We start from the raw sequence: 288358 nt of genomic DNA, 5'->3' as shown, positions 1-288358 counted from the left end.
CTGAACCACAGTGCACACAGTAACACGAATCAACCAGTCTGGTGGACTCTTGCATGTGGACTGCGGCAGGGAGGCGCCATCTTGTAATTTTCATCCGGTACCAAAACACAGGAAGCTGCTTTAAACTGAGTCAGACCCTTAGTCCGTCTAGCTCGGTATTGTCTACACCGGGGTGGCCAACTCTCAAGAGACTGACATCTACTTTCAGAATTAAAAACTGACAGTCATCTACCCTTGTTTTGGGGGGGGGGTTCAGCTCAAAGTTGTTGAGTGCTTTTTTTAGGGAGGTGAAAAGCCCTGTTTTTTTACTCACTCACAAATGGATCAAAACAGCAGCACAGAGAAAGCTCCGTCTTCCCTTCCAGAGATCATACAACAATGGAGGGCATGGCGAGGGGGGGCAGGAGTCAGTTTTAATGACTCTAAGGAAAGGGATCCAGAGATCGACCACGATCTACGAAAACCTCGCGGGGATCTACCAGTAGATCGCGATTGGCCTGTTGGGCATCCCTGGTCTACACTGACTGGCAGCAGCTCTTGGGGGGATTTCAGGCAGGAGTATTTCCCAGCCCTGCCTGAAGATGCCGTTGGGGATTGATGCTCTGCCACCGAGGTACAACACCTTCCCAAATGTCTTGGGCCGGCCTGGATCTTGGCACCCCAGCCCAAACGTGGCTGTACCTTTGTAGCAGCTTACCTGTCGCCTTTCACGGAATTGCACTGCACACCAGAGGCAAGAGTCTGCATAAACTTTTCAGAAAATCAGACGCAATATTAGGTCATGGCTGGACAGCACACTTCGCTTTGCTTTGTTCTGTCCTGTCGTTGTTTTGCAAGCTCTGCGGGAAGAGTCCCTCCTTTATTCCTCTTCTCCCCACCCCCCCAACATAATATATTTTTTAAAGCCATTTGGTGGACACAGTTGGTGTACTACTGCCCAGCGAGGCCTCTTGGAATGAGGCCCTCCTCTTTCCTGCGGACACTCGTGGAAAAAAAGGAGAAAGAAATGAGTTTGGCATTTTAAACCTCACTTCCTGAAATTTTGAAGTAGGGAAATAACCTAAGGGAGAATCGCACGTGCCAAAAAGAGAACCCACCCCCACCCCCTCGGCATCACCGCCACCAAACAGTGGCAATCATGTAGGTTGGGTTGCAGTTGATGTCTCTCAGGTGGCCAAAACAAAAAAGGATTTTCACGTGAATGAATTCCAGATCCTATTTAGCTGATTTGCGGCTCCCCACCCCTTTATCTCCTCATCTTGGCCAGTCTTACGTCTCTCCCCCCTCCCCCCCCCACCGCTCAGTGTCTGTTGGCAGACATAGAAGCGCTCAGAGTCATCAGCGTGTAAAGATTAGAGTGCTTTAAAAAAAACAACAACCACGTCCCTCCACATCCAATTTTTAGATTCCCCCTCCTCCCCGCCACCTTTTCTTTTTCTTTCTTTTTTTTGGCGGGGGGAGAGACAGGGTGTTAATTATTTAAATGGTCCAGCACACCGCACCAAAGGGATGTCGCACGGTGGCCAAAGGCCAGCTGGGTAATAGCTCCCTGCTCTTTCCTTCTCCCCTTCTCACACACCTGTCTCCCTCCCTGTACCTTGCTTCCCCCCCCCCCCATGCATCAGGCCCCAGGTGGCACTTTGGTCCAGGATCAGATTCAAAGGCATGTTGTTTCCCCTTTCTGGATTTTCAGAGCCTAACTGCCTTCTGCAGGAGCCAGTTCCATCATTCAACTTTGTGCTGGGTGAAGCTGGGTACTTTTTCAAATCGATCCTGAGTACAGGCGTACCTCGGAAGTCAAAGGGAATCCGTTCTGGAAGACCATTCAACTTCCAAAACATTCGGAAACCAAGGAAGCTCCTGCAGCCAATCGGAACTCGCGTCTGTCATTTGGGTTCCAAAGAATGTCAGCAAACCGGAACACTCACTTCCAGGTTTGCGGCGTTCAGGAGCCAAAATGTCACAAGGCGTTCGACTTCCGAGGTACGACTATCTCTGTCTGTCTGTCTATCTATCTATCTATCTATCTATCTATCTATCTATCTATCTATCTATCTATCATCTTTTTTCTGTCTGTCTGTCTGTCTATTTTTGCCTGGCACCTAAAAGCGTATAATGAAGGCGCCAGGTGAACCTCCCTGGCGAGAGCATTTCACAAATGGGCAGCCACCGTACAAAAGGTTCTCGTGTTGCCACTTTCCAGACCTCTCGTGGAGGAGGCACATGAAGAAGAACACAGGTTCTTGTGTTAGGAGAGTCGGGGTGGTGGTGGTAAGGACAGAAACCTTCCTCTACCTTCTTTCTCCATGCTGTACATAATTTCTTTTACACTTCCTTCGTGTCACCTTTTGCTCTCCTTTCCTCCAAACTCAGGGTCAAGTGGTTTTGTGTAGCTGTAAAGCACCATCTCCTGTGCACTGGAGGAGGAGGGTTTAAATTTATTTCCCACCCTTCTTCCCAAAGAAACTCAGGTCAGGAAACACATCAGGGATAAAGCAACACAATTAAAAATGGAAACATATTTAAGCACTTAGCCTCTCTCCAGCTTCTGGGAGTTACGGACGTTGTCCTTACAGTGGTACCTTGGGTTAAGAACTTAATTTGTTCCGGAGGTCCGTTCTTAACCTGAAACTGTTCTTAACCTGAAGCACCACTTTAGCTGATGGGGCCTCCTGCTGCCTCCACACCACCACCGCACCATTTCTGTTCTCATCCTGAAGCAAAGTTCTTAACCCGAGGTACTATTTCTGGGTTAGCGGAGTCTGTAACCTGAAGCGTCTGCAACCCAAGGTGCCACAGTACTTCCAAGCCTCTCCCCATGGGCCTGAGGACTAGATACTTGCTTCATTTCATTTAAATTTATATTTATTTCATGCACACAATTCAGAGCAGCGTGCATGTTTCTTTCTTCCCCCTTTTGCCCTCACAACCACCTTGTGAGCCAGGGGAATCACTGAGGATGGGGTTTGGGCCAGTTTTCCTTTAAGTATGGGCCGTGTGAATCTGTTTAGTGTTGCAGGAATTTTCCTTAGTTTGTTTTCGAGGAACGGGTATGCCATAGTGGGGGTTTTTCTGGTTTTATCTACCTCCAAGTGCACCCATTGTTTCGTTTCACCTTCCAGGATGTGTGGGATTATGTGGTGCACTTGGTTGGCGATATAGCGTGGTTCTATGTTTTCTAACACACAATCGTTAATAAAAACTAATTTAAAAAACAGCAGCAGCAACCCTGTGAGGTAGGTTAAGTGACAGGTAGTAACTGCCTAAAGAGCACCCAGTGAGCTTCATAGCGGGGGGGCGGGGGGAGAGAAGACAGCGCCTGAGATTCCCAGGTCCCTAAATCCTAAACCCAGCTCCCTAATTCCATCCTTTTCAAGGTTCAATCTTTGCGGAACCACAGTGCTCTGGCATTGGTAGCCAAAGCCTGGGAGATGGAGTTGGTAAGACTTCCCCGCCGCACAAAAGCAACAACAACTCGAAAAGTGTCTTTTGCCTCCCCCCCCCGCCCCGCCCCCGGGAACGGATGCCTGGAAGCCGGGTCCTTGCAAATGAAACCGCGACGACTCAGCCAGGGCTCGGTAGATGGAAGGCGGCCTGATTATCATACGCGACGCCGGCGGGCAGCTCGCCAGGCCGCACGCTGTCATGGACGGGGGCTTGGAAGCAGCGCTTCGGTTTCGCCCAGTGCCGAGCTCTGCGCAGCCCCCCACCCAGGCAAGAGGAAGAGCGGGAGACAGGCTTTGTTTACTCCATCTGTGGATGCTCTGACAAGCGGCAGCGGAGGTGTTGCGCGTGGCCCAGCCTGCCTGAGCACGCTCATTTCCCTTCTCCAGCCTGTCAGATGGATGCCACCCGGTCGGAAGCCTTTGTCCTCCTTTTTGTTCTAATTGTCGGAACGGAGCTATTCCCAGGCTCCTGCCGGGCGGTTTCATTAGAGAAGGGCAATGCGGGGAGGAGGGAGGGAAGGAGGGGAAGCTTTGGATTTGTTTTTTTGGAACAGCCTCCAGATCGGAGCAGGGATCCTGAACAATGGAAGTGCTGGCACAGGGAGTGTCCTCCTGTCATCCGTTCGGGCCTTCCAGCTTCCGCAGTTCATCATTTCCCAAGGATTAGCTTCCATTCCTTTTCCAGCAGCCTCTGTGGCGGTTCCCGCTCTACTCTCTGGGCTCTGTCATTGTTACACACAGAGACACACACTCACACACACACCCCTTTTTGGCAATCTGCAATGATTTCATCTTCAGCGGTTTTGGATGATCAGACTGCTAAGCCCTACCTCCTGCATCCATCATGCACTTGCTCAACTCTCCCACAGCCTCTTTGAACCCAGCAGTGGGAAACCTCAGGCTGAGAAGCAGCTCTCCCAGCCTCTCTGCCTCCCCAGGCCGCACCCCTGACTGACTCCACGTCACACCTTCCTTGGATGTTTTTGCTAGGCTGCGGTGTATATTCATAATGCCCCTCACTTCCCTAGAGGAAGCACAGAGAGAGGGGTTCATGAGTGCTAGTAGCTCTCAATAACTTCTTCCATTTCTGTTCCGGGGACCTCTAGGTTAGATTACTGCAACACATTATAGGTAAAGGTAAAGAGACCCGACTCTGGGGTTGCGGCGCTCATCTCGCTTTACTGGCCAAGGGAGCCGGTGTACAGCTTCTGGGTCATGTGGCCAGTATGACTAAGCCGCTTCTGGCAAACCAGAGCAGCGCACGGAAACGCCTTTTACCTTCCTGCCAGAGCAGTACCTATTTATCTACTTGCACATTGCGCTTTCGAACTGCTAGGTTGGCAGGAGCCGGGACTGAGCAACGGGAGCTCACCCCGTTGTGGGGATTCGAACCGCCGACCTTCTGATCGGCAAGTCCTAGGCTCTGTTGTTTAGGCCACAGCATCACCCACGTCTCTAAAGATGGTTGGAGAAACTTCAGCTGGTGCAGAATTCAGTGGCCAGCTTGCTCATCAGGGCAAGATGGTTTCAACATATTACACCATCCAATTCTGGGCCGTCCAATGAAGCTGAAAGATTCAGGACAGACAGAAGAAATAACTTCTTCCTCTAGTGCAGACTTAAATGGTGGAATTTGGGCTCCCTCAGGAGGCAGTGATGATTGCCACCAACTTGGATGGCTTTAAAAGAGGATTAGACAAACCCACAGAAGAGAAGGCCATCCGTGGCCACTAGCCACAACGGCTGTGTTCTGCCTCCATTGCCGGAGGCCATTCGCCATAGGACTGCCAGCAGCTGATATTCAAAGTGGGGGGAGCACTCAGGTCCTGCTTGCAGGCCTCCCATGTGGCAACTGGTTGGCCGCTGTGAGAACAGGATGTTGGACTAGATGGGCCATTGGCTTGATCCAGCAAAACTCTTCTTAAGTTTTTTTAAGGGGTTTAGACAAATTCATAGAGGCATCTGAAGGCAGCCCTGTGTAGGGAAGCCTTTTAATGTTTTATTGTGTTTTTCTGTACAGTGGTACCTCGGGTTAAGAACTTAATTTGTTCTGGAGGTCCGTTCTTAACCTGAAGCACCACTTTAGCTAATGGGGCCTCCCACTGCCGCTGCACCACCGCTGCACGATTTCTGTTCTCATCCTGAAGTTCTTAACCCAAGGTACTATTTTTGGGTTAGAGGAGTCTGTAACCTGAAGTGCCTGTAACCTGAAGCATCTGTAACCCGAGCTACCACTGTATGTTAGAAGCCACCCAGAATGACTGGGGAAACGCAGTCAGATGGGTGGGGAACTTATAACAATAATAATAATTGGAGCAGCCGTCCCCAAACCATTTCCCCCCACTTAAAAATTGCTGAGGTTGTTGACGGATTCTTCTGCCTCTTGTAGCAATTGTCATGCGCTGTCCTAGGTGCTACATGATTTTTAATTGCAGGTGTGCTGCGGACCACCTGGATGAAGGGGTCTGTGGACTGCACTTTGGGAATCCCTCCCATAGCAGCTAACACTATCAATGGTGATTCTGGGTTCTACTTCCACTTTCAGAGGCAACATGTTGCTGAATGCCAGTTGCTGCGAATCAGGAGCCGAGAGCACTGTTGCACTTGTGCCCTGCTTTGTGGGCTTCCCATGGGCATGTGGTTGGCTACTAGATGGGCCACTGGCCTGATCTGGCAGGGCTCGTCCCGTGTTCTTACGTATAAGCATCCATTTCATTTAGGGCATTTCTATCCCACCTTTTTCCTCCAAGGAGCTCAGGGTTGTGTACATGGCTCTCTCCTTCCTCAGTTAATCCCCACAATAATAACCCTGCGAGGTGGGTCAGGCTTTGTGGCCGACTTGGGGATTTGAACCTTGCTCTCCCAGGTCTTAATTCTGGCACTCTAACCGCTGCACCACACTGCCTCTCATAGACGGCTCAACTAGTGAGAGAGGCTGGCTGTCGGCACGTATGGAATCTAACGTGGTTCCAAGTAGATCTTGCTGGATCCATCTCTTTTGGGGTTGTGCCAGTGACACGAGACTTGACTGCATTTCTGTCTTTGTCTTAGGGTGAGGGTTTTCGACCTCCGCATAAGCGCCTCCGTTTGCTCCCTCTACGGCCACCAGCTGGGAGTCTCTTCTGTGCAGATGGATGACTGGAAGATCGTCAGCGGAGGGGAAGAGGGCCTGGTCTGTGTGTGGGATCAGAGGATGGGCACCAAGCTCTGGGAAATCCATGCCAGGTAAAGTCAGCTGCCAGTGGAGGCTGGTCCATTACAGCAAGGGAGGCGGGTACTTGCCTAAGGGGCAACGCTGAGGCTGACTAGCAGCAGCACCCGCTTTTAAGTAAGGAGGCGGGCAGGTGGGGCTTTGGTGAGGGGAGACTACTGCAGTCATCATCATCATCATCATCAATTATTACTTATACCCCGCCCATCTGGCCAGGCCTCCCCAGCCACTCTGGGCAGCTCCCAACTGAATATTAAAAACACAATACAGCATTAAGCATTTAAAGCTTTCCTAAACAAGGCTACCTTCATATGTCTTCTAAAAGTCAGATAGTTGCTTATTGCCTTGTCATCTGATGAGAGGGTGTTCCACAGGGCAGGCGCCACTACCGAGAAGGCCCTCTGCCTGGTTCCCTGTAACCTCGCTTCTCGCAGGGAGGGAACCGCCAGAAGGCCTTCAGAGCTGGACCTCAGCGTCTGGGCTGAACCATGGGGGTGGAGACACTCCTTCAGGTATACTGGGCCGAGGCCATTTAGGGCTTTAAAGGTCAGCACCAACACTTTGAATTGTGCTTGAAAACGTACTGGGAGCCAATGCAGGTCTCTCACGACCAGTGTTAAATGGTCTCAGCTGCTCTGTGGTTATGTATTTTGAAAAAATGTATTTGTCTAGTTCCATGCTTTGGGACTCCCAAATGGTTAATTCCACTCTCAGTGGCATTGCCCTGTCTTACAGGGGCTGCTTGAATGCTTACATCCCAGATTCGGTGATTTCTAGTGCCAGCGAGGTTCATTTAGAAGCCAAGCCTTGAGTGTTATCAGCCCAGTCCTGCAGAACTCTTTGCCACTGGTTTTCGTTGTATGGCTTTATGTATAAATGGCAAACTGCTCAGGGGTGGCGGTTCTTTTCTCTATCCAGGAATAGTGGGATCTAAATATTTTTTTACAAATATAATAAAATACCCGAGTGCACCTTTTAACTCCTGCTTCTGGCATCTCTGGTTAAAAGGATCTTGGATGCCTGATTTCCGTCCATTAATTTAAGTGGCTCTTCTCTGGGCAGGACTAGCACCAGGTATAACCCCAGCCCTGATAAGTCAGGTATGGGGAACCAGGTTGGACTCCATCTCCCATCATCCGTGGTCATGCTGCCTGGGGCTGATGGGAATCGGAGTCCAGCACCACTTGGAGGCTCTCAGAGCATCTGCTGAAGCTGCCTTTTCCCCTTGCCCTGCTTCAGGAATCTGACTGCACTTCAGCAATTGTCCATTGGGTGGTGCTAAAAGCAAAAATACTATTACAGTGGTACCTCAGGTTACATACACTTTAGGTTACATACGCTTCAGGTTACAGACTCCGCTAACCCAGAAATAGTACCTCAGGGTAAGAACTTTGCTTCAGGATGAGAACAGAAATTGTGCTCCAGCGGCGCGGCAGCAGTGGAAGGCCCCATTAGCTAAAGTGGTGCTTCAGGTTAAGAACGGACCTCCAGAACGAATTAAGTACTTAACCCAAGGTACCACTGTATTATTATTGGCTTGAATGGAGACCCACCCCCTTCTCTCCCCTTCCCCTCCAGTGCCACTGCACTGGACTGACCCATTTAACTCAAAACAAGAAAAAGCAGCAAATGGAAACTTTTGGAATGACCAGCGCCACCTGGTTGCCTGCCAGATATTTTTGGATTGCAATTCCCATTAGCCTGAGTTCTGGACCAAAACCTCTGGAGGGCACCAGGTTTGTTTCTCTGAGTAGACCTGTTGAAGTTAGCAGACACAATTTATGCAAGGCCGTTGGTTTCAGTAGGTCTACTCTTGAATATGGCTTTGTTGGAGACAAGCCTACTTTTCAAAAGTGGAAAAAAAGACAAATCGTTCAGTGCGGTCATATGGATCATTGCGTGTTGATTTTGTATCCATAGGAAATCCGCCCGCAAATGAGAGAATTGAGTTTAGATGCACAGATAACAAACGTTGATTTTGCTATGAATATTGGGCAGTTCCCTGCACCCCTTGCTAATGCAACATTCATGTTGTCATTTGTGCATGGAAATTCATTTTTTTTTCACTTGGCATTTTCATGTGTGTGTGGGTGTAGAGTTTTGTTCCAATCAACTCTGCATTTTAATGACAATACATTTCTAACAGTGGGGGTGGGGAGAGAAACTATTAAAAGAACTTGCACGTCATATTTAGAAATGTTAATCGTGACTCCCTTTAAGATTTTTTAAAAAAAAAATTAAACAGAAACACCAACAACATTCCTTTTTCCCTCCAGGCACCCTGTCCGCCACATCTGGTTCAACAGCCACAGCCTCATCACCGCCAATATCCCTGACGAGAAGGTTCCCCGAGGCGCCAGCATCATGGATGATGACCTGACTGCTCATCGAAGGTAAGAACCAACCACAGGGGGAGCAGTTTGACTAAGCAGAAAGAGGGCTAAGAGTCTGAGAAGCAGGAAATGCGAGTGGGCCACGCCCCTGAATGCTCAAAACTGAGGTGGGAGGGTTAATAGAGTTGACGGGAATAATGACTGCAGCCATTCTGGATTGACCACCCTGTGGACAGTCCAGTTCATGTGGAATTGCCTATGAAGGGCCTTTCAGCTATGGCTCCCCATCTATGGGATGGTCTCTCTAGTGAGGTCTCCTGGGAACTTTTCAGTCTCGGATAAAGACTTGCCTTTCTTCCCCATGGCCTTTGGGGGACTGAGCCGAATCTGTCCCATAGTACCTGTGCTGCAAAAGCTTTCTGTGGCCAGGCGTCACCATCCCCTTTAGGCTCCGGGCAAAAATATTTCTTTTTTTGGCCAGGCCTTTGGCTCTTAATCATCTGTGGCCTCCTTGAGTGGTGGGATGTTTTGGGACTGTCTTTTAGATTTTTGTCTAAGTTGCTCACAGTTACCTTGGTAAAAAGACCATCAATATATTCAGTAATAATAATAAAAAATAAATAAATGAGGATGTGTTTGTTTCTGTATTACGGTAATACAGTGGTGCCCCGCTAGACGAATGCCTCGCAAGACGAAAAACCCGCAAGACGAAAGGGTTTTTCGGTTTTTGCGACGCTTCGCTAGACGATTTTCCCTATGGGCTTGCATCGCAAGACGAAAGCCCATAGGGAAATCTCGGGGACCTTTTTTTAAATGCTGGCGGTGGGGAGCAAAGCCTTCCCCCCCCTCCGGACTTCAGAAGAGGTCCAGGAAGGCCGGCGGGGGCGAAAGGCTTTGCTCCCCACCGCCAGCATTTTAAAAGCGGTCCGGGATAGCAGGGAAGCGCTTCCCGCTATCCCGGACGGCTTTTGAAGGCAGGCAGGGGGGGCAAAGACTTTTGCCCCCCCTGCCTGCCTAACCGGGGGCTTTTAAATCGCCCCGGGACTGTCCGGGGCGATTTAAAAGCCCCCGGACGGCTTTTGAAGCCTCCCCCCCCGCCCGGCTTCGGGGCATCATCCCGATGCCGGGCGGTGGGGCAGGAACGCCTCCCCCAGCCGCCCGGCTTCGGGGCATCGTCCCGATGCCGGGCGGTGGGGCAGGAAAGCCTCCCCCAGCCGCCCGGCATCGGAACGATGTCCCGAAGCCGGGCGGCCGGGCGGGAAAGCCTCCCCCCCCCCGCCCGGCTTCGGGGCATCATCCCGATGCCGGGCGGTGGGGCAGGAACGCCTCCCCCAGCCGCCCGGCTTCGGGGCATCGTCCCGATGCCGGGCGGTGGGGCAGGAAAGCCTCCCCCAGCCGCCCGGCATCGGAACGATGTCCCGAAGCCGGGCGGCCGGGCGGGAAAGCCTCCCCCCCCCCGCCCGGCTTCGGGGCATCGTCCCGATGCCGGGCGGTGGGGCAGGAACGCCTCCCCCAGCCGCCCGGCTTCGGGGCATCGTCCCGATGCCGGGCGGTGGGGCAGGAAAGCCTCCCCCAGCCGCCCGGCATCGGAACGATGTCCCGAAGCCGGGCGGCCGGGCGGGAAAGCCTCCCCCCCGCCCGGCTTCGGGGCATCGTCCCGATGCCGGGCGGTGGGGCAGGAAAGCCTCCCCCAGCCGCCCGGCATCGGGGCATCGTCCCGATGCCGGGCGGTGGGGCAGGAACGCCTCCCCCAGCCGCCCGGCATCGGGGCATCGTCCCGATGCCGGGCGGTGGGGCAGGAACGCCTCCCCCAGCCGCCCGGCTTCGGGGCATCGTCCCGATGCCGGGCGGTGGGGCAGGAAAGCCTCCCCCAGCCGCCCGGCATCGGAACGATGTCCCGAAGCCGGGCGGCCGGGCGGGAAAGCCTCCCCCCCCGCCCGGCTTCGGGGCATCGTCCCAATGCCGGGCGGTGGGGCAGGAAGGCCTCCCCCAGCCGCCCGGCATCGGGGCATCGTCCCGATGCCGGGCGGTGGGGCAGGAACGCCTCCCCCAGCCGCCCGGCTTCGGGGCATCGTCCCGATGCCGGGCGGTGGGGCAGGAAAGCCTCCCCCAGCCGCCCGGCATCGGAACGATGTCCCGAAGCCGGGCGGCCGGGCGGGAAAGCCTCCCCCCCCCGCCCGGCTTCGGGGCATCGTCCCGATGCCGGGCGGTGGGGCAGGAAAGCCTCCCCCAGCCGCCCGGCATCGGGGCATCGTCCCGATGCCGGGCGGTGGGGCAGGAACGCCTCCCCCAGCCGCCCGGCATCGGGGCATCGTCCCGATGCCGGGCGGTGGGGCAGGAAAGCCTCCCCCAGCCGCCCGGCATCGGAACGATGTCCCGAAGCCGGGCGGCCGGGCGGGAAAGCCTTTGTCCCCCCTGCCTGCCTTCCCAGGGGCTTTTAAATCGCCCCGGACAGCGGAGAAGTCCTCCGCTGTCCCGGGCGATTTTAAAATGCCGCCCGCCAGAAGAGGTCAGGGGAAGGCTTTTTCCATAGGAACGCATTAATTGATTTTCAATGCATTCCTATGGAAAACCGTGCATCGCAAGACGAAAAACTCGCAAGACGAAGAGACTTGCGGAACGAATTAATTTCGTCTTGCGAGGCACCACTGTATGTTAATGTTTCATATGGAGGCTTGCCCCCTCCCACCAAAAAATATTTAGGCACCAAGCGAGAACACTTCTCTTCAATCGAGCATTAGGCTGATTTAACCTTCTGTGACCTTTTAAATGTGTCTGTGGGGGGGCGGGATATTGTTTTGTTCTGCTTTTGTTTTATTGCATATTTTGTGTTTTTATTTTGTATTTTTACGCTGTGGACTTCCCTGTGATCTTTGGATGAAGGCCAGTATACAAATGAAATGAATGTTGTGCTCCTTTTTCCCACAATGGTATAATGCGGTTATGTTTATGTTTTGTCAATCTAAGTTGCTTGGAGTTTCTAGGTAACAGGTGACTAAGGAGTCCTAATAATAATAACAACAATAACAACAACAACAACAATAATATGCATGCTAATTATGTCTTGGTTGGGGAGGGCGGGGTATAAATAAAAATTTATTATTATTATTATTATTCTCTCCCCAAATCAGACATCGAGGAATCATCTATGCGTATGAGTTCTCGGTGGACCAGCTGGCTGCAGAGAGCATCCTTCCTATCTGCCGCTCCTCTTACAACGAAACAACAGGCTACAACTACAATATTGGCCTGGCGGTCCCCTACGACAACATCTAGCTGCGGTGGGAAGTAAGAGGTGCTGATCAAAGGCCGACCAACGTGGAGCAGGAAGGACGGTGCCCACGTCCACAGGAAGGTGTTTGGGTCACAGCAGCGGCTGCCGCAGGAACTCATGGAGGAGAATGCGAAGATGATCCTGGGTGACGCCCCCTAAAACCCACCTGGATGCAGCGAGGCAGAGGACGACGAGGGATGGAGCGGATGCAGCGGGCAGGGTGCAGAGCTTTGTAAAACCCAGGCCTGCCACAGTAGGAATGGAGAAGTGCTGGCCCAAAGTGACTCAGGACCAGAGGAGGAAGAAGAGCAGGAGCAGAAGGGAGGAGTTAAAACAGGGAGCCAAGCAGGTAGAGAGACTGGACTTCCTAACCTTGGGCCCAGGCCTGATCTTTTAGGTTACTCTATGGGGCTGGAGAACATGATGGCTGGGACCACGACCAGTGAGATAGCAAGTAAACTACAGGGCCTCTTGAAAGCGTGTGTAAATCACTTACCATTTCCTCCCAGGATGTCAGATAGCCCTTGAAACACACTTAGGAAGTTATAACATGCTTCTGGACATATTTACACAAACAAACAAACAACCTTTTCTATTGATGATGATGATGATGTAAAGAAATAAGATTTGTTAAAATTAAATACCAGGGTACCTTGGTATATTAGACTCAACCACATCTCCTACAATGGTTTATTGGTGCTTGTTTTTAAACTTTTTTTGCTTTTAAATTCTTTCCTGTGCTTTTACCGTATGCATTCTATTGTTTTAATGTTGTGAATTCTTTGGTATGTGATTTAGTGGATATAAATATAACCGTACCAACTGGGAATAACAAAGTGGCATGTTTAATGCTACACAGGGCATCCCATGTTCCTTGGGGCCTGTTTCTCCAGTTTTATTTCACAATTAGCTAAGAGTGCTTGGACTGCCCAGGATTTTGTAGAACCACCCCCCCAATGGATGGTGTAATTTGTGAGTTTGGCACATGACTTCCCTCGATTTTCGGAGCAATGAATCCAAAGTCACGTTTTTCGTTTGCCATCTTGATTCAAAATGGCACCTGGCAATCAAATGTCAACAAAGAGCCCCATGCCAAATCTTAGGAATGATATCCTGAGTGGCAGTCAAGCCTATGCCAAAGAACAGGTGAAGTCATGCCAAAGTCATGTTTCAGTCCCCCATCTTGGTTCAAAATAGTGGCTAGCTTGCAAAAGTCAACAGAGAGCACTGCCCCTGCCCTGGGAACCCTCACACCAAGTTCAGTAACAATATTTTAAGACAACAGACAGAAATCACTTTCCAATATATATAAATAGTAGATAGATGCAAGATAATCTGGATCTGATTCCTCACCCTTGGTCAAGTAGAGCACCCAGTTTTTGAAAAGTTGAGTCCCATGACTGTATCTGATCACAGGATCCACAAGTAAACAAGCTTCTGCCAAGAATTAAAAACAAAACCTTCTTTATTGATGATTTGAGGCTATGAGGCTTTTTAGTGTAGACAAGAGAGAGAAAATAGCTGTAAAGCCAAAGCCAGGCACATCAACTCCTAAAACCTGCACCGCCCCCCTGCAAAAAAACTGCCCCAGCCATGGGAGATGCAGTTCCCCCTTAATACCCGTATCGACCGCCTGACGGTTTCCGTCCCAGGTCGCTCCAGAAGGCACCAACACCTCAGTCCCAGCTTCTCCGTGGTCAGTAGCACATCGCAATCGGCTCCATGGTCAGGAAGCGAACGTGCATCTTGGTCTCGATGTCTATCCCTTCCCAGATCTGCCAGTGGAGAGGCAACGAAAGCAAGCTTGAGCCACGAGTACAGGTTAGGGGCCCTTTTAATGCTGCAGGCCACAAACTAAGGTCTGTTGTCGATAAGCTGCAGATTGGGCATCTGCTACGCTTATGAGTGCACTTGAGTCATAGAGCTGGAGGGGAATAGTCTTGTAAGCAAGCCAGTCAAACCTTTCCCTGCCCTTGTCTGATGCAAGAAATCTGAAGCATCCCAAACGGACCAAAGGTCTCTGGTGGGGAAGGCTCCCCCAATCTGCCCCCAAGTAACAGGTCCTTCCTCAAACAGTTCTTGCTGTCAGGATACTTCTCCCACTTTTCTTATTTAGAAGCATTTATATGACACCTTAATGTTTATAAAATCTCTCAATGTGCAATTTTTAAACAGGGGAAAATATCATTAAAATGCAGCCTAAAACCAATGAAACAGCAATATAAAAACATATTAATCAGGGTTAAGGCAATTTAAACCTGTAAAACAAGATCCAATTTTAGAGGTAACAGAAAGCCTAGCACTGTGTCCCTCCCCCCCTGCCCCCGCCCCTCCCACAGGTTGGTCTCCATCACTTCCACCAAGCAATAGGGTGAGCATCCTTTCTAACCTTAAGGAAGTCTTCAAATGTGATTCCCTCATATACTTGATCCGGCTCCTGCAACAAGAACAGAAACATTACGTCGAGCAGTGAAAGTCTATTGAGGGCAGAGGAGGCGTTCTGAGAAAAAACGGAGGGCTCTTACTTCTTGACTCAAAGCGAAAACCTACATGCCATTCTTAAGGGCGACGTTTTCCTAAAAGGGCTTACAGCACAACCTTAATGCACAATCGAGGAAAAACACAATTCAACATTAAAATGGGTGGGGAATCTGGGCCAAACTTGGCCCACCAGTCCATTTTTTCCCCCTGAAACACAGCCACATGCCACACACCTGATGTCAGGTGTGGGGGCAGAGAGACACACAGCGGAATAGCATCAGCGGGTGTCTGGGGAGTTCAAACCTGCTTTGTACCTCTCCATCCCCCCATCTTTCCAAGCACTATCTGGAGATGTGGAATGAACCTGGGACCTCCTGCAGGCAAGCAGATGCTCTACCACTGAGCTACATCCCTTCCTTGCCTCGGAATGACTGTGTGCTGGTCATCTGCAGCGTTGCGCTCAGCCTACCATTTGCCCCACGCAGATGCTGGCAGCCTCCATCATGGCTCCGTCTGCGATGGACCTCGCCGATTCCTTATCCAGGTGGGGGTTCCCCGAAAGCATCTCTTGCACAATCTGGAGGGCAGAAGCAAGTTGCAAACTGGTTGGAGGAGGAGGAGCGGTGCCGGGTCATTGAAAGTGCAGTTAAACGAGTGGGATGCCCAAATAATAATAATAATAATAATAATAATAATAATAATAATAATAATACATTACATTCCTGTATTCCTGCAGAGTGATCTTGCCGTCACTGTCTGCATCGTACATGTGGAAAAGAACTAGGGGAGAGAAGGCAAAATAAATTAGGGTCAGCAGTAAACAGCTTAAAAGCACAGTGCTATGCGTGAAATAAATTCATTCAAAGCCCATATTTACCCCGCACAATAGTAACTGAGCCTAACAGATCAAATCAGGGACTGTATCAAACACCAACAGAGTTCTTGTAGCCAGTAGGCAGGGGAAAGTTGTTTGTGTGCATGTGTGCAAAATCAAGAACATATAATTTAATGACTTACAAAAATAACCACAGCTTGAATGCAAATGAAAATTAAACACACACGGACCAAAAATGTGGGTCATCTCACTCATAGCCCATGGGGGAGGCAATTACTGATACTGGAGCATAGTAGCATATTCTTTCTTAAAATATAGGATTTGCTTTACTTATAAATCTTGGGATATTGTCCTCAAGGGCTTATGATGTTCTCTCTTGATGATGAAAAGTCACCAAGAATGCCAAAGAGCATTCTTGAATGCCAAAGGCCTTTGAACATTATCACCGTCATGAAATGAATTTTTACCCCCTGGTTGAAAATGATAGGAGGGGAGGGGCATCCTCTGGTATACCTTAACCTTCGACTTAATTTTTTCGTAATAGCTATGGACCAGATTCTGACTGTATTATAAATCCTTATTTAATCCCTCTAAAGAGTTCCTTTTAAAAGCTCTTTCTACAATAACCATCCTGGCAGCTCTCAATAAGTACAGGATCAGCTCTTTATCCAAAGCACCTTCATTTGTCCAGAACGAAATGTGGCCCTTGATAGGAAAAAAGTTTCTCCACTAGATGGCTTTGAAGTGGGAGATGGGAGGGCACACAGTGGACATGGAAGAAGGGGAGAAACTCCGGGAACCACACTCTTTACAGCTAAACATGAACACAGTGGGTTCATGCAGACCGATCCTCCTGTCTGCCAACAAAACAACAGACTCGATCGAGAAAAGGGAGCACCTTACATTTTAGCTTCTTCTTCCGGAATCGATCGAGCTGCTCGTCGTCCATGTCCATCTCGATGGGCCTGAAATTGGACATGATCGTCAAGAAGTCTTCGAAGTTGATCTCCTCCGCGAACCCATCCGATGATTCTCGCAGGTTCCTATCGGCACGAAAGCACTCAGAACACTTTCGACATGAGGAACACCTAATGTAGAGCCCTCCATCCTCTGGCTGGGCTCCCAATGCAGCCCTAGTCAGCATGGGCAATAGGCAGGGAGGATGGGAGTCTGGTCCCAGCAGAAACTGGAGGGCACCGTGTTGGCAATCCTTGCTCTACACACCCATCGGCCCCTGTGCTTTTGGGGGGTGAGATGGGGTGAGGGAAGTGTGTTTGCAAAGGCACAGCCTTATTTAGAAATGGGTTTGCTGCTGTGTGAGCGTGTCCCAGACATTTGAATAAAATCAACACATTTGTAAAAACTCAAATCTTTCATTGTGGCAGCACTCAAACTTTGGAACTCCCTGCCTATTGACTCGAGGCAGGTACCTCTCCAGCAACAGCTTAAAAACTTTTTTTCTTTTTAAGGCAAGCCTATCCAAATATGCAGGGACCTGGGTGGCGCTGTGGGTTAAACCACAGAGCCTAGGACTTGCCGATCAGAAGGTTGGTGGTTCGAATCCCCGTGACGGGGTGAGCTCCTGTTGCTCGGTCCCAGCTCCTGTCAACCTAGCAGTTCGAAAGCATGTCAAAATGCAAGTAGATAAATAGATACCGCTCCAGTGGGAAGGTAAACGGCGTTTCCATGCACTGCTCTGGTTTGCCAGAAGCGGCTTAGTCAAGCTGGCCACATGACCCGGAAGTTGTACTCCGGCTCCCTCAGCCAATAAAGCGAGATGAGTGCTGCTACCGCAGAGTCGGTCACGACTGGACCTAATGGTCAGGGGTCCCTTTACCTTTATCCAAATATGCAGAATGCCGACATGTGTTTTAATCTGCTTTTATCTGATCACTGATTTTAATTTGAAAGCTTCACGTCTTTACTGATAACGTCATTGTTCTCTTCTTTCGGTAAACTGCTTTGAGGTTTTCCCTTATGCTTACAATCAAGCAGTATATAAACTGTGATTAAAATAAGCAGAGGATAAATTGTTTACTTACAGAATTTAAATGTGACAATTGCCATTTGCAAACAAATCCATGGAAGAATGGAATGCGTCACACACACAGCCCAAGTCCCCAAAGTGCTAAGGATTGTCTACACCAACAGTAACTGCAGAGGCGTGATAAGTTGGTCTGACTAACTGGATTTTCTGTGGCAAGGGGAAATCTAGGTCAACAGCATTTAAAAAGCATGCATTGGCATTTTGAGGATGAAACCATGTGGATGTTGCAAAAATAAATAAATGGCAGCAACAGCACTGGGCGTAAGAAAAGCCTTCTAGATCAGGACCAGCATCCTTTTCTCAGACTGGCCTTTGGGAAACCAGAAAGCAGGACCTGAGCACAAGAGAGAGAACACTCCCGTCCTGTGGTTTCATAATAATCATAATTTATTATTTATACCTTGCCCATCTGCCTGGGCTTCCCCAGCCACTCTGGGTGGCTTCCAACAGAATATTAAAAACTTGATAAAACATCAAACATCAAAAATTTCCCTAAACAGGGCTGCCTTCTGATGTCTTCTAAAAGTCAAATAGTTGTTTATTTCCTTGACATCTGGTGGGAGGGGGTTCCACAGGGCGGGTGCCGCCACCGAGAAGGTCCTCCTCTGCCTGGTTCCCTGTAACCTCACTTCTCCCAGTGAGGGAACCGCCAGAAGGCCCTTGGCATTGGACCTCAGTGTCCAGGCTGAACAATGGTGGTGGAGACACTCCTTCAGGTATACTGGGCCATGGTTGTTTAGGGCTTTAAAGGTCAACACCAACACTTTGAATTGTGCTCAGAAACGTACTGGGAGCCAATGTAGGTCTTTCAGGACTGGTGTTATATGGTCTCGGTGGCCACTCCCAGTCACCAGTCTAGCTGCGGCATTCTGGATTAGTTTCTAGCAACTGGTATTCAATGGAGAGCTTTGCCATCATGGCTGGTATCCATCGATAAGTCATATTTATTCTGCATGAATTTGCACAAACCCATTTTTGAAGCCATCCTGCTTGGTGGTCATCACTGGCTCCTGTGGCAGTGAGTTCCACAGTTTAACTTTTCACTGTGCAAAATGCATCCTGTTTCTGACCATGGAGGCAGAGAACAGCCATCATGGCTAGTAAGCCACTGATAGTCTCATCCTTCTGATGCAAGAGGAAGGCGGAAGGCACCCAGGGAAAGGGGAGCTATGTTTGGGATGCCATCAAACAGGGGCCACCAAATGAAATCTTTGCTTTAGTTTATTTGGCAAGATTTATAGACCATTGAATATTAATAATAAAAAGCTTTAAGCCATTTACATACAATGCGATAAAATACTCACTAGAATAAAAGAAGACTAGCAATAAAACCAGACCTTAAAAAACAGTAGGCATAATAAAATTATCTGAATGTTCATGAAATGGTTGGTTCTATCGACAAGTCTACCTAATGAAATTACACGTCTGTAATTTTGTCTAACGAAAGCAGCCTTTAGCAGGCATTGAAAAACAGGAGGTCGAAGCTGCCTCAATCAATGGCTGGTTTTTAGGTGCTTGTTTATGCGCTTTACTGTTTTTTTAATGGCTTGTGTGCGGAGATGGATTCGAGGTTAAGGAGAGCTGCACAGTTCTTGTTGCTATAGAGAACACCCCCCCCCCCTGGGAGGCCAAGCACCCACAACATTACCTCTTGTCAAAAAAGGCCTGGACAATTTTGGATCTAATTGGATTGAACTCCAGATCAGGGACGCGATCAAAGTTCTCCTTGCTGCGGAAGTAGAAAAGGACAAAGAGAAAGAGAGGGAAATAGTGAGTGAGAGAGGCAGGTTTCTGAAGACAAATGAACAATCTCTTCAGCACAGGGTCATGGCTCAGTGGCAAAGCTGAGGTTTGGTTTGGTTTTTTTGTTTTTGCATTTTAATGATGTTAGGTTCATGGCTTTGGGAATGTTTTGAACTGTTTTATAGAATGCTTTGCTTTGTTTTAAATGACACGCCAGTTTGCTACCCTCAGCTCCTTGGGGAAGAGCAGAGGAATATACCATATTTTTCGCTCTATAAGACGCACCAGACCACTAGACGCACCTAGTTTTTGGAGGAGGAAAACAAGAAAAAAAATATTCTGAATCTCAGAAGCCAGAACAGCAAGAGGGATCGCTGCACAGCGAAAGCAGCAATCCCTCTTGCTGTTCTGGCTTCTGTGATAGCTGCACAGCCTGCATTCGCTCCATAAGACGCACACACATTTCCCCTTACTTTTTAGGAGGGGAAAAGTGAGTCTTATAGAGCAAAAAATATGGTAAGTTCAATAACTAACTAACTAAATGATAGTTCTAATAGGCAATATGGTGTGATGACTAGAGTGCCAAACGTGGACTTGGTGAGGCCAAGGTTTGAATCCCTATTTATCCATGAAGCTCACTGGGTGACCTCTGGCCAATCACCGCTTCTCTGCCTAATAACCTACCTCACAGGGTTGTTGTGAGGATGGAATGGGGGGGACGAGACCACGTACACCACCTCCTTGAGCTCCTTGGAGGAGAAGACGGGATGTAATAATGTGATACATAAATGGACAAATATGATTTCTCCCCTCTTCCTAGCAACAACAAGCCACTAGATTTCTGTGCTATTCCAGGCCTGGCCTCTCAGCCACTGGGGCACAGCCCTGATGCCTGCAAGACTCTTTTGCAAATGGGGTGATAGATTCCTTTTCCCAGCGACCTCAGGATCTCTCTGCTGGTTTTCTAGGGAAGGGGCGAAGCGGCTTTCCTCCCGCCTCTTGGCAGGACATCTGCCCCCTTACAGAGCGAGCCTCCTCTGTCTCCTCTGCGACTCTGCCTGAAACCGTTTGTATATTTTCCTACAGAAAGGTCAACCTGCTGTGCAGCTCAGGTGGAGGCCATCCGGCTGAGCAGCAGCAGGAGAAAGCAGCGCAGGAAACAATCCCTCTCACTTGGCATCAAACTATGGGTAGGAGTTGGGAGCCAACATTTCAAAACACTGTCCTCCCCTTCATAAGCATCAAGACACAACATTTATTGAACCACAACTCCCATCTTCACTGGGCAATGGCTGTGTTTGCTGGGGCCGGTGGGATAAGTTTTTTATTTGCCTTAGCCAACGGCCATGGCAACATAATACAAGCAATATATACAAATAAAAAGGCAACAATAGGTAAAAACGGCAATCAAATGACCAAGATTATCATTCAAATAGTGGCCCTTAATCTCATTGCACCCTCAATAAACCTAGCAACCTTTGCTGTTGTCTGATCATTTTGATCTTATAAAAGAAAGAACAATGTGGCTGCAGATGGGTGGCTTGGGATGGTAAGTAAGAGTGGGGTAATGTGGGGCCAGTGGGAGTTGTAGTTCAGCATCCTTTGGAGGGCTGGAGGTTCCCCCTCTCACTGATCTGGACCAAGGATGAGGAGCCTGTGTTGCTGGGACTCCCAACTCCCATCAGCTCCAATGGTTCAGAAATGATGGGTCTTGTAGATTCCTCTCCCTGTGATTCCCCACCCAGTCAGCGAAAAGGCACCAGGCAGGAGCAGGAAAGAGGAGGTGTCTTCCTCTTGATCGATGGCCTTGCCTGCTTCCCCACAAAAGCTGCAAGCCTTGTACGGAGAAAGGCCTGTGCTTTCGAGAGAGCCATCTGGGGTTTGGCCTGGAGGAGCAAAATCTCATTACGGGAGAGAACAGGGCAGAAAGCAGCCAATTGATTAGCAAGCCGTTATCTGATGGGACGATCGGCCCAGGACAGACCTTGACAAGGACCAGTCTCCACATTGCACCTTTCCCGGTGAAGTTGGCTGTGCAACAGGGGAAGCTGCCTTCCGTCCAGTCCATCTGTTCTTTCAGCCCAATAAAGAGAATGGTTCTTCATCAGCCCCAACCAGCACAGCCAGCGGTCAAGCATGATGGGAGCTGGAGTCCAAAATCATACAGAACAGGGATGCTTAACCTGTGCTCCATGGATGGGATTCATCAGGGGGGTCCATCAACCAGGGGCAACCCACACAATGCAATAAAATAAATTGTATGCAACATTTCATGTGTAGGTGTGGAGTTTTCTGGGAGGGGGGTCCATAGCTTCTACCAGATCTTCAAAGGGGAGTCTGTAACCTTTGAAAGCCACTAATTTAGAGGGTCACAAATCACCTGTTCCTGGTACATTGGGAATGGGCCATTACTCAGAGGCAGAGGATGCCAAAGGCTGTTCAGTTCAATCACATGGCTCAACCGGTAAGGCATGAGACTCTTCAACTCAGGGTCATGGGTTCGAGCCCCACATTGGGCAAAAGATTCCTGCATTGCAGGGGGTTGGACTAGATGGCCGTTGTCGTCCCTTCCAACTCTAAAATGCCATGATTCTATTATTCTAATCCCCAGCATCTCCAGGTCTGGGAAAGATACCTGCCCCAAATCTTAGACAGCTGCTGCCAGCCAGAGTAGACGGTATCTTCCAAAGAATGCAGCACATTCCCTGTTAAAAGTATCAACATGTTGTAGCATGGAGCACTCCAGCGAAGTCTTTCCCAAACTGTGGTCTGCAGACCACAAGCGGTCCAAAAACTTCATTCAGCTGTTCAGTGGTGAGCCTTTGGATTTGTGCTGAAGTCAATGAGTCAATTCCTGATGTCTGGCAGCCCTACTTCATGTGACATGTGAACCCTCCTAGCGTTGGGCTTCATTAAGTATCCACACTTAGAGAATAAATCCAGTGCTTTTTTCTGGGGGTACGCAAGGGTATGCATACCCTTAAACATTTTGTGAATATTTTGCCCATTTACTGTATTTATTTTTCCCAATTTGAACTACAAAATGGTGATTTTCTTTAGTTAAAATGAGAGTACCCATAAACATACTTTTTAGAAGAAAAGCACTGAATAAATCCATTATGATATAGGGCTAAGAATAGGTAATACTGTACCGAATAGTTGGCTGATCCCCACTTAGCTGCTTGAATCGCCGATGCAGATTCTCAATTTGATCTGAAGTGACTATGGAGAGAAGAGACAGACAGACACTCCATTAATTTATTTTTAAACCTTACATACTTGTAAACTCCACCCTTCACTAGGGATGGGCAAATATGCCAATTTCAATTTTCCTCTCTTTCTCATTTCCACCCCCATTTTAAGTTCAGTTTTCTACACGAGTTTATTTATTTATTTGTTATTGTTGTTGTTGTTATTCATGAAAATTCACCAGCAGTTTGCGGCTGATTTTTGTATACAGTTTTGCCCGATATTTTTTGGCAAACCGATTTCCAAAAATATAGCACACTTTTTAATCAGACTACGCACTTTAACCACATCTTCCCATAGTGCATGTAGCCTGGGCTGGAGAAACTGCAATTCACAGTATGTATTCTGAAGCATGGCTGTGTTTCAGTTTGCGTACAACAGTTTCAGAAAGCACAACTGCGGTTGATTTGCCTTTACATTCAGATTGGATTTATTTTCTTCCCCACCCCCAGAAACACCTGCACCACAAGTCCCCTATTCCAGTTTTAAGAAATCCTTCCTGGTGAAAAAAAGAAGGGGTGTGTGTGGATGAGATCATATTACAGGTCACCACTCCTGTGTTTCCCTGAAAAGCCATGTGTGCAATCTTGAGGCAGAGAAAAGCAGAAGAAGTAAGGGTTAAGGCTCTTTGTCTGATCAAACTGGAAGTCCCACAACTGCTTTGCATTGCAAAAGAAATACAAATTAACCTGTCAGGAGATGCTCAAACATCTCCCTTAGGATTTGGCTGCGTTGCAAAACAAGACCAGGAAGGACCATTTTCTCCTGGAATATCCAACGGCGCTCTTTGCGTTGAAAGGGAAGCCTCTGTTGGCATGAATGGAGCAGTAGAGGCAGGCAGTTTGGGCAGGTGGGCAGGCGCACTGCCCCACCAAACTCAGCCTGCCCTCAAGCAGCCTCCACTGGCCTGCCTTTTTACTCACAACCTGTCTAGGGATGCCCCTGCCTGTCAGCTTGCTCCTCCTTACACTCTCAGTATCTTACCCACTGTAGAACTCAGCAGGGAGGTGGAGGAAGATGGGCACTCAGCTAGAATCAGTTGGCTCTGCCTGCCAGAGGCTCTGGCTCCCCCTGCTGGTGGGCTCCCTGCCTTCCGTCCTACCAATCCCAATGGAAAGGAGGTTTCCTTTAAATACCTGGGCAACTAGCCACTTTAAAGTGACTGTATATGTGACTGTCTTTAGGGGGTCTTTGCCCTGAAAGGGGGCGTGGAAGTTGTTAAGTAGTGGGTTTATTCACAGGCCAGAACAGAACTGAACGGAAGGGTTCAGCCAGCCTGCTTATATAGAGCTCCACTAGAACGCAACAGTAACCATTTTCTGTAACTATCCAATCACTGAACGTCACTTTCAATCCCTTATTTGCATATGTGGACCTGAGTGAAAACTATCTACAGTATGCCCCTGCTGGCCCAGGGTGAGAACTTCAGTACATAACACAAGTAGTTGCGGATCTATATATATTTCAGGGCAAAGATCTCCAAAACGCAGCTTGCATGCATAACTGCACCTTAAAAATTAAAACCTCTCGCTATAACAAAACAAGAACTCTTCAAAATAGAAAAAGGGGTCAGAAAACATTTCACAGGCCAAAACACTCATACGAAACCTTATTTTATACAAGAGGGGAAAACCACCAGCAATATAAACCATGAAATAATCATATCCCCCAATGCTGATTAGATAAATAGATATGAGAGAGAGAGAGACTATAAAGATTTGGATCACATACGCCTCTGCACTCAGAGGGAAGGAAACTTATATTTATATATATTTACTATAGTTTATTTTAAAATATATTCAAAAACGCCTCTTCTTCACTCTTGGCAAGGACATCCAAGGTGTGAAGGGGAAAAAAACACATTAAAACCAAATCTAGGCAATAAACCAGATTAAGAAAAAGGAAATCATTTTAGAGCAGGAGAAACAGAATAAAGCTTCACTTACTAAAAAATAAAATAAAAAATTATGCAATATTTTATACTACTGGTTTTTGTACTGTACCCATCTACCTTATATGTGAATGGCCTATGGCCCAAGCATTAATAAACTACTACTACTTAAAGAATAAATTAAAAAGCATTAGGCTTGTATCCAATGCTAGCCCTACTCGGAGCACACCCATCTAAATAAGTGGACTTAACTTAGCTACATCCATTCATATTTTGAGTAGGACTAGTACTGGTATCTTCCTATATACATAGAAACGTAAGGGTGTCATCACACTGCGGTTTGTGTGGCTACCTATTGGGTTGGGGTGAGCTGTGGGGGAATAGTCAAGGGGGTAGGAAAGGTATAAAGAGAGGGAGGATTGGCTAGTGTGAGGGAAGGGAGTAGCCAAAGAGGTTAGTGAGCAGAAGGGGCAGCTCCTAGTACAAGATATGACAATAGAATCTTTGGAAATGAAAAGGGACCACTTGAATCATCCAGCTGAGCCCCTTGATCAGCTAACGGAGCTGAACATAAAAGCCCTCCATTTCAAACCACAGCACCCTCATGTCATTCAGCTAGATGGACCCAACTTTTGCTCTCAGTTCTGGAGTTGCTGTTGCATTCTTGTGTGCGCGCGCGCGCACACACACACACACACCCTCCATTCCACTGGCACTTCTTTTTTGGGTTGTGTGCGCAACAAAACAAAACCCTGCCCTCTCCCAGCTGATAACCTGATCAGCTGATAACCCCCAGCTGATAACAGCTTGCTGAACACTGGCAGGTATTTGCCAAGTTCCAGCCCTGTAACTGATACGAGTTCGACTTCTGCCAATGTAGATGGGAGTGCCTGGTGATAATCAGCGCCCAGAAAAGCCACATACCTATAGAGACTCTGGTTAGTGCCTAACCCTCCATTGCTCCCCCTGACATAGGACCATAGAATTTTAGAGTTGGAAGGGACCCAAAGGATCATCTGCTCCAGTGTTCCTCAAACTTGGGTCTCTCCGGCTGTTGCTGGACTACAACTCCCATCATCCCTAGCTAGCAGGACCACTGGTCAAGGATGATAGGAACTGTAGTCCAAAACAGTTTGGGAGGCACTGATCTAGTCCAACACCCCTGCCAAAACAGGAGTCACAGCCAAAGCACAACTTAGTACAGGGGTGTGGAACCTCAGTCCCAGGAGCTAAATGTGGCCCTGCAAGCTTCTCTATCTGGCCCTCGGGACTCTTCCCAAGCCACACCCCTCCCCACAGGCCACACCCCTCACGAGTCCTTTGCACTCTTGTCAAGTGTTTTTGCCGGGCTGGAATGTGTCCTTGGCTGCATGGAGGGTGGAGAAGAGTGAAGAAACTAGGCTGCTGTACTAAAATAACATTTGGTATTAGGTACTGAGTTGAATAGGATCCAAAATGCAGCAGTCTGATTGGTCCGCAGGAGCCACCCAATCCAACTCCAGGTGGAAGTGAATCCACAACCTGATTGGCCTACAGGAGTATCCCAAAATTAGCCAGTCACGTGGGGCCCATTGTGTAAATAATGTATATAAAGCAGACATTTCGGGGGAACTTCCATTCCTCACTACTATGAGCTGAATAAAGAGCATGAAATCCACACTCGACTCCAAGTATATTTCATTTACATTTGTGGTTCCATCCGCTTTTGCCTGTGGCCCTGCCCACCACAGTTGCAAGGTCCATGGACTGTTCACCAAAACAGAATTTGACCCTTGGGCTGGGGAAAAAGACCCCCGCCCTGGGCTAATGCCTTCCTGCAGGAGCAGATAAGGTCCCGGGTCTCTGGAAAGAAAGCAGAAGCTCAAATCTGCTTGTGACTCAGCAACTTCCTTTCCACGAACTGCAAACAAAACAAAACCCGAAGGGAAACTCACTCTTGAAGGCCAGCTGACAACTGGCACTTGTTAGGATTATTAACGCTGACTCATGAAATAATGCTGCTCTGCTCTACTGACGATGTCAAGAAGCCTCAATCTCACCGCCACTCCCTGTGCAACCCAGGCAAAACTCGCGTTTTGTTTTGGGCACTTATCGCCTGCTCTTTGCTTAAACAAATCCCAGAGTGGTGAAAAACGTCAAAGCACATAATGCACAATTATTATTTTTTTAAAAAAGAATAAAAATATAGTGGTACCTCGGGTTACAGATGCTTCAGGTTACAGACGCTTCAAGTTACAGACTCCATTAACCCCGAAATAGTAGAAACAAAATAAATAAAACAATTCCTTCCAGTAGCACCTTAAAGGTAAAGGTAAAGGGACCCCTGACCATTAGGTCTAGTCGTGACCGACTCTGGGGTTGCGGCACTCATCTCGCTTTATTGGCCGAGGGAGCTGGCGTACAGCTTCTGGGTCATGTGGCCAGCATGACTAAGCTGCTTCTGGTGAACCAGAGCAGTGCACGGAAACACCGTTTACCCTCCCGCCAGAGCGGTACTTATTAATCTACTTAAACTTTGACGTGCTTTTGAATTGCTAGGTTGGCAGGAGCAGGGACTGAGCAATGGGAGCTCACCCCATTGCGGGGATTTGAACCATCGACCTTCTGATCGGCAAGTCCTAGGCTCTGTGGTTTAACCCACAGTGCCACCTGCGTGCACACGAGAGCTCGTACCAATAACAAACTTAGTTGGTCTCTAAAGTGCTACTGGAAGGAATTTATTTTTTATTTTGTTTCAACTATGGCAGACCAACATGGCTACCTACCTGTAACCAGAAATAGTACCTCGGGTTAAGAACTTTGCTTCAGGATGAGACCAGAAACTGCGCGGTGGCGGCAGCAGGGCGGCAGCAGGAGGCCCCATTAGCTAAAGTGGTGCTTCAGGTTAAGAAAAGTTTCAGGTTAAGAACAGACCTCTGGAACGAATTAAGTTCTTAACCCGGGGTTTTACCACTGTAAAACAAACTGGGGAATACCTGGGGGTTGGTGAGGTTGACCCCCATCAAGGGGGCAGGACTGAGAGGGTCGCAAAAACTGCACATCTCCACTCTGGCTCAGCTCCTCTGGCAAGGGCCAGAATTGGGGCAGGGGATGCGAGTACAAGGACACAAGGGAGCTTTGGTACGCTTCTGAAAACAGCCAGTGGACAAGCATGGCGGCGTCAGGTGCAATCCAGTGTGCCACTCTGGCATAGGGTAGGAAGACTATGATCCTTTCCCCACTTTTGTCTCTGGCCCTGCCCAGCACTTCCCCAAAAATTGCACCAGAAGGAATGTGGCTTTCTGGCTGAAAGGAGTTCTCCCCTCCATTCTAACCACTAGGCTACCTTCTAAAAGAAGAGGGCCCGATTCAGGGGAACCACGGCACAAGCATTTTCCTGATCGAATTATCCCAACCCCACCCCACCTTGCCATCCATTTCCAAACTGCTATTTAAACCTGTGGGGCCAAACATAAAGCTAAAGGTAAAGGAACCCCTAACCATTAGGTCCAGTCGTGGATGACTCTGGGGTTGCGGGGCTCATCTTGCTTTATTGGCTGAGGGAGCCAGCGTACAGCTTCCGGGTCATGTGGCCAGCATGACTAAGCTGCTTTCTGGCGAACCAGAGCAGCGCACGGAAACACCATTTACCGATACCTTCCCTACTTGCACTTCGTGCTTTCGAACTGCTAGGTGGGCAGGAGCTGGGACCGAGCAACGGGAACTCACCCCATCGCGGGGATTTGAAACACCGACCTTCTGATCGGTAAGCTCAATGGTTTAACCCACAGCGCCACCTGCGTCCCTGGGGCCAAACATAGATACTCAAACTATGGTAGACCAGAGACAGGTCTTTTAGCCTGGAAACACTGACCCAGCAGCACTGTGTTGTCAGGGATGAGAACAAATAAGGCACGTTTCCGAGCACGATTCAAAGTGTTGGTGCTGACCTTTAAAGCCCTAAACGGCCTCGGTCCTGTATACCTGAAGGAGCGTCCCCACCCCCATCGTTCAGCCCGGACACTGAGATCCAGCGCCGAGGGCCTTCTGGCGGTTCCCTCATTGCGAGAAGTGAGGCTACAGGGAACCAGACAGAGGGCCTTCTCGGTAGTGGCACCCGCCCTGTGGAACGCCCTCCCATCAGATGTCAAAGAGATAAAGAATTACCTGACATTCAGAAGACATCTGAAGGCAGCCCTGTTCAGGGAAGTTTTTAATATGTAATGCTGTACTGTTTTTAACACTGATTGGGAGCCGCCCAGAGTGGCTGGGGAAACTCAGCCAGATGGGCGGGGTATAAATAATTAATAATAATAATAATAATAATAATAATAATAATAATTATTATTATTATTATTATTATTATTATTATTACATGGGATCCCCTTTAGCAGTACATAGCTGGGGGGGGGCATTTTAACACCCCAAACTACAAAAAGCAACTACTACTACTACCTCTGGGTGAACTTATTACCCAGACCTCCTCAGTTGGTAGAACATAAGACTCTTAATCGCAGTGTCATGGGTTTGAGCCCAAGTTGGGGAAAAGATTCCTGCATTGCAGGGAGTTGGACTAGATGATCCTCACGTTCCCTACAATTCTATGATTCTATGACCCTTGATCAAATGTTTCCTACAGATTCCCAAACTGGTCTTTATGCCTGGCTGTGACCTTCAGGTTTGACTCCTTTCACCTCTCTGATGCAAACCATCACATTACGGTTCTGCTGTCTTTGTCGCTGTCGCCATCATCAAATTGCTCGAATCCAATCTTACGCATTATGCAACAAATCTTAAAAATAAACAGTGAACTTAAAAGAGAGGGGGTGGGGAATGAAACTTCAAATGCTCCAGAAAATAAAAAATCCCTGCTCCAAATCACTCATGGTATCATTTGATCATTGGGTTCCCACGTATATGTACTCTCATTCCATCGCAGATGCTGCAGATTCCAACCCATGACCTTTATGCAGCTTTGCTATTTTAAACACAAAGCTAATTTGGGGGTAGCTTTTCTTATTCTTACAAAAAAGTGACCCCCTCCTCCCTTTTATTTAGCTTTCTATGTGCCCCCCCTCCCCGCCTGCTACTGACTTTTGACATTCTCACTGCCTGACATCATTATTGCCATGGAAACTAAGGGACCCATAAATCTTTAAACATCTGGAAGTTTAGTTTACTTTGCATTTACATTTTTTTCTCTTTGTTGTTTTTTAAAGGATCATATAAACTTCAGGCACTTAATGCTACGAACCAGAACTTGGAATGGTGTTTTCCTAAGAGGTTGAGTTTTCCCCCAGTAAGGGATTGGTGTGTCCATTTGGAAAGGAACTCCCCGCCAGTGGACAAAAAAACCCTCAAGGCTACTGTTTGCAAAATGGAGAGATTTGGAGAAAATACTGCCTTCTGCTGGTTTTCAGAACAGTAGCCTTTCACTGACTCTTAGCCCAATCTTATGGAATTGCAGAGCTGGAAGAGAGCCCAGGGGCATTCTAGCCCAGGTAAGAAAAAAGGTAAAGAACCCCTGGATGGTTAAGTCCAGTCAAAGGCAACTATGGGGTTGTGGCGCTCATTTCACTTTCAGGCCAAGGGAGCTGGCATTAGTCCACGGTCAGCTTTCCGGGTCTTGTGGCCAGAATGACGAAACAGTGACAGAAACCAGAGCGCACGAAAACGCCATTTACCTTCCCGCCGCAGCAGTACCTATTTATCTACTTGCACTGGCATGCTTTCAAATTGCTAGGTTGGCAGGAGCTGGGACAGAGAAACAGGAGCTCACCCCGTTGCGGGGATTCGAACTGCCGACCTTCTGATCGGCAAGCCCCAGAGGCTCAGTGGTTTAGACCACAGCACCACCCGCTCCTGCAACGCAGGAATCAGAGCTAAATGCAATCTTGGGGGCTGTGCGGATGAGAGAGAGAGAGAGAGAGAGAGAGAGAGAGAGAGAGAGAGAGAGAGAGAGAGAGAGAGAGAGATGCCTTCAGTTTCTTGAGAGGAAGGGTAGCCCATATAAATTGAATCCATTAATAAATAGCAGTGCTAACAAGTGATGGAGCCAGGGATTGCTGGGGGGGGGGGGAAAGAGGATGAACTGCTTTCTGCCACCATCAGAGAGAACATGGCAACCACCTCTTTTTGCACAAGCTCCATCCTGCTCATTTTCCAAACCATCTGCTCTTCATCCGGAGGATGACGTGACAAAGCTCATATCAAAGCTGTTCGCGGTGGCTGTCGAGGAAACAAGCCTCCAGAGAGACCCGCCTACCAATGTGCAAACTAGCCAAACTGTTTCCTCAGTGGCCATCCTCACATTTAAGGAGCACTCAGTCAGGTTTTGTAGCACCTCTGGTGGGAGACACATCCTGTGCCTTCTGGGATAGGTTTTCCACCTTTGGTCCCCACCCTGCACTCACCTGTGGCTCCTAGAAGCTGCCAGCGTGAGGCTGCAGCCACACCCTGGAAATTAGCTTTGTCTGGGTGGCTAAATCAGGAGAGGGTAGCCAATGGGTCTCAAACCCTCAGCGAGTTAGGGACTTCCTCTGCATGCAAAGACAGGCTCTAGCAGGTTGAGCAGGTCAAGAAGGCAATTTTGATACCTGCTGCAGAGGGAAGTGAGGGGCAGATGGGGCTTGTCAACCTGAAGGAGCGTCTCCACCCCAATCATTCTGCCTGGATGCTGAGGTCCAGAGCCGAGGGCCTTCTGGCGGTTCCCTCACTGCGAGAAGCAAAGCTACATGGAACCAGGCAGAGGGCCTTCTCGGTAGTGGCACCCGCCCTGTGGAACGCCCTCCCACCAGATGTCAGAGAGTACAACAACTACCTGACATTTAGAAGACATCTGAAGGCAGCCCTGTTTAGGGAAGTTTTTTATGTGTGACATTTTAATGTATTCTTAATCTTTGTTGGAAGCTGCCCAGAGTGGCTGGGGAAACCCAGCCAGATGGACGGAATATGAATAATAAATTATTATTATTATTATAACCCGGGAAGGTAGCGCATCTAAGAGAAGGAAAACTCTGATCCTAAACCTCTGCTGCCTTGTGGGATATCTTTGGGATATCCCTACACAAATCTGGAGTCCCTAAGGCGGTTGGATGGCTCCTTGTACATCTCCTTCCAGCAACTCCTGCAGCCAAGTTGGTGCCAAACATCTTGCTCTGCTTTCCTTTGGACCACATCAGTGAGACCAAGAGGGGGTGTTTTCCGTCTGGGCAGCCCAGGACCACCAGGCACACTATCCAGACTTGCACTCTGGACAGGTCACTTCGGTGCTGCTAACATAGTGATTTGACTTCACCTCCAGAAGTGCACTCTATTGTCTCTTGAGACAGACGATGCCAGCAACAAGTCAGACTAGCAAGTCTTACCTGCTAAAGGCATCTGAATTGTGCAAGGAATCAGAGGACCTGGATGCCTCCATCAGCCCTGTTGGGTCACAGAGTACAGAATATGGTGCCTACCTAAGAATTAGAAGAAGCTGGGGGCAGAGGGAGGGTACGATGTACAGTGGTACCTCGGGTTAAGTACTTAATTCGTTCCAGAGGTCCGTATTTAACCTGAAACTGTTCTTAACCTGAAGCACCACTTTAGCTAATGTTTTTTTCTCATCCTGAAGCAAAGTTCTTAACCCGAGGTAATATTTCTGGGTTAGAGGAGTCTTTAACCGGAAGCATATGTAACCGGAAGCGTATGTAACCCGAGGTACCACCGTATACTTCAATTTTTTTAATAAGTTCCTAGCCCTCATGGTTGAAGACTGAAATAAAACTCCAAAGCACATAGCTATAAGAACGTAAAGTGAGCCAAAGTGAGGGGGGGGGGGAGACTAATCCAGCATCCTGTTAGCACAGTGGCCAACCAGATGGGAAACTATGAAGCAGGATTCAAGCACAAGAGCAACTCTCTCCCCTTCTGCGGTTTCCAGAAATTGGATCCATAAGCATCACGGCCTCCAACCACTGCAGCAGAGCCGCTATTGCTAGTAGCCACTGATCGTTTTCTCCTTCGTGGATGTATCCAATCCACTTTTAGAGCCACACAAATATTGAAAGTAGGAGTAGGATCATGTATAACTGCTCTGATACCAGCATGAGCACAGATGTTCACAAATGCATAATAAAAAGGATGTCTGGAGGGGCCCGTCAATTTTTCCTTTGTGCTGTCTTCCTGACTTGGGGTCAGGCAACTAGGGAAAGCCACAGACATCCCATTCTCCATCTTTCCAATTCCCCCCGCCCCCTCTAATCTAATAGAAAGCCTGGCTAGCAGAGCTTCCAAATCTGCAGGCACTCCCAGCTGCGTCCAAATAGACGCCTTATGAAACCCAAATTTAAAGATCTTGTTTATATTCAGCGGAGTGGCTTGTTAGGGATGCCAAAAGCACTTCCAATCAGACCGTTTGTGAGGATGCTGACATTTCAGGACACCTCTCTGATGATGCCTATAAATCTATGTTCACGTTAACTGCCAGCCCAGCCATTACCTAATTAACCATTAGGTAATGCAATTACTGTTAATTAGACAGGGCCGTTGCTCAAATAATAGGTTGAAACAGGAGGAGAAGCCCTTGCAGACCAAAAATTGTATTTGGGCTCTTTCCTTCCTGGGCAGCTTTGCCCCTTCTTAACCCACGGGACAAAAAACCTTCTCCACTTCTGACACCATTGCAGCACATGTTGCTTTGGAGGCTGCCCTCTTCTCCTGTGTGCTTGCACCTGCACTGCTGCGGCGATGGCAGGACTCCTCCAGCTCTCAACTAATGGATTATAGCAGGGGTCAGCAAACTTTTTCCGCAGGGGGCCAGTCCACTGTCCCTCAGATCTTGTGGGGGGCCGAACTATATTGGGGGGGATTTACTCTCCCCTCCCTTCTCCACAGCACCGGACAAGCCTGGTGGCTGCTTACCTGTGCCTTGCGAGCAGCAGGGGCTGGCGGCGGCGGAGGGACGACGAGCAGGGCAAAAGGGCTGGCTCTGGAGAGGGGCTGCTTAAAATGGCGCTCAGTCAACCTTGGCTCAACAAAGCCCAGCCCCCTTCCTCCTCTAGGCAGGGCGGGGAGAAGCCAGGAGGGAGGAGGCACCATGGTGTGTGGGGGGGGGAATGGTGCAGCCCGAACAATCAGACTCCCCACGCTGATCAATGCAGCGATTCCCATACAGTCTGCAGGCGGGATCCAGAAGGCAATTCAGAAGGCTGGATCTGGCCGCTGGGCCTTAGTTTGCCGACCCATGGATTATAGAGACCCTGGAGGATCTCTAAGGCTCTCTTCTCCAAACTGAATGCCCAGAAAAGCAGAGGGCAGGAACCTGTAGCTCTCCAGATGTTGTGGGACCATGGGTCCAAACCTTGACACAGGAAGTTGCCTTATTAAAGTCAGGTCACCGAGTCCATCAAGCTCACTACTGCCTACACAGACTGGCAGCAGCTATCCAGGATTTCAGACAGGAGTCTTTCCCAGTCGGCTGCTGGCAATCAGTGCAGGCAACACTAAGGTGGGTCCCACTAACCCCACATAAGGCAGTTTTACTAAAGCATGGGGCATGGAGTTCCTAAATTCCTAAAGCATGGGGCGGCCCAGGACACTGGAGCCATAGTTCCTAACTTCAACCTGCATCTACCAATCATTCCACCACCGTACATGCCCTTCAAATCTCCAGGTTTTTCACGAGGACTAGAAACTTAGGAAAAGCAGAGATTCTCAGGTTGCTCCATAGCACTTTAGTACAACAGCAGTTGGGGGGGGGGGTTTCCTCTTGCATCAGAGGGATTTTGATATTTCAAGACACTCCTCAGCTCATGCTTATAAAACCTCAATCATGTGGTTGCACCCTTCTGGAGAGACTTGTGCCATGGACACATTTTGGATTTCTCCTTCTTCTTTTAAAAAATACTTACCAACAAGTGCACGTACCCTATTATTAAGGCCGAAGCCAAACATGCAACCATTCATCAGAGCAACTGCTTGATTTACAGCCTTGCTGCAGGTTTAAACAATAGAGCGCCAACAATTTTTTAAAAAGCACTGCCACCGGGGATTTGCTTCCCTGTTTCTAAGTGATCAGTTCCTTCCACCCACTTCTGTTCCTGGAACGGCATCTGACTGCAGCCTTTTGTCAGGTCGCCCCTCCCTTCTCCCATCACTGTAGCTGGTTTTGCTCCGGCGATGGAGAGCTGCCCCTTTGCACACTCACTTCTGCACTTCTGCAATTCCTGTTCAACCTGTATAGTTGTTGTTGTTGTTTTTAAAAAAGATGCAGGTTATAACATCTCTGTCACCTTTTGACCATAAGGACACCGAGCTTAAGTGAAGCCATTGCTGCACTCATTATGAATCATGACCAGTGAGAACTTTCCATTTTCCCTTTAGCCTTTTTTTCACACATCCAGGGCGTGGGCCACTGGTTTCCTTATCTGCGGTTTGGGAACAGCTGAATTCCTTAGTCTGCAGGTACCATTGTCTAGCCAAGGGGTTTTGCAGGCACTGCCCTCCACTGCTCTAAGGGTTGGACATTCCCAGGAGAGCTGGTTGAAGGCATAGATCCAGACAGTGCTTTTCTTACAAGAGGGACAGGTCCCCAGAACCAGTGTGGTATAGTGGTTAAGAGTGGTGGACTCGTAATCTGGTGAACCGGGTTCCCCGCTCCTCCACATGCAGCTGCTGGGTGACCTTGGGCTAGTCACACTTCTCTGAAGTCTCTCAGCCCCACTCACCTCACAGAGTGTTTGTTGTGGGGGAGGAAGGGAAAGGAGAATGTTAGCCGCTTTGAGACTCCTTCAGGTAGTGATAAAGCGAGATATCAAATCCAAACTCTTCCCAGAAGCAAAAGAGCACACCCTAAAAGACTTCCTTAGGGTTCTTTTTCCAGCCAAGTGCTGTAGCCACAGTGTGGAACCTCAAGCCTGAATGTGGCCCTCCAGACCTCTCTGTTTGACCCTTGGGACTCTCCTCAGGCCACACCCCTCCCCGACCTTGTTTTGCACCCTTCTTGAGTGTTTTCACCTGGCTGGGATAAGTCCTCAAACTCTGATAGTGTTTGCCCAGATGGAGGATAGGTGAATGCATTTGTGGGGAGAAACTAGCCCAGGCATCCCCAACCTGCGGCCCTCCAGATGTTTTGGCCTACAACTCCCATGATCCCTAGCTAACAGGACCAGTGGTCAGGGGTGATGGGAACTGTAGTCCAAAACATCTGGAGGGCTGAAGGTTGGGGATGCCTGAGCTAGCCTACTGTACAAAGGTGAATTGCACCTTCAATGCTCCACCCACATTTGCCTCTGGCCCCGCCCACCGCTGGCATGTGGCCCCCAATTGGCCCCCCACACCTATTCCATATAACGAAGGCGTTCTCCTTCCTGCTGATTACATTGCAACTCCTTCTTCCTCTCTGAAATGAGAACATGAGGCACGTTCTCCAACCACCAGCTCACTCTAGAAGCTTCATCTGACTATCAGCCAGTAATTAAGTTATACAGAAGATAAACGTCTCTTCGTTCAGCACCACACAGGCGCACAGAGAGATCTCCTGGCTCCCAGAGGGGTAGGCTGCTGACTGAAGTGTGTACCATGTTCTACCCACTATAGATTTCAGAGGAAAGGGTGCTGCGCCCAGGTCTTTTAGTTAGGAGAAAAGGTAGTGTTATGCTTTCCCCAGGGGCTTGCCGCTTTGCGTAGAAGGCATTTTGATGAGCCGCTACCGAGGGCTGCGGCGAGAAGTGCCCCTTCAGCCATTCCATTATTGTTCTGTAAGGAACAGTAGCGATGTCTTCAGGCCCGGGAGATTTCGAACATCTCCTCTCCACAGACGCTGAAGAATATCGCCCTCTTCTTGGCATCTTCTTTGTTGGTGACTGCTTTATATACATTATTTACACAATGGGCCCCACGTGATTGGCTAGTTCTGGGATTCTCCTGTAGGCCAATCAGGTTGCGGATTCACTTCCACGTGGAGTTGGATTGGGTGGGTCCTGCGGACCAATCAGACTGCTGCATTCTGGATCCTATTGTTCTAGGACCAATCAGACTGCTGCATTTTGGATCCTATTCAACTCAGTACACAACAGGCAAGTAAGAGGCAATACGACAGAAGTGTATAAAATTAGGCCTGGCATGGAGTGAGGGGACAGAGACGAGTTTTTCCTCCCTCTCTTCTAACCTTGCAGATTTCCAATGAAGATTCCAGGCAGATAAAAGAAAGGACTTCTTCACACAGTTGAACTGCAGGACTCCTTCCCACAAGAAGCAGTGATGGCCACCAACTTGGATGGCTTTAAAAGAGGGTTGGACAAATTCATAGACAACAAATAAGACTATCAGTGTCTACTAGTTGTGATGGCTCTGCTCTGCTTCCATTGTCAGAGGCAGCAATAACACGGACCATATGGTGCAGCTGAAAAAAAGGCTCCCACAATAGATGAAAAATTTACATGTATGTACAATAATAAAATAGTGATGATAAAATAATAATAATAATAATAATAATAATAATAATAATAATAATAATAATAGACATTAGTGGAGGCAATACCGAGCTAGATGGAGAAATGCTCCGACTTCCTATGTTCCTAATTCACAAAACATTTTGCCACAATAAACTTACAGGGCAGCGCATGGAGAGGTAGATTTTAACAAAGGAGTTCAAAGCCAGATTGCTTCACTGTTAAAACAGGTACACCATCAGGAAATTCTCTTCCCTTCTTTTTAACTCAAATCTGTTGAACTCAGCAGAGCACCCAAAAGAAAAATCTCTCCATGCAGCAACACCCATTCAAATATTTGAAGACTGTGAGCTTATCACGTCTTATTTATTCTCCCTGCTCCCTGAAATGCAAACAGCAACTTGGGAGTTGCATTTTATTTTTTGGGCAGGGACTCAGGCAGAGACAGAAAGCGAACCTCTTGCCACTGCATCCCTCGCAGTCCTGAGGCTGCTACTTGTATAAAGGGGCAGAAATGCAGGTTAGCAGCATCAATGTGACTCAAGTCACATAGAAGGCATGCTCACATGTTACACTGAACACAGGTGCCAGCTGTCTCCACACACACATGTACGTTGTGCGAAAAAGAGTGTACAATTACAGCTCCAACTGTTGTATACACAGACTGCACACCTGTTGAATATCACCTGTGAATAAATGTTTACACCTCCAGTGTTTGGGCACACAGATTGTGTGGCCCTAAGGTAGAATTTGTGGGACGCGGGTGGCGCTGTGGGTTAAACCACAGAGCCTAGCACTTGCCGATCAGAAGGTCGGCAGATTGAATCCCCGCAATGGGGTGAGCTCCCATTACTCGGTCCCTGCTCCTGCCAACCTAGCAGTTCAAAAGCATGTCAAAGTGCAAGTAGATAAATAGGTACCGCTCCTGCGGGAAGGTAAAAGGCTTTTCCGTGCACTGCTCGGCCAATAAAGCGAGATGGGTGCCACAACCCCAGAGTCGGTCACGATTGGACCTAATGGTCAGGGGTACCTTTACCTTTAAGGTAGAATTGGCTTGAAAACAGCCTTGGGTACCAAGAGTCAGCTATAGGAAGAAGCCACCTGAGTCAACTAACCATCACCTAAGAGAGAATGTTCTATTTAGAGCGTCTTCTTTCTCGATGCACCCCACCACCATGCCTCAGCAAATATGCTTTATTCCCAGAAGAGAAGACTGAAATAAACATTTTTTTAAAACGGCTGAGCAAACTATTCTTTCGCAAGAAAAGGGTCAGCGATACCTCTGGCTCAGAGCAACAACCCCCCTCCACACACACATTTATTTGCTGCCTGTTAACTGGGCCAGGCACCCGAGCTTTAGCTAGAGATAGAAAAAGGTAAGGTTGGATTTGATTCCTTGTATTTCTGCGCCGCTGTTCATTCAAACGGATCTCAAAGCGGCTTCCAAACAAATAAACAACAGTAACGTAACAAAGAACAGAATGTCACAAACGCAGCATAGAGCCTATAAAAACAATTAACAGATCACCAATAAGACAACTGCTATCTATAAAACGCTATGAACCAAACAGGAGCTAAAAAAATAAATAAGCTAAGCATCACAATTATCCCATCCAGCACAAAGTTACTGTATTTTTTGCTCTATAAGACTCACTTTTTCTCTCCTAAAAAGTAAGGGGAAATGTGTGTGCGTCTTATGGAGTGAATGCAGGCTGTGCAGCTATCCCAGAAGCCAGAACGACAAGAGGGATTGCTGCTTTCACTGCGCAGCGATCCCTCTTGCTGTTCTGGCTTCTGAGATTCAGAATATTTTTTTTTTGTTTTCCTCTTCCAAAAACTAGGTGCGTCTTGTGATCTGGTGCGTCTTATAGAGCGAAAAATACATATGGTGTGAAAGAGGGCTGTCTTTCTCTCTTTCTGTGTGAGAGAGTGTGAGAAGAGCATACGAAAAGCATTGCAGGATCAGGCCAATGGCCTGTCTAGTCCAGCAACCTCTTTTCACAGTTGCTTATTCAATGCCAGTTCAAGGTGCTTTTTTCAGGCTGGTCTGTGAAGAATTTTGCTGCCCCACCCCCCTCCTTTCCTGAGTGGCCCTGTCCCTCGCCAGAACAGATTATGTTAACCTATATGCAGAATGAAAAAAACAAAACCATCCCATATATTTCAGAAGAAGCGGGCTTCTTTGAAAGTTAAGAGCATTGACTGGAGACTCTGTGGTCCCATCCACATTGTACATTTCAAACAGCATCATGCCACTTTAAACAGCCATGGCTCCCCTCACAGAATCCTGGGAACTGTAGTCTGTTAAGGGTGCTGAGAGTTGTTAGGAAAATTCCTATTCCCCTCTTCTGGGAATTGGAGTTCTCCGAGGGGAGAACTCAGACATAAACACACACAGGCACACCTGTTTCGTACATGATTCTTTGGGAGAACGGCATCCTTAAATTCGGAGAAGAGCAAATTTCAGTGCACAGATGTGTTTCAGTTCACATATTGTTTCAGAATATGCATATTGGGGAGGTTTGTGTCAATATCCGAACCAGACCAAATCTCTCCCCATTCTAATAAATAATAATAATAATAATAATAATAATAATAATAATAATAATAATAATATTTATATGCCGCCCATCTGACTGGCTTGCCCTAGCCAGTCTAGGTGTCTTCCAAGAGAATATTAAAAACACAATAAAACGTCAAACATTTAAAACTTCTGTATGCAGTTAAAAGAGCTGCATTTCATAGTGGCTTACAAATTGAAACACCATATTTACCATTTAAACAACAATGACAACAAAAACACCCAACAACAGGAACAACAGAAATCAACAACGGATGCCAAGAATAAAACAGAGCAGAGCAAAAATTACTAATTAATTCCCTAAGGAAACATATAGGATCACCGGGGACTTTTCTGAATTGCACTTGCTGCAGTGCCTTCAAGATTAAGAAATCGATTAATTCCAAGGGCCTGCGAGGGCTGAGATTCCCTTCATCAGATGCACTTTGTGCCATAATTCTTTGTTTGTTCATTTGTTGTAGTCCTTAAAACAAGAGTTTTGCTGGATCAGGCCAACGGCCCAGCTGGTCCAGCATCCTGTTCTCACAATAGCCAACCAGATACTCCCCCCACCCCCATGAAAAACCTGCAAGCAGGACACGAGCGCAACAGAAACTCTCTCTTCAACTGGCATTCAGAGATATTGAATTTCAAGGAAAGACAGGGTATAATTTTAAAAGGGCGCAGCACATTGATGCTTCGGCAGCTAAACCTGTTCCCTGCCCTCTTGGGACCCCAGCCACTGAGGACAGAGGCACAACAAATACACATGCATGTGCGCACACAGATAACATGCATTCCCTATCTTTGGTCGCACAGTACAAGGAGAGGGAATTTGGGGCCATTCGAAGGAACTGTTGGCAGTGCAGCAGCAAAGATCTTCCTGGGTGTAATTTGAGGGTTTGTTCTGCCAGCGTTTTAAAGCCAATTAGCTAAGAGGGGGCCAGTGGGTGGTGTTGCTTAGCAGAGTGGCAAGACCTTCGCTAGGGCAGCGGACGCTCTGATTGGCTGAGGGAGGTTTCCTCTGTATGGGTTTTTTTTTGTTCAGCGTTTTCTTAGTTCCTGAACTAAGAAAGACAGAACCTCTCTGCCCTTCTCTCCTCAAATCATTTTTTGTTTGGTTTGCTCTGTCAGCTGTTATCAGGGCTCTTCTTGACGGGGTTTGTGTCATTTAAGTGATTTTGCTAAAGGGACAGACCACATATTGGGGGGGGGGGGCTTGTCCGAAAAAGGAAGGAAATGTTGGGACAATGTAATAAGCAGAAATTGAAATAACCATAGGATGTATGCACTCCCATCTGACCTCCTGGTTATTTTTAATTGGCTATGTTAGACATCTGCACTTAATAGATAAGGAAACTATCTTCCGCATATTAAGAGCTGCCCACATAGCATTCTGATACCACTGGAAAAAGATAAGAACTCTGACAGGAAAAGACGGGTTAACTCAAGTCTGAGGGAGATCAAACATGGTAAAACTAATGAACTAATAAATTAAGAGTAAGAGGGAGGTCAGCTCTACAATTGGTTTGTAGAACAAACAGAGTCTATTTCTAATGTACTGGTTTAATAAAGTGCAGGATAATGCATATCCATATACAGTCCTAAGCCATAAAAATGGAAACTGTTCACTGAAGTAATATATACAACCCATTTCTAGGTGTGTACGAGATGATTAACTTGTCTCATCACTGGGAATGTATTCTGTTTCTTCTTTTCTTCCAATGTCACATTTTGCTGGTATTATATCTTCAAAGTAATGCAGTGGTACCTCGGGTTAAGAACTTAATTCGTTCCAGAGGTCCGTTCTTAACCTGAAACTGCTCTTAACCTGAGGTACCACTTTAGCTAATGGGGCCTCCGCGATTTCTGTTCTCATCCTGAGGTAAATTTCTTAACCCGAGGTACTATTTCTGGGTTAGCGGAGCCTGTAACCTGAAACGTCTGTAACCTGAGGTACCATTGTACTACAGCTATTATTATGGCTATTGTGAGTCTTACTACAACTCTTACTTCTGTTATCACACAGCACATAGTTCAACTATGGAGCTCACTTTCTATGATAACCATCTTCAAATAACCGAAGGCCCGTCACATGGAAGAGGAAACAAGCTTGTTTTCTCCTGCTCTGGAGTCTAGGACCTGAACCAATGGCTTCAAGGTACAAGAAGGAAAATTCCAACCAAACATCAGGAAGAAATTTCTGGCAGTAAGAGCTGTTTGACAGTGGAACAGTCTCCCTCGGAAAGTGGTGGCCTCTCCTTCCTTGGAGGTTTTTAAGCAGAGGTCGGATGGCCATCAGCCATGGATGCTTCAGCAGAGATTCCTGCATTGAAAGGGGTTGGACTAGATGACTTTTGGGTCCCTTCCCACTCTAAGATTCTATGATTCTCTCTCTCATAACACCAGAACTTGTGGGCATCCAATGCCACCAAATGTGGAGGCAGAGCATAATCATCATGGCTAGGTAAAGGGTCTCCTGACCATTAGGTCCAGTTGTGGACGACTCTGGGGTTGCGGTGCTCATCTCACTTTACTGGCCGAGGGAGCCGGCATACAGCTTCTGGGTCATGTGGCCAGCAGGACTAAGCCGCTTCTGGCGAACCAGAGCAGCGCACAGAAATGCTGTTTACCTTCCCGCTGGAGTGGTACCTATTTATCTACTTGCACTTTGACGTGCTTTCAAACTGCTAGGTTGGGAGGAGCTGGGACCGAGCAACGGGAGCTCACCCCGCCATGGGGATTCGACACGCCGACCTTCTGATCGGCAAGTCCTAGGCTCTGTGGTTTAACCCACAGCGCCACCCGCGTCCCTAACCATCATGGGTAGTAGCCACCAATAGCCCTCTCCACCATTAATTCGTCCATTTCTCTTTCAAATACATCCAAGTTGGTGGCCTTCACTGCCTCATGGGGGAGAGAGTTCCTCTGTTCCACTGTACGCTGTGGACTTTCTTTTCTCTGCCTTAAATCTTCCAACAGCACCAAGTTGGGGATGAAGGGGGTGGCCACCAGGTTAGATGGCTTTAAAGGAGCATTGGACAAAATTCATGGAGGACCAAGCTATTGATGGCTAGTAGCTTCTGAATACCAGTTGCTGGTGGGGGAGCGAGGGAGGAAGAGTGCTCTTGCGCTCAGGTCCTGCTTGCGAGTTTCCCATTCAGGCATCTGGTTGGCCACTGCAAGAGCAGGATGCTGGACTTTATGGGCCATTGGCCTGATCCAGCAGGCTCTTCTTAGGTTCTTACCACTATTAAAAAGGGAACCTTTGGCCCTCTAGGTGTGCTTGGACTCCATCAACCTCAGCTGGCATGGCCTATAGCCAAGGGATGACGGAAGCTGCAGCTCAACCCTAGGAGGACCACAGTTTCCATTCTGTTTCTACCAGCTTTCCTATGTCTACAAATGGAATCTGCAGCTGGCTGCGTAGCATGGTTTGCTGGCACCCGGGGTGGTGAAAGTGTTGTGCATGCCTATGCGGCTGGGGTGGGAGCATGTACCAGGAGAGCACGTTGTCAGGGTGAACACAGCCCACCTTGTAACAGGCTCTTCGTCCACTGCCTCCATCTACCTGCCCACTAAACCCACCTGCCTGCCGCCATACCTCAGCTGCCAGGGCTCCATGCCTTTTGTGAGGGCACCCCCTTAAAATGTGCACCCGGGGCCATGACTCCCTGCCCCCCCATGCGACACCTCTGTCTGCAACATAATGTGGCCATTGGGAAGGAGTCTATTCAGAGTTCTAGTTAGCCATAGCTCAGTGGCAGAGCAGTTGCCTTGTATGTAGAAGGCCCTGGGTTCCATGCCCAGCAACTCAAGGCAGGTCTGGGAGACAGAAAGCCTGACTGAAACCCCAGAGAGCCACTGCCAGTCAGTGTAGGCAATATTGATCTACATAGACTGTTGAGGACCACTTCCTTATCCTGTTTTTTCTTCCACCCCCAACTGCCTTCTTGGAAATGTGGCTTTTCTTTTTTCGGATTACGTTTTGCAGTTCTGCAAAACTTGGGTTTTCCTGAAATGAAGCAATGGCGCCACTGTGCATTAGACGGCTGGGGGGAAATGCCTTAGCTATTAAGTTTGCAAGATGGCGGGAATATGATAAGCTTTCTGGGCTTTGGCAAAGCCTGTTTGATGTCTCCAGTATTATGGGCCGGACACTGAGTCCTCCCTAACGCTGTTCTGGCCCCCCTGTCACTAGACACCAACCAAGACCCTCCCTTTATACATGAGACACAGCTGCCAGGTTGTGTTCACCTCTACCCATCTAGAAATCACCTCCCCTTAGAAAGACCCCAAAGGAGATTGCAGGAAGTTCAGGATCTGGCTCTTTCCAAGCATATAACACAACACAAAGGGGCCAAACTGAACATGGTCGTTTTGACAAAGTGTGGCTCCCATTGATCAGCTATGGCATGCAAACCAAAGTAATGTTGATACCACACCAGCTTCTCGCTGTTAATTATGGAGAGGCTATGTCATGGGCAGTTGAAGCCTTGGCAATGCAGTCAATCATTTGGTTATTTGACAGTGTCCTCACTCAATGTTCCCTTCTTAATGTGGCTAAGATATGCATGTAACACTACAGGGTTTGTTAGAGCCGATGAAGTCATTTTATGTTAAAACCATATCTATACAGTGGTAATTCGTTCCAGAGGTCTGTTCTTAACCTGAAACTGTTCTTAACCTGAAGCATCACTTTAGCTAATGGGGCCTCCTGCTGCCGCCGCGCCACTGGAGCACGATTTCTGTTTTCATCCTGAAGCAAAGTTCTTAACCCAAGGTAATATTTCTGGGTTAGCGGAGTCTGTAACCTGAAGCGTATGTAACCTGAGGTACCACTGTACTCCTATATACGTATAAAGGTAAGGCTGTCATCACACAGACCCCATTGGAGGATTTGTAGTCCAAGGTGTGCGGGTTGGAGAGCGACATGGGTGGCAGCAACAGCCGTGTGTGTGTGTGTGTGTGTGTGTGTGTGTGTGTGTGTGTATCTATAGATCTTCATATAAAAGCATGCAAGATATAGATGCTTAACTCCAGGCTCTGAACAGAAAAGCAGGTTGCACATGCCAACAAGCGCTCAGAAAGCCCCGAACCGCAGCCTGCAGACACAAAACGCTTTGCGAAACTGGTGGTCTCCTTTGCAAACTTCCTCTTCCCCCCAGCTGAGCGGCTTCTGCTAGATGCCATCACTTGCACGCTCACGGACACTGCCAGGATTTCAAACACTTTGCTGAAAGATAAGCCCTCCTCCTCTCACCCACAGAGGAAAAAGCCCGGAGTTGCTTAAGCTGTCAAGCCACATTCTTGCGCCAAGGATCAGCTGCCCTTGGGATGTACAGGGGAGGGGGGGACTGGAAGGAAAAGAGGGAGAAAGCGCAAAACCCTCTCTTCCCAAGTCCTGCAGGGGAGGGAGGTCACTGGGGAGCGACGAGAGGAAAGTTTAGCAGCTGTATACTCACAGCCCGTCTTGTCTGCAAGCTCCTGGATTTCGTCCGGCACCGAGTGTGAAGAGCCCATCTCTGCAAAGGCGGTTGCAGCTCTGGATAAAATCCAGGGCCCCGGACGTGGAGGGAGAGATGAACAGCTGAAGTTCAGCAGAGTCCCGGCGAGTCACAAACCAGCAGCGCCGGCGCAAGAGAGCAGGGGGACTGACTGCAGGTGCAGCCTCAGCTACACCAGCCAAGACTTCCTTGCAGGGGCTGGCGAGTTTTAAATCTCGAGGAAGCAGGAGCCACTAATAGAGAAGGAGGGAGAGAGAGAAGGCTCCCTCAGGGTCCAAGAGCCTGCCACGCTCCAGGCACACCTGAGGAACCCAGCGCTGATTTCTCTCGCCATCACCAAAGCCAACCCCACTGGGAACGCGCTGTCTTCTGTTTGTTCCAGGCAAAAATCTCCTGGGGGAGGCAGTCATGGTAACAAGGAAAGCGCCACACCGCATCCAGCGCTTGAGGGGTGTGGGAACTGGCAGATACAATTGACTGCATCCTCGCTTGGCAGAGCGTGAGACTCTTGAACTCAGGGTCAGGGATTCGAGCCCCATGTTCTATCCTGTACATGTTTCCTAAAGGTAAAGGGACCCCGACCATTAGGTCTAGTCATGGCTGACTCTGGGGTTGTGGCGCTCATCTCGCTTTATTGGCCGAGGGAGCCGGCATACAGCTTCCGGGTCATGTGTCCAGCATGACTAAGCTGCTTCTGGCGAACCAGAGTAGTGCATGGAAATGCGCCGTTTACCTTCCTGCCGGAGTGGTACCTATTTATCTACTTGCACTTTTTATCTCCTGCACTAGGTTGGCAGGAGCAGGGACTGAGCAACGGGAGCTCATCCCGTCGTGGGGATTCGAACCGCCGACCTTCTGATCAGCAAGTCCTACAGCGCCACCCGTGTCCTGTACATGTTTCCTAAAACATTTGAAAACAAGGACGCAAGAAGGGCCCTGGTGGATGAAGCCCAAGGCTCACTCAATCCAGCATCTTGTTGTCCCCTTGGCCAGTCAGATGCCTCTGGGATGGGAAGCCTGACAGCAGCATCTGAGCCCCATAACACTCTCTCAACTTGCTAGGAATCATGAGGAATCATTCTGCTTCCAACAAGGGGGCAGAACATAGACATTGTGCCTGCGGGAAAGCTGCGAGCAGGATCCGACCGCAAGAGCGCTCTCCCTTCCTATGGCTTCCAGCAACTGTCCTCTATGATTCCATAGGTTTCAAGGAGGAGAATTTGGAGCAGAGTGTAGTTTGTAGCTTAGGGTTGGAGGACTCTTATCACTTTCAGTTTCTCCTTTTTCACTTGTTAAGCTCAGTTCTCCATATCAGTTTATAGTTAAAGCCTCATCAGCATTTCAGTGCGAATTCCTCCCGAAAGACACATTTCTGCATGCAGTTTTGCCATAATGTACACATTTATGCAAAGCCATCTCCCCTAACTTAATGCGTTTTGTCTGCTGTTTTCATTTCATATGTGGCCAGGGCCAATGTTATCTGAAAGATCCTTTTATGAACTTGAGAGAGGAGGAGCCGCAGCCATTGAAGCTGCATGGTGCTGGGCAAGGCCTCCTCCTGACGTTGCACGCGTGATGTCGTAGGTGTGTGTCATGCATCACGTGTGTGATGCCACACATGCGACACAACACTACCCCCAAGTCTTTGGCCCTCTGGCTAGGTAGCTTGGCCTTGCAACACAAGCTGAATCTAATTTATCCTTCCCTTTAGCCCCTGGTCCAGGCCACACACCCTGGGCTTTTATGCCACCATTCCTCTTGTCTGGAGACTTCTAAAAGCTTCCCCTTCTTCTCCTTTCAGCTGCTGCTTTTGGAAGTGCAAAAACATTTTAGGAGAAGCTCAAGGAAGAAGCAGATGATCAAGTCTCTGCCTCTGCCAATAAGTCTTCCTCTGCAATTCATTTCTTGGCCTCCTGCCCACTTGTCTAGAGAGAATTATGGAACACGCTGTTTCAATGGTGCAGGAGACTGAAAAACAAAACTTCGCAGCCTTTTTTTGTTCTAAATGAAGCTTGTGACGTTCGAGAGAAGGGGTGTGGCCTACCTTTTTGACCCAGCAGGCCAGGTTGCTGTCTGTCCCCAGCCCCTTGTAGGACAAGTTTGATTGGTGGGTGGGACAACCCACCTGTCAATCACCCAACATGATGATAGACAGCTGGGTTGTTCCGCCCACCTGTCAAAGTCCCTTGTGCAGTGTTTCCCAACTGCCTGACCCGCTATTCACCTCACAGAGCAATGTTTCTCAGAGTGGTTTGACAGTCAATCCATCTTAGCTGTGAATTCTGGGAATTGTGAGGGGGAACAGGGGTTTTTCCTAACACCTCTCAGCACCCTTATCAAACTACAATTCCCATGATTCTTTGGGGGAAGCTGTGATGGACAGACTGTTGGGTCAACCTCCAGGACACTCTCAGCCAACCATGGCCGGGATGAGAAGTGTCCCATCAGGCGGGAGAGAGGATGGAAAAGGCTCATTTTGACAGTTTAACTGCCAGATAGGGCCTGGCTAGGAAAGCAGTTTAGGGCACTTAGGGGTTTGTCCAATACGATAAGCTTGACAAATCCCTCAGGTAGAGGGAAAGGTCCTAGAAGTTGACTAGAGCTGTTTTACAGGCACGGTAAAGCTGGTAATCCATTCTAGGGAGCAATGGATTTCTGAGAAATCATTTTGCTGAAGAGGCTCAAAAGCAAAGTTCTCATTTAAACCTGCAATACCATTTTATGACGGACCCTAACTGTTGTCCCTTTACTAGTGACACTGTTCAGCGCTATCCCTCACGGAGAGCTTTTTAATTAAAGTACACTTGTATTTTTCATGCAGCTAACTGGAAATAAGTTGCTTAGGAACTCTGAGTCCTCGCTGCAGATTCTCAATGTGCACTGCCACACAGAGAAAACCCCTCCTGGGTCATGTGGCCTTGCTCCCATGTTCACTGAGGGAGTTGGTTGCAGAAGCCTTTGCTGTTTAAAATGCTATGATACTGCTTTAAATGCATAGTGCAGAGAGGGGCCGTCGTGTGGGAGGAAAGGGTTCATTTCCCCCTTCCTGCAGGCTATTTTAAAAGATGTAACACCGAACAGCATTTAGCATAAGAAGAGTTTGGCCTTTACAGACTACAAAAATATTCCTTTGAAATTTTTTTGTTAAAGAAAAAAGATGCCAGAAGAAGGAGCTATTTGTGGAAACAACGCAAAGCACAAGTCCTATTAAAAGTATGCTAGAGATACAAATAAAGGTTTCAAAAATGACTCTCAGTGGTGTGCCGTTTCGGCACTGCATGGAGATGGTACGGTGTAGTGGTTAGAGCACTGGACTGGGAGGCCAGGGTTCTAATCTTCACTCAGCCATGAAGCCCACTGGATTATTCTGGGCCAGTCACTGCCTTTCAGGCTAGCCTACCTCACAGGGTAGTTGTGGGGTCTTGAGCAACTTAGAGGAAAAAGGTAGGATTTGAATGCAATAAAATAAATAAATGGCATTTTATTGCTCATGTGTACACATTTGCGCACAGGTGTGTTAAGGAGAAGAAACTTCACAAACAGCCCCCTTCATTGCTTTGACATTTACAGACCTTCAGGGAGGGGTCCTTTGACTTCCTACCCCACATCCTAACCCTACCTGGTGGTGATGTTTCAGGGATTACTAGCTGATGAGATGACTCCTTGCCCACAAGATGTACAATGACTCTGGGTCCATCGACACAAGCTATGTCACTGCTCCTTGGTCCAGATCTCTTGGTGCCAGCTCTGTTGAGGTCTGTGTGTCCAAACTTCTCCTCTGGTTTCTTCAGCTGGTCTCCCTCCAGAAGAACCCTTGAGGAGATCTTCAGCAAGGTCCCCAACCTGTGGGGATTCTGTTTCGTCCTTCTAGAATTCAGCACCTGTGTCATGGTCCGGTTCAAGGGCGATCGAAGTCCCAGCTGGGGACGCCGGGACCGGGGGCAAGATGGCGGGGTGGGAGCAGGAACGGGAGTCCAGAAGCCAGGAGTCAGGAAGCCAAGGGTCTGAGGGTCAGGAAGCAAGAAGTCAAGGAGTCAAATGCAGCAAGGCAAGGAACATGTCGCTGTGGCAAAGAGCCGAAGGGAAAATGCTGACCTTATATCCCTTCCCAGCTCTTGCCACCAGGTGCTGTGAGTTACCAATTGGCCTCACCTGTGAGGCAGCACCTTGCCTCTTCAGAACAAACTTAGGAAGGCCCCAGTCTTGCAAAGTCCTATTGTTCACAGGGCCTGGCTCCTGCATGCACACCTGACAACCTGGTACTGGGTCAGGTGTAGACATCAAAAAGGCAGGGGGGAGGAACCTCTGAATGGTCCTGGACTACAACTCCCATCATCCATGGCCTTTGAGCTTTGCTGGCTGGGGCTGATGGGAGTCAGAGCCCAAGCACATTTGGAGGATCACCAGTTTCCCGCCCCTTGTCTAACTGTTGCTGTACAAGGAAGGGTGCTACCCGGAACTGACAGAGCTGTGGTAGAGTCCCAGATGCCCCAGGGAATGCGAACAACGGAGATTTGGAGAATGCAAGGGTAGAGAGATTTAGGAAATTGGAAAGGCAGGGATCAAATAATACTTACCTCTCCTGAAAAGGTGAGGCAGAGTTGGCTCTCTGAGTTCTACAGTAACCTGCAGCTGCAAGGTTGTGACTGTATGCTGGGGTTCTAGCAGATGTTAGGCACAAGATCATTGGTGGCTAGTGTCCTTGGGTATCCATGATGGGTGAGTGTACAGGAAAAGGCTCAGGTTATGATGGAGTGTCTCAAAGCAGACCACCCTACTCACCAGCTTTTTTTTCTTTTGATAAATAATTTTTATTTGACTTTAAGAAGATATAAACATATAACAAAAGCAATTAAAAAACCATATAAAGAGATTACTCTGGGACCCCACCCCATCCCCTCCATGGGTCCTAATGACTATGTTTACAACTGCATATCAGTCTGTTATCCAAATTTTATATCCAACTAAATCGTCCATATTTTTGGTTACTTTACAAGTGCGGTTAAAGTCCTAACATTTTCATCTGCTCACAATGGTCTCCTAAATACATTATAAATTTTACTCCTATTCCTTTTTGAAGTTCTTGTCCTCTTGGTTTCTGATTCTAATTTTGCCATTTCAGCATCGTCCATCAATTTGGTTTGCCATTCCTCCTTGGTTGGAATGGTTTCTTCCTTCCATCTCTACTCACCAGCTCTTAGGACCCTCCTAAGGTGATGAAAAAGAAAACAGGAAGAGATTTGCTTGTGAAAGGAAGAAGCTTCCCTGACAGGGGTCCTGACTCAACACAAGAAAAATAACATGCAAGGAGACGAGAGAGGAGGGAGGGAGAGCTGCTCCTACCAACTAACTGGGGCTGATGGGAATTGTAGTCCCAAGCCTCTGGAGGGCACCGGATTGGGGAAGGCCACCACGCACAGAAAGAATACCAAGGATTTGGTGCTGTTCGAATCACATGCTGCAAATGTTCCAGCAAAGGCTTCTAGGATGCATTTGGTCTGCTGAGCAACTTTCCCCTCTCTCTGCCCATCAACCAACGGTGCTGCTATTTGAACAGAGGCCAGGTTTGCCTGTGGCAAGAGCAAGGGACTGCAGCATCGATGCAGTCCTTGCACGGCAGTTAAGGGGAGAAAGGGAGAGCAAGGTTGCATAATTGAAGCATTCCTTATTTGATGGGATGCAGCTACAGGACAGGGTCATGTCCACATTCTTAATGCTGCCAGCACGAAAGAAAGCAAAATAAAATAATTTGTTCTGCCGTGTGGTTCCCCAATGTAAACAAGAACACTGGTAGCTGTTGTCAGACCACTGGTCTACCTTGCATAGCATTGTCTACAGTGGTGCACGGTCAGTGAATTAGGGGGACTAGGCTAAATGTTCCCCTGGGTATATGGAGAACGACTTGGCCTCTTGACTGCATAAATAGACACACACACCCTCCTTGATTTCAGAATGCTGCAAAGCACAGGCTGCTAAAGAGATCTCGACAGAGGGGAATATGAAGAACAGCTTTCCGGGACTGTCCAGTTAAAGATCAGCCCTAAGTGGAGAGTTGAAAGTCTGGGGCAAAGCCAAATCTCTCTCTCTTTCTCTCTGCTATGCTAAATCACTCCCTCTAATAGCAAACACAGGTGATGAGTGCCAACAGAACTCAAGCCAACAAGGGGGCTGCTTAAGAGGACGGACGTGATTGGTGTCTTCACAGAAAGCTGGCCGTTTTCAGAAGCAAAAAAAGATCAAACGAAGGGTTTGCTTCTCCCAGAGCAGTCCAAGGAAGGCTGAGGAGGCTTGGCAGCCACAGAATAACGACCTGTTGGAAAAGAAAAATCGAAAACAAGAGAGAAGGTAGTGGGATGTCCTCCTCATGACTAACTCTGTGCCAAATTGAATAAAAAAATTTGGGGGGATAAGCCCTGTCCATAAGATGCGGCACATGCACACCATTTGAATGGCAATGCCCACCAACTTTGGGTGGGGTGGTCCCCTCAAATATTTTATTGGGGAGTTGGCTCCTACGGGGGCCACATAGTGTGCTGTGATCTGGCCAGCTGGTGTGGTCTCAGTGAAGGATGCCATTACTAGAGATGAAACAAGATTCTCAGTCCCGTCATCTTTTTGGTATGTCCTTCTCTTCAGGCCTGTGGATGGCCATCTGTCTGGGATTATTGTAAGCAAGCGATCATTTAGCATGGCATCTTCACTGTACTTTTTTTTAATCAAGCAAGCTTACCTAGACATAGAGAAGTGACATGTGTTTTATCTCTTTTAAGCTGCTGTTGATGTTCATCATCCTTTGAATATTTTTTAAAACCCATTTTTTAAAAAAGGGTTTCAATCAATAACTTTAATGGGTTTGTGATATATATATATATATATATATATATATATATATATCACAATATATAATATTGCAAACAGTTAAGAGGTTTGCTTACAAACAAGGAGTACAGTGGTACCTCGGGTTAAGAACTTAATTCGTTCTGGAGGTCCGTTCTTAACCTGAAACTGTTCTTAACCTGAGGTACCACTTTAGCTAACGGGGCCTCCTGCTGTTGCCGCATCGCTGAGGCACGATTTCTCTTCTCATCCTGAGGTAAAGTTCTTAACCCGAGGTACTATTTCTGGCTTAGCGGAGTCGGTAACCCGAAGCGTCTGTAACCTGAAGTGTCCGTAACCTGAGGTACCACTGTATATAAATTTTGTTAGTGAGATAAATAAATTCTGTTAAGAAGGCGGTTGAACTACATAGATGGCCTCCCAGGTCCCTTACAACCCTAGGGAAATCTAACCAAATATGACCAGCTCCATGACATTTTTCATACTTTCCGAAACTAATGCACATCCGCAGTTGAAGACAGTAATGCTTCTGAATACCAGTTGCTGAAAACCACAGGAAGAGAGAGTGCTGCTGAGCTCAGGTCCACGTTGCGAGCTTCCTACAAACATCTAAGTTGGCCACTGCGAGAACTACCGTATTTTTCGCTCTATAAGACGCACCTTTTCCTCTCCAAAGATTAAGGGGAAACGTGTGTGCGTCTTATGGAGCGAATGCAGGCTCCTTAGCTTCAGCAATAACAACGTGAAGCCTCCAAAGCGCAGTGGGAGCACTCCTTGGCTTCAAGTTGCTTTTGCTGAAGCCTGGAGAGCAAGAGGGGTCGGTGCACACCGACCCCTCTTGCTCTCCTGGCTTTGCTTCGCTGGAGAGGTGCTGCACAGCTTTCCCTCTCTGCACAGCGCCCCTTCAGCGAAGCAGGAGGAGAAATGGAAGGGGCTCCGTTTCTCCTGCCGCTTCGCTGAAGGGGCGCTGCGCAGAGAGAGGGAGAATTTTTTTTCTTGTTCCCTCCCTCTGGTTGGGTGTGTCCGATATACGGTAGATGGGGCATTGGCCTGATCCAGCAGGCTCTTTTCATGCTCTTACTCTGAGCTGTTTGGAGAAAGGAACCAAAACAAGGAATAAACTAATATGAAATTTGGGGAGAGCTGATAGGAGACGAATCAAATGGCTTCAGGAGCCAGACAGGGAGCGCAGACGAGAGGCTGCCCTCGCTAACCTAATCAATGGCGCAATAATGCACGGCATACAACCAGGGGCTCAGAGGGCCGTGAGATCCGATGATGGGCATACGTTGCAATCTGTTCCAATGTTTTCCTATAGTTCTGCGTGCATATCATCTCTCATGCCCAGCCCTCACATCTAAGCACATCATCTTCTAAAAGCTGCTTTGCTTGTGTGGCAACATCCTCCTGACTAGCAAAGAGAAATTAATTATGCCGTCAAAACACAGAAATCTGCCTACTAAGGCACTCCTGCCTATCTCTGGTTCCGAACACCACCATAACAAGACAGGTTTCCTGGAAGATACAAGGCAGCATGTCTGAGGAATCTGCTTCCACGTCAGCTTGTCAAGGGGTGTTTTGACAGGGGAGAAGTGTGACATTGCGCTTGCCTGCCTGTCAGGGCAGGCAAAGAGCTGTCAGTTTCCGTATCATCTGCAGGGTGCAGACACCCTCCCTTCCAGTGAATTTCTTATCTTATTGCTCCACACACTTGTGGCATGTTGACTTCCGCACGCTGTCGGGCTATTGGGCAGAGCATCCCCCGTCGCTGCCAAGCACGAGGGCAAAATTCTGCACGTACGAGGAGAGGGAAACTCCCCCCCCCCCAGCAATTCCACTGGCGCCAAACCACAGTCCTGCCAGTTTATTTGTAGCAGAAGCAGACAAGGAAAACAGCAAGTACTTATTCTCCCTGCTTCAAGGTTTGGGGTCAGACTTGGATCTGGGAGACTGGAGTTCTACTCCCTAGGCTATGAAATCCACTGGATGACCTTAGGCCAGACCACTGTCTCTCAACCTAACCTACTTCACAGGGTTGTTGTGCGGATAAAATGGGAAGGGGGGGGGAACCAATGTATGCCACCACGAGCTCCTTGGAGGAAAGGTGGGGTATCTTCCTATAGACATAAAAATGTAAGACTGTTGTCATGCTGCAGTTTGCTTGGCTGCCAGTAGGTGGCCACATCAAGTGCAGCATGGTAACAGGGCAGGCAAGTGAGCAAGCAGCACATGGGGCAGGCAGCAGGGTTTCGGGTGACCTGTGAGGGGATAGGCGAGGGGCTGGGTGAGATGTAAAGGGTTTAGTCAAAGGGAGGGGAGGTTGGCCATGTGTGGGAGAAGGGAGGTTGGTAAAGTGTTTGGTTGGTAGGCAGGGTTAGTGAGCAGAGTGAGAAGGTACAGGTAAAGGGACCCCTGACCATTAGAACCAGTCGTGGCCGACTCTGGGGTTGAGGTGCTCATCTCGCTTTATTGGCCGAGGGAGCTGGCGTACAGCTTCTGGATCATGTGGCCAGCATGACTAAGCCGCTTCTGGCGAACCAGAGCAGCGCACGGAAACGGCGTTTACCTTTCCGCTGGAGTGGTACCTATTTATCTACTTGCACTTTGACATGCTTTCAAACTGCTAGGTTGGCAGGAGCAGGAACCGAACAACGGGAGCTCACCCCGTCGTGGGGATTCGAACCGTCGACCTTCTGATCAGCAGGTCCTAGGCTCTGTGGTTTAACCCACAGCGCCACCGGCGTCCGCAGAGTGAGAAGCCCCTAGTAAATACAATAAATACCTAAAATATAGTAATAGTGTTTAGCAGATCTGAATACCTAACAAAGTCCATCTAGGGAAAGTTGGTGTGCTGTAGTGTAGAAAGAGTCAGACCCAGACGGGAAAGCTTATTTCAAATCTCTATTTGGCCATGAAGCTCCCGGGATCACCTTGACCCAGTCGTTTTGTCTCAAGTCTAACCGTCCTTGCAGGGTGGTTGCGATGATAAAAAGGGGGTTTGAAAACCACCAATGCCACCTCAAACTGGCTTGGGATGCATTTACACTAGGTTGGATTCAAACTTCAGTAAGTTTAGAGCATTTCCTCTCCCCACTCCTGTCCCAAACACCTCGCTCAGCCGTGTTACAGTCAGCTGCAAAGACTTATTGCCATTGTCCTTTGGATTCTTCAAGGGGATTCGCTTTTCATTCCCATGTGCCTCGTTGATGTGCTGGGTCTCATTTCCAGGTGTTTCTTCCAAACGCAGGACTGGGAAGCAAAGGCTCTGCCCTTCTCATCCTCCAGGGAGTCCCGCAATGATCCTGCTGCCCCAGAGGGCTTAATGGGTCATGTACCAGGGTGCTGTAGTTTAAGGTTGCCAACCTGCTGTTCTTCTCACAGAGCTACAAATTTGAGAGTGCTTTAATCATCAAGCCCTCTTCCCAGGAAACCTTTAAGAATTGTAGCTCTGTGAGGGGAGTGAGAGAGGCGTCTTTTAACAACTCTGAGCACCAGTAACAAACTGCAGTTCCCAGAATTCTTTAGGGGAAGCCATGCCTGTTTAAATTGAAATGATAGTGCTGTAAATTTACAGTGCAGATGTGGGGTGTGTGTGTGTGTGTGTGTGTGTGTGTGTGTGTGAGAGAGAGAGAGAGAGAGAGAGATTCAGCATCTATACAGCTTGCCTTGGTTTCCAGGGGCTAGCAGACTGAGACCATACCAGTTAGCAACTTTTTGAAAATGACTGATGTTGGAAAAGATGGAGGGCACAAGGAGAAGGGGATGACAGAGGACAAGATGGTTGGATAGTGCTCCCGAAGCTACTAGCATGAGTTTGACCAAACTGCGGGAGGAAGTGGAAGACAGAAGTGCCTGGCGTGCTCTGGTCCATGGGGTCACGAAGAGTCGGACACGACTAAACAACAACAACAAGCATTTGAAAACAGAGGTAAAAAAACAAGCCACCATTTTGTACACTTTGAAAAGGGTTCGTCAAAGCACAGCAGCCTGAACCCTTAACGTCCTTGCAATCCCCTACAATTTGCCTGACCAAAGTTGGGCTTTAAAAAAAGTAGTTGTTGTTGTTTTAAAGCAGCCTCGTAATTGTCAGTCTGCAGCACTCTTGCCAGCCAAGCATATTGTACTCTAACCCAGACAGTAACAATTAGGCAAAGCCATTATTTTTACGTGCAAATGTGGTCAGACACTGGGTGATGCATTATCCCTGGTTACCCGCAGTTCCTATGGACCGTTTCTGCTTATGTACATTCCGATGTTTCGCAAGTGAGAGACAAGAACACGCACAGGAACACCTTTATTCCTACACCAGTTGTCATTTCATGAGTTTGTGAAGAGAGGATGGCACATCTGGCATTCAAAGGAATATTGCCTCTGCCACTACACACACATAGTGTGTACACAACCATCATGGCTGGTGGCCATTGATAGAATTTTTGCCGCAAAAGGCTAACATGGCTACTTCTGGTGGAAATTACTGGAATGTATGTTCTTCTTGTTCTCTCATTCTATATGTTAGGTCCGCAAGCTGCACATATTCCATCAGTTTAAGTTGCCATTCTTTAGTTGGGACTTTGCTCGTTTTCCATTTTTGGGCTAACAAAACACAGGCTGCAGTAGTGGTATACAAAAAAACCAGCAAGCTTTTCTGACACTTGGGAATTTCCATCTGAATTATCCCCAACAAAAAGGACTCTGGTTTTTTTAAACATTTTTTTTTCAATTCATTATGGAAAATGTTTATTGAATATATGGGGGGAAATTGTGCACACTTGAAAACGTTGGCAGCATTAAGATAAATTCAGCAGTGTAAGCAAGTTTCGATGAATGTAATAATAGAATATTGAATGGTTTAGCTTATATAAAATATGCAGGGATTTATGATATGCAAAATGAACCATGGAAAGAGAAGGGAAGTCATTTATATTTTAAGGTTGTTTAAAGGAATACTCTAAATTGTAAAACAGGATTTAAAAAAAAAAATTGAGAGAGGGAATGAAATTACTGGACTGTAGGAAGTTTTAATACAGAAGACCAAGAGTCAATATTTAAAGCAGTAGTTACTTTTATTGGGATCTCTTCCCCAACCATATAGTCTAGGAACAAACTCCCAACTCCCTCAACCCCTCCAGGAAAAAAAACCCCAACACCCACCCTGAAGCATTTAATGAAAAATAAGTTTTGGAAAATCCACAGCAGTCAAAATAACATATTGCCAGTTCACCAGAGAGTGTTCCCATCATTCACAAGTTGGATGCAAAAAAGAAAAAGAAAAAGGTCCACAGCCTCAACCCAGCGACCCTCCATGCAAAGAGCTTATGCACCTATCAGTACAAAGAGTTCATGCAAGGAAGCAACGCATCCTGCCGCTCTAGGATGAACGACCGTTTTTACCAGTTGACCTTAACCATTAAGTTACACAAGGTTCTCTGCTCAGGTTCAATCATCCAAAGGAAGGAGCGACATTCAACAAAAACTGTCCTAGTCAACACTCAGTGGAGATGCCCCCGCCCCCGATGCTTCTAGACTTCCATCTGCGCCAGCCAACATGGCCAACAGTCAGGAATGATTGGAAACGACCATTGACTTCTGGCTCTCCATCTAGACATTTGGGAAAGGCTCTCCAAATTTGCCATGGAGCCCTCCTACTCTCCAGAGAATTCTGGGATATGTTCTCAGTCAAACACTTGTGGCCACCCAACAGTGGCGGCCATCTTTGTTTGCTTATGCACCTGCTCTGATAACGCAAGGAGGTGCAGGTCAGGGGTGTGTTGGTGTGATTCTTCTCTCTCTCTGTGTTGTCCATTGCTTTGGCCGCTTTCCTTTGAGCCCGAATCTCTTCTGGTATTGGAGTTTGGGGTTGGGGGAGGTAGGAAGAATTTGGGCTAAAGTGTGCATGTGCTTTGGACTGAATGAAAAACGGAAACTATGTTCAGTCAGAAGCAGTATATGTCTCTGAGAATCAGTTGCTGGGGATCACACGGGAGAGTGATGGTGCTCTTGGAACCTGCCTGATGGCTTACCCATGGCATCTGGTTGACTGCAATGAGAAATGGATGCTAGATGAGAAGTCCACATGGGCGGACTTCAACTCCCACCACCTGTGACCATTAGGCTAAGGTGGTTGTGGGTGATGGGAGCTGTGGTCCACCCACATCCAGAAGACCTAGAGGAGCCCTTGGCTTGATCAAGCAAGGCTAGTCTTACATCTTCATGCTTGATCTGACCCAGCAGGAATACCCTCAAGTCCTTAAAATCCTGGGCATCAAACATGGTGAGATATGCTTCTGAGCAGAGGCCACAACAATCACTTAACTGCCCTACTTTCAAGTCTCATAATTATTCCTAAGTTTGGAAAGTACGTGTTCCAGTTGTACAGAGATGTCTCTGTTTGGCCACAGTTCTCACACAAATTTGGGGCGTGACTTGCTCTTGCTCTCAATCTCAGGACCTGCTTTCAATACCAGGCCTCAGACCCAGACTAGGAAACTGTTAATAAAGAAGGTAGCCCCCTCTGGCAATGTGTAAAGTACATTTCTTTTTCCCGCTGGGAGAACCACAGGCAGTTCCAAACCAGCAGAGATAACGGAGAGGCTTAGATGTAGGGGTTATGGGGAAGGCTTTTCAGCCTGGGGGGCCATATGATAGTGGGTGGTGAAAAGTAGGTGCAGCAACAGCTGCGACTTTTCCCTCTGTACCAAGGGCCATGATCCAGCTACAAAAAAGTCACAAATCTCCACTCCCTGCCCCTCCCCCCATCTCTCCAGTGAGACAAACGAGAGGCATCACCACAGTTCAGTAACATATCCCAGCCAGGCAGAAGCACTCAAGGAATTCAGCCTGGGTAGCTCAATTGGTTAGAGCATGGTGCTGCTAACGCCAAGGTTGCAGGTTCGATCCCTAGATGGAACAGCTGCATATTTTTGCATTGCAAGGGGTTGGACTAGATGACCCCCAGGGTCCCTTCCAGCTCTACAATTCTATGAAGTCATGCAACAGGATATGTGGCCTGGGGAAAATCTTGCAGACAGGACAGAAAGGGCTGGAAAGGAGTATTTGGACTACGAGCTGGTCAAAAAGCTGTGTGTGTGTGTATAATTTCCCCAGGCAGGCTTGAAGCCAAGAACCTCTTTTAAAAATAACCTATTGTGCATAAATTAAAACAAAACTAGTGCATGGAGAGCCAGCAATATAGCAGTCACTTTGAACACACACAATTCACTATGCCAGGGTGGCTGATGCAGTTCCACAGAATGATAAATCACAGCAGCAAAGGGACTTTCATTCGTATATCTACCACAGGCCCAGAATCCACCCTGTTTAAAAATATAGAAATGCCCAAGCAAAGACACTCATTTATATTAACCCCCCTCTGTAGTCCTGCCATCGACTACTAGTAGAATAAAGTATAGCTATGGACTAACAGTCTAGAAGACAAGATAGATATAAACACAGTTATTATAACCTGAAGAAGTGAACATTTTGTTTCAGAGATGCTATCAAGAGCAAAGGGGAAGGGCAGATAAGAAGACCCCCCCAACCCCCTCCATGTTTGAAACTCTCCTCTAAAAATCTCATTTTTGTGAGCAAAACTGCATATTGTAGATTAGCTGTACAAAGTATTATTTTTTAATATCATTATACTGTTTCGAGTTATTTATTTATTTATTTATATATATAGCACCTTCCATATAAAGGACAAGTTCTAAGTGGTTTACAAACAAACCAAAATCTGAGAGCACCTTGGGAGGAAGTACCACAGGCCAAGTATCTGACTACTAAAAAACACAGAAAAGGGAAATAAAGGAGCTTTTGGATCAAGGTCACATGCCTAGGTGTTGATGCAGGGCCCAAGACTCAGTGGCAGGAATCCTGCCACGCTTTTAAAAGCAGCAGTCTTCAGTCTTTTTCCCAAGCATGCATTTGGGGACCTACTTTTTCATTCATTCATTTTTTTAAAACCATATTCAGTGTATGGTGGTAGCGCTCGCTGCTGCAGCCCACCTTGGTACAGGGTCCTGACCTGCCAGCTTTAAAGATGAATGCTTTAAAAAGGAGCCAGCTGCACGCGGAGGAGGTTGAGGCAGACACATTGTTCCCTAGTTGCAGAGGAGCAGCAGCAGCAGCAGCTTTACCCAAAAGAGAGGGAGAAATTCAGTGTATTGCTAAAGTTCTTACCCCTGAAATGATGAATTGGGATTCATGTCATACTGAGAACTGTAGGGCAGGGTGTGGGGAGCCTCCGGCCCCACAGACGCTGCTGAATTAGAACTCCCTTCGCCCCTATATATGCAAAAAAGCCCTAAGCATTTACGTTAGGGATGATAGGGGCAGAAATCCTCTCTCAAAAATCATGTTCGAAGTTGTTTATGTAGGTAACAGCAGCAGCAGCAGCTAGGATTCTACAGGCGCAGAAATGGATGGAAGGAGAAATGCCAACCAAAGAAGAATGGGTCAGTTAATGGATTGTGCACGACTGGCAAAATTAACAGCAAAATCAAGACCATCTAATGATGAGTGTTTCATGGAAGAATGGATGGCCTTTTCGGACTATTTAAATAAATATTATAGCATGATGAACTTGAGAGCAGGATTTGAGCTACGAGCGGCAGAAGTAATTAGATTATAATATTGAGGTTAAGATTTGATGGAAGACAGGGTGTAGCAGCAGGAGAGAAACGAGAACTCGCATGGAAAATGGGGTGGGAAGTTGGTAAAAATGAGAAGGAAGACGAAATTCTGTATGTTGAAACTTAGTAAAACGTAATGGGGGGAAAGAATCGCTTCATCCCCAGTGAACGCAGAAGGCTTGGGATGATGGGAATTGTAGTTCTGCAATGTCTGGAAGGCCAGAGGTCCCTCACACCTGCTATGCAGGATTTTGTCTCTCCAGTTCTGATTCCATTTACTACAAATGCTTTCAAGGTTTTTTTGGGGTCTCTTGGACTAGCCCTCTAAACTGCTTCAAGTTGTCCCCAGCCAATAACGTAAAAGAGGGGTGAGGAACCTGTGGACCTCCATGTGCTGTTGGATTCCAGCTCCCATCAGCCCCAACCAGCATGGGGATGATGGGAAATGTAGCCCAAGAACAGAGGGCCACAGATTGCCCATCCCTGAGAGAATTTCACAAGGATATACGCTGGTTAAAATATTACTAGAAATACTGCATGCACTACAAAGAGTTCTCCTGAAAGGAATGATTTCTCTGCTACTAACATTCAAAACTACATATTGTTTTACCCCTCGCAACGTGATAATTATAGTTTACCTGAAGCCTTCCCAAGCCAGCAATCCGGTAAATATCGACTGCCCTTTGCTTAGGAAGACACCCATTTTAAAATTACATGTTTCCCACCTCTTCGCGGTGCATGTTTACAGTGTTTAACGAAATACAAAGGTGCACAATCAGCTGTTTCCCCCCAGCCTGCTTAGGTACCCTTCTGGTTGCTGGGCTGCAAATCAAGTAACTAAGATTTCGTGGACGTTCCCTGATTAATAGGACTTCCCGTTTTCCTCCAAATGGAGCTTGGTTTGGACCATGGTCACTAACATTGTGCCCACCGGTACCTCATACAGCACTCACAAAAGGCCCCAGTAAACATCCCCTCAAAAATTCACAACGCAGGATTCTGTTTGCTTAGTCCTGCTCCGATTCTGTTTGCTTAGTCTTTCCTACATTCAACACCCTCTCCTGCTTTAAACACGCCGTAATTTCATTGGATGCCAGGACTGGACCACCTGCCCTCCCATCCATTCTGAGCAGCCATTTTGGGGGGCGGCAGCCATTTTCTTTCACGCTACACACCCACACCCGTGGCAGCCATTTTGTGACTGGTGCCCATGGCATCATCTCAAAATTCCTACTGGTTCCAAAAGGTTGGCAGCCCTCGACTACACAAACAAACACACACACACACACACACAAAGCCCAGGAGATTTGTCTTGACAAACGTGAGATTTTCACAGCACAGCATGGATACTCCTCTTTAGGCACAGGGAAATATCACAGCAACATGAGCAGCTCCTTCCAAGACTGGTGCAGAGCAAGAGGAGTGCGGTGTGTGTGTGTGTGTGTGTGTGTGTGTGTGTGTGTGTAATGGAATCTGTGAAGCCTGGAGAAAAAAGCTAGCATGAGCGATAGTTTGGAGCAGTGGGAGGAGATCGGCTCAGTGCAAGATCTTTGGACAAAGAAGTTTCAATATAATTCCCAAGATTTTGGCACAGGGCTGCATGGAATTGAAGGTGGGCAACGAGGTCTGTGAAAAAGCTGTGTTCTTTCCAAGGTATGCACATAACTCAAGACCTTCATTGCACCGCAAATGTGGAGGACTAACCCTATCCGTAAGGTGCCAACGTTTCCAGTCTCAGGGCCACCCCAAACACCCCCCCAAGTCTTTGGTGGGGAACCAAAGAGCTTTCAAGGTCCAAGAGCGGTAAGGAGGACCATGTACTTCGTACACAGAAGTCATTTCCGACAAATAGCATCTGCACACCTCAGCAGCTCAGGTGTCCTGCAGTATTCCACTAGTATTGGCACGGCTTTAGCTGGGTGGTTAAAGAACAAAAAACTTCACCCCTAGTTATCAAGCAAAATGTGATCCCTAGTTAAGCCGGAGAACTGTCAAGAACAGTTCCCCTTGACGCAGCTCTCGCTGCTGCCGCCGCCGCACAAAAACCATCTTTCACACCAGCAAAGACAGACAGAAGTTCATTCCTTGTTCCCGTACGTTTTCTGGACATCCGCAAGCGTCAGCCTCAGGTCCTCGGGGTACCGGAACTCCAGCTCAGTGTTTGCTAGGTAGTGTGTGCCGGCAAACTCTGCGAAGTAGCGGCCAATGTCCGGGTGAGGGATTTCTCGGGGCTCCATGTTGTACTCCAGGTTCTCTGCAAGAGGAAGAAACGAAGGGAAGGTAACCGTTTCCGCAAGCTTGACAAAAAGAACCGTGGGGGTGCCTGGTGCCCGTTTGGGACTGGCAGGGCGAAAAGCGGGGAGGCTGTGGGGCTCTGCAGTGCAGGAAGGCAAGGCCACATCGGTGGGTCAAGGTTCAGGCAGTAAACAAGGCAAGGCTCTGGGGAACACAGAGCTCCGAAGTTACTCTAGCAAGGAACAGGCTAAAACAGCTATTTATGTGGCAGCAGCACCAGGTGCAGCTAGATTATTAGCATCTGCAAAGAGCTGCTGCTCTACTTCAAAGGCCCAGCCTGCCCCTGGAACCTCCTATTGCGATGGAGCGCGGGGGTGGGTTTCCTCCAGTCCTCCTGCAGTGGAGTCCTCTGAGTCAGAGGACGGCAGTGCCACCTTCTCAGGCCAGGGGGGTACTAGCCGCCCCAGGTCTCTCTGAACTCATTTTTGAAGCTGGGTCTGCACACCCATTGCCTTTTGCTTCAGAGTCCCTGCCTCATCCCTGGAAGATGACTGCAGGGTCATGACACCAGGCAACAACAGGCAGAGTCAGGGGCAAAGGCAGGCCGGGCCAACTAATTCCACTTCCGTCCCTGTCTTCCTCTCTGACAAGTTCCAGAAGGGCAACCCTGGGGCTAAGGAGGAGGAAGCTGGCAGGCAGGATTTCTCCCTGGACTTCCTGTAAGCAAGAAGGCAGGCAGGTGGGGTCTGGCTGTGGGAAGGCCGAGATCAGAAGGGCGGAATCCTGCATGCCCTAACAGACCAGCCTCCCCTGAAGAAGTGGCTCGTATCTGCTGTTATTCGGGGACTCTGTTGCCATTCAGAGCGGAGAATACTCGGGGGGGGGACAGTGTCAGCGCCGGGAATATGCCCCTCTTGGTAATTTGGCTGTATGAATCTACAAAAAGCCAATCCCTATAGCAGGCATAGGCAAACTCCAGCCCTCCAGATGATTGGGACTACAATTCCCATCATCCCTAGCGAACAGGACCAGTGGTCAGGGATGATGTAGTTGGGAATTGTAGTCCCAAACATCTGGAGGGCTGGAGATTGCCTATGCCTGCCCTATAGGGATTGGACCTGCAGTTGCCACCAGAGGCCCTTCCTTCATGTGTCTTCTCTGAGGGAGGTGTGGAGGGTGGCAATGAGGCAATGACTCCCTGTCTGTGTTGAACGCTCTCCCCAAGGAAACACCTGTCGTCGTAAGAACACAAGAAAAGCCCGCTGGATCAGGACCATCTGGCCTCAGGCCCCGTGGGCAGATGCTGAAAGCAGAGATGGGGAACCTGTGGCTCTGCAGACATTTCTGGACTACAACTCCCATAATCCCAAGCCACTGGCTCTTCTCATTGGGTCTGATGGGAGTTGCCTTGAGAAGATGAAGAGAGGCAGGCAGAGAGAAAGAGATGATTTCGTTTTAAATACCAGTTCATCTACAATTATACATCTTGAACTAATGGAGGTACATAACCATTACCCAGGCAATACTAGTGTTTAAAGAACCAGCTAGGTGCCTATCATCTGTGCACTTCTGAGTGTGAAGCTCGAGACTCAGAATAAGAAAAAACATGGCAGGTTGCATATTTAAGAAAAACCCTTCCAAACACCCGTTTGTATTGTGGTACAGAGCAGCCTCTAGTGGAAGATCCCATCTTTTCAATTACTACTTGCATAGCATTTTTGATCTGCAGACTACACTACATCCTTTTGCAATTCTTACCTTATTTATACTCATGAGACAGACAATGAGCATTATCCCATATTACTTTTCACCTGCACGCTTATTTTTATTCTTTAATATTTCTATTCTGCCTTTCACAGGCTCAAGGTGCCATTTAGCTCCTAGCTTTCATATCTCAGTTTCTAACACCAGCCTGCACCCCAGATTTGCACAGCTTCACTGGCATATGTTAAAAACCTGGGGTTTCTTTCCACATCAGAAGAGGCTAAACCCATTTCCCCCGAAGGAGAACGTCCCAGTGCTGCGTACCTTGGGCAGCGTATCGGCACGATCCGTCCTCCACCAATACGTTGTAGAAGGGCTGCTGGGAACCATGCGGCAAACTATGAACGTTCATGTTCCGGATCCATTCGTTCCCCATCATGCATGCCGGGTCCCAGCCGTAGATGACACAGTTATAGCCATATCTAAATTGAAAAATGGTGGGGAAAGGCGCACAACTCAATTGACAGTCAAATCGGAGGCAATATGGCACATACGCATTGGGGTGCCTGGGTGGAGTCAAGAGGTTCTGCGCAGCCAGAACCCTTTGGGTCCATATCCTCCTATACATTTCTCTGATTCTATGGCTGTAACTGTTGACAATTGCAAAACACCCCTAGGAAAATAAGAGACTGGTTTCCTATTGGAAAAAAGGGTTCTTGTCCCCTCCCCCTTCATTATAGCCATAATTTCACATGACAACATCAAAGGAGAGTATCCAGCCCTCATATATAGAAAGAGTAGAAGGTCTACTCTAAGTAGAATGATCTACTTAAACCCCCCCCCCCAAAAAAGGAGCAAAACATCGATAATTTCAACTGGATCACAACTTTTCCACCAAGGATTTTGCATAGTGTTATGGTAATCAATAACCATCATCATGTTATTTGAACCTGATAGAATGAAAAAAACCTTGGTTATCTCAAGAGTACTGAAAAATAGCAGCATCCCAGATTGTCATACAATCTTCCTGCTGCTGTTTTGTTGCTGTTCTTAAATGGTAGCTGGAGTTACAAAAAAACACTAAGCCAAGGTTTGCTTAGTTTGATTTTGATTTGTTTGACCGTGTGAACCCAGCCCTGTAACTTAAACCATGGTTTGCTTATTTTCCCAAACAATAACTGTATACCATGGTTTGCTGCAGGCTTGTAAAGCATGGTTTGTTTTTAATTTTGGCTTGGCATTATGTGTGAACCAAGCCCAATTCCTTAACTGTGTGTTTGTTGGGCCACCTAAGATGCTCTCCAAGCCACAAGAACAGCTGGAAAACAAACCAAACTTTGGAGAAAAAACCTATGCTTTGTTTGATCATCTGAGAGTTAAATCGTGGTCAGCTCATGATTCGTTAAACAAACTATGGCTTAGTGTTATGTGTGAAACAGACCCATTAAGAGATAACTCTTTGTACATGAAAAAAATCCATGCCAGGAGAAGCTGCAATGGCTCAGGAACTACAATTTCTCTCTCTGTTGTAATAACATGTTTTCCCAGGGGGCCACACAAAAATTATGCCCCCTTTATATATATCCCTGCTATCTGCTGGTCTTTGTACAAAATGTCCAAAGCCAACTAAAAATAACATCAAATACAGAAATAGAACAGTGTTCCCAGGGAGCTAATTTTAACCCCATTCTTACGGTATACAGATGGATAAATGCTGTAGATAAAATTTGCTATTTTTTCTGGTTGGCAGCTTTGTATGTTAGTTCCTTCATGATAAAAGGCCATTTGTGCATTTGGGGACAAATTTTGCTTGTTTCATCCAGATCACGTTTCTTTCTTTTTTTGACTGGGCTGAACTTTTGAACTTTCAGCCCAGATTTTAGGGCAAAACAGCCAACCCATTCCTGCATTTCATCGTTGGGTAGGTGCTCAGTGAAGCTCCTTCACAGATTCAATTGGCAGATGGTCCCCAGCCAATTTTCCCCAAAGAGCATTATGGAGAAAAAAACGGTAACCCTTTCCCACCTGCAAATGGCTGAAATTGGGCTTAGGGTACCAAGCTATTTTGAATCAGTTCCCACAGGCATTACTGCCACTGTTGCCGAGGTTCAGCTTGGAAGCCGATTGGGATTGGGGGATGAGCAGCTCTGAACTGCCTGTACTTGCTGGTTCTGCCATTTTAACTATGCAACAGGGAACTTCCATGGATATGCAGATACTAATCCTGCTAGGTTATCGGTGGTGCTTGAATCTGTGATGATCCTCAAACTGAAAGCAAACATCTAATGCTGCAAGACACCAAACAAGCATAGAATACTGAGCGGAGGAGGAGGAATGGAACGGGATGGACTCGCCTCTTATGTTTCATAATCAAGCCGACAGAATAGCAGACGTCTTTGTGTTTCTCGTCCGAGTGGAGCTTCACGTCAGGCCCCGCTTCCTCTTTCCGCCGTTCGATGTGCTCTAGAGTATGCTGAACTAAATAGCCCACTGCTCCGTGCTGGGAGGGGTCCAGCGCTTGGATGTGTTGCAAGATGTCCAGCACCTTTGAAGAAGAAAGGCAAAATAATGCACCTTTGCAAACAGCTGCCATTTCCGTGAGCTGGTGCCACAGACAATGGGGTAGAGAGACTGGGAGCAGACCCTCCTGCTCTGACAGAACACATGTTCCTTTTCCCGCCCCGACCTGGCCACAGTGATCCATGCGACGGTCATCTCCAGGCTTGACTACTGTAATTCGCTCTACGCGGGGCTGCCCTTGAAGCTGACCCAGAAACTCCAGAGGGTGCAGAATGCTGCAGCGAGGCTCCTCACGGGGTCTCTGTCACGGGAGCATATTCAACCAGTGCTTTTCAAACTGCACTGGCTCCCGGTAGAGTACAGGGTCAGATTTAAGGTGCTGCTTTTGACCTTTAAAGCCCTTCACGGCCTAGGACCCTCGTACCTATGGGACCGCCTCTTCCGGTATGTGGCTAACACCCCAGAGGACAGGATCCCACTTCAAAACGACCTTGACAGATTAGAGAACTGGGCCAAAACAAACAAGATGAATTTTAACAGGGAGAAATGTAAAGTATTGCACTTGGGCAAAAAAAATGAGAGGCACAAATACAAGATGGGTGATACCTGGCTTGAGAGCAGTACATGTGAAAAGGATCTAGGAGTCTTGGTTGACCACAAACTTGACATGAGCCAACAGTGTGAGGCGGCAGCTAAAAAAGCCAATGCAATTCTGGGCTGCATCAAGAGGAGTATAGCATCTAGATCAAGGGAAGTAATAGTGCCACTGTATTCTGCTCTGGTCAGACCTCACCTGGAGTACTGTGTCCAGTTCTGGGCACCACAGTTCAAGAAGGACACTGACAAACTGGAACGTGTCCAGAGGAGGGCAACCAAAATGGTCAAAGGCCTGGAAACGATGCCTTATGAGGAACGGCTAAGGGAGCTGGGCATGTTTAGCCTGGAGAAGAGGAGGTTAAGGGGTGATATGATAGCCATGTTCAAATATATAAAAGGATGTCACATAGAGGAGGGAGAAAGGTTGTTTTCTGCTGCTCCAGAGAAGCGGACACGGAGCAATGGTTCCAAACTACAAGAAAGAATATTCCACTTAAACATTAGGAAGAACTTCCTGACAGTAAGAGCTGTTCGACAGTGGAATTTGCTGCCAAGGAGTGTGGTGGAGTCTCCTTCTTTGGAGGTCTTTAAGCAGAGGCTTGACAACCATATGTCAGGAGTGCTCTGATGGTGTTTCCTGCTTGGCAGGGGGTTGGACTCGATGGCCTTGTGGTCTCTTCCAACTCTATGATTCTATGATTCTATGGTATGCTCCACGGAGAGCCTCAAAGTCCATAAATAGCAACACCCTAGTGGTCCCGGGTCCTAAGGAAGGTAGATTGGCTTCAACCAGAGCCAGGGCCTTTTCAACTCTGGCTCTGGCCTGGTGGAACGCTCTACCTCATGAGACCAGGGCCCTGCAGGATCTAATTTCTTTCCGCAGGGCCTGTAAGACAGAGTTGTTCTGCCTGGCCTTTGGCTTGGAGCCAATTTGATTCCCTCCCTCCCTCCCTTTCTTTCTTTTTTCCTTTCCTTCTCCTCCTGCGATGAGGCTACGTTTTAATATTTTAATGTTTCCATATTTTAATGTTGTATTTTAATTTTGTTTTTAAGTTGTAATCATTCAATTTGTTTTTATTATTGCTTGTAAGCCGCTCTGAGGAGGGCGGGGTATAAATAATAATAATAATAATAATAATAATAATAATAATAATAATAATAATAATAATAATTTTTGCAACCCTGACATTTCTGCAAGGCAGTAGAGTCTCACGAGAGAGCATGCCACACCTCATCTTTAAAGGCTTGGCAGGCATGGTTGGGAAACATTTTGGGAGACCTTTGCCGCTTCTATCCAGTTCAGAACTTCTTGCCCTGCTCCTGAACTCCTGCACTGTGACCCCTGAGCACTGTGTTGCCAAGGCCACACTGCGGCTTGCCTGATTTAAGATCTCTTTCTTACCGGCAAGCAAGGGGCTTTGCTTGCGTGTTTTGGGGCAGGAACCTGGGCAAGTGATGGCACACAAGGCTTTAAGTACCTTCTCTGGCCAGATTCCCAGGTGGAAGTATAATCGAGCCTGGAGCATGAGATGCTGCACGTTGTCTGGGTACATGGCCAGGTACAGATCCAAGGAGTCTCGCAGGAGCTGGTAGGACTGATCAGTGCTTTCCCTGGCAAACAGAAACAGGCAAAGGCAAAGGTTATGCTTTCATACATGTTCATGAAACTGGTTGATCAGGGCCAATGAGGGCACTACCCCACCACCTTGCTCTGCCCCAACCAGCCTGCCTTTCTATTTGCAGTCAGTCCAAGAGATGGCCCTGCCTATCAGCTTCCTCCTCCTCCTTAGTCTCAACTCCTAGCTGGGAGGACATGGACAGGACTGGAATTAGCTGGCTCTGCCAGCTATTAGCTCCACCAGCTGCTGAGGTTCCTGCCTTCTGCCCTATCAGATCAGCAGCAGAAGACTTCTAGGAGACTTGGACCCTGGACTTCCCACTTTGTAGCTGCCTCTTAGCAGCTGCAGCATTTTGCCACCTGAACATATGGTTTTTGGGTCTCCCCAGAAAGGGCTTTTGACGAAACGCTCTGCTGGGCTCTTACCGCTTCCCGATGTTCAACAAGTTGCCCACCATTCGCTGCAAAACTTCCTTTGCTGTCGCCACGCCGTAAAATTCCTCGGTCACGTGGTGCCCGATCAGGTACTCGCACTCTTTCACAGTGAGCTGCTTCCCCTTCCCAAAAGCGTCGATATAGGCATAGTCAAAGATGTTTGTGCTTCTGCAGAAAGCAAAAACGAAGGGCAAGCCTTTAGCAAGCATAGCATGCTTCTCTTTCTAGAACAAAGAAAGTGCTCTTCCACGCAATAATGGGGCTGTCACCCTCATGGCAGGAGTGGTGGATATACCTTGACATGGTACAGGTGTGAGCACAGACATACAATGAGGTGGCCAGAAACAGCTTTATTTTTTAATACAGCACCCCTTAGGCACAGAGAAAAGGGGTACACATTTTGCATGACAGTGTTGTTCTGGCTGCACGAAGAAGCAACCCATGGGGAGCTGAGACTGCTCTCAGGGGTGGCGTAGGGTGTGTGTGTGTGTCTATGGGCAAATGCCATTTTCGCCCCCTGGAAATCCGCTACCATTTATTCTAGGCAGCTGCATTCCCGCCATCTTGCGACACTGTCAGAGCCATTACAGAGTGAAATTTATAACTTTCGGTTCCACGGCTGGCCAGATCCCTGGCAGATAATGAGATCGCACCGACGTTATTGATGACTATGGCAAGTAGTGGGTTTTTTTCTAATCGAACGCGACCCATTTCTCTTCTGCAGTAGAAGGACACACACGCACACAAACCCTTCCCATTACTTTGCCGTTTGGCAGCAGTTAACTTGAAAATGGCAATGCCGAAGCCATCTTGTTGCCTGAGATAGCTGCCTCTCTTGCTGCCTTGCCAGCTCGGAAAACAAGGTTCCTGGTGGGAGGGCGGGAGGCCAAGCGAAACTTTAAAAGCTTACCCTTCTGTCCCTTGGCACCATCTGAGCAAAAAGTGGCTGGGAAAGTTGACAGGCTCCAGCCGCACACCCAACTGCCTGGCAATTGTCAAGTAAAGCACCGACAAGCTGATTGGGATTCCAGTCCTGTGGATCAAAACCTGAAACCAGAAAAAGAAACCAACAGTGAGGGTGAGGGGTAGTCCCTCTGATCTGGGATTATGTTTAAGCCCACCCTCAAAAGCAAGGACTGGTTGGTTTACAGCCTTGCAGTACAATGGATCCTCTGTTCTTTTAAGGCGAGGAAGACAAAATAGGCCCAGAAGCTCCCATGTAACCATTGAGAACAATCTGTCTCTCTGTTTCGTTTATTTATAAGATGTGTAAGCCGCTTTCCCCCACATTGTGCTCCCCAAGTGGTTTCCCATGGAAGAATAAAAGCATAACATTAAGAACAGATATAATGGATAAAAACAGCACGAGAACAGCAGTAGTGCCGTGAGATTGCACTATCTGAAACCCCGGAGTTGATATTCCCAAATCCTGGGAGAATAAAGGGTGCAATGATGAGGTGATGGAAGGGCGAGACAGAGAGGAGACTTGGGATTAACTAGGTCTCTGGTGGCTAGCGGATGGTCCCAAAGAGGCAACAGACAGTAACTGTCTGCCGCCTCTTTTCTTTGTGCTGCCAGGACATCCTCCCCTCTCCATGCTGCACCACTCCCTGCCCATTGGCTCAGATGATCAGAGAACCCTAACTTCCGCCTGCCCCCAGGCACATCTCTAACCTGTTCATTCTAAATCACTGCCTTTAGGGAGGCATGCAAACGTATTCCTATGCCAAAAAAGGCAAGTTAACGGGCAAGTCAGTTCTCCTGTTCCAACTTGTTTGTTCTCTTTACCTGGCGGATGTACGAATTCAGGGAATTGTAGTAATCCACCTCGTTCCCTTTGTATTTCAATTGCTCGTAGAGGACGTAGTTCATGGCATCGAGGACCTGCCTCTGAAGCTCCACCTGAGAGACGATCAAGACCTCCCCTGAAACACAAGAATAAATTAATTCGCTGAAACTGCTAGGAAAACGGGAGAGTTCTCACAGTGGCCAACAAGAAGCCTGTGGGAAAACCACAAGAAGGACCTGCGCACAAGAGCACTCTCCCTTCCTGGGACTTCCAGAAACTGAGTTCCTGCAGTCGCCTGCACAAATTCATCACCTCACACTCTGGGTGGCTCCCAACAGAATATTAAAAACACAATAAAACTTCAAACATTAAAAACTTCGCTAAACAGGGCTGCCTTCAGATGTCTTCTAAAAGTCAAGATAGTTGTTTATTTCCTTGACATCTGATGGGAGGGCGTTCCACAGGGAGGGTGCCACTACCGAGAAGGCCATCTTTTGCCTGGTTTCCTGTAAATTTGCAGTAAGGGAACCGCCAGAAGGCCGTCGGAGCTGGACCTCAGTGTCCCGGCTGAATGGTGGGGGTGGAGACGCTCCTTCAGGTATACTAGGCCAAGGTCATTTTGAATTGGAACATTTTGAATTGGAAATGTACTGGGAGCCAATGTAGGTGTTTCAGGTCTGGTGTTATATGGTCTCTGTGGCCACTCCCATCGTAATGTCATTTGCCTCTGCTGGGTGAGATGAGTGAGAGAAGGGGGGGGGGGTCATCTCTGTCCAACCACTGGTGGCTTTGGCCCTGTTCACTGCCAGCATGTGGCCCCTGACAGATTTCTCCAGAGGAAATGTGGCCCTTGTCAGGAAAATGTTCTCCTCACCTCTCGCCCAGGTGTGATAGCTCAGTCAGTATCAGTCAGCATGAGACTCTTAATCTCAGGGTTGTGGGTTTGAGTCCCACATTGGGCGAAAAAGTCTTCCACTGCAAAGGGGTTGAACTACATGACCCTTGTGGTTCCTTCCAACACTACAAGTCACCCTAGCGCAGAGTAGCTGCATTGCCATAGAAAAGGCTGTCCAAAAAAAACAAAAACCACATACACAAACAAAAAACTAACTCAAGTAGCTTTGTACAATACCTGCTTTTTGGGTCACACTTGGGTGCCTAGAGTTTTTCGATTTCAGGAATTTCCGAACTTTGGCCACAATATCGTCAACCTGGGCTTGGACACTTTCTAGGCAGATGTCCGACAGTGGGTTGCAATACTGGTCAATCAATACAGCCCCTGGAAAAACCCGGAAGAGAGGCAGGGCAGAAATATATTCCATTAAAATTACTCAAGGGTTGTGAGCAGATTTAATTTTGAATGGTAAGAGCTGCCGGGTAATGGGAAGTAGCGGCTGGACAGACACCTGCCATGGTGTGCTGTAGCCGCTGGGTCCTTGAATTGAGTGGTGAGTTGATTAGATTGGGGCTGGGAACCATTTAAAGCCCGAGGGCCACATTCGCTTGTTAGCAGCCTTCCAAGGGCCATGTAACAGTGGTGGGTGGAGTAACAGATGGGACCCACCTCTCCTCTCTCCTGCAAGTTAAGCAAAAGGCATTATCATGGTTCATGAGCACATAACATCTAAGCAAACACAGAGGGCGTGGCCTCTGTGAGGGGGCGTGGTCTAGGAGAGCCCCAAGGGCCAAATAGGGATGGAGGGCTGCATCTGTTTCCCAGAACTGGGGTTCCTCACCTTTGGAATAGATTTTTTTCCCCAAAGAGCCCCTCCTCATGAAATTATAAAAACATTTTTAACCTTACACACACACACAGACACACACACACACACACACACAGAGAGAGAGAGAGAGATAATTGGCAAGTGAAGGAGAAGGAAATTCTCATTTTAGTAAGGTAAGTGAAGAATTAAACTGGCCAGTCTGTATTGCATTAAGAGGAAATTAAAAGCTAAACAAGGAAAAGCAAATGGGGGTGTTGGGATAAAGCTCTTCAAATCCAGATAAAGATGGAGCGTGTGCATTTCAGAAATAATATTTGAGAACAGACCAGGAACAGAAAAAGATTGGACTGCTGATTTCGGGACAAACCACTGAATTAAATTACAAAATGGTTAAGATTCTGCCTGTTTTGTAATGAGTACAATGAGGTTTTTTGTTTTTTTTGTAACTGCATCGGAAAATATTGGATGTGCCAGTAGATCACACAATTTTACTTTAACTACATTTTGAGTGATGCTCCATTTGGATTCTTTTGTGTGACGCAGAGCCTTTGGCTAAATAATAAAGCTTCGGCTGGCAGGACCGATGCTTGCTATCACGTTGAGGCCTCCACTCACCTTCCAAAAAGGACTGCTCCTCCGCTGGGCGCTGAAGATACACCTTCAGTTTCTTCAATATGTTTTGCTGCCGCATGAAGTAAAGGATTTTCTTTGCATAGTACTTCCACGTCAGGCCTTTCCTGCACAGTGAAGGAGAACCATTGTGGTGAGCAACCGCTTGAGTCGGAAGAATGGGAGGAGGAAAGCCAGGCACACAAAGAGAAACGCTTGAATGGCGCGATTATAAGGGGCTAGCCAAGCAGAGCATGGAAACAACTACCAAGCCCTGAAAGCAGGATCTTATTAATACGGCTCAGGTATCTCCTGTGACTTTAAAAGACAACTTCTGACCCCTATAGCACAATCTTATCTGTGGAATGCAAAAGCAGGCAGAGAACTACAATGCCACTCAAATACTCTCACGCCAGCTGGGATTTTTGCCAACATCAATAGTTTTATTAAACTTCAGCAACAAACAAGAGGGGTAGAAAGATGAAAGAGATAAGGATCAGCAAACAATGCAGAAAAATTGCACCGGGGAGCCTGGCCAAAAAGAATAAAGGAAGGCTTTAAAGTTGCAGTTCTCAGAGTGGCTTAACGGTCTATCCTTTCCCCCAGGAAACTCTGGAAATGGTAGCTCTGTGAAGGGAATATCAGCAGGGGGCAGGGTCTCCTAACAGCACCCGTAACAAACCACAGGTCCCAGGACTCTTTGTGGGGTTAAGAATGGAAAACTATTCCTCCAAGTCCACCTTATGACTTGGAGGGATGCAAGGTCCTCAGACCACTGTGTAAATATGGTGGGTATTGATCCTTCCAGGCTCGAAACGTCACATGCCACTTACTTAAGAGAACAGCCGAGGAAGACTTGATGCTGCTACATTTGTGTCAGTGCCTTGCTTGGACAGAAGACCAATTTAATAATTATTCTGTAGTAAGAAAATGTCGTGTGCAAAGATATTTAAGATGTTTCTTGAGAGACAGTGCAATGTAGTGGTCAAGAAAGACCAACTAAGACTGGGAAGACCCAAGATCTGAATGGCTACATTCAGACCAAGGCCTTCGGCTCAGTATACCTGAAGGAGGTTTCCACCACATTGTTCAGCCCAGACACTAAGGTCCAGCTCTGAGGGCCTTCTGGCGGTTCCCTCACTGCGAGATTACAGGGAACCAGGCAGAGGACTTTCTCGGTACTGGCACCCTCTCTGTGGAAAGCCCTCCCATCAGATGTCAAGGAAATAAACAACTATCTGACTTTTAGAAGACACCTGAAGGCAGCCTGTTCAGGGACGTTTTAAATGTCTGGTGGTATTAATTATTTTTTATTATTATTATTATTATTATTATTATTATTATTATTATTATTATTATTATTAATGTTGGGAGCTGCCCAGAGTGGCTGGGGAAACCCAGCCAAATGGGTGGGGTATAAATAATAAATATTATTATTATATTATTATTTATCATGATGGGAATTAGCCTGGCTTGGTTCCTGTGGCCACGAGAAGGGGTGCAGAAACATTCACTCCTGTTTCCAAAAGCGCTTAATTTTAACTACTGTTTGTGTTCTTTGTGTTCCAAGAACCCAATTCTACAGAATGCTTCTTACTCACATCCTATTGTTTCACTATACCATGTGTGTGGACAACTTTGTCCCTCCAGATGTTGCTGAACTACAACTCCCATCAGCCCCAGCAAACACAGGCAATAGCCAGGGATTACAGGAGTTGCAGTTCAGCAACAGATGGACTATGTTCCCCACACCTGCTCTATACCCTCCTGGGCTCTGAATGCATGCACAGGTGATGCTCCTGTTTCTCCCAATTCAGATCCGTCCACTCCAGCAAACAGATCAAACCTCACAACGCATTATCCTCTAGTCAATCAGGGCGCTCAGTAGGAACAGACACACTGTCAGGACGGCTTCCAGGGAAACAATTTAGCTTAATGATAGCAAGTGGCAAAGACTGCAGCATCGTTAGCATAAATTTGCTCTTAATAAGAATGTGTGCGGCCAACGCAGCAGCTCAAATGATGCTAAGCAGAAACCTCACCAATGCAAAATATTAAGCTGCAGCCTTGTTAGAAAGTGAAACAAAGCTGAGCACACAATCAACTATAAAACTTCATTGTAGTCTTTAAAACAGGGATAGGGAACCTGTGGCCTTTCGGATATATTGTTGGAACATATCCGTCAGCTCCAGTCAGCATGACTAATGGCCAGGGATGATGAGAGCTGAAGTCCGGCAATATCTGGAGGTCCACAGGTTGTCTGCCTCTGCTTTTAGGACTTCCTACACAGTCCTTGCAGTTTTAATCAATTAGATCTGCATAAATTTGCATACAAGAGAGGGGGTAAGCAGACTTTTTTTTTTTAGATTATGCACTGTAACATCTCAGGAGAGGCATTTCCGATTGTCTCTTGCACAGAGAATGCAACATTTCTCATAAGACTGGCACTTATTTATTTATTTTTATCAAAGGTATATAGCGCCCTTCATCTGAAGATCTCGGGGTGGTTCGCAAGATAAAAATGCAGAATAAAAGCACAAAATAAACAGTTAAAACAAAAACAGACAATAAACCCCACATCCCACAAGCACATTTAAAAGGCCGTATAATATTAATCAGCCAAAGGCCTGGTTGAAGAGGAATGTTTTCACCTGGTGCCTAAAGATGTATAATGAAGGTGCTAGATGAGACTTCCTGGGAAGAGCATTCCGCAAATGGGAAGCCACTGCAGAAAAGTCCAGTTCTCATGTTTCCACCCTCTGGACCTCTTGAGGAGTAGGCACACAAAGAAGGGCCTCAGATGATGATCAGCGTCTGGTTTGGTGTATCTGGGGAGAGGCAGTCCTTGAGGTATTGCGGTACTGAGCTGCTTAAGGCCTTATAGGTCAAAACCAGCACTTATTAATAGCTGGAATGGTATAAGACCAGGTTCAAATCTCTGCTCGGCTATGGAGCTTGTTGGTTTGCCTTGGACAAGTCTCTCGCTCTAAGCCTCACCAACCTTGAAGGAATGTTGTGAAGATAAAAAAAAACCCAGAGAGGAAATCATGTCTGCTCTCTTGTAACTTCTTCAAAGAAGAGGGATTATGAATGCAACGTTTAAGAATTAAATTGCACAGGAGTTTGCAGTGTCTGTTAAGTTTCTGTAAAAAATATTTAAAATCTGCTGGCTGGGTAAATCAGGCGCACTGTTTCAGTCAGTCAAAAATGTTTTAACTGGCCGATCAATTAATCTAAACTTTGCAGCCCCATGGAAATGCAATTTTGTTTCCGCAGCCCCTCCTAGCTCTTTTAAAATTCAGGCTCACCTTCCTTCCATATTAAGGATGGACATCAGCTCATCCTCAAAGAAGTGGCTTGGGCACTCGAGGGTTTCAATATCAGTGAAGCCGTCACAGGGCACCTAGCAAAAGAACATAGTGTTACCCCATCACTAAGGACTTTAGGGAAGGGCCAGGGCTCATCTGAAAGGGCACATGCTCTACATGCAAAAGGTCCAAGGTTTAACCCCCAGCATCTCCATGTAGGTGTTTGAAACCCTGGAGAGTTGCTGCCAGTCAGTGTGTACACAATATTGAGCTAGATAGACCAATGGTCTATCTTAAGGCTTCTATGCCTTAAGTGAAGGGCCATAGCTCAGTGGTCGAGCATCAGTCTTGCACGCTGAAGGTACCATGTTCAATCCCAGGGCAGGGAAATGACTCCCATCTGAAACTCTGGAGAGCTGCTGCCAGTCAGTGTAGACAATGTTGAGCTAGATGGACCAACGGTCTGACCCAGTCCAAGGCAGCTTATTTTGTGGGGAGGGTTATAGCTCAGTGGCAGAGCATCTCCATCTCCAGGTAGGGTTGGAATTGCTCTCTGTCTGAAACCCTGGAGAAGTGCTGCCGGTAGACAATATTGGGTAAATGGACCGGTACAAAGTAGCTTCCTCCGTTCTTAAGACTTTTCCTGTAACCCACTAGGAAACTATCAAGCACGCTTTTGTATCCTGGGTCACAAAAGGATCATGGGGTGCACAGGACGAGTGTTTCTCAAATAAACAAGAAATCTTACATGATCCGAAAAGAACCTTTTGGAAAATGATGCTACGATTCTCCGAGCTTCCAAGCCAGCTTTATGCCGTTGTTTGTATTCCTCCAGCCAATTCACGCTGTCCACCTGGTTATAATATTTCATAAGTGATGGCCACCTGTGGAAGAAACAGACAAATCAAAACACAGTGGTCAACATTTCACATCTTCACGGAGTTGTTCAGGATGCCAAGAGGCAGGGGGAAGAGAACAGGAAAATGGAGTAAGGAGAAGTGGTCTCCTTGAACCACTAAAAGGGGTGGGAAGCATGTGGCCCTCTAGCCGTGGTTGGACTGCACTTCCCATGATCTCTGACCATTGGGCTATGCTGGCTAGGGATGATGGGAGCTAGAGTCCAGGAGCTGCTGGAGGGCCACGGGTTTCCCCTCCTTGGAATGAGGTATCCTGGAGAAGGAATGAGGTCGAAGGAGGTACACCACAAGTGTAATACACATGCACACACCCCATTTCACCTGTTACAGTGAGAAGTTTCAGAGGACTGACACCCTGCTAAACACTAAGGTTGATGAAACATTCATGTCACAGTGGGGAAAGATTTCAGGAGGGCAGGAATGGGGGGGGGACCACAAGAAGAGTCTCCTTCCCCAGCTGGCTCACCCTGATGAGTCCTTTTGTTCCAGGCTGATTAGAACCCTAAACAGAGGCACTCCTCCGTATGGGCTGAAGATCTCATGCCCAGCTGTGAAATGTGGCCCTATATAAATTATATAATTCTGAATATTTGGGGGACTTTCTGAAGGTAAGTGGATAAATATTCTTCCTTTTTTATTTTTTAAAAAGAGATCCTCTCCCTCTTACCCTGTGCCCCACTCCAACAAGGCCTGAGCATGCTTTTTGCCATGGTCCAAAAATGATGGGCATCGGCTGGGGTAGCTGGGTGGGGAACTGAACTGCTCAAGCCCCTTACTGAAGAGAGGTGTAACAGTCATTGGACTACAAATCCCATAATCGCTGACTGTGCTAGTTGGGGCTGATGAGGAGTTGGGAGTCAAACAACACCAAGAGCGCTAAGCTGCGCCTGGAATGAAGGAGACAGGGGCATCCCTAAGCTCTCCCAGTCACACAAATTATTCTAAATAGCCCAAGGCTTGGTGCTCATTTGTTCCTGAGTTCCAGGGGTTAGACCTGTACTATATCACTAGACTGCTAGTTCAGGCCTAGCTGGAGAGGAAGCTACTAAAGACTCTTCAGAACCCCCCAGCTTGTTACTTATATTTCCAAAGTACGGTATCTTCCTGCAGGCATCCCGTAGCCACACAGGAAGATGCCTTATATCAGTGTGCAGGCAGGTAGGGTCTCAGCCAGTGTACCAGATGGAGCTGATAGGCAGCTGCCTTCGACACAGAATTAACCTGCGCTTCCATGGACAGCTGTGAGTCCAAAATGACTCCCAGACTGTGCACCTGGTCCTTTAGTGGCAGTTACCCTGCTCAGGACCAGGGAGTCCTCCACACCTACCTGCCCGCCCCATGTCCCCCTTCTGTCTTTTCGAGATTCAACCTCAATCCATCTACTGAGGACTCATCAGAGCTCCCCAGCTTGTTATCTATATTTTCAAAGTAGAGTATCTTACTGTAGACATCCCCTAGCCACAAAGGAAAACACCTTATATCAAGTCAGACCATCACTTCACCTAGCTCAGAACCATCTACATTGACTGGCAGGAGCTCTCCAGGATTTCAGACTGGAGTCTTTCCCAGCACTACCCGGAGATGAACCTGGGACCTCCTGCATGCAAACCACATGCTATGCGTCCAGAATAAATGCAAGGGACGTGCCCACTGGCTTGTCTCTAACCTCCAAATATAAGGAAGCTGCCTTATACCGAGTCAGACCATTTGTCATCTAGCTCAGTATCACTGACACAGACCGGCAGAAACCCTCCAGCCCTCCAGGCAGGAGTCTTTCCCAACGCTACCTAGCAGTGTTTGAAACTCCCATTGTTCTAGGCGCATATTGCGACAGGGAATTTCATCAGCACATGCAGTTTCTGAGCTCTGGGCACAGTACTGTGCCTACAATTTCAGATTAAAACTGCAGAGTGGAAGGAAAGGAGGACCTTTTTCTGCCTCCCCACTTCCAGCTACTCTCTGACAACTGGAGAAGAGACCCTCTTAAGAATATTAGGGGGGTAGGCAGGTCTAGGACTAGACCATATTTTAGCTGAAGTTCATTCATTTTCAGCTTTGTATTTTTGTTATTAAAAAAGTGTGCCAAGACATTCTGTTGCTCCGCCCACAACCAAGGTTTAAGGTGCCATTTAGCTCCAACTTTCGCATCTCAGTTTCTAACACTGCTACCTAGAGATGCCGGGGATTAAAGGAGGGCCCTTCTGCTTGCAACACATGAGCCCCCGTTTCCTGACAGCTAAATAGCAGGTGGCAGAACTCCCTACCCCACCCTGCAACACTTCTTCCAGCAAACTATCACAGCGAATGCTGCTTTGAGGATTCATTGTGTTCAAAAAAGGATTATAACTTCTTGAATCTGCCTATCCCCCTTGAACCAGGAGGAGGTCGATGGCAGTGTGTGTACACTGCCAGAGCACATCCTCAGCTGGCCGGCATTGGGTGCTGGAGAGGCCAAAGGAAGGGTGGAGGGGATTAGCCTCAGAGGACACAGGCCCTGTGACTTGCAGCCGTGTTTCTGAGCAGCTCAGCCAAGTGTCCAGCATTTGCTTCTTGCCAGGAAATGTAGGAGGAAGTCGCTTGCTCCCTATTTCCCAAGTGTATCGGGCAGAGGAGAGCTGTGCCAACAGCCGTTTTGGGTGGCATGGAACCCGGAGCTCTCTTTGATATCCAGGACAGGGGGGGAAATAAAGCCCAAACATGAGCTGTAATTCTGGGCTACCTGCTGCAAACCCTGGTGCCCTGGAAGCTCCTGTGACATTGAGGATTAATGATGCACCTGCCTATCTATTCAACACCATGAAGGTTTTCTGGAAGAGAAATCTTGGCATAACATGGCTTTGAGATAAAGCCTATCAGAGGCTGCCCAGTCAAGCTATGTGCTTCCTCCTCACAAAATGTCAACACTAGGATTAACCAAAAGATGTGGATATAGACCTTATCTGTCAGCTTTTGAACAATTCCCAAGTTAACATTTTTTTCAGAACACAAAGGAAAAGCAGGAGTCACAGTAGAAACTGCCAGTCAAGAGAGATCTGAAGGATGCAAAATGTGGGAGTTTGGACAGGACCATAGGCTATTCGCGAAAACAAAGAGTTGTGGTTGAGTTATCTAGTTCGTACATTAACCAATATCCCGATACACACACATTACACAATGAAGCTGTTCTACATAGATTCATATTGTTCCATCTAGTTCAGTACAGTGGTACCTTGGTTTATGAACTTAATCCATTCTGGAAGTCTATTCTTAAACTGAAACCGTTCTTAAACCAAGGCACACTTTCCCTAATGAGGCGTCCCACCGTCGGTGCCCTTCCACCGTTCGGTTTCAGTTCTTAGACCAAGGTAAAGTTCGCAAACTGGGATACTACTTCCCATTTTGTGGAGTTCGTAAACCGAATCGTTCGTAAACAGGACTGTTATTAAACCAAGGTACCACTGTATAGTCTATTCCACTGGTCTTCAACTGGTGGGTCAGGACCACCAGTAGACTGCTGTCTGATCTAAGATGGGTCACACTCTTACCATGGAAGAGTGTTGCCACCATGGAAATATGTGGTAAAAGATTAAGAAACAGGTCCCAAAATGCATGTTTGGGTTAAAAGTGAATCCTGGGGCTGCAAAGGTTGAAGATACCTGCTCTACTCTACCCTGAGCAGAAGTTTCAGGTAGGTTCCCCACCTCTTGCCCTACTTGAAGGTGCTACAGATTGATCCTGAAAAGGTTCGCAACCGAACTGTGTGCTCTACCACTGAGCAACGGCCCTTTGTCCTTCGTGCTAAGCTGTTATTCCCCTTCCAAAGCTACAATTCCCAGAGTGGCTAAACAATCAAGCCCTCTTCACAGGGAACTATGGGAACTTGAGTTCTCCCAAAAAAACCTCTGAGCACCCTTAACAAACTACAGCTCCCAGAACTCTTGGCCACAACTATGTTTATCATAGCACTTTAAATGTATGGTGTGAATGTGGCCTCAGTCCTGCTTAAGAGTAAACCCCACAGAATGAATGGACCTCAGGCTGATTTATTTCAACCAAACTGGGATAAAATAATAACAACAATTCCTGAATTTGTTTAATAAATAGCTGATCTGGACCATGATTGGGGCAAAGGGTTGACTGCTCCTGCCACAGCCAGTCCCAAGCTGACTATTTGCTGGCTAATTATTATTTAAACAATAATCAGCATCAGGAGACATACATGACCAAAGCAGCCTTCTCCAATATGGAGCCCTTGCTGAGGCTGATGGAAGTTGTAGTCCAAAACAGCTGGTCAACAGGTTTGCAAAAGTTTGGCTAGAAAGAGGGCTAATTTTATGTCTCGTTTGCTCCAGATGAGGAACATCACTTTGCAAACACCTTCACAATATATGGCAATGTTGCTGCACAGTAGTATTGTGAACAAACACACAACAATGGCTTCAACTTTTTAAATCAGGATGTCAATCTGTTAACTTTTGGGGCGATGGTGTGGCAGAATACATCACTGTAGGAGACTAAATCATAACTTGCAGGCAAGCTCTCTCACACAGTCAGTGACAATATAACTGGACCAATATATGTAAATTTCTTATCTTGGCCCATTTTTGAGAACAGGAGAAGTTCATATGTAGCCTGGCTCTGACCATGTCTTGGCAGAAGAAGACATGGTTTTATTGCTTTTTCTAACTGCCAGTTGGCTTGCAAAACTCAGGCTGAACAATTAAAAGGAAGAGAATATTCTCTCCCCACCTGTGAAAGAGGCTGCTGAACAACGGACAGCTCCCCAGTTCAGCAAGCGATTTTCCTGGGTCGCTTTCCAGGCTCTCTGTCTGCGATTCAGAGTTCGGCTTTATCATCTCAGCCGCCAAGTTGGACCTTTGAAAGATTCAGAGCCAGCCACGTGAGCCATCGCGGGTCTGTATTCCAAAAGCGGCTGTTTCTCTGATCGCTGGACTCCTGGCAAAAGTTGAGATATTGACCCTGTTACTCTGGGCCAGGCTCCATCTTGAGTAATTACATCTGAGTGCCTTGAAACCCCCACTGCAATTTCAGTTGGAGGAGTTATTCTTTACTCATTGCCCTAAAATAAACAGTTGCTGAAATAATGTAACGCAGTGTGGCCATATTCCTCATGGAAGGTTCACTGGGCCCCTGACAGCACTTCGGATGCTAAAATCAAGAACTACAATAAGGGAACAGCATGAAGCAGTGATGAAAGTATACAGATACAGAATATCACTTATTTTAGTAATGACAGAGAACACTACTATGAGCTTTTAAAAACAAACAAAAATCTGTTTGCCATTATGATAATTTCCAAACTGGGTGAACATGCAGGAAAATGGCAAATGAAGTTCAAGGTCAGAGCAAATTGATGCGTAATGCAACAATTTTTCATTGATCATTTTAATATTCCTTGTAAGCAGCTTGCAGGTATTACTACAATCAAGAGGCAAACATATTTCGCTAAATAAAAAAATAAACCCTAACTTTAATATGTGCCAATGGTGTTTGAATTGTGACTAACCAAAGAAGAGATCTTGGGGTTATGGTGGTTGACACAATGACAATGTCAAACCAGATGATCAGCTTATTAAGCATTCATCTCCCTGATTTGTTTGCAGGGACATTAGACAACACTGGCTTTTTATTGAGCATTCATTCTGATGCGTTTGTGGGGAGGTTAGATGCCACCGTATTGAAACAAGCACTATCCCACACTTTCTGGAGCACTCCCCCCATCACTTTTCTTTTTTTGCAAAAATTCTGCTCTTTGAGGAAATAGGTTTGTTACACAAGACCTACTAATCAATTGCACTGCCTGAATTTGCCTGCATATTATTCAACCCCACCCAGTGTTCAAAATTAGTCAAGCACCTGACTTAGCACATTTTGCACCTGACTATTACAACCAAGTGAAGATGCCTGGGCACCAGGATGGCGCCTGACATCTTCACCATCTGGAGGTGCATGTCTGGGGATCACTGGAACTTGACTGTTTTCACATAAAAATACCACATCCTGTAGAATTTTATCAATTATGTACATTTTATCTGCACAATCAGAATGAATTTCAGGAACCATTTCATTTACCCCACCCCACTACCCTGCTCACAGTTGTGAAGAACATTCTTAAGTTATGAATGGTCCGTATCACCATTAAGAGAGGTCAGAATAGGTGCAGGGTTCGAAATTAGCAGGGCGCAAGGCGCATTTTGCACCTAAAGATTCTCCACTTGTGAGCACCTCAAAAAGTCTGGGTGCCATTTTTTTGTGCCTGGCTGACACTCAAAAATTACTGAAATGTAGTGCTTTGAAGCCTCCAAGTATATGTTAAGGATAGGCAATATGTTAAGGAGTTTAACAATAAAGAGTAGAATGTTTTGAAAACTCAAGTATGGTACCAATATTTTTACTGTCAACACCAAATCAAACATATATTAGCAATTTCTACTAAAAATGTGATATTAACAATGTGTCACTTATGTGAATTGCGTATTAATTCATGCTTATTAAAAAAATAAATAAAAAGTGTTGCCGACCCTCACACCCCAGGCGACTAGACATTCTGTTTTGGTGCCAACAACCCAGGTCCAAGAAGACATTTGGCTCCTAGCTTTTCTAACACTGCCAATATATAGCTTTTCTAACACTGCCAATATATATATATATGGACTGTGCCTGGATAAAGTGATTTTTCTTCTTTCAGTTCTCAAAGCCACTATTTTGCCGCTGGCTCTGGATGGCAGATGTTGGATTTCGCACCCCCCAGCTGAGCATCCCTGATCCTTCTCCTGCTCGCATGCAAGCAGCGGAAGGATTGGGGCTCCCGCAGCTGGGGAGTGGGGGGCTTCACACACCCCAGCTGAACAGCCCCAACTGCTAGGCTGAGGCATGCAGCTCCTCAGCCAAACACATTAAAGAAGCAAAGGGAGGAACAAGCTGTATCGGCTCCTCGGTGATACAGCTTGTTTCTCTCTCTTTGCCAGTACAAGGGGCAGAGTGGGACGGTGGCTTCATTCAGCAGTATATTGCAGGTGACACTGCCACCACTCCCAGCTGCAGCTTGTTTCTCCCTCGGCTCAGGAGCGGTGACGGTTTCACCTGCAATATTCCTCTGAGTGAAGCTGCCATCCCACTCTGCCCCCATCCCAATCTTGTATCGATACATCGCCCAGGCCTACTCCACATGCGACTTCCAGATCTTTTGTTTTTTTTTTAATAATTTTTATTAAGGTTTTCCAAATTAAAACAAATAAAATCCAATTCATAAACTTTTTCCAATATCCAGGACTTCCCCTCCCCACCCCCTCTTGTGTTCCAAATCTTCCAAAAAAGCAATAATATTCAACAAATTCTTATTCCCAAAATACACTCATCATCAATAACTCAATTTATCCAAATTTCCATCCCCTAAGATCGACCTATTCCCTTCCACGAGTTCCCCCCTTTCAAATATAGTACAGATGAAAATAGAATAAAAACAAACAATAATTTTACAACCTTTGGATTCCAAATTTCCCTCCCCTCTTTCCCTGTTGCGTTCCTCCTATCCCTCCACTTCTAATGTCTTCCTGATGAACCCACATTTCACTAAACCCACATCCCTCTGGTTCTTTACCGGTCTTTTTTTTTAAATTACAGATGTCCAATCATAGAAGGAGTCTATCAAAGGGGGCCCATTTCTTCTATCCAGATTTTTATATCCAGGAGTATAAACTCCAATTTTATATCCATAAGCTTGTCAAATCTGGATATCCCAAATGTTCCCACTCCATTTCTGTCCAGTTCTTGTTGTTTCCTTGTTCTTGTCAATCACTCTCCTCCTTTTTACTTCCCTGTTCCCTCACAGAAATGTTCTTTTTCCAAAGGCTTCTAGTGTCTCTACAGAGGCTTGTTATTCAGGAGCAAAACATTACATCATGTTCCTTTCATTTTTCAACAGATTAATCCATTGTTTCCAGTAAAGTGTAGGCCTCTGTAGACAAAATAATGTTCCATTTCTGCAGTTTCCCAGGAGATTAAAAGTTCTATCCAACTGTTCAAGTTTCCCGTCGAAAACACATGCAATGTCCCTCAGCTCCTCTAGGTGGATTACAATAACAAAGTTCCCTTCCAGATCACCTCCGCCAGTCCAAATAACTTATAAATCCTTATTTGAAACAATTTATCTCCAATTTATAACAAATGTAACCGGCAAAGTCCTCATAACAAAGTCTCAATTTCATTCTTCCGTTTTGACAGCTCTTTGACAGCTGTCAAAACCTCCGTTATTCTTCTCCAGGCATTTTCACGAATCGCTCCAGGGATTCCGGGGGGGTTGCTTTTTAATACGAATTCCACTTTTCTCCTCCAGCTCAATCTTATAAATTTCCCTCGCGAAGTTGCTAGTTCGGCAAGATAAGGTTCCTCTCGATCTTAGTTATCCAGTCCTTTGTTTTGGCTCTTCTACAATTTGGGGGGGGGGGCTGACTTCCTTTTTTCCACCTCCCCCGTTCGCTCCAAATTCTAAAAATTTATCCCTCTTTTTACGGGTTCTTCTTTTGGGTCCAAATTTTCAATAGAAGAAGTCAGCGCTCTCCGCCGGATGGCATGCGGCTGCGCTCGGCAGGGATAGCAGAGGACTCAAAGCACCACGCTCCTCCCCGGCACCCGATCAGTAGCCTTTAAAAAGGCTCCTTTATGAATCGAGAGGGCGCTGACGGTGCCAGCCGAGTCTCCATGTCCACGGCCTCCGTGGCCGTGGTTTTTAAGGGTCCCCGCATCGCCGGTGCGGTAGGACCCAGCCCCTGCCGAGCAGGCTCCCTCCGGAGCTCGGAGGGAGCCCGCCATTCGGCGATGGCGCCGACCCGGAAGTGGATCTTTTGAACCACAACTCCCATCAGCTGCCTTACACACACAGTTCAGGGGCATTATCTTCCCAGTATTCCTGTTATTGCTGTTGTGTCTAGAAACCTTGGCAGTGGAAACTTCCCTAGGGCCAGGGATACCAGCCCTTTCTCCTTTTCCTCCCCCTGCACTCCGCCTATGCTCAGGAATTATCATACCAATGTCCAGGGCCAGAAAATTCTCCCTGCACCTGGGAAATTAGACCTTCCACTTTTCCCTGCCTCTGTACTCTCTCCATGCTCAGTGGCATCATCATCATTCCACTATCACTGCTATGGCTACGTGTAAGGACTGAAGCCTCTGTGCATACCTCCAGTCCTTCCTCATTTGCACTTTGCCCATGCTCAGGGACACCATTTTCTTGACTGTCTCTGTTTCTGCTTCTCCAAACTCTCCTTTTTCTGTGCTCTAACCATGCTCAGAGGCTCCTCCTGCTGCACTCTGCTCATGCCAGGAAGGCACCATCTTCTCAAAGTAACTGTGTTGCACTTAGAACAACACCAGGCCTTCCTCCTCTTTCCTCCTGCAGCACTCTGCCCATGTTCAGAGGCACCATCTTCCCAATGCAACCACTGCTGCTGTGTGTGCTCCAGGCAACAGAAAACTCTCTTGCCCTTACACTGTGCTTAGGTCAACATCACATGCACACACCCTACGCATGCTCAGAGGCACCGCCTTCCCACTGACAATGCTGTGTGAGCTTCATCAGCCTGAAAACTCCCAGTGAGCTTAGGACGATGCCACCAGGCCTTCCTCCTGCTGCACTCTGCCCATGTTCAGGAACACCACCTACCCAATGCAACTATTGCTCCAGGGAACTGAAAACTCCCTCACCAAGCCTTCCTCCCCTCTGCCAGAGGCACCACCTTCTCGACGTCACTGCTCCATAACCTAAAACATGCACACCTCTGCACTTGGAACGCCAGGCCTTCTTCCTGCTGCACTCTGCCCATGCTCAGAAGCACCACCTACCCAGTGCAACTACTGCTGCTGTGTATGCTCCAGGGAACTCCCTCGCCAGGCCTTCCTCCTGCTGCACTCTGCCCATGCCCAGAGGCACCACCTTCTCGACGTCACCGTTACGCGGCCTGAAACACGCACATCTTTGCGCTTAGAACAACGCCAGGCCTTCCTTCTTCCCTGCACTCTGCCCATGCTCAGAGGCACCACGACCTATGGACGTCGCTGCTCCTGCCACCTTTCCGAGCCCCCCCCCCCATTCCTCCACTCTTTCGACACACACCCCCGCCCGTCCCTGGGGCTCACCTGAGCCGGAGCTGCTCCCTCCAGACCTTCCCTCGGGGCTGGCAGGCCTCCCTGAGGCGGCGGCAGGTGCAGGCCAGGCGGGCCACGTCGGAGGCGTTCAGCGGGCCGCAGCACGCGATTAGCTCCAGAAGCTCCCCCGGCAGCTCCGCCAGGCTCGGAGGGGCCGGCCCGGGCCCTGGAGGAGGAGGAGGCGGCGGCGGCGGCAGAGCCAACCCCTCCGGCCCGTCCGCCTCCGCGGGGCCCGTCTCCGCCTCGCTTGCCCTCTCTGGCGCCGCCATCTTGCCTGTTTACCTGAGCGGCCCTCCAAGGGGGCGTCTCCAAAGAGACACACGCCGGCGGCGCTGAAAAGGGTGGTCCGAAAAAAGAGGCGGGCGGGCGCGGCAGGAAGAGGCGGGAGGAGAATGACGCCGGCGTTGAGAAAGGGGGCGGGGGGAACCACGAATGAGGCGGGCGAGAGACAGAGAGAAAAAAGGAAAGGGACACCCAGGGAGCGTCTGCGAATTGCTTTCCTCGCATAGAGGCGCACCGGCCACTGCTCGCTCTTTTTTTTCTTTTTCTTTTGGTTACAGTATTTCTCTCATCTCCCAGTGGGCAGGAAAAAGAAACTAATCAGGGAACAGCGGGAGGTGGGGGTTAGGGGGAATACCAGTTCCCCCAGCAAGCGCTACCCTAAATTCCCAGTTTGCATTTTTGTCCACCTGTCTGCCTGTTAAAGGAAGGGTGAGCTTCCAGCACTTGCAGAACTTTCAGAAAGAGGAGGAATTTGGAGTCGTTATGGTTCATGGGTGGGGAGTGGGAGAAGGGAAGGGAATAGTCCCCCCCCCACTCCATGAACTATAACAAACAGATTTCCTACTTTGAGTAGGTTTCTTGTATTTGTAGAACCTGAGAAGGGAGGCAAAATTTGGGTTATGGACCATAACCCCCAGATTTCTATTATTATTATTGCCGCTGCTATTTTCTTTTTAAAAAGAGTAATTTTCTAGCATTTGTAGAACCTGAGATATGAAACAAGACGTGTAGGCGCTGTGCCTCCTTTTTGGGGTGGGGGAGAGGAGAAATTAGCCTGTTTCCCACTTTCATTGTTTGACTTTACCCCACCCACCCTGCCCTTCCTGGGGGGAAAACCCTTGCAGATCCCATTTTAAGGACTCCAGGGGTGGACCCCTCAGTCCACCAACAAATAAGAAAATATATTTGTGTGACACTGAAGACACTCCAACCCACAAATATTTATGTTTACCCAGAAATTCCCTTGATCTCTTTGTCCTGAATCTCTTGTCTGAATCACAGTGTTGCTTTATTTAGTGGGGTTGTTATATGATGTGTTTCAATTATGGATGCTTATACTTTAATGTGTTTGGCTGCAGGCCCACCCACCTTTATATCACTGCCAGGACTCAGCAAAGACACTTATTGTAGAAACTGTTCTCTGGACATGTGCAGAACCTACTACAGGAAGCACTGATAACAGGGTGACTTTTATTGTTTTCCTCTTGCTTGCAACTCACAGAGAGAAAGAGAGAGGCTTGAACTTACGTTTGCCTTTACCACGGCTGCGGTAAATGCTTAAATAATTGCTGCTAATTATGCTTTTATGACCTGTCAAGTAAACGAGAACTTGGCTGAAGCTTTATGGCGTCCATGAGTGTTTTATTGCCTTCTGTGTGAAGCTCAACCATCATTAAAAGCTTCTAGGAGCTGTGCTGAGACGTAACTCTGCTTGATCACACACGCAGTAAAAGTGTGCTGGACTGCATCTTTTATCACTACCAACTGAACTGTCCTACCATCCTGGGTATGATGTGCACAACCTGCTTGTGCTTTTTGCTGCATACTTCTTGACATCATGATTTCCCATGGGAATTAAAAGCTCAGCTCCTTATATTTAAGAAATAAGCAAATCTGGATTGGAAGGGCCAGTCCAGTCTTAATTTTGGCCAACCTCTCTTATCTTGGTGTTTGCCCTCTGTAGGTATGTTTGCGTGAGAGAGAGCATGTGCATGATATCATTTGAACCAGGGGTGCTTCCAGACCACCTGTCAATTGAGCATTCATCCTTATTTGTTGGTGGGGAGGTCAGATGATGTCGCGTCAAGCAAGTGTTGCCCACGCTCTCCCCTCGCCTCCCTTATTCCTAAAAGTCTGGTCCTGTTGGAGGAAGCAGGTTTGTTGTGCAAGACACCCCAGTCAACTTTAATTGCAGAGCTTGAATTTGCTCGAATGTGGTTTGAAACAGCAGCTCAGAACCATTCCTCCATGCTGTTGCAGGCTCCCAGCTAAGGTCTGGCACAAAGTGGAGCCTTGTGAGAGTCTCTGGTGTGGTGGGCATTGTGGTCCATAGGAGACCATGCAGCGCATAGCAAAGGACACTGATGCAGATGAGAAGCTGTTGTCTCGTGTGAGGTGGGGCATCAGTATCTTATTCAGGAACCACCTGGCTGGAAGACACAGCCCTGTTATCACCAGAGGGTGAGTCTCCTACAGTAACTCCATCTCCCCAGCCTCACAGACCCTGCCTGTCACACTCTGCATCTTGTCAGCCTTGAAAGCTGCAGTAGGCTGCAGCTCAATATCTCCATGTTGCTGCTGCAGGAGAGGGGACCTTCTATTAATTTACAAAGCCTAAACAATGTTGGTTCAGGGCACCTCCACCCTTTTATCCCAGCTCGATCATTCAGATCATCTGCAGGCATCTCACTGGTCATTCCCCGGGATGGTGAGGCTCATTTGACAAGAGAAAGAAATTTAAGTCTTTAGTGTCATGGGCCTAGTCCTGTGGAACACCTTGCCACTAGAGATTCAGGAGGTGCCTAACGTGCCAGCTTTCAAAACTTTTTCAATTCTGCCAGGCTTATATTCAGGCAATAAAGAATATAATGGTTAACTGATGTCTGTTTTTAACTTTTAAAATGTGGTTTTCACTGCATGGTTTTATGTATTTCTGTAGCAAACTGTGTTGCTTTTTCTTAATAAACAGCAGTCTATAATTTTTTTAATATTTATATCCCACCCTTCATCATAAGATCCCAGGGCAGTTCACAGAATAAATGAATGAATTCATTTTTATGAATGAATGAATGAATGAATGAATGAATGTTGCAGTTGGCTTCCATTTGAGCTCTTCCATTGTCCAGTTCTATGCCTACCTTCACTGAACACTGGAAGTTCCCATGGGATTTCCCTTAGAGCAGCCGTGGGGAACTTGTTTTCCTCCAACCCCGTCAGCTGCATCCAGGAATGGCCATGATGGAGGGTGATGGGATGCTCCCCATCTCTGCCTTAGCAGACAGTGAACAGCTTGCAGGCTCAGAAGCAGCAAAGTCTGTCTGGCAAGTGCCGACTTTGGAACCAGCCATTTTAATTGCCCCACAATGCCTCTGAGCCCCTGACAAAGCGTTGCTCCAGAGTCACGCCACATTGGGGGCCTAGAGGCACTGTGTGGAAAGTAAGGTGGGCTTCGCCCCCTAAAGCGATGGATAAGTAATTAATAAATGACTGGAATAATGAATGCCTAGCCCGATTGTAGCATGAACCATGATCCTCAGGTTGGGCAGGCCCTAAAAGACAAAGTAGAAGATGACAACGGAGTCAATTCACTTCTTCTTCTTTTTTAATTGATTGCAATGCAAACAGGCATAAGTATTTTTCTTTTTAATTCCATAAAACCAGAAGATCCGAACTATACAGAAAGAAGGTGCATGCTTTAGAACAGTGTGGATACCTCGCAAACAAGAACAGCAGTCAGTCCATGAAGAAAGGTGCTGAGCATATTGTACAAACGGCAGAGACTTGGCAGCATCAAGAGCTCGGAGGTAAAGGAACGTAAAATGTTTCCGGCCGCTTAAAGCACTGATATGATTAAATATGACCTGCCCGCCCCCACCCTCCAAATTATCATACATTTGTGTGGTGTTCAAAATGAACCAGGCTGCCCATCCAGACCAAGGAATGCAACTGTAATTTGTTCATCAGTTGTTTATTAATGGCAGTGATGATGATGATGATAATAATAATAATAATAATAATAATAATAATAATAATAATAATAATAAAAGGCACGGTGACACAAGGGAGCTGAGCTGAAGAATAGGGAGAGGAAACTGGTCACATTAGCAGCTGCTTGGGAGACCTGTACACATTCAGGATTGTACTCACCCTTATGTATATCATTGCCCTACACAGGCAAATGCATTTTTGTTCTAGCTTGATCCAGAGGACACTTAGGTCTAAGTTAACCTGCTGAAGTCAATGGGAGGGAGCAGAGGAGAGTTTTCCCAATCAATATACAGGGTTCATTCAATAGCCTGGGTTAGGGTACAGATTTCCGTTTCAGTCTGCACCATCTCTGCACGGGAACATTTCTGTTTCAATCTGCAACCCCTCTGCACTGGAACATGTGGATTGAAAAAAATGAAATGTGCACGCTGCCATTGTAATGCTTGATTTCTGCCACTAGGTGTCGACATAGCGTGCTGCGCACAGCTCAGGAACGGCTCCTCGTGACAAAACACAAGCATCAACTCCTAGAACAAAGACCCCCCTTGAATACGGCTCCTTTTGTGTAGTAGGAGCCTGGAAAACCTCTCCTGTGAGATGAAACTGCACTTCCTTTTCTACAAACAAGCAGCAGAGCAAGGCAAGAGGGCTTTCACTGAAAAGGACTAGAGCAAAGTGTGGTTGGTTCCTTTTATGTTTTCCTTTTCCGAGGGGAGCAGAATGGAGCAGGCAAAATCCAAGAGGTTCAATGGTAATGTTTCAGTTATCTTCTTCCGGAGAACTTGTACAGCTTTCACAAATTAGCATCGCCTTCTAGTGTTTGATTGGTGATGGTGCTATTGTTGAGCATGGGTGTTGAACAAACTGAGCTATTTGTGGGCTTATTGCTGCCCCTCCTTATGATCTGGCCTGTTACAATTCCTCCCACTTTTGGCAGGTTGCTTTTTCAACCTCTCGAGAGACTGACGATCCACACGGGATACAAACAAGGTAAAACAAACGTTCACGTGCCTTTGCATGTTGACTCACAAACAATAAGCTGGCTGGCGCTCCGGACTTCCAGTTGCACTCACCCATCTTAAAAGTGGGGTGGGGATCCTCTTAGCAGCTGAGTGTGTGTCTGGGTCACCTGATGTGGAGAAACAATGCGACGCTATCACAGTGTAGTGGTTCCGTTCTATTCTTTTGCGAGGCAAGAGGCTGCGCTTGTTATCTGATCGCAAAAGCATGGCATCACCAAGACTTTGTGTCTGTGGGGATGCATGGGATTTTGGATTGAGCCAGAATGTGGGGGATTCTCGCCATGGACTACAACTCCCACCATCCTTGACCATTGGCCATGGTAGCTGGGATTGATGGGAGTTGGAGTCCAACAGCCTCCTGGTTATACCAGTTTTGCACCTGCGCTTACAAATCAATGCAATCCTTGTCTACTCAGAAGGAAGCTCCCATGGTTCATCTTACTTCCAGGTGTGCATAGCAGGGGTGGGGAACCTCTGGCCTAGGGTCCACATGCAGCCCTCCAAGTCTCTCTTTGGCCTTTGAGACCCTCCCCAGGAATTGCCACTCACTCCATGGGTCTTTCCCCCTGCTTTGAATGTGTCCTTGAAGTCTCTGTTGCTGCCCCTTGCTTCTCCGCAAGGAGGTCACAGAAGGGTGTGTGAACATGAGCAGAAAGTAGCTTACTATGCCAAGGGGAAATTTGCATATGCTGCTCCACCCACCTTCACCCCTGGCTCCACCCACCATGTGGCCCCCAGAAAGTTGCTAAACAAGGAATGTGGCCCTCGGCCTAGAAAATATTTCCACATCTCTGGTGCGTAAGATGGTAGCGTGAATCAAACCAGGGGACCTAAACCCAACCAGGGTTTTGTCATGGCTCAGATGATGTTACCAACGAGAGCAATGTGCCCCATGCAAAAAGCACATGCTTGGGCCTCCAAGGAAACTGCTGCCTTGCTCTGCCAAGCTCATGGTCAAATGTCTATAAGCTTCAAGGAGTCTTAAGGTGGGCAAAAGGAATTCACCGCCAACCTTTGGGGAAGGGCTGTAGCTCAGTGGCAGAGGTCCAAGGTTTAATCACCCAAAGGCCTCTCCAGGGAGGGCTAGCAGAAAACCCTGCTTGAAACTCTGGAGAGCCTCTGCTGGCCAGTGTAGACCATACTGAGCTAGATGGACCATTGCTCCGAATCAGAATAAGGCAGCTTCTAGCATCTCACAAATGCTGAGAGCTTGTGACAGACACCAGGACCCTGCCTTGGCAGCTCCCCATGTTGTCCTTTTTACACAAAGCAAAAGGAAACATCAAGCGAGAAAGCACAGAGTTTTTGGCACTGACAGCAAAACCCTTCAATGAGAAGGCAACAGTTTAGGATCCAGCTGTTTCCTACTGGAAGTAATTCAGCTTTTTACTGCTGGGAGATCCATCTCTCTCCCTAGGGAGGAAGGGGATGCCCTGGGTTTATTCTGAGACTAGAAAAGCAGTGTTGATGGAGCAAAAGATGTATCAGAGTAGTCAATCATTTTCTGTAACTGGAGAACTCTGGAAGCCATCAGAAAGAGTTCATGAATGTAGCCTGCCTGTTCCTTCCTGTGTCCTCTTTGGCCTTGGTCTGTTGCAAAGATGGGCAACCTGTGGCCCACCAGATGGTCTTGGACAGGGGTCAGCACACTTTGTCAACATGGGTCCACTGTCCCTCAGACCTTGTGGGGGGGGGGCAGACTATATTTTGAAGAAAAAAATGAACAAATTTCTAAGCCCCACAAATAACCCAGAGATGCATTTTAAATAAAAGCACACATTCTACTCATGTAAAAAACACCAAGCAGGCCCTACAAATAACCCAGAGATGCATTTTAAATAAAAGGACACATTCTACTCATGTAAAAACATGCTGATTCCATAGGCCGTATTTAGAAGGTGATTGGGTTGGATCCGGCCCCTGGGCCTTAGTTTGCCTACCTATGGTCTTGTACATGATGTTGGGTGAATATGTCATTTTTTGTTTTTCTCCGTTTCTCATTCTTAAATTAGATCCCCCACGTTACCATCTCAGCTCGTGATTTGGTTGTTGTTCTTGTGAAAATTCACCAGAATTTTAATGCGAATTTCTCCTAAAAAGTCTGCATTTTCTCCCAACATACCCTTTTTTAAAGCAAAGTAATTCCCCCAACGCAATGCATTTTGTGTATGTTACTTTTGCTAATATATGCATTTATATGCATACTTTACACTAGTGTATGCGTCTGCGTTACTTAGCTGGACATCGGCATTTGAAAATTGGGAGAAGTGTAAATTTTGAAGAACGACTGATGTTTCAGTCTGCATACTGTTTGGCAAAGTGTGAATTAGGTAAGCTCAGCATCAGATGTCAACTGGAACATATTTCTCCCCCATCCCGACTGCCATCAGCCCCAGCCTGAATGGAAAACCAGCAGAAGATGATGGGAGTCATAGCCCATCAACACCTGGAGGACCACAGATTCCCCATCTCAGTTCTATGTGATTCATTGGTATCATCCTCATTCTTTCTTTCTCTCTCTCTCTGTCTGAGGAGTAAAGGAAAAAGCACATCGCATGAATTTAACAAGGGAAACCACCTTGGATTCCTAATAGTGTATTCATACTCTTAGCAGTGTTTTAGTCACAATGCCTGATGACCCACAGTTGCTTCCTGGCAGTCTGTTGGTTACAGCCCACCCAGCTTGCTGTGTTGCTGACTTTGCGACCATTGGATCAGTGCTCAAACACGTTGCGGAAGGTGCAGGGAAGGGAGCAGGGAGGTCGGGGCAGTGCATCACGTTAAGAGACTGCGCAGGTATGCCGAACGAAGGTGCGACCATTATCTGTGCAACGAAGGCCAGTCCCACCTTGAATGCAAGGACCGAGAGGCTGCACAAGAACAAAGCCACAGGAGGAGCTGCCCGCCATACTTCCCCTCTTCCCCCCCTGCCAGATTGCAGGAATGAAAGGGGCAGTGGCAGGAGGGGACAGGGGAGAGAGTGACCCACTGCTTGAAGCAAATCATGCTAGGCAGAGATTTTGGCAAACAGACAAGAGCGGCGATTCTGCGTTCCTCTGCTGCGTAACTCAACAGCAACTGACCGTGACCCTCCAAACCCACCCCAGAACACACACACACACACGCACGCACAAAATGCAGATGACGACCACTAGGGTGGTGGTTTCATGCAGCCATGAAGACGGCCTTGTCTTGAACGAGTGGAAGTTGTGTGTCTTTGCCGGAGCTGCTTGCAGGTTGCGTTCAAAGCCATCGTGCCACGGTGGGAGATTCCAGAGAAGGTCACACGGAAGGAAAATAAACTGCCACAGGACGCGAGAAGAGGGTGGCGGTGTGGAGGAGAGAGAAATATCACCAACATTGTCCTCCGTCTCTTCCTCCCTCGCTATCCATGCGTCAACAACACATCCTTCAGGACACAACAACAGGACGAGACACAGACGAGCGTTTGTTGTGGGCCTGGCGGAAGTCCCTGGAGGAAAGGAGCGGATGCGGACGTGTCAGTACAAGGTCCAGACCCCTCTCCTTTTCGAGGGCTGGAGCAGAGCAGCTGGAGCTGCCGCGGTTTGCCTGGCTCGGCCTCCTGCCTCGGGCAACGCAACGCGGTCACGTTTAGGAACAAAACACCCTGCAAAAAAGCCGTTGGTTAGAGCTGAGATCACACACGCATGGTAATGCATGTAAAAAAAGCATCGCACCCTCCATTCGAGTTCACGTGCATTTTGTTCGCCCTTTGCAAGTTATGCATTCCCTGGCTTAAATGCCTTCCTTTTATTAGTTGGATGGAAAACATCGTATACACTTGCTCACCCCAGATGCTGGGCTAGTGGGCAGCGCTTCCCTTTGGCTACTAAACAGGGATGCAGTCATATAATATATACAGTGGTACCTCAGGTTAAGTACTTAATTCGTTCTGGAGGTCCGTACTTAACCTGAAACTGTTGGAAATTCAAGCCCTTCTCATGAGAAGCTGGCAGCAGTCCCAGGCACCTGGCTTGATTCCCTGTTGACCTCCCTGGCTGCATTCCCCAGCAGACGCAGGCAAGGTCTCGATCGGCGATTCTTCTCAAACGTGAGAAGAACACACACCCTCTTTCCTGCCTCCCCCAGGCAGGGGAAAGAGATAGACAGAAACGTATTTACATGCTTTTATTTCTGTCTTTGCAGCGTTACAAAAAACATGACTGCTCTCTTCAAATTGCAGCAGTGTTGAAACTAAAACTTCCTGTACATCCTGTACAGCTCATATTACACTCTGAGGTAATTCCGGTGCTGCGCACTGTGAAATGACTGCCCCTCTGTTCACACAGCAGTCCCAACATTCCCATCATGTTTACACTTTGCTTCATTATCGTAACAGAAACTGTTCTTAACCTGAAGCACCACTTTAGCTAATGGGGCCTCCTGCTGCTGCCGCGCCGCCAGAGCACAATTTCTGTTCTCATCCTGAAGCAAAGTTCTTAACCTGAAGCACTATTTCTGGGTTAGCGGAGTCTGTAACCTGAAGCATATGTAACCTGAGGTACCACTGTAATCATAGAATTCTAGAGCTAGAAGGGACCTAGATCACTTAGTCCAACTCCCCTGCAATGCAGAAATCACAGCTAGACCCTGCTGCATAACCCCACATTTTGGCATTGTGTGACTACCTGCCCCAAGCAGTGCCACAAAGCAGCTGCCTTATGTGGGATGTGAAAAACAGAGCAGTCAAGTACAACATTCCTAGAATGGACATGCTATGCTTTGTACCAGCCAGGAGTCTAACTTCCTGTTTCCTCCTGAGCATCCTCTGCATGTGACTAGAGGCCTGTGTGTCTGTGTGAGGCTTAACCTGGGCAAGGGAGCACATCTCCTTCCTTTGTCTCTTCTCCATTTTGATTTTCCATGTGTTAGCAGAAGTGACTGCCTGTTCGCAGTCACTTAGGAACTAACTCCCTTATGGGATAGTTCCACATGTGTATATAGTTTTGTAATCTAAGTCTGCCTTCAGGGATCCAACTGTGAACTGAATGATTGTGAGTAAACTACTTTTATATTGACTTTAATAAGACTGTCGTGTCTATTCTTTTTAAGAGGGACAAGAAGGGAACTTACCAGGAATCCTATACTGAGAGGCTCAGACAAGCCTGCAATAAGCAAACCGCTGTGCATTTAAAGAGGAATGTTACTCTGCTAAGATATAGAACTTGCTAACGCAAGATATCATTAAACAATATATCCTCTCCTGCATCCCTGAACATTCCCACACGAGAGAAATGTCCTCACCAATTCCCCCCTGGGGTGTCTTTTCTGTTCCTTTTAGAACTGAATGGCTATTACATATTCTAGTTCTGGAATTTTTTTCAAACAAGGCAAATAAAATTAATACATCGTTATTAACTGCTGTTATTTATTAGGTGCCGAACACAAACCATCTCTAGGCTGCTTACATACCTGGGTTAAAAAACAACCATCACATTTAAGAATAAAACAATACACGCCCCCCCCCCTACACACGCCAGTAGCAGTATAATTATCGTGAACTGTATCTGAGCCTGACCTGTCCAAACCAGGAGCCATATCCAGAGTCCACTTGTCTACTAGAGCAAGGGGCTTTTGCTGTAGTGGATGGCTGAGTTTTACCATTGCACAAGAAAAGAATGCAGTGCAACACTTGCCCTAGCAAAAATGTACTGTGCAAACTGTAGTTTATTAAAGAACTGGGAACTGCAGCACTGTGAGGGGTATGTTCTCAGGAGTATTTGGGAGATGTGATGTGCTTTAAATGCACTTTAAATGTATGGTGTGGGATGTGACCTAAGCCGTAGTTTGGCTTACTACAATGCATGAACCAAACCATTGGCTTAGCTCCAATGGAATAAGCCTTTCTTGCCTGCTTCTTTCTTCTGCATTCGAAGGCCCACAGTCCCCAGCACCCTTAACAAACTACATCTCCCAGGATTCCTCAGGGGAAGCCGCAACAGCTAAAGTGGTATAAATCTGCTTTAAATGCATGTTGCGAAAGCTACCATGTGGCAAAAAAAAAAAGCCTCTTTGAATGGCCGATACCATTTCTGGACAGTAGGTGGCAGGGTTGGGTTAGGATTAGGTCAGCTGGTGCCACCAGCTCAGCAGAAGGCACAAAATATTACAACAGTGGATCTCATTCCCTTCTCACTTACTTGGAACACTAGAAAATAGTTGAGGGTGTCTTGGAGGATCAGTTAATGTGGAGAGAGAGAGCATAGCTCAAGGGCTGAGTGTCTGCCTTGAATGCTGAAGGTCCCAGGTTCAATCCTCAGCATTGCCAGATAAGGCTAGGAATGTCCCCTGCCTTAAACCCTGGAGAACTTCTGCCAGTCAGTGTAGACAATATTGAAGCAGATGGACTCAGCACAAGGCAGTTTCTTTTCTTCCTATCTCCAGTTGAATGGGATGGGTAGCAGGCAATGGGAGGGGCAGAGTGGAGGCTGACCTACTGGGCAGGCAGCCCCAACCTTCGGCCCTCCAGATGTTTTGGACTACAATTCCCATCATCCCTGACTACTGGTCCTGTTAGCTAGGGGTCGTGGGAGTTGTAGGCCAAAACATCTGGAGGGCTGCAGGTTGGGGATGCCGTACTAGGGCAAATGGGAGTCTCAGTACCACCCTTACAGAACTTAGCAGGAAGGAAATGGTGACTAGAACTCTGCCTATCGTTAGCTCTGGCGCCACCTGCTGTTAGCTCCCCTAAGTTCTGCCCCACCATTCCCAATAGACACCAGCCACCACTGCCAGGGCTATTTACTCCAACTTGGCAGTAGCTTCCCAGGTTTTTTTCTCTGGATCAGGGGTAGGAATGCACGAGGGCTGCATTCCTTTCTGGGCATGATAACCTAAAAGAGCCTGTGCTGGATCAGGCCAATGGCCCACCCTCCTGGTGGGTGTGGCCAGAGGGGACAGTGGGCGGAGCAACAAATGCAAATTTCACTTTGCATGCAGTAGAAGAAGAAGAAGAGTTTGGATCTGATATCCCGCTTTATCACTACCCGAAGGAGTCTCAAAGCGGCTAACAATCTCCTTTCCCTTCCTCCCCCACAACAAACACTCTGTGAGGTGAGTGGGGCTGAGAGACTTCAAAGAAGTGTGACTGGCCCAAGGTCACGCAGCAGCTGCGTGTGGAGGAGCGGGGAAGCGAACCCGGTTCACCAGATTACGAGACTACCGCACTGGCTTGAGTAGGCTTATTTCTACTCACACCCCTCTCTCCAGGCAAGCGAGAAGCATTTATCAGAGTCCGAGAGGTGTGTTCAGGCCAGGCAAAAAAAGGCCAGGACTCCTGAGGGGTGTGGCCTATTTGGGGGAAGCTATGAGGGCTGGTCAGAGCAGCCGGGAGGGCTGCATTTAGCCCCTGGGTTTGAGGCTCCCCCCCCCCCGGTTTTAATCGGCAATCCCAGGGATGGAACTTCTGCATGCAGAGCTTAGAGGCTCAACATGCCTGCTCCCCGGTGATCCCCACCCACTCTTGGCTTGTAGCTTGAGCGATGGCGTCAGCTGAAGGACAAAAGGGATTCTCTCGCCCAGCCCACACGTTTCTGGGGAAACAAAAGCGCCGACTTGAAAAGGAAAGGAAGCCAGCGGGCCCGACTCACTCGTCCGTGTCTTTCTTACTCTCCTCGATGTGCGCAATCGACTCGGACCGGAGGCGGTTCGTCACTTCGTACGTGCGCAAGGTGACTCCAAATATATCCTCGTGGTAGCGGTTGTCATCCTGCGGGGAGCAGGGCAGGCCAGGTGGGAAGGAGGAGGAGAAAAACCAACGCACAGTTAATTTCAGGAGTGTAGAGTCGGAAGGGACCCCATGGGTCATCTAGTCCAACCCCACTGCAATGAAGGAATCCCTGAAAGATGGCTCTTCACCCTCTGTTTAGAAACCTCCAAGGGAGGGGAGCCCACCACCCTTCGAGGCTGTCCACTGCACTGTCAAACGGTTCCCCCGACCACCAGGAAGTTCTTCCTAATGTTTATCCTGAATCTCTTTTCTTGTACAGTAGTACCTTGGTTCTCGAACACAATGCGTTCCGAGAGTCCATTCGAGTCCCAGAACTGTTCGAAAACCAAGGCCTTGCTTCCAATTGGCTGCAGGAGCTTCCTGCACTCAATCAGAAGCTGCGGAAGCCGCGCCGGACGTTCAGCTTCCAAAAATCATTCAAAAACTGGAACACTCGTTTCCGGTTTTCAGTCGTTCAGGAGCCGAAACACACGGGTTCCAAGGTGTTTGGCAACCAAGGTACGACTGTAAAGTCAGAACCTCCTTTCTTGGAAGAGAAGACAGCCAAGAGCTACTATAATGCGTGTGGGAACTTAAAATATCCCAAGGGCCTCATTCTCTTCTGTTCAAGCTTCCGGGGACCCTACGTGGCAGTGGGAAAATTGATTTCCCCCCCCCCCTTTGGTCAGTGCAGCAGGCTACTGTCCACGCACCCCTCTCTCAAACATCTCTCTTTATATCTCCACCCGGGGAACAATGAAGCATTATCAGAGCTTGAGGACAAATCCTGGCCAGGCAAACACAACTCTCAGAGAGCCTGAGGCAAGGCCAGTGAAGGGGATGTTCTGGGGAAAGAGGGTGTGTGTGAAGGAATGACTACCAGGTGTGGAGCACACTTCCACCCGCAGACAAAGCCACAGCTGTCTGAACATCATGCCCTCTATCTAACCTTTGCTCTCTTAGTGGTCTGCCGTGCCCTGTCTGTGACCTTTGTCTCCTTAGTCATACATTGTGCAAGGGGAAAGTAACGTGGTGGAAACAGGTGCCAAAATAACTTTGTACCACCGCTCAATCTCAGGATTGGAAGGTGTGTAAAGGTCACAGTCCGAAATGTACCTGAGTGGTTTTGCATATTGTGCTAATAAAAAGAGCCTCCGCAGAGCTAGCTGGCAGCTTGCTTGTGCACAGCTCACCTGCATTACCAACTCCTGCCTCATGTCCTTCACTTCGTGTGTGGCCTTGACAGTCTGGATGCAAAGGAGGGGAAGGAGACAGCAGCTGGGGAACGCTCCCCCTAGGGGAGAAAGCTCAGAGCCAAGTGCTTGGTGGTGGCATGGCAATGAGGGGGAAGCGGAAGGTTGCCAAAGTAGGTGCTGTCGGAACTCCGTTCAACCGAGCCTTTGAAATCGCCTCCGACTGTTAATGGCCTGAGCCTTTGATAAGACTCCAAGCACATTCTTCAATCAGCAGAATTCCCAGCACAGGGAAGGATGAGACCGTATGAGCTACATTTTAAAGAGTTTTATTTTCTAGCTACGCAGAACAGAAAAGACATCCTCTCTCTATGGAAGCAGAGAGCAACTGAACAAAGGAACAAAGGAAACAGGAAACCACTAAGGTTTCTCTAGTCTCCTGTGAGACTTCCAATAGCCTGGACTGTCTCTGGAATGTAAACACAGTCCTGTGACTTGCAGCAGCTGCACAGTGAGAAACAGAAACTAAGAGGTGCTACTCCCTCCTGGGGGGACAGTGGGATTACCTGGGGGTGGGCGCGCTAAAATTCAAGGGGACCCGTGCTGGTTTTTTTATTGTAAGCTCCTTGCGTGGGGACCTTGCAAAATCACCAGGGACAGTGATGGAGGCGGGGCCTGTGTTCTGGAGCCACCTGATTTCAGCTCTGGATGTTGGCAGGGGGCCTGATGCCATGGGCTGCCCCCATGGCATGCTGGGCGGTGGGGATGGCTGCTCACCCGTAGCTTGCTAATGAAAGCGCTGGCTTCCTCTGCCGTCAGCTTGCCCTGATGCCTCCCGATGCTCTGGACGGTCTTGAGGACGTCTCCAGCCATAGTGACGTCGCCGCACACGTAGAGGTGTCCCCCCTGCTCCTTCAACGCCTTGTAGACGGTTCCCGCCAGCTGCTCCTGAAGGATGTCCTGCACGTATTTCTATGGGAAGGGAAAGCGGACAGCAATGGGTGTGTGTGTGTGTGTGTTTGCTTTCATGTTGCAGAAGAAGGCTCCCATCCTTGAAGCACAGCGCCCCCTGCAGGCAGGCCAATGAACTGCAGAGCTGACCCCAAAGAGGAAGGGAGGAGGGGTAGGGGCAACCTGCAGATTTTGCATATTATGCAAATTATGCCACATATTCGGTAGGTTCAATATCCTCCTATACAGTCCTCACAAGATTCGGACTTAGTTAGGGATGGAAAAGAGTCATCGAGGTTGCATTTTAAAGCAAGCCAACCTAATTCACACTTCCCATACTGCCACACGGCTCGGAATGCAATTTCCCTCAAGATTTTACGCTTCTCTGAATTTTGAAATGCAGCTTTGGGCTCAAAAAAAATGTGCTCCAAATGCATTTTAAACACCTCTGTGTTGTTATGGGTTTGGTGTTTTTTAAAGGAATGCATGCATTCAGATAAAGTACGTATTTAAAGAGAAATCTTTGCACACATATTTTTACATCGTAAATGTAAAAATGTAAATAATAATACTTCATTAATCTCTTTAACAAATTTGTGGACTGCTTCGCAGCACAAAGCCACTACAGTGATACATATGGTAAAAACAGAATGAAACCTAAAAATGCAAGTTCTAAAAACCATTATATCGGTTTAGAATACTCTAATACCATTAACACAACTCTAAAAACTACAAAAACCCTCTCATCCTCTACAAAATTGATCTTCCATAAATGATTGGGTTATATCTCAAGGTAAAGTTGCCTAAACAAAAATGTCTTCAGAAGGAGCTTAAGGTAGCAGACATTGTTCCCCTTGCTACACAACAGCTCTTTGAGGTAGATTAGGCTGGGAGAAAGTGACCAACTCCAGGTAGCCCATGATTCAGAGGAGGGCAATGGAGATATTCAGTGGTTTGGGAAACAAACCCTTATTTTTTATGACTTTACATATCCCATCTTTACAGGTGGTGTACGTGGTTCTCCTTCCCCACCTATTTTATCCTGACAACAACCTTGTGAAGTACCAGTAGGTTAGCCTGAGAGTCAGTGACTCTGCCCCAATGTGACCCAGTGTGGATTTGAACCCTGGTCTCCCAGGTCCTAGTCTGACACTCTAACCACTACACCACACTGTCTCTCATGGATTAAAGCATAAACAGGGTGGGACGGACTAATGAATGAACACATGAGCGAAACGATCTGATCCATCCGCAGGTGGGTTAGAACCATACAATTGCAGAAGGGGACCCAAGGGGTCATCTAGCTCAGGAATCACTGCTGATCACAGGTTACCTTTGGTTTGTCTGGCTCACGGGAGTAGGCTGTAAACAGCTCCTTGAAGACACCACTGCTTTTCGCCAGCAAGGTCTCCTCTTTGTAAATGTGGTCAATCTTGGACTGTCGACAACCAAAGACCAGCATCATGGGGCATGGCTTCAGCCCTGGGGAAGGAAGGAGAGGAGAATGCAAAAGCTGGAAGGGACCACGAGGGTCATCTCGTCCAACCCCCCCTAATGCAGGAATCTTTTGCCCAAGGTGAGACTTGAACCCACAACCCTGAGCTTAAGAATCTCATGTTGTACTAACTGAGCTCCTAGGCGTGCCAGCAGGAGGCAACTAATCCATATATAAAACAAAAAACAACCCGTTATTTCAAAACATGGACTAAAGAACCACACAAGTGATCAGACACAAGCAGGGGGTTTCATACCGTGCCCAAAGGGAACTTGACGTTCTAGGGGGCAGTGGTAGCTGGTGTCCATTGGGGCAGGATGGGCAGAAGGCTGGGAGGCCACCAGTAGGTGGCGCTGCAGCCAACGACATCCAGAGCTAACTAACTCTAATTTTGCCCTCTTCCCTGCTGAGCGCGGAGGAGACTGAGCAGCAGCAAGGTGACAGGCAGTGCCATCCCTCCCTGGACCTCCTCTTTCGTAACGCTAGAAATCGTGGACATCCAATGCATATTGGAAGGTTAAGGATCGGGGACACAGTACTTTCTCATGCAGCTCATAGCTAAACTATAGAAGTCCCTCCAGCAGGAGGCAGTGATGGCCACCAACTTAGGTGGCAGTAAAAGAGGATTGGGGAAAATCATGGAGGACAAGGCTACTTTATGCTCTGCCCCCATGCTTGGAGGCAGCAATGCTTCTGAATACCAGTTGCTAGAAGCTGTGGGAGGGGAGGGGGCTTTTATGCTCAGGTCCTGCTTGCGGATTTCTGACAGGCTGGCCACTGTGAGAACAGGAAGCTGGTGCCAGGCTTCAGGGAATCCGATTCCTCCCATGGAGGGGAGCCAAGAATTAGATAAACAAGAAGAGTTCTTACCAAGTCTTTTATTCAGTATTCACAGAGAGGGGCTTTGAAAAGTGCCTCTCTTGCAGTAATGGCGTTGCTCTGAGTAAAGCCCCACTCCCTCCGTCTCTCCTATTATACGTCATCCCTACGTTGGCAGATCTGTGCTTTCTGCCTCTGAGCTCTCTATTCTCTTACTTTCCATGCCCACCGGTTTCTGGGAGAAGGGGGCTCTGGAATGCTTTCTAAGGACACCAAGTCTGTCAGCTGTCTCTCTTCTTCTTCTTCTTCTTCTTCTTCTTCTTCTTCTTCTTCTTCTTCTTCTTCTTCTTCCTCTTCCTCTTCCTCTTCCTCTTCCTCTTCCTCTGCAGCCTCTGAACTATGACCTTCTGCAAACCACTGTTGTAAACCTATACAGTGGCACCTCAGTTTAAGAACAGTCCTGTTTATGAACGATTCGGTTTACGAAGTCCGCAAAACTGGAAGTAGTGTCTGGGTTTGCGAACCTTATGCCGGTCTAAGAACAGAATCCGAACAGTGGAAGGGCACTGGTAGCAGGGCACCTCCTTAGGGAAAGTGTGCCTCGGTATACGAACGGTTTCGGTTTAAGAACGGACTTCCGGAACGGATCAAGTTCGTCAACCGAGGTACCACTGTATTGTCTCCCTCTCCTCTGGGAAGTGTAGAAGGGGACGAGTCGGTCTCCACCATTCCTCCTCTGTCCAGTCCCTGACATCTGGACTAGCTGGGCCACTGTCCTAATCCAGCAGGCAATGTTATTGGGGCTGGTTGCAAGTAGGAACATCTCCACCCCCATTGTTCTACCTGGACACTGAGGTCCAGTGCCGAGGGCCTTCTGGTGGTTCCCTCATTGAGAGAAGCCAAGTTACAGGGAACCAGGCAGAGGGCCTTCTCGGTAGTGGCGCCCTCCCTGTGGAATGCCCTCCCACCAGATGTCAAAGAGAACAATAACTACCAGACTTTTAGAAGACATCTGAAGGCAGCCCTGTTTAGGGAAGCTTTTAATGTTTGATGCATTATTGTATTTTAATATTTTGTTGGAAGCTGCCCTGAGTGGCTGGGGAAGCCAAGCCAGATGGGTGGGGTATAATAATAAATTATTATTATTATTATTATTATTATTATTATTATTATTATTATTAAGGCAGACAGGTGAGGGCAGGTGTAGGTTGGCAGGTGTAGGGTAGTGCCCCATTTGCCCTAATGCGCCAGCCTCCACCCAGTCCTGCTCCACTCATGTAGATGACTGGACCTACCTTTGTGTTTGACGTCAAAGAGCCGTTGCTGCCAGAAGCTCCGGAAAGGAGCAATCCCCGTCCCAGGGCCCACCAGGATGCAAGGAACCTGCGGGTCTTGTGGCATGTGGAACCCAGGAGCTCTGCATAAGGGAGGGGGAGAGGAAGAAGAGTTCTCTTGTGATCACACATTAGCAGGCTGATCCCTGTGTTATTATCATAGAAGTGTAGAGTTGGAAGGGCCCTCCGAGCGTCATCTGGTGTAATCTTTCCACAGATGTCCACACTTTTTCAATCCCCCCCCCCCCACATCTTACCCTCTGACAAAACATGGCACCACTTCGTCTGCCTGTATCCGGTTGAACCAGGAGGAACAGACCCCATGGTGGATTGGCCCTTCCCCATCTAGGCAAAAACAGAAGGAAGAAGATGGGTCAGGTCTGCAGCGGAAACACAAGGCTTTTATCCAACACACTCTTTGCTATGCGTGAATTTTAATGTTGCATGACAGAGGAATTTCTGCGCTAATGGAAACTTATAGCACAACAGATTATGCTTTTTGTGTGTGTGCGACAACATTTCTGCTGGCACAAACATTTCTCTTTCTTTTTAAAAATAATATTTTTTTTAATTTTCCAAAAATAACAAAAATGAAACAACAGCAATACAAATTCAAAACCAAACAGAAGAAATAGACTCCCCCCTAGTCCCTTCCTTGGTTCCATTATTTAACAGCATACCACATGTGCACTGTAAATTTAAAAACCATTCAAATTACTTATTGTCCATTCATAATAAAGTTACAAGTAGTCCTAGAACCCTGCTAATGTATTAACCTGTGTACATTGCTTCTGTATATATGCAATAAAGTCCTTCCAATCTTCCTTAAATTTATTGTCTTCTCTTCCTCTTAGTTTCATTGTCAATTTTGCCAGCAAACCTTTCTCAACAGTGGACGAAGTATATAAGTGACTTTAACTTAACGCTATGGAAATAATAGAATTCTAGAGTAGGAAATGGGAATCAGGGATCATCTAGACCAACCCCCTGAAATGCAGGAATCTCAGCTAAAGCAGCCATGACAGACAGCCACCCAGCCTCTGCTTAAAAACCTCCAGGGAAAGATAGTACACCACCTCCTGAGGGAGACCGTTCCACTGTCAGAACAGCTCTTACTGTCAGAAAGTTCTTCCTGATGCTTAGTCAGAATCCATTTCTTGCAACTTGAAGACATTGGTTCAGGTCCTACCCTCCAGAGCAGGAGAAAACAAGCTTGTTCCCTCTTGCATGTGGCAGCCCTTGAGATATTTGAAGATGGCTACCATATCTCCATGGTGCTGGAGGAGACTCTTGAGACTGCAAGAAGATCAAACCGGTCTATTCTGAAGGAAATCAGCCCTGAGGGCTCACTGGAAGGACAGATCGTGAAGCTGAGGCTCCAGTACTTTGGCCAACTCATGAGAAGAGAAGACTCCCTGGAAAAGACCCTGATATTGGGAAAGATGGAGGGCACAAGGAGAAGGGGACGACAGAGGACGAGATGCTTGGACAGTGTTCTCAAAGCTACCAACTTGTGGGAGGCAGTGGAAGACAGGAGTGCCTGGTGTGCTCTGGTCCATGGGGTCATGAAGAGTCGGACACGACGACTCAACAACAACAACCATATCTCCTCTCAGTCTCCTCTTTTCCAGGCTACACATACCCAGCTCTTTCAACCGTTCCTCATAAAGCTGGGTTAATTGCGAATTTTGTAATTAAAAAAAAAAATCCAACTCAAGGTCAAACATAGGAAGCTGCCTTAGACTGATCTATCTTTCCAGTTCAATATTGTCTATGCTGACTAGTGGTGGCTACCCAGTATTTCAGACCAGGCCTTAAAACTAGAGCAGTGTTTCCCAACCTTTTTTGGGCAAAGGCACACTTCTTTCATGAAAAAAATCTCGAGGCACACCACCATTAGAAAATGTTAAAAAAATTAACTCTGTGCCTATATTGACTATATAAAAAGTACAGTGGTGCCTCGCAAGACGAAATTAATTCGTTCCGCAAGTCTCTTCGTCTTGCGAGTTTTTCGTCTTGCAATGCACGGTTTCCCATAGGAATGCATTGAAAATCAATTAATGCGTTCCTAGGGAAACCGCCTTCAGACCAGGTCCGGGGACAGTCTGTCCCCCGACCTCTTCTGAAGGCTGGGGGGGACGGGGACAAGGGCTTTTCTTCCCACTGCCAGCCTTCAGAAGGCTGTTCTGAAGGCTGGCGGTGGGAAGAAAAGCCCTTCTTCCCACCTCCCGCCCCGCAAGCTCCGGGGACAGGAGGGCTTTGCTGCCGACCGCCAGCATTTTAAAAGCCCCTGCTGTCCCGGGGCGATTTTAAAATGCTGGCAGGCGGGAGCGAAGTCTCCGCTGCCCCGAGGAGATTTTAAAATGCTGGGGGTCGGCAGCGAACGCTTCGCTCCCGCCCGCCAGCATTTTAAGATCGCCCAGGGCAGCGGAGAAGTCTCCGCTGTCCCGGGAAGGCAGGCGGGGGGAGCAAAGACTTTTGCCCCCGCCTGCCTTCAGAAGAGGTCCAGGACCTCGTTCCGATGCCCGGCGGCAGGGTGCGAGGTTCCCGCCCCACCGCCCGGCATCGGGGCATCGTTCCGATGCCGGCCGGCGGGGGGAGAGGTTCCCGCCCCACCGCCCGGCATCGGGGCATCGTTCCGATGCCGGCCGGCGGGGGGAGAGGTTCCCGCCCCACCGCCCGGCATCGGGGCATCGTTCCGATGCCCGGCGGCGGGGGGAGAGGTTCCCGCCCCACCGCCTGGCATCGGGGCATCGTTCCGATGCCGGGCGGCGGGGGGAGAGGTTCCCGCCCCACCGCCCGGCATCGGGGCATCGTTCCGATGCCCGGCGGCGGGGGGAGAGGTTCCCGCCCCACCGCCCGGCATCGGGGCATCGTTCCGATGCCGGGCGGCGGGGGGAGAGGTTCCCGCCCCACCGCCCGGCATCGGGGCATCGTTCCGATGCCCGGCGGCGGGGGGAGAGGTTCCCGCCCCACCGCCCGGCATCGGGGCATCGTTCCGATGCCGGGCGGCGGGGGGAGAGGTTCCCGCCCCACCGCCCGGCATCGGGGCATCGTTCCGATGCCCGGCGGCGGGGGGAGAGGTTCCCGCCCCACCGCCCGGCATCGGGGCATCGTTCCGATGCCCGGCGGCGGGGGGAGAGGTTCCCGCCCCACCGCCCGGCATCGGGGCATCGTTCCGATGCCCGGCGGCGGGGTGCGAGGTTCCCGCCCCCCCGCCCCGCTTCGGAGCAGCGTTCCGAAGCGGGGCGGCTGGGGCAGGTGTTCCCGCCCCCCCCGCCCCGCTTCGGAGCACCGGGAGAAGCGATCTCCCGCAGCCCCTTGCTTCAAAAGAGGTCCGGGGGCAGCGGGGAAGAAGTGCTGCGCTTCCCGCTGCCCCCGGACCTCTTTTGAAGCAAGGGGCTGCGGGGAGATCGCTTCTCCCCGCAAAGCCTTGCTTCAAAAGAGGTCCGGGGGCAGCGCTTCCCGCTGTCCCCGGACCTCTTTTGAAGCAAGGGGCGGTGGGGAGAAGCGATCTCGGGCGCCGGGGCGTGCAGGCGCACTGCTCGCTCCTCTTTCCGCGCAGGCGCCTTCTCTCGCTCTTCCCACGGCACACCAGGCAAGGTCTCACGGCACACCAGTGTGCCGCGGAACACTGGTTGGGAAACACTGAACTAGAGGACCTGGCAACTTCCACACACAAAAGTGATGCTCTACCACTGAGCTGTGGTCCCAATTTACCTCTGGTGCGATAGGAGACCACGGCTACCGTGAGGTGGACCTCGTCGGGATACATGTCAGGGGAGGAGCTAATGGAATAGTAGCGAGGCTGGAGCAGTGGGAGCTGGGTCAGCAAGAAGGTGGACGGCATCTGCACGGACGGGAACTCTTCCAGAACTTCAACCATGGTGGGGTTCTTGGACCATTTCCACTCCTCGTATTCCTGCAGGCCCTGGACATAGGGGACACGGGAAGCTGTCAGTTTGCATTTCTTACTACAGAGAGTTTTGATCTGATGTGTAGAGCTCTTTCTTATTCTACTCCATTCAAGAGGGTTCTGGAAGCTACTCTGTGTGAAAGGAACAAGCAGAAAGTTCATGATGTTTGGGTTGTTCCTTCAGAGAAGCTGAGTACAGCTGGCTTCAACTGGTTCTGTTATCTCAGGCATCCCCAACCTTTGGTTCTCCAGAGGTTTTGGCCTACAACTCCCATGATCCCTAGCTAACAGGACCAGTGGTCAGGGATGATGGGAATTGTAGTCCAAAACATCTGGAGAGCCGAAGGTTGGGATGCCTGTGTTATCTCTTTCTGTCAAGGTCCTGCTGACTATAATAAGAGGCCAGAAGGAACCTGGGTTTCACTTTCTCTTTCTGTCTCTCTTTCCTTCTGGTGTGGTGTTCTGTACATAGTATGCTTAGAGTTAAGGTTTTAGACTTATAAGTTATTGTAAGTTTAAATTAAGACTGCTGCAACTGGATTTCTTAAGGGCTGTGGCAGTGCCAGATTTACGTATAAGCTAAACAAGCTATAGCTTAGCCCCCCCCCCCCAATTTCACTATTAATATACTTCTTAATTGTATTTCAGTTCAACAATTACGTTGATAAAATACTTGTAATGTGCAAGTGGCTTTAGATACCTATTAGGTCCATAAATTACCATATAGCACATATTCAATACACAAAAACAGCGACAATTTGTTGTTGACAAAGGACATATAAAGGGCCCCATTACCTTCAGTAGCTTAGGGCCTCATCAAACCTAAATCCGGCCCTGGACTGTGCCAATCCTGAATGTATAGGATTTGTGACCGTTATGCTCATTTGCCTTCAGTAGCAGTAAAGCTGTTGGATAAAATATTAATTGCCTCTGGTCTATTTTTTGGGAATCCTGCAACATGTTTAAGTTTTTACTCTGCTAACTATATGTTGGAATCTGCTCTGGATCAATATTGAGTAGAATTCAATGACAGAGGCTGCCATAGATGGAGTCAGCCATCATGTCTGGTAGGCTATGATATCCGCCTCCACGAATTTGTGTAGCCCTCTGTTAAAGATGTTCAAACTGGCAGCCATCACTGTTTCCTGTGGCAGTGAGTTCCACAGGTTAACCACACGCTGCATGAAGAAACAGGAGGGTGAATTGTCTTGCCTTTCATGGACGTGTCTAACTTTGGTTCATTCATTTCAGCAACTCTGCTCTGAGTTTGACCTAGTTGTTGTTGTTGTTGTTTTTTTAAAAAACACACCTACTTTTTATTGACGCTTATCAAAAGATATACAAAAGTTCATGCGTAATACAAACTATATTTTTTTATAATACACCAGAATAAAATAAATACTTTTAAAACCTAATCTAGAAAAGGAACAGGAGCAAGAGAGAGAGAGAGAGAGAGAGAGAGAGAAAGAAAAGAAAATGGAAAAAAGATAGAAAGACTTCTGGTTCTTTGTCAGCTACATATAGTATTCACTCATTAACATTCAATTATTCTGTTTTCTATAAGCCAATATTTTTTCAATCTTTAAATCCAGATATTCCGAATTAATTTTCTTGCTCACACAAAAGAAGTCCGTAAGAAGTTTCCAATCCTTAAGAAATGTCAATAGTGGTTTTTCTCTAATTAAACACGCTAAGTTTGCCATCTCAGCCAAGTCCAACAATTAAGACCTAGTTGTAATGCATGACTGGACGGATTGATTGACATCCCTTATTGCAGAACCCGAATCAGTCTGCATGTGAGGGGCGAAGAGCTGTATCACAGAACAGTGGGATAATCAGCCTCATGTAACCAACACGCTTAAGTCTAATTAGTGCCGGAAGGGGTTAATACCATAGAGTAAGATGTCCTGCCAGGCTTAGCTTTGTCACTTCCTCCCTTACCTTGGGAGGAAATAGGCAATCCTCCCCCCCCCACGAGAACATACAACAGTTCATTTGCAGCTTTGCCTGCAAACATGATACAGTGGTACCTGGAGTTACGAACTTAATTCGTTCTGGAGGTCCGTTCTTAACCCAAAACGATTCTTAACCTGAGGTGCACTTTCGCTAATGGGGTGTCCCGCTGCTGCCGTGCCGCCGGTGCACGGTTTCCGTTTTCATCCTGGGGCAAAGTTCGTAACCCAAAGCAACTACTTCCGGGTTAGAGGAGTTTGTAACCCGAAGCATTTGTAACCCGAAGCATTAGTAACCCGAGGTACTGCTGTACAAGTACATAATATACAGGGCAAGGTTCTCGCAGCCCTTTCCAGACTGCGGACTTACCTTGCTGAGAACCTGAAGGCGCTTCTTATCTTTCTCATTGGTCGCCAGCAAAGCAAATTGCTGCAACAGGATTGGTGTGGGAGGGGTGGTGATGTCCAGGTAATATTTGAAGGCCTGGAAGATGGTACAGGGAGGGACGCGGTTCTCGTCTGTCCAGTTGCTGATGACACCTGTCAAGACAGAAGCCAGTTGGCCTGCATTGAGGCTGGTCTATCGGGGCAAGTGGCCTTTTATCCATTTCGGATAGGTCAAATATGGATTTAAGATTAAAACCACTTACCACTTTTCTGTTAGGAACTGTCATGGTATTGACGGAGAATGAAGGGGAGGAGGAGAGACAGGCAGAGGAAGGGGCGCAGGAAGTGGCGGTGGAGGAAATAAGGGAAAGCCAGGAGGAGGGACAGCTCACAGATGTTAGAGCAGAGCCTCAACACTGCACAGGAAGTTCTGGCACAGACAGTGAAGCAATGCCTGTTCCGTCTGCCCAGGAAAGGAGTGTTAAAGAGGAGGGGACAGAGACATCAATTGAAAATTCCACGTCTTTTCTGTTGGAGAAGGGGTGGGCGTAAGGCACTCCAAGAATCTGAGCCAGAGGATTCAGATGCATGATTGTAACGTGCTGCTTGTACATATGTAAAATAAAGACTGTATATATGTATCTCTGAGTGAGCAGAGGCATTTCTTGCGGAGAGCGTTCACAAGCCATCACAGGAACACAGGAAGCTTCCTTGTACTGAGCCACACTCTTGGTTCATCTAGCTCAGTATTGCCTACACTGACTGGCAGCATCTCTCCAGAATTTCAGGCAGGATTTCCTCCCAGGCTTCCACCAGTTGGGGATTGCACGCAAGGCAGGTACTCTGCCTCCTCATTTTGCCATGTCACAGTACTGGGAGGACTCCTCAGGTTTCTCTCGACATATTTGGCTCAATAAAGTAATGTTTATTCTCACTTCACTCCTAAATTAAGAGTAGCTTGGGCTGCAGCTAAAGCGGTGCCTTTTATCAATTTCTGAGGGGCTGAATATGCAAACCACGTACCATTTTTCTATCAGTAGCTGCTCCCTTCCCCATTTCACAAGGGGGAAAGGAGTCCTGAGCTTTGCTGTAAATACTTGGCTCGATAAAGTAATGTTTATTCTCATTTCTGGGAAATGGACTCATAAATTAAGAGCATCTCAGGGCTCAGCGAAACCTATGGATTTTGCCTCCATTTGGTGGCCATTTGTTACATGTTTGACAGGCCAATTGTGGGGATGGCAACCTCCGATGAAATATAGCTTTATTTGGTATTCATAACATTTGTTTTGTATTCTCTCTGTATCAGGTCAGTTTTTGTTGTAACATCTAACGCACTGTGTAGTCTCTTGAGAATGTAATTTATTACCTTGGCTTTTTTTTGCTACCGTTTTCCCCAACTCTTTTATTTCATTTCCCATTTCTTACTGGATTGTTGTTTTAACTTCATTATGAAGTCTTGAATTTTTTTTTATTATTTTTTTAAAAAACAACTTTAGGAAGAAAAATGAAGGGAGATAAAGTGTTGCCTTCAACTAGGTGAAACGTTGAGTAGACCCAATGAGATTAATGAACCTCCATTAGTCATCTCCATTAATTTCTGTAGGGCCTGCTCCAAATTTGATTAATGTTGGATGCAACCCTAAGTCTTCTACTGCAGGCATCCAAGCAAGCAAAATACAGATGCTGAAGCAACAAGGAATGGCTCCTACATAAGGAGGTCAACTCTGACCAACCAGGAGAACTGAAAAAACAACAACAGCGCCTTTGCTCCTTACCTAAAGCCGTGTTCCTCTCTTCCAAGAGCTCCACCTTCACCAGCTGGTTGGTAGGGGGCGCATCTTCCAGCCGTTCGATCAAGGCGTTGACCAGGTCTTCGTGGTTACCTGGGAAGACGCCCAGGTGGTCTCCGGGTTCATAATGCAGCTCCTGGTGTCCATTGGTGTGAAGCCGGAGGAAGATTGTGGAGCGGCTAAAGCGAGTAAGGAAGGCTTTGGGTGTGCCGCTCTTTGCAGATAAAATCCCCCACTTCTACAGGTATTAGGTAGACCTTGCACATAGCACATTTAGGTAGTGGCTCTCAGTTCATTTCTGGGCTCACGTTGGTGTCTAAAGCCCTAAAGGACCCAAGCCTTAAATATCAGAAATGCCTCCTCCTTCTCCAAAGACCCTCTCAAGCATCAAGACTGGCAGAGGGGGCCCTCCCAGTGCTTCCACCACCCTCAAAAGCCTGGGGGCTGGTGGATGAGAATATGTGTATTTTCAGGACCCACCCTATTTTTTGTGACTCTGTTTTATGCCTTTATAGTTTGGTGAGTGTCTGGGGGCCAAAACAAAATGGAAGAATATTGGGTTCACATGCTAACACCAAGCCATCATTAAAGCAAATCAAGGTTTGGAAGCAGACAGCAAACCATGGTTTCAGATCATGGTTTGCTGTCAGAGAACAAACTGTGGTTAAGCCATTGGTCAGGATTCACACATAACATTAAGCGATGGTTTAATGAACCATGGTTTGGTGCTCTGTGCGGACTAGTTCATAATTGAGTGCAAACATGATAGATCCTGGGCATAATGAAGCTGTGTTCTTCTCAAACTTGCCATTTTTGGCAGGGGTGAGCCTGCAACTCCTACCTAGATTTGGGGCTTTGTAGATTCTGACGTGCCAGGAGCCGGGCTGCGAAGACTCGCTTTTTGTGGATGCTGTACAAGCCTGCAAATGAAAGAAAGTCGGTTAGTCCTGTTTGCGGGGACTAGTTGCAAGTGTCACGACTGTGGTTCAAGGACATATTCTGGCGGGTGGGCAGGTGGCACAGTATCAAATAAGGTGCATACGGCCTAGAATGCGAAACCTGTCAGGCCATAATGAGTCCCTGGGGCTAGAGCAGGCATAGGCAAACTCGGCCCTGCAGATGTTTTAGGACTACAACTCCCATCACCCCTAGCTAACAGGTCAGGGATGATGGGAATTGTAGTCTCAAAACATCTGGAGGCCTGAGTTTGCCTATGCCTGGGCCCACCCCATTGTAAATACATCCAACATTATAAAAAGTACAAAAACACCACAAAACATTATTACAGCACCACTGTAGCAGTCGGCAGGGAAGTGTCGGCAGTGCAGTGGTGCTCAGCGCACTTCCCAGTGCTGAGCATCACTGCCAGTTGGAGAGAGGGGAAGAGGTATACGATATAATAATAATAATAATAATAATAATAATAATAATAATAATATCTTTATTGTCATTGCCCCCTCTCGGGGACAACGAAATTACTTGGCTGCTCCATCCACCCAGGTAGGGCACTCCACACAAAATCAAAACAACTATAAAAACACTAATTAAAACAATACAGTATAATACAGCAAGGAAGATTAGATGACTTTCAAAGTCCAGGCTTCCCATTCAGGGCCAAGATCGCTCTGGAGAAGAAGCTGTTCTTAAGACGGCTCGTTCTTGTCTTCATCGTCCTGTATCTCCGTCCCGACGGCAGGAGCTCGAAGTGACAGTGACCAGGATGCGATGGATCTTTTACTATGTCCAGTGCCTTCCTATGGCACCTTGTGGCATAAATCTGCTCTAAGGTGGAGAGTGGGCAGCCAACAATGCTCTCTGCTGCCTTAACAACTCTGCACAACCCCATCCTGTCCTGGGTAGTACAGCTTCCGTACCACACACAGCTTCTGTACCACACGATATCTTTATTGTCATTGTCCCATACAAAACAATGAAATTGAAAATCTACATAAAACATTCAAAAACCCCTAAAAACTCTGAAACCCCATTTTAAAAGACAATATACTATAGAGACTCCTTATGCTGCATTTAGAACCAGAATTGCATTTGCGTAGAAACTGTTTTTCAGGCGGCTATTCCTGGTCTTTATAACCCTATACCTTCTTCCAGAAGGCAGAAGCTGAAAGAGATCATTTCTGGGGTGCGTACTATCCTGTGCTATCTCTGCAGCTTTCTTATGGCACCTGACAGCATAGATTTGATCTAAGGTGGGAAGAGTGCACCCGATTATTCTCTCTGCTGTCTTTACAACCCTGGGCAGCATTGTTTTTTCCCCTGGCCTTGCAGCTCCCAAACCACACAAACAGACCATAAGTTAGTACACTCTCCACAGTACAATGGTAAAATGCCATCAACAGGTGAGGCAGCAAAAAGCTCAGGGTGGTGTGGCAGCAGCAGCGGAGCTAATGCGACACCATGCTTGCACTGCATCAAACTCCCCGCCACCTCTCCTTCCCGCTAACCTGCAGCGATGCTCAGATTTGGGAAGCCAGGTGAGCAACCGCCTCTCCGCTCATGCAACCGCTACCGGGTAGCCAAGCCTGGTTGAGTCCTGCCTCTGAAAATGTCCCACCAGGAAGTTAGCGGCAAGCCACAGTACCTTGTGTCAGTTCGGGTGCTTCGGCAACATAGGTCAGGCGGAACTTGCTCCTCTTCCAGCTCCGGTCGTTGCTGATGAGGGAGTTGTTGGCTTTCTCGATGTTGACGTCGTCGCCCACGCAGAACACATCACAAGCTGCCTGCAGGACAAAACAGGTTCTCAAGGCAAAGAAAGGCAGGCTGGGTGGGTGGAAGAAAGGTGTCCAGCTAGGATTCCTCCCCTCGTCTCAGGACTCTGTTTTGGGCTAAGCAGAGCTGTGAAGATGTCCTGACGGTTTGCGGGGCAGGGCCAGCTCCCTCACGGGACTCTCCTGCCCTAGTTGTGATTCCCGGAGGGGGTTGGCAGGGCCAGACCATGGAATCTCAAATTTCAGCCACGCCCCATGTGATGCCAAAATTCAGCGTCCCCTGCCTCTCACGCTCTATTCTAAATAATAGTTGCGGTGCCTCCTGCAGCTCTGTGTCCAGGTCGCACTCCCCTAAATCTGCTTCTGGGGCAGGAGAGAGAGCAGACAGAGCTGCTTCCTCTGAGAGGGTCTCTGCCATCCATTCCCAAATGCCTGCCTGTCAGAGCCCACCAGCTCCTTCTCCCTCCTACCTCTCGTGCCTGTGGCTGCCAAATAATTCCAGTTCCTGATGGAGCCAAGGGGCTTCTGACACCCTTCAGACAACCCATTTATTGATCATCCACACGCCTGGTCTTTTACTGAGCCCTTGTTCCAATTTTCCCCGTCACTTTCCTAACTGCCAATTAGTTTCTCTTCTCCTTTTTTTGAGGTGGGTTTGTTGCACTAGGGTGGTGCAGCTCTCTAAACCACTTTTTACTTGCGCAGATCGAAATCTCCAGGCTATGAGTTCAAAACCCTCCCACAAATTTCTGATGGCTTGGAGGTGATGACCCAACATCTTCCCTTTAAGGAACCCATTGCCTGTGAGCAGTTGATTACGATTGGCCTGGCCTCGTGGCTCTGAGATATCCTCTCCCCAACATTTCCTCATCTTCTAATCCCATCTCCTGGCAGGAGGCTGAAGAGAAGGTGGCTACCTTGAAGACCTTTTTGGCCCACGTCCTGAAGGACTCCTCTTGCCCACACAGCTCATCCCCCTCGCCCATCCTCAGGATGCGTTCTCCACCCAGCTCCTCCAGGAGCGTGTCCACTGCGCGAGCAAAGGCGCAGAAGTGGGGATAGGCCCGTGACCCCAGTCCAAAGACGGAGAATCTGTAGGACAGCAGGAGAGGTGAATCAGTCAATTTTCCTCATTTTTTCAATTTTTTTCCCTAAAAGACCCCATGAAAACAAATCGGCATTTCAGTGTTGATTTCTCCTAATGTACCCATACTCATACCGGACGTGGGTGGCACTGTGAATTAAACCACAGAGCCTAGGACTTGCTGATCAGAAGGTCTGGGGTTCGAATCCCCGTGACGGGGTGAGCTCCCATTGCTCGGTCCATGCTCCTGCCAACCTAGCAGTTCGAAAGCACGTCAAAGTACAAGTAGATAAATAGGTACTGCTCTGGCAGGAAGGTAAACAGCGTTTCCGTGTGCTGCACTGGTTCACCAGAAGCGGCTTAGTCATGCTGGCCACATGACCCGGAAGCTGTACGCCGGCTCCCTCGGCTAGTAAAGCGAGACGAGCGCCGCAACCCCAGAGTCGTCCATGACTGGACCTAATGGTCAGGGATCCCTTTACCTTTACTTACCCATTCTCATATGCCATTCTCCTTTATATTTACCCATTTATTTCAAAGTGATTGTCTCATAATAACAGAATGCACTTTGTATGCTATTTCCCACTAACATATGCAGTTTTCTGCATGCTTTGCCGTACTGTATGCATTTTTGCACACGGAGCTAGACTCGATAGCCGCATTGCGAAATCCAGAGAACTGCAAATTTCTGAGGACGGCTGAGTTTTCAGTTTGCACATTCTTTTGGAAAGTGCAGATTGGGTTGGTTCGCCTCCCGCTGAGAACTTAATCGAAAATTCCCCATCCCTATCTGTACGCAAGGAAGCAGACATCGAGGTGGTGGCTGCACAGCCAAGCAGAGCCAGCAGGGGTCACTGTCAGCCCGACAGAAGGCCATAGACAGAGAGTGAGATTTGTCTCTTGGGGCAAGGTTATACTATGTCTTCCAGCTCCTGGACACTGCTGGATTGCAGCTTTGCAATGTGAGCTCTGAACTCCCCGCTGTTCACCTGCCCTGCTCACCTGACATTGGCCAGCGGACCGGTGCTCTCAAAGTTGTCCCTGGCTTCAGGCCCGTCAGCTGAAGATTTCCGAGCATCTGAATACGAGGAGACGCTGTTGAAGCGCACTTTGTAGCTCCTGCAAAACAGGATGGTAATTCAGTGCCAGAGATTCTGTTTTGCATGTAGGTCAATCCCCAGGGCTGGGAATACCCCCTGCCTAAAACCTTGAAGAACTTCTGCTTGTAGGCAATACTGAGCTAGATGCATTAACGGCCTGGACTTGGTATAAGACAAGTCCCTATGCTTGTTTTATATTAGGGAAGAGCCATAGCTCAGTGGCAGAGTGTCTGCTTTGCATGCAGCAGGTTCCAGGTTCAAATCCTTACAACATCCCTGTAAGGTAGGCTCCACTGATAGTGCCAGTAGACCTACTAAAAAAGTAGTCAGGAGATCTGATCATTTGCATCAGGACAGATCTATTTTGGTTCTCAATATGCAAAGAACTAGCCCACTATGCTGGTCAAAGGAAGAGGCTCACTCTGTGGACGCCTGACACCTAGTGGCTGCTCAGGGTAACTGCTTCCTAATTGCTGGTTGAGAAATCATTGGTGGATGAGCGTCCTAGGAATTTTGTATTCCAAGCTTCTTGGCGATTTGCAGCAAGGAGTTTAGACTCCTAGTTCTTCAGCAGCAGCAGCAACCAAATGACCTCCCCGCACACACCTGAATAAGGCTGCTGCAATCAAAGAAGGTGAAGGAGAAAACTTGACAGGGCAGGCTGGTCCATTAGGGCACACTGCCTTGTCAACCTCAGCCTGTCACCAGCCAGCTAGCTGGAGCCCACCTGCCTGCCACCTTCCCTTTTAGTCTTATTGTTGCCCTTGTAGAACTCAACAGGGAGGAGGCTCTGGCTCCATTGGCTATTGGCTCTGGCGCCACCTGCTGTTGGTCTCCCTGCCTCCCACCCTACCAGTCCACTGGGACTTGTGTGTGAACAAAAGGACTGTGGGCTCAAATCAATTCTGGCACTGAAAGCGAATCCCTAGGCTCAGAAGTACCCTGGCCTTCAGTTCCTGTCTTTCTTTTGCACCTGGCTCTGGTTGATGGATCTTGGGGTTCCCATAAAAAACAAACAACCCGCGCAATTCATAATTCCTGGATCAGGGTTAGCACACCCACCTTCTCTCTTCGAGGTTGGAGTTGGGATTCCTCATTTCCATCAGAGCACAGCCAAATTTCTGGGAAATGAGGGGAAATGTAAACATGTGGGAGAACAGGCACACTGAACAGAATTAAGTTAAAAATTTTGTTGTTGTCGTTTAGTCATTTAGTCGTGTCCGACTCTTCTGACCCCATGGACCAGAGCACGCCAGGCACTCCTGTCTTCCACTGCCTCCCGCAGTTTGATCAAACTCATGCTGGTAGCTTCAAGGACACTGTCCAACCATCTTGTCCTCTGTCATCCCCTTCTCCTTGTGCCCTCCATCTTTCCCAACATCAGGGTCTTTTCCAGGGAGTCTTCTCTTCTCATGAGGTGGCCAAAGTATTGGAGCCTCAGCTTCAGGATCTGTCCTTCCAGTGAGCACTCAGGGCTGATTTCCTTCAGAATGGATAGGTTTGATCTTCTTGCAGTCCATGGGACTCTCAAGAAGATCAAACCTATCCATTCTTAAGGAAATCAGCCCTGAGTGCTCACTGGAAGGACAGATCCTGAAGCTGAGGTTCTAACTGTTAAAAAAACAAACACAAATCTGGACTGGGGGATCAGGATTAGGAAGCTTCTTATGTTGCTCAACAAGGGCAGACCCCCCCCCCCGACTGAACTGCACCACAACTTGCACGTCAACTCCACAAAAGCCCTCAATGCAACAGGGGGAAATGGTCAAGTAGGATTCTCTGGAGGAGAAGGTCTTTCACATTGTGGGTGGTGCTTAGGACTGACCAAGCTAGGGATCATCTCTCAGCATTGCCTTCAAACCTTCCACCAGCATTTCCATTCCAGCAGGAAACATTAATATAGTTAAAGCTAAAAAAAGTGGGCTGTGTTGGACCTCTCTTTTTTTAAGTGGGTGCAGGGAGAAGAATTTCATGGCATCTAAGTGCAAAAGCTGACCAATACTGGAACGGTTACTTTCCCTACAGGCTAGCGGAGCCACCCAGCCACAGTCAAGACTGTTTTGCAAGACTGTGGCTCCACCACGTCAAGTCTTCCAGAAGTACCACAACAAGTTTCTAAGAACAAAGCCAACATTTTAGGATGTAATCTGAAGGCACATGAGACCACTATCTTCCTGAAGCCAACGAGATCTGGAGGGGACCTGCATTTCATTCTTATCATCAGTCACAAATTCGGGCCTTTCTGCTGTGGGGAAAGATCTACAGACTTAGTCAACCTAACCCAATGAAGTGAACATGGAAAATCTCCCTCCTACCTCCCCATTCTCTGGTGGGTCTCCGTTGCCAAAGGTGCTTGTGACAACCAGCACGAGAGTTTCATGTTCCAAGTGGACAGTGTCATACTCATCCATCGACATCACCTGAAGAAAAAGGGCACAGAGAGGCTTGTGGGAAGGATCCCGACGGCCCTCCAGGATGGAGTGACTTGTGGTGGCCTTCCAGATGTTGCCAACTCCCTCCAGACCCAGCCAGCATGGCCAACAGTAAGGGATGGTGGGAACTGGAATCGAACAATGTCTAGGAGTCCCAAAGGCTTGATTACTGTAACACGCTGTATGTGGCCCACCCTTGAACCTAGTGCAGAATTTTTTTGGTTTTGTTCTTTACCACCCAGCATTAATTTTATCAAACAAACACACAAATAAACATATAAATGCAGTGCATGCTTGTATTTCGACTTTTCCTGGCTTTACGACAGGCTAGCTTTTAAATGCGTGCTTATCCATTTGTTTCTTTGCCTTACGGACAAAACAAAACACGGACAGTTTTATGTACAGGTTTGGGAAGTAATAGTGACTAGCCAGTTAGTACCTTCCACAAATCTGCAGAACCATTCAGCACGCCGCCCCCCAACCACCTGCCAAAGCTTGATCTTAAAGAGGAAAAGCTTTCTTAAACACAGGCTGGGCCCTTTCAGACCAGCCTAACGGTTTGTCAAAATTTACATGTCTTTGCCCTCGAAGAAAAGCAGTTCAGCTCCTTGCTGGAGAGTTGGAGAAGTTGAGCTAAACTCTTGGAACGACAGCCAGGATCCTACCTTGGCATCAAAGGCATGCTTGAAGATCTCACACAGGGTTTTTGCATAGACCTGGGATTTTCCAGTTTCCGTGGCATACAGGATAGTGGCCTTGACTCTCTTTGCCATTGCCTGCCCCATCAGTTTGGCAGAAAACTTCACAGCCCTAGGAGGGCGGGGAAAAAGAAGATTTATTGACCTGGGAAGCTGATCTGATCTTTCCTCCTGGTTACTCTCAACATTTTTATCTTTTTGTTTTTGCATATGCAGGGTGGAGTTTGCATTCAATACATTAAAAGGTAGGTGTGTATCCATGTGCTTGATGATAACAAGAAAACTACAAGCACTGAACAAAACCTTCCAAGTAAAGGTGAATTGACTTCAGATGCTCCTTCGGTCTACACCTATGATTTATTTAAGAAGTGCACACTTAAGAATGTAACATTTGAATGAGACATGGGTAAAACATACAGGTATGATTGGATCGACTGATTGCACTTATCTCCCATATTCCCACCCCAATGAGCTCCAAGGGGCATTCATGGTTCTCCCCCTCCTCACCGAATCCTCACAAGAACCCTGTGAGGTAGGTTAGGGCTGAGCGGCAGTGACTAGCCCAAGGTCACCCAGAGAGCTCCATGGCCAAGTGGGGATTTGAACCCTGGTCTCCCAGCTCCTAGTTGGACACTCTAACCACTACACCACACTGGCTCTCTGAGTAAGCTGGGGTGGTTACAGCATCTGGCCAAGTCTTTTTTTAAAATCATTTTTATTGATTTTCCAATAAAAAACATCCAATTAATATATCCAATCATAATACTTCAATTAAAAATTAAAAAAAACAAATAAAAAAGATCAAATTATAGTCCAAATTGTATTTATTAATTTCTCCGAGCTCCCCACGGTCTGGATCTCTGAAGCATATCTCCAAAGTCTGGCCAAGTCTTCATCATTGTCACTGGACTCAAATTCCCACCAGCCCCAGCCCATATGGCCTATGCCAAGGGATGATGGGAACTGTAGTCCAATGCCCTCTGGAAGCCCACAGGTTCCTGATACAGACAGAAGGTCCCCAACCAATTGGATAGCTCTGTTGGTTAGAGTCTGGTGCTGACAATGCCAAGGTTGTGGGTTTGAACCTCGTATGGGACAGCTGCGTATTCCTGCATTGCATGGGGTCAGATTATATGATCATCAAGAACTTTTCCAACTATGATTCTATGAAAACACAAACTTTGCACAGGTGAAAAATGACATTTTTAAGTAGGGACGGCACAAGTCATTGAAAAGATGCTCTCTTAACAGGAAGTGCCTCTGATCAGTTCCTTGTGAGGAGGTGTATGCTTTGCCTGAATCTTACTAGGCTAGTTTATTGGGGTGTCTGTGATAGGAGCCCTGGCTAATGACCCATCGAGTCCAGCATCCTGTTCTCACAGTGGCCAACCAGATACCAGATACCTGTGGGAAGCCCACAAACAGGTCCTGAGTGCAACAGCTCTCTTCCCTTCCTAGGTTTCCGGTAGATGGTATTCAGAAGGTCGCCGGTTTGAATCCCCACAACAGAGTGAGCTCCTGTTGCTCTGTCCCAGCTCCTGCCAACCTAGCAGTTTGAAAGCACACCAGTACAAGTAGATAAATAGGTACCAATGTGGCGGGAAGGCAAACAGTGTTTCCGTGTGCTCTGGTTTCCATCACAGTGTCCTGTTGCACCAGAAGCGGTTTAGTCCTGCTGGCCACATGACCTGGAAAGCTGTCTGTGGACAAATGCCGGCTCCCTCGGCCTGAAAGCGAGATGAACGCTGCAACCCCATAGTTGCCTTTGACTGGACTTAACTCTCCAGGGGTCCTTGACTTTGACCTATTCTGAAGTATATTGCCTCCGATGGTGGAGGCAGAACATAGCCATCGTCCAATCCTCTTTTCAAGCAATTGTTTTGCCCCCACAGCAAACCTCGGAATTTTCCTCAAGTGCGCTAATACTTTTTTCCTTCTCTCCCTTGAAAATGGGAGCATGTCTGTGTGTGTGCCACTTATATCAACACCAGTTCTCACCCTCTTTCTTTGGGGGGGGGTGCTTACAAAAACGATTTGCATAAATTGAAGGCAGGGAAGAATCACAAAAGGTCACTGAGAATAAAAGAAAATTCTGGCAGCCTTCTAAAGGGAAGCAGACTCGGCTTACCCTGCGCACAGCTTAAAATCAAAAGAATACAGAAGGGTAGAAAGGTATTTCCACCCAAACGATAATCGCCATGGCGCCCCGTAAAGCTCTCAGAATGATTGAGAAATGCCTCACAAGCCCCAGAGAGACATCGGTAAATGCAACTTAACTGGGTCAACGAGTGGCTCTGATAATCTTCAATAAACGAGAAAGGTTTGATTTAGTTTTATTTTTCAGGCCGGACTTGCATTTTTCTCCGACTTTTGGGGTGGATTGAATACAAATGGTCTGATTACCACGCAAGGCTGGCTCAAGAGATTTTGCCATCCCAGGTGAATTAATTCTGTAGTGACCTCGCATATATATATATATATATATATATATATATATATATATATATATATGCAGGTTTTGGTGTCCTCGGGTGTCTTCCCGTGTAAAAGTTGGGGTGTCTAGGCGACGTTTCGACGAGGTCTCACTCGTCATCTTCAGGCTGGTGCTTTCGGCTTCTTGTTACTGGAACAGAGCAGGATCTCAGTGTTTGAGTTCCTATAAATACTGTTGAGGGGGTGTGGTGTATAGCCTCCAATGTTCTGGGCAGAGAGGAAGTTCCCAGGCTAGTGTGCCTTTTCTTCTTTTGTTCCTTAATTACTTGAGGGATATCTTGAGTGATTTCTTGAGTGATATCCTGAGTACCACTTAGGTGGGTCATTAGGTGTGGATTAGTTGCTAAAGTCTTTGTGTCTTGACCTCTTGAACTTTGTGAAGAGTTTTTCTGAGAAGATGGCTGTACTGCACTTAGTTGTGCTCTGGCTTGGCTTCGTGTATAGGGGCGAGCTGTGGTTTTGTGGCCTGTGTCAGCCAGATCTGTGTAGGGATTGCAGGGGGGTGCAGCATCCGGAGGTGCCACCATGGTTTGGCTACTGGATGGTGTCTGTAATTTATCTGTGGAGAGGGTCTGGGTTTGGGTCTGGTGTGGTTGATTGGTGATGGCGTTCTGTGTGCCTCTGGATCTGGTGTCAGTTTTTGTGGGGAGGGCTAATTTCCAGATGTCTGGCAAGCGGGATGTGTCGTCACGCTTGTTCATGTTGTGAGGGTGTTTCTCTATCTCGATGGCTTCCATGATTATTCTCTTGTGGTGATGTTCCATGTTAAAGAGCAATTTGGAATCTGCAAAATTAATTTCGTGTCCTGTTTCTTTCATGTGTTGGAAAAGAGAGGAAGTTTTTTCTTCTTTTTTGACGGCATTCTTGTGTTCTGCGATACGTGCATTTATTCGTCTGTTTGTTTGTCCAATGTACGTGGCTGGGCAGACTTTGCAGGGTATTTCATAGACCCCTTGGTTTTCCAACTGGATTTTATCCTTGGGGTTTCTGAGGATATTGGCTATTTTTTGGTTGGTGCAAAAGGCTGTTTTGATATTGTGTTTATGGAGGATTTTGCTAATTTTATCTGTAGTGCCCTTGATATAAGGAAGGAGGGCCATGCCATTGTTTTCTTCTGTGTCTTGGTTTTTGGGGGGTGTTTCTTTTTGGATTAGCTTCGTAACCCTGTTTTGCTGGTATCCATTGGCAATTAACACATTTGAGAGATTCTGTAACTCAGTTGTCAAGTGGTCTTTGTCAGCCAGGCGTTTGGTTCTGGAGATGAGAGTCTTGGCTACGGAGTTTATTTGTGCAGGGTGGTGGTGTGATTGTGCGTGTAAGTAGCGGTTGGTGTGTGTTTTTTTCCGGTAGATAGTGTGTCCTAGGGAGCCATCAGGTTTTTTGTAGATTAGGACGGTTGTTGGCTTCTATTTCCATAGTGAATTGTATTTTGGGGTGTAGGCTGTTGAGATGTGTGAGGAAGCTATCCAGTGTAGGTTTACACCTTTGTAATTTGGCCACACGGGAAGGAAAAACTGGATAGCTTCCTCACACATCTCAACAGCCTACACCCCAAAATACAATTCACTATGGAAATAGAAGCCAACAACCAACTTCCCTTCCTTGACGTCCTAATCTACAAAAAACCTGATGGCTCCCTAGGACACACTATCTACCGGAAAAAAACACACACCAACCGCTACTTACACGCACAATCACACCACCACCCTGCACAAATAAACTCCGTAGCCAAGACTCTCATCTCCAGAACCAAACGCCTGGCTGACAAAGACCACTTGACAACTGAGTTACAGAATCTCTCAAATGTGTTAATTGCCAATGGATACCAGCAAAACAGGGTTACGAAGCTAATCCAAAAAGAAACACCCCCCAAAAACCAAGACACAGAAGAAAACAATGGCATGGCCCTCCTTCCTTATATCAAGGGCACTACAGATAAAATTAGCAAAATCCTCCATAAACACAATATCAAAACAGCCTTTTGCACCAACCAAAAAATAGCCAATATCCTCAGAAACCCCAAGGATAAAATCCAGTTGGAAAACCAAGGGGTCTATGAAATACCCTGCAAAGTCTGCCCAGCCACGTACATTGGACAAACAAACAGACGAATAAATGCACGTATCGCAGAACACAAGAATGCCGTCAAAAAAGAAGAAAAAACTTCCTCTCTTTTCCAACACATGAAAGAAACAGGACACGAAATTAATTTTGCAGATTCCAAATTGCTCTTTAACATGGAACATCACCACAAGAGAATAATCATGGAAGCCATCGAGATAGAGAAACACCCTCACAACATGAACAAGCGTGACGACACATCCCGCTTGCCAGACATCTGGAAATTAGCCCTCCCCACAAAAACTGACACCAGATCCAGAGGCACACAGAACGCCATCACCAATCAACCACACCAGACCCAAACCCAGACCCTCTCCACAGATAAATTACAGACACCATCCAGTAGCCAAACCATGGTGGCACCTCCGGATGCTGCACCCCCCTGCAATCCCTACACAGATCTGGCTGACACAGGCCACAAAACCACAGCTCGCCCCTATACACGAAGCCAAGCCAGAGCACAACTAAGTGCAGTACAGCCATCTTCTCAGAAAAACTCTTCACAAAGTTCAAGAGGTCAAGACACAAAGACTTTAGCAACTAATCCACACCTAATGACCCACCTAAGTGGTACTCAGGATATCACTCAAGAAATCACTCAAGATATCCCTCAAGTAATTAAGGAACAAAAGAAGAAAAGGCACACTAGCCTGGGAACTTCCTCTCTGCCCAGAACATTGGAGGCTATACACCACACCCCCTCAACAGTATTTATAGGAACTCAAACACTGAGATCCTGCTCTGTTCCAGTAACAAGAAGCCGAAAGCACCAGCCTGAAGATGACGAGTGAGACCTCGTCGAAACGTCGCCTAGACACCCCAACTTTTACACGGGAAGACACCCGAGGACACCAAAACCTGCATTCCTGTACCCGTGAAAATCTACGAAAGCATATATATATATATATATATATATATTCATTTGCAAACAACTTGCATTGTGCATTGTGCTTCCTTGTCAGGGATTTTTCAAGCCACAGTCCTTATTGTATGTGTGTTTCCTACAACAAAGGGAAAGGGAAGGCACATTTCGAAGAGATGGAAGTGAATTTTGCACATTTGCTTGAACAGACAAGAGAGGGAAAAGGGACCGTGATTAGGAATCTGCATGTGGGAGCTGCAACCGAACGCTGCAGCCTATTCTCTCCTTGTAACAGGAGTGCACCTGCTCAGGGTTCTAGCCAGCCACCCCTGCCCTTCTCCAGGATACTCCGTTCCACCTTTGGTTTCCCATTTTTCTTTCCCAACCAGAGCTCGGCTTTGGGGGGCCAGATTCAACTAACCTGGTGTGCTAGGGGAAACAACACAAGGACTCCTGCTAGCCCTGTGGGGATTGCCACCTCTTACCCCAAACATGTCCCCAAAATCTGCTCTGTAGGATTGGAAGAAACTCCCCCTCCCCTCAGAACAGAGCGCAGAGGTAGTGTTTGATTTACATCCTATGCCCTTTAAAAATGTGTTTTTTTGGGGGGGGCGGGGTTATTGGGATGTCATTTTTATTTTTATTACGTAATTTGAGGTTTTATATCTTGATTTTATTCTGTGAACCGCCCTGAGACACACATGCACACACACCCCGGGGTATAGGGCAGTATATAGATTCAATAAATAAAATAATAAAATAATAAAATAAATAAAATAAATAAAATAATAATAAGATGGTGGGCTGAACCTTCCTGGAATTGTAGAATCGTTGGGGTTGGAAGGGACCACGAGGGTCATCAAGTCCGACCCCATGCAATGCAAGAATCTTTTGCCCGACATAGGACTCGAACCCAGCACCCTGAGATTAAGAGTCACATGCTCTACCAAATAGAGCTATCCTGGGATAGAGTTTGGATTTGATATCCCGCTTTATCACTACCTGAAGGAGTACTTCTCCTCCCCCACAACAAACACTCTGTGAGGTGAGTGAGGCTGAGAGACTTCAGAAAAGTGTGACTAGCCCAAGGTCACCCAGCAGCTGCATGTGGAGGAGCGGGGAATCGAACCCAGTTCACCAGATTACGAGTCCACTGCTCTTAACCACTACACCACACTGGCACACTGGGATAGCTATCCTACAGCTCCCAGGATTCTTTGGAAACAGCCACAATGGTTTAAAGTGGTATAATATTGCTTTAAACGTATGGTGTGGATGTAGCCATACTGCAGCACCCCACAAGCTGAGTGATCCTCGCTAGTTCTGGCAGACCCAGCAATGTAGTTCACTTACTTGGCTAACTTTTTAAACCCAATGGCTCTCTTCTTGGTGGGAGTGCCGTTGATGCCTTTCCAGATATGGGTGTTCCATGGATCGGGCTTGGAAGAAAAGAAAAGAACCCTGATGAAAGGGAAGAAAATAAACGCTCAAACTGAAGGGGGGGGGGAATCTGTCACCCCCACAGCCAGAGCTGGTTTGAGTATATTTGTGTGGTCAGCACCAGAGACGTCACTGTCCCAAGGTGAGCAGTGGTGTTGCAAGGACACAATTTGGATCAGGATCTCACTGCTGCTCTCCCTGTTAACTCCTTACATATACTGAGCCGGACCAACCAGTCCATTGGGCTCAGCATTGTCTACACTGACTGGCAGCAGCTCTCCAGGGTTTCAGCTAGAAGATATTTGTCCCTAGACCTACCTGGAAGTGCCGGGATTTGAACCCTGGGACCATCTGCATGCAAAGCAGGTGTTCTGCCACTAAGCTATGACACGTCCTTTTAAAATAATGCTAAGATTCCAGTCCTCAAGGTTTTGAAGCAAGGGGCAGTGGAAGCTGCTTTATATGGAGTCAGACCATTATTCCATCTAGTACAATACTGCCTACACTGACTGGCAGTGGCTGTTTAGGGTTTCAGGGAGGAGATTCCCCCCCCCCACCAGGCCTAACTGGAGATACCCAGGATCAAACCTGGGACCTTCTGCTCTTCCACTTAGCTGCAGCCCTACCCTTCCTTGCTAGACAGCGCCCTAGCTATTCTGCATCTCCCGACTTCTGACTTGCTGGACACCTGTGAGGGCTGGAGTCAGACACAGGTCAGCACTAAAGTAATCCATCACCAATGGCAATGAAGTGAACTATTCAAGGAAACCAAAATACAGCTCAGGCCTAGTGGTCTTGTCAATCCTTCCCAGTAGGTCTTGTCCCGATGACCCAGCTACGAGGAATGAAGTTCCCCACCTTCCCACCCCTCTCTAAGGTTCCTCTTCTCCAGGGTTTCCCAATGCAGTCTCAAACTGCATCTGCACACAGCGAATCTCTCCTCTGCCCTTATCATTTCTCTGTGTGTTCTCAGAGACCAGGAAGGAAGGATCTGGTCGCAGCAGCAGGAGGAGACTCCCTGGATTCTTCAGCCATCTCTTGATCCCCCTCCTCCCCAACCTTTGCTTCATCCTCAAAGTCTGAACTGCTCTCTGGCACAGACTCTTCCTGCTCACCAAACCCTGTTGCACCTCCAGCTTCTGACACCTCCTCCCCCTCCCCCTGGCTGTCAGGGACCGTGCTGAAGAGGGCCGCACTGAGGAGGAATGGTGGGAGCCACCCCCTCCTCCTGATCCTGAATCTTCCAAAGAGCAGGAGGACAGTATAGATTTGGAACAGTGGCTTGCCGAGGGGCATAGTTCAGAAGGCAAAAGCTGGGAAATACTGGATGGGGAACAGCTAGCAGAAGAAACACTAGAAGAGAGAGCGTTAACAGATTCACAGTCTCTGAACAGCATTCACCCCTCCCCCCATCCCACAGAGAGCTCAGAAAGTGTCAGAACAAATAGCGCAGAGGGTACAAGATCAGATTACAAGATGCAGGAGTGACGTGGGTGACTAGGGATGGAGGGGGGAGGGGACTTAATTGGGAACACCACCATTTCTAGGAGGTGTGTTCTTTGTTCTTTCGCTGTGATTATTAAATTTTCTCACTGGTAAGAAGACTCCTTTTCCTTTGTTCTGCTTATCTACTGCCAGGGGGGGAGGACGTTGATTCCCTGAAGCCTAACACTGGCCACTCATTGCCATCCCACCACCAATCCCCTGGCTCTGAGCTGTCTTCTCTTGGGGATTCCCTTGAGGCGTTCCCAGCTGGTGCCTCCCATCACATCCTCTGCATCCAACAAGTTAATGACAACACCTCCTAGTGGGCGAGAGATACTGAACCACATGGCAGGGCATGGTGGGCGCAAGGCAGGAAGTGGATTGTGTACCTGGTACTCAAAGGAGGGCGTCAGCCTGTAGTTGAGCATCTCTTGGTGGAAGACAGGGGTGATGCTCCCAGACATGGGCGGGACAATCCACACCCAGTCAGCTGGGCAACCTCCCCGACAGCGGTATTCATTTTCCATGTGCTTGATGAAGGACTCTGTGGCCGAGTGGTGGTCCACAATGGTCACCTTGTCGCTCTGTAGGAGTGGGAGCACCAGGTCAATGGGTTCTTAAGCAAAACAGGTTCTTACGTCACAGAGGACAAGGCTATCAGGGGGTGGGACACATGGAGAAAGGGTCTTCAAGGGAAGACTGGTTGGCTTATTAGCCATTATTTGGGGAGATGTGTTTCCCAGTACCTGGAAGCTGTACAAAACAGCAATGTTTATCTCCACCAGCGCTTGGTCCTTCCAGAGCGATGAGGTCTTCCGCATGTCCAGGTTCATCTTTTTGGCAACTTCCTGCGGCAGAACAACAGTGAAAAGCGTTTTCACCCCCAAAATACCCAAAGTTGTGGATTCCTGCACGGGATGGGGAAACTTGCTTGGCTCAAGGGCCAGATTCCCTTCTGCCCAACTTTCTGGGGGCCACAGGTCAGTGGTGGGAGGGTTTAGAGGCTCAAGAGAGCAGAGCACACACATACCCTCTCCATTGGCTGTTTCACAGGTGATGCTAAACCATGGTTTTATTAAAAATTGTCACAATTGCAAATAAAGATATTGTCACAATTGCAAAACTGTCAAATGCTCCGAACCCTCGTGAGAGGCTCTCTCCTACCTCCAGGATGTTGTAGCGGGAGTTGTCGCAGTAATCGCGGACTCCGATCTCGGTGCCCATGTACCAGCCGCTGAAGGGGCAGGCTGAGAACTCCAAGCCACCAATTTCAAGTAGCATGTTGGAAACTGCGGGCAGCCCATACCACTGCAGTCCCAGGTCTTTGAACCAGGCAAACCTGCAAACAGGGAAGGGCAGGGCAAGACGAGACACTCTGAATTGGGAACACAAACTTACAGCCTGAAGGAGCCAGCGTTTGTCCACAGACAGCTTTCTGGGTCATGTGGCCAGCATGACTAAACCACTTCTGGTGCAACAGAACACCGTGACGGAACAGAACACCACAGCAGTACCTATTGATCTACTTCACTTTTTGGCATGCTTTCGAACTGCTAGGTTGGCAGGAGCTGGGACAGAGCAACGGGAGCTCACCCAGTCGTGGGGATTCGAACCGCCAACCTTCTGATCGGCAAGCCCAAGAGGCTCAGTGGTTTAGACCACAGCGCTACCCGTGTCCCTTTCCATGTGCACACAGCAAGATCAACAAGGATGCAACCAGATCCCCTATCTGAGGTGGCGCCCACAGCCATAGCCAACTCCGAAAAGGCTCCCCAAACATCCTTGGGGTGAAACAACAAAGACAGGCGCTTCAACTTACTTGGGGTGCCTGATGGGTACTTCCAGAACCAGCTCAGGTGGGATCTCAAAGAGCTCGGGGTCGTTGCCATTGGCCTGGAGCAGGAGCGGCAGAACATCAAAGCGGCCCTTGGGTGGCTTCCACCCTTGCTGTATGCAGATCTGCGTCCAAAGAAAAGAGGACATTGGTTGTGATCCATGCTGCAGGACACCAGCAGCCAGGCACAGCTCTCGCATGAGGCAGAGAGCTGCAATTCCTAGAGCTGCCTGTGAACAATTCTGGCTTCCCTCAAAGGATTCTGGGAGCTGAAGTTTTCTAAGGATGCTGAGAGTTTTTAGGAGGCCCCTTCCTCCCCTCATAGAGCTACAATCCCCAGAGTTCCCTGTGAACAGTCATGGCTTCCCTCAAAGGATTCTGGGAGATGCTGCGAGTTCTTAGGAGGACCCTCTTCCCCTCAAAGAGCTACGATTCCCAGAGTTCCCTGGGAAGAGGGATTGCTTGTTAAGTAGCTCTGGGAACTGTAGGTCTCTGAGAGGAATAGGAGCCTCCTAAGGACTCTCAACATGTTTCAGGTGGTGTTTAATAGTTGATAAATAAGCTCTTAACTTATTTTAAATTGCATTGTTCTAATATGCTGATGTTTGCTGTCTTAGGCTCCTTCACGAGGAAGGGCAGGATTGAAATGTAATTTAGGAACAATACTGGGTTGTATCCAACTAAGGCCACATTCATACCAGACCTGTTATGATAATGTTTGTTTGTTTGTTTTCGGCTATAACCCATATTTGGTTGACCTATAAAATCTGGCGATGATAATGGCAATAAATAAGACGATCACAGTTCTGCAATGGCTAGGAAACTGGAGGAGTGTAGATCCCTCTTCCTTGTCCACCAACCTCAGTCAGCTCCACGTTGGCCGGGTCTCCCAGGAAGGTGCCATCCAGCTGTTTGTAGCCAGCGTAGCGGATTAGCTGGGAGTTCCAGACTCGGAAGTCGTGTCTCCCATCCGTCCTCTGGGGGAATATGGTGATGGCCGACCTACAAAGGGCATCAAAAAGGGAAAAGGGGGCTGGGTGTTAGCGGTCCCCAAGAGTAGAGTTCAAGGTGTTGGGGAGACAGGTCAAAAGTCAACAGCTGCGTTGCCAGGCTCAGACTGGCGAAGGAGCATTGGCATCTGGTCCCATTGGAACTGGTAGGGTAGAAGGCTGGGAGGCACTGTGATACCACTTCAAACAGTCATGGAGTCCCACAGAGACTTCTGGGAAAGGTAGTTATTTTTTTTAAGGGGACAGTGGTACCTTGGTTCTCAAACTTAATCCATTCTGGAAGTCTGTTCCAGAACCAAAACGTTCCAAAACCAAGGTGCGCTTTCCCATAGAAAGTAACTCAAAATGGATTACTCTGTTCCAGACTTTTAAAAACTACCCCTAAGACAGCAATCTAACATGAATTTTACTATCTAACGAGACCATTGATCCATAAAATGAAAGCAATAAACAATGTACTGCAGTCGCACAATCAATCCATCAGTAGCTGAACTGGGTTTTCATACAGTCACAAAAACAAAATAAAAAGAGCCGCTAAAGCAAAAACACAAAATAAATAGCAAAAACAGACAGACCTCAGCGTAACACTCAAATAGGAAGTGTGGCACTCAAAACGGAGCACGTTCGGCTTCCGAAAAAAGTTCGCAAACCGGAACACTTACTTCCGGATTTGCGGTGTTTGGGTTCCAAGTTGTTTGAGTACCAATGCATTTGAGAACCAAGGTACCACTGTACTGAGAGTTGTTAAGAGACCCCCTACTTCCTCCACAGAGTTACAGTTCCCAGCATTTCCTGTGAGGAGATATTCCTTGTTATACTACTCTCTGAGGGGAGGGAAGAGGGGTCTCCTAACAACTCCCAGCCCGCTTAACAAACTACAGTTCCCAGTGGTGCCTGCAGGAAGCCATGTCTGCCTAAAGTGGCATCGCAGCGCTTTGGATGCCTGGTGCAACTTGGGGCCTGGGTGGCTGTTTGCAACCTTTTGCCTAATTTCATGCGGTGGTCTTTGGGAGCCTGGAAGGAAAGGAGGAAAGCTTGAGGAGAACAGAACAGCGAGGGGTTGAGCAGGGACAGAAAGGAACGGGTGGGACACTTGATGGAGAAGGTGAGGCAAAAGCCCCTCTGCAAACAGTCAATGTCCTGTGGGGAGGGGGAGAGGACAATGGAGTACACTGAAAAGGGGCCTGCCTGCCTGGACCCCTGAACATTCCACACTGATATTTATCCAGACAGACAGCAAGGGCCAAATCTTCACACTGCTGGCTCTCGGCCCCCATCAGATTATCCCAGAGGGAATGTGACCCTCAACAGACAATAAAGCTTTCCTATCCCTTGCTTAAAAGGGACGCGGGTGGCGCTGTGGGTTAAACAACAGAGCCTAGGACTTGCCGATCAGAAGGTCGGCGGTTCAAATCCCCGTGACCGGGTGAGGTCCCGTTGCTCGGTCCCTGCTCCTGCCAACCTAGCAGCTTGAAAGCACATCAAAGTGCAAGTAGATAAATAGGCGGGAAGGTAAACGGCGTTTCCGTGCGCTGCTCCGGTTCGCCAGAAGTGGCTTAGTCATGCTGGCCACATGACCCAGAAGCTGTACGCCAGCTCCCTTGGCCAATAAAGCGAGATGAGCGCCGCAACCCCAGAGTCTGTCACGACTAGACCTAATGGTCAGGGGTCCCTTTACCTTTACCTTTATCTCTTGCTTACTTGGATGGTTTTGGTTTTATTTATCTGAGAGACAGAGATAAAGAGAGGGGGTGCAGAAAAAGAGACAAGGGGAGGGGAGGGGTGCACCCATTCCCTTTTCCTTCCAGCCCAGCCCACCACTGGCTCTGAGGTCCCCCCCCCCCCCGCAGCCTCCTATCCCTGAGGGAATGCCGCAACCCTCGGCAGAGATGAAGGGAAGGTTTTCCTACTGAGAGGCTTACAAACACCACACACCTGAGGTTCCCTTTGTTAGTGGCATACTTTATGTGGTTGCAAATGTAGTTGAACATCCCGTGGGCCGTGGTGCAGTCCCGGGCGTCAAAGACCTGAAAGGATTCAAAGGGAACAGAGTTCAGGGGACAGGAACAAAGACGAGTGGGGTACAGAAATCCTGATTTTTTGGGGGAAATGTACCACTGCTACATTTCTACCTCATCTTTCCCCCTGAGGAGCTGCTGCTGCTGCTGCTGCTGGTATACGACTCTCTTCCTCCACATTTCATCCTCACAACAACCCTGTGAGGTAGGTCGATAGGCTGAGAGAGAGTGGCTAGCTCAAAGTTGCCCAGGGAGCTCTTCATGGCTGAGTGGAGATTTGAACCCTGGTCTCCCAGACCCTAGTCCATACCTCCTTCGACCGTGGAGGCAGGATGGCTAGCAGCCATTATTTAATTCATCACTAAATGAATGAACAATGATGACCATGTCATTTAAAGTCTACTCAGTATTAATCCAGAGTAGATTCCAATGTATAGTTAGCAGAGAACAACTTAAACACGTTGCAGGATCCCCCCAAAATAGACCTGAGGCAATTAATATTTCATCCAACAGAGCTTTGCTGCTACTGAAGGCAAATGAGCATAATGGTCACAAATCCAATACATTCAGGGTTGGCACTGTCCATAAGAAATCCAGTTGCAGCAGACTTAACTTAAACTTATAATACTCATAGTAAGTCTTAACTTAACACTAAGCATACAGAACACCACACCAGACGGAAAAGAGAAAGAAAGAGAAAATGAGTGAAACCTTCTGGCCTATTAGTCGGCATGACCTTGACAGGAAGATATAAGAGAACCAATTTAAGCCAGCTGTACTCAGCTTCTCTGAAGGCATAACCCAAACATCATGAACCTTCTTTCACACGGAGAAGCTTCCAGAACCCTCTTGAATTAAGTAGACTAGGAAAGATCTCTACACATCAGATCAATACTTTCTGCACTAAGGAATGCAAACTGACACACCATATGCGACCTCACCTGCAGCTTCGACCACTGGATCCGGCCCACACAGCGGGAGGCATTGCGCCAAGCATGCTTGGCCCCGTAGATCAGCTCTGTGTCTCGCAGCTGGTAGGTGTCTGAAGCTTCTATCTCCTTGGTGACTTCCTCCAGCCTCTCCAGGTGGGCCTTGGAGCCGAACCTGCCAGAGTAGGATTGTACAGAAGCAGTCATTGGTCAACAACAACACCACTGTGATGGGCAAATCTGAGTTATGTTTTGCAAGTGTGCAATCCCATTTTCAATGTGTGGTGGGGGGCGGGAGGCAGCAGCTCCTTGGTCGAGCATCCACATTGCACGTAGAAGACCACAGGTTCAATCCCTGACAACTCCAAGTAGGGCTGGTGTCAGGGGCTGGACTGAGGAGGAACGGTGAGAACTGCCCCCCCTTTCTCCTGAACCTACCCAAGAACAGGAGGACAGTATAGAATTACAACAGTGGTTTGCAGAAGGTCATAGTTCAGAGGCTGCAGAGGGGAGAAGCTGGGAAATATTGGGAGAGGAACAGCAGGAATACGAAGCACCAGGGGAGAAACAACTGACAGACTCAGGGTCTTTGGAAAGCATTCCTAACCCCCCCCCCTACATTAAGAGTAGTAGAACAGAAAACTCAGATTAGCTGACACAGGGGTGATGTAGAATAGGAGAGACAGAGGGAGTGTGACTTTACTGGGAACAATGTCATTATCTTTGGGAGACTACATTCCTTTGTGTCTCTCTGTCAATAATGAATAAAATTACTTGGTAAGAACTCTTCTTGTTTATCTGCTTCTTGGCTGCCACTGTGGGAGGGATAGGATTCCCTAGGAATGCCTCCACCTGAAATCCGGTAGAGTGGCTGGCAGCCAGCGTAGACCCAGGGGAGACAAGGTGGTGGTCTCCAGAGGTTAGAATCCAACATCTGTGGATTCCAGCACCAGCCAGCATGGCTAAAGGGCAGGGATGGTGGCAGTTGGAGTTTAATAACATCTGGCAAACACAGTGTTGCCTCCAAGACTGAGGATGGAAGGATTTACCTTCCCGCTAGAGTGGTACCTATTTATCTATTTACACTTTGACGTGCTTTCGAACTGCTAGGTTGACAGGAGCAGGGATCGAGCAACGGGAGCTCACCCCGTCACGGGGATTCGAACCGCCAACCTTTTGATCAGCAAGTCCTAGGCTCTGTGGTTTAAACCACAGCGCCACCCGCATCCCTGACTTGGTATAAGGCAGCCTGTAATGTATAATATGCCTTGATTTGTCATGAAAGAGGAAAGCCATGCAAAGCTTCCCAGTCACAAGAATGAGCATCTGCATCTCACACTTTCCCAGTATAGGAATAAAGAAATGGGTCTATTTTCAGAAATCTGAACGGTTTCTGGAAGAGAACCCTCTTCACCCTGCCAAGCAGGAGGGTCCCAGACCTTTTCTGTGCAAGACTTGCCTCTTGATGGAGGAATAATACTGATCAATGAACTCTTTTGCCAGTGGGAGAAGCTCTTCCTTTGTCCGGACTTCTTCAGGTCTTCGGACGTGCTGGGAAGGCATCATAATGGATCCCATGCAGACCTGCTCACTGCAGGGGGTCACCTGGAAAAGGGGTGAAGTGGAAGAACGCATGGTCACAACAGCTCTTTGACAGTCCACCACCTTCCAAGGGAATACTGTTGAATGATTTTTACCCTCAGAAAGTCCTTCTTAATGTTTAGTCAGAATCTCCTTTCATGTAGGGCTGCCATAAGTCCTGGTTTTCCTGGACACGTCCAAGAATTGGCCAGCGAAATAATAATAATAATAATAATAATAATAATAATAATAATAATAATAATAATAATAATTTATTATTTATACCCCACCCATCTGCCTGGGTTTCCCCAGCCACTCTGAGCGGCTTCCAACAGAATATTAAAATACAATAGGCCTTCAGATATTAAAAGCTTCCCTAAACAGGGCTGCCTTCAGATGTCTCCTAAAAGTCTGGTAGTTGTTTTTTCCTTTGACATCTGGTGGGATGGTGTTTCACAGGTCGGGTGCCACTACCAAGAAGGCCCTCTGCCTTCTTCCCTGTAACTTCACTTCTCGCAGTGAGGGAGCCACCAGAAGGCCCTTGGAGCTGGACCTCAGTGTCCGGGCTGAACGATGGGGGTGGAGACTCTTTCAAGACCGGTGTTATGTGGTCTCGGCCCATGGCGTCTGGGTGGATTTTCACTGAACCAGCAAAATGTCTGGGGAAACCCGGAGGTATGGCAAGTAGGGTGATTTTTTTTCTTTTTAGAAGCTTTAGAAATCCGTTAAAATTCCCAAACCGTTTCTTTTTGGGGGGAGATGTTTCCCCTATAAAACTGAACAACTTTGACCCATAAAAAAATATCAACACCTTTGTCCAGATTTTTACTTTTTGGAATATGGCAACCCTACTTTCTTGTCATATACGAATCTGTTGGTTCAGGTCCTCCCCTTTGGAGCAGCAGAAAACAAGCCTGCGGCATCTTTAATGTGACAGCCCTTCATATCTCTGAAGATCTTTGGCTATCTCAGCCACCCACACTCACACTCAGGCTGGTTTTTTCTGAAATACTGGTTTGCTGTTGTTATTTGTTTATGCAACTCTGTATTAGGGATTTTTTTTGTCACCTGTTTTTTCAGTGTGTACACATTTTCGTATGTCACAAAAATTCAACAAAAAGTTGGGGTGGGGGCCATTTCCTGCTACTTAAATAAAATATTTTTTTTCTTTTTTAAAAAGTTAACTAAAAAATAAAAAAATATATAAACAGAAACAGCCGTTTTAAATATATATACAGTGGTACCTTGGGTTACAAACACCTTGGGTTACAAACACTTCGGGTTACAGACTCCGCTAACCCAGAAATAGTACCTCAGGTTAAGAACTTTACCTCAGGATGAGAAAAGAAATTGCATGCTGGTGGCACGGCGGCAGCGGGAGGCCCCATTAGTTAAAGTGGTACCTCAGGTTAAGAACAGTTTCAGGTTAAGAACGGATCTCTGGAACAAATTAAGTTCATAACCAGAGATACCAGTGTACATAAGAAAATAAAATTACGCAGTAAAACACAGACTTGCCTAAACCTTCCCTCCTCCCTTAAAGCAGGTGCTGAAAACAGCAAAGATGCCTGGCCTGATTTCAATGGGCAGGGAGTTCCAAAGTACAGGCACTTATTTGAACAACATAGGAGGAATCATTAGCAGAAACCCCTCCCCAAACATATTGGAAAATGCCAGCCTCACTTACCATGGTACTCTTCAGATGCAAAGTGTCGTTGAGCACCGATCCGGTCTCCCAGTTCCGCACTTTAGCAAAGCGTGGGCACTTGGAGGGGCTTCCATTCACCACATTCTTTGTTGGTGACTGCCGGCCCGAGGGTGGGATCTGGGTGGGCATGGGGCAGAGAGCGAAAGAACAAAAGCACAGTATTAGGCCACGAATATCCATCCCATTGGAAAGAGGCTCATGTGCAGGATTTTGTCTGTCCTCCAACTCTGTTTCTCAAGCTTAGAACTCAAGTTTGGCTTCCTGAGAATACTGCTTTCGTCACTTCAGGTTTCTAGTCCTTAAGATTGCAGAATCCCAATTCCCAATATGCCAGTTTCTTCTTTCCTGGCCCAGCTCATAGTTGGTGGTTGGCTTTCAAGGTCTATAACAGGAGTAGGGAAGCTCTCTTTCTCTGGAAAGTATTTTTATTGAATATTATCCCTATAACCCCAATAACAAAATAGAACTTCATGAGACAAACACATGAAAACCGAACCAGACCAAGGCTGGCAATGGAATATTACATTCACAGGAGGAAATAATATAGCTGGTTATATGGATATTTGCAATGAGATGCAAACAGGCAATTGGAGAGAGTACAGTCAGGAGAAACAAGAGATGCTGACTTGCAAAATATAAACAAATAACTGTGACTGAAACCATCAGAGGCACAAGGGAAAACTAGCAGTTTAAACATGTACAAACCTTTTCCGTGTTTCATCTTCACAACAGTCCTGCAAGGTAGGTTACTACCTTAAAAACATTTTTTTAATTGATTTTCCAAAATTTTAACAAATCAATAACAAATTGAGCAAATTAAATACAACTTTTAAAAAACTTTTTTTTAAAAAAAGACTTCAGGGGTAAGGGAAGCTTTCTCAACCAAAGGGCTGTGGCCCCTTCTGGGCAGACTTCTGGGGCCACATGCGAATAGTGGGCGGGGCCAGAGGCAAAAGTGGGCGGAGCAACAAATGTAAATTTTACCTTACATACAGCAGCAAGAGGCATTTTCAGAGTTCAAGGATGCTTCCCAGCCTGATTAAAGCACTCAGGGAGATTTAGGGGTATGTTTGTCCTGGGAAGGGCTAGACAGAGAGATTTGGAGGGCCACATTTGGCCCTCAGGGTTTCCCTTCCCCTGGTCTACAAACATACACAGGCCTAGGACCACTCTCAAATTCTGAAATTTGGGATTAGAAGCCATGCAGGTTGTTCGTTTCATTTTGTTGCAGCAGCAAGCCTTCTAGTCCTCAGTGAGGCAACCTGGAAGGAACTATCCTCAGGGTAAGGAAGCCGAAAGCTTTTGTAATCTCTGCTTCATTTAAGGAAAGAATATTAGAGTTTTTAAAAAATCCTGGAGGGAGGCTTATTTTCTTCCCCACCAAGTTGAACATTTGTGGTTGGCCAACCCTAGGAGTGGAGAATGGAGACCCTGGATCTGGGAGCCAGAGGAGTTCTGTGGAACAACATGGTTAAAGGAGGATGGAAAAGAAACAGCCTGCGTATCCAGGCAGAGGGGAAGCTTAATAGCGGCTTAAGGGGAGGGAAGGATTTTAGCAGCCCTCAACGTGGAGAGAAACTAAGCCTGCAACAGAGAGTTTTATAGAGCTTAGCAGCGAGAAATCCCAACCAGTGAAAGACAAGGCATGAGAGATTCAGTCTTGCTCAGCTGACATTGCCTAGAACACTAAGGGGCTTTCCATATGGTTCTATACTTTCCCATACAGCACAACCTCTCTCTCTCTCTCTCTCTCTCTGGAACCAACTTTATTGTGCATTTACGATGATTTGCACTCACTATTGTATTGAGGGAGTTATACCTGATATTGTAACGTTTCTGCCTGCAAAGGTTTGGGGGCAGACATACCGCTTCACTTCCAACCTGCGCAAGTCCTGAAAACTCCCTGTGAAAATCCCATAGCTTTTCATACTACAAATGCTGGGTTTTGGAGTCGTGCTTTCATTTGACCACACAGGCCTCTCTAAAATGCCCTTGGAACTCTTCCCAGGCCACTCCCCTTCTCTCTAAACCACACCCTCACCAGCCTAGCTTCACACCTTCCCTCGGGTGTTTCTGGCCAGGCTGCCTTGTGTCTTTCAACTCTGATAATGCCTTTAGTTTTCCTGGATGGAGGAGAGATATGGGTGTTTGAAAGCGTGTGTAGAAATTAGCCTACTCTACAAGGGTGCAGGGACTTGGGTGGCGCTGTGGGTTAAACCACAGAGCCTAGGACTTGCTGATCAGAAGGTCAGCGGTTCGAATCTCCGTGACGGGGTGAGCTCCCGTTGCTCGGTCCCTGCTCCTGCCAACCTAGCAGTTTGAAAGCACGTCAAAGTGCAAGTAGATAAATAGATACCGCTCCGGCGGGAAGTTAAATGGCGTTTCCATGCACTGCTCTGGTTCACCAGAAGCGGCTTAGTCATGCTGGCCACATGACCCCAGAGTTGTCCGTGACTTGTCCTAACGGTTAGGGGTCCCTTTACCTTTACCTTACAAGGGTGCACCCATTGCAGCCCTGCTCACTTTTGCCCATGGCCCTGCCTGCCACTGAGACGTGGCAAGTAAAAAGACGACGTTAAAAGGAAGAATTCAAAAGAGTAAAGGTGTAGATGACAGAGCTAAATGTTCCCCAAGTCAAAAGATTTTTTTAACCCCCTAGGTCTGCTGCACCAAAGAGCCTTGTCACACTGCAAATAATTCACAGATTTATTATGGCATACAAATCAACATATTTCTTCAAAGGCTGAGATGCCATGAAGCAGGACAGCCCAGGTTGCATCTCCCAACTTTTTTTTTTTAAAATAAACTTTAAAAATAGTTATGGAGTGCCCTGAAAATATCTGCGGTCAGGAAACAGGATCAGGAAATCAGAATGCAGTTAAGGTTTTGAAGCTTCCCCCTGCCACTGTCCTGGGAAAATTGACGCTGTTGGGAGAAGCGGTTCCGTGCTGAGGATTTTGAAGTCGGGAAGCCTAACTTGAATTCCCAACCTGCTGCCAGAATGCTGTTCCAGCTCTGGCCGCAGGGGATACTGCTGCTGCTGCGCTTTGTACTTACGTGGTAACAATAGAAGCTAATCCATCATGATCCTGCATACAATAAGGACACTAAGTTGGCAGGGAAAGCCCAGAAACAGCCCACAAAAGGAAACAAGGGCAGAGCTGAGGCAGGGGGGTGGGAGGAGACCACACAAAGCTTTTCCACGCCATCCATCAAACACTGTTTGCACAACACGCACAGTTGTCAGGAAGGAGGAAACACCAGCCAGCCTTGGCTTGGGAAGCAGCTGAGGTTCTTTTGCAAAAGGAACCTAGGAAGCTGCCTTAGACCATCCAGCCCAATGGTGTCTACACTGACTGGCAGCATCTCTCTAGGATTTTAGACAGGGTGTCTCTCCTGGCCCTACCTGGGAATGCCAAGGAATTCACTATCTCTGTGGTAGCTTATTTTAAAGTTTTAAGTGTCTATACGCTTATCACATTTATAAATTTTAAATTTATTGTTGTACAATGTTTTAAATGTTTGTTTTCCTTCTGGGATTGTATAAAACAACCCCAAGTGTGTTTTACAAGCTAGTCTCTGACCGTAATAAATTATCTATCTATCTATCTATCTATCTATCTATCTATCTATCTATCTATCATCTATCTATCACTAGGGAGGGGAGAATCTATAAAATGTGGCTTCTCTCAGCTTCTTGTTGCCCCAGTCCTCAGTTCTCCACATTTCTAAAACTATTATTATTATTATTATTATTATTCCATCGTTCAGCCCAGATACTGAGGGCCCTTTGGCAGTTCCCTCACTGCAAAAGGGGGAACAAGGCAGAGGGCTTTCTCGGTAGTGGTGCCCTCCCCGTGGAACACCCTCCCATCAGGTGTCAAGGAAATAAACTATCTGAATTTTAGAAGACATCTGAAGGCAGCCCCATATAGGGAAGTTTTAAATGTTTGATGTTTTATTATGCTTTTATATCTGCTTGAAGGGACGTGGGTGGCGCTGTGGGTTAAACCACAGAGCCTAGGACTTGCCAATCAGAAGATTGGCGGTTCGAATCCCCGCGATGGGGGGGAGCTCCCGTTGCTTGGTCCCTGCTCCTGCCAACCTCGCAGTTCGAAAGCACGTCAAAGTGCAAGTAGATAAATAGGTACTGCTCCGGCGGTAAGGTAAATGGTGTTTCTGTATGCTGCTCTGGTTCGCCAGAAGCGGCTTAGTCATGCTGGCCACATGACCCGGAAGCTGTACGCCGGCTCCCTTGGCCAATAAAGCAAGATGAGCGCCGCAACCCCAGAGTCATCCATGACTGGACCTAATGGTCAGGGGTCCCTTTACCTATCTGCTGGAAGCCGCCCAAAGTGGCTGAGTCAACCCAGTCAGATGGGCGGGTTACATCTCCCCAACCTCTCCTCTCTTTGCATCTTATCCACTCCCTCACCTACCCATTTCATAGCAGGCCCAAATCTCCCCTCACCTCATAGCCCATCAAACCAGCAAGCAGGGTTGGGAAGTGCTTCAGAGAGCACTTTGCAAACTGAAGCGCCTCCTAGCACCTAACTACCCACCTGGACCACTGACCACCTGCTGGCTTGCTTGCCGGCCTGCTTGTCTATCACTACATCTGGAGTTGCCGTGGACCCCTACTGGCAGCCACACAAACTTCGGCATGACGACAGCCTTACAGTTACAAGGCATCGTTCGGCCAGGAGATATCTGCAAGAAGCCTCCCTTGGAAATGGCGTCCTGCTTCTTTAAGAGCTCTGTTCCTAAGCAGGAACTCACTACAGGGAAGGGCCTGGGAAACTCATTCTCAAGCCTATAGGAAGAACATGAGGCCACCTTGAGGGGACAGGCAGGGTCAAACAAAGTCCTGCTTCTCCCCCCCCTTCCAACTCCGCCTGCTCTCCTTGCAGCTCAAATTCCTCCTGACACGAAATAAGAAGCTTTGTACTGGCGGGTGTGACAACTGGAATGTGGTAGCATTGCTCAGATCACGACAAGCGTTTATTAGGAGAGTCCTGCTGGATCAGATCAAAGGTTTGCCTGCTTCAGGGACTGGGAACCTGTGGGTCTCCAGATGCTGTCGTAAGCCATGACAAGGGAAAATTTGATTTGGTTTGTATTTTAATGGGAAATTAACTAATTTGCAATCTGCAAACTGAAACACAGTTGTCCTTCGAAAGCTGCACTTTGCCGAATTTTGCAATGCAGTTCTCCAACCAAACATGGTGTTCAAAAATGCATTTGTTAGGGAGAAATCTGCACACATTAATGAGAACAACACACACACACACACATTATGTTGGAGAAAATTGCTTGCAAATTAGTCAAAGCTGCCCACAAAATGTGTTTACTAGCAGAAAAATGCACTGCAATGCAGATTGATTGGGATGAGGTGTTTTGTTTTTTAAATGCAAATTACTGAAGAAATGTGGAGGACTGAATTTAAGATTGGAAAAACTGAGAAACTTAACTCCCGTCTGCACTATACATTTAATGCAGTATCGTACCACTTTAAACAGTCAAGGCTTTTAAGAAGCTTTTAAGCATGATGGGCTCTTCTTGGAATTTCTGAGAAATGTTTTAGAGGTCAAGTTCCTAGCCCTGTTGGAGTCTACTTTGGCCATGTGATGGCAAAAAGTGGCCAAAAATCTGAAGGCAAGGAAAAAGAACCCTTGGTGGGTTGGCATGGAATCCTTAAGATATTTCATTCTTTGACTTAATAAACAACAAAATAAAACCATTATTTTTGGTCCTATCAATGGCCCAATATATTTTGCTGCCTGAGGCAAAATGGCGCGCGCACACCCCTATTCAGCAAGTAGCAAATCCTGCCAATGAAGTGCTGCTCTGCCACTGAGGGAGATCAGCAGGGTGGTTATAAAGGTGGAGGGCAAGCTCTCTTTCCCAACAGAAGAGTATGGTCAGGACACTCAGGAGGAAGAGCTGAAGGACACCACCACCTCCCAGCATATGCCGCCTGAGGCAATCACCTCACTCTGCCTAATGGTAGGGCTAGGGGACGCAACAAGGGTGTTAGCTGCCAATGAACCTCATGTCTCAAAGGCTATGCTTCTACTTTGCCCCTGTGTGAGAAGAGACGAGGCCCACGTCTGCCCTCGTTGCCCTCCTTTTCAGCACCTACCGGGTCCTTGTCCGAAGAGGGCTTGCTTGCGACAGAGGCTGAGTCAGTCTTCTCCCACAAGTCGTTGAAGACTCGGTCATTCTCCATTCCTGATGGCAAAGCCTTTGGCGACTTCCGGTCTGCTTCCCGGAAACTGGAAGAGGGGAGGCCAAAGAGACAACCCCCACGACAGGTCAGCAGTGGAGGGAACAAATACCTGGCCTGTATTCTTTTACTTTTTACAGGTGTATCATGCAATATGTGACTGATGCAACATTGGGGGGTTTCTACCAGGCTATCCACACATCATTCCAATTTATTAGTGTCCCAGTTTTCCAGGGACAGTCCCGGAATTACAGAAGCTACCCCGATTTCTGATTTGATCCGGGAATGTCCAGGTCTTCCTTTTTTTCCTCCCCTCCTCATCTCAGAGAACAATCAAAGTGGTGGAGAGATCAGAACACCTCCCCCCCTCCTTCTTGGAAACAGGAGCCTTTGCATTCTCTCTCTCTATCTTTCTCTCTCTCTGTGTGTGTGCATAGATGCAAAAATGGAGTCCTGTTTATACTGAAAATAAAATACCTGCACAGAATGAAGGAAATGTGTCTGTGATCTTCAGATGTAGAGTGCTACACACAATTAATGAAGAGGAAGAGGAGGAGGGGGAGGGGAAGAAGAAGAAGAAGAAGAAGAAGAAGAAGAAGAAGAAGAAGAAGAAGAAGAAGAGGAGGAGGAAGAAGAAGAAGACCTTTCCTGGATCAACTGCTGTTGGCAAATGGGGAGGCATAGCTACCCTGCTTGGATCTACTTACAGCCACATTAAAATCTGCCCAGCTGTGCATCTGCATTTCACACTTGCAAAACAGAGAGCTGCTGTCTTTGCAAGTCCATACATGCACACCACTATAGATGTTGCTTTCCCCTGTCTTCCCCAAAATTTTGACTTGCGCCACATTGTTCCCTTTGCCAGCTCTGCCATGCCATGTTCCCAGCATTTTTTCATTGACCTGCCCATGCAAATGGCGGCAGATACTTGACTCTGTGAGATACAGGCCAGAGCGAGCGAGAGGGAGGGTACAAAGGGGTCTTCATCCCCTGCCTCATTTTTCCTCTGCAAGCTAAAACTATCTCTTTCTTCCCAATCACAATAGGGCATAGCTTTGATATAGTAATCACCTTTCTTCCCCCTCCCCAATATTTTGTATTGAATTTTAACAACAACAAACAAGTTGGGGGGGGGGGAGAAATGAAATAACACTTAAAAAAAAAAGAGTAAGTTGTCACAATTGCCAGTAAAGAATATGGGATATTTACTAAGTCAGAAATAAAACACACAGAGAAGGAAAACCATGGTCTATAATTACAAAGTTGTCCCATGGTCTGAATTAAAACAATTACAATTTTGTATTTCAAAGAAGAAGATGAAAAATAGCCTTGGGTTGTATTAAGTCTAGACACTTGCATTGGCCTGTGGGACCAGATGCTCCTAAACCTATGTTTTTTGTTGCTGGCGTACGCCTTTCTCAAGAGACAATGGAGTGCTCCTCTGGGGGTGAAGTCAAACGGCTAGGTTAGCAGCTTCAAAGTGACCTCTCCGGGGAGCAAGCCACGGCAGTGTGTATGGAGGTCCTGGGCTGCGCAGATGACAGGACCCCAGCTCTTGGTCTTGCAAAGGAGAGCAGAGCAAGATGTTTGGTACCAGCTTGGCTGCAGGAGCTGCTAGAAGGAGGCGTGCAAGGCACCATCCAACCACCTTAGAGATTCCACTCCAGATTTGTGTAGGGTTCACACCTTAGCATTTTCTTCTCCTGAAGATACCCCGCAAGGCAGTGGAGGTTTAGGATCAGAGTTTTCCTTCTCCTAGATCAGCTACTTTCCCAGGTTGATGAGCCCCGTCTGCCCCTCACTTCCCTCTACACTAGGCACCAGCTGCAACATATACAAGAGGCTCACTGACGGCAGCGACAACAACACCAAGCAACTATACAGGGCTGCAAAGTACACAAGCTGCAATGCATACACAAATCTCTATACTCTCTGCACGCATGTGTGCACACGCTGATGGGCAAATATGGGCTGCCCTTTCTGCCCTCAACCACTCTCATACCATCCAACTTTTCCAGACCCAAAATGGGAATGTGTGACTTCCAGGATGCAGTCCCAGGCGAGTTATGTGACCCGTGCGGCACTTTTTCAACCCGAAAAGACACTTTCCCTAGGAAAATCTTGTACGGTGACCCCAAAAAGAGGACCCCCCCCCAAAAGCTAGAGCATGGCATGTGAGAGAGCAAGGCTGTGATGCCCCAAACGGTTGCCGCGATCTGGCTTGGAAAAAATGGGATGTCCCTTTTTTCAGGGGTACTTGGGAGCTGTGCAGCCCCCACTAGCAAGCCTTTGGGCTGCCCCATTTTGCCAGGGATGCAATACCAGCAGGATGTAGAAGAAGAAGAAGAAGAGTTTGGATTTGATATCCCGCTTTATCACTACCTGAAGGAGTCTCAAAGTGGCTAACATTCTCCTTTCCCCTCCTCCCCCACAACAAACACTCTGTGAGGTGAGTGAGGCTGAGAGACTTCCGAGAAGTGTGACTAACCCAAGATCACCCAGCAGCTGCATGTGGAGGAGCGGGGAATTGAACCCAGTTCACCAGATTACGAGTCTACTGCTCTTAACCACTACACCACACTGGCTCTCTATTAGCCAATAGAGGCTGATCCATTAGAGCAATGGGGGGAACTGCATCCCCCAACCTCAGCCAGTTCCCGCCTGCATGCCTCCATACTCACAACCTCTCAGGGGATGGTCTGGCTGCCAGCTCCTTCCTCCTTAGACTCAGTGCTGCCTTGTAGAATTCAGCAGGGAGGATGGAGACACAACTAGAATCCGTTGGCTCCGCCAGCGGCGTAGCTAGCCGCTTGGGTGCCTGGTGTGTGTGGGGGGGTGTCCTGCAGCCGGGGGTGGGGCGAGCTGCCCATGAGGGCGGGGCGAGCCTCTGATGCTTGGAGCCCCACTTCCGCCTCCCCCTCAGCTGTAGGGCGGCAGAGGGAGTGGCAGTAAGCAGACACAAGTCCCATGCTGCCATTTTAGGAAGCACTGAACCTGCAGCCACCGAAGCCACCATGTCACTCCTAAAAAGTTTTTTGAGCCCAATTTTTTTTTTTAAAAAAAAACAACCTCAATTTTGTCACCCCCCTCAGTGATAACACCCAGGGCAGACCGCACCCCCCGCACCCCCTTCCTCCGCCACTGGGCTCCACCCATCTGTGGCTCTGACTCCACCTACTCTTGGCCTTCCTGCCTTCCACCCTACCCGTTCCAACAGGTGCTGGCCACAGCTGGCAAGTCTTCCTGGTTTCCGTGACCGAAGCCCACCTGGTTTTAGACGTGCAGAATGTCAGGTCGCGCAAGGCGGTCCACCGAGGTCTTTGCTTCCCACCTAGCTTTCCCCAAGGCTCCGAAAGGTTAAAACCGAGAAACAAATCTGGGAGGGTTTGGGGGCACCAGGTGACGGATCAGGAAAAGGACTTGGCCCAATGGCAAGCAACTCTGACGAATCCCTGTGTGCTGGCTGGAAGTAAAAAACAATGGATATTTCGAAATGAAAACAAACACTGATTCTATTTAAAAAAAACACACCAGGAAATGGAAGTTCTTAAAATAATCATTATTCAGGGATGGGGTGGAGCAGACAATCCATGCACAGAGTAGCAGATCTGGACAACTCTGCTAAGAAGGCACCAAAGATTGTTTGCTCTCCAGGAGAGTTGGCTGCAAAGTCCTTCCATTGCAGAGAAAGAATCTTCGTTGCACATTGCAAGGGGAGAACATCTGCTTGGTGACAGAGCATCAGCCTTACATGTAGATGTCCCTGGTTTAATCGCTGGTGACTCCTTGCCTGAAACCCTGGAGAGCTGTTGCCGGTCAGTGCAGGCAGTGCTGGCTCAGCTGGAGCAATGGTTGGATAGTTCAAGGCAGCTGCCTAGGTTGCTCCGAATATAAGATTCTGTCCGTTGCCAACACAAAGGCTGGGGATGGAGAATTCAGCACGAAGGAGAAAGATAAAGAGCCAGAAAAAATGGAGGAGGAATTTTGAAGTTGCCCATCAAGCAGTCTGAGCAGGCGGCCAGCCCCACCCCTCCGGTAACAATTGTCCCCTCTATGATGAAAAGACCCAGTTGGTAGAGGATGAAACTTAATCTCACGGCCACAGGTTCAAGCCCCACCTTGGGCAAAAGATTCCTGTATTCCAGGGCGATTGGACTAGAATACCCTTGTGAGAAAGTGTGAGGAAGAGGAGGAGGAAGTTGCAAACAGGATAGAATCAAATAATTGTAGAGTTGGAAAGGACTCTGGTCTTAGTCTAAATTTCAAAGGATAGAAAGAGGTCAGCACAGAGGTTGAAAGAGCAAGGATAGTCTGGGAATCTGCAGGCCCCTTAAGCCCCTTGTAAACCCCTTTCTGCAAGCCGAGTTGCACCCAAACTTCCAGCAGTTACCGTATTTTCCGCTCTATAAGATGCACCAGACCACAAGACGCACCTAGTTTTTGGAGGAGGAAAACAAGAAAAGAAAAAAAAATTCTGAATCTCAGAAGCCAGAACAGCAAGAGGGATCGCTGCGCAGTGAAAGCAGCAATCCCTCTTGCTGTTCTGGCTTCTGGGATAGCTGCGCAGCCTGCATTCGCTCCACAAGACGCACACACATTTCCCCTTACTTTTTAGGAGGGAAAAAGTGAGTCTTATAGAGCAAAAAATACAGCATCGTCTGTGCTAAACAGAAAATCTAGGGAAGCTGGCTTAACATGGTAACCTTCAAAATGGACTTTTTTAAACAAAATATTTCCACTGCCGTACTTGCAACTGTTCGTTTCTTCTCCCAGGATCAAAACAACTTCCGCCTTCAAAGAATTTACTTCTGACCCACGTCAAATGACTTTCACAGCAGGGGGCTGTTGCTAGTTCATTATATCTGTATATTCAGGGGGTGGGGGTGGTGGGAACAACAAAAGCAAAAAAAACCCAAACCCACATATAGGAAATTGCCAACAGCCTTATTGGCACAAAGCCCTGGTGTGTTTCGACCGGGTCTTTTCATTGTCTATTTTTAAGGCTATATGCCATTGGCCTGAGCAGGCTGTTTGAATGCATAAAGATTTCTCACAGCCAAGCTGTTGTACGTTTGTACAATAGCCACTTTTGCAAGAAAAAGAAAAGGGGGCAAAGGTTTATTTGTTTGGATTTTAATCCAAGGAGGCTAAGAAACCAAACAGAAAGTTGCCCCACTATTCTTTCTCAGTTTCAGTTGCACGACCAGAATAATAATATGGAGCAATCTTAAGAGGGTTGAGGTAAGGCAAGACTGTTTAGTCCTCCCTTTCACAACTGCCTTGCAAGGTAGGCCAGTCACACCTCAAGACTATCTGGATGGGAGATTCCTTGGAATCTCAGTTATAGGATGGAAATGCATATTTGGGTGCAATTAGACTGAAGACCTGACACATTGTTTGCTGCTCTGTCCTTTATATTGGGAGCCCAGACGGGGGGAAATTGTCACCCATTCTTCAACTGCATCCGGATCAATTGCCTCAGGAAGGGACAATTGAACTTCAAGCTGATAAATAGCTGTACTTCATGCAATTGCTACCTAAATTTGCAGTGGCAGCCAATAAACTTGGTTCTAATCATAAAAGAAATTGTAGTAAAGAAGTAAAGGTAAAGGTACCCCTGCCCATACGGGCTAGTCTTGACAGACTCTGGGGTTGTGCGCCCATCTCACTTAAGAGGCCAGGGGCCAGCGCTCTCCGGAGACACTTCCGGGTCACGTGGCCAGCGTGACATCGCTGCTCTGGCGAGCCAGAGCCGCACACGGAAACGCCGTTTACCTTCCCGCTTGGTAAGCGGTCCCTATTTTTCTGCTTGCACCCGGAGGTGCTTTCAAACTGCTAGGTTGGCAGGCGCTGGGACCGAGCAGCGGGAGCGCACCCCGCCGCAGGGATTCGAACCGCCGACCTTTCGATCGGCAAGTCCTAGGCGCTGAGGCTTTAACCCACAGCGCCACCAATAAACTTGGTTCTAATCATAAAAGAAATTGTAATGGATTATAAATACATTACCCGGGACTATGATATACATGGTTCCTAACGGTTGCTTTGTGATTTCAATTCAAGTTTATTTTTATTAATTCATGTAGAGTGGTACCTCGGGTTACAGACGCTTCAGGTTACAGACGCTTCAGGTTACAGATTCCGCTATCCCAGAAATAGTACCTTGGGTTAAGAACTTTGCTTCAGGATGAGAACAGAAATTGTGTGGCGTCAGCACAGCGGGAGGCCCCATTAGCTAAAGTGGTACCTCAGGTTAAGAACAGTTTCAGGTTAAGAACGGACCTCCAGAATGAATTAAGTTCTCAACCCGAGGTACCACTGTATTGCGTTGGAAATTCTATATATTGTCAAAGGCTGTGGCTAAGTGCAATAAAGGAGACCGTGCAACATTCAGAGAAGTGCATCAACAGAAGTCTAGTGCCCAGATGAAGGGAAGTAACAGTACTGCTCTGTTCTGCCCTCCTGAGACCCCACCTGGAGTTCTGTGTCCAGTTCTGGGCATCTTACTTTAAAAAGGGTATCGACAAGCTGAAAGGTGTTCAGAGGAAGGCGACCAAGATGACCAAAGATCTGGAAACCAAACCTGCCGAGGAACGGTTAAGGGAGTTGGATATGTTTTGCCTGGAGAAGACTGAGAGGTGATAGGATAGCCATCTTCAAATATTTGAAGGAAGGGCTGTTACATGGAAGGCAGAGAGCATGCTTGCTTTCTGCTGCTCCAGACGGGAGGACTCAAACCAGTGGATTCAAAGGACAAGAAAGGGCTAAACATTAGGAAGGACTTTCTGAGGGTAAGAGACGTTCAACAGGGAAACAGCTGCGGGACTCTCCCTTGTTGGAGGGTTTTAAACAATAGGGTGATGTCCATTTCAGGGTTAAATTTATCTGTGATTTCTGCATTGCAAGGGGTTGGCCTAGATGAACCTTGGGAGTCCCTTCCAACGCTACAATTCCATCAGTTATAAAGCATGCCTGCGCTTTTGTTCTCCTGTTGTTTTGCAAAGCGTGGATGATGAAGAAGAAGAGTTTGGATTTGATATCCCGCTTTATCACTACCCGAAGGAGTCTCAAAGCGGCTAACATTCTCCTTTCCCTTCCTCCCCCACAACAAACACTCTGTGAGGTGAGTGGGGCTGAGAGACTTCCGAGAAGTGTGACTGGCCTAAGGTCACCCAGCAGCTGCATGTGGAGGAGCAGAGACGCGAACCCGGTTCCCCAGATTACGAGACTACCGCTCTTAACCACTACACCACACTGGCTTGCTTTCAAAAACCCAGATTGAATAGAGTTGCTCCCAGTCCCAACCTCTCGTTTCAGCTACTGTTGACTCCCTATGCTCCTGTGTTCTCTTGCTGTTACCACCACAGGGTGAAACGGCCTGGGCCCAGTATACCTGAAGGAGCGTTTCCACTCCCACCATTCACGCCAGACACTGAGGTCCAGCTCTGAGGACCTTCTGGCAGTTCCCTCACTGAGAGAAGTGAGGTTACAGGGAACCAGGAGGGCCTTCTCGGTAGTGGCGCCCGCCCTGTGGAATGCCCTCCCATCAGATGTCAAGGAAATAAACAACTGTCTGACTTTTAGAAGACATCTGAAGGCAGCCCTCTATTGGGGAATTTTTAATCTCTAATGTTGTACAATTTTTTAATGAGCTGTAAGCCTCCAAAAGTGGCTGGGGAAAGCCAGCCAGGTGGACGGGGTATAAAAGCATTCTTCTTCTTCTTCTTCTTCTTCTTCTTCTTCTTCTTCTTCTTCTTCTTCTTCTTCTTCTTCTTCAGTCAACTTAACTTTGGCAAATGTACTTTAATGATGGGTGGGGTTCTGCTCGCTCCCTCCCTCCCTCCCTTTATCTGATCAAAGCCATTCCATCGAAATATAAACACCAAGCTGGGAAAGGAGACACATTTCCTTCCTTACCAACGTAGAAGACAATCCACTCAGCTAGAAGTATAATCTCTGAGTGGACTGAAACCCTTGTTCTGAAACACACCTGGGGTGTGCTTCCTGCCACCCACTGCCCCGCTTGGGGCCTAGAAAATATCTGTAAGGAACACAAAAGCATTCTGACAGTGCTCCATAAACAGGAATATTGCTGCAGTGGGAACTTTAGAGCAGGTTTGCATAACATTTCCAAGCGAGCAACTGCAATTGTCCTCAGCCCTGTAAACCAGGCGTGGGAAATCATATGCGGCAGCTAGACTGGTGACTAGGAGTGGCCACTGAGACCATATAACACTGGTCTTGAAAGACCTACATTGGCTCCCAGTACGTTTCTGAGCACAATTCAAAGTGTTAGTGCTGACCTTTAAAGCCCTAAATGGCCTCTTCCCTGAATACCTGAAGGAGCATCTCCACTCGCATTGTTCAGCCCAGACACTGAGGTCAAGCTCCGAGGGCCTTCTGGTGGTTCCCTCACTGCAAGAATTGAAGTTACAGGGAAGCAGGCAGAGGGCCTTCTGGGTGGTAGCACCCACCCTGTAGAACGCCCTCCCATCAGATGTCAAGGAAAGAAACAACTATCTGACTTTTAGAAGACATCTGAAGGCAACCCTGCTTAGGGAAGTTTTTAATGTTTGATGTTTTATCACTGCTTTATTATTATTATTATTATTATTATTATTATTATTATTATTATTCTGTTGGGAGCCGCCCAGAGTGGCTGGGGAAGCCCAGCCAGATGGGTGGGTTATGTATGTATGTATGTATAAATAAATAAATAAATTGTTGTTGTTGTTGTTGTTAGGAGTGCTAGAGAGATAGAGAGAGAGACTTGGCCTTGCAGCAGAATCTCAAGTCTCCATTCTGGGCTGTTCTGAAGTGAAACAATTCCGGAAATGATGTCTATATACCTCAGACTCTAAGACCGTCCCATGAAGGCTTGTTGGTGGCCCCACCTGCAGCGACTACCTGGGTGGCCCCTGACCTGTGACAGGGCCTTTTCCATGGTGGCTCCCCAGTTGTGGAATGCCCTCCTGGGTGAGGTCCATCTATCGCTCTCCTAATTGCAAAAAAGAAAAAAATGCTGCAACGTGGATTTGCTGCATTCGAGCCATCCAGGTCTTGCTGAAATCCAGCTCCCATCAGCCTCTGCTGGCAGGACCCAGAGTCAGGGGGATGATGGGAGTTGTACGCTAACAACACTTGGCATGACAAAGATTCCCCACCCTGACACTAGGGCAAGAAAGTGCTTTCATCCAGTTCTGTTGTAAAACCCCAAAATTCTGGTATGTGGTTGGAGTCCTCCCACAAAATACTGACAGCCTAGAAGCGACACCAAGGAGACGACAACCTAGGAACGCACCCTGAAAGACAGGATTTCTAATTCATTTCTTATTTACTGCATTCATATCCCACCTTTTCCCCCCAAGGAGCTCAAGGTGGCATAGATGGCTCTCCCCCTCCTCATTAATCCCCACAATAACCCTGCAAAGTAGGTTAGGCTGAGAGGCAGTGACTGGCCCAAGGTCACATTCAAGTGAGGTTCATGGCCAAGCAGGGATTTGATCCCAGGTCCTAGGGCAATGGGTGGGACATGGGTGGTGCTGTGGGTTAAACCACAGAGCCTAGGACTTGCCGATCAGAAGGTAGACGGTTCGAATCCCCGAGACGGGGTGAGCTCCCGTTGCTTTGTCCCTGCTCCTGCCAACCTAGCAGTTCAAAAGCACGTCAAAGTGCTTGTAGATAAATAGGTACCACTCTGGTGGGAAGGTAAATGGTGTTTCCATGTACTGCTCTGGTTCGCCAGAAGCGGCTTAGTCATGCTGGCCACATGATCCGGAAGCTGTACGCCTGCTCCCTCAGCGAGATGAACGCCGCAACCCCAGACTCAGCCACGACTGGACCTAATGGTCAGGGGTCCCTTTACCTTTACCTTTTACCTAGGGCAACACTCTAACCACTACACCACACTGGCTCATCGGCAGGATCACGAAGATCCCATGGCTGGGAGATCAGGGAGCACCGAAGCTTACTAACAAAATGGAATTAGCAAGGTTTCTGGATGCCAGGGTGCAATCGTGGTAATTCTCTGCCTCCCCTTGAAAGGGGGAGGAGAGAAAGGAAGGAGGAGGGAGGGAGAGAGACTTTGATAATGAAAGAGAAACTGGGGGGGGGGGGAGCTAGAAAGGAGCAACAGGAAACTTTGATCTGCAGCAAATTCTTATTCATGATTAGGCTTGTTGATCTAATTGCAAATAGAAACCCAGGAGGTGAAACACAAAAGGATAATCAAATATGTGATGTGGCGTAGGCCAGGGGTGGGGAACCTTTTTCGGGCTCCGTGGGACAGATCCTTATCAGGATCTGCCTCACGAGCTGGGTTTGAAAGGTGAGTGGGTTTGCCACCTGTCAAAAATCCCTTCTGCTGGGATCTTAAAAGGGAAGAGGGAGGAGGCTCGCAAATGCCCCTTTGTGACTGCTTCGCATTTTACGACGTTCTTTATGATACCAGGGACTTGAAAGTGAAGGAAGAGGGAGGCTCACAAATGCATTTGCAAACCTCTCCCCCTTTAAGTCCCTGAGACCAGGAAGGGAAGAGGGAGAAGACTTGCAAAAGCATGGCCAGGAATTATGTTGTGGAGGCAGGCAGAACCTCCGTTAGTTTTCTTTTATTGATTTCCTTGATTTCAGAGAGGCAGCTGCTCCCCCTTGGCTACGCCCATGTTTGTGGGGCACTCTCTCCTCCCCTTTTAAGTCCACGATCTTACACCCTTCTTTTGACTCTCTACTCATAGACAGCTAGGTAAACGTAAAGGGACCCCTGACCGTTAGGTCCAGTTGTGGCTGACTCTGGGGTTGCGGCGCTCATCTCGCTTTATTGGCCGAGGGAGCCGGCGTACAGCTTCTGGGTCATGTGGCCAGCATGATTAAGCCACTTCTGGCGAACCAGAGCAGCGCACGGAAACGCTGTTTACCTTCCCACCGGAGCAGTACCGATTTATCTACTTGCACTTTGACGTGCTTTCAAACTGCTAGGTTGGCAGGAGCAGAGACCGAGCAACAGGAGCTCACCCCGTTGCGGGGATTCGAACCGTCAACCTTCTGATTAGCAAGTCCTAGGCTCTGTAGTTTAACCCACAGCGCCACCCGCGTCCAATTGCAAAGGTACTGCATGGTAAATCCCTGTCCTCCTGCTCATCAGCAGATGTCACCAGTGGTTTGGGGAAATTGGCCTGGTGGGCCAAATTTGGCTCACACGCTGGATTCTTCCCATGGGTGGGCATAGCTGTGCCCTCTTTTTTGTACACAGGACAGCAGCAGCTTAGTAAAAGTGGAGGGAAGACCTGTTCAAGTCACACCCACCTCATTTCATTCCCGTTTGTGCCTGGGACTCTCTGTCCAGTTAAATATTTCACGCGCTGCTCCCTGCAGACTTGCAGTCCACCCTGCAGCGTACTGTAGGGAAATGGGCGGGGAGGGGAGGGTTAAGTATCTCCTCCCCACTTACTTCTGTGCTCCCACTCAGAACCTCCAGTGCTACTTTTCAGTTAAAACACATCCTCTCTCTCTCTCTCTCTCTCTCTCTCTCACACACACACACACACAGAGAGAGAGAGAGAGAGAGAGAGAGAGAGAGAGAGAGAGAGTCTAGTTTAGCCCCAGCATCAGACCCAGTCTGCCCTGAGGCAGGCTCCTCTGTCTGGTCAGCATTCCCATGACTCCTCGCTTGCCCAGCTATGTCTGAAAGTCCCAAGGAGGAAGAGAACTTCAGTTCCTGGTTAGATCTCTCCACAGGCAATTGACGGCTTTCCCTGTCCGGTCACTAATATTTCTATTTCAAGATTGGCAGGCCAGGCAAAGGTAAGGGCTTGAGTTTCCCCCGCAAAGTCCTCTGAGGACATGCACATCTCAATTCAACTGAGCAAGAAAAGAGGCTGATCTAATCTGAACATGCTGAAAAGGGGATCTGGGGTCTTGGAGAGGTGGGGCTTGGCCCACATCCTAGGGGATCAAAGGGAAAGCAGAAAGCCCCCCCCCCTCCTCCTTGCCAGCCTGCAATTAACAGAGGCAAGTCTGAAATGTACCCAGAAGAAAGGGACAAACACTTCCTACCCGAGAACATGAGACCATCATGTGCAAAGATAAAGAGCTCAAGTGCCCAGTGGGAGGCAAAGGTGGGACCGAAGGGAATCGAAAGGCTTTGCCTTGCTATCCACCAGCTCACCCACAAGGATGTACTTGAGGGCAGATTTAGAATTAGAAAAAGAAAGGAAAGGGAGGAAGAAAGAAACAATAAATAAAAAGATTTAGCAGCAAGGACAAGGTAGAGCTCAGGAAGTGCCTGAGGGTGGTACCCAAAGTCCTCTGTGAGAAGCTTAGTCCCTTCCACTAATCCTACTCCAGAGCAATGATTTTCACAACACAATGTTTTCCACTTACAACTTGTTCAATGTAAGAAGAGCCTGCCAGATCAGGCCAGTGGCTCGTCTAGTCCAGCATCCTGTTCTCCCAGATGGCCAAATGGGAAATCCCACAAGCAGGATTTGAGCACAAGAACACTATCCCTGCCTGCAATTTACAGCAGCTTGTATTCGGAAGCCATTGTGAATAGTAGCCATTGTGGATAGTAGCCATTGCTAGCCCTCTCCTCCTCCACAAATTTGTCCATTCCTCTTTTAAAGCCAGAGAAGCTGGGGGCTCCCGTGGGCAGGGTTCAAAATTAGCCAAGGGCCAGGCGCTTTTTGCACCTGGCTATCGACCACTTGCGGCCAAGCGAAGGTGCCTGGGCGCCAGGATGGCTTCTGACGTCTCCACCATCTGGAATTGCATGCCTTGGGATCATTGGATCTTGACTGCTGACACACACTGATATCTCCTCCTGCAGAATTCTATGAGTTACCGTATTTTTTGCTCTATAAGACTCACTTTTTCCCTCCTAAATGTGTGTGCGTCTTATGGAGCGAATGCAGGCTGCAGAGCTATCCCAGAAGCCAGAACAGCAAGAGGGATTTTATTTATTTATTCAGAATGTTTTTTTTTCTTGTTTTCCTCCTCCAAAAACTAGGTGCGTCTTATGGTCTGGTGCATCTCATAGAGCGAAAAATACGGTATATTTTATCTGTAGAACCAGAATGAATTCCAGGAACCAAAATGCTTTTTCTGCGCAGCCTGAGCAGGAGCAGTAAACAACATTATAGTTAATTGTTGCAGGTTGCCTTCAGTTACCCCACCTCACTGCCCTGTTCACAGTTGTGAAGAATATCCCTACTTTATGAATGGTCCGTGTCACCATTAAAAGGAGAGAGGTCGGAATAGGCCGATAGATAGGTGGACTGTCCCTGGATCAAGTGACTTTCCTTCTTTCAGTTCTCAAAGTTCTTAACCTAGCTCAGTGTTGTCATCTGAACTAGCCAGATGTTTAACTGAGAATCAATCACAGCCAGCCCATCCTTTGAAAAAAAAAGACTTTAGAGCCATCTTGCCCCCAAATGGCAACTAGACATTATGATTTGGAATGTAACCTTGGTTTAAGGAGACATTTGTCGCCTAGCTTATATACCTGAATTTCTAACAGTGCCGTTAATAAGTACGGAGTGAATAAGTAATTTATTTTATCTCTCCTGAGTCTTTCAGCACTCAGCTTCATTGAATGCCCGTGGATTCTGATACAGTGGTACCTCAGGTTACATATGCTTCAGGTTACATACGCTTCAAGTTACAGACTCCGCTAACCCAGAAATAGTGCTTCAGGTTAAGAACTTTGCTTCAGGATGAGAATAGAAATCGTGCTCCAGTGGTATGGCGGCAGCAGGAGGCCCCATTAGCTAAAGTGGTGCTTCAGGTTAAGAACAGTTTTAGGTTAAGTACGGACCTCCGAAATGAATTAAGTACTTAACCCGAGGTACCACTGTATTATGAGAGAGGGACAAAATCTTTTGTCTCTCCACCGTCTCCATGCCATTTATCTAACCAACATGTGTACCTATGAGTGAAATCCTCCTAATATAATGCATCTCATTTTCACTGATCTATACGTTTACACTTTACCATAGCACATTTATTTACTGATTGCCTTTATTCCCCACCTTTTCTTCTAGGGCACTCAAGGTGGCACACAGTTCTCCCGCCCTCCTCCTTTAATCCCCCACAACAACCCTGCGAGGTAGATTACGTCGAGAATTGGCGACTGGCTCCCAGTGAGAGCTTTATGGCCAAATGGGGATTTGAACCCTGGTCTCTTCTGGGTCCTAGTCCGGTACTCTAACCACTGTGCAAACACCTGTCTGCAGTAGTGCATTGCAAAATTCAGAGAAGTGCCCATTCCAAAGGATTTCAAATGAGGCAGGCTGGCTTTTAAACGTGAACCAAACTGTCTTTCTCCCCTGTCCTCCGTAGGAAGATGGCCTGCCTGCAAAGTCTGTTGCCAGCAGATCAGATGCCATAAACAACAGCTACCTGTTTCATTTCGGATATCTCATCTCTCCAGGCACTAGATTTTCTCCCTCTCCAGCCTTCCAGCTTTCTGTGCCCTGCTCTGCCCTGCTATTTATTCCTCTCCCTCTTTCTCTGTGCATATTTGTGTATTGCCCCTAAGGGACCTGAGTCCTCCCCACAGCTGATGCTGCTGACTTTTGTTTCCAAGCGAGTGAGTCATCCTGGACTCCTCGCAGCCCCCGTGGCTGATGTTCGCCCCTCCTTGGGTGAGTGACAGGGCGACTTGGAGCTGAAGCCATCTGCGTTCCGGGTGGAGATATCAACTAACTCTGCTGGTGCAGCCCATACGCCAATCACAGAGCAGCAGAGCAGATGATTTGACTGTGTCTCTGCGCATAACAACCCCAACTAGCAATTCAGGAAGAAAGCTAAGCAAGCAATGACATATCCACCAGCGCCAGGGGACAAATCTCATGGTCACCTATTTCAGGAAGCTGCCTAGCAGTGTGCTGTCCACACTGACTGGTGACGGCAATCTGGGCTCCTTGGAAGACCAACTCAAACTTTGAACTTGATGCCTGCAGTGCAAGCGTTCTAGTGCTGTGTTACGGTCAACCCCATGAGCTTTGGTTACACCCAGTGCTGGCTGGCGCCCATTGGGGCTGGCAGGGCAGAAAGCAGGAAACTCAACAGTAAAGGTAAAGGGACCCCTGACCATTAGGTCCAGTCGTGGCCGACTCTGGGGTTGCGGCGCTCATCTCGCTTTATTGGCCGAGGGAGCCGGCGTACGGCTTCCGCGTCATGTGGCCAGCATGACTAAGCCGCTTCTGGCGAACCAGAGCAGCGCACAGAAATGCCATTTACCTACCTATTTATCTACTTGCACTTTGATGTGCTTTTGAACTGCTAGGTTGGCAGGAGCAGGAACCGAGCAACAGGAGCTCACCCCGTCACGGGGATTTGAACCGCCTACCTTCTGATCGACAAGTCCTAGGCTCTGTGGTTTAACCCACAGCGCCACCTGCGTCAACAGTAGGTGGTGCCAGCTTCAATGATAGGCAGAAAGGCTAACAGTAGGTGGCGCCAGTGACAATGAGAGGCAGGAGCAACAAATTCTAGTTTTGTCCCCATCCTCCCTCCTGCTGTGTTCTACAAAAGCACAAGGAAGACTAAGGAAGAGGAAGGTGGCAGGTGGTGCCATCCCTTGGACTAGTTGTAAGGAAGTTGGCAGGCAGGGTGGGATTTGGCTGAGGGCAGGCTGAGGTCAGTGGAGCAATGCTCCAGTTTGCCCAAATGGCCTAGCCTCCACTGGCCACCCCATAGCCTCTGGGGAAATCATACTGCTCTTAAAGGAAGCTTGCAGCTTGATTGCTTTTCCTACCCAGGGAGATGCCAGAGGTTGAACCCAGGATCTCCTCTGTGCAATGCGTGGGCTCTGCTGCCAAGCAATGTCCTTTCCTATATGTAAATTAATGCTTCTGAATGATTGTAAGGAGTCCACCGCAGAAGTCTATCTAGATGGCATCGTTGGGAGCTGGATATACGACGTGACAGCCATCTTTAGGCAAGGGGGAAAAATAGAACAAGGTTACTGGGCACTGAATGAGCCATGCTCTATTTTTACCCAGGAGCTGGGAGGAAGTAGAATGCCTCCCCAATGCCTCTCATAGAATCACAGAATCATAGAGCTGGAAGGGACCCCAAGGAACATCTAGCCCAACCCCCTTGCATTGCAGGAATCTCAGCTAAAGCATCCAGGACAGATGGCCACCCAACCTCTCACGGGTGGGGAAGAAGTCTTAGCATCTCCCGTGCTGTCTAGGGAGCATCGGAATTTGCACCCTGGTTAGATGCTAACAGAAGGGTCTTTTTTTGCATCAGGATCCCACCCCACTGCCTATCCACAGAGAGAGTAGGGGGTAGGCAACCTACTTGATGAAGATGGAGTCTTTGCTCACAAGGCTTGATCCTTGGGGGATGTGGTCATAATTCTGCCCCACAGGAGAGAGCCAATGTGGCAGAGTGGTTAGACGAGTGGTTCCCAACCTCTCATTGGCCATGCATCTCTAAAATCCTGATGTACACCCCCTCCCCATGGCATATAATTCTTATTATTCAAAAAGTGAACTCCTGTTCACATGGAGGAAGCCTAAAAGGCCATTAACTTGAGTCTCAACGAGCTTCCAAATTGCCCCCCTTAAAAATCAAATTGCTCCCCTCTGGGGCGTGTGCCCCGCATTGGGAACCATGGGGTTAGACGGTCAGACTAGGAACTGGGAGATCAAGGTTCAAATCCCCACAGGGAATAAGTGACCTTGGAGGGCAGTCATTGTCTCTCAGCCGAGCCTACTTCACAGGGTTGTTGTGAGGATGAAATGGGGAGGGGAAAACCAGGCACGCCACCCTGATCTCCTTAGTGGAAAAAGGCTGGTCCATCTAACTCAGCACTGTCTACACTGGCTGGCAGCAACTTTCCAGGGTTTCCTACAGGAGTCCTTCCCAGCCCAAGCTGGAAATGCCAGCTGAGATCAAACTTGGGAATTGCTGCATGCAAGGCAGATGGTTTAACCGCTGAACCCCTATTCACAGTCCCCCCCTTCTTTTTCAGCACCTTGTAAAAGTTTCTGTTCCGACAAGAAGTGGTGCAAACTGCTGGATGCAATGCCACAAACCCTGCAGGATACCCTATGCAAAAAGCAAGCAACAATTTGTATATTTGCAGAATTTATACGTATCATAGATAGTGGCTTCCCTCTGTCACCAAATCTGGGTTTACTGTGGTGCAGAATTGTAACACTTCTGTATTTTTAAAGCACATAGAATCATAGAACTGTACAGCTGGAAGGGTCATCTAGCAGTCCAAACCCCTAGAATGCAGGAACGTAGGATTCGAACCCAGGAGCCTGAGATTAGGAGTCTCAAGATCTACCGGCTGAGCTACCCCAGCAATGCCCAGCCCTGTCCATAAAGGTAAAGGGACCCCTGACAGTTAAGTCCAGTCACAAACGACTCTGAGGTTGCGGCGCTCATCTCACTTTACTGGCCGAGGGAGCTGGTGTTTGTCCGCAGACAGCTTCCGGGTCATGTGGCCAGCATGACTAAGCCGCTTCTGGCGAACCAGAGCAGTGCATGGAAATACCATTTGCCATCCTGCCGGAGCGGTACCTATTTATCTACTTGCACTGGTGTGCTTTTGAACTGCTAGGTTGGCAGGAGCTGGGACTGAATAATTGGACCTCACCCGGTCACGGGGATTTGAACCGCCGACCTTCTGATCAGCAAGCCCTAGGCTCTGTGGTTTAGACCACAGTGCCACCCGTGTCCCAATAGCCCTGCCCATACCTAGCCAAATATTTGGCTTCTGATGGCCTGTTGGGTAGGACCACCCCTCAAAGTCGCTCTCTTCTTCCCAATCCTGTCTGAAGGTGGGATGCAGAATGAGAGCATCGCACACAGTCATTACCAGGACTTTCCATCCAGTCTCAGTGGCTTTGCTTATGCAGAATGAAGTGTGGAGGGGATTACAATCCTAGCAGCTTTGATCACTTCCTTCTTGCTGTTCAGTTATGGAGAAAAGACGACAATGAAAGGTGGGGGCGGGGGGGAGAGGGGAAGGAAGATGACAAGAAGCCAAACCTGTCAGCTTTTTTTAGTGGGTTTTTTTTCCCCCAGAGACAGGCACCTGAGACAATCTTAACAAGTTGGGGCAAAAAAACTATGAATGAATGAATTCAGTGAACGCTCAGGTATGTCAAAGTGATGACTTAGTTTTAATTCCATGAAACTAGGGCTACAAGCATTAATTAATTGGCACCAATTGCTGATGGTTGCTTTAATGACAGTTTGAGTGTGTGTGTGTGTGGTTGTTTTTTTTAAAAGAGAGCCAGCAAACAGAGGGAAGTCACTAACCCCAACTACAGACCCCTTTTATGCTTCAGCAAAGGAAATATAGAGCTCTGCAAAGAAAAGGAAGATGCAAAGCAGAAGGTGTAGCTATTCAGGAGCATGATCCTGCAACTATTATGCAGAAGCCAGAGGGGCATCTTGAAAGTTTCATAGAATTGTAGAGTTGGAAGGGACTGGAAGGGTCATCTAGTCCAACCCCTTGCAGTGCAGGAATCTTTTGCCCAATGTGGGGCTCAAACCCACAACCCTGAGATTAAGAGTCTCGTGCTTTACCATCTGAGCTATCCCAGGTCAGTTTACCACCCTGTGGGATTCAAGCTATAGAGTAGATCCTGCTTGCAGGTTTCCCTGTTTGGGCATCTGGTTGGGCACTGTGAGAACAGGATGCTGGACTCGATGGGTCTTTGGCCGGATCCTGCAGGGCTCCTTACCCATCTTATATATTTATATAATAAATCCATGACATCACAACATCATACAATACATAAGTATAATGGGTGTAGCCAGGGGAGCAGCTGACCCCCGCCAAAATCAAATCAATTTTAAAAAAATTAACTAAAAGTAGAAATAATCAAAATATTTGAAATCGAAATGCTCGCTGATGATGTCACGAAAGGTTTTCAGCTCCCTGATTTTCTTTGTTTATTATTTAACTTCTTAGTTTTCAAATGTCTAAAGATTCTGACAGATTTTTCTGAACGTTTGGGGGTCAAAAGAAAGCAATTTAAAACAACCGTAGTTGAGAAATGCCGTTCCAAATCTGCTAGACGGAGCCAGACAGAGGATGGTGACAGGTGCTTGTCCTGTCCCTTGCCCCCCCCCAACAGAAATCCTGACTATGCCCATGATAAGTATGCAAAAGAGCTTTTACATAACTGTAATACAGTGCCCAACCAATTGCTGCATGTTAGCAGGGAAAACTCACAAACATACTAAATGCATCAGTTTAGCAATGGCTGCTTAGCTGGGCAGGCATCTCAGAAACAAATCTAACCAAAAGCATTTATGGAAAAGCACACAGCGCAAGAAGGGGTCTCACAGACTACAAACGTGTCCCTCCTGCTTTCGCTCCTCACTTTCAGCTACCTCAAGAGACCAGACTTGGGACCACTGTCCCTGCAATGAGAACTATGTGGAGTCCTTCTAGCGATGGGCTGGCTACCTCTAACAAGGCAGCAGCTACCAAGTCCAGGTCTTTGTACATTTGAGTTTTCTGCAAATATTGAGAGAAGCAGAGTCAGGACAGGCAATCTTTTTCACCATGTTGGTGGTGGCACCCTTCCTGTGGAACGCCCTCCTGTCAGATGTCAAGGAGACAAAGAACTACACAACCTTGAGAAGACACCTGAAGGCAGCCGTGTATCGGGAAGTTTGCAATGTTTGACGTTTTATTATGTTTTCATTATGTGCTGGAAGCTGCCCAGAGTGGCTGGGGCAACCCAGCCAGATGGGTGGGGCATTATCTTTATCATTATCATTACTACTGTTACTATTATTAGTGTAGTCTCCTGAAACACCCAGACCCACCATTCCTGAACCATGCAGCAAGTCGGATTTGGGAATCCGGTCGCCCTCCCTCACGACTGGATGCCGGAAACAGAAAAACAAGGCATTCTCACCTATGTACAATCATACTTCATGTTACGTTCATTAAGGTTACATCTTTTCAGGTTGTGTCCCGCAGTGACCCAGAAGTACCAGAAAGGGTTACTTCCAGGTTTTGCCGCTCATGCATGCGCAGAAGTAGCAAATCGCAACCCGCGGATGTGCAGACGCTGGTTGTGTTCTACTCATGTTGCGAACGGGGCTCCGGAATGGATTCTGTTCGCAACCAGAGGTACCACTGTATTTATTCAAGATTCACTGAGAGATATGGAGGGTGCAGCCACCCGAATAATGGCGTTGCTCCAACTGGGCTGCCCTCCCTAGCAACGCCAATTCCCTTTACGGTGGCCGTCAGGGGTTAATTGCCTATGAGTCTTTTGCTCTTGCACTTTCAATGCACGCTGGGTTCTGGGAGAAGGGGGATGGGGAATGCTTTCCAGTGATCACGTGTCAGCTGGCTGATCTGTCTCTGTCTCCCCCTTCTCTTCTCCCATCACCTCTCAACTCTTCTGTTCACCTGTGACATTCCTCAACCCCCCCGCTTCAAATCAAGACTGCCTTCCTCTTCTCAGGAAGGTTCAGGAGGAGGGGGCAGCGCTCCCCACCATTCCTCCTCAGTCCAGTCCCTGGCACAGCAGAACCACCAGGTGTTGAATGTTATACCAGTCTGGTTGCATTCTCTCCAGTATACTCTGCCTTGCATTCATGAGATATAACCTGAGTAATGTACCAATGAGGCAGAATGATGTGTGGACAGTCCAGTATAAATCCAGCGCACTACTATTGGGTCAATGGCATGTTGCACATTACACCAGCAAAAAGCCCCCCCGGTCTGGAAGGGCCCCCTGAAGCACCTCTGCTTTATTTATTGGCCATATTAGCACCCCACATTTCAGATTTAAAAACTTGAAAGCCATTTAGTAAAAATGCATTGATATCGGCAGTGACAATTTTTCTTTAAAATGCACTGTTTTGTCTCGTCATTTAGCTATTTGCCCTGAGCTCCAAACCGGATGTAGGGCAGGATATAAGAATCTCAAATAAGAAGGGAAATGATTAATTCCGATAAAACTCAGCTTAAATCCATAAGTTACAAAACAGCTTTTCTAATACATATATATATTAAAAAATCAACTCAGGGAGACCAGCGTTCAAATCCCAACTCTGCCATGAAGCAAATTTGGCAACTTACTGTAACTTAGCTTAAAAGTGGCCTACCTCACAGGGTTGTGACGATAAAATGGAGAGAGGGAAAAATAAACTTGACCTCCTTGGAAGAAAGGCCAGATATAGGTGATATAGATATAGATGATATAGATGATATAGATATAGGTATAGATATAGATGATATAGATATTGTGATGGGACGATGAGCTGCTTGTGCGTAAAATGCAAGTCCCTCAGAGTTTGATCAGGCTTTCAAACCTCTGCCTGTGACGGAGCCCCTCCAGCATGGCTGCGTCAATCACTAGTAGAATCCGAAAGTGGCTGCTTTCGGAAACGTTTCCAACATAAAAGCTCCTTAACGGAAACACGTCGTCTGGCCTCTCGGCGTGACAGTTTCCGTCGAGGTGTGGGTGTCCCTATAGGAGGTCCTGAGACCTCCCCACTGGTTTCGCTTGAAGCGTCTCTGAGCCATCCCTCCGACTCACTTTCCCTTGGAGTTCTTGCTCGCCCTCTACTGGTTCCCTCTTCCGCTGCTACTGCTCTCTCACCCTCAGTGAGCCTTTGCGCCTCCGGCGCTTTAGATGTCAGTTCCCTGACATCCACCTCCCCTCCAGGGCCCCCTTCACCCCCTCCCGTCTCCTCTCCTACTGGCGGTGAGGAGGTAAAACCCTTGAAAGAACCTCCCTCATCTTCCGACGTCGCGAACACTTCCTTCCACTTGTTGCTGTTCCTACTCTCTAGGTACTCTTCGTCATCAGAGTCCACTCCCTCTTCCAACTCCGACTCCGCGAACCCTTCCATTTCCTCTTCCTCATCGGTGGTGCCGAAATACTCCCTCCTAAACCTTGCTATCGGCTGAGGTTTCCTCGGGAACCTTTGATGGAACGTTTCTGTTAAAACCTCGTCATTGACTTCCTGCGCACTTACCCAGGTGTTTTCTGACTCCGGTTCCCCTTCCCACGCCACTAAATACTCCACCTGATTTCCCTTCCACCTGGAATCGAGGATTTCCGCTACATGGTTGCGGCGTTCCCTCTCTTCCAAGGCTGGTCCCCTGACGTGCTCCCCTTCACCTCCTCCCCTGTATGGTGACAGTAACGACCTGTGGAACACTGGGTGCAATTTCATGTGATTGGGTAATCGGAGTTTGAAAGCTACCGGGTTGACCTGCTGAATCACCTCAAAGGGTCCCAATCTTCTGGGCCTCAGTTTCTTACAACCCCCTTTGAACGGCAACCCTTGGGTTGACAACCACACTTGATCCCCCACCCTTATGGTTTCACCTTCCCTTCTGTTCTTGTCTGCCTGCTTCTTATATTGTGCCTTAGCCCTTTCTAAGTTGAGCTGGAGCTGCTGATGGATGGCTTCCATCTCTTCTACAAAATGTTCAGCCGCTGGGACGCTCCATCTCTCCCCTCCTTCCCCTGGAAATGCCCTGGGGTGACACCCGTAATTAGCCAAAAAGGGACTCATCCCTGTGGACACATTCTCCGCATTATTGTAGGCAAATTCTGCCAACGCCAACTTTTCGACCCAATCGTTCTCTCTGTCATTGACATAACACCTAAGATATTGTTGAAGAATGCCATTTGCCCTTTCCGCCTGCCCGTTGGTTTCAGGGTGCCGGGCAGTTGAAAAATTGACTTCCACGTGTAACAAGCTCATGAGCTTCCTCCAGAACCTGGAAGTAAATTGTTTGCCTCGATCTGAGATCACCCTCGAGGGAGCCCCGTGCAACCTAAAGATATGTTCCACAAACAACTTCGCCGTTTCTTCTGCTGTGACTGCATGTGAGCATGCTACAAAGTGGCACATCTTAGTTAACAGGTCTACTACTACCATGATGGCTGTTTTCCCCTTGGACCTTGGCAGATCCGTCATAAAATCTATTGATATCGCTTCCCAAGGCCGTTCTGGTGTGGGTAAAGGTTCTAATAACCCTGCCGGCGCCCTTCTTTCCCCTTTGGCTCGCTGACATTGGTCACACCCTCTTACATACTCCCTTACATCTTCCCTCACCTTAGGCCACCAAAATTCCCTGGTAACCAACCACATGGTCTTGTGTTGCCCAAAATGTCCCGCCGTGGGGCTATCATGCAACTGCTTGAGTACTCTCCCCCTCAATTCACCTTCGGGTATATACAGTGCCCCTTTGTAATACAATGCCCCATTTCTTTCCTCAAAACCTCCGGGGCTCTCGCCCTCCCCCCTGAGACCTCTGAGCTTATCCTGGGCATATTCATCATTTTCCGTTTCCTCCACCAGTTCTCGTTGCCCCACCATCGCCGCCCCACACACCCAGCGGTCCTCCGGGATGACATGTCTCTCTTCGATCACCCCCTCCCCTTCCCAATATTCTGGTTTGCGTGAGAGCGCGTCCGCCCTGACGTTTTCTGGGCCTGGCACATAACAAATCTCAAAGTTAAATTTGGAGAATTCCTGTGCCCATCTCACTTGTCGTTGGTTGAGCACTCGAGCTGTTCTCCAATACTCTAAATTTTTGTGGTCGGTGCACACTTGCACCTTGTGTTGTGCCCCAATTAATAAATGTCTCCACCTCCGGAATGCTTCGTGAATGGCAAGTAGTTCCCTGTCATACACCGTGTAATTCCTCTCGGACTTATTCAGCTTCCGCGAGAAGAAGGCACACGGTCTCCACTCCGACGCACTCCTCCCCGGTTGAAGAAGGACCGCCCCTACCGCCCGGTCGGATGCATCTGTTTCCACTCTCATGGGTTTTCGTAAATCCACATGCAGAAGTTGTTCTTCCGAGGCGAAAGCCCTTTTCAGTTCTTCAAAGGCTCGATCCGCCTCTGCCGTCCAAACAAATTTCTTCTTGCTGCTGAGACAGTCGGTGATGGGCGCCGTCAAGTGGGCAAAGTTCTTGATGAACTTCCGATAAAAGTTCCCAAATCCCAAGAATCTTTGCACGTCCTTCTTGGTCTTCGGTGTCTTCCATTCCAGTACCGCTTGGACCTTGCCTGGATCCATGGCCAATCCCTTGTCTGACAAGCGGTACCCCAGGAATTCCACCTCCTTGGTATGAAACTGGCATTTCTCCAGTTTCACCCACAGCTGGTTGGCTTGCAGCCTGCCCAACACTTCTCGAACGTCCCTCACATGCTGTTCCTCATTTTCCGAATACACCAACACGTCGTCTAAAAGGGCCACACAATTCTTGTAGAGCAAAGGTCCCAGAACGTGGTTTATAAAAGCTTGAAAACACGCGGAGCCCCCTTGTAGACCGAAGGGCATAACGAGGTATTCAAAGGCTCCCAACGGGGTAAACATGGTGGTCTTCCATTCATCTCCCTTCCTTATGCGTATCAGATTGTACGCCCCCCGCAGGTCCAGTTTAGTAAAAATCTTTCCCTTCCTTACTCTGGTCAAAATGTCATCAATTCGGGGCATAGGGAAAGCCAGGGGCTCCGACACTGCATTGAGGGCCCTGAAGTCACACACCAGTCTCGGTTTGTCTGTGTTCTTTTTGTCCACAAAAAACACTGGGCTGCCCCCCACCGCTCGGGACTCTCTGATGAAACCTCGCTTCAAGTTTTTGTCAATGAACTCCCTCAGCTCCTGCATCTCCCTGTCTGACATGGCGTACAGCTTGCCTACTGGGAGTTGGGCCCCTGGGAGTAGGTTGATTTGACAGTCAAAGGGTCTATGCGGTGGCAGTTTGTCTGCTTCCCTTTCGCTGAATACGTTGCTCAGATCTGCGTATTGCGGGGGCACCTTCCCTTTGTCCATCACTTCCATCCCCGCTAGGGTGACTCTGTCTCCTCCCGAAACCTTCCCCTCCTTGCAGTGTTCTAGGCAATGCGCTGACCCAAAGGAGACCACCCTCTGATGCCAGCCCACTAGCGGATCGTGTAGCGCCAGCCAGCTCATCCCCAAAATGATGGGCGCTCCTCCCAGGATGGCCACATTAAACGCTATCTGTTCGGTGTGCCTTGCCACTCTCATTATCATCGGGACAGTCTGTTGGCTAACTTCTCCCCCCAACAGCTCTCTGCCGTCAATCGTAGTCACCTGCAAGGGGTTACTTAAAGGGATAGTCTGTATCTGGTGCTCAGCTGCAAACTCCTTACTCATGAAATTACAGGAGCTGCCTGAATCCAAAAGCGCCTTGACCTTTAGTGGGTGTCCGTTTGGCAGTTCTAGTAACACCTCTATCACTAAGGCGGGTCTGGGGGGTTCTGGCATGGGCACTTTCATTGCTCTTTGGCCTGGCTGCTGTGCCCCAACGGTGGCAGCCAGGCGTTGGCTTTTACTTGCTCCTTGCCTTCCTCTTCCTTTCCCCCAACAGCTCCTGCCATCCCTTGCCATTCCTTTCTTTGTGGGCAAACTCTGGCAAAGTGCCCTGGCTGTTGGCAGAGATAACATCTCTTGGCGCTCTTTCCCTCCTTTTTCCGCCCTTCACTGGGATTTGAAACTGCGCGCGCCCGCGCTGTTCCAACTTCCATCGGCTCTGCCGGCGGGAAAGGTGGCTCTGGAATGTCTGGAATGCGGAACTCCCTCCAACGGTCTCCTTTCCCTTCCCGCTTTTCCATAGCCCTCGCCTCCTGGCGCGCTCCTATGGCCAGCGCAGATTTGGTTAACTGGTCCATAGACTCCGCCCTGGGGCCCCGGGAAAGCTCATCTTTGACGGTTGAAGAAAGCCCCTCTTCGAAAAGCATTTGGATGGGCTCCGCCGATAGGTCCCACCCCAATTTGTGAATCAACATGGTAAATTCAGTCCAGTACTCACGAACAGATCTGCTTCCTTGCTGGCAAGCCATTAACTGCCTTCGCACCACCCCCTGCTCAATATCGCTGGAAAACATCAGGTCCATGGCACGAAAAAACTTCCTCGTGTCCTTTAAGATCTCATTATTCGCTGCCATCAGGGGTCTAACCCAATCTTTCGCCCCGGATTCGAGATGGCCAATCACATACGCCACTCGCGATTCCTCATCGGGGAAGTCATCAAACTGCAAGTTTAGAGCGTATTGCATCTCTGTTCTAAAGGCATGATAGTTCCTGGGATCCCCCCCGAATTTCTGCACCAATCCTGGCACCTTTCTGGCGAGCGGGGTGGTTTTCTCCTTTCCCTTTTCTGCATCCTGAGCCCTCCTCTCCTCAAGCCTCGCCGTTTGCAGCGCCAACTGGATCTCCAACTCCCTGTACCTTTCTTCCAGGCTTGGACCTCCTCCAGCTGCTCCTGCTCCCCCGGTTCCGGCTGGATTGCTCATGATGCTTCTCCCTGCACAAGCTGGCTTTCGGAGACTTTCGGATTGCTGTGATGGGACGATGAGCTGCTTGTGCGTAAAATGCAAGTCCCTCAGAGTTTGATCAGGCTTTCAAACCTCTGCCTGTGACGGAGCCCCTCCAGCATGGCTGCGTCAATCACTAGTAGAATCCGAAAGTGGCTGCTTTCGGAAACGTTTCCAACATAAAAGCTCCTTAACGGAAACACGTCGTCTGGCCTCTCGGCGTGACAGTTTCCGTCGAGGTGTGGGTGTCCCTATAGGAGGTCCTGAGACCTCCCCACTGGTTTCGCTTGAAGCGTCTCTGAGCCATCCCTCCGACTCACTTTCCCTTGGAGTTCTTGCTCGCCCTCTACTGGTTCCCTCTTCCGCTGCTACTGCTCTCTCACCCTCAGTGAGCCTTTGCGCCTCCGGCGCTTTAGATGTCAGTTCCCTGACAGATATATAGACAAATTAATAAATAATTATAAATAAGAATTTAAAAAATGAATAAAACAGTTGATAGCCCTTATCATTTCTGCTCTCAATGCTTCTTTCTGAGGAACCAAGTCCTACAGACACATTTATTTATTATATTTATATACCATCATTTCTTCCAAGGAGCTCAAGGTGTGGTGTACATGGTTCTCCACCTCCCAATTTCATCACCACAACAACCCTGTGAGGTAGGTTGTTAGGCTGAGAGATCTCCAAGGTCACCCAGTGAGCTTCATGGCTGAGTGGGGATTCGAATCCTGGTCTCCCAGGCCCTAGCCCACCACTCTAACCATTACACCACAATGGCTCTCTGCATATCACATCACCAAACGTGCAAAGCCAAGGGACCTACCCATCCACCTGGACCTCTGCGTCTCTTGTGACCATCCTGGGCTGCGCATCTCCGTTGAGCTCCTTGCTGTTGCTCTTCAGGAGGTCCAAGACCGGCTCGATCTCTTTCAACAGTTCGCTGTTCTCGACGCTGCCGTTGAGGCAACGGTCAGAAACGTCCCCGCTCCCTTTCAGAGAGTCCCTGGGGACGGACCCAGCGATCACCCCGTTGACGTGCACCAGGGACTCATCCCCCTGCCCATTCTCCCGGGTGCACCGAGAGCTGACAGAGCCCCCCATTGTATGGTCACCTCCTTGCCGCTGATCTTTGGTGTGGATCCCGAGGCTGGCCGGGAGGTCAACCACGGACGGGGAGGTGGCGCACAGGGGCCTGGTGACTCGGACGGTCTTGGGCGTCCCGTCCCCGGTGAAGGTCGTCTCCAGGTGAGTGGTGAAGCCCTCTGGGCCTCTCAAGATGAGGACGACATGGGTTTCGGAGGCGATGCTCCTCAGGACCTCCAGAGCGGTGTCATAGTTCATGTCCACCAGGGGGCGTCCATTCACGGCGAGGATGATGTCCCCGGTCTGGATAAGGCCACTTTGCTCAGCCGCCCCTCCTCGGATCAGGTCAGAGATGATCACCGGTGGCTTGCTGACACGCTCCTTCACCAGGAACCCGAGACCCCCAACCTTGCGCTTGAAGAGTTTCACGGAAATGACATTGGGTTGAATCTGCTGTACACTGAACACATTCTCTTCCATTGTAGTCCTCGGGTCTTCTCTGAATGGGGTGCTGGCGGTGCACACAGGCCCTGTCCTGGCTGGCTTGCAGCCTCTGGAGGGAGAAGGGAAAGGAAGGCGGTTCCTCTATTCACCTGAAGGTTCCCGATTCTCCAGACCTCGAATGACCAGAATGCCTCTGCAAGACATCAGTTGCTGGATGTCAGTTCTGATGTAGCACCAGGTCCCCCAGCCTTGGAATACAATGAAGCAAGCAGACCTCTGTGGAACATGTGAACAGAGCCAGGCATTGCCCAGCTGAAAATATGGGGCTTGCTGAACACACTTGTGGGAACTTGGGTTGGAGGTCCGCTTTACATCTTCCTTACCTACAAAGCAGGAAAGGGAGGAGGGAAAGGAAAGAACAATAAGGGAAGATTGGCTGGTGTCCCATACCAAGATGGGCTGTGCCCATGTTCTCAGGATGTTGAATGTACGAAACACATTTTATTACACTGCAGTCTGTATTAACAGGTCAGATGGCATCAAATCAACCAAATATTAACAGAACAACCTGAAATTGATGAATCTCTCCATGTCAAGGTTCTCCTTGAGCAGTGATGGCCAAACGTGGCCCTCCAGCTGTTTTGGGACTACAGTTCCCATCACCCCTGACCACTGGTCCTGCTAGCTAGGGATGATGGGAGTTGTAGTCCCAAAACCAGCCAGAGGGCCAAGTTGGGGCACCACTGTCCTTGAGGATAAGGTTGATGCTCTTACACTGGCTGTAGCAAAATTCCTCTTGGAGGCTGTAAAAATCAGAAATCGGTATGTACAAGCTAAAGACAGGCTAGCAAGGTCAATCTTACACCATAATAACTGTTGGTATATATTATGTGTACATGAGGTTTGACTGTACTGTGTATTTTGGGGTCAATGGACTGCAATAAAGCTGTGTGTGTGTGTGTGTGTGTGTGTGTTTAAAAAAATAAAGGTATCACACTGGATAGAACAAAGCACTGGCTCTGTTAAATATTTGCAAGCTTCAGATGTGGTTATCTCTTGCTTAGACTACTGCAAGGCTCTCTGTCTGGGGCTTCCTTTGAAGGTCACTCAAAAACTACAACCAATGCAGAATGTAGCAGCTCAGCTGGGGACTTGGCCGCCAGGACCATAGAACACCGGTCCTAAAGGATCTACATTGTCTCCCTGTATGTTTCCGAGCAAAATTCAAAGTGTTGGTGCTGGCTTTTAAAGTCCTAAAGCCCTTGGCTCAGTATACCTGAAGGAGCGTCTCCACCCCCATCTTTCTGCCCGAACACTGAGGTCCAGCTCCAAAAGCCTTCTGGCGGTTCCCTCACTGCGAAAAGTGAAGCTACAGGGAAACAGGCTGAAATTTAAGACCCCAAGGTTCTCCCCTGCTGGGGCTGGTAGAAGATGTAGTTCCAAGCTTCAGGGTGGGGTGGGGGCTCTGTGCTGTGTGTGGTGAGCTTAGCAGCAGGTGGATTTACAATTCTCCCCCACCCCCGCCTTTTGACGCTTCCTGGGAGTCAATCCTCTCCTCTGATCCTTCTCTTCTAAAGATCCCGCCAAAGTGAATGACAACAGAAACAATGAAGTGTAACATCTTTGCAGCTGTCACCGATTTCATTGATTCTGCCAGCTCATTATAAATAATAAAAAAGGGATTTTATTTTGGGGGGGGGGGTGGAGGGAGAAGCCTCGAAAGTGGGCGGACGGGCAAAGCCATTGAAGTTGTCAAATGGTGCAGATTTGCAGAATTGGATTTGTCATGACATTTAGGAGAGAGAAGAGGCTCAAAAGCTCTTTTCACAGCTCTGGGTGAAAGAGAGAAAGGATGGGGAAAACACAAATCTGCATCTCTGTGCGGAAGGCGTTCAGTTCCCGCATCCATCCCTGCACTCTCAGGTGACCGAAGAGGAAGAGAACTCTCAGCCTCAGTCTTCCTGTCTGTGAAATGGGTTCAATCTTCACTCATGTTTTGAACTGAGGGGTGGGGAATGAATGGCCTTGGTGTAAGCAGGCCCTGCTGTTAGGCAGAGTGAGGCAGCTGACTCAGGTATTAGATGCTGGGGGAGAAGAAGCAGTCACTGATAGCCCCTGCTCAGCTGTTTCCCTGTGTACAGCATGTGTACTATCCATCAGCCATCCTCTTGGAACAGGCTTGACAATGTGGGTTAAAAAGCAAGGAGAAAGCCCGGTAATAAAGTTGCTTTCCTTTAAATGGAAACAGGATTGGAGCCACAGTGGAAATGCAGACTAAACCCGAACTACTTGGAATCACAAAGAATATTTCTGTCAGGCTCTGTCTGCACTGCACATTTAAATACCTTCCAACTCTTTCTGATGCAAAAAGCAAGACGTACATCTTCCGGAATGCTCTCCAGGCGAGTCACGTGACCTGCACTGTGCTTGTGCCCCCCTCAAAGCACTTTTGGGAGGGCAAGATCACAGCTCCCAAAAAGTGCTATTTCCAGGGTGAGAGCACAGTGTGAGAGCGGCACCCAAAATGGCCGCTGAGATCTCACGAGAAAAAACGGGATGTCCCGCTTTTCCAGGGCACTTGGCAGGTATACATTTAAAACAGTATCATATCACTCTGGGATCATTCTGGGATCAAAACAGAACTGAGACGGCTTCTGCAATTCCGGGACTGTCCCTGGAAAATCGGGACACTTGGAGGGCATGGATAAGCAAAGGAGGCACCTCTGGGATGTCTCCCCACTTAGGGAAATGGGGAGCAACTTAGAAGAGCTGTGTCTCTCTAAAAGAGTGCAGGAACTCCAAGGACTCTCAGTTGACCGGCGAGGTGGGAAACCCTGATATCAGCACTAGTTAGACAGCAAGAATATTTAGCACTTAACACAGCAGTTCCTAGACATTAACTAACTAATCAGACAATTGGGAGGGAGGGAGCCCAAGCGAAGGCAACCGGGAAAGGATAGAGGGGGACAGCAGGGGGACCAGACTGACTCAAGGTAAGCCAGTTCCCAAAGTTCTCTTTGTTTTCTTGCTTAGGCCTACTTTTCTCCTCTGAGCTAAATTTCCCTTGCAAACTCACTCCTGCATCTCTCTCCACCGTTACCTATCACAAGGGAGGTATACCAATTTGTCACAAGATTCCCCCTCCAGAAACAGCTCCCCTGCCTCCTTGGTCTCCCCTTCCTGCCTTCCAGCCTTGACAGGGGCTGCCGTTAATGGGCTGGCAGGTATCAGCCACCAGCGGCTCCATCTTAAAAAGAAAGCCCGCAAGGGGGCGGGAGACCAGGAGGGGAGGCAGCCGCAAATCAAGAAGCCTGCTTGTCAACACCGCGGTCATTAGGTTGTTTTGCCAGACACGCAACCCCATTAGAAACCATCACATGTCAGCTTGCCAATAAATTCCCCCTCGCTCCCTCCTTCCGCGGAGATGTCAGGAGGGAGATCAGAGCCTCGCAAGCTTTTCCAGCCAAGCAAAATAAAAAAAATAAAAATAAAATCTCCCAGGGCAGAGCCCCAAGGAAGAGCTCTCGCTGCCATCCAGGGCACAGAATGATCCAGCTTCCCAGCTTTGTACATCTTCTGCCAATCATTGGAACAGTACTAATGTCCCACTTCCAGAGATGAGTTTTCTCCCTGCTCCCAAATCCATATCATCACACACCAAGCAGCAAGAACCTCCAGGGGTTCCAGGTTCATTTTCCTTGGAATAAAGGTCAGCAGGGACTATGTTGCCTTTAGGACATATGGTTTCATTTACGCATAAGTACAACCTGAGCATAAGACGGAGAGGCTCACGGCATTAATAACCCCAACAGATCTTGCTTTTTTGTTCAGCACAGTTTTGGATCCAGCACAGAGCAAGCAGGTCTCTGTGACTCCAGCTTCCAGCTTGTTTGCAGCTCAGCTCAGCTGTACCCCAGTGGTTTTTGTTCTGCTACCTAGCAGGCCGGGTGAGGGAGGGTGGAGGAAAGGCCCCACCACTAACCTGGAGGGACCCATCACTTAGTGGCAGCTCTTGCAACCTGACTCATTCTTTTGGGATGTTGATTAGGACACTTAAGTGGTCAGTTAAGACCATTTTTGTCTTACAAAGACACATGCACGACTAGTTCAGCAACAAGAATCCTTTACAGTTGTACCTTGCTTTTCAAACAGCTTGGTTCTTGAACATTTTGGCTCCCGAACGCCACAAACCCGGAAGTGAGTGTTCCGGTTTACAAACTATTTTTGGAAGCCGAATGTCCAATGGGGCTTCCATGGCTTCCGGAACCACCTGCAGCCAATCAGAAGCTGCACTTTGGTTTTGGAAGTTGAATGGACGGATTCCGTTTGACCTCCAAGGTACAACTGTATTAGGTTCTATCCTCAGGACCTCAAGAATGAGAAGGGACGTCATTGAGACTCTCTCCCACAGTGCTGGAACCTGAAGCTGAATATTGGAAGATTCAGGGCAGATAAAAGAGAGAACTTTCTTAATGCAATGCATAGTTAAACTCACACGAAGCCAACTAGATGACTTTAAAAGAGGACTGGACAAATTCACAGAGGGCAAGGCTATCCAGTGGCGTAGCATGGGTTGTCAGCACCCGGGGCAAGGCAAGTAATTTGCACCCCCTAACCCGTGGATTTGCGCCCCCTAACCCTAACCCCCAGATGTTGCGCCCGGTGCAGCTGAGCCCCCCTGCACCCCCCACGCTACGCCACTGAGGCTATCAATGGCTATTATCCATGATGGTTTGGCTCTGCCTTCACTGCCAGAAATGCTTTTGAATATCAGTTGCTGAAAACCACAGGAGGGGAGAGGGCTCTTGTGCTCGGGTCCTGTTCGAGGGTGAATGAATGAATGAATCTTTATTTGCGTCAGCCATCGACCATAGCAATAAAACAACAATATGATATACAAAGAATAGAAATAAAAAGTCAATTATATAAAATAAAATATAGGGTTTTGAATCAATAGTCAAATAGTGGATCTTATTCTGATCCCCCCAGCTAAAAACCTTGCAGCCTTTGCTGTCACCTGCTCATTTTGATCTGCCAAGAGAAAGGATACTGTGGCAGTGGTTGGGTGACCTAGAATGGACAATAAAAGAGGGGTGATAATCTCATTCCTCAAGTCTTTATAAGACGTGCAAGCCATAAGGGCATGCGCCACCGATTCGGTACTGCCATCTCCACAGGGACAGAAGCATTTTTCGTGTGGAATCTGTTGGAATCGTCCCTCAAGTACAGCCGAGGGCAATACATTCAATCTTGCAAGAGTAAATCACGTCTATATTTTAGAATTGCTAGGTTATGCAGATAGGGTGCCAGAGAGTCAAAATGGGAAGATGGAAAACAGTCATACCATGGGCAAAATTTCCTTATTGCGGCCAAGTTGTTCTGACGCTCGATATCACTTAGGCCCTGACAAATTAGACTGTTTGCTTTACTAAAACCCAAAGTGAGTAGCTGTTGTGGTGATAAACCACGAGAGTGAAGTTTTTGATAGACAGTTCAGGTTGGTGGCCATCACTGCCTCCAATGGAAACAAGTTCCATAGTTTAACTATTCTAGTATGTGGGGGCCTGCATACAAAAAAAGACATTGCCTGCAAGCCTAATTCTCTCAGTGTGTGGTAAGCTGGGTCAAAACCATGTGACTTCCAGCTGCGACACCCCCCCCCAAAAAAGTGAATGCATCAAAGGGACAACAATGGGATTAAGAATGTACATAAGGCACAAAAACTAGAGGTCAATTTTTGATGCTGTATAAGGGCACAATGTCCACAGTCATAAAATTATGTGCAGGTTGGAGAAAGCAGATGGGGATTTTCTTTCTCCTCTCCTTCTGCCATAATACAAGAATCTCATTATTGAAAAACAACAGCGACACGCAAACACCTGAGTTCCAATAAAGAGTTTTCATAACTGTGGTTGAATTGTGCCATTCAGAAACAGGGAGCTAACCCTGGCTTTGTCAGGTCAAGTTACAGGAACGTAGCCTTAAGTGCGTTTAAAAACCCCAAAACCATCTGATTTGGCAGCTGCTGGATGCTGATGCCAAGAATTAAATTAATGACAAGTTTGGCTAAGTATGAATTTATTACATTATTTTAGAAAGAAGAAAGAAAAGCACATCATCAAGGTAAAAGAGCTGGCACAAAATAGATGCTTTGCAAAAGCAGAACAAAATCCCACATTACTTTGAAAGATTCTATCTCCCATTAACATTGTTTCAGGAAAGCGTTGCCCAGTTTCTAAAGGTGATTCTTGGATTGCTCACTTTTCCCCTAGGCAGGATGGAGAAAGTGAATAGAGGGAAGTTCTCCAGCCCCCTCACAGAACCCAGGACCATGCAGCAAAAAGGAGTGTTGGAAGATTCAGGAGAGACAAAAGAAAGTTATTCCTGCATTGCATAGTTGCATTGCTATGGAACTCGCTCCCTCAGGAGGCAGTAACTTCCTTGTGTGGCTATAGAAGAGGGATTAGACAAAACCATGGGGAATAAGGCTATCAATGGCTACTAGTCACCTCTGCAGTCAGCAGCTCTCCAGGGTTTCAAACAAGGGTCTCTCCCACCCTCACCTGGAGGTGCCAGGGATGGAAACAGGGACCATTCCAGCATGTAAACAAAAGGTGCTGTGCCAACTGAGCTGCTATTCTTCTTGTTTCCAGTGGTCTGGGGCAAGCAGGACCATAAAGAAGGCTGATTGCCGAAGAATTGATGCTTTTGAATTATGGTGCTGGAGGAGACTCTTGAGAGTCCCATGGACTGCAAGAAGATCAAACCTATCCATTCTTAAGGAAATCAGCCCTGAGTGCTCGCTGGAAGGACAGATCCTGAAGCTGAGGCTCCAATACTTGGTCACCTCATGAGAAGAGAAGACTCCCTGGAAAAGATCCTGATGTTGGGAAAGATGGAGGGCACAAGGAGAAGGGGACGACAGAGGACAAGATGGTTGGATAGTGTTCTCGAAGCTACCAGCATGAGTTTGATCAAACTGCGGGAGGCAGTAGAAGACAGAAGTGCCTGGTGTGCTCTGGTCCAGGGGGTCACGAAGAGTCGGACACGACTAAACGACTAAAAAACAACAACAACAAAGGACTTTTAAGGCCCAGGGGCTGGATTCAGCCCAATCGCCTTCTTAATCTGGCCCGCAGACGGTCCGGGAATCAGCATGTTTTTACATGAGTAGAATGTGTCCTTTTATTTAAAATGCATCTCTGGGTTATTTGTGGGGCCTGCCTGGTGTTTTGACATGGGTAGAATGTGTGTTTTTATTTCAAATGCACCTCTGGGTTCTTTGTGGGGCATAGGAATTCATTCTTTTTCTTCTTCTTCAAAATATAGTCCAGCCCCCCACATAGTCTGAGGGACGGTGAACCAGTCCACGGCTGAAAAAGGTTGCTGGCCCCTGGGCTGCCCTGTCCACCTGGGGCAGGTCTGGTCATTGGCTAGATGGCATATGGAAGACGTAACTGAATAACCCGTTAGAACAATATCATGAACACCTTTCCTGGCGTTGGTTGCCAGTATGCAAAAAACGAAGCCTGAAAGGGAGAAAGACAGCCATCTGACTGCTTTGATGGTGATGCCTCTATTTACATATGAAAGAGGAAGCAGCCAGGAGATCACCCACACCCATAAAAACCTGCTGACAGCTTTCAGAAAGAACTGCAACACTGTAAAAGGGGCTGGAGCAGGAAGCAAAACAAGGACCCAGCAGTGAAAAACTTGGTGTGTCAGTTTGGAACACAGGAAGCTCCCTAGTCTAGTCTAGTCTAGTGCCTACACTGACTGGCAGTGACTCTCTGGGATTTTAGGTGGGGAAACTCTCCCAGCCCTAACTGGAGAGGCCATTGGGGATGGAACCTTGAACCTTCAGTATGCAAAGCAAATGCTCTAACCACTGGGCTACAGCTCCTTCCTGTAGGTGGCTGTCAGAATTCTGCCCACCCCAGGCTTTAAAGAAGGCTGGATAAATTCATGGAGGACAAGGCTATCCATGGCTACTCTAGGCTCTGCCTCCACGGTTGGAGACAGCAATGTTTCCAGTTGGTGGAAACCACAGGAGTGGAGAATGTTCTTGTGTTCAGGTCCTGTTTGCAAGTTTCCCAGAGGTTGGCCACTGTGAGAAGAGGATGCTGGACCAGATGGGCCACTGGCCTGATCCAGTCAGCTCCTCTGATGTTCTTATGGTGGTGATAATCCTGCTGCCGCTGAGTTAGCTTGTGGAATCTGATGGTACGTTCCTGCAATGGACCTGGCAATTCCACCCACTTTGGCTTCCTGCGGATAATGTCATTATTTAATTTCGCCACTAGGCGGCACAGGATTTTGTTTGTGTCTGGGTGGAATCTGGAAGGTGTATGGATGCTGATATTATTGTTTTGTGGTTTTTCTGCTCAGGAATCGGGAATGCGTACGAATGACGATCGCTATTGCCTTTTCTTTTGTCTGGTGGAATCAGAAATGCGTACGAGTGACAATTGTTTTTGCTTTTCTTTTTTATCCTAGCTGTCTTGAAGTCTCGCTGAATATCTGTCTCGCACGCAGCGAGATTAATCCAATTAGGTCTGCATTGCAGGTTGCCTCCTGCATTCCGTCTTAAGAACTGCAGGCTGGGAATTAAGTCATCATTTCTTACTCTACCCCCGCTTTCCCCTCCCTGTTCAACATCTTGCCTGATGAGTTTTGAAAAGCTTGCTCATGACATTTTGGTTGTCCCTAGAAAAGGTATTACAGCACTGTGGCTTATTTAGACAGATTCACAGGTATGGAAAGAGACCTCCTAAGGTCAACTATCTCAGCCTCCAGCTGAATGCATGCACCTTGGGTGCTGATCAGAGCCAATCAGTGTGAAAGGAGATGAGTCAGCTACTGAGGATTGGCTCCTGGGGTCATGCTTAAGAAGGTACACAGGAAGAATACAGAGGAGGAGTTGTTCTGTACACTCTACAGCTAAGCATTTAGGAACACTGAAAACAAGGTGCTTCAGCGTCGAGAGAACGGTCTGAAAGCTGTTACACACAATGAAACTTCAAGAAAAACATAACTTCAGTCACTTTGAAATAAGGTATTACAACACTCCAAATCATTTGCCCGTGAACGTGCCCAGAATAGAGTAGATCTCGACAGTGAACTTAGTCCAAGTAATACAGTCAAGATTTGTTGTGTTTGTTAGTATCTATTCCTTAATTGTCTGAGAAAATCTCAATAAAAAAATCAATTTATGTTAAAAAGGGAAAATAGATCTAGCTGAAAGGCAACATGCAGAGATCTGCATTGATTGTTGCAATACCTCCGTAATTATTGTTGTTGTTTATCAGATTATGCAACCTTCTAAGATTATACAATTATCTTAGAAGGGGTGTGGCTGCGAGGGGGCGTGGCTGTGACTATCACAAAGGGACTCTGCACTTCCGAATTTGCATTTGCAATTATCTACACTACTGTAGATCATTGGCACCCACAACCTGAACATTGGAAAGAGGGAGAAGAGTTGTATACACAGCCTTAGATCCTTCTGCAATGGAAACACAGAATCAGTGAATTGTAGAGAAATCTGTGCCGCCCCTTCTCTGCTTGGGGTTAGAGGCTGGAAGATGGGGACCATTCAAAACCTACTGCGAGGACAACTGCTTAGCAAAAAAAAAAAAAAGTGATCCCAGCACACTACAGAACAAAACAAGGTTCAAGCATTAGAACGTAAACATTATCCCCAAGTTAAGACAGGAGAAGTCGATTTGCTCCAGGCAGTGATCTCCGTCCTGTGCTGTGTACACTGCAAACAGCACCGCTTCTCTTCCACTACATTTCAGCTTCTTCTGAAACCTGCTTCCACTGAAGCTAGCACCATCAATTGTGTAATTAGCATCAATGCATTTCAATGGAAGTGAAACACCGAAAGCAATGCAGAAAACAATGTGAATATTTATGTAACCTTTGTGAACTGGGGGGGGGGGAGCAATTAAAAGCAAATAGCGCTTGTATTTGCTTGCGTCATTTCTGTTCCTGACCTCAGCTGAGCGTGCACACTGCAACAATTTCCATTTCGGATAGAATTCTCCAACATCCCTACTCCAGAGTGATATGGTCGTATTTCTGGACCTTGCAAAGCCAATACTGCAAAGCGAAATATACAGAAAGTCAACAAAGATGATGGAATCAAGTATTCTGGGCAGTGGTGGGTGGTGCCCATTAGGACTAGTCGATGACAGGCAGATTCAACTAGTTCTAATTTTGTCCCCTATCTGCCTCCCTGTTAAATCATACACCGAGATTATGGAGGAGGAAGCTGGCAACCAGGGCCGCCCCCTCGACTGGATGCAAGCAAGAAGGCAGGCAGGTGAGGGCTGTATAACGGCAGACCGAGTTTGGTGGTGCAGAACCCCCTTTGACATTATGGACCCATTTTAGAGAAGAGTAAACTAAGGCGCTCAAGGACAGAAGGCGAGAGTCTCTGAAGTTCACAACAAGGGAGCTTTCAAAACCAGGCTACTCATTGCTTTGGCATAATCAACCAACTGGATTCCACATACCACAGCTGAACAGGTTGTTCCCAGGCCTGAGAGACTGATCTGCTGGACAAATGTCACATAAACTACTAGCAGGGGGTGGGGAAGTAATGCAATATAGTGTCTGGCAACCTCTCCTTTATTTGAGAGATTGCTCATTAAATGGCCCAGAGTTTCCTTAATGGTGGGGAGATTCATTCTCTGGGAATGGAAACTTGTCAGAGGCTGGGAGAAGACACCATGCCCAGGCTGCACATATTTCTGCCGTCCCCAAAGAAAATTAGGAACGGTCGCTTGTAAGGGTGCTGGGAATTGTAGTTCTGTGGGGGTAAACTACCATTCCCAGGATTCTTTGGGCAAGAAACTCTGCATTAAATGCATGGTGTGCAAGCGGTCCTAGTGATCTGTAGGGCTGCCTCTGAAGTCTGTTCGGAAACTTCAGCTGGTGCAGAATTTGACAACCAGATTGCTCATCAGGGCAAGACAGTTTGAGCATATTAGACCAATCCTGGTCTGACTGGCCTGGCTACCAATTACCATATTTTTCGCTCTATAAGAAGCACCAGACCACAAGACGCACCTAGTTTTTGGAGGAGGAGGACAAGAAGAAAAAAATTCTGAATCTCAGAAGCCAGAACAGCAAGAGGGATCGCTGCGCAGTGAAAGCAGCAATCCCTCTTGCTGTTCTGGCTTCTGGGATAGCTGCGCAGCCTGCATTCGCTCCATAAGACGCACACACATTCCCCCTTACTTTTTAGGAGGGAAAAAGTGAGTCTTATAGAGCAAAAAATACGGTAGTTTCTGGGCCCGATTCAAAGTGTTTGAACCACTCACCTTCTGATCAGCAAGTCCTAGGCTCTGTGGTTTAACCCACAGCGCCACCCGCACAGCAGGTCAATTTCTAAACAAACCCCTCTCTAGCCCCCATCCAGGCAAGCAAAAGGCAACATCAGAGTTCAGCCTGCATTCACTCCATAAGACGCACACACATTCTCCCTTACTTTTTAGGAGGGAAAAAGTGAGTCTTATAGAGCAAAAAATACGGTAGTTTCTGGGCCCGATTCAAAGTGTTGGTTTTGACTTATAAATTCTTAAACAGCTCAAGGCCGCAATACCTCAGGGTCTGCCTCTCCCCATGTAAACTGACCCAGAATCTACAATAATCCTGTGAGGCCCTTATTCATGTGCCTTCTCCACTAGAGATCTTGAGGGTGGCAACACGAGAAGGGGCCACAGCTGTCAACTTTCCCCTTTTCTTGGAAGGAATCCTATTCGGAATAAGGGAATTTCCCTTTAAAAAATGGAAACATTGACAGCTATGGAAGGGGCCTTTTCTGCTGTGGCTTCATTACATATCTTGAGGCGCCAGCTGGAAAACACTCCTCTTCAACCAGACCTCTGGCTGATTGACATCTCATGGGCCCATTAAGTATGAACACCCAAATCTGGGATCCTCTCCAAACCTGTGCCAAAGTTTTGCAGGGGTTTATTCCCCACCTCACCTTGGCAGCATTTTGTGTTTCATGTTATCAATGACTCACTTTGTGGGGCACTGCAAAATGTGAGGCTTTCCCTACAAAGTGATATCCACAATTCCGTGGCCCTGTTGCTCTAGACATTGCATCTTCTTGTGCAACCATCTGGGACCCACATGGCAGCAGTAGTGGAGCCAGAGAAGAGACAAGAGGGGGCAGAGGAACACATTGAATTGTTACCTTTGTAAAGGTAAATGGACCCCTGACCATTAGGTCCAGTCGTGACCGACTCTGGGGTTGTGGTGCTCATCTCGCTTTATTGGCCAAGGGAGCCGGCGTATAGCTTCTAGGTCATGTGGCTAGCATGACTAAGCTGCTTCTGGCGAACCAGAACAGCACACGGAAACGCTGTTTACCTTCCCGCCGGAGCGGTACCTATTTATCTACTTGCACTTTGATGTGCTTTCGAACTGCTAGGTGGGCAGGAGCAACGGGAGCTCACCCCGTTGCGGGGATTTGAACCACTCACCTTCTGATCAGCAAGTCCTAGGCTCTGTGGTTTAACCCACAGCGCCACCCGCACAGCAGGTCAATTTCTAAACAAACCCCTCTCTAGCCCCCATCCAGGCAAGCAAAAGGCAACATCAGAGTTCATCCTAACCATGGAATCAATACTCAAGGAGGGGGCGTGTCTGGAGAGAGTCCAAAGGGCCTGACAGAGAGCCCAAGAGGGCCACATTCCTGATGTTCCCTATCCCTGACAAGAGGCAAAACTAGGCTTTATTTCACCCAGGTCAAAGACCCTGTTTGGGACCCTCCCACAAGCATTTGTGTACACACACACACAGCTGGGAGCATCAATGGTACCCCTCTGGAGGCTTCACCAGGGGCAAAAACCTGGATAGCCCCTCCCCCCCAGCTATGGCTCTGTCCTGGCCTGGGGAAAAGTATCTTGGAAAGGGAAAATCAGAGCAAGACCACCAGGACACACCATTAAGAGTCAGCTCTGGGAAAGGGAAAGGACCCCTGGAAGGTTAAGTCCAGTCGAATTCAACCACAGTGGTACCTCGGGTTAAGAACATAATTTGTTCTGGAGGTCTGTTCTTAACCTGAAATTGTTCTTAACCTGAGGTACCACTTTAGCTAATGGGGCCTCCCGCTGCCGTTGTGCCACCGCTGCACAATTTCTGTTCTCATCCTGAAGCAAAGTTCTTAACCTGAGGTACTATTTCTGGGTTAGCGGAGTCTGTAACCTAAAGCATATGTAACCTGAAGCGTATGTAACCCGAGGTACCACTGTATGGGGTGCAGCGCTCATCTCCGCTTTCAGTCCGAAGGAGCCTGTGTTTGTCCACAGACGGCTTTTCCGCATCGTGTGGCCAGCGTGTGCAGATACACGAATCTGCAAAAGAGGGGCTTATGTATTCTGAACAGCCCCTATAAGAACCATACGGAACAAAACACTGGGATCCGCATACCTGGGTCCCCTCAACAGCAGCCTGCTGCCACCTCCCTCCGCTCAAAGTCAATCGCCTCTCCTTCGCCATCCGTCTTTCCTAGTTTAATGGCATTCATTTTTACGAGCCAGATTTAAGACGCTCTCAATTGTCTCGCTCAATCAGTTTCCGCGGGATTTATGCCGCTAGTCAAAGAGGCCCGGAGGCTGATGGATTTATGCCGGTTTAATTTCGATATCTTCATACACACACACACACACACACACACACACACACACACACACACACACACACACGAAGTGGATCTGGCAAACGGGAACGGGATGAAGCATCTGCGCGGCTGGGCTGTGCACAGGATCTGAAAATGGAGCACTGAGATGAGTCACTGGCAGACATCTGTCTCGCTGCCAGCTTTGCTTTAAAAACCAGGAGAGAGTTTTACATATATATAGTAACAGAGTGGTCTGGCCAATGTTCCTGGTCATTTCTCCCCCCCTCCCCTTTCTGCTTTGCTTATCCATCACTGGGGGGGGGGGGGAAACAGCAGGTAATTGGGCCATGGCTGGGCTGGTTCAGTTGCTTGACTGTCCCACCTTTTAAGGGGTCTGATTCCATCACCCCAGCTTTCCCCCTTCTGCCCCTCCAAGTGACTACAGAAGATTCACCTGCATTCATCTTCATCATCATCGTACCCAAATTGACTCACCTGCTTCCAAAGCGCAACATTTTTGTGACTTGCAAAATATTTCCTGGTTTCAGAACATTTAAATAAACCTGCCAAGAAAACATACCCTCTGAAGCAGGCTCATTTTTTTCCTTTTTCGGCTAATATTGTTGTTAACTGATTTGCAGAGATTAATCTGTGTATATGCAACAGATTAATATATGCACGTTTCTAGCTCCTGATGTATTTGCAGAGGAAGCTCCTGATTAATTTGTGTATACGCGCATACGTGACAGATTAATAAATGCAAGTTTTTCGCTCTAAACGTATTAGCGGAGAAAGGCTCCTGATTAATTTGCCCAATATATATTTTGGTTAATGAATGGAACAGGGCGGGGGAATCTTTTGGGTTCGCTGGATGGGCTTTGCAATAGAACTTGCTGCCTCCTTTCGCCAGCCAGTGTAGGGTTGGGAGAAGAATGTTGCACACCCCGTGGGCTGCGTTCCCAACTGGGCAGCCTCTGAGGGGCTTGCCTAAAGAAAAATGTTTTTAGCAGGTGCCAAAAAAAGTACAGCGGTACCTCGGGTTAAGAACTTAATTCATTCTGGAGGTCCGTTCTTAACCTGAAACTGTTCTTAACCTGAGGTACCACTTTAGCTAATGGGGCCTCCCGCTGCCGTTGTGCCACCGCTGCACAATTTCTGTTCTCATCCTGAAGCAAAGTTCTTAACCCGAGGTACTATTTCTGGGTTAGCGGAGTCTGTAACCTGAGGCATATGTAACCTGAAGCGTCTCTAACCCAAGGTACCACTGTACAGGGAAGGAGTCTGCCTGATGTCAATAGGCAGGGAGTTCCAAAGTGTAGCAACAACAACAACAACAACAACTTATTTATACCCCACCCATCTAGCTGTGTTTCCCCAGCCACTCTTGGTGGCTCCCAACAGAACAACAACAACAAGCTAAACATTAAAAACTTCCCTAAACAGGGCTGCCTTCAGATGTAGGTATAGGTGCTACCATACTAAAATATTGATTTGTTATGAATGCGGAACAGGTGTCATGTGGCATCTGTAAGGATACCAGTTCCATTTCAAAAGTATATATATCAAGGCAGCTTATAATATAGATATATAATAAAACAAAGTAAGAGTTGTAGTCTAACAACATATGGAGGGCACCACCTTAACTATTCCTGATTTATGTAATAAAAAAGACACTCATACAAATTCTATACCATCTTGAAAGTAATGGCAGGGGAGGGAGGGAGCCCATGTATTGGGAACGTCACCAAAATTCTCTTCCACTCTTAGAAAAGTGTGACTGCAATGGCGGTGCAATGGGTCAGAAGGCTGATGGTTTGAGACCACCCAGGTCCGACTGGGGGCGGGATTTCCTGAATTTCGGAGGACTTGGGAACCCTTCCAGCTCTTAGATTTTATGATCCATGTCTTTTCTTACCAATTGATGGGGTGTGTTTTTTTAAAAAAAAACCAGGAGAATTTCTCGGCGCAGCATTAATGAAACAAGCTTTTAAGAATCCAAGGGCTTCAATGTACTTTAATGACGCAGTTGCCAGTTCCATTCTACTCACTCTCAGGGAAGGTTGGCGGCTTGCGAAAGCCCAATAGCAAAAAAAAAACCCCACAACCCTTTTCATTTACTAGTCAATTTCAGCCCTTCCTAAGTGAAATTAATGCTCTTGTTAGAGCCGGGCCCGGCCATATACGTTTCATCGAGATCAATTTGCAGAGCTGAAGAGGAGCTCTATCGGAGGCCTCCCGTTTTTTCAAAACAGAATGAAGGTGACTCGCCACGAATTTTGACCAAAATCTCTCTCTGGCAAGGACAACAGAGGCGGCTGGGGGAGGGGAAAATAAATGAGAAAAATGTCACCTGAGAGATGGCTTTGAAATCCAATCATGGCAGGAGACAAGAAACATGCCCTCGTTTAATAAAGCACTCAACAGTCGCAGCAAAGTTGGGTCGCGGCAAAGCGGCGAGGCTGTCAGAAGAAACTTCCACTTCAAAAAAAATTATGTTCTTTCTGGGGAAATTGGGTGCATGTGCGTGTTAATTCCAAAGAAACCTGCATTCATCCGCTTTGCCAGTTTCCCAGGAAATTCACTGTTAAATGTTCCTAATATAATGATCTCAAGACAAAAGGAACCCAATTAAGATGTAAATTGGTAATAAACGACATTGTTCCGAAAGGATGACTCATGGCTATTCAGAATTCTCAGTGAAACAGCAATTGGATCTCAGGCATGGAAGATGACCGATTCCTGAGGCATGCATATTTATGGGAGGATATTAGCAATATCCAGCATTGGCTTGGCCGGTGACTTTGAGCTGAGATATGGCTTTTCATGGCCTGGTATCTGACACACCTACAAAGACATTCAACATTGCTGTCTACTGCTGGGTTGAGTGGGTTGAAGGAGCCTCTAATTCCAGACCCTCCAAGTATGCCTATTTTCCAGGGAAAGCCTCGGATTTACAGAAGCCGTGCTGGTTTCTGATTTGATCCCAGAATGTCCTGCTTTTCCTTAGGATGTCCATATTTTCATCAGACAATCGTTGGAGGCTGTACAACCCCTGAGCCAGGGAGATACACGGGTTAGAAGACATCTGAAGGCAGCCCTGTATAGGGAGGTTTTTTAAATGTTTAATGTTTTATTATGCTTTGATAAATGTTGAACCTGCCCTGAGTGGCTAGAGCAACCCAGTCAGATGAGTGGAGTATGTTGTTGTTGTTGTTGTTATTGTTGTTGTTGTTAAAGAAGAAGAAATCCCTATTTTTAGTGGAGAAATGTTGAAGGGTATGCCAGGGTATGGAAAGGGACATTTCTGTTCACTTGGGATAATCTTTTGGGGAAGAAGAAGAAGCGTTTGGATTTGATATCCCGCTTTATCACTACCCGAAGGAGTCTCAAAGCGGTTAACATTCTCCTTTCCCTTCCTCCCCCACAACAAACACTCTGTGAGGTGAGTGGGGCTGAGAGACTTCAAAGAAGTGTGACTAGCCCAAGGTCACCCAGCAGCTGCATGTGGAGGAGCGGGGAAGCGAACCCGGTTCACCAGATTACGAGTCTACCGCTCTTAACTACTACACCACACTGGCTGTCTGGGAATGTGTGCTGGCCATGGATGGGTCCAGATTCAGCAATGGGGAGGACCCCACTCATTGGTGGAGAAAGGGGGGGTGCAGTGGGGGCTGTCCACCCCGGGTGTCATCCCTGAGGGGGGTGACATCGCAGCGGGCGGCGCTCCCCCCGGACGTTCCAGGTACCGGAGCAGCTAGCTCCGCCTCTGCCCCCACTCCCAGCTGATGAGTGAGGGTTTGGCTGTTACCTGTTGGGTAACCCCAGCCAACTGGGATTTATGCCCACCCTCCTGCCCATCATATGGTAGCATCAGTGGGTGGGCATGGTTTGAGGGAAAGGGTCTCATGGCCCAACTGGGAACCCCAACCCCTGGCAGGCTGAGATTTAGCTAGCAGGCTGGACATTTCCCCACCCCAGATACAGAGGGTGTCTCTGGATCTCTGGACCAGGGGTCAGCAAACTTTTTCAGCAGGAGGCCGGTCCACCATCCCTCAGACCTTGTGGGGGGCTGGACTATATTTTTTTGGGGGGGGAGGGAATGAACGATTTCCTATGCCCCACAAATTACCCAGAGATGCATTTGAAATAAAAGCACACATTCTACTCATGTAAAAACACCAGTCAGGCCCCACAAATAACCCAGAGATGCATTTTAAATAAAAGGACACATTCTACTCATGTAAAAACACACTGATTCCCAGACTGCCTGTGGGTCGGATTGAGAAGGTGATTGGGCTGGATCCGGCCCCCAGGCCTTAGTTTGCCTACCCATGCTCTGGCCTGTCCCTATTTAATGGGACAGACTCAGGCGCATAGCAGAACTGCGGGTTGGTGCAATTAGAGTGAATGAAAGCACTCCGTCACCTTAGAACAGCAAATACACTTTTAATGGACTTAGGAAGGTGACAGGGAAATGTACTGAGACATTCAATGAACAGATGATTAATGGGAAGGTGCATGGGCAAATCAGGATGAATGCTCATTATTGGATAACTGCCCCGCCAACCAATCGGAATGAATGCTCAATCGAGAATGGACATAGTCTAAGTGTCATATAAGTTCCATGCCAGCAAATCAGGATGATTGCTGGTTGTGGGGGCGGCGGGGGGGGGGAGGGGAGAGAGGTTGTCTGGAGAAACCCAGAGTTACCAGTACTCTCAAATCAGCATACAGAAGATTTTTTTAAAAGCTCAATAGATCAATGCAATTACTGTTCTGGAGAGTAAGTAAAGCAATTTCTTTCTGACATGTGTGTGTGTGTGTGTGTGTGTGTGTGTGTGTGTGTGTGTGTACAAGCACACCACACTATATAACCGAAACCTCTCAGACTCAAATGGGAAAGGCTTCTTTATCCACAAGCTGTACAAGCAGTAAAAAAGTAAAAACCACGATAACCTTCCCAGTTATCAGATAACAAGATAAAATACTGCACCTTCCACCTTGTCCCAAAAATGTATTAGCGGTGGGGGGACTTTAAAGAGTTAGGAAAAATAAGGAGGAAGGGATCAGGAAGAAAGGAAGGAATTCTGATGGGATGTGGGGTGGGACGTGAGGCAGCTTCAGGAGTGGGATTAAATAAGAGGCTTCTGGATCAGGCCAGTGACCCACCTAGTCTACCATCCTGTGCTCACGGTGGCCAGTCAGATGCCCCAGTTGGAGGTCCACAATCAGGACCTGAGCACAAGAGCGACTCTTCCCTCTTGCAGTTTCCAGGAACTGGAATTCAGAGGCATAGTGTCTCCAACAGTGGAGGGGGAGCATAGCCACTGTGCCTAGTAGCTGTGGATAGCCTTATCCTCCACGAATGTGTCAGATCCTCTTCTCAGTCTGTTAGAGCGTGGTGCTAATAACACCAAGGTTGCAGGTTCAATCCTTGTATGGGGTGGCTGCATATTCTTGCATTACAGGGAGTTGGACTAGATCAGGGTTTCCCAAACATGGGACTCCAGTTGTTTTCGGACTATAGATCCCATCCTCCATGACCTAGCTAGCTAGGGATGATGGGAGTTGTAGTCCAACAGCAGATGGAGGCCCAAGTTTCTGATCCTCAGAGTTCCTTCCAACTCTAGGATTCTCTGATGCTAAGTTGGCAAACCATCACAGCCTCTTTTTGGAGCAGATACCATACTTTTAACTATATGCTGTGTGGAGAAATACCTCTCTTGAATCCTTCAACATTCAGCTTCATTGACTGGTCCCAGGTTCTTCTCCCAACAGCCAAGGCCTTAGAACCTGTCACAGGAATATAAGAAGAGCTCTGATGGTTTGGACCAAGGCCCATCTAGTCCAGCATCCTGTTCTGGTTCTTCGTGTGCCCAACCTGGTGGATGTTACTGCTTCCTGTGGGAGTGAGTTCCATAGTTTAACTATGTGCTACCCAAAGAACTTTATTTCATCTGACCTGAATCTTCCAACACTCCGTTTCACTGGGTGGTCCTGGGTTCCACAATTATGACAGGGGTGGAAAACTTCCCTCCATCCACTTTCTCCATGCTTTGCATAATTCTATGTGCTTCTCTCATGAGGCTGCCGCATTTGCAACCTTAAGACTGATCAATCAGTCAGAGCAGCTGGATATTATAAGAACATCATTCTTGCTCCACAGTTACTGTCTAAAACAAACACATTAATAATCATAATCTTTATTACTTTCATCATCATTTATTATCCCCATCATCATAATCATTATTATACTCCCCCAAGATAACCCCCAAGATAAAATTCCAAGGCAGTTCGCAAACAAATAAAAAGTCAAGCACTGAAAAACAAAAAACCAGTTACAGGTAGGTAGCCGTGTTGGTCTGCCGCAGTTGAAACAAAATAAAATAAGCCCTTCCAGTAGCACCTTAGAGACCAACTAAGTTTGTTATTGGTACAGTGGTACCTCGGGTTAAGAACTTAATTCATTCCGGAGGTCGATTCTTAACCTGAAATTGTTCTTAACCTGAGACACCACTTTAGCTAATGGGGTCTCCTGTTGCCGCCGCGCCACCGGAGCACAATTTCTGTTCTCATCCTGAAGCAAAGTTCTTAACCCGAGGCACTATTTCTGGGTTAGTGGAGTCTGTAACCTGAAGTGTCTGTAACCTGAAGTGTCTGTAACCTGAAGCGTCTGTAACCCAAGGTACCACTGTATGAGCTTTCGTGTGTATCTGAAGAAGCGTGCATGCACACGAAAGCTCATACCAATAACAAAAGAAGAAAACCAGTTAGAGAAATGAAACTACCCATAATTAAACTGCAACAAAAAATAACTACTTCAAAGCATCACTAATTAAAATACATAATGAACAAGCCTGTTAAAACACTATGGGACAGTTAAAACAACAATCAAAGCAGGAGATGCAAGGCAGGAGATTGAGGAAGCATTTGTTCCAAAAGGTGTGTCTTCAAGAGCCGGCGGAATGCCAATACTGATGTGACCTTCCGCATTTGGGCAAGGAGTGCATTCTGCAGTGTTGACACCACCCGTGAAAAAGCCCACCTCTGTGTTACCTCAAGCCAATAATCATAAGGCCATGTCAAAATTCACTGGATTCTCATTTGCTGATTTTATTGACCTTACCGAGCAGCCTCAACCACACTCATCTGGGTCCGGTTTGGACCCCAAGAGCTTCTAACATCAGATATGTAAGGAGGGAGGTATTGCTTTGATTGAATGAAGATGTCAGCTTGTGGTTATGCTTTAATGTCAGTGGCCTGCATGTGTTTATTTACCACTCTATGAGGGCCTTCGTAATCCACATTGGCTTCAGGTAAGGCTCGGCGCTGTGGGTAAAACCTCAGCGCCTAGAACTTGCCAATCACATGGTCGGCGGTTTGAATCCCCGCGGCGGGGTGAGCTCCCATCGTTCGGTCCCAGCTCCTGCCCACCTAGCAGTTCAAAAGCACAATTAAGTGCAAGTAGATAAATAGGTACCACTTTGTAGCGGGAAGGTAAATGGCGTTCCATGTGCTGCTCTGGTGCCGGTTCGCCAGAGCAGCTTCGTCACGCTGGCCACGTGACCCGGAAGTGTCTGCGGACAGCGCTGGCTCCCGGCCTCTAGAGTGAGATGAGCACACAACCCAAGAGTCTGTCAAGACTGGCCCGTACGGGCAGGGGTACCTTTACCTTTACCTTTAAGGCTCGGAGGCAGAGAACATAGCACATGCGATTACTGCCTCTTGCTCAGAATGGTCCGTCTCTCCGCCCCCCCCCCAAAAAAAACTCATCACAGCACATGTATTGAGCAAGATGTGCCTATATCAGAAGGGGGGAGGGGCTGCCAAACAGGCAAGCAGTGCTAAATATAGTTGTTTTCAATGTGACTTTTCCGTTTGTTTGCCAGATTTCCTGAATTTGTATAGATTTTTCAGCATTTGGTCTGCAAGGCAGAATGCAGACTAACAAGATGCTTCAGAAAGCAGAAGAGTAGTTGGGCGGGTGGGTGGGGATCTTGAGCTGATCTCCACTTGAGAATACCTCAAACCATGTTGCTTCCCAAAGGATCGCCTTCCTAGGCATTCCAGATCACAAAATTAGCAGTTTCCAGCCGTGAAAAGTTATTTCCGGCTTCCCCCAGGCAGTCTCGTATTTCTTGCACCTGTTTTTTACTGCTTGGGACTCTCAGCCTACCTCACAGGGTTGTTGTGGGGCGTCTTGGCTTCCACCCCAAAACACACCAACATAGGCTCTTACTTGCAGGTAAGAAGACAACTGTGATCCCAGCAACTGATAGACAGAGGAATACAGCCACTGACCATCAAGGCAGAGAATACCCATTGTGGCCCTTAGCCACGGAGAGCCTTATCCTGTTGCATGGATTTCTCCAATCCTATTTTAAATACATCTACGTTGGTGGCTATTGCTACCTCCAGTGGGAGGGAGTTCCATAGTCTTCATCTGTTCCAAACCTTCCAACATTCAGCTTCATTGGTTTCCTGTGAGTTCTAGTGTTAGGAGAGGGGGAGAGCAAACTTCTCTCTATCTACTTTCTCCATGAGGAGGGAAGTGAAGCACGTACGCTACCTTGAGCGCCTTGAAAGAAAAGCGGGATACAAATGTCAGGAGAAATAAGAAGCAATATCCACTGGAAAGTATTATGCAAGGGGAAGGAAAGGTTTCCCTGCAGTGTTTCAGTTTAAAGCACCTCAGCTGAAACTATATACCGTATTTTTCGCTCTATAAGACACACCTAGTTTTTGGAGGAGGAAAACAAGGAAAAAAATATTCTGAATCTCAGAAGCCAAAACAGCAAGAGGAATCGCTGCACAGTGAAAGCAGCAATCCCTCTTGCTATTCTGGCTTCTGGGATAGCTGCACAGCCTGCATTCACTCCATAAGACGCACACACATTTTCCCTTACTTTTTAGGAGGGGAAAAGTGAATCTTATAGAGCAAAAAATACGGTATATGTTATACCAACCAAGAACCATTTCCCAAACACAGGTTTTGGTTAAATATGGATGCAGCTCAGCAAGTACAAAGGGGATGGTGGGTTTCCTTCTTATTCCTAAAAAGCTGCCTTATACAGCCAGACCCATCAGTCCATCTACTTCAGTATTGTCTACACTGACTGGCAGCAGCACTCCAGGCTTTCAGGTAAGGGCATCTCTCCTACCTTTAGTTGGAGATTAAAAAGTTATTCTTGATGTTTAACTTGGATGGATTTAAAAGAGGGTCAGAAAAATTGATGGCTGACAAAGTTATCAGTGGCGACTAGCCATGATGGATGTGTTCTGCTTCCATGGTCAGAGGCCTTATACCTCTAAATATTGGCTGCTGAGAGTGTTGCTGTCCTCCTTGCAGGCTTCTGGGCAGAGGCATTTGGTCGGCCACTGCAAGAACAGGATGCTGGACCGGATAAGGCCAATGGCCTGATCCAGCAGACCCACATCCTTATGGGCTTCTGCATGCAAGGCAGGTCCTCTGCTCATGAGCTACGGCTTGTCTCCAAACATACGCTCAAGGAAGAAAGAAAAAATTATGTGGGAGAACCAACCTAGAGAAATTGGCACCGCAATCAAGGAGACTCAGCTGCCAACATTTCCAAAGTCAGACAGATCTTTGGCACCTTTCTCCATACAGGAGCGTAATAACAAACTCAGAATGCACATTCTCCTAGGAGTTTAAGGACAGCTGCACCCAGGCTGGCACAATGGGCAAATAAAAACTGTTTATGTTCCAGCCTTACCCGGTAATTCTGGATGCAAGCAGTAGGGAGGGGCGGGAGGGGGGGAGAGAAAGAGATTAGACAGAACAGAAGCTTTCTCTTAACTTTCACAATCTTTCGAAGGCACAGTCTGAAGGAGTAGAAAGGCAGTCACCCTGTTGAAAGCTGAGCAGCTATGGTTCTCAATAACGCTTTGAATCTAACGTGGGGGGGGGGGATGCTTTATACCGAATCAAACCATTGGCCCATCTAGATCAGTTTTATCTACACCAGGATTTTCCAAACTTAGGTCTTTAGCTGTTTTTGGACTACAACTCCCATCATCCCTGACCACTGGTTCTGATCGTTAGGGATGATGGGAGTTGTAGTCCCAAAACAGCTGGAGACCTAAGTAAGGTCTGCAGTGTGGTCCCATTCAAGGGAAGCCAAGCCTTGTAGTGCTACCCCTGGACTTCTTACTGCTTGGGGAGGAGATACACTTAACGCCAAGAACACAGATCTCATATATTTGATAGCTCGTATGATCACAGGAACATGGGAAGCTGACCAGCTTAGCATTGTCTACACTGACTGGCAGCACCTCGCCAGGATTCCAGACTGAACCAGGAACCTTCTGCATGGAAAGCAGATGCTCTGCTGCCAAACCATGGTCCCAGGACCACTGCAGAGCAGTCAAAACTTTTGCCACCGTCTTCCTGCTCTGCTTTGGCTGCTGCTCCCTTATGAAGGGAGAGGAGAGGTGCCGGACCATCTCTGGAGAAGCCTGGACCCACCCATCCACCAATTTGCAGCAGTTAGTTTTGATATGGGAGGTTAAGGGGAAGAATTGTTGGGTTGATGTGAATGGTTTGGGGACTGCGGCGGGGACTGAGTTTAGTTTATCTGCTAGAATGGGTATAAACATTGTTTATCATTTCCGTATTGCAGACAATAATAATATAATAATAATTTATTATTTATACCCCGCCTATCTGGCTTGGTTTCCCCAGCCACTCTGGGCGGCTTCCAGCAAAATATTAAAATACAGTAATTCATCAAATATTAAAAGCTTCCCTAAAAGTCAGATAGTTGTTTATTTCCTTGACATCTGATGGGAGGGAGTTCCACAGGGCGGGTGCCACTACCGAGAAGGCCCTCTGCCTGGTTCCCTGTAACCTCACTTCTCACAGGGAGGGAACCGCCAGAAGGCCCTCGGAGCTGGACCTCAGTGTCCGGGCTGAATGATGGGGGTGGAGACGCTCCTTCAAGTATACTGGGCCGAGATGCTTTTTAATTACTGTTAAGGGGGCTTGTGTTTCATCTTGTGTTTCCACAGTATGTTGCATGTGCTATTAATGCATTATATAATGCACGCACACAATGTGTTCCGATAGTGGGACCTGCATGTACTCAGTCTCCATTGATTCTAGAACAACATGTTGAATGCACGCCGGCTTATTGAGGTTGCAGTCACCATTTTGGAACCAACTCTAAAAAATGACCTTCTGACTACAACATCCTGCCAATTTTTTGATTTTAAAAAAGGTTTTATTTATGCTCATCCCCACTTGCTGCTTTTTGTAACTTCTTACCTCACTAAGAGTGATGGATAACACTAAAACTTATCTTTATTTTGTGGCATTTACTTGGCCTAATGAAAGGAAAGGCTTGACTGTAGATTTTTGAGGGTGTGTGTGTTTTTCCCCCTCATGGAACCGCATTGAAACTTTTGCTTTTCATGAATTTATTGCACAGCTTGTCTACCACTTGGTTGTTATGCAATTAAATGAAGTGTCTCATGAAAATTCATACATACATATACACATACAAAATACACACACCAAACTGGTTCCTATCAGCCTAATCTAAACTCTTACAATTTTTTGCAACCCCCATCTGGCTTCAGTTTCTTATGGCTACACCTATATGATTCCAGAGATCCATGATCAGATCTCCAAACTTTCCCAAGGAGCAGCAGGAGAAAACTCCAGATTTGCTCAGAGGAATGATACAAGGGGCGAAGGGTGAAAAAGCAGTAGCTGACGCCCACAGGGGCCGGTATGGTGTAATACAGGAGGCCAACAGTAGGTGGAGCCAGAGCCAATGACAGGCTGAGCCAACTGATTCTAGCTTTGTCCCCATCCTCCTCCCTGCTGAATTCTACACTGAAAACAAAGGAGGAGGAAGATGACACAGCAGTGCCACCTCTGGGACTGGTTGTAAGTCACAAGGCAGGCAGGTGAGGGCTGGTTGAGGGCAGGTGGACGTTGGTGCGGCAGTACCATTTCCCCCAATGGACCAGCCTTCAATGAGAGACATATTGCAAACAATCAAGTCAACGTTTTTTATCTCATGCAAACTCATAAATATAATGTATCTGGGCCACACACACACATCCTTTATTGCAAACCCTGCTTGTAGATTTTAGAACCCCTTGCAAGCCTCTTTACTCTTCCCCCGGCAAAGAGCCCTTTGGTTCCGCCAAAGCTCTCTCCCTCGCTCTCTCTCCCTCTCTGACTCGGTGTCTCATTTCTCGAGGACCAACCTGGCAACAACTCCATCAAACAGTTTCCAGTCGCAGTGGGGAATGGGAAGCCTGCTGGCATCCATCTGTGAAAATGTGTCCAGGCAAGGTGACAAATCTAACTTCTTCCCTCCCAAAAAGTGCTTAGAAAAAAATTAAATCCAGACAATGCATGCTATGCACAGAAACTGTGTGTATATGAGCAGAGAAGAGAGATTGCGGTGCATTGCGGGTGAGGGAGAGCAAAACGTTTTCAGATAAATCCTCTGCACTCTCTCCAATAGCAAAACTCAAGGCAGGGGGGAAAGTGCCTAAATTCAAAGGCGCTCAAGAATACCAACAAAACCTTCATTGGGATGAAGGCATTGCAATAGCTCTGGGTACCAAATGCAGCTCTCTAGGATTCTCAGTACCTTCCCAGGTTACACCCATCTAACTTCACCGGCAGGGAAAGCGGAACCATCTACCGTAAGCTGGTGGCTCTGTCTATTTTCTACAATTGCAAGCTGCTTTACACGGAGTTAGACCACTAGTCCATCTAGCTCAGCATTGTCTACACTGACTGGCAGCTGCTCTCCAGAATTTAAGACAGGGAGTCTCTAAACCTAGAGATGCCAGGGATTCAAACTGGGAGGCATCTCTACCGCTGAGATATAGTCCTTCCCCTAAAAGGAAAGTTAAGTTTGTAGACCTCAAGGCTCTAAATCAAAAAATGTTTCCCAAACTTGGGGCTCCAGCTGTTTTTGGACTACAGTTCCCATCATCCCTGGTCTTGCTAGCTAGGGATGATGGGAGTTGTAGTCCAAAATATAGCTGGAGACCCAGGTTTGGGAAGCAGTGCTCTAAATGAAGGGCTGAATGGAAATAGGAAGACAAGTTGCTGGCATTGGTCCATCTATCAACAGCAGCTCTCCAGGACAGTTCCAGCTGTACCTGGAGATATGGAGGACTGAACCTGGGATCTACTGTCTGTAAAGCAGATTTTGTAGCACTGAGCTGCAGTCTTCCCATGTTCAATTCGAGAGTGCTCTATTGACCAGATGGACAGTTCAGAAGCTGGGCAGGGATCTGAACTCGGCACCTTGTGGCTTTAGTCCAACACTCTAACCACACTGTGCTTTCTCTCTCTCTTTCACACAGTTTCTCTGCCCTTCCCACCAGCAAGGGAACATCCCCTTCTGAAAGAGAGAAGCGGAGAAATACTTCCAGCCACCAGGGAACACAAAACGTTCTGTTATTAAATCCCCAACCGCTTTAAAGCTCCCGTAATTAATTTATGGACTTCACTGCCCCAACGTGCGCTGATGGCTTAGATGGCTTTAAAAGATAGCAGACAAAAATCATAGACTCGGTGGGATGCAGGAAGCCTGACTATGGTCTAGCAAGGCAAGGCAAATGTGTGGGCCCCGGGGAGCAGCTTGCCATCATTTTCCTCCTCCTCCTCATTGTTTGTTTGTTGTTTTTTCTTCTGTGAGAGTACTTAAGCAAAGCCCCCCACTGGATCAGGCCAATGGCCCATCTAGACCAAAATCCTGTTCTCACAGTGGCCAGCAAGAAGGAGGCAGAGCTTAGCCATCATATTTAGTAGCCATTGATAGCCTCCTCCTCCTCCATGAATTTGCCCAAATCTCTTCTAAAGTCATCCAAGTTGATGGCCATCACTGGCTCCTGTGGCAGGGAGTTCCACAGTTTAACTCTGTGTTGCATGAAGAAATGCTTTGTTTTACCTGTCCTGAGGCTTCCAACATTCAGCTTCATTAGTTACGACAGGCTTCCTCAACCTTGGCCCTCCAGATGTTTTTGGCCTACAACTCCCATGATCCCTAGCTAGCAGGACCAGTGGTCAGGGATGATGGGAATTGTAGTCTCAAAACATTTGGAGGGCCGAAGTTGAGGAAGCCTGAGTTATGAGATTGGGGGGGGGGGGATAATTTCTGTATCTGCCTTCTCCATGTCACGCTTAATTTTTATAAACTTCTACCTCTTCTCTAAACTAAAAAGTTTAGAGTTATACACAAGCTCACCTTAATACAATTATTGCACTTGCAGAGGTTTAGGGGCAGGGATCCTGCTTCATTCCCAGTCACTGCCCAAACCATATAGCTTCCTTCTAAAATCCTGTCACTTTCTATACTGCAGATTTTCTGGTTTATTCTATTTTGTTCTGCTTTTGTTGTGCTATAGCAGAAGTCAGGCCCCCCTCCCAAAGATGGCAATAATATGGTGGTACTGGGGGAGCCTTAAGGAACAATTAATGAAGTGGAATGATGCATCTGGTACAAATCAACCTATTATTATTATTATTATTATTATTATTATTATTATTATTATTAAATGTGTATGCTGTCCTATACCCACAGGTTTCAGGGCAGTTCACAAGACAATAATCACAAAATAAAAACACAAAATACCGCATTTTTCACTCTATAAGACACACCACACCACAAGACGCACCTAGTTTTTGGAGGAGGAAAACAAGAAAAAAAATATTCTGAATCTCAGAAGCCAGAACAGCAAGAGGGATCGCTACGCAACGAAAGCAGCGATCCCTCTTGCTGTTCTGGCTTCTGGGAAAGCTGCGCAGCCTGCATTCGCTCCATAAGACGCACACCCATTCCCCTTTACTTTTTGGGAGGGAAAAAGTGAGTCTTATAGAGCAAAAAATATGGTACATCATCAAAATAAAAACAAAAGCAACCCAGTAACCCCCTCCCCAGTATTATTGTGTCCATGACATGCTGCAGAATAGGCACGTGAAGAAGAAGAAGAAGACAAAGATGAAGAAGGAGGAGGAGGAGGAGGAGAGGAAAAACATGGATTTGAAGGGGTTCATAGTTAGACTTTCTGGGCTGCGGGAACTTGCTCTGTGAAAGCGTATTGTCTTAACGTCTGGAAGTCACCTCCACACTCAGAACCAGTAGGGTCACTGCTTCTTTACATTCAAGTGTGCCCCCAAGCATTTCTTAAGCTCTTAAATTTCTCAGGCAAAACCCAGCAGGAGTGGCACAGGCAGATTTAGGGGAGTGCAGCTGGTTCGGTCGCACTGGGCACAGAGCCTCAGAGGCGCTGCAACTATTATTTAGAACAGAGTGCAGGAGGCAGAGAGCGTTGAATTTTGGCCGTCACACAGGGTGTTGCTGAAATTTAACACGCCAATGTCTGCCACTGGTCCAGGATAGAATCATGGACTTGTACAGTAGAGTTTTTAGGGACCACAGCGGTCATCTAGTCCAACCCCCTGCCAAAGTGGGGCTTGAATCCATAACCCTGGGATTAAGAGTAGCATGTTCTACCAACTGAGTATAGAAATACCTGCTAAAGTAGGGCTATTCTCCCATAATAGCTGTGAACAGGTCCTTGTGAGTCACAACTCCTCCTCTTGCCACTCTCGTTCAGGTGCAGTGGTACCTTGGTTCTCAAACTTAAATCTGTTCTGGAAGTACCGTTCCAAAACCAAAGCGTTCCAAAGCCAAGGCGCGCTTTCCCATAGAAAGTAATGCAAAACGGATTAATCTGTTCCAGACTTTTAAAAACAACCCCTGAAACAGAAACATGAATTTTACTATCTAATGAGACATTGATTCATAAAATGAAAGCAATAATCAATGTGATGTGCTGTACTATAAAATAAATTAGACAATATTGTAGATGATAAAAATTAAAATTATATTTTTTTCTTACTTGCACTGATGATAGTCATGGTTTGGATGAGGGGCTTTTATCCATTTCCGCAGTCACACAATCAATCGATCAATCAGTAGCTGAACTGGGTTCCACACAGTCACAAAAACAAATTAACCGAAAAAGCCTCAAAAACAAAAACGCAAAATAAATAGCAAAAACAAAAGCGCCACACTTAATCTATTCCGGAAGTCCGTTTGACTTCCAAAATGTTCAAAAACATCTGATTGGTGCAGGTGCCCTGGAAACAATAGCCGACAGCTGCATCGGACGTTCGGCTTCCGAAAAGCATTAGAAAACCAGAACACTTACTTCCAGGTTTTCGGCATTTGAGAACCAAGGTGTTTGAGTACCAAGGTGTTTGGAAACCAAGGTACCACTGTATAGAATTGAACTGCAGATTGTGGCTTGATCAAGTTCAGTTTACAAATGACCTTGGTTTTGAAGCCAGGTCTCTCCCCTAAGGGTCTTCCAGATGGTGTTTTTTTTGGGGTAGGATTCAATTGCAATTTGGGAAATTTGGGTCGTACAATTCTAGTTCATTTGGTCCTCTTGTGCAACAAACCCACTTCCCCCCATGAGAAGACTTTGGAGGAAGGAAAATGCACTGGAAAGTGTGGGGTAACTTTCATTTAACACCCCCACAACTAATCAGAGTGGCCGCTCATTAAAGAGTCAGCGTCCTCTAATCTTGCAGTGAAATGAATCAGGTGGAACGTTCAGTAAACAGGTTGCCAGGAAGCAATAGTAGATCCTAGCTCAGCATTCTACCCTGAGGGCCAGAACAGGTCTGACACCAGAAATCTCCTGACATTTGTCTCTTCCCTCCCACACTGAAAAGCAGCTGTGTGGAGGTGGGTATTTTAAATTAAAAAATCAGAGCACTAGTACCTGGAGAGGAGCTAAGCCCTTTACCCAGGTGCTTGTTTACTGGCTATCAGTCCCCTCCTGTAGCTTTGCATGAACCTCCTGGTGGAAAGCAAACACAGACATAAAACAGATCTCTTCTTCCAGATAATTCATAGGAGCTTTGAGCTGCAACTTAAATCCATAAAACTATATGGAACAATAAAGATTAGACCCTTTCCCGTCCCGGCTCCCAACACAGCATCACTGCTCCGAGAAAAAAACCCACGCAGCTACTTTTTAAATGAGGAAGAAATTGCTATCAAGGCTCAGTTGCAAGACTCCCGCATCCCATCTGTTTTGATGCTCGGGGGCTCTTGAATCTAGAAATGTTCTGGCTGGATAGCTAATATTTCAGCTAGCTTGCAAAATTGTTCTCTACTCCTATATCCCTACACTTTCCCTACATGGAATATTTAGGGAATTTCCCTTCTACTTCACAAAGCTCTGAAACAAAAAACACATACCATTGGACCAGTCAATCTGGGATGCTGGGGGTTGTTTTTTTTGGGGGGGGGGCTGTATTCTGTGTCATGTCATTCAGGAAATAATAGTGCTTTATTGTTGATTTATACTGGACCGCCCAAACATCATTCTGTTTTATTAGCCATGCTCCCCCAATGTTACTGCATTATTGCCATCTGGAGGGGCACTCTTGCAATATAGCGCAAAATAAAGAAATAAAAATTTAAAAATGGGGCCAATAATAATAACAATCCCATTTGTGGTATAAAACGTTGCGGGATTTCAGGAGATAGTTCTGGGATGTGCACAGATCGCAAACAAAGCTGCAGTTTTCCTCCCAAAAAAATTTTGCAAGCTCAAAGAGTGTTGAAAGCAAGATTACGTACACCCAGGTTGGTACCATCATGAGAACAGATCACTGTGAATGCACAATAGAAAGGATGCCTTGAGATGCATGGGTAGGCAAACTAAGGCCCAGGGGGCGGATCCAGCCCAATCACCTTCTAAATCCGGCCCTTGGATGGTCCTGGAATCAGTGTGTTTTTACATGAGTAAAATGTGCCCTTTTATTTAAAATGCATCTCTGGGTTCTTTGTGGGACCTGCCTGGTGTTTTCACATGAGTAGAATGTGTGTTTTTATTTAAAATGCATCTCTGGGTTATTTGTGGGGCATAGGAATTCATCCCCCCCCCAAAAAAATAGTCTGTCCCCCACAAGGTCTGAGGGACAGTGGACTGGCCCCCTGCTGAAAAAGTTTGCTGACCCCTGCTTGAGAGGATCTCTCTCTCTTAGCTTGACCTACCTAACAGGTTTGTTGTGAGGATAAGGTATTTCAGGGGAGGGATGGTTAGAGTGTTGGGTTAGGACCCCAGGACTTCAAATTTCCACTCAGCCATGAAGCTCCCTGGGTGACCTTCGGCCACTCACTGTCTATCTTGCCTCACAGGGTTGCTGTCAGAGTAAAATGGAGAGGAAGAACTGTGTACAGTGGTACCTCGGGTTAAGTACTTAGTTCGTTCCAGAGGTCCGTTCTTAACCTGAAACTGTTCTTAACCTGAAGCACCACTTCAGCTAATGGGGCCTCCTGCTGCTGCCGCGACACCGGAGCACGATTTCTGTTCTCATCCTGAAGCAAAGTTCTTAACCTAAGGTACTATTTCTGGGTTAGCGGAGTCTGTAACCTGAAGCGTATGTAACCCGAGGTACAACTGTATGCCACTTTGAGCTTTTTGGAGGAAAAGGTGGGATATAAACACAACAAACAAACAAATGTGTGTGCTGCATTTGAGGAAAGGCAAACGATGCATCAGGACATAACAAATAAATATTTATTAAGAATTCACAATTTATTTATTTTTACTATTCATTTAAACTATGCATTAACTGATGGCATTTGTCCCCTATCTTTCCTCCAAGACAGGTGCCATGTAGACTAGCAAGGTGGTGGTGGTGAAGCGGAAGCCACAGCAGTTGCCCTGTCTATGTATCTGATGCAGGTTCTGCAGTTGTGCTACCTGCCGTAGGAGCTGCTTTGTTCCCGTTATGAACTGCATGCATATTTGTAAAATAGCAATAGATATTAAGGTTTCTATTACTTAAGGTTTCTATTGCTAAGGAGAAGACTCTTGAGAGTCCCATGGACTGCAAGAAGATCAAACGCATCCATTCTTAAGGAAATCAGCCCTGAGTGCTCACTGGAAGGACAGATCGTGAAGCTGAGGCTCCAGTACTTTGGCCACCTCATGAGAAAAGAAGACTCCCTGGAGAAGACACTGATGCTGGGAAAGATGGAGGGCACAAGGAGAAGGGGGCGACAGAGGACGAGATGGTTGGACAGTGTTTTCGAGGTTACCAGCATGAGTTTGACCAAACTGCGGGAAGTAGTGGAGGACAGAGGTGCCTGGCGTGCTCTGGTCCATGGGGTCACGAAGAGTCGGACATGACTAAACGACTAAACAACAACAACATTAAGGTTTCCAGTGCACTCTCATTCAAGAGAAGCCAAGCCTTTTGTAGCACTGCCTCTGGACTTCTTGCTGCTTAGCCAGGGTGGGGGGAGAGAGACGGAGAGCTTAACACAGTGAATGCAAACATCACATTTTCACTCGCTCATAAGATCATGGGAACATGGGAAGCTGCTTTGTAGCAAGCCAGACCATTGGTACCTCCAGATCAGTATTGTCTACACCAACCGGCAGTGACTCTCCAGGATTGGAGATGTCAAAGATTGGACCCAGGACTTTCTGCATGCAAAAAAGAGATGCTCTAACCACTCAGCTATGCCCCCTTGAGACTGAACATTTCGCTCATTGTTACATTTATATCCCACATTCCCTGCAAAGAGCTCAAGGGGGCATACATGGTTTTCTTCATCCCCATTTTATCCTCACAACAACCCTGTGAAGGAGGTTAGTTTGAAAGACTGTGGCTGGACCAAAAACACCCAGTGAGCTTCACGGAGATTTGGATCTTGGTCTCCCAAGTCCTAGTCCAGCACGCTAACTTATCTCCAGCCAAAATGGCTGTAACTTGTGCAGAGCCGTAGCTACGGGGAGCTAGACGGGTTTTTTGCCCCGGGTGAAGCCTCCAGAGGGGCACCATTGAGGATCCCAGTTTCTCTCTCGGTGCATGGCAGAATTCAAAACTGGGTCTTTGACCTGGGTGAAATAAAACCTAGTTAAACTTAACCCCAATCATAGCAACAAATAAGGAATCAAGGGCTGTGTATGCAACAGTAAGATTTGGGTCAGCCAAACCACATACCCACATCTCCAGGAGAATGTTTTCTCTCTCTCTCTCTCTCTCTCTCTCTCTCTCTCTCTCTCTCTCTCTCTGTGTGTGTGTGTGTGTGTGAGAGAGAGAGAGGGGGGGGGAGAGAAGAAGGGGGGAAAGAAGTAATTAGGTGGATTTAAGGGCTCAGATTGTAAGTGCACCTACATTCCAGTTCCCAGTAGGATGCTTTCCATATCTCCTTCATCCACCACCTGAGAGACTATTCTTCACATTTTACAGACAGAAGGCAAATCTGAAATGTATCAGCGACATTTTACAATCCCCACTTAATTAGGATTCGAACCCAGGACCGAAAAACGGCACTGTTCTCCACAACATGATAACTGGGATTTGGTGGAACAGCAAGCAATCCAAGTTTAAATGTCACTCCCAGCCCCAGTATTCTCTCTCTAAACAGTCCTCTTCCCACCCTCCAAGCTACAAGACTGCAACCTAACAATGCAACCAGTCTACTCCGAAGTAAGTCCCACAGAGTTCAACGGGTTCTTGCGTGTGCAGGCTTTGCTATCAGTGAGAATTAATCTTGAGGAAAAGTACGCAGGATCTCGGCTCACTCAGCTTGGAGAGGTGGGGGCGGGAGGAATACAAGTACATATAACACACAGGTAGGTAGTTGAGCGTCTTTGGGCAGAAACAGCTCCCGGGACGGCTGAAAGGATTTGGAAATATTAATCGCCGGAAGTAGCTTGTGAACAGTACAGAACGTCCCAGGAATTCGAATTTCTTTTGATGGAATGCACGATTAAAGGAAACCTGTAAATATGCCTCAATAACTCTTGGCATAAGTATACCGACTCAGAAGTAAGCCCATTGATTAGAGGGAAACATGAAGAAACAAACCAGATGCACACACACACAACTTCCTTGCTAGCTAGCTACGGCAAGAAGCAACAGAAAACTAGGATCTCTTGGAAAGGGGCGCCGTAAATCCCCGAGCGCAGCACAGCTGCGTCTCTGAACCACATTAGCGCGGGGAGCTGTCCGAGGTGCTGATCTCGTCCCGAGGTGCTGAATACGCCTCGGCCGGACCCCCTTTTTAACCGAAGAGGAACAATGAGACTTTATTACCGGATGCCTTCCTAGAACTAAGAGACGCGCAGTTCTTTCAAGGCTCCTTGCCGCCCAGATTTAATCGCTTCCCTCTTCCCACTTTCTGAGTTTAAGCTCCCTCCAGCAAGGGCTGCCTGCCTCGCCCTGGGCAACCCTGAGAGCGCGCTGGCTCAAGTGGCAGAAAGGCGCCCTGGCAGAGGGCGGTCCGCGCCGTCGGAGCCAGGAGCGAGAGCCCGCGAGGACTCTGGCCGAACGGGGTCAGCGCGGGAGGGGAGCGGAGGAAAAGGACCCGTGACAATATCAGCAAAGAGAACAAGGGGCTGGATTTCTCCGAACGCCGTCTCTCAAAACTCACGCCCCCCACCCTTATTTTAAACAAATTTTGGGTTTAGGATTAAGTCCTAAAAATAACATCCTCTGTCAGCATTCGCCAAACACTACCCTCCCCTTCACACGTTACGATTGGGAGCGATTGCCTGCCATTCACACGCCACCTTACTAGGTATGGCGAATAAAACTGACAGCAAACGATTCTTGCCAGACATGGAAAGCCGACCCCCCTCCCCCCAAAAAAACCCTCTCAGCTACAGTGTGACAGCAGAATGCTGCTGCTCCCCGGTCCAAATCGCGCCGCGGAACGATTATTTTATTGGTGCGCTTGCAGCCTCAGTTAACCGTCTGAGAAATGGGAAGACGGGAAACTCACGCGGTGAAATGTCGCTGGAAGCAATCTGGAGCTGCTAGAGTCCCCGGAATAAACCAAACAAAACAAACAAAACTCCGAACCTGTCTTATTTATTCACGTTTTCCCTTCGTTTGTCTCCCATCTCTCCTGTACCAGATGGAAAGGTTAATTTATGGAGTCTAATTCGGGCTGGTTGATGAAACAGCTTTTACCCCCCCCACACACACACGTGAAAGGGGGAAGCATCTGCCCAGAAACTGCGAAGATGGAGCCCCGATTTTGGGAAGTGGGGAGCGAGCAGGAGACGGAATCGAACCGAGCCCAGCCCCCCCCCCCCCCCGCAAATTGCGAATTTTCCTAGTTACCCTACTCAGGAAAGCAGACCATAAAGAGTCTGGAGAAGAAAAAGGCGCGCGGGGGGGGGGGGGAGATATTCTTCTGAGCTCCGAAACCTATTTCAACCCGTTTCACTTCAAAACACATGACTTTCCCGGTTCGACAGTGCCTTTGGGCGTGTGCCTTTCCCTCAGCAAAGTAGAGTTGATTAAATGGGTTAAGAGTCGTAGCTCAGGGGCACAGCGCCTGCTTTTCACGCAAAAGGTCCCTGGTTCGATCCGCGGAGCCTGCCTGCAACCCTGGAGGGCAGCTGCCGGTCAGGGTAGGCAATCCTGAACGAGATGGACCCCTGGTTCAGTATTAAGTATTCTATGCTTTCCTATGTAAATACGGATTTAGCCTCAGTTTGCTCTGGCTTTGAAGCTAAAGGTTAGGGGGGCAGAGAGACGTGTAGACGCGTTTGCTTAGAAGTAGGTCCCCAGTTTTTCCCCGTGGGGTCCCAAGAAAGAGCGGCGCCACCCGATTGGATTTCCTAAACTCCCGCCCTGAGCGTTGGAGTTCCGCGTAACCCAAATTAAACCCGGTTGCTTACACTCTGTCCAGGAGCGCACAATCCCCGCTTGGCGAATGGGTCTGTTCCAAGGCTGGCTCCGCTGGCAAAGCCGGCTTGCTCGACGCCTCTTGGCAGGGAGAGAAGCGGACGGACGAGTTTTAAGAGGCTCTCCGTCGCTCCAGGAGAAGGCAGGGCGAAGATTTCAAGGGGTGGGGTTTTCCAGAGAAGCAGATTCCGGCGACGCTTCTAAGGGAAACTTCCCAAGGTCTGTTTGACTGTGGAACAGACTGACACAGGACAGAAGGGAGGAGGGAGTGGGAGAGCCTCCTTCCCTGCTGTATTGCAGATCCCACACTGGAGAGGAGGCTCTTGGGTGACTTCAGAAGTCCAACTCTATGCTCAGTCAGTAGAGCATGAGACTCCATCTCAGGATCGTGAGATGGACAAAATATTGCAGGCGGTTGGACTAGATGATCCTCGCGGTCCCTTCCAACTTTGCTTCTATGAGTCTACGGCAGGCTCCCCCCCTCCCCGGCCCGGTATATTGAGACAAGAGGTTTAGATCAGAGATCGCCCGGGAAGAGGGATGGGGGAAGTCTGGAAGAAATCATGGCAGGTTCTAAGCATCTGGAATCTCAGTTTTGCGGGTGTATGGGGGAATGTGGGGGGTGCTCTAAGGCAAGACTCTCTGGCCCCCACGTCTGTTAAGAACAGCAGAACTAAACCACCGGCGAGTGACCCAGCCCCAGTCATGGGGCGAGGGGAACCCCGCCTAACTGTTCTAAGGCTTGCCCCGAGTTGGCGGACACCCCAAGACACTTACATCCTCCCACACATACACACACACGCCCCAAACCGACGCTTGAGGTGAGATTCCCCCGCAACCTTGAAGGCTTCGAGCCCTTCTCTCCGGCTTCAGGAGTTATCAACTCAACCCCCCCCCCCCATTCCAGCTTTTCCCTGCAGCGGGGAGGGGATCATTTTGCTGGGTTTCGTCTTAGTTTCTTTTCACGTCGGGTCTCCCCCGCCTACGAACTGCTCAGAGGGCAAAGAACAGTATTGCCGAGTTTGCGCTTGGAGGAAAGGAGGAGAGGCAGCATGGCAAGTCAGGAATGCCTCTGACCATGTGCAGAGAGCCACCTCGAACGGAATATTGGGGACTAGGACAGTATTGCCAAGTTTGCGCATTCGGAGATAGAGACACACACACACACACACACAGAGAGAGAGAGAGAGAGGGGGGGGGACTAAAGAGACTAAAGATAGCTTGAGCCTCGGTTCCTATTTTCTTTGGCATGTGATGCATTCAGCGGAAGGAGGGAGCGCTCACCTGGTGGCCGGAGGTGGGTGGCCGGGACCGTCGAGTCCTCGCGGAGCTGTCGGCTCGGCCGGCGCCTCCTTCGCCTGCCTCGCCCGTCGATCCTCCTTCTCCGCCCCTTCCCGGTTGCTGATGTTCCCGCGCCGCCGCCTCCTCGGCTTCCCTCCCGGGGAAAGAAGGAAGGGAGGGAGGAAGGGGCGAGGGGGCAGCCCGACCGGCCGGTGGGCTCGCCCTGCCACGCTGCGCCTCCGCTCGGCTTGCTGGGTCCCCTTTATGCGCTCTGCACGGCCCCCGAGTCGAGCGGGACGGCCAACCACGGGGGCGCAGCCAGCGACGAGGCGGCCTCGCCAGCCACCTCGTCAGAAAAGCTTTTATATAAGCGCGTCAGCTCCACGCCCCGCCGGGGGAGCCCGAATCAAACTCCTTCTCCCGGGAAGAGGGAGCGCATCGCCCGCCCGCCCCCTTCCCCGCCCCGCAAAAAATAAAACCCCGGGACCTGTTTCATGGCTACTGCAACTCCTCAGGGCGAGGCTGCAAAACCTAGGCGCGCTCTGCTCCGAGCAAGCCCCGGATTCAATGCTAGCTCTACTCGGCGTAGACCTATTGAAACGGGCAAACCCGACTGCCCGAGGTCCATTGATTTCAATGGCTAGACTCGGAGCAGGTCTGTACCTCGAATACCTCCGCAATTGCGCGCTTACTAAAGAGTAAGCTCCATTGAACATAGGGGGACTTGCCCCCGAGTAAACCGGCTTGGACTCACTGTTTTTTTTTTTTTTGTTGTTGTTGTTCCTCTCCCCCCCCCCCACCAGAAGAAATAAAGGCCCCGAGGATTTTATTATGCGAGGCTGATATCTTGTGCACACTTACACCGAATGCATTGGGGACTCACTCCGGAGTGAAACTAGATAAGCCTGTGGTGAGCACAGGGCCTGTGTATGGGTTGGGACGGCTTATTATGCGTGTTTACTGGGAAATAAATCCCACCGCATTCAACAGGACTTATTCCCACGGAAGTCTGCTCTGAATAGGGATAGTTTAGGCACCATTTAGACGGGATTAAAGCTGAAGTCCAAAGGGATTTGTGTGCGTGGGGAGGGAGGTTAACCCTCCACTGAATGCGGTGGCGTTGACGTCTGAGTAAATGTGCGCAGTATCCAGCTGCAAAACCAAGGGATGAATTTCTCTTTACCATCAGCCGTGCAAATGAGAAGCCCCCAAAATGGGGGGAAAGGGAGTCCTACTGGATCAGGCCAGTGGCCCATTTAGTCCAGGATCCTTTTCTCCCAGTAGCCAAACAAGATGCCTATGGAAAGCCTGCAAGCTGGACCTGAGCCCAACAGAAATTCTCTCCTGTGGTTTCCAGCAACTGGTGTTTCAAAGCATTACAACCTCTGATAGTGGAGGTAGAACACAGCCACCAGGGACAGTAGCCATTAAAAGTCTGTTTGCGTGTGTGTGTGTGTGTGTGTGTGTGTGATCACACTGTACTAAAAAGGAGATGTCAAGGATTCTGTGGTGGTGATACTGAAAGTTGAATCCCTGGGCTCATCTCTACCAAGGTGATGTCCCATTGAGCTCCCTTGCAACTCTATAGTTCTTACGATGTACTGTAACAAGATGCTTGTGTGTAGCTATATATGTGTGTAGTATGTTTCTCTGTGTGCTTTTATCTGTTTATTGCATTTATATCCCACCTTTTCCTCAAAGGAGCTCAAGGTGGAATACATTAAAAAAGGACCTCTGGACGGTTAAGTCCAGTCAAAGACAACTATGGGGTTGCGGCGCTCATCTCGCCTTCAGACTGAGGGAGCCGGCGTTTGTCCACAGACAGATTTCTGGGTCATGTGGCCATCAGGACTAAACCATTTCTGGCACAATGGGGCACTGTGACGGAAACCAGAGCACATGGAAACGCCATTTACCTTCCCACTACAACAGTTCTTATTTATCTACTTGCACTGGCGTGCTTTCAAACTGCTAGGTTGGCAGGAGCTGGGACAGAGCAACAGGAGCTCACCCCGTCGCGGGGATTCGAACCGCCGACCTTCTAATTGGCAAGCCCAAGAGGCTCAGTGGTTTAGACTACAGCGCCCACCCGCATCCCTGGTGGAAAACATATGGTTCTCCCTTCCCTCAGTTTATCTCCAGAACAACCCTGCAAGGTAGGTTAGGCTGAGAGAGTGACTGACCCAAGGACATCAGATCTGAATGCCAGCCTACACACACACACACACAACTGTCTATATTTGTGGACATGATTTGGGCATGCAGCTGTGGAAAAGACAACTCTGCTCAAACATGTCATTAAAAAAAAACCCATTTAAAAATAACAGTCCAGAGCTACTGCATGATTTCTTCAAAAGGAAAAGAAACCTTAACAAAGAAAAATAAAAACTGCATCAAAAGGAAACTGTCAATAAAAAGATGATAAAATGGCGCCAGCTGGAACTACCAGAAAGACTTCCCTCAATAAAGCAATTATTCAGTTTTTAAAACTGGGCCTTCATTTCACCATTCTGGGGCCTGGTTTGCAGGACACAGTGAGCCCACACTGCATATTTACTGGGAGCGTGTAAAGGTTTGTTCTTGTGTATAGCTCACGGTTAGCAAGGGAAGAGCTATCCCGGGTTCAGACCACATACCAACATGCCTAGGCTTAGCACTGGGAGCCCACACATTTGTGCAGCCCCGGAAAGCCATTATTTGGCCCACAGTGCCCCCATCTGCACTATACTTTTAAAGCAGTATTATGCCACTTTAACCAGGTGTGGCTTCCCCACAGAATCCTTAGGAACTGTAGTTGGTGCTGAGAGTTGCTTTGTTGTTGTTGTTGTTTAGTTGTTTAGTCGTGTCCGACTCTTCATGACCCCATGGACCAGAGTACGCCAGGCACTCCTGTCTTCCACTGCCTCCTGCAGTTTGGTCAAACTCATGCTGGTAGCTTCAAGAACACTGTCCAACCATCTCGTCCTCTGTCGTCCCCTTCTCCTTGTGCCCTCCATCTTTCCCAACATCAGGGTCTTTTCCAGGGAGTCTTCTCTTCTCATGAGGTGGCCAAAGTATTGGAGCCTCAGCTTCAGGATCTGTCCTTCCAGTGAGCACTCAGGGCTGATTTCCTTCAGAATGGAGAGGTTTGATCTTTTTGCAGTCCATGGGACTCTCAAGAGTCTCCTCCAGCACCATAATTCAAAAGCATCAATTCTTTGGTGACCAGCCTTCTTTATGGTCCAGCTCTCACTTCCATACATCACTACTGGGAGAGTTGCTTGGAAGACCCCTATTCCCCTCATAGAGCTAAAACATCAGCATTCCCTTGGAAGAGGATGGTCAGATCACTCTGGTAACTGTAGCTCTGGGAAGGGGAAAGGGCTCTCCTAATAACGCTCACCAGCACCCTTTACAAACCACAGTTCCCAGGAAGAGCTTCCTCAGAGGAATACTGGGAAGTGAAGTTTGCTAAGGGTTTTGGGAACTACAGCTATTTGAAAGGAAAAAACAACAGCTCCCACGGTTCTTTGGGAGAAGCCATGTGCTTTAAAAGTATGGTGCAGATGTGAAGTACTAAGAAGTACTGTAGAGCAGGGTAGGGGGGCAGACACCAGACTTTTTTAAAAATCTCTTTTGGCTTTCCCCTTTTTTTTTTACTAGAACCCCAAGATCTACTAATGAGAGCCAGGTACAAAAGACATTACAGTCAAAATTAAAGGAGAGGGCACCAACTGAGCTCAGAAATGTTTTACATACAAGCCTGGTTACAGGTAGGTAGCCATATTGGTCTGCCATAGTAAAAAAAAAAAAAAAAATCCTTCCAGTAGCACCTTAGAGGCAACTAAGTTTGTTATTGGTATGAGCTTTTGTGTGCATGCACATTTCTGAAGAATCTGAAGAATTTCGTGTGCATGCACACACGAAAGCTCATACCAACAACAAACTTAGTTGGTCTCTAAGGTGCTACTGGAAGGAAATTGTTTTCTTCTGTTTCAACACAAGCCTGGTTAGCTTTCTTCATTTGGGTGTTGCTGCTGTTATACAATTAGGTGCCAGAAATGCTCCTCTGCCTGCTCTTCAATATTGGAACTGTCTCCCTTGGAAGGTGGCGGACTCTCCTTCCCTGGGGATTTTTAAGCAGAGGTTAGATGGCTATCTGTCAGGGATTCTGGGATTCTTCAGCTGTGATTCCTGCATACCACAGAGGCTTTGAACAAGATAACCCTCAGGGCACAGGAGTAAAGCCCTAGGAACCAAGGTCCCTTTGCCCCCCAATAAAATATTTAAGGAGGCCAGGCCCATCCAAAGTTGATGGGAATTGCCATTCAAATGGTGTGTGTGTGCACTGCATCTTGTGATCAATTATGCAGGGCAGGGCTTTCCTGGGCCCCCCAATATTTTATTCGTTGGCACCACTGCTGCAAATTGCCCAGAGATTTATTAGGGGGTAGGAATCATAGAACTGTAGAGCTGCAAGGGCCCCCGAGGAACATCTAGTCCAACCGCCTGCAATGCAGGAATATGCAGCTGTCCCATATGAGAATTGATACTGCAACCTTGGCGTTATCAACACCATGCTCTAACCAACTGAGCTATGCATAAGCAAGCTGCCTTAAAAGTTAAAGGGATTCCTGACCATTAGGTCCAGTTGTGGCCAACTCTGGGGTTGCAGCGCTCATCTTGCTTTATTGGCCGAGGGAGCCGGTGTGGTACCTATTTATCTACATGCACTTTGATGTGCTTTCGAACTGCTAGGTTGGCAGGAGCCGGGACCGAGCAACGGGAGCTCACCCCATCGTGGGGATTCAAACCGCCGACCTTCTGATCAACAAGTCCTAGGCTCTGTGGTTTAACCCACAGCGCCACCCACACCCCAAGCTGCCTTATACTGAGTCAAGTTATTGACCCATCTAGCTTAGCAGTGACTACTGGAAAGAATAGTTAATGTGGCTCACTCCAGATGTTGGACAAAAACAGCCACTGGCCCCAGCTAGCATAGGGATGGTGGGAGTTGTAGGCCAACAACATATGGAAGGGGTGACTTAGTGGCCAACACTTAGTGGAAGTGGCTCTCCAGGGTTTCAGATTGTGGAGATTCCAAATCCTACCTTGTGGTTAAACCTGGGACCTTCTGCATGCAAAGCAGATGCTCTGCAAGCTATGGCCCTTCCCTTAAAAGAGAACTTAAGATTATAGTCCTCATGGTTCTAAATAAAGGGATGAACATATATAGGAACATAGGAGGTTGTCATATATGAATCAGAACATTGGGCTATTCGGAAGCAGCATTGTCTACACAGACTGACAGTGGCCTTCAAGGATATCAGTTGGGGGACATTCCCAACCCTATCTGGAGATGTCAGAGACCTTCACCATACAAAGGAGATATTCTACCACTGAGCTATGACACTTCCCCAATCTACTTTCTTCCTTGTCCTCAAGGACTTAGGGGCCAGTTGTTTGTTCGATGTCATTTATTTGAAATCTGCCTTTGAGATTTGCGAATGTTTCAAATCCTAGCTCAGCCTCTTAGCCACTATGCCGGGGGGGGGGAGGGTTTGGTGGATAGGCTCCAATTAAAACAAAGATTAAACAAAACATCCTGCTAAATTTGAACTGATCAGAAAAGTAACAGTGGCGGATGTGGCAAAGTTTGCTATGCATGGCAGCAAACTCTTCATCCCAAAGTGTTATGGCACATCTCACAATGTTGCTGGATAAAAAAAAAATCCTGCAGGGATTGCACAATTTATAGAATCATAGAATTGGAAGGGACCCAAGGGTCATCTAGTCCAACCCCCTGCAATGCAGAAATCTCAGCTAAACATCCATGACAGGTGGCCATCCAGCCTCCGCTTAGAAAGGAGTGCCCTCCCAAGGGAGACCGTTCTAGTGTCAAACAGCTTATACTGTCAGAAAGTCTTTCCTGACATTTAGATGGAATTTCCTTTCTTGTAACTTGAATTGTTCTGTTCTTCCCAGAAAGTTGGATTCTTTTGAGAGTCCTGGGGGCGGGAAGAGGGAAGAAGCACAGGGCAAATATAACAGAGGGTGTGCGTGATCCGATGGCCCTGTGCATACAAAGTGAATGGGCAAAACATGGCAGCTGAAGAGTCAATGCCTGCAATGGTAGTATCCTGGTAGGTCTTCCTCAACCACGTCAGGCAAGGAAGGGGCTGTAGCTCAGTGTATAGCATCTCTTGCCAGTCCCAGAAGACAGCACTGAGTTGGTTGGGCCACTGCTCTGACTCTGTATAAGGCAGCTTCCTAGGTCCCCATGTTTGTGGAAGGGGCCAATAGCTCCATGGTAGATCATCTGCTTTGCATGCAGAAGGTCCCGGGTTCAAGCCCCAGCATTTCCAGTTGGGGTTGGGAAAAGAGCCTGGTCTGAAACCTATGAGAGCTGCTGCCAACCCGTGTGGTCAATACTGAGCTAGATGCACCATTGGCCTGACACAGCATAAAGCCTATGTCTATCCACAGTGGCCATTGGATATCCCGTAAAACCAACCCACACCCTTTCTCCACTATTGCCTTCTGCACCTAAGAAGGGAAGACACAGCCTCTCCCCTAAAAATGGGTGGGTGGCTTTGTTCCAGGAGTCTCAAAGAGAATCAGTCATTGCGTATGTTGTGTGCTGTTTAACATCATGATGACCCCCTTTTATCTAGACCTTCTTAAGTACAATGGAGACTTGTGTTTGACATCAGCCTTTGTAATAGTTCTGGATTTCCATGGCAACGCATTAGGCGTTCAGGCAAACACACACATGTATGCAGAGTCTGCTCATGAGCAAGAGTTTTTCTTGTCACCTGATCAGGAAGTGACGGTTCTGATGATTTGCAAATGGAAATTGACTGTGTTCTGGTTGAGACTCAGGTGCTTTGAGGAAGAGAGCCAAGGATGGTCCTGTAAGGTGAATGGCCCACTGCCCCACCAACCTCAGTCTACCCTTAACCAGCCCCTCCCTGCCAGCCTTCTTACTTATAACCAAATAATAATAATAATAATAATAATAATAATAATAATAATAATTTATTTATATCCCGCCCATCTGGCTGGGTTTCCCCAGCCACTCTGGGAGGCTTCCAACAAAATATTAAAATACAATAGTCTGTTAAACATCAAACGCTTCCCTAAACAGGGCTGCCTTCAGTCAAGTGGGTGGTCCAACTGATCCAGCCCCCTGTTCTCACAGGGGGCAACCAGATGCCCATTGGAATCCTGCAAACAGGATCCAGGTGTGACAGCATCCTACACACTCGCAATTCCTAGCAACCAGTACCCAGAGATGTACAGTACTGACTCCAACAGTGAATGTGGAACACAGCATAAGGACATAAGAAGGGGCCTGCTGGATCAGGCCAATGGCTTATCTGGTCCAGCATCCTGTTCTCACAGCTACTTCCAATCCAAATGGTCCAGGGAGCCATCCCCTAACAGTGCCTTAGTCTTATCTGGATTGAGATTCACTTTGTTGGCTCTCATCCATCACCGAGGCAAGACAACAGAGTCCAGCACACCTGCCAAACCTGCAGAGGTAAAGAAGCAGAGCTGCGCGTCATCAGCATATTGCTGGCTGGCTACTACAAAATTCTGGATGACCTCACTCAGTGTTTTCATGTAGATGTTAAACAGCAAGGGGGGTTAAACTGAACCCAGAGGAACTCTACATTGAAGGCCTCATGGGACCAAAGAGCTTCACCCTTGGGACATGACCATCAAAGAAGGACTGGAACCACTGCAAAGCAGCGTCACCCACCCACAACTTGGACAGCCACCCAAGAATGATATCATGGTTGATGGTATCGAAAGCCACTGAGAGGTCATGGAGAATTAACAGAGACACATTTCCCCCATTTCTCTCCCAACAGAGGTCATCTTACTGGGTGAACAAAGCAGTTTTTGTGCCAAAACCAGGCCTAAACAGAGGCACAAGGCAGCCACTGACGTTAATAGTCACTGAGAACTTCATTCTCCATGAACATTGTCCAATGCTCTTTTTAAAGCCATGCAAGCTGCTGGCCCGACACTACATTTAACAACAACAACAAGGCCACCCCCCCCCAAGCCAAACCACCCTGTGCACTTTGTGGCTGACTTGGGATTTGAACCCAAGCTCTCCCAAGTCCTAGCTCAGCCTTCTAAGCATTACTCCACACTGGCTCAGTTCCTGCCCTGAGCTCCTCCTTGAAGGATGGAGCGGAATGTGTTCTGCCTACAGGAGAGATCGCTTCTAATAAACAAAGGCAAAGGAAGGAGAAGCGAAAACCAATTAAGCCAAGGCAGTAGAAGCATGTCAAAGGCGCAGGCACCATCAACACACCGTTCTCCTTTCCCTGGCCTGGCTGGGACCTCCAGATGTTATACATCATCCTTGGCTAATGAAAACCTAATTATCTCCCCTCCCTCCATTTGGGTGCAGAGAGAACTAATTTAATAGAAAGGCATCTGCTAGAAACACGCCCGGCAGGAGAGCCCAGCGGCGAAATCAGAGGCAGAGGGCTCAAATTGCCTAGCTGCCACTACAGCCCAATCTCTGGGCGTATATGGGGCAGGGGAAGGAAAATAGAGAACCAGTCTGATCTAGTAGGCACTGGGCAACATGAAGTGATGGAGAGCATCTTGTTTCCAAGATGATGGAGAGCATCCTGTCTTAAGAATAGCCTGCTGGATCAGGCCAGTGGCCCATCTAGTCTAGTCTCCTGTCCTCCTCACAGTGGCCAAACAGATGGCTGTGGGAATCCCGCAAGCAGGATTCGAGCACAAGAGCTTCTCTCCCCTCCTGCGGTTCCCAGCAAGCATTACTTTCACCAGCAGCAGAGGCAGAGCACAGCATTCGTGGCTAGCAGCCGTTGACAGCCTTCTCCTCCAGGAATTTGTCTAATCCTCTTTTAGAGCCATCTAGGTTGCTGGCCATTGCTGCCTCCTGTGGGAGCGAGTTCCACAGGTTAACTAAATACAAAGTTGAACTCGAGAGAAGGTGACTGGCCCGAGGTCACCTGGTGAGCTTCATGGCTGGGGGGGTGGGGTTGAACCCTGTTCCCTGCAGAAGGAAGCTCGATTGAACACAGAGGCACCCAATTTAACCATGCACAGGATCAGGCAGCAAAGGTCGCATGGGAAGCCAAGAATTTACGCAGCAGCTTCCAAATGCAACTGTTAAATGGAACAGAAGCCCTCTTGGGCTCTCTATCTAAAGTTCATAATCTTCAAGATTTACCTACAGAAATATTGTGATTTAGTGGAATATTAAGAAGGATGCTTGGTTATAAATAATTGGCCATCATTAAATTGGATCAGAATTTGATGATAAGAGAGATTAAGAGAAACAAAATTTATAGGAGAACTATTATATTGTATTTAAATATGTGGTTATAAAATTGAAAATAAGATGATAATTTGCTTGATAAAAATTCATTAATGATGTAAGTGGGAGCGGGAGATGTGAGGAAGCCCAAAGATGTTATGAAATCTTGTAAAAACAAAGTAACGCTGTTTAATATTTCTGTATTTCTTTTATTAAAAACTCCAATAAATATTTATAAAAAAAATAAAGTTCATAATCTTCTGGGCAAGTCATTCATTTGCCCTGACCACACACACACACCCCGGCTGCCCTGTGATTTTAACACATCTATTCCTTTCCAAGAAGCTGCAAGACCCAGCTATATTTTCATCAGTGGAGGCAAAGGGGGCACCGTCCCACCCATCTCAGTCTGCCTCCAGCCAGCCCCCAACAGCATGCCTTCTTACAACCAGTACAGGGTTACTTACACAGTACACAGTACACAGTACGCAGACTGTCAACTTCCTCCTCCTTAGTCTCAGCAGGGAGGAAGCTGGGGAGGAAACCATCAATGGCTCTGCTTGCCATTGGCTCTGACTCCCCCTGCTGTTGGCCTCCTTCCTTACACCAGAGGCTCTTCTTAGGTTCTTAATGCTCAGTGAAGACCAGATACAATCCAGCCTCTGCATAAGCTCTGATGCAAGTAAATCCAGATGGATGCTGAATAAACAGGTTCTTTGTGGGGACCCTAAGTGTCCCCGAATAGAGAGTGAATTTCAGTAAACTCACTACTTATTAATGTCAATCCATGTGTCCTTATGATGGACATACCAGCATGGTCCAAAACCAAAGGCTTTCTCTGGGCCCTTGACCATCATTTTCTATCAGAGGCAAGTAGTTTAAAACTTACCAATACAACTTGAAGTGTAAGGCGCTCTGTCCCCATCCATCTCCCCCCCCCCGCCCACTTTTTTTGTCCAGTCAATAGAGGTGGGCGATACAAGCCCTAACCTTAGATCTCTGCTATACAAAAGCAAGCCTTAAGAGACAACTTTGAAACTGGCAAGACAATTATGGACTCAATCTCCCCTGATCAGCCTGATGCAATTTAAACATAAGGAAGAGACAACTTGGCGCGGCGATGCAGCGTAATTCCACATAACTGAAATGCTATGGGATGATGTCTTTAACTGCGTTGCAAAGTCAAGAAAAGGAAAATGTAATACAATATGAAGGAAATCAGAAGAAGCAAACAAATAAACAAAAAAGAAGCTGTTTTAAAGTTCAGCGCCATCTCAAATTGAAATCAGTTTATGGTAATCCTTTTTTTCTGTGGTTTTCTCTCAATCTTGGCACAACAGAGGCTTCATTCCCCAGCCCACCCCTTCCCTCTACGCGAAAGTAGAATACTTCTAAAATATGTTTTTGAAAGGAGCTAATTACTGAAATATCCATCAGTTGCTTCGCTGCCACATAAAGATGTAACTCTTTTCACTCAGGCTTTTGCTGACCCATAAGACTGGACCTCGTTGTTACCGAATTCCTGTTTTCAATAATGCTGCTTAGCTAGATTTCAATGTACTCTCTCTGTTATTTTATAACACTGTTGATTATTTTCATGTTGCATTTTGTAGGCCACTTAGAGAGTTTTAACAAAGATCAAGAGGTTTAGGAATGCCTTTACATAAGTTATAAAAGAGTTAAATCCAAAGAATTTCATGGAGAGCCGGACAGCAGAACTCAGAGAAGCTGAAAACTGGGGAAACTTGAAAAGCATTTTCACTGTCTGGTTTAAAGAACTGTTATGGGAAATGGGGTTTGTAAAGTTTGATTTGGCTTTCTTGGTGTTGTCCAGTTGCTCACTCTCAATGGTGCTGATACGGAGGGTGTGTCCTTTGAGAAAATGTAGCATTTGGGAGCTTAACCTCAGAGGAATTGGGTCTGCTCTGTCAGGTCTCTTCAGATGGAAGTCCCAGGACAAATAGTTCATATCTAGTTGTTGTTTTAAATGTGATCCTTTCCCCCCCCCCCAAATCTCAGAGCAGAGTAAATGACTCTGCTGCTTTATTATCCTTCACAACAACCCAGTGAGCTAGGCTAAGGTGAATGGCAGTGACTGACCCACTCAGTAAGCTTTACAGCTGAGCTGAGGGTGCTGAACTGCATTGCAAAATTCAGAGAAGAGCAAACTTTGAAGAACGGCCATATTTTGGTTGGTGCATAGTGTCCGGAAGTGAAGCTTAGGTAGATTTGTCTTTAAATGCAAAGTGGGTTTCTCCTCCATCCCTGGAGGGAATAGTGTGGGATGTGATCCATGAGAGGCAGTCAAGTATGACGTTTCTGGTAATGCTGGAGAAGACATGCGAGGGAATGTTTGGTCCAGCCAGTTGAAACTTCCTGATCCTCCTGGCTGGAGCATCCTTCCTGTTGCATGTGATAGAAGGTGGGTGTGACCTAACCTGTCCAGGTAACAAAAGGACGAGTCACGCAGCACACCCTCCTCTTTTTGACTTCCTTCTTCATTTGACCAGCTTCTAGCTAGGACTGCTCTGCTAGCTCTCAGCTAGCAGAAGCACTGGGATCATCCCCAAAAAGGGGTAGATCCACATGTACATATTTGTAACTATGCCTTCAGGAATCCAACTGTGAACTGATGTGAGTAAACTTCTTTTATTGACTTTGAATAAGACTGCCATGTCTTTATTCTTTTAAGAGGGATTCAAGGGAACTTACCAGGAACGTACAATTCAATCTGAGACAGATTGAACTGTATAATAGTGAGAGGCTCACACGAGCCTGCAACCAGCTATCTGCTGTGCATATAAAAGGAGGAATGTAACTCTGCTACATAAAGGAACATGCTAGCGTAAGTTAGGAAGGATATTAATAAACAATATATCCTCTCCTGCCACCCTGAACATTCCCACAAACAGAGACCACTCTCTCCAGAGGAGGCATGAACTGAGCCCCTCCAGCAGGCTCCCCACCCCCCACCCTCACTCAATCATTCCTTCCTGGCTCTCCTTCCTACATGTTCCTTCTCTCCCCATCATCTTACTCAACTCACATGAAATTATGTCAGGGGCTGCATGTGGCATCTGGGATGCAGATGGCCCTCCCTGCTTTCAAGCCATCCTGAATCATCCTTGGATGTGGGTTCTCCTTTGGGGACTTTGAACACAGGCCCACAACATATGGAAGGTCAGAGTCTGGCTGTTTGGCCCCATTTGGCCATAAACTGCTCTCCTGGGGGATCTTTGTTCTATTGACCCCCCTCTCAGAAAAATTATTCACATTGCTCACAGTTATGCGCCAGTGCTGCGCACTCTTCTGCAGAGCAGAGGCTGGGAACCGTTTCTCATCCCGGGGGCCGCATTCCATTCCGGGGGCCAAATAGCAGCAATGGGTGGGGCCAGAGGCAAGAGTGGGCAGAGTGACAGGTGTCCATTTTAACCTTTGCACAGTCAGCTAGTTTCTACAAATGCAGCTTCTCTAGTCAGACAAGTGTGAGGCATGAACAGAGCAACTGTACATTCCAGGCAGGGTAAAACCCTCAAGGAGGGGGTGAAGCAGAACTGGGGAGGGGTGTGGGTTGGGGAGCATTGCAAAGAGAGAGGCCTAAATCAAGTAAGTAAATAATACTTAACTAAAAGTAGAAATGGGACTCAGGTGGCGCTGTGGGTTAAACCACAGAGCCTAGGACTTGCCAATCAGAAGGTCAGCGGTTCGAATCCCTGCTACGGGGTGAGCTCCCATTGCTCGGTCCCTGCTCCTGCCAACCTAGCAGTTCAAAAGCACGTCAAAGTGCAAGTAAATAAATAGGTACTGCTCCAGCGGGAAGGTAAATGGTGTTTCTGTGCACTGCTCTGGTTCGCCAGAAGCGGCTTAGTCATGCTGGCCACATGACCCGGAAGCTGTACGCCGGCTCCCTCGGCCAATAAAGCGAGATGAGCGCCGTAACCCCAGAGTTGGCCATGAATGGACCTAATGGTCAGGGGTCCCTTTACCTTTACCTTAAAAGTAGAAATAATCAGAATATTTGAAACTCAGCAAAGAGCAGTTAATAGAGCTGAAAACAGAGGACCTAGTAAAAGAGGCAAAAATCTTTTAAGGTAAAGGTAAAGGTACCCCTGCCCATACGGGCCAGTCTTGCCAGACTCTGGGGTTGTGCGCCCATCTCACTCAAGAGGCCAGGGGCCAGCACTGTCCACAGACACTTCCGGGTCACGTGGCCAGCGTGACATCGCTGCTCTGGCAAGCCAGAGCTGCACACGGAAACGCCGTTTACCTTCCCGCTAGAAAGCGGTCCCTATTTATCTACTTGCACCCGAGGGTGCTTTCGAACTGCTAGGTTGGCAGGCGCTGGGACCGAGCAACGGGAGCGCACCCCGCCGCGGGGATTCGAACCGCCGACCTTTTACCATGTAGTGGTCATTCAGTACCTTACAGAGAGTAAAGACCTGGCTAAGGTCAACTATGACAGGGGAACATCTCAGTGGGCTCTGCTTACTGAGTGTGCACACAAAAAAACTGCAGGGGGGGTAGGAATTTGAGAAGGAAGTGCTGAAAAGGCTTTCAGCAAATCCAAGAAAACTTGTTTTAGTTTAAAAAAACAATATGAAAAAGGCATGTTCTTTGTAATTTTGCAAAATGTTAGCCGCATGAAAGGTGATGTTAATTTTATTTATTTAACCTCCTAATCTTCAAAGCACTGGAGATTTTGACAGATTTTTTTCTGAGCACTTGGGGTCAAAAGAATGTAATTTAAAACAACCATCAGTGAGGCATTCCATTCCAAATCTGCTAGACAGAGCCAGACAAAGGAAGATGACAGATGGGTATTCTGCCCCCAGCAACACAAATCCTGGCTATGACGCCCATGCCTGGGGGGCTACAATTACACCCCGCCCCAATGCAGTTTGTGGAGTCCCCATCCTTGCTACAATGTGGCTTCCAGAAGACTTAATACATTTTTTAAAAAACCAAGAATCGCACCCACAAACACACACCCACACCCACCCACCCACACAGAGAGAGAGAGGGGGGGGGAGGAAGAAATGGAGTGTCTTGCTAGACACCATTCACAAACACACGGCACTGGGTTAGTACTGTTAAGACCCTGCCCTGAGCAGAGAGGATTTCCACAGCCTCTCCTGGGCTTTTCCAAAGCCCTAATATCCCCCGGAAGCTGCCTGCGCTGGCCTCTGGATCAAGCTGAGCCTGCGGCGGTGGCTCCCAGAGAAGCAGCAAGCGTGCCGGCTTTGGAGATACTTAGCCGCCCGTGCATAACTCGGAGCATCTTTGAGGGATTACAACACTGGAGAGGATCAAGAAGGGAGGGGGGAGGAGGAAAAAAGCTCAACATATTTATATTAAATGCTCCTGAGCCTGTGTAAACCATATGCACACACAGCAGATGAGAGTAGGTGGCCCTGGCAGAGAGACGGATCTGAATTGGGACCAGCGCCAGGGCTCGTCCTTTCTCTGCTCCAGTTAAGGGGGGGATCGGGCGATGGAGGAAGGAGCCTTGTGTCTATTCAGAGCCTTGCCTAGAGATGGCAGTGATCCTACATGTGGCACCCGTAACTCTGCTCTTCTCAGTTCAGGGAAGGACGGTTCAGTCTAAAGCTTCCTTCGAGGAGGATGCTGGCTGCTGCAGAAGCAGGGAAAGGTCTCTGTGCCTAGGGATGGGAGGATTTCTCGATTTTGGATTCTTTCCCTTTTCCCCTATCTTTTAAGTTGAGATTGACACATTTTCACAGCAGTTTGCCATCACCATCATTCTTACTATTGCTGTTTTTCTACAAAAAAAAAAAGGTGCCAGAACTCACCACAAAGCCTTCCCTTGTTGTCTTAGAACATGGACAGGCAAACTAAGACCCAGGGGCCGGATCTGGCTCAATCGCCTTCTCAATCCGGCCCGCAGGTGGTCCGAGAATCAGCATGTTTTTACATGAGTAGAATGTGTCCTCTTATTTAAAATGCATCTCTGAGTTATTTGTGGGGCCTGCCTGGTGTTTTGACATGAGTAGAATGTGTGCTTTTCCCCTTACTTTTTAGGAGGGAAAAAGTGAGTCTTATAGAGCAAAAAATACGGTAGGTTCCAATCAGGACCACAACAGCAGCCAAGGGTTAAAAAAGCAACAACAACTTAGCCACACCCTGGTCCTCCAAATCTGATTTCCGATGGCTATTTATTCCACAAAAAACCTTGAGTCCTATCACTGGGAAAGGTGAGGTAGAAATAAACAAATTGTTGTTGATGATGATAGCCTATAAACCTGCTCCTTCTCGTCTTCGCCCTCTGCGTCTTGTTTTCAATTCACCTTTGCTTACCTTTTCTTGAAAACTCATGGCACCGTTTCCAATTTGCCTCAGGGAACTCTGACGCTCAGCTTCCTTATTCACTGGGACATTTTGCAAAGCTTAGGGCCATTCTCACCCCACATATGCCATGGAAATCGGCATGTTCCAGTTATACTTGAATTTCAACTTTGCTTTTGTCTTTCTGGGGCCACAGCTAAGTGTCCTAAATGGATAATTTGAAATAGACTTATTGGGGGAGGGGAGAATGGATAAAATCAAATGGGAGAGGGGATTTCATTTCTGGAATGAGACTGCCCCTACCCCCAACCAATACCCACTATTCTTAAAAACCCAGTCTTTGAGGTGGGTTAATGATTGACCAAGGTTAACAGGTTAATGATCCAAGAAGGTTTTCTACCGCCTCTGGAGAACTAAAATAAACAGATGATTTATTGCACACATCTAGAGATGGGGGAGAAAGTCAATTCAGACCACACTTAAAGGCCAACTTACTTTAGTCACACTTTCCTGAAGAATGTGTGAACCGAAATGCACCCGCCCTTCAAATTCCGCAGTTCTCTGAATCTGGCAGTGCTGTTCTCCAGCCAAGTAACATGGACAAAATTGCGTAGATTATCTTTACTTCTCTACTATTGCGTTTATACCCAACCTTTTCTCCAATGAGTTCAAGGTGGTGTGCAGGCTGCTTCCTGGTCCCTCCATTTTATTCTCACAACAACCTTGCAAGGTAGGTTAGGTAGGTGAGAGATTGGGACTGGCCAAGTTCCCATTGTGGCTGAGTAGTGATTCAGACCCTGGTCTCTCACATATTAGCAAAAACAATTTTCCAAATTGCCTCATATCAGGAGAAGTTGCTCTGAAAAAATGTGTAATTGGACAAAAACATGCTTAAGAGTAAATATTTGCACAAAAATGCAGATGGACATTCACAAATGCTTTTTCAATTTTTTTCTCTTAAAATACAAAGCAATGTGAAGAACCAAACTTAAGATTGGAAAAAAACACATGAAGGAAAGGGCTATTGATGGCTACTAGCCATAATAATAATAATAATAATAATAATAATAATAATAATAATAATAATAATTTTTTATTTCTGCCCCACCCATCTGGCTGGGTCTCCTCAGCCACTCTGGGCGGCTTCCAACAGAGGTTAAAAATACATTAAAACATCAGTTGTTAAAAACTTCCCTAAATAGGGATGCCTTCAGACGTCTTCTAAATGTCAGATAGTTGTTTATTTCTTTGACATCTGATGGGAGGCCATTCCACAGGGCGGGCGCCACTACCGAGAAGGCCCTCTGCCTGGTTCCCTGCAACCTCACCTCTCACAGTGAGTGAGGGAACCACCAGAAGGACCTCAGAGCTGGACCTCAGTGTCTGGGCAGAACGATGAGGGTGGAGCACAATGGCTGTGCTCTGCCTCCACAGTTGGAGACAGCAATGCTTCTGAATGCCAGTTGCCTGAAATCACAACAGGTGAGAGGACCCTGTTTGTGGGCTTCCCATTTGGGACATCTATTTGGCCACTGTGAGGTAAAAAAGTGGGACACATGGGTGGCGCTGTGGTCTAAACCAGTGTTTCCCAACCTTGGGCTTCCAGATGTTTTTGGCCTACAACTCCCATTGTCCCTAGCTAGCAAGACCAGTGGTCAGGGATGGTGGGAATTGTAGTTCAAAAACAGCTGGAGGCCCAAGGTTGGGAAACACTGGTCTAAACTACTGGGCCTCTTGGGCTTGCTGATTGGAAGGTCGGCAGTTCGAATCCCCACAATGGTGGTGAGCTCCCGTTGCTCTGTCCCAGCTCCTTCCAACAGTTTGAAAGCATGACAGTGCAAGTAGATAAATAGGTACTGCTGCAGCAGGAAGGTAAACAGTGTTTCCATGCACTCTGGTTTCCATCACAGTGTTCCATTGTGCCAGAAGTGGTTTAGTCCTGCTGGCCACATGACCCAGAAAGCTGTCTGTGGACAAACGCCAGTTTCCTCGGCCTGAAAGTGAGATCAGCACTGCAACCCTATAGTCGCCTTTGACTGGACTTAACCATCCAGGGGTCCTTCACCTTGACCTTTACCTTGGCCACTGTGAGAACAGGATGCTGCACTAGATAGTCTATTACTGGCCTGATCCAGCAGGCTCTTCTTATGTTCTCAACTCCTACAGTATGCAGCCACCATGTCCAATGGTCAGGGATGGCAGGTGTTATAACCTAACATCTGAGGACCCAAGGCTTGTTGCCTGAGCTGACTTTGCAAATGGAGGCTCCACTGAATTAGCAGGGACTAAATAGTTGCTGGAAATTGATGGAAGGGGGAGCGCCTTTTGCACTCAGGTCCTGCTTGGTCATCTGTTTGGCCACTGAGAGAGCAGGATGGGTCCTCACACAGGAGGGCTCTTCTTATGATCTTAAAACTAGCGGAAAACAAGAAACTGGGGAAAAACAGAAACTGACAGGTTCATTCATCCCTGCACAAAACGTGTGTCAAAAACTTTTACACTGCTGTTATGGAAGGCGTAAGGCAGGCTCCCCCCCCCCCCGCCTCCCTCGCAAGAGACAAGAGGCTAAATGTGCCCACCCTTCCAATTAACCTCTCAGGAAGCAAAGTAGAAGAAAGCCAGGAGAGGAGCTTCTGTAGACTAATGGCTCCATTCACCGAAAGACTGTCAGCAGGTAGATTTATTACTGAAATGATTTTAATGGGATATTGAGCGAGTGCTTGTTAACATAAAGCATTGTAATAGCAGCACTTCTGGGAGAGGAGATGGAATCTCCCCCTTTGGGCACGCAAGCAAGACCGTTAAATTTAATTTAAGGTTTATTAGATGTTCATTAATTTGCCTGTCACCAAACCACTCCTCCCAGAGAGGAAAATGTTGTTTCCGGGAAAAATAACAACAACAACAAACGATTTTGCTTGCTACAGAAGTGAACCCGCCGCTTTTGGAGCTGGGTCGTGTGAGTTGGAAGAGGACCACAGTCCTTAAAAGTCTTGGGAAGCCACCTGGTCCCAATCCTGGAAAGCAGGGGTGGGGAACTTGGGGCGGCAGGCCACCCCCAGTGCACATAGCAACTCAGGCCTGATAAGGGTCACTTGGCCCACAATGCCTTTTCTCCAAACTGTGCCCACATGCCTCACATCTCAAGTCACATGTGTTGTCAAGGGGGATTTGGTCAAGGCACCCGTTGGCTTGCTAGGAATTGAACCAGGTGTCTTCTTACCTGGAGATGACAATGATTGCACCTGGGACTCTCTGCATGCAAGGAAGATGCTCTACCTCTGTGCTACAGTCCTTCTCTATGGACCCAAATTAGGCTGGTTTCCCCATCCCTGGTTTGAGCCATTGCATCAATCATTGCCCCTTCCTTATGCCTGTGTCACGGGCTGGCTGGACGCAAAGGAGTGGTGGGAGGCACCAGCTAGGGAACCCCAAAGGGTGAAGGTTCAGAGTCTGGGGATTGGTGGTGGGATGACAAGGAGTGGTGAGAGGGAGAAGATTGGGAGGAGAAGGTGTCGGAAGCTGAAGAGGTAACAGGGTTTAGTGAGCAGGGAGAGTCTGTGGCAGAGAGAAGTCCCGAATCAGAAGTGGAATCAGGAGAGGAGGGAGGCCAAGAGACAGAGAGGAGTCAGGCTGGTGGAGAGTCATGGTGTCTCCCTCTCCTGCTGCGACAAGCTCCCGTCTCCCCTTAGTTGTCCAGGACCAGGAGAGGTATGAAGTGGGAGAAACTAAGACAGTCATGCCGGTGTAGTCTCAGATTGTTTGGGAAGGACCCGGGAAAGGAGGAGGAGTCTTAGGCAGCTGAGGGGAGGCAGGAACCTTCAGTCTCAGCAACTGCCTCATAGGGGCAAGACCTACCAAGAAGAGTTGCTGTGCATTAGACCTGGCACTCCTGAGCAGACATTGTTTCTTCTAATAAAGAGTTAACTTCACTTACTCCCTGTGATTTATTGCTGGCTTGCTCCTGACAGCCAGGTACAGTGGTACCTCGGTTTTCAAACGTAATCCATTCCGGAAGACCATTCAAGTTCCGAAATGTTCAAAAACCAAAAACTCAAAAATGGAAGCCTCAAAACGGAAATCTCAATATGGAAAACTCAATATGGAAGTCGCATTTCCGGTTCGACTTCCGAGGCACGTTCAAAAACCGAAGCATTTACTTCTGGGTTTATGGCATTCAAGTTCCGAAACTTTCATCAACAGAGACGTTTGAAAACTGAGGTACCACTGTATCTCCCCGCTCCCCAACAGAGATAGAGAACGCAAGAAGAGCCCACTGGATCAGGCCAATGGCCCATCTAGCCCAGCATCCTGTTCTCCCAGTGGCCAAGCAGATGCCTGTGAGAAGTCATCAAAAAAGACCTCACTACAACAGAACTCTGCCCCTCTGTGATCCCCAGCAATTGGTATTGAGAGGTACACTGTCTCAGGCAGTAGGAGTGCAAGAGGACTTGGTAATCCTTTACAACCCTAGCACAAAACATGATTGCTATCCTTATAGCCAGTAGCTTCCTCCAAATTCTAACCACCCTTATGATAAGGTTGAAGGAACTGTTCCTGGCCCAATCATGTGAGATGATGATGATGATGATGATGAGAGATTCCAGAAATCAAACCCAAGATCAAACCATGCAAACTGGGTGACTTCTCCCAAGGTATGGGCCCTTCCATAATAGATATGCACAAATCCAGGATGCTATAAATGTGATGGTTATGACGTGTAGTAGCTTTCTGTTGCAGAAAGGTTAGTTCCTGCATTACTTAAAAAAAAAAAATTAAATCCAGCTCCTTGGCAGTTACTTCTGCTTCTAACAAGATCTGCCACGGGTGAGTAGAGTAAGCTAAGTGAACAACACTCGGTAGCAAGTGGATTTTAAAAGAATCCGTTCCCTTCATAAGTCTTTCTTGAACCCCCAAACGACAGCCTAGAGCCCCGGGGCTCCATTACAACAGCCAAATTCCATCATTCATTCTCTAAATGCAACCGGGGAGTGCTAAAGGAGCCTGCAGCCAGGAATTTTTAACAACTTGAGAAGCTGAGGCGGCTCAAAGCAGGCTGGAAGACTATTGCCAGCCTAACCTTTAAGTAAAAATAATTTCGGAGGCAGAGCAAACATTCAGGGCAATAAAGTGAATAATTTTAGAAAATATGCAGAACATAAGAAGGATGGGAAGAGCATGTTGCAAGCTAGGGCAGAAGCAAAGGGCAAGCTCAATGCTGTTAGAGGCAGTATACCACCGAGTGCCAGTCGCTGAATCATACGTGGTGAAGAGCGCATTGCACTCGCGTCCTGCTTGAAGGCTTCCCATAGGAAAAGGGAAGGGATGTAGCTTGCTGGCAAAGCATCCACTCTGCATGCAGAAGGCTCCAGGTTCAATTCACAGCATCTCCAGAGATTCCTGGCAATGTCTGAGGCCTGGAAACCAGGAGAGCTACTGCCAGTCAGTGCTGACAATCCTGAGCTGGGAGGACCAAGGGTCAAATCATAGTATAAGGCAGCTTCCTGTGTTGCTGTGTCTCAAGGGAAGGGCCGTAGCTCAGTGGTAGAGCATCTGCTTTGCTTGTAGCAGGTCCCAGGTTCAATCCCCAGCATCTCCCATGTGCTCGACCACTGAGCTATGATCCTTTCCCCTGAACACTTACACCATCTAGCTCAATATTGCCAATATCATTCTAGGCTCTGTGGCTATGGAGACATACTTGGAGCATGGGAAACATTACTTTTTTTTTCTAGGTCACACTGGTTGTCCACAGTATTGCCTACTCAGTCTGGCTGTGAGTCAAGCAGATAGGCCAGTTGTCAGATCCTTTTAACTCATGGTTGGCACTTCCTAGTTGTTCTTCTAGATGTTTCAACTCCCATCAGCCCCAGCCAATATGGTCCATGGGCAGATATGATGAAAGCTGAAGTCCTGCAAGATCTGGAAGGTCATGGGTTCCTTTGCTAGGTCCTAACTGGAGGTGCCCAGGCTTGAACCCAGGGCCTTCTGTGCAGAGTATTCTGAGGGATATGCCCACAGAACCCACCCCTGACCTCCAAACTTCCATGGAAAGTGGCCTTATACCATTAGCCCTTTTAAGAACATCAGGAGAGCCCTGCTGAATCAGACCAATGGACCATTTAGTCCAACCTCCTCTTCTCACAATGGACAACCACGTGCCCCTATGGGAAACCCACAAGCAGGATTCAAGCACAGGAGCACTCCTGTGACTCCCAGCAACTGGTCTTCAGAAGCATTACTGCCTCCAACCGTGAAGGCAGAGCATAGCGATTATGGCTGGCAGCTATTGACTGTCATGGAGTGGCTGGGTGCAGAGGAGTGGTGGGAGAAACCAGCTGGGGAACCTCCAAGGGAACCCCCAGGGGAAGAAGGCTCAGAGCCAGGGCATTGGTGGTGGGATGACAATGAGTGGTCAGAGGGAGAGGAGGGAGCAGACTGGGAGGAGGAGGAGGTGTCGGAAGCGGAAGAGGCAACAGGGTTTAGTGAGCAGGATGAGGCTGTGGCAGAGAGCAGCCCAGAATCAGAGGCAGAAGCAGAGTGGGGTCACTGAAGAATCCAGGGAGTCTCCCCCTCCTGATACAACCAGCTCCACTCCCCCCTGGTGTCCCAGAACAGGCAGAGAAATGAAGACGTCAGAGCAAACAGAGACAAGGTGAAGGACGTTTAGGCTGCTGGGGAAGGAACTGGTGGAGGAGCCTTAGAGAGCAGTGGGAAGGCAAGGACCTCCAGTCCTCGCAACTGTCTCACTGGGGAAAGACCTACAGGGAAGAGTTGAATCAAGAGTTAACTTCACTGACACTGGTGTTTCATTGCTGACCTATTCTGGACTCCGGTTTCTAACACAGTCTTACTCTCCGTGAATTTGTCCAATCATTTTATCAAGTCACCCAAGTCGGTGGCCACCCCTTCCTCCTGCAGGAGTGAGTCCCACTGTTTACACGCTTCCACCTCAGTACTGTCTACACTGACCGGAAGTGGCTCCCCCAGGTTTTCAGGAAGAGGATGCTCCCAGCCATTCCTGGAGATGCTGGGGAATGAGAATGGAAAGACCACCATCTGCCACGGAACCAGGTCTCCCCCCCCCTTCCCCCCCACTGTGCTGCTTGCTGCAGCGGGCCCTGCAAAAACATTTCACTGACCTTCATGGCACAGCAAACAGGACACAGGCCTGCAGCTCTGGTTCGAGAACAAAGAGCCTCCTTTCTCTCCAAACTCTTTGCAGATGTTCAGCTTCCTTTGATGCAACGCAGAAGCAACAGCAGGAGGAGTAAAATAGGGAAATGAAACCCCCCAAATGTATTTGTAAAAGGTCCAAAAAACAACAGCACCGGGCTGGAAAGATGTTAGCGGGCTTTTGAGAGCTCCAGGAGAGGGACAGTGTCCTTGGTGCAAGCTGGTCTCCTGGCTCAGGTTTCAAATCACACAAATGCCCAGAGCCAGCATCTGCAACCCTTTTGTACAAGGGAAGCCAAATCTTAGGTCACTTTCACATGCAAGGCTGGGATCAGAGGTGTTGGTTTTCCCCCACAAGCACAGCTTTCTATTATCTTTATTTCTTGTGTTTTCTCTTTCTCTTCTATTCATGTTATTTTTACACATGTTTGGTTTCATCTTCTGAGGTCCTCTGCTCTGAGTTAATGAGGGTATGCATAAGAAGGCGATGGATGGAAGGTGGAAGACCCTGTGTGAGAGGCAGGGAAGGGAAGATTTGCCATAGTGGGAGGCTGGGAAAACAAAGGGAAGCTCCCAGCTGAGAGCTGGCAGGGTGTGTGAAAGAACTAGGAGGGCCCACCCCTTCTATATGAGGGTGGATCTACATACAAGGGGAGGGACACACTATAAATAAGTCATAAATTAAATCGTTATAACAAAAGAAGAAAACTCTATGTAAAATCAAATACAATTTTTTTTGCTCTACAGTGCCATCTCGTGTTGCTTGTTTATAACGTATTTAAAACGCTATTTTTTTACTAATGTAGCTGAGTCCTAAGACAAGGGTTAAGATCTACCTCTAATGGGGGCTCTGTTTCCTTCCTCCTCTTCTTTCTTTTCTTCCTCTTCCCCTTTCCTTTTTTTGTTGATTTTTAATTTTTATTTAGATTAATGCTGAAAAGTTTCAATACAAATAGATTATAAAAAATAAGTAGTTTTTTTTTAATAAAAAAAGGTTTATGTTTGGGTTGCCAACCAGAGTAGAAGAACCTAGTCCAATGAGCCCAAAGGCTCCTTGGTTCAGTATGCTCCGAGCATTGGTGGTGGCGCACCAGGGGCTATTATCGGGAACCGCTAAGCCACAGCCTAATCCAACAGGAAGGAATCAACGCTGCAGACACTCCAAGCCTGGGATCAAGAGGCATGGCTGGCCACCTTCAGAAGCGCTCACTTTGCGCAGAGTGGCTCATGGCTGTCGGGGCCATGCAGGAACGCCTTTGATCGCTGATGCAATCAAGATTGACAGCCCTTCGGAGACAGCTTTCTTTTCTCTACATATTCCCAGTGGCCAAGAACATTTAGTCTGGCCGGGAAAAGGAAATTATATTACAGAATTACAGTTCATTTGCTGGGCCGCACTGGGAGTTCTGCAATAATCACCAGCCTCCTAACATTATTAGCCAGCGCCTGAATTTTATGATTTCAGTGTGGTTGTCTCCCACCCGCTCCTCCCACCTTTGCTACACCAGGCCCAAGACACCAAAAGCGGGGGGGGGGGACCTATGGACAGCCAGAGAATCCTCAAGAGCAGAGGTCAAGCAAGGCAAGGCCAAGAAAGGTAGAGGGAAATGTGCTGGCACAATTTCTTCTTGCCCTGGCAGTGGTCTTGCACAGGAACAACTCGCCCTTAATTCATCAAATCTCTCTTCTCCAAAGCAGGTTGATTCCTCTGGGAGAAGCTCTTGTATGAATGGAGAATAGACAAAAGACTCTCCAAGTGTCCCTATTTTCCAGGGACAGTCCCGGATTTACAGAAGCCGCCTCAGTTTCTGATTTGATCCTGGAATGTCCTGCTTTTCCTTAGGATGTCTCTATTTTCACTGGAGAAATGTTGGAGGGCATCTGAGGCCCGAGCCCTCTGAAAGAAGCCCTGTATAGGGAAGTGTTAAAATGTTTAATGTTACAGTAGTACCTTGGTTTACCAACTAAATCCATTCCAGAAGTCCATTCTTAAACCAAGGCATGCTTTCCCACAGCAGCGGGGGACTCAATTTACAAATGGAACACACTCAACATGTTCTGCTTCCAAGGCAAAGTTCACAAACCAAAACACCTCCTTCCGGGTTTGCAGCGTTCTTAATCCAAGTTGTTCATAAACTAAGCTGTACTTAAACCAAGGTACCACTGTATTATATATTTTGGAAGCCTCCCCGAGTGGTTGGGGCAACCCAGTCAGGTGGGCTGGGTATAAATAGCAACATTGTTGTTGTTGTTGTTGAGGACACCCCTATTTTCATCATAGAAATGTTGGAGGGTATGGAAGAGCCCAGCACCCAGTTCCCACAGTGACAAGCAGGAGCTGCTTGCAAGAGCCTTGGATCTAACAACGTCCTTGTTTTCAGCCCCATCACAAGTTACTTCTTAATAGCACCAGATTTTGTTCTTAGGGGAGGGGGGCGGTGCAGAACACACAATGGGTTTTTCTTAGTGTTTTTTTTTAAAAAAAAATTAATCAATGTCATATTGCAATTCTATGATTCTATGATTCTGTAACAGTATGCAGCCGAAACCATTCTACATCAAACATCTTTGCTTCTCATGCAACCTTCCCCTCACACAAATGAAATAAAAAGAGAAAAGAGAAGAAAACGAGAAGGAGGGGCAACCTAACAAAAACTCCTTGGCACTATGAATAAACTCAAAGGTAAAGCATCATCATTCAAGTTGTCATTTCAGAAATGTAAAGGAGCATTTTTTATTTTATTTTATTTTATTTTTGAGCCAAGATGTTTCATAGACCCAGAGTTCAGGGAACCGGGAGTCTTCCAGTGTTAGAAGTAGTAAGAAGGGGCTGCTAGATTACGCCAGGAGTCCATCTCGTTCAGCATCCTGTCCCCAAAATGGCCAACCAGATGCCTGTGGGAACGTGGCCAACAGGTGCAACAGTCATTCTCCCCACCTGCGTCTCCCAGCAGCTGCTATTCAAAGGCACATCTGCCTCCAACAATGGGAGGTAGAACACAGCCATTGTGGCTAGTAGCTGTTCATGGCCTTCTCCTCCATGGGTATGTCTAACTCTCTTCTATAGCCATCAAAGTTGGGGGCCATCACTGCCTCCCATGGGAGTTGAATCCCATACGTTCAACTATGCCCTGTGTGAAGAAGTCACTCCTTCTGTCTGTCCCGAATCTTCAGCTTCATTAGATATCATCCCTATCATGGCTGGGATTGTCCGCCAAGGCCTTAAGCTCTTGAACACAAGGAGAGCCCTGATGGATGCCCATCTAGTTGTGAAGGGAATGTTTTAGCACCCCAATATTCCGCTTCTCCGGAATCTGTATATTTGCTTAAACATTGTTGCAGAAGAGGCATGAAAGGCCGTCGCTAATCTCAAAAGGATGCTCCTTCCATACTGATCAGAGACAGGGATGGTGAAGAATCTGTCTGTTAAATTAGCTGAAAGATTAACGTTTTGTCAGATCTGCTTCAGTTTACTGTCCTGCTCAAACATTAGTTACGGTACCGGCCAACTTGACCTGTATGTGAAGATGTCATGTCACAGCTGATGCGTAATGGACATGCGGCAGTAATTACGGTATATAACATATAGGATGTATGCTGTTTGCGAGAAGGTGTGCAAAAACCTGTGATCACTGCAGTTCCCATCGATTTATGGGACTGCCTTTGACTGCAGTAAAGTCAATAAAGTAGGGTATCACCTTGCTTGAATATTGGTTGCGTTGTTATTTAACAAGTTCCCTACCTGGGAACAAACTACTAGGAGAGTGATGTAGGTCACTTCCTTGACCCAGTCCAACATCCTGTTCTCACAGTGGCCAAATTGATACCTATGGAAAGCCTGCAAGTAGGACCCGAGAGGAACAGCCCCATCCCCACTTGCGGGTTCCAAAAACTGGTATTCGGAGGCATACTGCCTCCAACGGTGGGGGCAGAAAAGGGATTGACAATCCTTAGCGTGAGACTCAAAGTGTTGTGCATTCTCAGGGTTGGCCCACCCATAGGGCAAGATGGGGCAACCACCTCAGGTGGCAGGATTCACTGGGTCTCCAAGGAGATGCATCTTCTTGGAGACCAGCTCTGCCCGCTACAATGCCACCTCTGGCTTGTTGGTGAATAGGAGGCGATCTGCTGGCTTCCTCCCACCCTTGTTCCCAACGTAGATCTTTATTTTCTCTGGCCCAAGACATTTTGGCACCTGAGATGAATCACAAAATGGCACAGACACCCACCCTTGTGCCCGATGTAGATCTTCACTTACCCCTTCTTCCCTGGTAGGGTGTCTGTGCCATTTTGTGATTCGCCTCAGGTGCCAAAATGTCTTGGGCCGGCTCTGCATGAGAGACAGAAGAGCTATGCAGGAAGGACCAGCCCACCCATGAGGTGGACTGAAGCAGTGGCCTCGGGCAGCAAAACCCATGGGACAGCATCTCACAGGCTCCCCTCCTGCCCCGTCCACTGCCAGGATTGCATGGCATAATTCCACCATGATCTCGGACGGCAAAATGGGATGGGCCACCCCTATGCATCCCTATTTTGATTTGTAAAACGTTGGTGGGTATGGACTTTTACCTGTCTGTTGCTGAAGCTTTGACAATAAGCAAGCAAACCTCCCTCAAGAGGTTGGAGTAGGGGTCGGCAACTTAAGGCCCATGGGCCACAAGTGGCCCATGGGGGTCGTTTAGCCAGCCCATGGACACACACCACCAACTCAGGGACCCCCGCCACCTGCTCGGTCGGCCCCTGCGCGTCACACTAAATTGGCATGGAGCAAAGTGGGGACCGCCTTTCGCAATGCTGGCCGGCTTCCCATTGGCTGCAGGAAGCTCCCACAGCCAATGGGAAGCTGTGCACGCCTCTGCTGCACCAGAAGGAGACCAGAAATAGTGTTTGCGCATGCATGCGTGCGCACTCCAGCCCACCACGGCGTCTGTGGGACCACAAAAACTTTGCCGACCCCTGGGTTGGAGCCTGGACATGCACACATTCCCTGGCATACGTAACATGGGTGAATTCCTTTTCTGGCATCACTATCATCTGGTTCTTTTCAAGGTGCCTTTGTCCCCATTGTGAGAACAGTCCCGTCCATTGTGTCTATCTCCTCCTTTTGTTTTCCATGCAGTCTCCTCCCTCCCCAGTTCTTCTTTGTCCCTTTTCAAAAGCTGAACCACAAACTCAGCCTTATTCAGACACATCACAGAGGAGCCCCCCCCCCCCCCGCACTGCAAGCCCTTAATCATTCTGATCACCCTCCGGCACATCCTTTCTTGCAGCATCTTAGATACAGCCTGCTAATAATGAAGGCCCATTGATGTGGACAATAGCTAGACATGAATCCTAAGTCAGCATCCTTGCAGAACCACCCAGAACACAGTTCGTGGGCCTGCTGGCTGTTGACCGAAGAAGGATGCTTTTCAATACTGAGTGATTCTTGGGAGCAGCAGTGCACTTGCGGCAGGACTGTGGGGAAGGGCTGGCCCTATCATTGGGTAGGGTGAGGAGGCCACCTCAGGGAGGAGATAGTAGCACAGAACTAAAGTATGGAACTTGCTCCCACAGAAGGCTCCCACAGAAGGCAAGTGATGGCCACCGACTTAAAAGAGGACCACACAGATTCATAGAGAATGAGACTATTGATAGATACCAGCCATAAGAGCTAGGCTTCGTTCCCACAGCCAGAGGCATTAATGCTTCTGAATACCAGTTGCTAAAGGAAAGTACTCTTATGTGTGGGTCCTTCTTGGGGCATAGGCATCTATCTGGGGCATAGGCATCTGTCTGGCCAATGTGTGAAGAGAACTACTCTAAACTAGATAGACCATTGACCTGCTCTTGCAGATGGGCTCTTATGTTCTGAACCCCCATCATCTCCAGCCACCATGGTGAAAGGTTGTGGATGAACTTATGAATATGCATATACAAAATTGATATGGACCGGAAATCAGCATTCATTCAGTATACTACTCAATATGCTACTATACTACTACAGTGCAGGCATTCTACTCACTATAAGGAAACTTCCCATGTTCTTCTCTAGAAAAGCTGAAGGTGGAGAAAAGGTATACAACTTATTCCAGGGATGGAATAACATGGAGCCCTCCTGATGCTGTTGGACTACAACTCCCAGCATCCTTGACCATCGGCCATGATGGATGAGGTCAAGGATGATGGGAGTTGTGGTCAAAAACATCTGGAGAGCACCATGGCTACCCTGAGTTATTCCACAAATTCTTGCTTTAAAAAAAAAAGTCAACCAGTCGTCATTTGAATTGAAAGAGTAATCTGCCCATCTATTGAACTTAACTACTCATTATCAAAACCTCAACATACCTGCCCTTCTGAGGCTACCAAAGTAAAAGTTTTCCCAAAAAAAAATCTAAATAAAAAATCCAGTACCATCACTCCTGGCTAGAAGGAAAGGTCATCTTTAAATATTTCTCATTCGTTATTACGGTGACATACAAGATCTAAAATTGCTTTCCCCTCCAAAAAAAAAAATCAAAACAAACATGTCATTTGATCTCAGCCTGATTAAAATTTGCCCTATTGATTAATTCAACTACAACAGAAGCTTTCAAAACTTTCAACCACCTGTGAACACCTTAATTTCACCTACCACAGAACACCTGGGAATTGCAGAGGGTTCTGGGATGTATTTTAGGGCACATGCTTGATTAACATGGAGTGACCTTCAGCAACACCTAAGGCTTTAAGGAGGCATCCATTTCCATCCTGACCCATGTTCACCACATGCCACGCTGTTTCCATTCTGCTGCAGTTCGCCTTCCAACAGAAGCTATGCTATTTGTCTTGCCATCCACTGCGGCAGAACTTTATGTCATTAATTACATCATCATTATGTCGTTGAGCAACCATTCATTTCAATGCAAAGGAAACAATATGCAATCAATTACGTATCATTTGTAGACTTGAAAACAATAGCAGAGAAGACCAATCCTATTCACTGGATTGATTTATGCTCCAGACATGCGACGGATAAGTGAACATCAGCAACTTCCTCTCATGAGAGTCTATGTGAGCCATGAAGGACTTACTCACAAACCTGTTGACTGCGGCAAGAGTTATCATAGCTAGGAAATGGAAAAAGCAAGGTGGATATCACATAGAAGAATGGTACATAGTAGTGTGGGATACATATAATTAATGTTAAATTAACACACGCTGTTAAAGTAGTCAGGGGAATATGCAAGAGAAATGACTTTGAGGAAATGTGGAAAATATTTGTGGAATTCATATTGTGAAACCATCTTAAGAGGTGTTAACTTTTTGGAAAGTTGGATAATTATGATAAACAATTGTCTCGGGGGTGGGGTACACATTTCTATTTGTATTATTATTATTACTTTATGAAAAAAATTAAACTTTTTTTAAAAAATGAACCGAGAGTCCAGCTCAAGTACCTAACTGCAGTTGAGAAATTCCTAGAGCCGATTTGTTTTTGTTTTTCGAAAAGGAAAAGAAACCAATAAGTAAAGCTTTGCAGGAACAGAAGCCAACACTGGGGCAATTCAGAGAAGCTATTGAAGGAGCAGTTCAGAGCAGTTCGTTCTTTAAAGAAGGGAGGAAGAGCGCTCTTGTGCTTCAATCTTGTTTATGGGTTTCCCATAGGTCAGAGAACAGGACATAGCAGTGACTACCATGAAGAAGAAGAAGAAGAAAAGAAGAAGAAGAGGAGGAGGAGGGGGGAGGAGTTTGGATTTGATATCCCACTTTTTCACTACCCGAAGGAGTCTCAAAGTGGCTAACATTCTCCTTTCCCTTCCTCCCCCACAACAAACATTCTGTGAGGTGAGTGGGGCTGAGAGACTTCAGAGAAGTGTGACTGGCCCAAGGTCACCCAGCAGCTGCATGTGGAGGAGCGGGGAAGCAAACCCGGTTCACCAGATTACAAGACTACTGCTCTTAACCACTACACCACACTGGTTCCCATGAGGGGAACCTACACTACTACTCACCATCCAGGCATGCAAGAAGCATTATCAGAATCAAAGGAAACATCCTATCTAGGCTAAACAACAGCAACCCTTAAGGAGGGAGCAGAGTGGTGCTGTTGAGGGGTGTGGCTTGGGGAGAGTCCCGAGGGCCAGAGAGAAAGGCCTGGAGGGCCACATCCCCTTCCCCCAGGAAAAGAAAATGCTTTTTAGGAAACTAGGCAAGATGGTGGAAGAAAGTTTGGTGTTCTGGCTGTCCGTTTCTTTTTCTTTTTCTTTCTTTTCTTTTTTTAGAGGAAAGTCTGCCTCGTGTCATGGCTTGAAATATGCCTGCTGTTTTGAGTCTCCTCTCTGGGAAATTGGATTTATCGTTCCAGTGGCATAATCCCATTGTGTCCAATCCTGCTTCCCTTTAATTTATGGCTGGAGATTGGTATTATTTGATGGATTGCAGAAGTTCCAAGAGGGGGCAAAATTGCTTTCAGAGGAGCAAATTTGAGGTGATACAGATGGAGGGATATGACTCGCAGCAGCAGCAGCAGTGAGTGGTCCAGGCAAATCACCTGAATTAAAGCTCCTTCACTGGAGGAAATCAGGGACCCATAATTCCCTTGGCATTGCACGCCTAGAAAGCATCCTTGCAGATAATCTGCAGCAAGCTACATGTGAATGAATATGCCAAGCAAGCTACACGTGAATGAATATGCCAAGCAAGCTACATGTGAATGAATATGCCAAGCAAGCTACACGTGAATGAATATGCCAATGTGTCAGTCAATGGAAAGTACCCCCAAACATAGAAAGCTGTCTTCGCCTGCCAGACTCTTGGTCCGTCGAGCTCCATACTGTCTACACTGGCCGGCAGGCTTTCAGACAGTCAGAGCAGGCAACTAGAGCCATGCGATATATCAATACAATGTCCAAAACTGGTTTGAAGTTCATATTGTGATGTCGGTTTCAGAGTTTTTCACCTGGCAATATATCACAAATCATGATGTACAGTGGTACCTCTGGTTAATAACTTAATTCATTCTGGAGGTCCGTTCTTAACCTGAAACTGTTCTTAACCTGAAGCACCACTTTAGCTAATGGGGCCTCCTGGTGCTGCCACGACGCCAGAGCCTGATTTCTGTTCTTATCCTGAAGCAAAGTTCTTAACCTGAAGCACTATTTCTGGGTTAGCGGAGTGTGTAACCTGAAGGTACCACTGTATATTAGGGCTGGGCGATAAATCGTCCAAAAACAGGTTTCAAGTCCATATCATGAAAAGGGTTTCATATTTTTTGACCTGGCAATGTATTGTGAATCATGATGTGTGTGTGTGTGTGTGTGTGTGTGTGTGTGCGTGCGCGCGCTACGCAAAAATCACAATGTCAGAAAAACTGTGAAGCCAATGCCTCTATGTAGCTCCTTTCTTATATCAGACATCCTGATAAATCACGTCTATTGTGATGTTTTGCTGGTGATATGTCACGAAGTTGAAAACCAGATACAGTGGTACCTTGGGTTAATAACTTAATTCATTCTGGAGGTTCGTTCTTAACCTGAAACTGTTCTTAACCTGAGGTACCACTTTAGCTAATGGGGCCTCCCGCTGCCGCCGCATGCTTTTTGTTCTCATCCTGAAGCAAAGTTCTTAACCCGAGGTACTATTTATGGGTTAGCAGAGTCTGTAACCTGAAGTGTCTGTAACCTGAAGCGTCTGTAACCCAAGGTACCACTGTATTGCCCAGCCCTACAGGCAATTCTGGGTTTAACTCAGAATTGAGCAGTTTCTTATGTCCCTGTCTTTGTCAGTGCAGCTAGCCAAGATTCTGACCTGGCAATGTTAAGCCCAATGATCTTAAAAGGTCACGGCAGGTTCCTTTGAAAGGCTTTCATTTTCTCGGCAGCAGCAAGGGAGTTTTCAGGGCTAATTAATTCAAGGGCCAGTTTAAATTGATAGCACCTTTCCCCCAAAATAAAATTGTGCACAGACAAAGCAATGAAATCCAACAAGCAACAAGGTGCCCAGGCAAGCATATTTCCAGCAGACCAGAACTTCTCATCAAAAAGCCGCTGTTTAAATGGCAGTTGAGGATTTTGCAAACAGCTGCCACTGTGTTGACAGAGGAAAAAGAAATCACTTGGGCACACTTGGGACGCAATCAGTTTTGCAACAACCACGAACGGGAGGAGCCCAATCCAGCCAAGAAGGGAACATATGAAGAGCCTTAGCAGGATCGGATCAAGAGTCCATGTAGCCCAGTATCCTGTGTCCAACAGTGGTCAGCCCACATTCAGGGTATGAAGAGAGGTCCCCTATGCCCCACACTCACCCTACAAATAGTTTCCAGAAACCTATTTTTCTACTCACAGGAGGATATTCTGCCTCTCTGATACAGATGCATCACTCAAGGCAGCTCGCAAGAATTGAAACCATGACTTTGGGAGGGAAACAAGGATACCTAAAAGAAAATTGCAAGATGCAAACAGAGACAAGGAGGTGGATAAAAACACCATTGATGAACAGAAACCTTATCTGCCCAGGTAGGCCAACATAAGGACATCGCCACCTGGCAACGATTGAGATGGGAGGAGCTAACCAAATCACATGGATCAGAGCTCCAATATGACAGAACTCATGTTTAGAGCACATAGGGTGCCTTCAGACATGGGGAATATGGTGTTGGTTTTGCTGGTTGGAATGTTAGCATTTTACAACGTTCCTTTCATGCTCCGGGACCTGCGTTACGGAATCGTGGCTTTTTGACCAATAAACTGGTTATTTTGCTCAAAACTTCACTCACTCCATTGGGCCTGGTGTGGCACAACAACGGACATCCTCAGACAATGTAGCTGCTCCCCCCAACACTTTCCGCTTCTGTTCCACCATGAAAACAGCAGAAAATAACTGGACGCCAGCAGTCTGCCCCAAATTCTGCCACTTCGCACGCACAATTTTCTGGATCAAGGAGGCTGCAAATGGATTTCTTCCGGAATCAAATAAAACCTGGAAACAAGCATTGAAGAGGCGCTATGTTCCACTCATTTTCCAAGAGTGCCTTTCATGGTGTGCGAAAGCTCAGCTATAATACAGAAAATAACAGTGAGGGAAAGGTCAAGGAAACGGAATGAAGTGCCATGTGAATGCAGCCAATGTCGTGCCTAAGTGAAGACTTAGGGACAAAGGTGAGAGCTGTTTGCTAGTTCTGCTGGATCTCTCAGCGGCTTTTGATACCATCAACCATAACATTCTTCTGGACAGGGCCTAGGAGCTGGGGGCACTTGTATACAGTGGTTCCGCTCCTTCCTCTTGGGCTGTGTTCAGAAAGTGGTGGTGGGGGATGAGTGTTCAGACCCCTGAGCTCTCACTTGTGGGGTGCCTCAGGGTTCTGTCCTCTCCCCTATGGAAAGGTATCACAATGAGATTTTTCTGCAGGGTTCGGGAGGGAGAGGAGAGGGAAGGCAACAGCTCTCCTTGCTTGCTGAGCACCGGGTCTTGTAAACCTCCAGCAATTACCGTCCAGAGTTACCTGGTGTTTTAACCGCCAGCTAAATCTCAGCAGCTGCAGGAGCCTCTAAGCTCAGCCAGGAGGGCAGTCGTTTGGAAGCTGACATTGCCCATTTCCCAGTGGGATGTAATTAAAAAAGGCACCTATTTCATGCACAGTTATGCATGTCAGGGGAGATGCTTTGGCCTGCCTGTCTCTCGGCAAAAACATGCCACCCAGCCTTCTGCAATCCTGACAGTTAACAACGTCAGGTAGGAGAGGAGGAGAGCAAAGGCAGGCAATATTTACTCTCCGGATGGTCCTCGGCTCTCCTTGCAAAACAAACATGGCCATGGTAGATAATAAATTTCAGGAAGACAATTTAAAACACACACTCCAACCACACACCTGAATCTTAGGCATGTTTACTCAAAGTCTGTCAATGGCTGCCAACTCCAGTGGCTCTCTTCTGCCTCCATGTTGGAGGTTTCTGAATATCAGTTGCTTGGTAGCTAGAGGAGGAGAGAGGGCTCTTGTGCTCGGGTCCTGCTTGCTGGCTCCCCATAAGGCATCCCTTTGGCCACTGTATTCCATTATTATAGCACTGTAGAGTTGGAAGGGACCCTGAGGATCATCTAGTCCAACCCCCTGCAATGCAGGAATATGCAGCTGGTCCATACAGGGATCGAACCTGCAACCTTGGCGTTATCAGCACCATGGTCTAACCAACTGAGCTATCCAGGCTCAACTGAGCTATCCAGGCTCCACTGTGAGAAAAGGATGCTGGACTAGAGGGACCTTTGGCCTGATCCAGCAGCCAGGCTCTTCTTTTTTCTTATCAGTAAGAAGCAGGGAAGGGACACGGGTGGCGCTTTGGTCTAAACCACTGAGCCTAGGGCTTGCCGATCGGAACCGTTGCTCAGTCCCAACTCCTGCCAACCTAGCAGTTCGAAACTCTTCCCACCTTGGATTAAATCTATGCTTCCAAGTACCATAAGAAAGCTGCAGAGATAGTGCAGGATAGTGCACACCCCGGAAATGATCTCTTTAAGCTTCTGCCTTCTGGAAGAAGGTACAGGGTTATAAAGGCTCGGACTAGCTGCCTGAGAAACAGTTTCTATCCAAATGCAATTTTGGGTTTAAATGCAGTGTAAGGTAGTCTCTATGTGAGTATATTGTATTCAATTATGGGGTATCAGAGTTCTTATGGGCTAACAAGGCTGGGATAGTTGGGATAGCAGGCTTGTTGGTTTTTGAATGTCTGATGTAGATTTTTTTCAATTTCATTGTTCTGTACGGGACAACGACAATAAAGATTATCATATCATATTGAAAGCATGCCGGCGGGAAGGTAAATGGTGTTTCCATGCGCTGCTTTGGTTTCGCCAGAAGCAACTTAGTCATTCTGGCCACATGACCCAGAAAAACTGTCGGTGGACAAAACGCCGGCTCCCTCAGCCTGTAAAGCGAGATGAGCGCCGCAACCCCAGAGTTGTTCGTGACTGGACCTAACTGTCAGGGGTCCTTTAGCTTTTTAAGAAGTAGGGAATGTTGGTCCACGAGGGCAAAAAGGGCTTTGCCCCCACCAACCTCAGTCTGCCCTCAGCCAGCCTCCACCCAGCTGCCTTTTTATTTACAGCTAGTCCAGGGGGAGATGGCAGTGCCTGCATGCCTTCCAATCTTCCTCAGATCAAAATAGGGACATATCTTAAGGTAAAGGTAAAGGGACCCCTGACCATTAGGTCCAATCATGATTGGCTCTGGGGTTGCGGCGCTCATCTCACTTTATTGGCCGAGGGAGCCGGCGTACAGCTTCCAGGTCATGTGGCCAGCATGACTAAGCTGCTTCTGGCGAACCAGAGCAGCGCACGGAAACGCCATTTACCTTCCCACCGGAGCGGTACCTATTTATCTACTTGCACTTTGACGTGCTTTTGAACTGCTAGGTTGGCAGGAGCTGGGACCGAGCAACGGGAGCTCACCCCATCGCGGGGATTCGAACCGCCAACCTTCTGATTGGCAAGTCCTAGGCTCTGTGGTTTAACCCACAGCGCCACCCGCGTCCCTGGGACATATCTTACTCTTCACCAATTGACCTTCCTTGACCCATTTTTTCCGCCCCGCCCCCTCGCCTGCAGAGCATTTCCTATCAGAAGAATGGCGAACGCCACTTCACCAATTTGACACAGCGTCCACACCCTCCACCGTCCTGAGAAAACCCCTTAAAATTGTTAGCAGGATTGGAGTAACACTTGTGGTTTAATGGTGAATTTTGGATATAATGGAGATGTAAAAGATCTGGATTAGTATGAAAGATGCAGGAGGAAATGACTAACAAGAGGACCCACAAAGCGGAGGAGGGGAGTCCAGGAAATTCTTTGGAATCTTGTTTTCATTTTGTACGTTGGATATGTGATTGTAAAACTGTAATCTTAGAAACCAAATAAATAAATGAGAGAGAGAGAGAGAGAGAGAGAGAGAGAGAGAACCCCTTAACCTCGATTTGATTTGATTCTTTGGTAGCTATACAAAAAGAAAAACACCAATTTTTTTTAGAAAGGGAAAGATTAGACACAGATACACACAGCAGGTATTATCTATCTATCTATCTATCTATCTATCTATATCTATCATCTATCTATCTATCATCTATCTATTTTTTTAAAAAAATAGACCCTGCCCATCTGGCTGGGTTGCCCCAGCCACTCTGGGTGGCTTCCAAGACAGATAAAAACATAAACATCAAACATTAAAAACTTCCCACTACAGGGCTGCTTTCAGATGTCTTCTAAAAGTTGTGCAGTTATTCATTTCCTTGACATCTGATGGGAGGGTGTTCCAGAGGGAGGGTGCCACTACCGAGAAGGCCCTCCTCTGCCTGGTTCCTCTGCGACTTCACTTCTTGCTGTGAGGGAACCACCAGAAGGCCCTCAGAGCTGGACACAGAACTTTCTACACTGGCTGGAAGTGGCTCCCCAGATTTTGAGACAGGGGATGTTCCCAGCCATCCCTGGAGCTGCCTGGGATCTTTTTTCAACGACATCCAAGTTGGGGACCACCATTGCCTCCCGTCGGAGCGAGTCCCACAGTTTAGCTGCCTTCCTTTTGTCTGTCCTGAATCTCAGTGGACCTTATTTTGGCACAGAGGGGCCAACTTGGAGGCTCTCTGAAGTTCCCCAGGCTCGCAGAAACGAAACAGTGGGTGTTGTGTGTGTTTAAAGAGGATAATGATGATAATAGCTGGCAATTAAACATGCCACGAATAGCACATTTCATGGCAAGCTAAGCTCTGCAATGCAGCGGGGAGAGAGAGAGGGGGAACTTTGGAACGGCAACAGAGCCCTCTTCCTCCACCAGCAGACGCAAGCCGCTCCAGACAGTGTTTGCTGACAGCATGTCAGTCACAAGCAAACGCGCCCTGAGAGCTGCATCCAATGGGGAAGATTAGAGGGGAGGCTGGGGGGCGAGGGAGTTGTTGATGTTGACACGTGAAATAAAAGCAGGGACGAAACTGGAGCAGGCAGAGCGCCTCCGGCCCCTTCCTCGGGGTGGGGTGGGAGAGGGAGAGAAAGAGAAAGAGCGAGAGAGGGTGCGAGAGGCAGAATAACCGCAGCTAAGAATAACCACCACTCCCCGATCAAGTGTCAAAAGTCAGGGAGATTCGAGATGGTGCCTGTTTGGTGCCATCTGCTTTCAGCGTGTGGCATGTTGAACCGGAGCGCAGGGGGATGAAGGGTGCCAGGCTGGCTCCAAAACGAAGAGTGATGGGCATGGCTCACAGCCCTTCTCCAGCACAGGTCCTCATTTCACCCTTGGGGCAGCGGGCACATTCACTGCCACCTGCACCCCGCCACCCCAAGTGGCAATGACTGCTCCGCAGAGAGCAAGCAGGACCATCACGGCTGAGCCACAAAGCGGGGCAGGGGAGGAAGTTAGGAGGATAACAGTCTGGGCAGATGTGGGGCACCTTTGGCCCTCCAGATGTTGCCGAACTACAACTCCCGCCATCCCTGGTCATTGGCCATGCTTGCTGTGGCTGGTGGGAATTGTAGTTCAGTGAAACAGAAAGGTGGGGGGGAGGAAACTCTAAAGAAACCGATCGCATTTAACAGGTGTATGGAATCTGCAGTGGATTTTGACACCATATACAGGACCCACCCTGTTCTCATGACTGCAGTTGAGATTTACAATTATAGCACAGTATACGAATTTAATAAATAAAAATAATTAAACTGATTTTAATATTTAAAAAAACACTGAACTAGGACCTTATGATGAAGGGCGGCAAAGAAAGCATTTTATTAATAAATAACAACAACACTTTTAAAAAATGGAGACAGTCGCTCATTGGAGGAATAGCAGAATCACAGAGTTAGAAAGGACCACAAGGGTCATTTAGTCCAACTGCCTATAATGCAGCAATCTTTTGCCCCACATGGAACTCGAACCCACAACCCTGATATTAAGTCTCATGCCAATGCAATTATTTATTATTATTATTATTATTATGAAGAGAGTGTGTGGCTGGGGAGGAGGTACGGCTCTGGAGAATGTCATGAGGGCCAGGTAGTAAGGCTTAGAGGGCCACATTCAGTCTCAGGCCCAAGGCGTCTGACTCCTGGCCTGCTACTGTCCTCCACCAGCAAAATGGGATCTATGGGCGGTATCCAAAATGCTGAGTGGCCTGCAAATAACTATACAGTGGAACCTTGGTTCTCAAATGGCTTAGTTGACAAACAAACTGGGTCCTGAATGTCAAAAACCCAGAAGTAAGTTGTTGGTTTTTTAAATTTTTTTTATTCAAAGTTATAAGAAAACATATTTTCCAAAAACATATCCTTATTCCCTCCCCACTTTTCCTCCCCCCCTCCCCCCACAAAACCCATCCCCCACCCCCTGACTTCCCTCTGTTCCAGTCTTTGGTTTCTCCAATAATGCTATTTTCTGCATGTTACAGAGTTGTATAGATCCTCCAACAGTTTAGCTAGTTATTATCAGTAAAAATAAAATAAAATTGTGGATGTTTATTCAAAACCTGCCAAGGAGTCCAGTTCGCTTTGTTGCGTCTTCAAATACTTTGTGAAAGGTTCCTATTCATCCTTAAAGTCACAGTTATCCTTGTCCCATAGCTTATGAGTCAATTTTGCCAGTTCTGCATAATCCATCAATTTTTCTTGCTGTAATTCTTTAGTTGGGATTTCTTCAGTCTTCCATCTTTGTGCTATCAGAACTCTCGCGGCCGTTGTCGCATACATGAAGAAGTTTTTCAACTTTTTTGGCAGGTCCTCCCCTACGATCCCCAACAAAAATGCCTCGGGTTTTTTAACAAATGTTAGATGGAACATTTTCTTTAGTTCATTGTATATCATTTCCCAAAAAAATTTAATTACCTTACAATCCCACCACATATGATAAAATGTTCCCTCCTTTTCCTTACACTTCCAACATATGTTTGAACTAGTTTTGTACATTTTCCCTAACTGCACTGGTGTTGTCTACCATCTGTACATCATCTTCATGTAATTCTCCTTCAATAGGGAACAATCTGTAAATTTTAAGTCAGTTTTCCATAATTTAACCCAATCCTCCATCATAATGTTGTGACCTACATCTTGTGCCCATTTAATCATAACTGATTTTACCTTTTCATCTTTCGTCTCCCATTCTAATAGTATGCTATATGCGGCCTTCAGTAGTTTCACTTTCCCTTCAATCACTTCCGTTTCAAACCTAGGTTTGAAATCCTTTCTTACAGTCTTCTTTATATGTTTCATGTAGTTGTTGATAATGCAACCAACTCTGAAAGTGGTCTTTGATCTCATCATAATTTAATTTCCATTTTCCATCATGTTCCTTTAATAAATCAGCATATGTGAGCCATTTTCCTTTCTTTCCAAGTGGTTTGAGCAGTAATGCTTCATGTGGTGAAAGCCACCACGGAGTCTTTTGTTCCAATAAGTCTTTATCAAAAACCCAGAAGTAAGTGTTCCGGATTTCAAACGTTTTTTGGAAGCCGAATGTCCGATGCAGCTGTCGGCTATTGTTTCCGGGGCGCCTGCGCCAACCGGAAGTGGTGCCTTGGTTTTTTAATGTCTTGCGAGTCAAACAGACTTCCGGAACAGATTAAGTTCAAGAACCAAGGTTCCACAGTACGTGACAGAGGAGCTAGCCCAGCCCAGCCAGACTCCTACACAAGCATCACTGTAATAGCATCCCTAGCAAGATCAGAGGACGAGGGAAGGACGGGGAAAACTCTTCTGGGGATACTGACACAGTTACCAAAGAGGACCAGATGGGCATGGCTGCCTGGCAAGCTCCTTCCTCGGTCACAAGCAGGACCAATGACAAGGGGACGGCAAGCCTCAAGCACCTTGGCAGAGCGCAGGGAGCAATCTGGTGGTCTGCAGTGCATAACAGGAGTGCCAAGTGGCCGTCAGCACTGCTCAGGCTCCATGGATATTAAATGATGCTGGGCGATGGATGGGTTTTAAAGCTGTCCATCACGTTAGCAGTGGGCTTCAGAGTCCCCCACCGTTTGGTATTCAAAAGTACAGGTGCAAATGTTGACACTCCCCACGTTACAAGAGAGAAAGAGAGGACCACTCTGGTTGCAAAGAGACAGACTGTCAAGGCTTAAAACAATAAATTCCTCAGTGGTCTGGATATCTTCCTGCCCTTTCTATGTTGGAATGTATATCTTATCATCAAATGCATGTGGATATCTATTTGGGCATGTAGACTGCTTCTCTCTCTCTCTATAATAAAAATGCAAGGTTGTCACAGCATAGCCAGCGTTGGAGGATTTGTAGTGCCTCATCACAATCCTGGATTTGCAAGGGGTCAGGGCAAAAGTGGTTGGACAGTGTTCTCGAAGCTACCAGCATGAGTTTGACCAAATTGCGGGAGGCAGTGGAAGACAGGAGTGCCTGGCGTGCTCTGGTTCATGGGGTCACGAAGAGTCGGACACGACTAAATGACTAAACAACAACGATAAGGGCAAAAATGAAGGCAAGTTGCACAATAGCAGTGGCCATGGAAGCAAAAAGGGAGGGGGGAAATGCAGGCTCAAAACCATGGCAGAAGTTTGAGCAAAGCAGATGTGGAAGGTCACTGAGAGGGAAAAGATAGAGATTCTAAACAGTGGCAGAGTAGAGCAAGCAGGGGGTGACACTGAGAGGGGAAACAAGGTTTTAGTACAGCAAGAAAGGAGTTTGAAAATGCTGTGTGGTTTTAGCTTCTTGGTATTGGCTTACCCAGGGACACAGGTGGCGCTGTGGGTTAAAGCCTCAGCGCCTAGGACTTGCTAATCGAAAGGTCGGCGGTTCGAATCCCTGCTGCGGGGTGCGCTCCCGCTGCTCGGTCCCAGCGCCTGCCAACCTAGCAGTTCGAAAGCACCTCCGGGTGCAAGTAGATAAATAGGGACCGCTTACCAGCGGGAAGGTAAACGGCGTTTCCGTGTGCAGCTCTGGTCTGGCTCGCCAGAGCAGCGATGTCACACTGGCCATGTGACCCGGAAGTGTCTCCGGACAGCGCTGGCCCCTGGCCTCTTAAGTGAGATGGGCGCACAACCCCAGAGTCTGTCAAGACTGGCCCGTACGGGCAGGGGTACCTTTACCTTTATTGGCTTACCCACTTCTGCTATTTCTCCTTGTTAAAACTGGTTTGTGTTTTTAAAGAAAAACTTCTCCGCGTGTTATGTACTGAGTTGAATAGGATCCAAACTGCAGCAGTCTGATTGGTCCTAGAACAATAGGATCCAAAAGGCAGCAGTCTGATTGGTCCTAGAACAATAGGATTCAGAATGCAGCAGTCTGATTGGTCCTAGAACAATGCAGCAATATGATTGGTTGGAAGGATACAACCAATCATGCTCCAGATAGAAGTGAATCCACAACCTGATTGGCTTACAGTAGAATTCCGGAATTAGCCAATCATGTGCAGCCCATTGTGTAAATAATGTATATAAAGCAGATACTTTGAGGGGACTTGCATTCATTCCTCCTCACCACTATGAGCTGAATAAAGAGCATGAAATCACTTTGCGACTCTGAGTATATTTCACCACTTCTCTCCATCCCTACTTCAATCAAAACTCTGTTGTTGTTTTCTTCTCTACCCCAAGCAAATCAGGACAGGACTTTGGAGCAAAAGTTCAGGAGTCCACTCTACAGAATGAGCAGCAGAGCTCCCCTGAAATGCAGCAGAGTGGGCTAAAATTGCTTAAGCAATACACACCATCATCTAAAGAGCACCTCCCCTATCCCACAAGACCATTAAGTCCAGTGTTTAGAACTACCCAACTCCACTACTGGGCAGAGTTGCTAGCTAGATGAGAATTCGGCCCTACCTTAAAGGGTTTTTGTGAAGACTGAGATCACACACATGAAGAACACTTAAAAAAGGAGCAGGATAAATGCTTAGCATTATATTTCAGCTTCTGTTTCCCCCCACCCCAGCTCTTTGCCTTCTTTGCAGGAGGAAATTTGCAGGCATGTCCGAAGAAGATCAGAGCCTCGTGTCATATTTCCCCATCAAAATGCTGCAACTGATCCATCACGAATTCTCTGTCCCTGCCACTGCCCCACCCCATCTCACCTTGAAACTCAAGCACTGGATTTTCGATCAAGTCAGAGTCAAAAGGCGACCCCAAAACCCACTGAAATGTGCGTGTTGTAGCAACTGGAACAAATTCCAATTTGCAGAGAGTGTGTTTTGACTGCTTCAGCACAGAAAAACCCACCAAAGTCACCATGTGGGACTTACACCTGTCTATCCCGGGGTCTTCCAGCAACACAAATCAAAACACTATGACAGAGACGGGGGAACCTGCGTGCCCTTCTGGGCCACATGCCAGTGGTGGGCAGGGCCAGAGGCAAAAGTGGGCGGAGCAACACATGCAAATTTGTACACTAGTTTAGGTATCTACACACACTCACAAACCTCTCTCTATCCTCCTTCGATGCCTTCTAGACAACAAACATATTCAACAAAGGTGCGAAGCAGAAGGGGTGTGGCCAGGGGTGACATCCGAGGGCCAGGCAGAGAGACCTGGAGGGCCATATCTGGCCTGCAGGCCAGAGGTTTTCCACTCTTATTTTAGGAATAATTCACAGCAGACAGCAATGCAAGAACTCCAGTTGTGCTCTCCCAAGCAGAAAAGAGCCCTAAAGTTAAGAGATGTCTCTCTCTCTCCCACCTGCCAAACTCACGTCCCGTAGCCTCCTCTTCCTGGGGACCGGGATTCTCTGCTCAGATCCCAAAGCCAGCAAACTGAAAAGACTCAGAGGAGTGGAACTCCGGGAGCTTCGGAGGTTTTGCTGTGAGATGTCGCCATGCTGGCCAAGATCTCCTGGGAGGACTGGGAGCCAGGCAGGGGTGGGAATGGATACAGGTGCTCTCCTCTCCGCTATCAACACTTCTCCCTGCGATAATCCCAAGCCAATTCCGTCCACCCAGCTTCCGGCAGGGAGAACTGCAAGGGCAAAGTCTGATGACACAAACTGAAGGCACCTGTTCAAGTTACTAAACAGCCTTCTCCCCCCAGGGGCCTGATCCTCAGATTCCTTCTCCTTTGGAGTTTAAAGATGAAGCGATGGGGATGGAGACTCTTATCCTCTGCTTTTTTAAAAGCACACACACAAACCTGATCTTCAGGTGGGCATTCTGGAGCAGAGGAAACTCCAGTATGAAGCTGTTGCATTGCAGCAGGCCACAAAGTTCAGTTGTATCTATCTGGGTCTAAACAGAGGCAAGGGTTTCTTGTTCCAGAGCAGGTGTTAATTTACATGCAAATTGTATTGTCTCTTTACTCAATGGTGCCAAGTGGCACAATGGTTAGAGGGTCAGACTAGGCCCTGGGAGAGACCAGGATTTGAATCCCTACTCGGCTGGGAAGCTGGCCAGTCACTGCCTCTCAGCCTAACCTATCTCACAGGGTTGTTGTGGGGGCTAAATGAGCAGGGGATAACCATGTATGCTCATAGAAAAAGTGGGATATAAATGCAGAGAGGGAGGAGAAAACATTATCACCAATTGCAAGGATAATTTTGCAAACATTTGAGCTCCAACTCAAGCGTGAGAAACATTTGGGCACTCTGGACATCGCTGAACTAAGTATTTATTTTTATTTATTAGATTTGTATACCACCCTTCATGGGGCTGGACTAGATTCTATGAAGATCTTAGGGTGGTTCACAAGGTAAAAAAAGACAGGTAAAAGCAAAAAATAAATACTTATAACAAAAACAGCAAAATAATAACCCCACAGAGCCTAGGACTTGCCGATCAGAAGGTCGGTGGTTTGAATCCCCGTAACGGGGTGAGCTCCCGTTGCTCGGTCCCAGCTCCTGCCAACCTAGCAGTTTGAAAGCAAGTCAAAGTGCAAGTAGATAAATAGGTACCACTCCGGCGGGAAGGTAAATGGCGTTTCCGTGCGCTGCTCTGGTTCACCAGAAGTGGCTTAGTCATGCAGGCCACATGACCTGGAAGCTGTACGCCGGCCCCCTCAGGCAATAAAGCGAGATGAGCGCTGCAACCCCAGAGTCAGCCATGACTGGACCTAATGGTCAGGGGTCCCTTTACTTTTACCTCCCAAATACATCTAAAAGGCTGTAGAATGTTAATCAGCCAAAGGCCTGGTTGAAGAGGAATGTTTCTGCCTGGTGCCTAAAGATATATAATGAAGGCGCCAGGCAAACCTCCCTGGGGAGAGCATTCCACAAACTACAACTCCCATCAGCCCCAGCAATCATGGGATGAGAGGAGTTGTAGAGCTTAGCAACACTGGGAGGGCCAAAGTCTCTGTACACCTGCTCTCCCCCAAATTGTCACCCCTTTGCCATTTTAAGCCAGCCTTCCCTTCTAATAACTCCATGTCAACTACGCCGATTGGCAGCAGGTCTCCGAACACGACATTTCCAGCCCTATCTGGAAAGTCTGAATAGAGCTCATGGCAAGTTTCCAGGCACCTGGTTGGCCACTGTGAGAACAGGATGCCGGACTGGATGGACCACTGGCCAAATCCAGCAGGCTCTGCTTAGGTTCTCATGTCTAAGGCTGACAAATGGGTGGTGTGGGAAACCGCATGGAAGTGGTGATGACAGTAGCCAATTTGTGTGTGTGTGGCGGGAAATTGCAAGGGTGGATATCTGAACCCTTTTGGGGCCAGTATCTGGCCTGAGCTTATCTGCTATCAACCATTTCTCTTTATTTCTGCCTGCTCTCATGGACAGACTCTTCTGGGGGCTTCGGGGTGGGGAGGGAGGAAGCAAGAGACATTGGTGAGAAAGTTTAGGGCTGCTGTAATTGAGTTTGGGATTAATGCACCAAATGGCCTCTTGCTCGCTCGCCTGCTGCCCAAGCCTGTTATTGTCAAGGCGACTTTCCATTGTACCTGCCTTCTCTTGCAGAGAAAAAGGCCATTCATCACCTCAATGGCTAGTTAGGGCTGTAACCTTATGGGTATTTTTCAGCTAGCCAGGCCTGCTAACCGAAAAGGACGGGCATTAATTGGCTGGCTTGCTAACAATCATGGTTATGTACAGGGCAGAGATGGGGAACCTTTTCCCCAGTCTGGGTACCACATTTCCTTCAGGGGGAGGGGAACATGCCAGTGGTGGGCAGGGCAGAAACAAAAGTAGGTGGGGCACCAAGCCAGGAGGCTAGTTTCTACACACACACATACACACACACACACACACACACACACACCCGTCTTCCCGCTTCCTTCAGACAAGCAAGAGGCATTATCAGAGTTCAAGACACCACTCCAGCCAGGAACAAACTCTGAAGGAGTGTTGGTCAGGAGTATCATTATTATTACATACCCTCCAAATCCAGACAGTCCCGGATTTACAGAAGCTGTCCCAGTTTCTGATTTGATCCTGTAAATGTCCTGCTTTCCCTTAGGACGTCCCTATTTTTATTGGAGAAATGTTGGAGGGTATGGAATTCTGCGATCCCCGAGGCAAGGAGATAACTACTGTAATTAGACAACCTTTAGAAGACAGCTGAAGGCAGCCCTGTATAGGAAAATTAATGTTTTTTAATGTTTAATGTTTTATTTTTATATGTTGGAAGCCAATGATAATAATAATAATATAGCAATAGTAATAGTAATAATAATAATGGAATAGGACATCCTTCTTTTCATCAGAGAAATGCTAGAGGATATGCTATCATCATCATTTTCAAATATATTTATATTCTGCCTGTCTTCCAAGCTGGAATTCAAAGCAGCTTACAACATTCAAAAACATTATAAAATACAAAGGAATAAAAGTGAACTAGTTTAAAACAAAAATTAAAATACATTTAGAACCAGCATTTAAAATGCAGTTTGCTCTGACCGCAGCCAAGTGGTCAGCATCGTCTGGCACTTTGGTTTCCAAAGGTCTCTCTGAGCAGGAAGGTCTTGATCTGCCGGAGGAAGGATAGCAAAGAGGGAGCCAGTCTGGCCTCTCTTGGGAGGGAATGCCACAATCTGGGAGGAGCTGCAGAAAAGGCTCCCTCTTGTGTCACCACCAACTCTGCCTCTGGTGTTGAATGGACTGAAAGAAGGTGTTCACCCTTGGATTGAAGCATAGGGAGACACAATCTTTCAGCTAGTCTGGGCCCAAGCCATATAGGATTTTTATTGGTCATAACCAGAACTTTGAATTGTGTCTGGAAATGGACCGGTAGCCAGTTTTAACTGGGGAGTAACCTGCTCCCTGTAACCAGCCCCAGTTCAGGAATCTGCCCCCAGCATTCTGTACCAGCTAATGCTTCTGCACACTTCTCAAAGGCAGCCCCACAGGAGTCCAGCCGGGATGTAACTCAGGAATGAGCCACTGTCACCAGATCAGACATCTCAAGGAATGGGCAAGGTGCCAGACGAGCCGTAACTTTGCAAACACACTCCTGGCCAACACTGAAACCGGGTTCAGGGCAGAATCCAGCAGTACTCCCAAACTGCGAACCTGGGCATAGAGAGTCTCTAGGGCCAAAAAGTCTTCAAGGGCCACACCTGGCCCCTGGGCCCTAGTATAGAGCCCAATCAGGATGCATGGCATGTCAACACGGACAAAGAGCCTGCAATCCAAAATTCAAAACAGGGACAACAGAGGGTGGGTGTTGCTTCTGTTTTCATCTGAAGCACTTCAAATGAGCCAATCAAGGGAATTTGCAGAATTACAGGAGATGCTCACAAGTGCAGATTTTCTTTTTTCTTTTTTTAAAAGTGTTACCCAAAAATACACATATACGCTGCTAAAAGTTTTATGGTGAAATGGAACAGGTTAAAGAATTTATAGCAAATTGGGCACAGGGTATAGGAAAACAGTATTCAAATGCAAATCTCAGAACATCTATGATTAGAAGGAAATGTGCTCTCGCTCTCTTTCCTTTAAGCAGGAATAGTAGCGAAAACTGTTTTAATGGGATGGTCAGATAGCATCTCACTTTTAGCGATGATGAGTAAAATCAACAAGGACCACCAGGGTTAGGACAAGATATTCTGCTGTTGGAAGCAAAAGGAAAAGAAGGTCCAATTATATGTACAGAACCTGACCAAACTGGCCCCTGAATCTGACTGACAATGCGAAACCATCTTTCGGGATGAGTGAACGTGTCAATTTGAGTTTATCTCAGTTCCTCACTTTACCAGTATTTAGTTCTCCACATGGCTGCATCAGTCTGCAATCCCCCCCAGCCCCGCCCTTTAAAGGGCCCTCAGAAAAACTTGCCAGCATAGCTCAGTTGGTAGAGCATGAGACTCTTAATCTCAGGGTCATGGGTTTGAGCCCCAGGTTGGGCAAAAGATTCTTGAACAGCAGGGGGCTGGACTAGATGATCCTCGTGGTCCCCTCCAACTTCATGATTCTAGAGCACATGTCTCCTATTATACACATTTTTTGTATGCAGTTTTGCTTGATACATACACACCTTGGCAAGCTATTCTCTCTTAAGGTAATGCACTGAATATGTGGTTTTCACTAATAAATTCATAATTTGCAGACTTTGCCCTAATACGCACATTTTCGCACATGGTATCCAGCTACAGAACTGCATTGCAAAATTCAGAGATGTGTGACTCTTGAAGGGTAGATGTGCTTCATTTTGCAAGCTTTCAACACAAAGTGAGAATTTAAACTCTAACGCAGGAGTCGGCAATGTAAGAGCCTGCTGGATCAGGCAAAGGCCTTAGTAATTATTATTATTATTATTATTATTATTATTATTATTATTATTATTATTAATTTATATCCTGCCCTCCCCAGCCGAAGCCAGGCTCAGAGTGGCTAACAACAGTAAAATAATACAGCATTCTAAAATCAATTCATTATAAAATCAGTTCAAATCAAATTGATGGCAACCATTGGGCTAGAGTTCTGTGAAGAATTACCAAAGGAGGGGGTCAGGCTGTGCCTTGGCCAAAGGCCTGGTGGAACAGCTCTGTCTTGTAGGCCCTGCGGGAAGATGTCAAGTCCCTTCCTGGTCCAGCATCCTGTTCTCAGAATGCACAACTAGATCCTTGTGGGAAAGCCTTGAGTGGGAGCCGAGCACAAGGCCCTCTCCCCTCCTGTGGTCTCCAGCATTCAGAAGCATTTCTGCCTCTGACTGCAGAGGCAGAACACAGTCATCATGGCTAGGAGCCATTGGTATCCATGAGATCCTTTCTGGCTCCACAAGCCAGATAAAAATCCATGGGCCAACTTTGACAGGTGGGCAAGACAACCCACCTGCTAATCAGCTGATGGGGAAGGGAGAAAGATGTGATTTGCCAGCCCTTAAGTGTGCTTCCCAAAGAGGTTAGCACAGGTCCAGCCGAAGGACTTCTTCTCTCTGTCTCTCATTTTGCAAACATTGGCTGCCGTGCCCTCTTCCCAGCAACGTACTCTGACTTTGAAACTGTGTGTCCAAAACATGAGTTAAACACACACACACAAACTTAAATGTTCAGCAGCACAGGTCCAGCTCACCTATCCAAACGCCCCTGACTAGTTCCTATCTTGCGTTAACAACGCAGGCTGTGCAACATTCATTTGTTCTGAAACAAAACTATTGCAAGTAACAAACAGATTATAAAAGAAAAACAACAGCTCCAGCTTGCAGCTTGGCTTGGCTTCGTTCAAGAAATCGGATCAGATTCCTAGCAGGCTGTTGGGGACTCAACAAGTCCTCCTCTTCATTTTCATTTTTCAGATGCTTGCTTTCTGCATCTTTCTGGTAACTTTCCAGATGCCTGGGAAGGAATAAATGTCTTCGGCACACGGCGAGCACCGAGGAGTCTCAGAGAATGCGCGCTTAAGGAGGTCTGTAATGAGATGGTGGATGCCGAGGGAGAAATGCTATCTGGACGGCATTTGCTCAGATTAAAATGGAACATTGCCCTTGGTAAATGATAAAAGGTTTTGCTGTGCATAGAACACCTTAACCCTCAAGATGCGGGGCAGGCAGAGAGCAGTAATGTCCAGGCCAGGCCAGGGGCCTGATCTGGTCCTCCAAACAAGTTTCCCCATCTCCCCAGGGATTGAACCTGGGACCTTCTGCATGCAAAGCAGATGCTGTACCACTGAGCCATGACCCTCCTGCCCTTACCCCCAGTTCATAATGGAATTTGCAAGGATCAAGTCCCTACAGAGACCCTATACCTGGCCAGCAGCCCTAACAGTGCTCTCCGAGTCTGAGAGCAAAGCAAAGCAGCCCATTCATGCAGACAGCCTAGCAGGAGGGCATCAGAGTTGTGCCACACTCCCTCTGCTGGCTTCCCTCAGCACACAGATGCACATTGGCAAGGAACAACACCATAGCCTATCCAGTAGCCCAACTGGGAAGCAGCCAGTCCAAGGAGACCAACGACTAGAGCTGTGGTGTTCCCAGGTTGCAGGGGCTCGAAACCCCAGTACATGTTGTATTGTAACATTCGATTGTGAGCCACCCAGAGTGGCTGGGGAAACTCAGCCAGGTGGGTGGGGTATAAATAATAAATTATTATAGTACTATTTCTGCAGAAGGGTCCCAGTCTCCAGCAGCCTGGCGCTGCCCAATCAGCATGAAAGGGGAGCTTTTTAGCCACTGAGAAGAGGTCTTCTCACCCTTTGGGCTGAGTGGAGCCAATCCGAGTGAAAGGAGAATCCTGAGGATTGTCTCCTAGGATCACTCTGGAGAAGGCACATATGGAACCCTGGGGAAGAGTTGTTCCATGTGCTCCAAAGCTAAGCCTTTAGGACCACCGAAAACACCAGATGTCAAGGAAAAGGCATGCATGTTGTGTTACGTAAAATGGAACTTCAAGGAAAAGCACAACTGAAGTCACTTTGAAAGGTGAAACTGGAATCTTCCAACCATTGGCTTCAGATAATTCTTTATGAATGTGATATGTTTCAACTGTTTTTAATTCTGAATTTTAAATCACTGCAACCCACCCCGGGACCTGCTGTTGAAGGGCAGGTAACAACAGCAGCACAATGGCGATAATATGGTGTCTTAGAACATCGGGCTTCATGCGTTCTGAACATAGCCAGGATACAAAACCACCCACTTCCCGTCTCAGGCCACACACAAGCTGCACATGAGGGAATACGGTCCAAAGGTATATTGAGGCCCCCACCCCACAGAACCAGGGAAGCTGCTCATTTACCCAGAGTAGCCATTTTGATCCATGCACATCTGTGAACTCAGGAAAATCTGTGTGCTTGCAGTAGGTCTGCGACAGCAACTCTCTTCTCCCCATAGAATGACCCCTTAACCCAAATAGAAATACTACATGGGCCCATTAATTCCAGCCTGTCAACTGTCTCTGCTCTTGTTTGCTTAAGGGAAAGGTCAGAACGCAGTGGTAGGGCCCACAATTCACAGAAGGCGGAAGATCTCAGCTGCAATCCCACACGTTTCTGTGAGAAGTTTCAGGAAGGAGGCAAGCGGGAAAGAGCTCTGTCTGAGATTCTAGAGCCCGACAGTCAGGCAAGGTAGACCACATTGAGCTAGGAGGCTGACCTGTTCATCAAGCCCTTTGTTCCTATGGGGCAGTCACTCTGCCTCAGCCTAACCTACCCCACAGGATTGTTGTGTGCAGCTATATGCATGCCACCCTCTGCTTTTGGAGGCAAGCCATAGCTTAGTGGTAGAGGCCAGCAAGCAAGTGGTTCCTGGTTTAATCTTAAATATATCCAGGTAGTTCAGTGTCTGGAACCCTGGAGAGCAGCTGCCAGTCAGTGTAGACAACACTGAGCTAGATGGACCAATCATCTGACTGGGATATGAATCATCTATCCATGTTCTTATACAAGGCAGGAATATTAAGGGATCAGAACCAGGCTCACTGCAGCATGGCTTAATTTCCTACTGCCCCAGGAAGGTAAGCAAAGGACCCGCCGAGGAAGGCGCCTGCCAGGAAAGGTCTTGCGAATCGTGAGATCCTGATTATCATCAGAATTTTAGATCGCCCAGCAAAGATGCACAGACCTATCCGCCATCACTCCCTCTTTCAGCAGCCCGCAGATGTCTCGACTTGCCCTTCATCTTGGGGGTGTACGAATTTCATTTGAACTTCTTCTTTTTTAATCTCAGAGGATCCATCAAGAGATAAGATTTCCCTCTGTGAATCTCAAAGAGGTATCTATCGATTTTCTTGTCCCACAAAAGTAGAGGAGCAATCAAGAGTGTTGTGGGGTGTGTGTAGTTGGGGTTTTTTTTAAGGGCTGGTCACCTGTTCTTCCAAAGTCAAACCGGCCCAAGGAATTAGCATTTCTCAGAGGGCAGCTGCTATATTAATTGATCAAGTGCTCCTTGAGAGGTCTGGGACAGAAACTCTTCTCTCTCTCTCTCCCCACCTTCCTTCTCTCACACACATCCAGGCATCCTGGCAGCCGACCAGGACATTGTCATCCCAACACAATGCCATTTGCCTTGATGAGGCCCCGTTCGATCAGCCTCGCACGTCACTTTGTTCGGTGAGGTGGCACGATTCGAGGAAAAGGGTCAGGAGCTGGCTACCCTAAACTGGCAGAGCCAAGTCTGATTACGTCCTTGCAGGGCTTAAAGCTCCCTGCGACCCACCAGAGCAGAGAAAATCTGGCTCAAGAGAGAAATCCAGCTTGGACCAATTTCACACATGCTGTTTTAAAGCACTTCTGAGCCCCTCTCTTGCAATTGATGTGCTGGTGTTCAAGAGAGAAATGCTTCCTTTAAATAAAATGTACCTGTCACTAGGTTTTAAAGTCAACAGAGGGCAATTTAACCTTCCTGGCATTTTTTTTGCTTCCCGCTGAGGAACAGATGCATTCTATCTGAAGCGCATTTTAGGGCTACCTCCACAATATTTGCTGCTGCTGCTGTTGTTATTATTTTATATCCCGGACCAGGATTCAAGGCGGCTTACACAAATTAAAACAACACAGATAAAATACAAAAAGCTACTGTGCATATAAAAGGGGGAATGTAACTCTGCTAGTGCGAGTTAGGAAGGATATTAATAAACAATATATCCTCTCCTGCCACTCTGAACATTCCCACATCCTTGATAACCCTCTCCTCCATGAATTTGTCCAATTCTCTTTCCAAAGCCATTCAAGTTGGTGATCTTCACTTCCTCCTGCAGGAGGGAGTTCCATAGTTTAGCTCTCCGCTGCACAACAAAGCACTTTTGTCTGTCCTGACTCTTCCAATATTCAGCTTCATTGGAAGTCCAGGAGTTCTGGCATTACGAGAGAGGGAGAAAACCTTCCCTCTGCCCATTTTCTCCAGGCCACACAAAATTTTGTAAACTTCCATCCTGTCACCACTTACTCGCCTCTTCCCTAAACTAAAAATCCCCCAAAGCTGCAACCGAAATTGCAGTATACAAATATTTATAGATAGATAAATAGATATACGAACATCTGGAAGGCCAAAAGTTCTGCATCCCAGCCTGCAAGGTCTGAGAAGTAAACCAAAGTCTGCAACGTCTACTTAATTTCCTCTTTTTTTTATAAAAAGAAAAGTTCAGAAGATCTGAGATAGTTTGGCAGATTTCGCTAATGAGCACACACTGTCACGGAAAGGAAGATCTCAGGAGAACTCACTTCTTCAGCTCCAGCTTGGGTTGCCAAGTGCTTCACCAAGAAAGGGCACAGCGCCACACCTCTAAAGGTGTGCCAAAGGATCGGGAGGGTTTGCAGCTGCCATACCTCCTGCCTGTTCCTTTACATCACCTCTTGTCCCAGTATTTTTGCCCAAGATTGTGTGGGGCACAATCCTGTTGACAACCTCAGTATATATATATGTATATTTTAAAGAGAGGTGTTGCAGGTTCATAAGTTCAGAGCAGTTAAATGTGGAAGGACTTTTTTTTTTTAGGAGGGGTTATGCTCAATCAATAACAGCATCTTCCAGCCTGAGGACCACATTTCATTCTGGGCAACCTCCCAGGAGCCACATTCCAATAGTGGGTAGGGCAGATTTGAAATCATTTAAGCACAGGGAATTTGTTTCTGGCTCTTTATTTTAATTGCCATTTTAAATATATATTTGAAATTGCATAATTGTCTTTATTGCTGGTGTTTTTATTCCGAAACAGCTTTGAGATATTTCACAAGTTCAGTACTTCATTATGATGATCACAGATCAGCCACTAAATTATAGTCAAATGGATACAATTTTCAAGGCCAGCAGAAGACTATTAAAAATCAGCAGTGCAGCAAAACAAAAAACAAAAACCTAGGATATGTGTGTGTGCGCGCTCTGCTGCTGCATGCTCCCAGCCACTCTTAGGATGGATTACTGAGCAGCAGGATAGTTAGTGAAGAGGTTTAACCACCCAGTTCCTACATAGCAATGCTTACTAATGCACAAAACATTGCTACTCTGGTAGTAATTTCATTCGCAGCATCTAACAGGAAGGAGGAGGTGTAAAACTTGGGCCAGTTGTCTCTCTGCTCTTACTGGGAGGGGTGACCATCTAAGTCCTACTCAGAGTAGAGCTCTTTGAAATGGATGGACCCAACTTTGTTGTGCCCAATGATTTCAATGGGTCCACTCTGAGTAGGACGAACATGAGATACAAGCCATTAAGGCAGTGGCTTTCCACCAGTGTACCGTGGCACCCTGGGGTGCCTTGAATGATAGTCAGGTGAGTAAGGGGTTGGCTTTGGCCAGTCTCCATTGGGCAACTAAGGCTGGGGGCAACCTCTTCCCAGGCCCTTTTGGGGTGGTTTGAGGAGGGCCCTCTTTTTAGGGGGCAGGGGGCAGATCAGAGACCAGGGGAAGACTCCCAAGGTGGGGGAGAGGAGAGGAGGCTGAGGGAACGCTCCACAAAAGAGGGTGTTTGAAAAGGGTGAGGAGCTGCTGGCTCTGCAGGCAATGGGTGACATAACTGGGCTTTTCAGGCTTGGAGCACATTTCCCTACAGGGGAACAGCAGAAAGAATGTAGTTGGTCATGGGAGCTGTGGACTCAAAAAAGGTTGGAAACCTCTGCATTATGGACATAAGAGGCCTGGAGGATCAGGCCAATGGCCCTTCTAGTCCAGAATCCTGTTCTCACAGTGGCCACCAAGGAAATCTCTCAAGCAGGATCCGAGCACGAGACTCCCTCTCCCTTCCTGCCATTTTTAGCATTCAGAAGCGTCGCTGCCTCTGACCGTGGGGCCAGAGAACAGCGTATGTGGCCAGAAACCATTGAGAGCCTTACCCTCCACGAAACCCATTGTTTCTGTGTGATACGCAAGTTCTTAAAGACCTTTATTTCCCCCGCACACTTTTATGCCTCTTTGCCAAGTGCGCTCTTAGGAGACTAAGTGTGAAGATGCCTGAAGCCAACGGTATTGGCTATCCGAGCCTATAGCGCGATGGAGCTCTCGGAGAATTCCTAGGGAACGCCAGGGGCGTCGTTTTAATTTTTAACGAAGCCCCACGTGCTCTGCAGGCCAGACCAGGGTTATTTCCCTTTCCATGCCAATGGCTGCTTATTTAGGAAGTCGCTTCAAATCAAGTCAAATGAAATCCACAGCCTTGCCTCCAGTGGCGGCTGTCGCGCACTGGGACTGGCGGGGAGGCCCACAGTAGGTGGCGACAGAGCGAACTAATTCCAGCCTTGTCCCTCGCCTTCCTCCCTGCTGAGTTCTACCAGAGCAACACAGAGACTCAGGAGGAGGAGGAGGAAGTTGGCAGGCTGTGCCAACCACTAGGCTGGTTGAAGGCAAAAGGTACGCAGGTAAGAGCTGGCTTTAGGGCAAACTGACGCTGGTGGGGCAGTGCCCCATTCGCCCTTCTGGATCAGTCTTCCATTGACTGCTCCTGAATAAGGAGGCTCCACGTACTGTCACAGTCCGGTTCAAGGGCGATCGAAGTCCCGGCAGGGGATATCAGGACCAGGGGCAAGACGGCGGGGTAGGTACAGGAACAGGGGTCCAGAAGCCAGGAGTCAGGAAGCCAAGAGTCCAAGGGTCAGAAAGCAAGGAGGCATGAAGTCAAAGGTCTGAGGATCAAGAAGCAAGGAGTCACGAAGTCAAGGGTCCGAGGATCAAGAAGCAGGGAGTCAAGAAGACGAGGTTCAAGGATCAGGATCACCCTCCTCCATTCCTAAATTTTTGCAGGTCCCTCTAAGCAGCACATTGCACAGCCGCCAGGACACCATCCCAAAAGACCAGCAATGTGTTCAACCTTATCTACCCTGGCAGAGACATCACAGGTACACAGGAAGCTTGCCTTATGCAGAGTCCATGCAAGGTAGATGGCTCTGCCACTGAGCAGCATGATCAACGCTTCTCTGGAGAAAGAGTGGGAGGGTCCCGGAGACTCCCTGAAATATGTGGAACAAAGGAGAACCACCTGTTTTGGATGGAATTCCCCATTCCTCATTCCACAGGCAAACTCTCTTACAGCCCACCTTCGGAGATTTGAAAAGCAGCGATTCCACTTTGCAGAGCCAGCAGTGATCCTCACACCAATATCACACCCCACCCTGTCAACAGCTCTCAAAAAAGGCGCACCGGCTGGCTGTGTGCAGGCATGCCCCTCGGACAGCATCTCTGGCATCCAGGGATGAAGAACATGAGAAGCACCAGCAAGACATCTGGATGCCTGCATCTTGGGACCATTTGGATTTTGGAAACCAGACAGCTGGACCAGTGCTGGGAACCTTGCCTGCAATTATCACAATCGTATTTAATATGCAGAGTGGGGGGACCTGCAATTATCACAATCGTATTTAATATCCAGAGTGGGGGGTCCAGCCTGCCTGCGGATAGCAAGAGGAGGAAAGGGGGTGGCAGAAAAGAGAGAGGGGAAGAAAGAAGGGAGGGCACTCACTTTTAGAAACACAGAATCAGCCTGATATCGAGCTGGAGGCCTGGTCCATCTAGCTCTATTGCCAGCACTGACTGGCAGCTGCACTCCATGGTTTGGGGGGGGCATTCCTAGACTTTCCTGGAGAAGCCAAGGATTGAACTTCTGCATGTAAAGCAGGTTCTCGCCTACTGAGTTATGACTCTTTCCCTAAAAATGAAGTTGCTAGTCCTCACCGTTCTGAATTAAAGGCAGGTTTAAATAGGAACATAGGAAGGTGAGATCCTTGGTCCATCTAGCTCAGTATTGTCTAGACTGGCTAGCAGTGGCACGCCAGGTTTTAAGTCATGAATCACAGTTGGAAGGGACCCCACGCATCATCTAGTCCAACCCCCTGCAATGAAGGAATCTCAGCTGAAGCATCCGTGACAGATGGCCATCCAACCTCTGCTTCAAAACCTCCAAGGAAGGAGATTCCATCCTACCTAGAGATGCCGGGGAATGAAACTGGGATGTTCAGCATGCAAAACAGGTGTTCTCTCATTGAGCTATGGTGCAACGACAAAGACAGCCCCCTCAAAAAAATAAATAAAAATCTCACAGTCTCTTTCTCATACCCAGGTGCTTTAAAGAAATCATCAGCATCACCCATTTTCCTCTGCTGGTTCAGAACTATGGCAAATGGTTCACCTATGAAAAGAGCTGCCAAACCCAGATAATGCAAGGAGACCAGCAACCAGCCCCCGAGACCCCGAATCCAGGCCATTTAGCCTTTAAAGACCAGCAATTTAAACAGAGAAAGGAAGCACATCCTGTGCATCAGGTACACAGAACAGAGAAATCTGCCTTATATTAGACCATTAGCCCATCTAGACCAGTATTGTCTACACTGACCAGCAGCAACTCTCCAGGCAGGGGACATTCCCAGCCCTATCTGGAGACGCCGGGGATTGAACCTGGGATCTTCTACACATCCATCAAATGAGTTATGGCCCTTCCTCTTTGTTTCTTGCCCCAGCCCCACCAAGCACAGGCACGCAGCCTGGCCTCAGATGGAATGCCAGATGGAACACAGGCCCTGGCAGAAAGCGGATTCCCCACCTGAAATATCAGCCCACGTTCCCCATCCCTGATGGTGCACCAAAAGGTGGGCTTTGAGGAGGCATTTGAAGCTCCTAAGCAAAACTGATAAATTGTAGGAGGCAGGTCCAGGTGCAAAGCTGGAGAAGAGCCAGATTTGCACACAAGCATGGAGAAGAGGCAGAGGATGCTTAGTTACAACAGGAGGTTTAACTTGGCTTCTCACATATCTACTGGTACATACACAAATGTGCATAAGAACAGCCCGACGCATCAGGCCAATGGCCCACCGAGTCCAGCATCCTATTCTCAGAGTGGCTGAACAGATGCCTGCAAGCCAGACCGGAGCACAACAGCATTCTCTCCCCACCCCCACCCCCCGCAATTCCCAAAACAACAACAAACCAACCTATGGTCACGCAAAGCATCCTCAATAAACACACGTCAGTTCACGCATAAGGTCCATCCATGTAATGGTGTCTATTCCACCTGTCTGTTCATAAAGTCCAAACAATCCACATGAAAGGTTGTTACAGTTCCACAAAATCCTTTCACAGAGTCTAGACAAGGATTTCTGGAATATTGGCCTTGTTTCGCCGTCCTGGGCTTCATCAGTAGTTAAAGCACTAAGTAATGTAAATAAATACAATATCATGATCTCACATCTTACAGCAACAATAATATCAAGCAATAGATAACTGTACATACCATATGTGATATTACTAGACAGTGGATCTTACGGCATAGTAGTAGCTGTGGTAAGCAGCAACTGTTACAAAGTAGGGTTATGTGGACAAGCATAAACTGATCCACTGGGTCTTCTGCTTTGTTCGTTTGTTGAACTTTATGAGTTACTTCTGTTGAAATTTGATACAATGAATGCTATTCCTTATTTATCTAAGAACACAGTCAGTAACATCCCCTGCAATTTCCAGCAACTGGTTTTCAGAGGCATACTGTACTGCCTTTGACAGCGAAGGTAAAACACCCCCACCATGTCTAGTAGCCATGGGCAGCCTCATCCTCCATGGGTTTGTCTTATCTCCTTTTTAAAACATCCAGGTTGGTGGCCATCCAGTGGCAGAGAGTTCCACTGTGCACTGCATGAAAAAGTCCTTTCTGTCCTGACTCTCCCAACCAGAGCTTTCCAAACTGTGTGCCGTGACACATTAATGTGCCGGCTGCAGTGTGCAGGTGCGTTCCTTCCGGGTCTGGAAAAGGGTTAGATAACCACAGAGCCTAGGGCTTGCCGACCAGAAGGTCAGTGGTTCGAATCCTCACAACGGGGTGAGCTCCCGTTGCTCGGTCCCTGCTCCTGCCAACCTAGCAGTTTGAAAGCACGTCAAAGTGCAAGTAGATAAATAGGTACCACTCCGGCGGGAAGGTAAAAGGCGTTTCCGTGTGCTGCTCTGGTTCACCAGAAGCAGCTTAGTCATGCTGGCCACATGACCCAGAAGCTGTATGCCAGCTCCCTCGGCCAATAAAGCAAGATGAGCGTCGCAACCCCAGAGTCATCCACAACTGGACCTAATGGTCAGGGGTCCCCTTTACCCCTTTAACCTCCCGCTTGCTAGTAAAACTGCGTCGCGAAACTTAGCACATCTAAAAAGTGTGTCAACAACATAAAAAGTTTGGAAAGCTCTGCTCCCAACGTTCAACATTCCACGAGTTCTCATGTTAGGAGAGAGGGAGGGAAAAAGCTTTTCTCTTTCCACTTTCTCCATCATTTAAAAAAAAAAAATCTATCTTGTCTCCATTTCTCTAAGAAGTCCCAAATGCTTTGGCCCTTCCTTGTAGGAGTGTGGTTCCATCCCTTCAATCATTTCTTTGCCTGCGGGGAGAATGAACAGCCCCCCAAGTTGGGCATCCCTGTGTTAAATGTAGGTTGGAAACAAAAGATCACCCAGACCTGCCTCTGCCTCACAGAATCGCAGATATACAGAGTTAGAAAGGACCACGAGGGGCATCAAGTCCAGCCCCTAGCAATGCAGAAATCTTTCACCAAATGTGGAACTCGAACCCGGGACCCCAGGATTAAGAGTCTCGTGCTCTACCGCCTGAGCTACCCGTCCTTTACATTACAACCAGTTCTCCTCCCACGACCTCCCGTTGCTGCTGCTACTTTGATTGTTTCTCAGCAAACCACGTTGCTCCTGATGTGAATCACAGCTGTTCCTTTCCCCCTGCCTAAGAGTCACTCTCTCTCTCCTTAACAACAACACCCCCACTAGGCGGGTTTTAATCCCACCAGCAAAAAAAAAAAAGAGGTCTCTAAAGTCCCCGGGGAATCTATAGAAATGGAAACCACACTCCCCTGCTAGGCAGGCTCAAGCATTTTGAGTACACGAGGTAGGAAAGGGTAAGTCACTCACTGCCTGCATAGGCCGCATTCACAGAGAGAGATCGGGAGCCCCACCTTTTCCTATAGAGAAGAAAAACTAAGAGATAGGGCACAGAGGCTTCCTACAGTTTGCAGAACAAAGGAATCTGGCTTATAGCAGTGTGGGGAATCTCAAGAACCCAAGGCAGCCCTGTTTATCTTTTCTATGTATTCCCTGCATTTCATAGAATCAGACGGGGTCCCAAGGGTCATCTAGTCCAACCCCCACAATGCAGGAATCACAACCAAATAATCCCTGACAAGTGGCCATCCAACCTGTGTTTTTAAAAAAACTCCAGTGAAGTCAGTGCTGTAGCTACGGGGTGGGAGGTTTTTTCACCCTGGGTGAAGCCTCCAGAGGGGTGCCATTGAGGCTCCCAGCCTGTGTGCGTTTGTATGTAAATGTAAAGGAGGGGTGCCAAATTGGGTCCTTGACCCGGCAAAATAAAGCTTCATTTCGCCCATGATGAAGAAAAGACCACCACCTTCCATGGTGGCTCACTCCACTGTAGAACAGCTCTTACCATCAGAAACTTCTTCCTAACATTTAGTTGGAATCTCCTTTTCTGTCATTTGAATCCAATGGTTGGGGTTCTCCCTTCTGGAGCATCAGAAAAACAAGCTTGCTCCATCTTCCATGTGACAGCCCTTCAGATATTTGAAGATGGGTTAAACCACTGAGCCTAGGGCTTGCCGATCAGAAGGTCGGCGGTTTGAATCCCTGCGATGTGGTGAGCTCCCATTGCTCTTTCCCAGCTTCTGCCAACATAGCAGTTCAAAAGCATGCGAGTGCAAGTAGATAAATAGGTACCACCGTGGTGGTAAAGTAAAAGGCGTTTCTGTGCGCTCTGGTTTCCATCACGGTTCCATCCATTGCACCAGAAGCGGTTTAGTCCTGCTGGCCACATGACCCGGAAAGTTGTCTGTGGACAAATGTTGGCTTTATCGGTCTGAAAGCAAGATGAGCGCTGCAACCTCATAGTCGCCTTTGACCGGACTTGACTATCCAGGGGTCCTTTACCTTATACTTTTAAGAGCACATTCAAAGCTATGGGAAGCCCCTCAAAGAATTCTGGGCACTGTTGTTTTCCCCTCATGGAGTTCCAATTCCCAGCCACCTTTAGCAAGCCACAGCACCCACAATTCTTTGAGAGGGCAAAAGAAATGTGATTCTATTATGCTTCATAGTTTGCACACAGCCTTAGAAACAAGCAGCCATATAGCACTGCAGACGTGGATTTAACGCAAGCCCCCCCCCCCAACTAAATCCATAACCAGGAAGGTTCAGGAACCCAAATCCCACCCCCACAAAAATAATCTTTTATTGGGCTATTTAGAAGCGGGGGATAAAAGCTTCCCGCCCCCTTCTCTCAGACAATTTAGCCCTATTTGATCCTCGCCCCCCCCCCCGGGAAAAAGCGAGGAGTGATGTGGGGGGCGTTCGAAGCTGGGTTGCTATGGGAAGCCAGCGCGCACGCAGACAGCTCTCTGCCCCTTCCTCCGTCCTCCTCCTCCCACCCCCACCTCAAATTCCGAGTCGACGGTAGAGATCCTCGGACCTAGGAGCGAAAGGGGGCGTGCAATCGCAAACCCCTCACCCCCACGCAAACACTTTCCCTTTCGCGCGAGGCGCACGTGCTATATTTGGAAAGCCGCTAGCCCGACCGGCGGCGACACCTCTGCGCAGCTTCCCGTCGAGAGAAAAGAGGAGATCCCCGACCGCCCTCCCCGCGCAGGAAGCTGGAGGGGTAGAGGAGAGGGGACGCCCCCTCGGAGGAGGGGAGGAGGCAGGCGCCGGGGCTGTCGCGGGGCCAAGAATCCGTCCCTTCCTCTCCCCTACCCCTGAGCCACCCCTTCGCCTCGCCTCCCCTCGAGCCAGCCCCCTTCCCTCCGCCCCCAGTCACTCGCCTGCCTGGCTCCCGTCTGTCTGCCTCTCTCCTCTCGCTCCGACGGCAGGTCGCCCGCAAGGGCGGCGGGAAGCGCGCAAGCCCCGAAGGCTGCGCGCTCTCTCGCTCCCCCCGACGGCGAGCCTTTGCGCACGGCAGAGCGCCTTTGCCGCCGCTTCTCTCCGTTGGCTGCCGACGCCTCCCCCTTCCTTTGCCCTCTCGCGGCCTCGGCCTCGGCGGGCGGCTTCTTCTCGCGCTTCCCAGGGGAGGCGGCGTGACCTTTCCGCCCGGGGCGCTCGTTGGAGGGCGCTGGAGTCCGACGGCTGCGCGGAGAGGCCCGGCGCGCGAGAACCGGCGGCGAGCCTAGCGAACCTTTTTAAGGAAGGGGGGTAGTGGCGGTAGTTAAGGGTCGGACTCTGCCCAGGCCGCCTGCTCCGTCTCTCAGCCCGGAATCCAACAGGTGGCCCGACTCCGTGGGATGTGCATCAAATGTTAGTCCCACTCAGAGTAGGGCGCGCGTGCGTGTCATTCCCTACAGGCAGCTCCGCGGGATACTTCAGTATTAATCTTACTCAGCGCAGAGTCTTTAGAGTGAATGGCTGCGGCTAGCAGATCCATTCATTTCAGTGGGTCTACTCTTGAGTAGGACAGGCCTGCAATGTAACCCCAACCTTTTGACTTTCACCTGCTGAACTCTAATTGGATCTTCTCTTCAGTGTCAAATTGGTGGGGTGAGGGTCATCATAGATGTAGGTGTTAACCCCTCCTTGCACAGCCTCAGCACCAGAGGCTTGATCCGGACCAGCCCCCGCCCCCCAAGTTGCTTCGTCTGCTGTTCAAGGTTTTAAAAGGGATAGATAAGAAAAAGAAGAACTTTGGATCAGGCCCAAAGTTCATGTAGTCCAGATGTCTGTGGTAAGCCCCCAAGGAGGGCTGTACCTAGGAGTTGGCTAGTTTGCCACTGCCAAGGGCACACAAATCACATCCCTCTGGTTCAGAGTGGCTACAAGCTGCTTCTCTGGGTGGCCAACAGCTCCTTGCCCAAGGGTGCAAGGCAAGGGAGCCTCGGCATGCCTCTTTCCCCAAGCAGGATTCTGAATAGCTCTGTTGGTTAGAGTGTGGTGCTGATAACACCAAGGTTGCAGGTTTGATCCTCGTATGGGACAGCTGCTTATTCCTGCATTTCGAGGGGGTTGGCTAGATTATTCTCTGGGCCCCTTCCAACTCTTGGTGGCCTGTGTGGTGGAACCAGCCATGCTGCCCTAAATTCACCTCTGCAATAGGTGTCAGCCAGTGTGGTGTAGTGGTTAAGAATGGTGGACTCGTAATCTGGGGAACCGGGTTCAATTCCCCGCTCCTCCACATGCACCTGCTGAGTGACCTTGGGCTAGTCACGCCTCTCTGAAGTCTCTCAGCCCCACTCACCCCACAGAGTGTTTGTTGTGGGGGAGGAAGGGAAAGGAGAATGTTAGCTGCTTTGAGACTCCTTCAGGTAGTGATAAAGTGGGATATCAAATCCAAACTCTTCTACTTCTTCTTCTTCTTCTACTACTACTACTACTGCAATCCCCCCTCCTCTGCTTTTTAGCCAATTTTTAGGACAGGCATAGGCAAACTCGACACTCCATTTGTTTTGGGACTACAACTCCCATCATTCCTGACCACTGGTGCTGTTAGCTAGGGATGATGGGAGTTGTAGTCCCAAAACATCTGGAGGGCCGAGTTTGTCTATGCCTGTTTTAGAAGGTTGGGCTGCCATCCTATGCACACCTGCGAGCCAGCTCAGCTAAACTCAAGTGTGCAGCTACCTTCTGGGCAGACATGCACAGGCTTGCAGCGCAGGACTCCATGCTTGAAGGCAGCCTGGATAGCTCAGTTGGTTAGAGCAGTGTTTCCCAACCTTGTGCCGCCAGCTGTTTTTGGACTACAATTCCCATCATCCCTTGCCACTGGTCTTGCTAGTCAGGGATGATGGGAGTTGTAGTTCAAAAACAGCTGGAGGCACAAGGTTGGGAAACACTGGGTTAGAGCATGGTGCCAATCATGCCAAGGTTGCAGGTCCGAGTCCTGTATTGGACAGAAGGGCCTCAGCACAGTGGTTAAAGCATCAGCAGAGGACACCAGGAGGATTCATTTCAGTTTATAAGAGATATATAAGCATCGTAGGATCACAGAGAATTCAACACCATGCTATGCACAGGTCAGGGCCACAGCTCAGTGGTAGAACATCTGCCTTGCATGCAGAAGGTTTCAGGTTCAATCCTCACCATCTCCAGGTAGGAACGAAGGAGAGAGACTCTTGCTTGAAAGTTTGGAGAGCTGCTGCCAGGCAGTGTAGACAACACTGATCTAGACGGCGTCTGATGATAAGGCAACCTCCTATATCCCTGTGTGTCATGGGAATCAGCGAAGCTCAGTTGTTAGGACACCTGCCTTGCATGCAGAAGGTCTCATGTTCAGTCCTCAGCTTCTCCAGGACAGGCAATGCCAATGTAGACAATCCTGAGATATATGGAGCAAGAGTCTGACTTGGTATAAGGTAGCTGCCCATGTTCCTATTTAAATCTGCTTTTAATTCAGAACCATGAGGACTAGAAACTTATTAGGGGAAGTGTATTAACTCAGTAGGAGAGAGAACAAGCTTTGCATGCAGAGGTTCCCATGTTCAATCCCTGGAATTTCTAGGTAGGGCTGAGGAAGACCCCTGCCAGAAATGCTGGAGAGTTGCCACTGTTCAGTGTCAGCTTGTTTTCTCCTGCTCTGGAAGGTAGGACTCGAACCAATGGCTTCAAGTTGCAAGAAAGGAGATTCCGACTAAACACCTGGGAAAACTTTCTGACAGTAGGAGCTGTTCAACAATAGAACGGTCTCCCTCGGGAGGTTGTGGACCCTCCTTCCCTGGAGGTTTTGAAGCAGAGGTTGGATGGCCATCTGTCATGGATGCTTTAGCTGAGATTCCTGCATTGCAGGGGGTTGGACTAGATGACCTGTGGGGTCCCTGGGGATTCCATGACAACACAGAGCTAGATGGACCAATTCAGTAAAAAGCAGCTTCCCTATGTTTGACCAGCCCATGTTTTCTCTGATCCTCTGGAAGCCAGATGTGAGCTTTTAAGGTCAAATATAAATCCTAGCAGCTTGGAGTGCTCAGGGCCTCCAGAGATGGGTCAGTCTCCCCCTATGCATCTCGGGGTACATGACGCTGTGACCAAAATGTGGGGAGCAGTGGTAGGCGAAGTCCTTCTCCCCTAGCCTCACAAGCCCCACATGCAGCTGATGGCACCATTGATCTCACTCGTGAAAGTAGGCTGACTCTGGAATAATATCGCCCAACATGGCAAAAAAGCTTTTCTTCGGGAGATTATAGCAAAGAAATAAAGCCTCGCGGTGGGGACAAAAGCCTCCTGCCGTGCCAAGGAGCGCAGAGGCAAAGTCACCCCGTCTATTCCCTGGGATGCAGTTCCAAAGGGGTTCAAGCGGTGGTTCATTGTTCGCTCCCACTAAACGATGGCGATTAGCGCACAGGAGAAACTGATGCATCTTGAAGGCATGACGGTGACCTGGGAGCATTTGTGTGTGTTTGTGTCTCTGTGGATACACATGCGGCGAGAAATGCATCGCTTTGCTACAGGGCCATCAATTCCAGGGGCCAGATCTGTAACTAGGCCTCCTCTGACTGCCTTGGCAGCCTCCTGATGCTGGAAATCAATAACGACATCGATATTATTTAAGCACTTTGCACTGGATGTGAGCATTAAAGAGCTCTGTTGAATCAGGCCAAAAAAGGCCTACTCTTTACAGCCGCCAACCAGATGCCCACTTGCCTACAAGCAAGGTGTGGTAGCAAAAGCCCATGCCTATAGTTACATCAGATCTGCTTGCACATGTTCGTAAACATGACTCCCTGCGGTCCTGTTTAACTGAACTGTGCCAGATGGTCATTATGCGATCAACTGCTTTCAAATTGGTACCTGAGTTTAATTACTTCCTCTTCCCTCCCTGTCCCTTTTTCCTTGTGTGTCGTGGTTTTCGTTTGGGGGGTGCTGTTGTTTTTTATATTGTCAACCTGCAAGCAGGGACTGTTTCCTTTTAATTGGTTGTGTGCAAGCCACTCTGGAGAGGGGTACAAATGCCCTAAACAAATAAATTTACGGGAGCCTAAGGCTGCTGGATTAGGTGAAGCAGTTATTTCATTTTCAGTAAAAGTAGTCAGTTGTTTTTGCTTCTTTTTTATTTATCCTTTTGACCAATTTTGGGTTATATTTTTAGGGCATTCTTATTGATTTTAGTTAACTGCTGACAGTGTGTTTCATTTTAAAAATGTGAAAAATGTAAATGTGTAAGATGTCCTGGTGACTGTAATCCTGCACCCATTTCTAAATGGAGAAGATTGACAAGGCTCCCCCCACCCCCCCAACTTCACCTGTGGTTCCCTGGGGTAGACTCACCCTTGCAAAAAAATTAAGCATCCCCCGGGGCAACTGCTTTGATGTTTTGTGTGCTGATGTTCCAGACCTGCCTGTGTCTGAACATAGAAGGCAGCCTGAAGATTGCAAATCTTCCCCCTGAGTTGGGCAGTTCTGGGGAAATCCGGGGGGGGGGGGTGGAATTCTCTGTTTGCAAAGCAAACATTACTAATTGCCGGAACACTTGAGCAAATTTGCCACCGACTAAATCAAATACAGGACAACTTGAGAAATTGAGTTGCTGAAACTATTTGTTGCCGGGAAGGAGGGAGAGTAAAATAGGTCAGCAAAAGAAGTCTGAGTAAGCCAAAGGGATGGGGCAGTGAATTAATTGCTCAATGTGACTTTCAGAGCAGTCTTAAGTGACTTTGTGTTGAGTTAGGAGAGGTGTGGATAGACAGACATGTCCCATCTGTGGCCTCCCACCTGCCTGTAGATTTCGGCGTGATGCCAGCCTCACTCCCCTAGTGCAGGGCACCCTGTTGCAGAACCGCTGGCAGAAAACCCTGGAATGAAGCTTTCAGGGGGCGGAGAAGGACTGGGGACTGAGCTGGCCCAGGACCTTTTGGAATCCAGACTGGTCCTGCAGTCATCATGTGGTGCCAGGGGGCCCAATCCGGACCAATCTAGAGTCTCCCCCACCGCACTCCTTGCCGCTCGCAGGATAAGCCCATAAACTGCTTCAAACAGCCCTTTTGAGAAGCACTGTAAGGCAGTCCCCAGACTTGCATTTCAGCTGAAACGGGAGCACAGAGACTGCCTTAAAGTGCTTCTCAAAAGGGCTGTTTGAAGCAGCCACTCGCTGCCTTCTTCATTTGAAGGAGAAGGGGGCAGATGCTTAAACAGCGCTTTTAGAACCCAGCATTAAGCAGGATCGCTCTGCATAATGATCCGGGATATCAACCTCAGTATGTCCTCAGCCACTCTGGGCCACTCTGAGAAAAGCAACAGATATAAGTCAGCAACCACAATAAGCTCCAGTCCCCTTACTGCAAAAAATACCCACAATGGATTCTTAGATTCACTTAGGGGTTACGTTCTGGGTCATCACATGTGTTGGTGGAGTGCATGTAAGCCTGTTGCACCCCATTCCGCCCTCTTCCGATGCTGAACATGGCATGCGCATGTGCAGTCACACATGTCTCAAATTGAGAGTTCCCTGTATACGGTATAGGAGAATCCAGCAGCAGCCCTTCAGGACTGGTTTCTTTTTTGTTTCTTTAAAAGCTGATATTTATCCTCTTCCCAGGCATGAGGGCTAGAAACATCCCTCCACACACACACATAAAACCAAACTAGCCAAAAAGCTAAGATCCTGAACGCAGGGAAAATACCCTTCATTCCTCTACTTGTGTGATATGTTCATGGTCTACACTGGTCCCTGCTTAATGTCAGTTCCCTTTGCCTCCCTCCATCATTAGATGAAGATGCCCGCAGCTAAATCTTTACAGAAGCCTCGTCTTAAGTAAATATCCTGAATTCCTCCTCTTGAGCGATCACTTTAGAATGCTTGTTACCAGTTGTGTTGAAGATAACAAGGGGAGGAGGTAGGAATCACTCGATATATTATCCGGCAGAGGCAGGACAGTTAAGGTGGATCCGAGTTTTGCTGTTTGGAAACGAAAGGGGGGAAATCTACCCTTTTGTGCTTTTTGCCCAATGAGGTGCCGTACTTTTCCATGTATTAGATGGGTTTTTTTCTTTCAAAAATAAGTTTTAAAATAGGGAGGTAGTCTTATACATGCTCAGTGCATATCGGTGATGTGGGATTGGTTGCTTCTGCTAGCCGTGTGCGTATTATTGGTGGCTGCAACAATGGGTGTTGTTGATTTGCTGTCGCTGCGGCAATTGGGTAGGCGATTGGCAGCTTCCGCCTGCAAGGGATTACCTGATAGTTGGCCTTTATGGTCAGATGGGTGAACAATTTTTGGCAATCCCCCCTTTAAAAAGCTCCACAACTCTGGGCAATCTCCCTCAATTTTCTTAAGTTTGAGTCCCTCAAAACATGGGGGCGTGTTATACATGGAAAAATACGGTAGTTAAATTTGGAGACTGTGCAGTGTCAGACTTGTCGGTCAGTGCTGACATGATGGAGTGCTCCCCTACAAGAAAGGGGTTGGGAGAGATTCCTCTACCTAATGGGTGGCATTTTCTGAAAATCACAATCACAGAATTATAGAATTAGAAGGACGGGGACAAACAGAAGAAGACGCCTTTACCCCGGTATGGCTCCCCTTTATCACATACACAGCCCAACAAGACAATGACAATAACCCACCAACAGCATACAAATCAATATGGTTAACCTGATCCAAAACACACACACACACACCGCTCACACACGGAAACAAAGATCAGCACAGCCAATCACAAGCAAACAACCACAGCCTAGGCCAACCCCAACCTCTCTCACCACCAAACACAAATGAACACCAGAGAACCTGCATGAGCAACACTGACACCAAACCCTACATACATTAAGCAAAATAGAAACATCGCTACCTGACCCCACCCCTCCCCCCCATCTTCCCCCCCTCCCCCCCAATGTCTCAACAAATGAAACTGATTTGTAAAAATGTTACATGGGAAAAAAGTATGAGAGACATTACACATACTTCTGTAAAACAAGAAAATCTTTAATAAAAAAGAAGAAGAAGAAGGAACCATGAGGTTCATCTAGTCTAACTCCCTGAAATCCAGAAATCTTTTGCCCAATGAGGGGCTCAAACCAGTGACTCTGAGATTAAGAGTCTGGTGCTTAATATACCTAGATCAAAATGCAAGGGTGGTTGTGAGCAACATTACTACTGAGATGTGTAAAATATCAAAAGGGACAAGACAAGGCTGACCACTGTGGCCTTTGTTGTTTATGTTAGTTTTGAATTTTATTTCTGCATAAAATTACCAGGCTTTTAAAAGTAAATTGAAGCAACAATGCGCAAGAAGCTCGGACGTAAGCAGGCAGTTGATACACAATGTGGTCTGACGGGGACCCAGATGCTGACTCTGTCCTTGCGTCTTACTCTAGCAACCGTATTTCAGGACCTCATAACGTCACACACACAACATCAGGGACCTCATTCACCAGCTCATATTCCAGTGTGATCTCTGCCACCATCTGCCAGCAATGCCCTTCTGCATTCGACGTAGGGCAGGCAGGGTCAGTCTCTGTGCAGAAGAATCAATGGACACAAATCTGATGACAGGAAAGGCAATATTCAAAAGCTCACTGGGGTGGGGGGGAACATTTGAACTTCCAGGGCACCCTGTAAGTGGGTTTAAAGAGGTCATCCTAGAAGCAAAGGGAGGCTGCACCACCTCAAGAGGTTCAGTGCCATCAACTGTGGATTGAAACAGGACAAAGGATCTGAGACATGTTATATGTATCAGTTGGTCTACCAGTGTCAGAATGTCCAAGTCATCAAGAACTGTTTCGTGAATTATCATTTAAGTAATAATTGGTTGGTAGTACTTTCCTGCGTTTCAGTTCCTTCTAAGGTCACTTTTGACAATCCCTCAGTCCAATAAGCTGCAACTCATGAAAACACTTCATGTATCTGGCTGTATTTTTTCTGTGTATAAGACTAGGGGTTTTTTAATTTAAAAATTATGTTAAAAAGTTGGGGTCGTCTTATACATGGAGGGTGGACTGGCAACTGGTTGCTGCCACGAGCAGGAGATTGTCAGCAGCGATAGGGTGGGCGATTGGTGACTGTGGCAAGGGCTGCTGTCAATATATTGGCTGGCGCTGTGGCAATTGGGTGAGCGACTGGCGTTTGATGGCGCCTATCAGGCAGTCTATTGTTGTCTTTGGCGGTGCCAGCTATTGTCAGCGTTGGTCAGGCGGGTGAGCAATTTTAGGTACACCCCCCCAAAAAAAGCTCAAAAACTGTGGGCAATCTCCCCCTATTTTATTAATTGAGAATCTCCAAAAATAGGGGGCATCTTATACACGGCGGGGGGGGGGGCATGTTATACACAGAAAAATACAGTACCTTTTTATTCAAAGCAACCAAAACAACACAGGCCTAGTGAACCCAGCAACAATTTCCTCATAGGTCTTGCCCCACAGCTGCCTAAGTCCCCATCTCTCCTCTTTTTACTTCCTGGTCCGGCACTCTAACCACTGCACCACACTGTCTCTCTTTAAATGTTAGTGGAATCAATTTTCTCCCCCCCCCCCCGATCTCTGAAACACTGTGGCCTCCCTCTGTGATCCTCGTTCCTCCTTGCCACTTTCTCGGGTTCTCGTAGCTTCTTGTTTCTCTTTCGATTGGCCGGTCTCAAGAGCTGTGGCTCAGTTGGAATCCCCTCCCATGACACTGTTGGCCAGCACTCAGTGTTATGTCTGTGTTTGGAGCGGGTGGGGGTTTACCTTGTGACTGGCTCTGCTGAGCCAGCTGCCTTATCCTTGTCAGAGGACCTTGACCTGCATCAGCTGAATAAGCTTCTCGGGTTCCACTGACCTGTGCAGTATTTCAGGAGGGTGACTGGTCAGTGACGCAAAGCCAAGTCTGGCCTTCGGACCAGACTGGCGAATTCGGGAGGGGGGGGGAGAGAAGGAGGGAGCTGGCCCACCCCTAACATGTGAGATCCAACGCCCAAATTAAGGCACATAAGCAGCCCCCCTCAAAGCCCTGCTTCCAACTTTCAAGAGGCCTGGCCATATTACTTTTAAAAAAATGATGACGCATGAAACAATATAAAGCACCTCCTCTCCAAAAAAAAGGGGGGACTGGTGGTTTGTTTATATAATCAGCTGATTTGATCCAACATGTTCATCATGGTCTAATATGGTCTGCCATCAGAACAGATTTTTAAAAATTTGTATTTATGAACGTTTTAACTCTTTCATACAATAATATCTTTATTAGTAAATAACAAAAAGGTCGTCCCCCCATGCTAGTCCTACACAGAGTAGACCCAATAAAATGAATAATCCTCAGTTAATCAAGTGCATCCATGTCAAGGGGTCTACTCTGAGTAGGACTAGCAGTAGACGCAGCCCTATGTTTGTTTGTACCAAATTAATCTCTTCTTTGATTCGATTTGAAGCCCTCGGCTGCCACATTTTGATCCAGTGTGCCTAATGCCCCAGTTCTCCCTGACCCACAAATTCATGGGCACTGGCTTATGTTCACAGATCTCCTGAATTTCTGTTTCTCAGTGAAGCAACATCAAACCTGGATTAGCCAGAAGAGGATCACCTCAGTGAGTTCTGCGGGTGGTCCTTCTGGATCCCTGGCCAGCAATATTCATGTCTATTATTATTATTATTATTATTATTATTATTATTATTATTATTATTAATTTATATCCCCATCGTTCTGGCGGGACATTGAAGTCCAGCTCAGAGGGCCTTCTGGCGGTTCCCTCACTGCGAGAAGTGAGGTTGCAGGGAACCAGACAGAGGGCCTTCTCAGTAGTGGCACCCACCCTATTGAATGTCCTCCAGATGTCAAGGAAATAAACAACTACCTGACATTTAGAAAACATCTGAAGGCAGCTCTGTTTAGGGAAGTTTTTAATCACTGGAGTTTTAATGTATTTTTAATATTTTGTTTTAAGCCTCCCTGAGTGGCTGGGGAAACCCAGCCAGATGGATAGGGTATAAATATATTATTATTATTATTATTATTATTATTATTATTATTATTATTATTACCATCACCATCACCATTTTCTGGATCAGGGCAATGACCCATCTAGTCCAGCATCCTGTTCTCATAGTGGCCAAACAAATGCCTGCAGGAAACCCACAAGCAGCATTCGAGTAGAAGAGCCCTCTCCCCTCCTGTGGTTTCCAGCAATTGGCATTCAGTAGCGTTGCTACGTCCAACTGTGGAGGCAGAGCGTACCCATCATGGCTCTTAGCTCCTCCGTGGACTCATTTCACCATGATAGCTCAGTGCTCAATCACAGTGAGACCCACATCATCCTTGACCCTCTTCAAAAGGAGTGTGAAGGCCAGGAGCAGAAGGGGTGGCATCTGAAGAAGCTCATTATAGGCCTCTTATTCTTATATAATGCAAATGCAGAGTATATCAGGGCAACCTGTCCAGATGGGGAGCTTCCAAGTCAGAGTTAGAATTAGTAGTTGACTCACTCCTCCGTTGTTATTTCAGAAACAGAGCATCCATCGTGCCAAAGCAACCTGAGAGCTGTTGCATTCTGAGCAGGGATGGATTTCAACCACCCTCATCGTTCCAGGATGTCATCTGTGAAATCCATCAACAACCATTGGAGGGATTTTCAAATAAGGAAGTTGCTGAGAATTTCAAGTGGGAAAGTCATGTTGCTTTTGCATCCTACTTGCACCCTTAGATGTTTGGTTGGCCACTGTAAGAAGAGGATGCTGGGCCCAATCAGTTTGGGGCCTGATCCTGCAGGGCTCACCTTACGTTCTTAAGCAGAGAAGGGGGTCCGCTGGGGTGTGCGTGGTTCCGTTTGTGCCATCATCTGAAATTTGCACTCTTCTGAATTTTCCAACCAAGCAATGCATGCACAAATGCATGCGCCAGAGTTAAGCGTGCATAAAAATGCATATATTCATGAAAATACCATACAAAGTGCACTAAACGAGTGGGGAAATGCTTGCAAAAATGTGCATATCCATCAAAAGTGCATGAAAAAGCAATATGTTTATTAAGAGAAGGGTCCACTAAAATACCAACGAATTTTCTTAAGGATGGGGGCATTTTTTGCAAATTGCTGAGAAAGTGGTGAGAACTAAAGAAGATGGGGGAAATGAAAAAACTTGGAGAACTGAAATCTGTCCATCCTTTGCCCAACCAACTACTCACTCACCCCCGCCCCTCTGTTCGAAGGTTTTTTAAAAAAGCACCGGCAATTGCTGGAGCCTCCAAGGGCAACACAAAAATAGCCGGAGCAGAAAGAGAATCTCCTGAGCAGCAGGAGGAAGCTGAGAGGAGGCTTTGCATAAGGCTTCTGGAGGAGACCCCAGACACGGCCCCTGCCACCTCTCAGCCCCTACTGCTATAGATCCAATTAGTGCTGCTGTGGTCAGCAAGCATGGCCCAAGGGAGGCCTCCTGCCCAGACAGTGGGATGGCCTTGGACACACAGCAATTGAAGAGGGAAAGTGAGCAATTAAAACCAGCACTCTTGCGCTCCCTGCTGCTGCGTTGCTGAGGAGCACGGCAGAGCCTGGGAGCGCAACCTGTCAATCAGTTTCCTTTCCGCCCTGAAGACAATGGGCTGGGAAGGATCACGAGTGGACTGGAGATCCCAGGTGTTTGAGATTAGAAGGGCACTATGGGACTTTTTAGGATAAGCTGCTTTCTAAATACGACATTTTGGAGCTTGGCTGGTTATACGTACACAAAGACACACAAAGACATGCATCCGTGGCGGGAAGGGGGCAAGTGCCCACCCCCACCAGGTGAGCTATAATCCCAAAATTTGTGGAGGAGGAGGCTATTGTTGGCTACCAGCCACAGTTTTGGAATACCTGTTGCTGGAAGCCACAGGTGAGGAGGAGAGTTCCCTTGTTTTCTGATCCTGCTTGAGGGTTAAAAGATAAGTGAAAGGTCTTCTTCACACGGTGCATAGTTACATTATGGAACTCACTGTTGGAGAGAGAGAGGTTTAGGAGAGAAATCCTTACTCTCTCCCAGCAGAGTTAAGCAGAACGGTGATTGCTCCAAGCACGTTAAAACTTAATTAGATTTACATCTGCCCTCGTCCACCTTTAAACAAATATTCCCTCTGAAAATACTTAGGCTACAATAAATCACATTTAATTGCAGTCTTTGGGTTAGCAAAGATGCAGGCAGTGCCGGATTTATGTATAGGCTAAGTAGGCTGAAGCTTAGGGCCCCTAAATCTAGGGGGCCTCGCCAGCCCTCCCGCTCCCCAGCGGGCAGTTTCCCCTCTCCCAAAATTGCAAACCCAAGACTTCATGCGAGAGCAGGGCAACTCGGGCCTCTAAGTCTACGGGGCCTTGCCAGGCTGCCCTCTCCCCAGTGCTGCAGTCTTCCCTCTCCCAAAATTGTAAACCCAAGACTTCATGCAAGGGCAGGGCAACTCAGCCCCAGCAACTATTAGACTCAGGGCTAGCCAGTGGGGCCCAATTTGAAGCAGTGGGGCGCAACTTGATTATTTATTTATTTATTTATTTATTTGGGGGTAGGGCCTCAGTTCACAGCCAAAGTCTGCAAAATCTTATATAGCTATATTAAAATCCATCTAGATTGCCCTGGTGCAGGGGCCTTTTTAGGAGCGGCCCGCAGGGCCTAATTTGGCCCAATTGCTCCAATTGCCTTAAGGTCAGTCCTGATGAGACTGTGCAGAGGTTGGATTGACAAGCCCTGCACCTTCTAGGTCCCTGGTGTCACCCTTCAGAGTACAGACTCAAGGACTTGTTATGGAAATAAAGGGAGCACATTGGAAATCAGTTTTGTCACCTCTTCCCCCCAAAACCCTGAGGCAATGAGCCCAGCCACCTTTTATTCACAGTCTTATAAGCACTACACTACAGCATGCCCATAAACTTTTACATTCAACCGGTGAAATATATACTCAATATGTAGCAATGGAGATTTATGTTACTGCTTTATGAATGAACACTGTGTTTTATGAATGGACTTTGTATTTTGTGAATTACCTAAGAGCCACCAATAGGAAGCTCTAGAATCTGACCGCTAACCAATTGGGTACTATCAAAGAGCAACCCCTATTTCTGAAAGCAGGTACCAGCATGAAATGCTTCCGCTCAGCCTTTGCACTGTTGACTGAACACCCCCTGCTGTGCAGATAATGGAGAAAACTTCTAAATTGTATCCCTTCTGGCATCCTGGCCAACTCTATTACACTGGTGTAAACCCTGGTGCACCAGAAGCCCAGAATAGCAGCAAATAAAATCTGCTCATACGTCAGCAGCTGATAAGACCTGTCAACCAGTTCTTCCAAAGTCTTCCTAAATTCTAAAGCTCCAAAATACAGGTCTAAAGCTCCAAAATACAGGAAAGAGTGAGGCATACAATGGGCACCACCAGTGAAAAGGCCCTGCTCCGTGTAACTCCTGCCCTGTCATTTGATAGCGTGCCCACTTGCCCTCCTTCTTGACATGGAATGCTCTCTATTGGAGTCCCCAGGTCCAGTACAAAGACCATAAGAAGGGAGAGCAGGGACCTTGAAGTTCCCAACAGCTGTTAATTAAGCAAGCAAGCAAGCACACAGGTCACCTTTGTCACAGTCAGGACGGCTATGTCCTGGCCAGGTCTGCACCCAATCTTGTTTTTGTACAATCTTGTTTGTCCCCAGTAACCAAAATTATATTATCAACATATACAAGCAGAAAAGTTGTTTTCATTCGTTTGCAAGGAATTGTACAAAACAAAGTGGCACTAATAAAGAAAAGTTCCAGGGTGGCAACAGAAAGCAAACTAAAATGCTTTTGCAGTTCATCAAAACTATCCAGCAATATCAAGTTATAGGAAAACTGGTTCTATTAACAGTAATCTGTCTAGTTGGTTAATTGATTTGGAAACTTCCATCCACATGACATGTGATGCTAATTATTTCCCGCAAAAGTTAAATGATAAGTAATCAGAGGTAGCTACAGGAGAGCTATGAGATTCAGGTGAGGGTCAGATGCCTTATCACTCCCAGCAGGTATATAAGAGGATGGCCTGTGGCCTGCCCAGCGTTCGCCTAAAGAGGGGAAGCCTATCATGGAAGATTTTTGTATAGTGTGCAGATCTGAAAGGGCCACAAAGGGTAAACCACCCAAAAGGTATGCTGAAGAGTTTGCTAAAACAGTGATAGCAGATACAGCTGTTGTTAGTAACTCAGAGAAGGTTTGGGAACCTTCAAGCTTCCAAGAGGTCCAAAGTTTAACCTCAGATGATGCTGAGCCGTGGCTGGTAGGTAAAAGAACAAGGGCCAGAGTTGGTGTCACCTGGAAGCTGGAGAGAAAGAGACCTGTTTGCTCTGTGCTGAACTCCAGGGATCTCCTGCAAACCTAGAGGGGAAGCAAGATCTATGGGAGTGTTAATTCTGTGAGCCCCTCCCTCCATTGTATGCTCAGCCTGGATATATATGTGCAAATAAAACCATATATCCTAAAAGACATCACAGTCTCCACTAACCCTCATTCCAAGGAAACAGAACCCTGGGTAAGTGCAGGAATCCATGGAGCTTCTCACCGCTCAGAGATTAGGGTGGCACATAACACAAGCATTGCTATATTTCAAAAAGTGAAAATCCGGACACCAAAGTTGTTGA

At 47.7% G+C, this 288358-nt stretch overlaps 4 protein-coding genes across 12 annotated transcripts in view; 1 reads left to right on the top strand and 3 right to left on the bottom strand.

The window, feature by feature from the left end:
• The window catches only part of FBXW8 (F-box and WD repeat domain containing 8), a 64203-nt gene extending 50464 nt beyond the window's left edge, over nucleotides 1–13739 (top strand). For 2 of the 3 annotated variants that reach the window (XM_081892394.1, XM_081892393.1), the window contains 3 exons: nucleotides 6498–6671; nucleotides 8934–9050; nucleotides 12122–13739. In XM_081892394.1, coding sequence (XP_081748520.1) covers nucleotides 6498–6671; nucleotides 8934–9050; nucleotides 12122–12266 — 436 coding nt within the window. In that variant the 3' untranslated portion in view covers nucleotides 12267–13739. The remainder of the gene's footprint in view (nucleotides 1–6497; nucleotides 6672–8933; nucleotides 9051–12121) is intronic. The other variant, XM_081892395.1, reaches the window with a different exon arrangement.
• Nucleotides 13712–45083, bottom strand: TESC (tescalcin). Its single transcript, XM_081892572.1, has 8 exons — nucleotides 44949–45083; nucleotides 22523–22592; nucleotides 19276–19356; nucleotides 16484–16623; nucleotides 15464–15525; nucleotides 15215–15322; nucleotides 14654–14701; nucleotides 13712–14039 (listed from the first exon to the last, which is right to left on the bottom strand). Exons 1-8 carry the CDS (start codon nucleotides 45004–45006, stop codon nucleotides 13962–13964), a joined length of 645 nt encoding a protein of 214 aa, XP_081748698.1. The 5' UTR covers nucleotides 45007–45083; the 3' UTR covers nucleotides 13712–13961.
• Nucleotides 45084–48505: 3422 nt separating this feature from the next.
• On the bottom strand, nucleotides 48506–88337 carry FBXO21 (F-box protein 21). 2 transcript variants are annotated; one of them, XR_014163686.1, is made up of 14 exons: nucleotides 88045–88337; nucleotides 77742–77877; nucleotides 76994–77088; nucleotides 73692–73813; nucleotides 72485–72631; nucleotides 71352–71488; nucleotides 70474–70610; nucleotides 69555–69731; nucleotides 68989–69121; nucleotides 66748–66938; nucleotides 64718–64875; nucleotides 62552–62708; nucleotides 49568–49784; nucleotides 48506–48994 (listed from the first exon to the last, which is right to left on the bottom strand). XR_014163686.1 is itself a non-coding variant. In XM_081892386.1 (12 exons), the coding sequence occupies exons 1-12, from the start codon at nucleotides 88320–88322 to the stop codon at nucleotides 62533–62535; spliced, it is 1887 nt and encodes a 628-aa protein (XP_081748512.1). In that variant the 5' UTR covers nucleotides 88323–88337; the 3' UTR covers nucleotides 56872–62532. The 2 variants fall into 2 exon arrangements, 1 of the variants encoding a protein (XP_081748512.1); XM_081892386.1 differs by lacking the exons at nucleotides 48506–48994; nucleotides 49568–49784 and having other exon boundaries at nucleotides 56872–62708.
• Nucleotides 88338–95110: 6773 nt separating this feature from the next.
• On the bottom strand, nucleotides 95111–273995 carry NOS1 (nitric oxide synthase 1; the record flags this gene model as incomplete). Of its 6 annotated transcripts, none has more annotated exons than XM_081892213.1 (29): nucleotides 273668–273995; nucleotides 173508–174594; nucleotides 146298–146430; nucleotides 140135–140272; nucleotides 138326–138471; nucleotides 136879–137041; nucleotides 135855–135946; nucleotides 133770–133911; nucleotides 132895–133034; nucleotides 132240–132414; nucleotides 131822–131923; nucleotides 131465–131659; nucleotides 129504–129589; nucleotides 122642–122786; nucleotides 121860–121964; nucleotides 120607–120665; nucleotides 119447–119563; nucleotides 118278–118452; nucleotides 117234–117372; nucleotides 115476–115554; nucleotides 114620–114813; nucleotides 112825–112994; nucleotides 110307–110517; nucleotides 106844–106931; nucleotides 106548–106669; nucleotides 104272–104420; nucleotides 102765–102959; nucleotides 100676–100794; nucleotides 95111–96537 (listed from the first exon to the last, which is right to left on the bottom strand). In XM_081892213.1, the coding sequence occupies exons 2-29, from the start codon at nucleotides 174245–174247 to the stop codon at nucleotides 96477–96479; spliced, it is 4380 nt and encodes a 1459-aa protein (XP_081748339.1). In that variant the 5' UTR covers nucleotides 174248–174594; nucleotides 273668–273995. The 6 variants fall into 6 exon arrangements, with proteins under 6 accessions (XP_081748339.1, XP_081748338.1, XP_081748340.1 ...); XM_081892212.1 differs by lacking the exon at nucleotides 273668–273995 and adding an exon at nucleotides 211867–212204; XM_081892214.1 differs by lacking the exon at nucleotides 273668–273995 and adding an exon at nucleotides 211867–212202 and having other exon boundaries at nucleotides 95111–96693.
• Between the last annotated feature and the right edge of the window lie 14363 nt (nucleotides 273996–288358).

Source organism: Podarcis melisellensis (assembly GCF_964234715.1).
Source record: "Podarcis melisellensis genome assembly, chromosome: 16".
NCBI lineage: Eukaryota > Metazoa > Chordata > Lepidosauria > Squamata > Lacertidae > Podarcis > Podarcis melisellensis.
This window is presented reverse-complemented; position numbering and strand designations above follow the sequence as displayed.

Excerpts from the sequence above, each read along its gene's own strand:
- FBXO21 (XM_081892386.1), bottom strand. The coding sequence starts at position 88,322 with ATGGCGGCGCCAGAGAGGGCAAGCGAGGCGGAGACGGGCCCCGCGGAG. Across the intron at positions 72,632-73,691 it reads GGAGCAGTCCTTTTTGGAAG|GGGCTGTATTGATTGACCAG; the intron begins GTGAGTGGAGGC and ends GGGTTTTTCCAG. Across the intron at positions 70,611-71,351 it reads TGAATTCGTACATCCGCCAG|GTTTTGATCCACAGGACTGG; the intron begins GTAAAGAGAACA and ends TTCTGGTTTCAG.
- TESC (XM_081892572.1), bottom strand. The coding sequence starts at position 45,006 with ATGGGCTCTTCACACTCGGTGCCGGACGAAATCCAGGAGCTTGCAGAC. Across the intron at positions 16,624-19,275 it reads CAGGCCTTTTTTGACAAGAG|GAACCTGCGAGAATCATCGG; the intron begins GTAATGTTGTGG and ends TCGTGCCGATAG. Across the intron at positions 14,702-15,214 it reads GCATCTGCGTGGGGCAAATG|GAGCCGGATCAAGTATATGA; the intron begins GTAGGCTGAGCG and ends TTCTTGTTGCAG.